Source organism: Bufo gargarizans, chromosome 6 (genome assembly GCF_014858855.1).
Source record: "Bufo gargarizans isolate SCDJY-AF-19 chromosome 6, ASM1485885v1, whole genome shotgun sequence".
NCBI classification, from domain to species: domain Eukaryota; kingdom Metazoa; phylum Chordata; class Amphibia; order Anura; family Bufonidae; genus Bufo; species Bufo gargarizans.
Window position 1 is genome coordinate 144,967,375 of NC_058085.1, and position 288,358 is coordinate 145,255,732.

Below are 288,358 nucleotides of genomic sequence, written 5' to 3' on the forward strand. Positions count from 1 at the left end.
AACGAGGTCCCCTCCTGACCATTAAGTATATGGACCATGGGGCTGCCGTAAAGACATTTATTAATGCTTTGTAAATGCAGTTTTTTTGGTGACACATTTCACATTTTGGTGACTTGTTTTCTAGTTTACTTTGAGATTGGCTTTGTAGAGTTGGCCATACACTTCAATGTATTATTGTCTCATTTATTGATCTGGATGAGAATTAAGAGGATTAGTACTTATGATAATTTAAAGAATTTGAAATTGTAAAATTTAACAAAATATTGAAAAAAAATAACGAGTTTGTTGTCATTTGATCATTTGTTTGTACCATCTCAGCCATTCATGGATGGGAACCTTAATCATCGTCCAGAGATGGTGGAGTGTGAGATGGGAATAACTACATTTAGCATCGGCCAGAGGAGGTGGAGTTACAGAAATGGCTGAGCAACCAGCACTCTGCTGTTTCTGTAACCCCCCTAGAGGTGAATGGGAGCTGCGCAAACATGGCACAGCAAGCTACACCGTTTCTGTAAGCTGGAAAGTTACAGAAACAGCATGGCTTGCTGTGCTATTGTTTTTGCAGTTCACTGCTAGGGGAATTGTGGAAACAGTGCAGCACCAGTTGCTTGGATGTTTCCATGATTCCGTCCACCCATGGACGGCAATTACTGTGGTCATTCCAATCTCACCAATCAAAGGCCAAGATGGGGCAATTCCTTTAAGCACAGTGTACATGGGAGTAGCTTTGGGGGTGCATAGGTAGCAGTTGTCCTGGTGCCTGTGGAGTCCAAAAGCCCCACTGCCACACAAGAAGACACCATTATTATTATTAGTGGCAGGTGGGGGCTCTGTTTACATGGCTTGCAGATACTTGTGAATTTCATAAACTGAGTGCTGTGCTGTATGGTTACAACATGGAGCTGTTAGATATTAATATAGCATATCTGCTATGTCTTCTTTTAAAGGTCATCACAGCAGGAGTCAGCCTTGCTCTAACCTCTATTCAGGATCAGTGTGAAAATCTCCAGTATAGTTCCAACATTACAGGTGAGTCATAATACATTCAGCAAATAAACGGAGATAATTCATGTCTGGAGTATCAATATATATTTTTTAACTTTAACACAGTTTCAAGGATCTAAACTGGATTAAGGTAATAGATAACAAAGCTGCCACTCAGGGTGCTGCTTTATGTTCATGCAGTTTTCTAAGAGTCTTACAACTTCAAGAATGAAGTCCTGATTGAACGCTTTCGGCGCAGTGAACATGAGCTCATTATATAATGAAAACTGCAGTCGTAGTAAATGGTATTTTCTAATGTATCTTCGTATCACTGCTTTCACATTCAAAGCCTACTGGTATTAGATGCCTATGGTGGGCCATATACATAACCAGAGGTTACTGGTCTCCGAGAGAATGTGAGACATGAACTCTTCTCCCAGTAGCACACTGTACACTGTAGTAATACAAAAGGCTGCCTAACTGATTTTACTTGAGCAGCAACAAGGGACAGGTAGTAGCGCTATATGTCAAATCTTCTGCACAATGGGGAACTCAAACAGTGATGCTATGCAGATAGCTACATCATAATTCTCTCCGCTCCCCCTTCCTTCCCAAAAAAACTAAAAACTATTCAGAACCACAGTGGCCTCGGAGCCTAGGGCCCGTAGTAGTTACTATGGCTGTAAAAAATAAATTTGTATGGCTACCATTACTGTAACACTGATGCATGAAGACTTTAATGTCACGGTTTAGCTCATGTAGAGATTGCACATTACTTTTTCAGATTTTTTTTTTAATAGAAAATTGATTGTACTGGATCTACTTTAGGCTTTTATCAGTAGGTGACATCCTGCCATTAACACAGCCATTGCCCGCTAAATGCTTTTCTGCTGCTATCGTGCCATTTCTGCAATAATTCATTGCCGTGAAACTGATTTATTTTGTATTGCCATATCATATTTACTTCCATTGTGCCTTACAGGTCTTGCTTGCAATATGTCTATTGATATGATTGGAACATGCTGGCCACGCACATCAGTTGGACAATTGGTGGCCAGGCCCTGCCCAGAATACTTCCAAGGTGTACAGTACAATACAACAGGTAATTTAAAAATACTATCTAGAATATATGGAAGATAATAAGAAAATAATTGTTATAAGTCATATATGGCAGTCTATAAAGAATGGGAAAGCATAGAAAAATCCCAGATTTTTCATTAGAATTTATGTATATAAAATTGTATTACTAATGGATGGTGTATGCATCAACACTTTCTGTAATATCTTTAAAGGGGTTTTGTGATTTTGTGATATTGATACCATGATAGAAGCTTACGGTAATTTGTTCGGTTCAGTAGAACCACAGAGGATCTGGATATTGCTGTTGTAACATAGTTTCTACAATACAGCCGCATTAAGGCCTAAGGATAATTGCTTTGGTTATGCCTGAATTGTGTATCTGGCACCATCCTGCTTCCACGGGCGGGCACGAGTACCACTCCACCCTGTTGCAGTCACTGCTTATGTTCAGACGGTCCAGACCAGCTGACCCTCCTCTGCCCTCCAGCAGCAGCCCCGGGCACCGGAATCCTGTGTGCTGTATCCTACTGTGGTTGCTGGCTGACACGCGTGTGCACCTCTTCAACACCCAATGGCTGGCAAACCTGGGGTACTTGAGGCACCATCCCCTGTGAAAGAAGCCTAAACAATAGTCTTTATCTAGCTTGCTAGTACGTGCGACGGTGTGCTGTTCTGTTTGTCTACATGTGTACCGACTTCTGCCCGATTTCTGACTCTTAGGCCTCTTTCACATGAACCATATGTATTAGGTCCGGATGCGTTCAGGGTGCGTTCAGGAAAACTCGCACCATTTCGCAAACAAGTTCAGTCAGTTTTGTTTGCGGGTCAAATGAGCATTGATGCGTTTTTCACACGTGTGATAGAAAACTGAATGTTTGCAAGCATCTCTTAGCAACTATCAGTGAAAAACACCTGTTTGCGGATGCGATGCATTTTTCACGTAGCCCTATTCACTTCTATGAACGCTGAATATAGAACATGCTGCGATTTTCACGCAATGCAAAAATGATGCGTGAAAAACAATGCTCATGTACACAGACCCATTTAAATGAATAGGTCCGGATTCAGTGCGGGCGCAATGCGTTCACATCACGCATTGCACCCGTACGGAAAACTCGCTTGTCTGCAAGGGGCCTTACTGTGTTCACCCTTCGCTGCCTGCCCTGACCATTCAAGTGTTTCACATATTCGCATGTACTCTGCCTGCCAATACCTTGGTCTGTCACTGACTGAGCTTTGCCTGTCCCTTCGGTGCTATGCACTGGTGTCTCCTGACCCCCATGGGTCAGCAGCCAACCATGCAGAGACTACTCCAAGAGGTAGTGGCTTGGTGCATTCCCTGCAGCAAAGTCCAGATCCCCGTATAAAAATTATTGGTGAAAACTGGGGAACTGCCAGAATAATGCCCTTAGGTTTAGCAATAAAGTCAAAATTGTTAGTTGGTACAGTAGTTCCACTTCCACTGCACAACAGCCTGTTTCTAAAAAAGGTGGTCATTTTCTTTGTTATAATTAAAGGGGTTTCTAGGACTTAGATATTGGGTTTCTAGGACTTATAAATTACCTATTATCAAGACAGGTCATTAATAACAGATTGGTGGAGGTCTGACACTTGGCACACCCACCAATCAGGTGTTTCAGGCAGCCATGTGCTGAAAACTATAAAATGTACAGAGTTGGAAGAACAAAGCTCCATCCCCTGGCGGTGACAGGGTACCGCAGCACCCGTTGAAGCTAATAGGTGCTGAGCTTTAGTACACCAGGTCCTGAAACTACACAGCGGACAGCCTATCATTCACTGTGTAGTTTTCTGTGCCAGTGACTGCACAAAACAGCTGATAAGCAGGGGTGCCAGGATTCGGACCCCTAATAACCTGAAATTGATTGCCTATCCTATGGATAATCCATAAGTACCTAAGTAACAGAAAAACCCTTTGAAAATAATGACCCACCTGCCCCCCCCCCCCCCTTAAGGGCATGGCTTGGCTTTGCTGCTGAGAAAGATGGGCACATGAAGGCACACAGCGACTAGTCTGAGCACTTATCCTGCAACCTAGAAACTACTAGTCCAGTAACACCATCAGGGACTTCATACATCATGGGCAAGACAGAGGACCCTATACAAGATAGAAAACTGGGCACATAAGGTTCCAAAACCAAAACATCTTGCCAATGACACCCCAAGATGCACTAGACAGAATTCACTTATATGAAAAAGGCACTTCTGACAGTCGGACGGAAACAGAAAACCATTAACCAGGGCAATATCAATCTGTGATGCAATATACAGGTCTTTCTGCTGTTACCCTCCTTCAACACAAAGTTTTAGCTCCGTTAACAGCAGTACTATGAAGCACATAACATGTATGGCTGAGGTCTCCCCATCAAGCTACTCATCGCTATAAACGGAATATCCTTTGTCATAAAATCCACTAATAATGGAAATCGCCTTCTGGGCGAATGGCAAATGCCTCTGGAGATTAAGATTACATATTAGCCCATGATTTCAACTGTTCAGAAGTACTGGCAAAAAGTCCCATCAAGAGGAAAACCTAAAGGATGAGACTGGACTACTTATTACATTCGTGCACATCATGATGATTGACCCACTTCATAGCCAACCTGACAAACTTTTACACCATGCTACCGTGACCAGCTATAAACCATAAACCTGGATGTCATGTCTACTGTTTTGTGCAGTTGTATGTTTATAGTTTACTTACTTTTCTATTTCTGTCTCCACTGTGTAGTAATTGCATATATGATGGTAACTAAATCCTAATTAAATACATGTCACTTAACACCAAGGCTCAAAAGAGCATACAGGTGAAACTCGAAAAATTAGAATATCGTGCAAAGTTCATTTATTTCAGTAATGCAACTTAATAGGTGAAACTAACATGAGATAGACTCCAAAGCGAGATATTCCAAGCCTTTATTTGGTATAATTTGGATGATTATAGCTTATGAAACCCCCAAATCACAATCTCAGGTCCCCTTTGCTCAGGGGGTATGTATTAATTAGCTGACTAGAGTGTGACACTTTGAGCCTAGAATATTGAACCTTTTCACCAAATTCTAATTTTAAAGAGGACCTTTCACTACAATAAAAAAAAATGTACACTAAGTATACCGACATGGAGATCGGCGCCCAGGGATCTCCCTGCACTTACTATTAACCCTGGGCGCCGCTCTGTTCTCCCGGTATAGGCTCCGGTATCTTCATATGTTCAGCTCAACTGGGTGGAGCCTGCCGGCGTCTCCTTCTCCCAGGCTGTAGCACTGGCCAATCGCAGCACTCAGCACATACCCTGAGAGGTTTTCTTTTCTCTCAGGCTATGAGCTGAGCCAAACATATGAAGATACCGGAGCCTATACCGGGAGAACGGAGCGGCGCCCAGGGATAACAGTAAGTGCAGGGGGATCCCTGGGCGCAGCTCTCCATGTCTGTATGCTTAGTTTAGATTTTTTATTCTAGTGAAAGGTCCTCTTTAAGCTGCATTAATGCAATTCCTTTTAATTTGCATTACTGAAAGGGCTTCTGTCACCCCGGGTGTAGATGTGACGTCATTGGCACAGGTGCATTGAGGATGCAGCGGCCAAGCGAGCGTCCTCCCCTCAGTGCGCCTGCGCCGACTGAAGACCGGTACGGTGCAGGCGCCAGATTTTGAATGCAGACAGGGCCAGCCAGAGAACGAGAGCGTTCGCTGGCCCTGTCAATCAACATGAGGAGGGGGCGTCTTTATGAAAGGAGGATGCGGCTGCTACCAGCAAGTAGCCGCCCTACTTGCTGGTAGACTGGTAATTGGCATATGAAAAAGTCTGTTTTTTTTAATTAACTAGTGAACCAAAATGATTAATAACATTATGTATTGATATATAGCAGTATAGGAAATTTAAGTAGCCCAAAAAAAAAAAAAAAGACTTTAGTGGGGTGACAGAAGCCCTTGAAATAAATAGACTTTTGCACAATATTCTAATTTTTTGAGTTTGTGGAGAGAAGCTCTCCATGCCCACCATTTAAAAAAGGGGCTCTCATTGCTATTAAAAACATTTTAGCTTTTACTATTTTATCAAAGATTATGGACACTAGGGGGCGATATATAATCTTGATGTCTACCATAAATAATGTGATTCACATCATAGTTAACTTATACACTCCCAATAACCATCAACTCTCCTTTTTCCATTGTTGCAACAAAATTATAGACTCCCTTATGGAAACTATTTTTTTTCTTTTATTGTATAAAAAATAAATAAAAAATAAACATATTAGGTATTGCTGCATCTATAATGACCAGTTCTTTAAAAGAATATCACATGATCTACCCCATCAGATGAACACCATAACAATACATAAAAACTATGCCAGAACAGCCATTTTTTTTGTCATAATATAAAGCAATCAAAAGATCTTATGTACCCTTAAATAACAGCTGCTACAAATTGGAAGACTTTCTCTTTTTCTATTACAACAGCATTGGATACACGTTATATGCAAAAAAAGTTATAAGAAGATACTAATTTATCGCAAGGTTTCTATACAAATCTTTATCACCACAATTTTTTTCTTTGGAGAAGGACTTTCTTTACAGGAGAACTGCACTTATTTTTCACAAAACACTTATAACCTTAATTTTACAGTCACAGGACACTGTTATACCAGAGTATACTATTTACTTTTTGCACAATCTGATTTGTATATACTGTTTATCCATTTATGAACATATCTATGTAAGCGGATCCCGAACCTCAGTTTATTATATTGTATTTTTAGTCATATATTATATTTTATGTGTTTTAATGAATATAAAATATTTACTATAGACATACCAATTGGTGAGTGCCTGTTTTTATCTATATATCTTCAAACGACAGAATTGCTGCTTTTTCTTTACCCTGCTTCACAAAAAAAAAAAAAAAAGGGATCAAAAAGTATCCTAAAATAGTTACAATAATAATGACAACTCATTCCACAAAAAATAAGCCCTCACACATCTTCCTCAAGTAAAAATTTAAAAACATACAGCCATTGTAAGGAGGTGGCGGTACTGGCACCTCAGAGGCTTGAAAGCAACATAGCATCTGAGACCAGAGAACACGAAACAGCAAGTAGTGATTACCGGACTTAGCGAGCGCAGGAACGGCAAATCTTGCAGGGCAGCTATACTTTGAAGACAAGGTAAGAGGGTTAAGGAAGAGGGGGACGCCCCAACAACCAAACCCGATCTTGAGTTACCTTGTACTACTGCAAGTGTGGATTTCATATGCTGCTACAAATTGGAAGACTTTCTCTTTTTCTATTACAACAGCATTGGATACACGTTATATGCAAAAAAAGTTATAAGAAGATACTAATTTATCGCAAGGTTTCTATACAAATCTTTATCACCACAATTTTTTTCTTTGGAGAAGGACTTTCTTTACAGGAGAACTGCACTTATTTTTCACAAAACACTTATAACCTTAATTTTACAGTCACAGGACACTGTTATACCAGAGTATACTATTTACTTTTTGCACAATCTGATTTGTATATACTGTTTATCCATTTATGAACATATCTATGTAAGCGGATCCCGAACCTCAGTTTATTATATTGTATTTTTAGTCATATATTATATTTTATGTGTTTTAATGAATATAAAATATTTACTATAGACATACCAATTGGTGAGTGCCTGTTTTTATCTATATATCTTCAAACGACAGAATTGCTGCTTTTTCTTTACCCTGCTTCACAAAAAAAAAAAAAAAAAAGGGATCAAAAAGTATCCTAAAATAGTTACAATAATAATGACAACTCATTCCACAAAAAATAAGCCCTCACACATCTTCCTCAAGTAAAAATTTAAAAACATACAGCCATTGTAAGGAGGTGGCGGTACTGGCACCTCAGAGGCTTGAAAGCAACATAGCATCTGTAAACCAAGCCATGAAAATATGCGCTGCAAAAGGTCTTTCCCTCCTGAATCCTGCAGAGTACCCAAATAGCACTTTAAGACCACATTAATGGCATTTCAGCGCCCAGTAGAACCAATCCAACAATTAAAAGGTGTGGCACAAGCTGGCCACAACATATTAGACACTGAAGTGCCATATTTGTGGAAAACTTACAATTTTCATTTTGCATGGTCAGCTATGCATTGATTTCTGTAAAATACCTGTGGTGTCAAAATACTAAGGCTGGTTTCACACGGGCGTTGCGGATTGGGGCCGGATGCGTTCAGGGTGCGTTCAGTGAAACTCGCACTATTTGGCCTTATTCGCACAGTCAGTGTTTGGTCAGTGATTTTCATCAGTGATTTTGAGCCAAAACCAAGCGCGGGTCCAAAACGCAGAACAGGTGCAGATCTTTCCCCTCTACCTTATGTCTGTGTAGGATCCGCTCCTGGTTTTGGCTCACAATCAATGATGGAAATCACTGACCAAACACTGACTGTGTGAATGAAGCCTTTTGCAAGCAAGTTCAGTCAGTTTTGTCTGCGATTGCGTTCAGTTGTTCAGTTTTTTCCGCGTGGGTGCAATGCGTTTTGATGCGTTTTTCACGCGCGTGATAAAAAACTGAATGTTTACAAACAACATCTCTTAGCAACCATCAGTGAAAAACGCATCGCACCCGCACTTACTCGCGGATGCAATGCGTTTTTCACGCAGCCCCATTCACTTCTATGGGGCCAGGGCTGCGTGAAAAACGCAGAATATAGAACCTGCTGCGATTTTCACGCAACGTAGAACTGATGCGTGAAAAACAACGCTCATGTGCACAGACCCATTAAAATGAATGGGTCAGGATTCAGTGCGGGTGCTATGCGTTCACGTCACGCATTGCACCCGCACGGAAATCACACTCGTGTGAAAGGGACCTAACTCAAACTGGATAACTGGATCACCACACTGTGACCAAATAATACTACCATAACGGTGACTGAATAATACTGCCATAAAGTAATTGGATAAAACCACCACACTGTGACCAGATATTACCAACATACAGTAACTGAATAATGCAGCCAAATAATAACTGGATAACATCACCACACTGTGACCAGATAATATAACCATACAGTGACTGAATGATACCGCCATAGAGAATAAAAATATTTTTAAAAGGTTACTAGTTTTAGCTGTAGTAAGTATAGAGGGTCTTTTATGTGCATGAGTAAAATATACAAACGCGCACACATTTTTGTCATAGCGCATCGTTATCAGTTTAAGTGTAGTTAGTATAAGGCCTCATGCACACAACCGTTCCATTTTTTGCGGTCCGCAAACCACAGATCCGCAAAAAACAGAAGCCGCCCGTGTGCCTTTCGCAATTTGCGGAACGGGCGGCCGTCAATATAAATGCCTATTCTTGTCCGCATAGCACGGACAAGAATAGGACATGTTATATTTTTTTAGCGGGGCCGCGGAAAGGAGCAACGGATGCGGACAGCACACAGAGTGCTGTCCGCATCTTTTGCGGCCCCATTGAAGTGAATGGGTCCGCATCCGAGCCGCCAAAACGGCGACTCGGATCCGGACCCAAACAACGGCTGTGTGCATGAGGCCAAAGACTGCGTTTTTTGTTTGTGACAGGTATTTTTTGGGGTATCGTCAGTGTATAGCGGTCTTATGTAAATTATATAACCGTCTAAAAAAAATTTGGTGTACACATACTTCTTTTCTTTTTTTACATAAAAAAAAAAGTATACGCAGAGTTCTTTTCAGAGCATAATTTATCTGCATACATTTCATCTTTAGGAAAAAAGAAAAAAGGTTTTATGACTTTTACTAATAATTTGAATAGTCGTGTGTTTGATATATACAGATAGGTGTTCTTTTTCATTAAAAAAAAGCACACATACGTATATTTGAACACATCTTTATTTGAATCCACTTTTGGTCATTCACATAAAATAAAATGGTGCGCACACATTTCTGTGCTGAAGAGGTGTATGCTTTTGTTTGTTCCTCCAGTGAGGAATGTTGTGTGGAAGACTCCGGTTCTGAGTATGAACCCATTGAAGGCACTTTAACTATAAGCTCTGGTGGCTCTGATTGGGACACCCACATGCCACAAAAAATCCAGAGAAGGCAGCAGAGCTTAGTTGCCAGTGAAGAGAGGTTCATTATATAGAAGGTGCTTTTTATGTTATTGACAAAAAAATTTTATGCAGTTGACAAAATCTGTTCTGGCAGTATGGTGAAAAAGTACTTTCATTTTGTCCACGTAAATTCATTACATTTAAAAAAAAAAGCCAAAAACCAAATTTCCCCAGGATGAATACCTTAGGGCATGGATGTCAAACTCATGGCCCTCCAGATGTTGCAAAACTACAACTCCCATCATTCCCTGATAGCTGTAGTATGCCCAGGCATGATGGGAGTTGTAGTTTTGCAACAGCTGGAGGGCCACGAGTTTGACATCCCTGTCTTAGGGGGTCAACATATTAAAATGTGGTCACTGTGTGGGTGTTTCTCATGTTTTGGTACTGTACAACATGTGTTCTGGAGGCATGGTGCCATAAAATCAGTAATAGAAAAGTAGGCCTCCAAAATTTATAATGTGCTGCAATCCTTTGAAGTCTTCCTGTGAGCCCAAAATATCTGTAAAAACAAATATAAGGTATCATTCCAAATGGCAGGAGTATATGAATGTGTGGTAATGTGTGTTTTTTCAAGGCCACATGGTGAATATGAAAGGCCACTAAATAAAACAAAATTGTAGAAAAAAATGCTATTCATTTTGTCCACCTAAATTCAGTTTTCCTAAAAAAGCCAAAAGCGTAAAATGTCAAAATTTCTTCAAGATCAGGGGCGTCTTTAACAAAGGGCAAAAGGGGCAGCTGCCCCAGGCCCAGTTGCTCCTGGGGGGCCCAAGGCAGCTGCCTCTTGTGCCCTGCTAGCCACTGCCCCGGGTGTCAGGTTGTCAGCTACACAGGGGGTGCTGCCATGGCATGCCTGCCGGCACTGAGTCCAGGCATCGTGCTGTGTTAGAGCTGTGATCTAGAACCTTAGATGACATCATCACCATGTGACCAGTTACCTACCAATATTACTGGTCACATGGCTATGGGGTCATCAAGGTCCTTTCTACCAGGAGTGTTGCTGTAGAAGTTTGTCTTAACTGTGGAGCTTTTTTTGTGGAGATTACATCAGAAAAAGGTGACAGGGGCTGTTATGCTAATATACTGTAAACTACTGTATAGTGGGGTGCTGTATAGTGTGGGGGCCTGTATACTGTGGGGGCCTGTATACTGTGGGTGCTGTGTATTGTGGAGTGCTATACTGCTGTACTGTATAGTGTGGGTGGCTGTATACTGTGGGTGCTGTATATTGTGGAGTGCTATACTGCTGTACTGTATACTGTGGGGGGCTGTATAGTGTGGGTGCTGTATATTGTGGAGTGCTATACTGCTGTACTGTATACTGTGGGGGGCTGTATACTGTGGGTGCTGTATATTGTGGAGTGCTATACTGCTGTACTGTATAGTGTGGGGGGCTGTATAGTGTAGGGTGCTGTATAGTGTATAGTTTGGGGTGCTGTATACGGTGTTATACTGCTCTACTATATACTGTGAGGTGTTGTAAACTGTGGGGTGCTGTATACTGTGGGCTGCTATACTGCTCTACTATATACTGTGGGGTACTGTATAGTGTGAGGAGCTATACTGCATACTGTGTGGTGCTGTATACTATAGGGTGCTATACTGCATACTGTGGGTTGCTGTATACTATAGGGTGCTATACTGCATACTGTGGGGTGCTAGGGTGCACTGTAACACTAGGGTGAACCGAGCCCTGGTCTCCTTCCTGCAGAGCGGTGCCCACTTCCAGCCTGAGCCCAGCTGCCCAGAACACTGATCCTGAGCCGCTGGAGTCTTCAGAACTGGAAGTATTTACAGTCATTCACTGGACTCTACCAGGGGTGTGGATTTTTTGTGTGTGTGTGTTGTGGTGGAGGTCATGATTGCCTGCTAAGGTGTGGGAAGGCGGGATCCAGGGGGCCCAAGTAAATTTCTGCCCAGGGTCCAATCAATATTAACCCCTTAAGGACACAGGGCGTACAGGTACGCCCTTGTGCCCTGGTACTTAAGGACACAGGGCGTACATGTACGCCCTGTGCATTTTCGATCACTGCCGTGCGGCTGGCAGTGATCGGAACCCGGTGCCTGCTCAAATCATTGAGCAGGCACCTAGGCTAAATGCGCGGGGGGGTCCCGTGACCCCCCCATGTCGGCGATCGCGGCAAACCGCAGGTCAATTCAGACCTGCGGTTTGCTGCGATATCTGCAGTTTATGATCCCCGCGGTCCCTGACCACGGGGATCAGAAACTTTAGGATTCAGAACTTTGTCCAGTATTCCTCCCCCTGCACCCCTGAGTTATTTGGGCACGGTGGGAGGTGCAGGGGGAGGGTTGCGGGCGGTGCGGGCGGTGCGGGAGGCGGGCGGTGCGGTAGGCGGGATCGCGATCCCCCGCCCGCCTCCCATTGCGTAATCGTTGGCGTCTAGTGGGTATACCAGGGTGCCAGCACATTGCTGGCACCCTGGTATAAACGGCTGACATCGGTGATGCGATGTCAGCCGTTTAACCCTTTCCATACAGCGGTCCGTACGGACCGCTGTATGGAAAAGGTTAACAGTAAGAGGGAGCTCCCTCCCTCTCCCATCGGGGGGCTGCTGTGCCTTTGCAGTCCCCCGAATGGAGAGGGAGAGAGCTCCCAGGCAGCCCCCCCAAGCCCCGTCCTTACCCTTCCCCGTCTGCGCAGCTTTGGCCACTACTGAGCAGACGGGGAAGGTTCCCATGACAACAGGACGCCTGCTCAGGCGTCCTGCTGTCCATGGTGCTGAACAGATCTATGCTGAAAGGCATAGATCTGTTCAGACAAAGTGTAAAATACAGTATAGTACTATATATTGTACTGTACTGTATTATGTAGACATCAGACCCACTGGATCTTCAAGAACCAAGTGGGTCTGGGTCAAAAAAAAAGTGAAAAAAGTGAAAAATAAAGTAAAAATCAAAAAACACATTTATCACTGATTAAAAATGAAAGAAATAAAATTCCCTACACATGTTTGGTATCGCCGCGTCCGTAACGACCTGATCTATAAAACGGTAATGTTACTTTACCCGAACGGTGAACGCCATAAAAATAAAAAATTAAAAACTATGATGAAATTGGAATTTTGCCCACCTTACTTCCCAAAAAAGGTAATAAAAGTGATCAAAAAAGTCGCATCGATGCCAAAATTGTAACAATCAAACCGTTATCTCATCCCGCAAAAATCATACCATACCCAAGATAATCGCCCAAAAACTGAAAAAGTTATGGCTCTTACACTATGGAAACACTAAAACATGATTTCTTTTGTTTCAAAAATGAAATCATTGTGTAAAACTTACATAAATAAAAAAAAGTATACATATTAGGTATCGCCGCGTCCGTATTCACCGCCTCTATAAAAATATCACATGACCTAACCCCTCAGATGACCACCGTAAAAAAATAAAAATAAAAACGGTGTAAAAAAAGCCATTTTTTGTCATCTTCCGTCACAAAAAGTGTAATAGCAAGCAATCAAAAAGTCATGTGCACCCCAAAATAGTGCCAATCAAACCGTCATCTCATCCCACAAAAAATGAGACCCTACTTAAGATAATCGCCCAAAAATTTAAAAAACTATGGCTCTTAGACTATGGAGACACTAAAACATTTTTTTTGTTTTAAAAATGAAATTATTGTGTAAAACGTACATAAATAAAAAAAATTGTATACATATTGGGTATCACCGCGTCCGTGACAACCTGCTCTATAAAATTACCACATGATCTAACCTGTCAGATGAATGGTGTAAATAACCACTATTTTTGACAAATAGTCACTTTTTTGGAGTTTCTACTCTAGGGGTGCATCAGGGGGGCTTCAAATGGGACATGGTGTCAAAAAAACCAGTCCAGCAAAATCTGCCTTCCAAAAACCGTATGGCATTCCTTTCCTTCTGCGCCCTGCCGTGTGCCCGTACAGCAGTTTACGACCACATATGGGGTGTTTCTGTAAACTACAGAATCAGGGCCAGAAATAATGAGTTTTGTTTGGCTGTTAACCCTTGCTTTGTAACTGGAAAAAAAATATTAAAATGGAAAATCTGCCAAAAAAGTGAAATTTTGAAATTGTATCTCTATTTTCTATTAAATCTTGTGCAACACCTAAAGGGTTAACAAAGTTTGTAAAAATCAGTTTTGAATACCTTGAGGGGTGTAGTTTCTTAGATGGGGTCACTTTTATGGAGTTTCTACTCTAGGGGTGCATCAGGGGGGCTTCAAATGGGACATGGTGTCAAAAAAACCAGTCCAGCAAAATCTGCCTTCCAAAAACCGTATGGCATTCCTTTCCTTCTGCGCCCTGCCGTGTGCCCGTACAGCAGTTTATGACCACATATGGGGTGTTTCTGTAAACTACAGAATCAGGGCCAGAAATAATGAGTTTTGTTTGGCTGTTAACCCTTGCTTTGTAACTGGAAAAAAAATATTAAAATGGAAAATCTGCCAAAAAAGTGAAATTTTGAAATTGTATCTCTATTTTCTATTAAATCTTGTGCAACACCTAAAGGGTTAACAAAGTTTGTAAAATCAGTTTTGAATACCTTGAGGGGTGTAGTTTCTTAGATGGGGTCACTTTTATGGAGTTTCTACTCTAGGGGTGCATCAGGGGGGCTTCAAATGGGACATGGTGTCAAAAAAACCAGTCCAGCAAAATCTGCCTTCCAAAAACCGTATGGCATTCCTTTCCTTCTGCGCCCTGCCGTGTGCCCGTACAGCAGTTTACAACCACATATGAGGTGTTTCTGTAAACTACAGAATCAGGGCCAGAAATAATGAGTTTTGTTTGGCTGTTAACCCTTGCTTTGTAACTGGAAAAAAAATATTAAAATGGAAAATCTGCCAAAAAAGTGAAATTTTGAAATTGTATCTCTATTTTCTATTAAATCTAGTGCAACACCTAAAAGGTTAACAAAGTTTGTAAAATCAGTTTTGAATACCTTGAGGGGTGTAGTTTCTTAGATGGGGTCACTTTTATGGAGTTTCTACTCTAGGGGTGCATCAGGGGGCTTCAAATGGGACATGGTGTCAAAAAAACTGTCCAGCAAAACATGCCTTCCAAAAACCAAACGGCGCACCTTTCACTCTACGCCCCGCTCTGTGGCCGTACAGTAGTTTACGGCCACATATGGCGTGTTTCTGTAAACGGCAGAGTCAGGGCAATAAAGATACAGTCTTGTTTGGCTGTTAACCCTTGCTTTGTTAGTGGAAAAAATGGGTTAAAATGGAAAATTAGGCAAAAAAATGAAATTCTCAAATTTCATCCCCATTTGCCAATAACTCTTGTGCAACACCTAAAGGGTTAACAAAGTTTGTAAAATCAGTTTTGAATACCTTGAGGGGTGTAGTTTCTTAGATGGGGTCACTTTTATGGAGTTTCTACTCTAGGGGTGCATCAGGGGGCTTCAAATGGGACATGGTGTCAAAAAACCAGTCCAGCAAAATCTGGCTTCCAAAAACCAAACGGCGCACCTTTCACTCTACGCCCCGCTGTGTGGCCGTACAGTAGTTTACGGCCACATATGGGGTGTTTCTGTAAACGGCAGAGTCAGGGCAATAAAGATACAGTCTTGTTTGACTGTTAACCCTTGCTTTGTTAGTGGAAAAAATGGGTTAAAATGGAAAATTAGGCAATAAAATGAAATTCTCAAATTTCATCCCCATTTGCCAATAACTCTTGTGCAACACCTAAAGGGTTAACAAAGTTTGTAAAATCAGTTTTGAATACCTTGAGGGGTGTAGTTTATAGAATGGGGTAATTTTTGGGTGGTTTCTATTATGTAAGCCTCGCAAAGTGACTTCAGACCTGAACTCGTCCCTAAAAATTGGGTTTTTGTAAATTTCTGAAAAATTTCAAGATTTGCTTCTAAACTTCTAAGCCTTGTAACATCCCCAAAAAATAAAATATCATTCCCAAAATAATTCAAACATGAAGTAGACATATGGGGAATGTTAAGTCATCACAATTTTTGGGGGTATTACTATGTATTACAGAAGTAGAGAAACTGAAACTTTGAAATTTGCAAATTTTTCCCAATTTTTGGTAAATTTGACTTTTTTTTATGCAAAAAAAAATATTTTTTTAACTTTATTTTACCAGTGTCATGAAGTACAATATGTGACGAAAAAACAATCTCAGAATGGCCTGGATAAGTCAAAGCGTTTTAAAGTTATCAGCACTTAAAGTGACACTGGTCAGATTTTCAAAAAATGGCCTGGTCCTAAGGTGTAAAAAGGCTGTGTCCCTAAGGGGTTAAAGATGGCCCTCCCCGAGATGAACAACATAGGTGGTCAACATAATAAAAATGTGTCATTTTGTGGGCGTTGCTAAGGTTTTGGTACTGTAAATGTGTTCTGGTGGTATGGTGCCACAAAACCAGCAATAGAAAAATATGCCTCCAAAATGAAAATAGGCCTCCAAAATGCACTCCACTTATTTCAGGTCTAGTTGTTAGCCCAGCCAGTAGGTAAACTACACAAATAGCATCAATTTTCACAGTACACACTGACAATAATGGTTTTAGACATGTATTCTTTCTTGAAATCTTTTGTAGCAGTAAAACTATTACTAAGAATGTAAAAATATAAAAAAAAATCATAATTGACTTACAATGACTATATAAAAAAGATGTATCTGTCATCTAATGACATAAAAGAAAGGTCTATGGTGTCCTGTGAAAAATGATATCAAATACATGGAAGTTGGCTCAGAAAATAAATAGTTATTTGCAGTTAGATAGGGCCATCACAAAAACTGAAAAATCGGATTCTCTGGTGGCCGGGACCGTGGGAGTGCACATAGGCTAGTGCTTTTTCTTATAGATGCTGAATTGCAGGATAACCATGGAATCGAGCAGTGTATAATGATTTGAAAAACTGAATCCAGCCATCAAAGTGTGACTTTATGCCTCTAGGTGTAATGGCTACACCCCCATTGCTCCTAGAGGCTCATTTGCATATAATATGGGAACAAATCTGCTGACAGATGTCCTTTAAGGGAGATGTCACTAGTGGTTAGGAGGTTTTACCTTGACGATGGGGGTAGTTTAATTTAAGTCTTGTTTTCTGGCATACTAAAAGTAACTACTATTTTTGTGCAGGTTTTGCACAAAAATATGTGACTTTAAAATGTTACACTTTTGAAACTTAAAAAAAAAACATTGCTAACCCTGCCAGTCTCCAGCCCTGCACCCACCCTTAGGATACCCATAAAAGACAGGGATCAAGGATAAATGGCGAAATTTCATAATTAATAAAAAAAAAAAAAACACCTGCCACGCAGCAGGTACAGTAATATGGGCAGGATTTGTAGCACTAGGCACATAATTAGGGGTATCAGCAGGGTAGGGAGATTGTGTAGGTTTGGGAAAGGTAGGGTGGAGTCTGGATAAGTGAGGGGCCAAAGATGTCTCTGTTACAAACTCTACAGACACAAGTCACTCCTGGAAAAAGTCCCACGGTGATCCAGATCAGATAGAAAAGACAGGGAAAGTGAATAATTCCAGATGTCACCTGTCATCCACTGGATATAACTGCTCTGGAATCATATGTTCTGCAGAGATCCATGCAGTAAAAAACTGTGCTTGGATGAATTGCAGCACAAAAACACATTGAAAACAATTGAAGGTGGATTTTGAAGCAGAATACTGTTCATGCTGAAATCTACTTGGAAGAAAATGGCTGTGTCATCAAGTTCTTAAAGGGGTTGTCTCACTTCAGCAATACACAGAACTTACTAACGTGTGGTTAATATTCATATTGCCTCCTTTGCTAGCTTGATTCACCTGTCACCTGGTGTAACACTAATATTTATCACTGTACAGTCACTATATGGCGGTAATATGCTGGTAAAATAACAATATGGAGGTAATATTCAGTCACTATTTAGTGGCATTATTAGTAGTGACCATGTGGAGTTAATTGGGTTGAGGGCCCAATGAGACCCTTGCTGTGCTGAACGCATGGTTATGCCTTGGGGTCACGTCACTGATTCTCTCAGAATCTCAGGATGATGACATCACAAGGAGCAAGAGCAGGCCAGGATTCTAATGATGACATCACAAGTAGTGCCTTAGCTTGGCAGCGGCCATATTGAATGTAAATGCACACTATCTACGGATAATAGGCTCACCTTTTGGAGTGTTCTTGGCCGACTTCCCTCACCTCATCTCACCTCAGGAAAATCCCAATGAATGTGCTCAATTCTGGAGAGTTCAGAAAGTTGACGGCACCAATAAAAGATAAAACATACCATACCAACAGCATATATGTCTGTGGATTCCTGCTCGAAATTCTCTTTATGTAAGGGACCATGAGGATTTTGAAGGGAATACATGCTGAGATCTGTGTGGAAGAAAATGGCAGCATGCCCTTAAAGGGTTTCTACCACTTGCATATGACATATTTGGTGTTCAGACACTAGCGATCCGCTAGTGTCTGATGTACCATACAAGCTAATTATTACATTAATCCGTTCGGCCGTTTTGTCAAAAAAAGCACTTATATATTTATGCAAATGAGCCTCTAGGTGCTATGCGGGCGTTTTTCCAGCACCTAGAGGCTCTGTCTACCTGGCAGTTTGCCGCCCAGCGCCTCGCTCCAGCACGCCCATCTTCAACTCTATTCGATCCTCCCCCCTGCTTCTGCCTTCCGAAATCTCGCGCCTGCGCCGTTCGTCGCGGCATTCGGCGCAGGCGCAGTCAATGTCTGACCACTCCGTGCTCAGACATTTCCACTGCGCCTGCGCCGATGACATCGGCGCAGGCGCAGTGGAAATGTCTGAGCACGGAGCGGTCAGACATTGACTGCGCCTGCGCCGAATGCCTTCGAATGCCACGACGAACGGCGCAGGCGCGAGATTTCGGAAGGCTGAAGCAGGGGGGAGGATCGAATAGAGTTGAAGATGGGCGTGCTGGAGCGAGGCGCTGGGCGGCAAACTGCCAGGTAGACAGAGCCTCTAGGTGCTGGAAAAACGCCCACATAGCACCTAGAGGCTCATTTGCATAAATATATAAGTGCTTTTTTTGACAAAACGGCCGAACGGATTAATGTAATAATTAGCTTGTATGGTACATCAGACACTAGCGGATCGCTAGTGTCTGAACACCAAATATGTCATATGCAAGTGGTAGAAACCCTTTAAGGTGAGATGTCACTAGTGGTTGGGAGGTTTTACCTGGAGGATGGGGCTAATTTATTTTGAGACTTGTGTGAGTTTTCTGGTCTGCTAAAAGTAACACATTTTTGAGTGTGCAGATTTTGTACAAAAATATGTGACTTTTTAAAATTTTACACTTTTGAAACGTAAAAAAACAGGGTTTCTCAGGGCCTAAGTGCATTGGTAACCCTGCTATGCTCCAGCCCTACATACACCCTTAGGATACCCATAGAAGACAAGCACCATGGACAAATGGCACAATTGGATAATCAAGAAAAAAAAATTATTATTCAAAGTTCTAGGCTTTCAGGGCAATTTTTGATATTCTGTCTCTTTAAGGGTGGGGCTGCTCCTTCTTCAGTCTCTGCTGGGATTCTGATATTAGATTGGCTAGATTCAGCTTGAGAAGAGGTCAGAGGTTGCACCTTGGTCAGATTTTCGGAAGAGTTGGGGAGGATCACGAGAAGGTTCCTCACATTGTTCTGTAGTTAGATCCTAGAAGAGGAAAAAATCCAAATAAGCAAAGAATTTACAAAAATACAAGGAGAAAATGGAGAAAAGTAGCCAAACTTACCAGACTTGGTGCTGCTCCACTCGTCAGAGTCTTCATGGGAATTTCAGATGGTTTGGATGGTAAAGACCATCGGTAGATGGTGAATGGGGTGGATGGTGAATGTGCCCCAAGCGGTAGATGGTATTTGCCGAGGGACAGATGGTCCTTTAAGGGCCTACCGGCAGATGTTAAGGCCGGCGGCAGATGTTAAGATGGCCGCTTTCTCTTCAGGGGGTTAGAGGCCCTGATGGTGGTGGTGGCCCCCTGAAGGTCTTCCATCTCCACGTCTTCAGCATACTGACGTGGACCAACCTCCATCCTTTCATCCTCACTGTCCGACATCTCAACATCTTCTGGATATTGGCGAGTGCCAAAATCCATAATCTCTATTGCAGTCATCACAGGTACAGACTTCGGCATCACCCTCCTCCTCTTCCGAGACACACCCATGATGACAGCCAGCTAGAGAAACTGACACTCTGCTCTGGGCGTGACCCCAATTTATGGGGCTCGCCCCATTATGACACCACAAGTAGACAAGTCATAATCCCCATTATGACACCACAAGTAGACAAGTCATAATCCCCATTATGACACCACAAGTAGACAAGTCATAATCCCCATTATGACAGACCAAGAAGATGTGTCATAATCCCCATTATGACAGACCAAGAAGATGTGTCATGTCCCCCATTATGACATCACAAGAAAAGGGGTCACACCAGATGCATAGCTAGTGGGGGGCAGGGTGGGCAGGACAGGAAGGGGCAGCCCTGGGCCCAGCACTGTCAGCAGGCCAATACACCCGAGGCCTGTGGGAAAATAGTGAGGGAGTTTGTGTAGGTTTGGGAAAAGTGTGGAATCTGGAAAAGTGAGGAGCCAAAGATGTCTCTGTTGCAAACTCTGCAGACACAAGTCATGGCTGGAAGACGTCCTCACCAGATGGAAAAGACAGGGAGAGGGAATGATTCCAGATTTCACCTGTCAGCCATTGGATATAACGGCTCTGTAATCACTTATATGTTCTGCACAGTGCTGGCCGGTGTAACACTAATATTTACCACAGTACAGTCACTGTATGGCGGTAATATGCTGGTAAATAACAGTATGGAGGTAATATTCGGTCACTATTTAGTGGTATTGGTCATGGTCATGATGCAGGTTACCTGGGTTGGGGGCCCATTCTGGCAATGGATGTATTTTTTGCCCCTCGCTGTGCTGAACCCATAGCTATGCCTTTGGATAACGTCACTGATTCTCTCAGATTCTCAGGATGATGAAATCACAAGAAGCGAGAGCAGGCCAGGATTCCACTGATGCCATCACAAGTGGGAAGGGAGCATGGCAGCAGCCATATTGAATAAATGACAATATACAATCATATATAAGAGGCTTTCCTTTTGGGGTGTTCTTAGGTTGATTTCTTTATGAAATCACCTCAGGGAAATCCTGATGTTGACGAGCACCAATAAATGATGAAATACACCATTTACATATGTGACTATAGACTCATCATGTCAGGGACACAGAGATTTTTGGGTGAGTGGTGGGATATGTGACCCCAGGTGAAAAGTTATGGGCCTAAAAGAAAGACTCTCTTTGTTGCCCATAGCAACCAATCAGAGCAGCTTTCATATTATATTCGTCTCACGGAAAATGAAAGCTGCACTCTGATTGGTTGATATGGGCAACAAAGGCAGTTTTTCTCTCTTTTTGACCATTTCACTCAGCCTAAGGCTGAATGCACAAGGTCGTGTTCCACAGCCGTGAACGGTCCGTGGTATCCCGGCCTGGCATCCTGCTGAGAGCAGGAGTGCACCGCATCATTGGTTGCTATGACGCCATGTGCTTCATGCTGCCGCTGTACTACAGTAATACACTCGTATGATCTATTCGGCCTAAATCTGTCAATGTTCCTGCAAACTCCACATGGGAACAACCCTCATTATGGACAACAGGTGCCAAGAGGGTGAGATGTTCATGATCACACCAGCGATATATTCAAATTTTCTACTTTGCTTCACAATATCTTCCATGACAATGGAAATAACCCGCCCCTCGTAATTATCCAAACAATCATAGAAGGGTGAGAGCTACAAGGAGAAACTGAGCAGAAGATTAGATTATGAGCCCCTGGGTTTAGGGATGATGAAACTTTCAGTGTTCTAATGTGTGTGAGAAGGCAGTCATGCATTGTCTGTGAGACGATGGGAGTTATATATTGGGGGTGATATACTATAACTGTACTCCAGTTTTCCGACGTAGAAAACTTGCATATTTTGTGGCATGCGTCATTTTCTGACACCCTGTCCACCATTAAAAAAAATGTACGGGATGAGGTGGGACATGGGTGGCACAATAGCACATAGTACACCAGAATTCTACTACAGCACCTGGCGCCAAGGCCATATTTACATTAGCCCTGGGCACTGAATGCCCCCCTCCCCCAGTAAAGATACATTACACTCGCCAATAATCATCATGATTCCTTAGATTCTAAGCAATGGCAATAATTGGATAGTCTAATTCAGGCTGTGCACATTGCGTCCTCATCAAGTTTTTTTTTGTTGTTGTTTTTTTGTGTTTTTTGCCACAATGCGTTTTATGCTGTGCTTTTCTGCAATTGTAAGAAAATCACAAGGGGAAACGTGTCAAAACTGGCTTAGTTGCTCATGGCAACCAATCAGATTCAATTTCTCGTAATCGACACATCATCTGTATAATCTCATCTGTAGTGATATATGCAACTTGCAGATGAGATTGTACGCTGCAGACCTCTTACACACATGGCATATTAGTCCTCCCCCAGGGAGACTTACCTCAGGCCTGAGTCAGACTTTAGGGGGAAGGGGGTCACTTCAGTTCTCTTCTGCCTCCGGGGGGCTGTGCAGCTGCTGCAGTGTACAGGCTTCAGTTCTAGGTTAGTCAGGGGCAGAAGGTGGCGGGGGCGCTCGCAGGCAGGCATCTGGTTGGCAGGTCAGTAGCCACATTGCTCCTACTTCCTCATTGGTATTGCTGGAGTGTGTGTGACTGTATAGATTGGTGGCCCTGATTGGTGGAGTAGTAGTTTCCGCTCAGTTGCCAACTGTCATGAATTTGCAGGGACTATCCTAGGTTTTCAGAGACAGTCCTGGCAAATTCAGGCTGTCCCGGGCTATAAATGGGCATTTCTGGGTGGACTTTAGCATTCCCAGGGGCGGGGTTTTCAATGTCCCAATTTTTAACATCCTAAACATTGGTAAGTATGCAATCAGCTTAACACGTAGCACCACAGTCAGGGAGACCACTTTCAAATCCCCCAAAAAGAGGACATTGTACCCGGGACAATGAGTAATAATACAATACACAGAATGGAAACCAAAATCTATATACCAGCATCAGAGAACATTACAGGGAGGAGGTATGATAGGAAGGGACTACAACTACCAGGATATCCAGGCTAATATTATGTGATATCGGGGGACATTACAGGGAGGGGGTACAAGAGGAGAGGACTACAACTCTCAGCATGTCCAGGTCATTATTACAGGATATTAGAGGACATTTCAGGGAGGAGGTATAAAGCCTCATTCACACGTCTGTGTCCGTGCTCAAATTCGTGAGCAGATGGTCAGTGATGCATCCGTGAAGCTGTCCGGTTTGTCCAGGCTGTTATCAGAGAATATTACAGGATAAGGAGAGAAAGAGAACTACAGCTCCTAGAATGTCCAGGTCGCCATTAGATATCAGATATGGGATATCAGAGGATGTTTCAGGGAGGGGTTATAAGAGGAGAGGACTACAACTCCCAACATGTCAGGGTCATTTTTATGGGAAATCAGAGGCTATTCCAGGGAGGGGGTGTTCAGAGGAGAGGACAACTCCCAGCATATCCAGGACATTATTATGGAATAACAAAGGATATTTCAGGAAGGCGGTAGGAGTTAAGTGTAGAGGACTACAACTACCAGCATGCTCAGGCCATTTTTATGGGCTAATAGAGGATATTTCCTCTAGGGGATTTAAGAGCAGAGGACTAAAATTCCCAGCATGCCTAGGCCATTATTATGTGATAACTGAGGATATTTCAGGGAGGGGGTAAAAGGCTAAGGTTCACCACTTCTCCATTGCTGAATCCTGGCCCCTCCTGCATCAATCACAAGGCAGTGACATCATCGCAGGTCCTTGGCTACCACTTCTCTTCACTGATGAGCTGTGGCCTCTCCTAAACTTATCACACAACGGTGACTCACTGTAGATCCTTCAGCTCTTGCAGTATAGCAAATACAGAGCTAGTCCTAGCTGGTAGTCCCTTCTGCTGGGTCTGCTGGAGCACCAGAGCCCTCCGACCCAATGGAAAAAATAAATGAATAAAATTTAAAAACGGGAGAGGCCGTGCATGCTCAGTCTGCTCTCCTTTACTTTGCGGGCTCTGTTCTAGAGATAGGTTCATTCTAAATATGCCACCAATGTATGAGATGGGCCAACCTCTTTAAGGGGTTAGGCTTTATTATGAGCAGCTGTTTTTAAAGATCAGATTCAGGAAGCAGAAGATTACACTTCACTAGTATGACATTTTTTTTTTTTAGCAAAGTCTGTTCTACCTTCACTTTTTAAATAACCAACTGACCACACTGAAAAATCCAATTACCACAACCGAAATAGAGTAGATAATTAGGTCCTTACCTTAAGTCTCCTGGACCTGATGGCCTTTCTAGTGAATATTATAAATATTATAGTCCTTTTGCTAATACCATACCTCACCACATTCCCTAAAATTTCCACCCAATTCCAGCATTAAAAATGCTCTCATTAATGCCCCTTTCATGCCCCCAGTTTTAAAAATGCACCATAATGCTCCCCTATAGTGCAATAGTATTAAATGTCACAGTGTCTTCAGTAATGCCCCCTAAAATTAAATTCAATAATTTTTAAAATAATAAAATAAACAATATGCAGCTAAAATTCTAAATGTAATAAAAACTATCAATATTACACTGCTAGTTGTTCTTCTATCCAATTGTTCTCAACTTTGGATAGTAGTGTGTACAGTATTAATAATGTTTGTATTACATTTGGAATTTTGTCTGCTTATAATTTAATTGGGACGGTGGGGTAGTTATAGATGTTATAGGATTTGATTAGCACTAGTGAAGAAAGTTTTGAAAAATATGATTGGGTCGATTAGTCAAACTTTAACAAGAAATTCAATTTGTTACAAATTAATTAGTCACGAATCGCTATAAATCAGGTATACCCGCACGTCACGGTGGAGGGAATGTATGGAGCGGGCTGGTGCATTGAACCTGCTCCATAAGTGGCGGGTGCCAGCTGTATCATACAGCAGACACCATGTCGCAATGACGTGGAATGGCAATTAGGGTGAATTGGACAATGGATCAAAAGAATCCCAGGTTCTAGCCCCCTAAGGGGGTTAAAAGTTGTCACTGCCCCCACAGTGATCAAAATGTTGTAAGTACCACAAAAATGGTACCAATAAAATTTTTATTTTGTCCCACAAAAATCAAACTCTCATTGAGCTCTGTAGACCAAAATCTAAAAAAAGTTATGGCTTTCAGAAAATGGTAATGGAAAGAAAAATTTTAGTTTTTAATTTTTCAATTCCAATTCCAATTCATTTTCTAATAACAGACATGATAAATTGAATGACTCTCTTAGATAGTACAATTTATCACCCCAAAAATGAATGGAAAATTAAAAAAGTTATGGCTATTGGAACATTTGGAGGAAAAAACTAAAATACTATATGCTCTAAAAACAATACAAACAATGAAGAACGTTAAAATATGGACTGAGAATAAATATATAGATGTACACATAAAATATATATTAGACATATTAGACCACACTTTAATACTGAGGCACAGAAATTCTATATATAAAATAAGATATTAACTGTGAATGTGTCAGCAGTTCAACAAGATGCAGACAATATTAGACTGCCTTTTAATACTGCGGCACAGTAATTCTATGTATAAAGTAACAGATTAACTGGGATTGTGGCAGCAAGTGAACAAGATGCAAACTGTGATTACACTCAACCAGCACTGTCGCTGCAGTCTCCCTATGCTCTCCCTACAGAGTCTAAAAACTCTCCCTACAATCTCCCTACACTCTCCCTATCCAATATTATACAGATTTCTGCAAAACTGTCCCTAGCGCATAAGCGCTTGTCATGTCTTTCACTACTCTTAGCTCACAGTGAAATGGCAGAAAACGCGCGGGTTAAGCTTTTTATAGGTCTGATTGGCTGACTGCACTACATAATGAGTCATATAACATTCCTGGGCTTCTTATTTGCATTTTGTAACACCTGCAGCAGCCATTTTAGAAAACATTTGATGTGCTACCATGAAACGTGAAGAAATTCGAATGCGAATCAAATTTTTCCCAAACTTTGTATCGAATTCCACTTCGGATGCTTCAATTTGCTCAACACTAAATGTCACCCCCTGGTTAGGATATTTTGGTATTCCTTGCCTGCTTGTAGTTTTTAATGGTTTTTTTTTTGTTTTTTTTTTAATAAAATTGAATTTAGTAATCTAAAATGTAGATTTTCTTTTAACTTGAGATTTTTCTCTTGAAACTTTTTTTTTTTTACATGTTTTAGGCCCACAATCTTAAACATGCAATTGTTTGGTCACTTACATAATACATATGCAACCGGCGGCTGCGCCCCAGGGCCCTCTGTATATAGGAAATGCTGAGTGGTATAGAGAGGGGTTAAAATGGGATGGAGAATTCCATTCTCTCTAAGAACAGCTCTGCCATATTTTCTGCCACCTGCTGGTGAACCAGGTATATTACATGAACATAACAGTTGCAAACAGATTAGGGATGCACAGTGTGGATGACCTGGACAAAATACATAAGATGACATACAGGTTAGGCCTCGTTCACATCACCGTTTCTCCTTTCCATTCTCCGGCTCCGTTGAGGACTTTTGTCTCCGCTCAAAAATCATGTTCTGAGCGGACACCGAACGGACCCCATTATAGTCTGCGGGGTCTATAGGCTCCGTTACGCTCAGTTAGGTCTCAGTTATCGGCAGAATCCGTCCTTTCCGTTCTACTGCTCCTCAACGGAGCCGGAGAATGGAAAGGAGAAATGGTGATGTGAACGAGGCCTTAGCCCATCAGAGATAGTAGCAAGGTGCAGGAGTGGACACACCACTCTGGGGTGTTACACATATTTCTGCACACGATATACCTGGAGGCCATTGTTAAGCCTCTGGTTGCCATAGCACCCATCAGCTAGCAACAGTAACATCATAGGGGAAGGGGGCAATGGGTGACAGAGGGAGTCCCCTCTCTCTGAAAAATCTTCAATCGTTATTGACCGCAGCATCTAAGGGGTTAAACAGCTGTTAGAACAAGAACCCAGCTGTCATTAAACAGAAAAGCACACGCTCCTTCTGGTTTGGAAACGCCCATGTAAAATTTGGACAAGGCAGCCATATAAAGGTGGCTGCTGTAAAAAGTGTATGGGTGGTCACTAAGGGGTTAATAACATTTTATATTGTGAGGACCTAAGTACATAATCATAGGCCTATAGTAGGCAGAGTTACAGCAATGCTTGTACATATATAAGAAGTTGGAACGAACTACAGAATTTTGGTGCGTACATCAATTGGTTAATAAATTTGACTCTGTGGTTGTGAATGTTGGGCTTTAGGCCAATGGCATTACATTTGCAGCAGTTTTTAAGATCATTGACTCTAGAACTGACAAATTGATACAGTGAATCAGTATTTTAACAGGCAGCAGAGTAGATGATGTGATCATATAAAACCACATTCTTCACCTTTTTCAACCGTAAGTCATAATATATCTGGAAATCAGCCGCAGTTGCTTTACAGTTAGGTCATGTTATGATGCTAAGTGATTAGGGCATGTTTTGACCGTGCCATTTATGCCATTACCACCTACCTCAATATTACCATCAGTAAACAACAGTGTTGAGCATGCCATGTTGTTCACTGGGAAGCTATCAATATCTATCATTTACTATCATAAATTACTATTACTTATTACTTAGTATTGCTCAATGTATGCGTTTTTATATATATTTGACTGTTTATGGCTTCACGTTGTATATTTTAAATGCGTGGTCTGCAACCTACATGTTAGATTAGGGGTACACCCTGCTGGTTGCGGCTGTTGCTGCGCCCCTCCAACACCTGATAAATCCCAATACCTCTCTGCAACCCAGTGACTAGAGATTAGCAAAATTTTGAAAATTTGATTCGAAGTTTGACAAGAAATTTGATTAGTTATGAATTTATATGTCACAAATAGCTATGTTAAAACCTCAATAAAGAGGACCTTTCACTAGAATACAAACTAAAAACTAACTCTATCTGTGGGCAGAGCGGCGCCCAGGGGTCCCCCTGCACTTACTAGCATGCCTGGGCGCCGCTCCGTTCGCCCGGTATAGGCTCCGGTGTCTCAGCTCCGTCTGTTGTACTGGACTGATTTTTTGTAGGAGGCGTGTCCCTTGCTGCAGTGCTGGCCAATCGCAGCGCACAGCTCATAGCCTAGCGAGCAGCGTAACATGCTAACTTGCAGTCAGCCATTGTAGGAAGCTGCAACATGATCACTTAGGGGCCCCCTTTGAAAAGGTGGGAGACAAGACTTAGGAGACAGAGGAGCCTGTCTGCAACTAGAGATGTCATTTTTAGCTACAGTATGTACAGTCGTGGCCAAAAGTTTTGAGAATGACACAAATATGAATTTTCACAAAGTTTGCTGCTAAACTGCTTTTAGATCTTTGTTTCAGTTGTTTCTGTGATGTAGTGAAATATAATTACACGCACTTCATACGTTTCAAAGGCTTTTATCGACAATTATGCCATTATGCCATTTATGCAAAGAGTCAGTATTTGCAGTGTTGGCCCTTCTTTTTCAGGACCTCTGCAATTCGACTGGACATGCTCTCAATCAACTTCTGGGCCAATTCCTGACTGATAGCAACCCATTCTTTCATAATCACTTCTTGGAGTTTGTCAGAATTAGTGGGTTTTTGTTTGTCCACCCACCTCTTGAGGATTGACCACAAGTTCTCAATGGGATTAATATCTGGGGAGTTTCCAGGCCATGGACCCAAATGTCAACGTTTTGGTCCCCGAGCCACTTAGTTATGACTTTTGCCTTATGGCACGGTGAGTGAGCCCACTCCCTTGGATGAGAAGCAACCCCACACATGAATGGTCTCAGGATGCTTTACTGTTGGCATGACACAGGACTGATGGTAGCGCTCACCTTTTCTTCTCCGGACAAGCCTTTTTCCTGATGCCCCAAACAATCGGAAAGAGGCTTCATCGGAGAATATGACTTTGCCCCAGTCCTCAGCAGTCCATTCACCATATTTTCTGCAGAAGATCAATCTGTCCCTGATGTTTTTTTGGAGAGAAGTGGCTTCTTTGCTGCCCTTCTTGACACCAGGCCATCTTCCAAAAGTCTTCGCCTCACTGTGCGTGCAGTTGCGCTCACACCTGCCTGCTGCCATTCCTGAGCAAGCTCTGCACTGGTGGCACTCTGATCCCGCAGCTGAATCCTCTTTAGGAGACTATCCTGGCGCTTGCTGGACTTTCTTGGACGCCCTGAAGCCTTCTTAACAAGAATTGAACCTCTTTCCTTGAAGTTCTTGATGATCCTATAAATTGTTGATTGAGGTGCAATCTTAGTAGCCACAATATCCTTGCCTGTGAAGCCATTTTTATGCAACGCAATGATGGCTGCACGCGTTTCTTTGCAGGTCACCATGGTTAACAATAGAAGAACAATGATTTCAAGCATCACCCTCCTTTTAACAGGTCAAGTCTGCCATTTTAACCCAATCAGCCTGATATAATGATCTCCAGCCTTGTGCTCGTCAACATTCTCACCTGAGTTAACAAGATGATTACTGAAATGATCTCAGAAGGTCCTTTAATGACAGCAATGAAATGCAGTGGAAAGATTTTTTGGGGATTAAGTTAATTTTAATGGCAAAGAAGGACTATGCAATTCAACTGATCACTCTTCATAACATTCTGGAGTATATGCAAATTGCTATTATAAAAACTTAAGCAACAACTTTTCCAATTCTCAATATTTATGTAATTCTCAAAACTTTTGGCCACGACTATACAGTCCTGATCAAAAGTTTAAGACCACTTGAAAAATGGCAAAAAATCACATTTTACATTGTGGGATCTTAACAAGGTTCCAAGTAGAGCTTCAACATGCCACAAGAAGAAATGAGAGTGAGTAAATGAATAAAATGAATGGAACAAAAAAGTCAAGTGAAAGACCCCAAAAAATTGCATCAGCACTGAGCCAGGGGATCCAGTTGGCTGTCCGTCAAGACACTGGACGATCCTCGACCTAAATTAAGGCCCTTACTGGTGCTGACTGCAGCCCCATAACCATCAGACGACATCTGAGAAACGTCTTCAAAGACCTTGTCTCCTTGAACGCCACAGAACTGCTCGTTTGGACTTTGCAAGAGAGCACCAAACATGGGACATTCAAAGGTGGAAGAAAGCTTTATTCTCTGATAAAATTTAACCTTGATGGTCCTGATGGTTTCCAACATTACTGGCATAACAAGCAGATCCCACCTGAGATGTTTTCTACGCGCCACAGTGGAGGGGGCGCCATAATGGTCTGGGGTGCTTTTTCCTTCAGTGGAACAATGGAGCTTCAGGAAATGCAGGGGCGTCAAACGGCCGCTGGCTATGTCCAGATGTTGCAGAGAGCATTTCTCATGACTGAAGGGCCCTCGTCTGTGTGGTAACGACTGGGTTTTTCAACAAGACAACGCTACAGTACACAATGCCCGCAGGACAACGGACTTCTTCCAGGAGAATAACATCACTCTTTTGGCCCATGCTGCGTGTTCCCCTGATCTAAATCCAATTGAGAACCTTTGGGGATGGATGGCAAGGAAGGTTTACAAAAATGGACAACAGTTCCAGACAGTAGATGGCCTTCGTGCGGCCGTCTTCACCACTTGGAGAAATGTTCCTACTCACCTCATGGAAACGCTTGCATCAAGCATGCCGAAACTAATTTTTGAAGTGATAAACAATAACGGCAGAGCTAATTATTACTGAGTTCATGTTTGGAAGTTGGATTTCTGTTTTGGGGGGGTTTATTATTTTTTTTGGAGGTGTGGTCCTAAATTTTTGATCAGCTGAAAAACAGCCTGTTTCAGTTTATTCGTTGTTTTCATTAAATTTAATGTTAAAAAAATGTTTTCTCTCACTCCCATTTCTTCTTGTTGCATGTTGAAGTTCTACTTGGAACCTTGTTAAGATCCAGCCATGCTAAATATGATTTTTTTTTTGCCATTTTTCAAGTGGTTTTAAACTTTTGATCAGGACTGTACCTATATAATAAATTGACATGAGTAAAGAACCATAGGCAGAACCTTAAAGATTATTGATATGTCTTTAAACCAGTGCATCAGGACATTACAACCAAGAGAGTACAAAACAAGGGTCCTCTGATTGCAGCAGTCTGTCCCCACCGGTATGCAGAGAGCAGGACTGGAGATAGAGTAAGTAAAAATAGCCAAAATGGGATTTTGCAGCAGCACAACTTTAAAGGATACTCTGGACTATAAATAGATAACATCCACTTTATCCACTCTAAAGACAACAGGAAAGAAGCCTGTCACTCATCGTCTGAAGGTGGGGGAGGGCAGGGGCAGCAAGCTTCATCAGACTCATCTCCCTCGCAGTGCCAGAAGGTTCAGCATGTCAGTACTCTAAAAGTATTGACTGCCATGACAGCAGTGACAGACCGCTGAAATCAGCAGGTTGGTCATTACACTATGCTGCCCTCAGTGAGGGTATCATAGGGCAGATGACAGGTTCCCTTTAAGCAACTGCTATAACAGTGGCCCGGCAGGCAGGGTTTATGTGTGGTGGCACATGGCCTGCCCATGGGAACAAATATGGCCAACAAGCAACAATTTTTTCCTTTGTAAGATCCTGAATTCTAGGGAATAAATGCCTGACTGCATCCAATTACTAGACATAAAGATTCAAGTTTTCATTTTTGCCGAGATGTACATTTTGGTATAAATGTAATAAATATAATGAAGTCTTTGTAAATGTAATCTTTAGAGACTATTTGAGGTACTCAATATCAAAGTTGCATGCAGACTCCAGCTGCCACCAACCAGGACTATAGCATCAATGCAATTAAACTGTTGAATGTGCTAATTTAATTGCAGTTAATTAATTACAGAGCATGGTGAATAATTTATGTATGAAAATACATGCTGGAATATGAACTCTGTACACTGTCTGAACCAGAAATCATCATGTATTTTCTAATGGGTTAAGACAGAAAGGGCAAGACCCTGACATATAGTCCTATCACTCATAGATCCTGTGTCCAAATAATGCCCCTGAGAAATGCCTCTGGCATCAGGTTTGAGGAAGGTTACAGGGACTTAAATACTGTATGGTGGTATTATTTAGACACTGTTTTGGGGTTATTATTAAATCAATGTATGGAACAAGGTTGCCAACCATCTAGAAATTCCTGTAAAAATAGGGGACTTTTTTCCAGGGTCCGTGAAAAAAATAAGATGAAACATGATTTTGTTTTGAGGCTGGTGGTACCTGAGCAGGTTACTTTGACTGTAATTCTCTGCATTTTAAAACTCACAGTAAAAGCTGGTAATGTATTCCGTATTAATATCTGATCTATATATATGTATTACTTATAAATAGGGATGAGCGAACTCGAACTGTATAGTTCGGGTTCGTACCGAATTTTGGGGTGTCCGTGACACGGACCCGAACCCGGACATTTTCGTAAAAGTCCGGGTTCGGGTTCGGTGTTCGTCGCTTTCTTCGCGCTTTTCTGACGCTTTCTTGGCGCTTTTTGAAAGGCTGCAAAGCAGCCAATCAACAAGCGTCATACTACTTGCCCCAAGAGGCCATCACAGCCATGCCTACTATTGGCATGGCTGTGATTGGCCAGAGCACCATGTGACCCAGCCTCTATTTAAGCTGGAGTCACATAGCGCCGCCCGTCACTCTGCTCTGATTAGCGTAGGGAGAGGTTGCGGCTGCGACAGTAGGGCGAGATTAGGCAGATTAACTCCTCCAAAGGACTTGATTAACTGATCGATCTGCAGCTGTGGATCATTGAGCTGCTGATCCTCAATTGCTCACTGTTTTTAGGCTGCACAGACCGTTTGTCAGTCTCATTTTTCTGGGGTGATCGGCGGCCATTTTGTGTCTTGTGGTGCGCCAGCACAAGCTGCGACCAAGTGCATTTAACCCTCAATGGTGTGGTTGTTTTTTGGCTAAAGCCTACATCAGGGTGAAGCTGTCACACCAAGTGCATTTAACCAGCAATAGTCTGTTCATTTTTTGGCCATATACAAAATCAGGGGCAAGCTGCGCCTGTCACCAAGTGCATTTAACCCTCAATGGTGTGGTTGTTTTTTGGCTAAAGCCTACATCAGGGTGAAGCTGTCACACCAAGTGCATTTAACCAGCAATAGTCTGTTCATTTTTTGGCCATATACAAAATCAGGGGCAAGCTGCGCCTGTCACCAAGTGCATTTAACCCTCAATGGTGTGGTTGTTTTTTGGCTAAAGCCTACATCAGGGTGAAGCTGTCACACCAAGTGCATTTAACCAGCAATAGTCTGTTCATTTTTTGGCCATATACAAAATCAGGGGCAAGCTGCGCCTGTCACCAAGTGCATTTAACCCTCAATGGTGTGGTTGTTTTTTGGCTAAAGCCTACATCAGGGTGAAGCTGTCACACCAAGTGCATTTAACCAGCAATAGTCTGTTCATTTTTTGGCCATATCCCAGTCTAATTCTGTCACTAAATCCATACCGGTCACCCAGCGCCTAAATACTAGGCCTCAAATTTATATCCAGCTAAATCTGTCCCTAGTGCTGTAGCTGGGCGAGTTATTTAGTGTCCGTTCAAGCACATTTCTTGTTCTGGGTTGAAATACAATTCCCAATTTAGCAATTTCATAATTTAGTGGTTCCTGCTATATCAGAGCTATTTGAAATCTATCCCAAAAAGGGTATATAATATTGAAGGTGCACATTGGGTCATTCAGAATAACTTCACACACACCCGCTACTGTGTATTTCCAAGTCTAATTCTGTCACTAAACCCATACCTGTCACCCAGCGCCTAAATACTAGGCCTCAAATTTAAATCCCTCTAAATCTCTCGTTACCCACCGCTGTACTGTTGTTGCTGGGCAAGATATTTAGTGTCCGTCAAAGCACATTTTTTGTTCTGGGTTGAAGTACAATTCCCAATTTAGCAATTTCATAATTTAGTGGTTTCTGCTATATCAGAGCTATTTGAAATCTATCCCTAAAAGGGTATATAATATTGAAGGTGCACATAGGGTCATTCAGAATAACTTCACACACACGCTTCTGTGCATTTCCAAGTCTAATTCTGTCACTAAATCCATACCGGTGACCCAGCGCCTAAATACTAGGCCTCAAATTTAAATCCCTCTAAATCTCTCGTTACCCACCACTGTACTGTTGTTGCTGGGCAAGATATTTAGTGTCCGTCAAAGCACATTTTTTGTTCTGGGTTGAAGTACAATTCCCAATTTAGCAATTTCATAATTTAGTGGTTTCTGCTATATCAGAGCTATTTGAAATCTATCCCTAAAAGGGTATATAATATTGAAGGTGCACATAGGGTCATTCAGAATAACTTCACACACACGCTTCTGTGCATTTCCAAGTCTAATTCTGTCACTAAATCCATACCGGTGACCCAGCGCCTAAATACTAGGCCTCAAATTTAAATCCCTCTAAATCTCTCGTTACCCACCACTGTACTGTTGTTGCTGGGCAAGATATTTAGTGTCCGTCAAAGCACATTTTTTGTTCTGGGTTGAAGTACAATTCCCAATTTAGCAATTTCATAATTTAGTGGTTTCTGCTATATCAGAGCTATTTGAAATCTATCCCTAAAAGGGTATATAATATTGAAGGTGCACATAGGGTCATTCAGAATAACTTCACACACACGCTTCTGTGCATTTCCAAGTCTAATTCTGTCACTAAATCCATACCGGTGACCCAGCGCCTAAATACTAGGCCTCAAATTTAAATCCCTCTAAATCTCTCGTTACCCACCGCTGTACTGTTGTTGCTGGGCAAGATATTTAGTGTCCGTCAAAGCACATTTTTTGTTCTGGGTTGAAGTACAATTCCCAATTTAGCAATTTCATAATTTAGTGGTTTCTGCTATATCAGAGCTATTTGAAATCTATCCCTAAAAGGGTATATAATATTGAAGGTGCACATAGGGTCATTCAGAATAACTTCACACACACGCTTCTGTGCATTTCCAAGTCTAATTCTGTCACTAAATCCATACCGGTGACCCAGCGCCTAAATACTAGGCCTCAAATTTAAATCCCTCTAAATCTCTCGTTACCCACCTGTCACGGCTGGCGGTGGGGAAAACCCCCAGCCGTGCGGTGCCAGGAGAAGGTAGGGTTACCACTTGGCCGGGACCACAGAGTTAGGGAGCAGGTCACCTCCTATAGCGTCCCTTACGCTGACCCTGTCTCCTGTCTGTATGAGCCGACCTTGGTGGTAGGAGGGCTCATACGCCGGAACCTAAGAGTCCCTACAAGCCCTCAAGTCGGCCCTGAACTAGGGGACAGAGTAAGACGACCTGCTCCTCCTAGACACGGAGGAGCAGGAGTCTCAACGGCCAAGCAACACAGGGGGAACATCAACAGACATATGGAAATGACAGGTAAGTGAGACTAGTCCTGCACTTACCTGCCACAGACACACAAACCTGGAACCCATGAACCAGTGCTGATGTCCACAGCAACATAAAGGACACAGCACACACCAGACATACAAGGGAAACCAGGATACCATAAGCTGCACTAACAAGATAACCCCACACACACCTAGATAACACCAAGAAACATAGAAATTCCCAACACAGGTTTTATGACCAGAAGGATGGTCCTCACCAGGCAGATGGAGGAGACAGGAGGCTGCTCCAGCCAGCATGGCTGAGAGCAACCTACTGAGCCCAGCCAGGGACTGAGGCTTTATAGGCCAAGAGGCCCCACCCAACGATCAACCACACCCAGTGACATCACACACACTGGGAAGGAAGTTAACCCTTCCAGCACACAGAAGGGAAAACACACATAAGGGGAAGTGCACATAATACATAACCTCGTGCACCACAAAACGACAAAGGGAGTGCACATAAAACACGTTGCCAAGGGCAACCGCACGCACACTTGTTGTCCGCGGCAACCGCACCTGAGGCAAACAACTAAGTGCCCCAGCTGCGGTTGACGAACTCCCAAACCGCGGGCAACAGCATGCGGCACCCAAGGAGTCACGACCATGACCAGGGGTCGTGACACTCCCTCCCCTCAAAGCCCCCTCCAACCGAAAAGGGAAGCTGGTGGGACCAAAACAACAGGGAGGGGGGGAGGGGCAATGCCTGATAACCACCAGTGTCTCCCTCCAGAGCTGCCGCCAACGGACCTGGACCGTACACAACAGTCCCAGGTCGCCAGCCAACAGAGCAGACTGGAAGAGAGAACACTGGAGGCACTGCCAGATAGATGCCCGTATCTCCCCCCGGAACTGCCGCCAACAGACCTGGACCGTACACAACAGTCCCCAGGTCGCCAGCCAACAAAGCAGTCCGGAGGAGGAACACAGGACACCAGACCGATGCCCGTATCTCCCCCCAGAACTGCCGCCAACAGACCAGACCGTACACAACAGTCCCCAGGTCGCCAGCCAACAGAGCAGACTGGAAGAGAGAACAGGACACCGCGTCCAACTCAGGAGGACGTTCCTACTCCAGGTCGCTGCCAGCAGACACTCCCAAACCAGCACACCTGCCGGAACACCGAAGGAATGCTGCCAGCAGACGACCAGAGATAGGAACCCTGAGAGGGACGAGGGGTCACCAACACGGACACGGTTAGCAAGGTGGCGGGGAAAAGCCACCAACCGCGCCGTTAACGGTGAACCCCGTAACGCTCTCCCTCCGGAGAACGCGCATGCACCCCAACGGTCAATGGATGCATGCTTCACCCTCTTTCGAGGGAAGACCAGGTGAGGTGCCAGTTCTGGTCATACTGTCACGGCTGGCGGTGGGGAAAACCCCCAGCCGTGCGGTGCCAGGAGAAGGTAGGGTTACCACTTGGCCGGGACCACAGAGTTAGGGAGCAGGTCACCTCCTATAGCGTCCCTTACGCTGACCCTGTCTCCTGTCTGTATGAGCCGACCTTGGTGGTAGGAGGGCTCATACGCCGGAACCTAAGAGTCCCTACAAGCCCTCAAGTCGGCCCTGAACTAGGGGACAGAGTAAGACGACCTGCTCCTCCTAGACACGGAGGAGCAGGAGTCTCAACGGCCAAGCAACACAGGGGGAACATCAACAGACATATGGAAATGACAGGTAAGTGAGACTAGTCCTGCACTTACCTGCCACAGACACACAAACCTGGAACCCATGAACCAGTGCTGATGTCCACAGCAACATAAAGGACACAGCACACACCAGACATACAAGGGAAACCAGGATACCATAAGCTGCACTAACAAGATAACCCCACACACACCTAGATAACACCAAGAAACATAGAAATTCCCAACACAGGTTTTATGACCAGAAGGATGGTCCTCACCAGGCAGATGGAGGAGACAGGAGGCTGCTCCAGCCAGCATGGCTGAGAGCAACCTACTGAGCCCAGCCAGGGACTGAGGCTTTATAGGCCAAGAGGCCCCACCCAACGATCAACCACACCCAGTGACATCACACACACTGGGAAGGAAGTTAACCCTTCCAGCACACAGAAGGGAAAACACACATAAGGGGAAGTGCACATAATACATAACCTCGTGCACCACAAAACGACAAAGGGAGTGCACATAAAACACGTTGCCAAGGGCAACCGCACGCACACTTGTTGTCCGCGGCAACCGCACCTGAGGCAAACAACTAAGTGCCCCAGCTGCGGTTGACGAACTCCCAAACCGCGGGCAACAGCATGCGGCACCCAAGGAGTCACGACCATGACCAGGGGTCGTGACACCACCGCTGTACTGTTGTTGCTGGGCAAGATATTTAGTGTCCGTCAAAGCACATTTTTTGTTCTGGGTTGAAGTACAATTCCCAATTTAGCAATTTCATAATTTAGTGGTTCCTGCTATATCAGAGCTATTTGAAATCTATCCCAAAAAGGGTATATAATATTGAAGGTGCACATTGGGTCATTCAGAATAACTTCACACACACCCGCTACTGTGTATTTCCAAGTCTAATTCTGTCACTAAACCCATACCTGTCACCCAGCGCCTAAATACTAGGCCTCAAATTTAAATCCCTCTAAATCTCTCGTTACCCACCGCTGTACTGTTGTTGCTGGGCAAGATATTTAGTGTCCGTCAAAGCACATTTTTTGTTCTGGGTTGAAGTACAATTCCCAATTTAGCAATTTCATAATTTAGTGGTTTCTGCTATATCAGAGCTATTTGAAATCTATCCCTAAAAGGGTATATAATATTGAAGGTGCACATAGGGTCATTCAGAATAACTTCACACACACGCTTCTGTGCATTTCCAAGTCTAATTCTGTCACTAAATCCATACCGGTGACCCAGCGCCTAAATACTAGGCCTCAAATTTAAATCCCTCTAAATCTCTCGTTACCCACCACTGTACTGTTGTTGCTGGGCAAGATATTTAGTGTCCGTCAAAGCACATTTTTTGTTCTGGGTTGAAGTACAATTCCCAATTTAGCAATTTCATAATTTAGTGGTTTCTGCTATATCAGAGCTATTTGAAATCTATCCCTAAAAGGGTATATAATATTGAAGGTGCACATAGGGTCATTCAGAATAACTTCACACACACGCTTCTGTGCATTTCCAAGTCTAATTCTGTCACTAAATCCATACCGGTGACCCAGCGCCTAAATACTAGGCCTCAAATTTAAATCCCTCTAAATCTCTCGTTACCCACCGCTGTACTGTTGTTGCTGGGCAAGATATTTAGTGTCCGTCAAAGCACATTTTTTGTTCTGGGTTGAAGTACAATTCCCAATTTAGCAATTTCATAATTTAGTGGTTTCTGCTATATCAGAGCTATTTGAAATCTATCCCTAAAAGGGTATATAATATTGAAGGTGCACATAGGGTCATTCAGAATAACTTCACACACACGCTTCTGTGCATTTCCAAGTCTAATTCTGTCACTAAATCCATACCGGTGACCCAGCGCCTAAATACTAGGCCTCAAATTTAAATCCCTCTAAATCTCTCGTTACCCACCGCTGTACTGTTGTTGCTGGGCAAGATATTTAGTGTCCGTCAAAGCACATTTTTTGTTCTGGGTTGAAGTACAATTCCCAATTTAGCAATTTCATAATTTAGTGGTTCCTGCTATATCAGAGCTATTTGAAATCTATCCCAAAAAGGGTATATAATATTGAAGGTGCACATTGGGTCATTCAGAATAACTTCACACACACCCGCTACTGTGTATTTCCAAGTCTAATTCTGTCACTAAACCCATACCTGTCACCCAGCGCCTAAATACTAGGCCTCAAATTTAAATCCCTCTAAATCTCTCGTTACCCACCGCTGTACTGTTGTTGCTGGGCAAGATATTTAGTGTCCGTCAAAGCACATTTTTTGTTCTGGGTTGAAGTACAATTCCCAATTTAGCAATTTCATAATTTAGTGGTTTCTGCTATATCAGAGCTATTTGAAATCTATCCCTAAAAGGGTATATAATATTGAAGGTGCACATAGGGTCATTCAGAATAACTTCACACACACGCTTCTGTGCATTTCCAAGTCTAATTCTGTCACTAAATCCATACCGGTGACCCAGCGCCTAAATACTAGGCCTCAAATTTAAATCCCTCTAAATCTCTCGTTACCCACCGCTGTACTGTTGTTGCTGGGCAAGATATTTAGTGTCCGTCAAAGCACATTTTTTGTTCTGGGTTGAAGTACAATTCCCAATTTAGCAATTTCATAATTTAGTGGTTCCTGCTATATCAGAGCTATTTGAATTCTATCCCAAAAAGGGTATATAATATTGAAGGTGCACATTGGGTCATTCAGAATAACTTCACACACACCCGCTACTGTGTATTTCCAAGTCTAATTCTGTCACTAAACCCATACCTGTCACCCAGCGCCTAAATACTAGGCCTCAAATTTAAATCCCTCTAAATCTCTCGTTACCGCTGTACTGTTGTAGCTGGGAAAGTTATTTAGTGCCCGTCAAAGCACATTTTTTGTTCTGGGTTGAAGTACAATTCCCAATTTAGCAATTTCATAATTTAGTGGTTCCTGCTATATCAGAGCTATTTGAAATCTATCCCAAAAAGGGTATATAATATTCAAGGTGCACATTGGGTCATTCAGAATAACTTCACACACACGCTTCTGTGCATTTCCAAGTCTAATTCTGTCACTAAATCCATACCGGTCACCCAGCGCCTAAATACTAGGCCTCAAATTTATATCCCGCTGAATTTGAATACAATGTTCTGGTTCTGACAAAGCTGCCAGTTTGATTTGATGTACTGCTCCAAATTAATTAAGATACGTGCACGGAGAGATCAGACAGACAACTCACTACATGGAGTTAATCAGTATCTCTGGTTTATTTCTGAAAACAACATGGGTTTCATGAGAGGAAGGAGTGGGAGGGGGGTGAAAGATAAAGTATATATTTTCTATTGGCTATGAACTCTCTCTACTTTTCTGTAACCTTGACGGCCAGAGGAAATTTCTCCTCACTCCCCCCCCTTGTTCCTGGGTGAAAACGTTACTACTTCTTTCTTTGTAACTGCTTGCTTGAGCTGAACGGAAACCACAAAGAAACACATGATAAAAACACAAAGTAAGATTCTAGTTTATAGGTGTTGGCAGAATGCCTGGCCGCCATCTTAGCTCAACAAGCAAGTATCCATTTTGTATCAATAGTCCATAACAGTCCCCCCTTGGAGACTTGATTGTAGACTTTCCCTTCGCCTAGCGAATCCCCTGGGCATACCATTCGTATCCTCTTCACCCGCAGTGGCGACAACCTACCCCTTATAGGTAGGCTCCCGGTTGCTCGGACTTGTGGTAATACCCTGGGATTCATCTCACCCTATCTCAGCCAGGCATCATTGTGAGGAGGGGGAGCTGTGTTGAACGATGTTTCCTTCTGTCCTTCCTCATCGTAGAGGAGCATAATAGGTCGTTCATCAGTTTTCTTCATTCTTTGAAAAGCGGGTCACACAAATAAGAACGAGCTTAATCACTACATATATCACCAATATTTTTAGGGCTACCTGCAATATTACCTGGACAATTCCCATGAGCCAACCCCAAATACCTTTGAACCAGTTATTGGGGTTAAGGGAAGAGAAGGTATCAGACCACCATGTATCTTTATCAGCTTTATGTGCATCCAGCCATTTATCTCTTAAATCCGCCATTTTCTCTATACCCACCTTAACTTGCAAATTACCCTGCGGGTCTATGTAATGGCAACAAGAGGGTCCCACAACCTGGCACATACCTCCATCTTTAGCTGTAACATAATCTAGAACTAATGTGTGTTGGTTGGTGACAATGATTAACTGGTTTTGCACAATGTTTGAGGTATTCATAAGTCTCATCACTTCCCATATTTGGTCATCCAGGTAGTCTGTTGCTACTACCAGATGATCCCACATCTGCACTATCATGGGATATATGAAGATGGAACTAACAGTTTTGTTGGTAATGCTCGTCTCTACTACATGTGGCTTGCCATTTGGTCTGGGTGTGTTATCTTTGGCCCTATGATACAAGGTGTGTTTAGGTACTGCATTTATGCCAATTTCAGAGTGTGGTACTATAAAGGTGGCAGGAGTAAGCTTGGCGATGGTGCACAGTCCTGTGACATTCTCGGATAACCATTTGTATGCTTTGTGTCCACAAACTAAGTATATGTCGTCTGGAACTGCTACTGCTGTGCCATTGAATAATCGGGTAATTAGTTTGGCTAATTATGTCCCTTTCGCCAACTCATATCCTTTTGACTGACTTTCGGTGTCGTTAGCTAATATACCTGTCCGGAGATCCTGTACAGTACGGTGGTTACAGGGCAGATCCTTTCCGTTCTCAGCATCTACACCAATACACTGCACGTGGCTGTCTGTTTTTGAATCATTGCAACCTGAGTGTATGTGTGGACTAAATGTCATACCTTTGGTTTGTACTTGGAGGCAATAACAGTGTGTCCAGCTAGGAAAACATGTGACATTAGCCCAGTGTCCCATTCATTACCCAGTGGCGTGAACACTGCAGATATGCCCACTGTCAAAGTCATGATCAGTATGTGAATCCTCATGGCTTATTGTTCCAGGGTTGTCGGGACAACCTTTACTCTTTTACAATGTGAGGCGTGGATCCAGGTAAGCCTCCCTTCGAGTTTCACAGAGGTCGGGGTAGTCAGCAACACCTGGTACGGCCCCTCGTATCGTGGTTCGAGGGTGTTTCTGACGTGTTTCTTTACCACCACCCACTCTCCAGGTTTGAGAGTGTGTATTCCCTCTAGGGAGTCAGGATCTGGAATGGAAGAGAAAACTTGTGCACATATGTTAGACAATTGTTTACTATGGGCAATCACATATTTAGCAACAGATTCATAATGCATTTGCAGTGGGAAGTACTGTCCCATCCTAGGCCGTGTCCTAAACAAAATTTGGTGTGGAGGCCTAGGGGTGTGTCTAACTGAAAATAGTGCTATTGGCAGGCATTGTACCCAACTGAGCCCTGTCTCCCCAGTCATTTTCAGCATCTTGGACTTCAGTACCCCGTTCAGTCGTTTGACTTTGTCGCCGCTTTGGGGTCTGTAGGGTGTGTGATAGGCTAAGTGTGACCCTACCATCTTCCAGACTTCTTGGGTTAATCTAGCAGTGAATGCTGGGCCCTGATCACTCTCAATGACCTCAGGTACTCCGAACCTACAGACAAGCTCCTGCATCAGTTTTTTTGCAGTAGTGGTTGCTGTCTGGTTTCGGACAGGGTAGGCTTCTGGCCACCCAGAGAACAAGTCTATCACTACTAGCACATATTGAAACCCTTGGCACATTGGCATCTGGATGTGGTCAATTTGAATCCGTTGGAACGGGTACTGGGCTTTGGGGAGACATTTGGTTGGTGTAGGCTCAGGTCTTCCCGGGTTGCACTGCGCACAGATGAGGCAAGACTGAGTATGCCTCACCAGGACAGGGGTTATCCCTGGGGCCATTGTCTATTAGTTCTTTCATGATGGTCTTAGATTGGTGGGTGGGCCCATGAGCTATTGAAGCTATCAGAGGATAGAGAGCTTTGGGCAGAGATGCTCTCTTTCCTTGGGTCCACAGTCCAGATTCTTTCTCTTCTTGGGCTGACTCTTTTAGCCAATCCAATTTTTCTTGTGGCGTGGCCTGTTTCTGTATTTGTTTCAGGAGGTCCCATGTGATTTCTTCTTGTTCCAGGTCTTCCTGTGTTATCATAATCTGGTCTGACTGGACTCTTTCCTCTTTCACTGCTGCTTCCTTCGCAGCTTGGTCAGCTAGGGCCTTTCCTCTGGCTTCAGAGGTGTCAGCTCGAGTGTGCCTGTAGATCAATAAAATCTTCAGATTCTCCAGTATACTCCCCCCTTGGAAGAGGAAGGAGTGCAGCAGGATTGAGGATGCGGCACCTCTGAATGGTGACATTATCTGGCAGAAGCAAACTACACGGAAGCCGGAGGTGGCGCTGTGCAGTGAGGTGTTTAGGTTGAGTCTGCTGGAGGATGGCAGAAACGTCATGGAGAGCCAGAATAGTGAGGGGATGACCTAGCACAACGTCAGATGTGACGTTTAGAAGAGAGCTGGCAGCATGGATAGCTCTGACACAGGAAGGGGCTTCTCTGGCTACTGGGTCCAGTCTCTTTGTATGGTAGGACTTTGGGGTCCTTCAGGGTCACAGTGACTGGTGGGACATTGAGGTATCCAATATCCTGGGGTCCTCTGGCCCAGAGAGTATTGGGGATGAGGTGCAAAATGGTTTGCAGCGAATCCCCTTGCTCATATGAATCAGTGCAGAATTTTATTGTCAGACATCTGGCAGCCGTGGGTGTCACATAATTTGAGTGAAAATCACAAAGACCAAGAAGCGAGACAGTTTCTTATCAGAAAGAGGAGCTTAAACTAACACAGCAGAAACCAACATTTCTGTGAAAAGAAAAAAAGGTGGGGGTCAACTGATCCCCCGCAGCTGTCCTGCAGTGTGGTGAAATGATCTGCATGGAATGATCTGCAAATTTAGCTTTTGTCCATTTCTGTAGTTGTTCTATAAAGAATTCTCCAGACTCATGATCTTGGGGGTCAAAGTTAGCACCTTTAAGTTCAGGGATGTGGATTTGATCCATTATCAGTGTGGAGTATTCACCTGTCTTGTTTTCCACTATACTTTGCAGGTCCGACCATGTGCACCCATAGGTTTGATGCACTTGGGACAGCTTCCTGAAAAAGGGCATGGGATGGGTCTCAGGGTCAGGCAGTAAATTCACTATGGTGAATAACTGTTGTGGGGTGAAAGACACATATTTTGGTGGTCCCTGTGGCCGGTTAAGTGCTAGGGCTTCTTTCAGTGTCTCAAGGTTTCCCTGCTCAATTTTTTTTTTTGCAAGTTCTTTTGTAACTCTGTAATCTGACCCTGCAGTATTTGATCTTGTGAACGTCGTGATGGGCGCACGGTCATGGGTACAGTCCACTGTGGTGCCAGGGGTAAAGTTGGCGGATCCCCGTAGTCTGTCGGGGTACCCCGCGAAGGAGTCTGCATATTACCCGGTGCATTTTGTATGCCCATTGTGGATTCTGCAGCACCGTCTGCATCCCCCTGTTCTGCTTCATCAGGTTGCCCCCCTACCATTATAGGAGTAAGGGTGGCAGGTGAGTGGGGTAGCATGAATGTACCGTCCGGGTTTATCATCGGGTACAAGGTAGTAGGAAGGGGCAAGGGTGACATAGGAGTGACGGGGGGGTCCGGACCGAATGATATTAAAGGTCCGTTCATGGGCGTTGCCTGGGGACAAGATGGCGCTGTAGCTAACACGGGAAGTGATGGGACGTGCCGGGGAGTAGTTACCAAGGTGTGGTTTTGTGGGTGGGGAACCCCACAGGGAAGGCACGTATCACGGGAGCAGGGATTCTGTTGACCACATGTTTTGCAGGTCCACCCACCTGCTTTCTTCCCGGCGCCATTATAGGGTGGTGGCTAGTCATGTATCAATGCAACACCAGGCTTACAGAAATATCTGTCTTTTCTCATCAAAATTTAGTTCCCCCCCGGTCTGTTCAAATTCTTTACTACAGTCCAACCACACACGGACCATGTCTGTCAATTAATCATCTTCTAACTTCCCTCTCTTCTCGTTTAACAACACTTGCCAGGTAGCACTACATAGGATGCCTCCTTTACAGACACCTTTAACTCTTCTCCAACTTACTTAATCCTTTTATGAGGATGCCTCCTTTACAGACACCTTTAACTCTTCTCCAACTTACTTAATCCTTTTATGAAACGTTTGCCTCTCCTGTCCGCCACGTACTGTTCAGGTGAACAGTAACCCTTCGGGACACTTTCCTCATTTCCCATTATCTCTCGTACCTACTGAAGCCGCCTAAAGACCTCTGCATAGAGTAATCACTGGACGTGAAGACCTTTGAGTCCCGGTCAGCACACTCTGGGCTACCGCGAACCGCTCTCCACCCATCTGTGATCGTCCCCTTTATGGAGATTCGAGTCAGACACCGGGCTGAACTCCGATACAGGAACACAGGAGAACTCCGTGTCTCAGTCAATGATACTTGTCAACAGGGTCTTCACAACTTATAGGCACAACACAGTACATCAAGACTTTAAGAAAACATATGGGGTTCTTACTTTCATGCCCTCGAGGACGTCCCAGACTGCTTCCGCACCCCTCCCTCAGACGAACACCAAGAGGCTACACCAGGGGACACTTTATAGGCAAGATGACTCAATTTTCCTACCTCATATCACGGGTTGCGATCCCGGTGTCCGTTAGTGCGCCTCTCCTCGTCTGGTCTCTGGGGGTACGGGAACAGAGGGTCCAATCCTCGAGCCCCACGTTGGGTGCCAAAATTGTTCTGGTTCTGACAAAGCTGCCAGTTTGATTTGATGTACTGCTCCAAATTAATTAAGATACGTGCACGGAGAGATCAGACAGACAACTCACTACATGGAGTTAATCAGTATCTCTGGTTTATTTCTGAAAACAACATGGGTTTCATGAGAGGAAGGAGTGGGAGGGGGGTGAAAGATAAAGTATATATTTTCTATTGGCTATGAACTCTCTCTACTTTTCTGTAACCTTGACGGCCAGAGGAAATTTCTCCTCACTCCCCCCCCTTGTTCCTGGGTGAAAACGTTACTACTTCTTTCTTTGTAACTGCTTGCTTGAGCTGAACGGAAACCACAAAGAAACACATGATAAAAACACAAAGTAAGATTCTAGTTTATAGGTGTTGGCAGAATGCCTGGCCGCCATCTTAGCTCAACAAGCAAGTATCCATTTTGTATCAATAGTCCATAACAACAATACATTGGGCCAAATAATATATTTGTTGTTGTGGTGAACCATAACAATGAGAAAAACATCTAGTAAGGGACGCGGACGTGGACATGGTCGTGGTGGTGTTAGTGGACCCTCTGGTGCTGGGAGAGGACGTGGCCGTTCTGCCACATCCACACGTCCTAGTGTACCAACTACCTCAGGTCCCAGTAGCCGCCAGAATTTACAGCGATATATGGTGGGGCCCAATGCCGTTCTAAGGATGGTAAGGCCTGAGCAGGTACAGGCATTAGTCAATTGGGTGGCCGACAGTGGATCCAGCACGTTCACATTATCTCCCACCCAGTCTTCTGCAGAAAGCGCACAGATGGCGCCTGAAAACCAACCCCATCAGTCTGTCACATCACCCCCATGCATACCAGGGAAACTGTCTCAGCCTCAAGTTATGCAGCAGTCTCTTATGCTGTTTGAAGACTCCGCTGGCAGGGTTTCCCAAGGGCATCCACCTAGCCCTTCCCCAGCGGTGAAAGACATAGAATGCACTGACGCACAACCACTTATGTTTCCTGATGATGAGGACATGGGAATACCACCTCAGCATGTCTCTGATGATGACGAAACACAGGTGCCAACTGCTGCGTCTTTCTGCAGTGTGCAGACTGAACAGGAGGTCAGGGATCAAGACTGGGTGGAAGACGATGCAGGGGACGATGAGGTCCTAGACCCCACATGGAATGAAGGTCGTGCCACTGACTTTCACAGTTCGGAGGAAGAGGCAGTGGTGAGACCGAGCCAACAGCGTAGCAAAAGAGGGAGCAGTGGGCAAAAGCAGAACACCCGCCGCCAAGAGACTCCGCCTGCTACTGACCGCCGCCATCTGGGACCGAGCACCCCAAAGGCAGCTTCAAGGAGTTCCCTGGCATGGCACTTCTTCAAACAATGTGCTGACGACAAGACCCGAGTGGTTTGCACGCTGTGCCATCAGAGCCTGAAGCGAGGCATTAACGTTCTGAACCTGAGCACAACCTGCATGACCAGGCACCTGCATGCAAAGCATGAACTGCAGTGGAGTAAACACCTTAAAACCAAGGAAGTCACTCAGGCTCCCCCTGCTACCTCTTCTGCTGCTGCCGCCTCGGCCTATTCTGCTGCTGCCGCCTCGGCCTCTTCCTCCGCCTCTGGAGGAACGTTGGCACCTGCCGCCCAGCAAACAGGGGATGTACCACCAACACCACCACCACCACCTCCGTCACCAAGCGTCTCAACCATGTCACACGCCAGCGTTCAGCTCTCCATCTCACAAACATTTGATAGAAAGCGTAAATTCCCACCTAGCCACCCTCGATCCCTGGCCCTGAATGCCAGCATTTCTAAACTACTGGCCTATGAAATGCTGTCATTTAGGCTGGTGGACACAGACAGCTTCAAACAGCTCATGTCGCTTGCTGTCCCACAGTATGTTGTTCCCAGCCGGCACTACTTCTCCAAGAGAGCCGTGCCTTCCCTGCACAACCAAGTATCCGATAAAATCAAGTGTGCACTGCGCAACGCCATCTGTAGCAAGGTCCACCTAACCACAGATACGTGGACCAGTAAGCACGGCCAGGGACGCTATATCTCCCTAACTGCACACTGGGTAAATGTAGTGGCAGCTGGGCCCCAGGCGGAGAGCTGTTTGGCGCACGTCCTGCCGCCGCCAAGGATCGCAGGGCAACATTCTTTGCCTCCTGTTGCCACCTCCTCCTTCTCGGCTTCCTCCTCCTCTTCTTCCACCTGCTCATCCAGTCAGCCACACACCTTCACCACCAACTTCAGCACAGCCCGGGGTAAACGTCAGCAGGCCATTCTGAAACTCATATGTTTGGGGGACAGGCCCCACACCGCACAGGAGTTGTGGCGGGGTATTGAACAACAGACCGACGAGTGGTTGCTGCCGGTGAGCCTCAAGCCCGGCCTGGTGGTGTGTGATAATGGGCGAAATCTCGTTGCAGCTCTGGGACTAGCCAATTTGACGCACATCCCTTGCTTGGCGCATGTGCTGAATTTGGTGGTGCAGAAGTTCATTCACAACTACCCCGACATGTCAGAGCTGCTGCATAAAGTGCGGGCCGTCTGTTCGCGCTTCCGGCGTTCACATCCTGCCGCTGCTCGCCTGTCTGCGCTACAGCGTAACTTCGGCCTTCCCGCTCACCGCCTCATATGCGACGTGCCCACCAGGTGGAACTCCACCTTGCACATGCTGGACAGACTGTGCGAGCAGCAGCAGGCCATAGTGGAGTTTCAGCTGCAGCACGCACGGGTCAGTCGCACTACAGAACAGCACCACTTCACCACCAATGACTGGGCCTCCATGCGAGACCTGTGTGCCCTGTTGCGCTGTTTCGAGTACTCCACCAACATGGCCAGTGGCGATGACACCGTTATCAGCGTTACAATACCACTTCTATGTCTCCTTGAGAAAACACTTAGGGCGATGATGGAACAGGAGGTGGCCCAGGAGGAGGAGGAGGAGGATGAGGAAGAGGGGTCATTTTTAGCACTTTCAGGCCAGTCTCTTCGAAGTGACTCAGAGGGAGGTTTTTTGCAACAGCAGAGGCCAGGTACAAATGTGGCCAGCCAGGGCCCACTACTGGAGGACGAGGAGGACGAGGATGAGGAGGAGGTGGAGGAGGATGAGGATGAAGCATGGTCACAGCGGGGTGGCACCCAACGCAGCTCGGGTCCATCACTGGTGCGTGGCTGGGGGGAAAGGCAGGACGATGACGATACGCCTCCCACAGAGGACAGCTTGTCCTTACCCCTGGGCAGCCTGGCACACATGAGCGACTACATGCTGCAGTGCCTGCGCAACGACAGCAGAGTTGCCCACATTTTAACCTGTGCGGACTACTGGGTTGCCACCCTGCTGGATCCACGCTACAAAGACAATGTGCCCACCTTACTTCCTGCACTGGAGCGTGATAGGAAGATGCGCGAGTACAAGCGCACGTTGGTAGACGCGCTACTGAGAGCATTCCCAAATGTCACAGGGGAACAAGTGGAAGCCCAAGGCCAAGGCAGAGGAGGAGCAAGAGGTCGCCAAGGCAGCTGTGTCACGGCCAGCTCCTCTGAGGGCAGGGTTAGCATGGCAGAGATGTGGAAAACTTTTGTCAACACGCCACAGCTAACTGCACCACCACCTGATACGCAACGTGTTAGCAGGAGGCAACATTTCACTAACATGGTGGAACAGTACGTGTGCACACCCCTCCACGTACTGACTGATGGTTCGGCCCCATTCAACTTCTGGGTCTCTAAATTGTCCACGTGGCCAGAGCTAGCCTTTTATGCCTTGGAGGTGCTGGCCTGCCCGGCAGCCAGCGTTTTGTCTGAACGTGTATTCAGCACGGCAGGGGGCGTCATTACAGACAAACGCAGCCGCCTGTCTACAGCCAATGTGGACAAGCTGACGTTCATAAAAATGAACCAGGCATGGATCCCACAGGACCTGTCCGTCCCTTGTCCAGATTAGACATTAACTACCTCCCCATAACCATATATTATTGGACTCCAGGGCACTTCCTCATTCAATCCTATTTTTATTTTCATTTTACCATTATATTGCGATGCTACCCAAAGTTGAATGAACCTCTCCTCTGCCTGTGTGCTAGGCCTAAATATATGCCAATGGACTGTTGCAGTGGTGGCTGACATGAAGCCTGATTCTCTGCTATGACATGCAGACTAATTCTCTGCTGACATGAAGCCAGATTGTCTGTTACGGGACCTCTCTCCTCTGCCTGGGTGCTGGGCCTAAATTTATGACAATGGACTGTTGCAGTGGTGGCTGACGTGAAGCCTGATTCTCTGCTATGACATGCAGACTGATTCTCTGCTGACATGAAGCCAGATCGTCTGTTACGGGACCTCTCTGCTCTGCCTGTGTGCTAGGCCTAAATATATGCCAATGGACTGTTGCAGTGGTGGGTGACGTGAAGCCTCATTCTCTGCTATGACATGCAGACTGATTCTCTGCTGACATGAAGCCAGATTGTCTGTTACGGGACCTCTCTGCTCTGCCTGTGTGCTAGGCCTAAATATATGCCAATGGACTGTTGCAGTGGTGGGTGACGTGAAGCCTCATTCTCTGCTATGACATGCAGACTGATTCTCTGCTGTCATGAAGCCAGATTGTCTGTTACGGGACCTCTCTGCTCTGCCTGTGTGCTAGGCCTAAATATATGCCAATGGACTGTTGCAGTGGTGGGTGACGTGAAGCCTCATTCTCTGCTATGACATGCAGACTGATTCTCTGCTGACATGAAGCCAGATTGTCTGTTACGGGACCTCTCTGCTCTGCCTGTGTGCTAGGCCTAAATATATGCCAATGGACTGTTGCAGTGGTGGGTGACGTGAAGCCTCATTCTCTGCTATGACATGCAGACTGATTCTCTGCTGTCATGAAGCCAGATTGTCTGTTACGGGACCTCTCTGCTCTGCCTGTGTGCTAGGCCTAAATATATGCCAATGGACTGTTGCAGTGGTGGGTGACGTGAAGCCTCATTCTCTGCTATGACATGCAGACTGATTCTCTGCTGACATGAAGCCAGATTGTCTGTTACGGGACCTCTCTGCTCTGCCTGTGTGCTAGGCCTAAATATATGCCAATGGACTGTTGCAGTGGTGGGTGACGTGAAGCCTCATTCTCTGCTATGACATGCAGACTGATTCTCTGCTGTCATGAAGCCAGATTGTCTGTTACGGGACCTCTCTGCTCTGCCTGTGTGCTAGGCCTAAATATATGCCAATGGACTGTTGCAGTGGTGGGTGACGTGAAGCCTCATTCTCTGCTATGACATGCAGACTAATTCTCTGCTGACATGAAGACAGATTCTCTGTTACGGGACCTCTCTCCTCTGCCTGTGTGTGTGCTGGGCCTAAATATATGCCAATGGACTGTTGCAGTGGTGGCTGACGTGAAGCCTCATTCTCTGCTATGACATGCAGACTGATTCTCTGCTGACATGAAGCCAGATTCTCTGTTACGGGACCTCTCTCCTCTGCCTGTGTGTGTGCTGGGCCTAAATATATGCCAATGGACTGTTGCAGTGGTGGCTGACGTGAAGCCTCATTCTCTGCTATGACATGCAGACTGATTCTCTGCTGACATGAAGCCAGATTCTCTGTTACGGGACCTCTCTCCTCTGCCTGTGTGTGTGCTGGGCCTAAATATATGCCAATGGACTGTTGCAGTGGTGGCTGACGTGAAGCCTCATTCTCTGCTATGACATGCAGACTGATTCTCTGCTGACATGAAGCCAGATTCTCTGTTACGGGACCTCTCTCCTCTGCCTGTGTGTGTGCTGGGCCTAAATATATGCCAATGGACTGTTGCAGTGGTGGCTGACGTGAAGCCTCATTCTCTGCTATGACATGCAGACTAATTCTCTGCTGACATGAAGACAGATTCTCTGTTACGGGACCTCCCTCCTCTGCCTGGGTGCTGGGCCTAAATATATGCCAATGGACTGTTGCAGTGGTGGCTGACGTGAAGCCTCATTCTCTGCTATGACATGCAGACTGATTCTCTGCTGACATGAAGCCAGATTCTCTGTTACGGGACCTCTCTCCTCTGCCTGTGTGTGTGCTGGGCCTAAATATATGCCAATGGACTGTTGCAGTGGTGGCTGACGTGAAGCCTCATTCTCTGCTATGACATGCAGACTGATTCTCTGCTGACATGAAGCCAGATTCTCTGTTACGGGACCTCTCTCCTCTGCCTGTGTGTGTGCTGGGCCTAAATATATGCCAATGGACTGTTGCAGTGGTGGCTGACGTGAAGCCTCATTCTCTGCTATGACATGCAGACTAATTCTCTGCTGACATGAAGACAGATTCTCTGTTACGGGACCTCCCTCCTCTGCCTGGGTGCTGGGCCTAAATATATGCCAATGGACTGTTGCAGTGGTGGCTGACGTGAAGCCTCATTCTCTGCTATGACATGCAGACTGATTCTCTGCTGACATGAAGACAGATTCTCTGTTACGGGACCTCTCTCCTCTGCCTGTGTGCTAGGCCTAAATATATGCCAATGGACTGTTGCAGTGGTGGGTGACGTGAAGCCTTATTCTCTGCTATGACATGCAGACTGATTCTCTGCTGTCATGAAGCCAGATTGTCTGTTACGGGACCTCTCTGCTCTGCCTGTGTGCTAGGCCTAAATATATGCCAATGGACTGTTGCAGTGGTGGGTGACGTGAAGCCTCATTCTCTGCTATGACATGCAGACTAATTCTCTGCTGACATGAAGACAGATTCTCTGTTACGGGACCTCTCTCCTCTGCCTGTGTGTGTGCTGGGCCTAAATATATGCCAATGGACTGTTGCAGTGGTGGCTGACGTGAAGCCTCATTCTCTGCTATGACATGCAGACTGATTCTCTGCTGACATGAAGCCAGATTCTCTGTTACGGGACCTCTCTCCTCTGCCTGTGTGCTAGGCCTAAATATATGCCAATGGACTGTTGCAGTGGTGGCTGACGTGAAGCCTCATTCTCTGCTATGACATGCAGACTAATTCTCTGCTGACATGAAGACAGATTCTCTGTTACGGGACCTCTCTCCTCTGCCTGGGTGCCGGGGCCTAAATATCTGAGAATGGACTGTTCCAGTGGTGGGTGACGGGAAGCCAGATTCTCTGCTATGGAACCTCTCTCCAATTGATTTTGGTTAATTTTTATTTATTTAATTTTTATTTTAATTAATTTCCCTATCCACATTTGTTTGCAGGGGATTTACCTACATGTTGCTGCCTTTTGCAGCCCTCTAGCCCTTTCCTGGGCTGTTTTACAGCCGTTTTAGTGCCGAAAAGTTCGGGTCCCCATTGACTTCAATGGGGTTCGGGTTCGGGACGAAGTTCGGATCGGGTTCGGATCCCGAACCCGAACATTTCCGGGATGTTCGGCCGAACTTCTCGAACCCGAACATCCAGGTGTTCGCTCAACTCTACTTATAAATTATCTTTACATTTCATTATAGTTTTCCAATTTGTCCATAAAAAAATGTTGGCTGTCCATGATTTTGGACAAATTGTTTAGAAAAAATAAAACTTTCATTTTGGAAACCTGAGTTATCTGGGGATTTTTTGGTGGTATTATGTGGACACTGTGGATGCAATGGGCAGAAATATAACAAATTAAGTTTGAATTAGGGATATAGCTATAGGCAGGGGTGTAGCTATAGGTGGTGCAGAGGTAGCAGTCGCTACCGGGCCCAGGAGCCTGTGTGGCCCCAAAGAACCTTGTGCCACATAAGAAGACACTGGTATTAAAGAGAGTGCATGCTGGTCAAGTTACACCTCTGGCTGAAGGAAAGGGGTTAGGTCAGTGATGGATAACCTCTGGCACTCCAGCTGTGGTGAAACTACGACTCCCAGCATGCTCCATTCATTTCTGCAGAGTTCTAAGAACAGCCAAGCAAGTGTACATCTTGGGAGTCGTAGTTTTACCACAGCTGGAGTGCCAGAGGTTAGCCATTACAGGGTTAGGTCAAGAAGTTGGCATGGGGGGGTTGCCATTTTAATTTTTGCCTCCGGCAGAACGAAGGGTGATGTGCTTCCTGGCCACAAAGCACCGAGTGAAGGGGGGTCCAAGCTGAACTCTTGCACCAGGGCCCATGAGCCTTTAGCAACGCCCCTGGTTATAGGAGGTGCAAATGTAGCAATTGTACTTAGGCCCTAGTGCCTAATAGGGGCTCCTAGACCCCATTAACATAGTTGACTATTTTCCATTGTAGTTTTGTATGGTTGTCTCAAAGTTTCACTGTATATGACACAATGCCAGGTTATATCAATTGGCATACAGAGGTAACAGAGGGTACAATCTGTACGTGGAGTCCATATAGTTCCAGACAAAGCCTAGTTTTAGATCTCCAGCATTGTCATCCGGAAGCTAGTTCTGGCTGAGAATGCCAGGAATTGCCCGGCCACAAACCGCAGTATGCAGTGGTTTCTGTCCGGCCAACTCTCGGCATATTTGCCGGATTGCATCTGGATCATCATAGTTAATGGGGACGGTGGGCATTCCGTTTGCATCTGGCAGTGCCGGATCCGAAAAATTCCAGCAGACTGTTCTCTGCGGGAACAGCCTACCGGAATTGCTGCCAGAGATGTGACACTAGCCAAAAACAGGAGTGAGGTCCAATCGGAGCAAATCTAGAAAAACTCTAGGAATTTCCTGCAGTTCTCAGATGGGATCTGCTATAGTTTTTTGCACTCGCAGATTGTAAATCCAGCCTTGCATGCCCATCATAGCATTTAACAAGGCATTGTCTAAACCAGACAATTGAATGAAAATTTACAGGGCAACTATGTTCTGTAATTTCATTGCCATGCAGTGTTTCAAAGCTTTCTGATGTGTACTGAAGCAGAGCTACTAATAAATGTATAAATAAAATGCATTTTTGACAATTTGTTAATTATGTAAAATGCCCCAATGCCTTTTTACTATAGGTAATATCCAATGTTTCCCCATCTGTCTCTATAACCATGAATTATACAAATGAATCCTATTATTGGAGATACTACAGTCTTGCCTGACCGAGCTTTTACTTCTGCTATAGCATTATTTATCTTTATTACTGTGGCCTGTTACCGGCACGGTCTTTGATGCCTACAGCAATCTTCACTCATTCTGATGGCTCTGTGATTTGTGATGTGCTGGCAGTAGCTCACTTATCTGAAGCCTGATGAACCAGTGGGCGGTGGATTATACTTCCCTCACTGTATGGTGTCAGGGTCTACATCTGGCTTGCACCTGAATAACTCAATATCAGCTGCTTGTGAGCAGGAGGCTTTGGTCTAAAGCATTGGTCTGCTCTATGTCCCTAAAGTGATTAGTCTTTAGAATGATCACTGAGGAAATGTATACCATTGTTATAGTCACCAAAATGACTTGGAATGTATCCAGTGCAGATAAATGTGCTTGACACAGTTCTCAGTTTTAGCTAACAGAGTACGGTCTCAATTGCCAAAACAGTTTTATTAACCTCTCATTTGGTTGAAAGAAAAAGGAAAATGTCTGGTACCGTGTTAGCCAATAGAAAACTAGTTTAGTGCTCTCATTAAGAGAAACAAAATAAGAGTATTGCAGGTTTGATATCTTTTAATGGCTAACAAAAATAGAAGTAATGATGTTAAATACCGAGCTTTCGAGACATCACTAGTCCCTTCATCAGGCGTACTACAAGAATATATGAAGAAACAGCAATATATATATACAATAAGAACAGAGAGATGGGGGGAATGAATGGACATTTGAAAAAAAAAAAACAGAACAACATACCAGTAATTAAGAGCTTGAGAATGAGTCCTTAATTATTTTACAGATAAGGGGTGTGAAAGTTTTATGGTCTCTAAATTGATGTTATCTCAGAGACCTGGTGCCCCGACTATGTCTACAGAAGACTCTTTAGATCTTGTTGACAAATTCAGTCCAGTATTCAAAGCGTCAAGCAGTGTTATAAATTTGTATTCCCAAATTCTTCTTAACCTCTTTCGGACACATGACGTACCGGTACGGCATGTTGTCCTGGTCATCATTAGTGATGAGCGGCAGGGGTCATATTCGAATTCGCAATATTTCGCAAATATTTTTTAGAATATTTGTCTAATATTCTAAAATTCTAAAATTCTCGATTTTATTTAATTTTTTTACTCGAAAAATCGGCAAGGTAATGATTGTGTAATATGCGAATTTTCGTAATTAGAATTTTCGGATTCAAATTTTTATTCAACTTACAACTATTAGACAAGGAATATTATAGCACTATATTAGCTAAATTGCTCTATATTCGTTATATTGCTATAAATTAGTTTTTTCGAATATTCGGAATATTCTAAAACAAGAATATATAGCATTATAGCGAATATTAAAAAAAACGAATATAGAGAAATTTAGCTAATATAGTACAACTATAAAAAAAGATTATAGCACTATATTAGCTAAATTGCTCTGTATTCGCTATATTGCTATAACTTCATTTTTTCGAATATTCGTAATATTCTAAAACAAGAATATATAGCAATATAGCGAATATTTGAAAAAACGAATATAGAGCAAAATTCGCAAACACTACTACTCCTAAAGTCAAGTATATTGCAGCCTTCTTATTGGCCCACAAGCTAGAAGCAGGGAGGGATCATGTGTACTGATTTAAAAAAAAAAATCTAATAAAAAAAAAATATGTGAATATTCGAAATTACGAATATATATAACTATATTCGAAATATTTGCGAATTTTCAAAGTACCTATATTCGCGATAAAAATTCGAATATTCGTGATCAACACTAGTCGTCATGTATATTTCCGATCACTGCCGCCCAGCGGGCGGTGATCGGAACCCGGTGCCTGCTCAAATCATTAAGCAGGTACCTTAGCTCAATGCACTGGGGGGTCCTGTGACCCCCCCATGTCGGCGATCGCAGCAAACCGCAGGTCAATTCAGACCTGAGGTTTGCTGCGTTTCCAAGTTATTCAGGTTTCTGGGGACCCGATAACCCTGAACAGGATGGTGATCGGTGGTGTGATAATACACCACCAATCACCATCCTGCGATCCTAAGAGGTGATGGTGACATCAGCTCTCAGGATCGGTCTCTTTGGTTGGCTGCAGGGGCGGGAGGTTCAAATCATCGGATCTCCAGCCATCACCCCCATCTGTGCCCCAGCACCCCCAATGTGCCCCAGCACCCCATCTGTACCCCAGCACCCAGGTAATTAGGAAAAGGCTAGGGACAGGTTAGATTAAGCAGGGATATTTTAGGGCAAGTTAGTGAGAAAAAACAACAACAATTTTTGATTGCATCACCCTAAATCGGGTGTCTGGGGTCCACAGCACAGCTGTGTGACCCTAGACCCCCCAGGGGTGCTGCAACCAGGAATCCAGATTTCCACAGTGGGCTTCACTGAATATGACTATTTTAGTCTTTTTTTTCAGTGACCACTTTGTATATCTAATGGTGGAGCAAACAAACCTATACGCCCAACAGTTTGTTGCTCAACACCAGGGCTCCTTTTTGGCTAGGCCCGGTGGCTGGACCCTGGTCATTGAATCGGAGATGAGGACGTTTTGGGGCCTCGTGCTTCACATGGGCCTAGTCAAGAAACCTAGTGTCAGGCATTACTGGAGTGGGGACTTCCCTCTACTAGACCCCACTTTACAGTACGGCCATGACACGCTCCGGTTTGAGGCCATCCGGAAATGCCGACATCATTCAGATAATGCAGCATGTCCCCTATGATCCTGCCTATGACCGCCTGTGTACCTGGAAGGGAGGTCGCGGTTGATGAGTCTCTCATTGCGTTCAAGGGGAGACTCATTTTCCGCCCGTATGTTCCCTCTAAGTGGGCGAGGTATGGCGTGAAGCTGTACAAATTTTGTGAGAGTGCCTCAGGGTACACTTACAAGTTTCGTGTGTACGAGGGGCGAGATTCCCATATTTAACCCCCAGAATGTCCCCCCACTCTGGATGTTAGCAGGAAACTTGTGTGGGACCTTATGCTCCCACTGCTAGATAAGGGTTACCACCTGTACGTGGATAACTTTTATACTAGTATCCCCTTGTTCTGGTCAGATATAAGGACAAGAGGGATGTCCTTGTACTGTCCACAATTCATGGTAACGGCATCACCCCTGTCCCTGTGCGAGGTACCGCGGCAACGGTCCTCAAGCCCGATTGTATCGTCGACTACAATTGGTATATGGGAGGAGTTGATGTATCTGATCAAGTCCTCAAGCCATATAACGCCATGCGCAAAACCCAGGCATGGTACAAAAAAGCTGCGGTCTACATGGTACAGGTTGCCTTGTACAACTCTTTTGTGCTGTCCCGGAGCACTGGCAACACAGAGACATTCCTTCAGTTCTATGAGGCAGTCCTCATGGATCTGATCTTTTCTGACCGGGAAAGAGCAGGCCGGAGTACCTCGGGAACTGGAGACACCCGGATCATCCCTGGCTAACACTTTCCAGGTGTGGTCCCCCATACTGGAAAGAAGGGACGGACCCAAAAAAGGTGCACAGTGTGTCACAGGAGGGGGTTACGGAAGGACATCACTACTCCGTGTCCGTAATATTATTTAGTAAAACTAAAATAAATAACAAAAAGTAGACATATTAGGTATCTCCGTGTCTGTAAGAATCTGCTCTAGAAAAATAACCCCCCCAACCCCTGAACATGGTAAAAAATAAAAATAAAAACAGTGCAAAAAAAGGTATTTTTTTGTCACCTTACATCACAAAAATTGTAATAGCAAGCGATCTAAAAGTCATATGCCCCCCAGAATAGTGCCAATAAAACCGTCCTCTCATCCTGCAAAAAATTAGTCCCTTCCTAAGATAATCGGCTAAAAGCAAAAAAAAAAAATACTCTTAGACTATGGAGATACTAAAATCTTTTTTTGTTTATAAAAAGATAATATAGTGTAAAACATAAATAAATTTAAAAAAGTAGACATATTAGGTATTGCCGCGTCCATAATAATCTGCTCTATAAAAATACCCCCCCAACTCCTCAGATGAACACGGTAAAAAAATTTAAATAAAAACTGTGCCAAAAAAGCTATTTTTTGGCAAATTTTACATTTTAATCCGTTTTTTTTCCAATAACAAAGCAAGGGTTAACAGCCAAACAAAACTTAATATTTATTACCCTTATACTGCAGTTTACAGAAATACCCCATATGTGGTCGTAAACTGCTGTATGACCAAACGTCAGAGCGCAGAAGGAAAGGAACGCCGTATGGTTTCTGGAAGGCAGATTCTGATGGCCTTTTTTTTTTACACCATGTCCTATTTGAAGCCCCCCTGATGCACCCCTAGAGTAAAAACTCAATAAAAGTGACACCATCTAAGAAATTACACCCCTCAAGGTATTCAAAACTAATTTTACAAACGTCGTTAACCCTTTAGGTGTTCCACAAGAGTTATTGGCAAATGGAGATTAAATTCTAGAATTTCTATTTCTGGTAACCTTGCCTCACAAAACTGTAATATAGATAAACCAAAAATTATATGTACCCTAAAATAGTCCCAACAAAACTGCCACCTTATCCCGTAATTTCCAAAATGGGGTCACTTTTATGGAGTTTCTAATCTAGGGGTGCATCGAGGGGGCTTCAAATGGGACATGGTGTAAATAAACCAGTCCAGCAAAATCTGCCTTCCAAAAACCATACGACGCACCTTTCCCTCTACACCCTACTGTGTGCCCATACAGGAGTTTACAGCCACATATAGGGTATTTCTGCAAACTACAGAATCGGGGTAATAAATATAGCATTTTGTTTGGCTGTTAACCCTTGCTTTGTTACTGAAAAAAATTGATTAAAATGGAAAATTTGCCCAAAAATTTAAATTCTCAAATTTCATCCCCATTTGCCAATAACTCTTGTGCAACACCTAAAGGGTTAACAATGTTTGTAAAAATCTGTTTTGAATACCTTGAGGGGTGTAGTTTCTTAGATGGGGTCACTTTTATGGAGTTTCTAATCTAGGGGTACATCAGGGGGGCTTCAAATGGGACATGGCGTAAATAAACTAGTCCAGCAAAATCTGCCTTCCAAAAACCATACGGCGCACCTTTCCCTCTACGCCCTACTGTGTGCCCGTACAGTAGTTTACGGCCACATATGGGGTGTTTCTGCAAACTACAGAATCGGGGCAATAAATATAGCATTTTTTTTGGCTGCTAACCCTTGCTTTGTTACTGGAAAAAATTTATTAAAATGGCAAATTTGCCCAAAAATTTTAATTCTTGTCACGAGGGTGTCAAGAGCCACGTCTGACTCCGTTATACCCGGGTTCAGGAAGTCACATCGGGTGGCTGCGCTCTCTATGTCTAAAAATAGTGCTGTTACTTAATGGTAGCTTTCTGGGTTTGCCTTGCAATCCTTTTTATCTCACTCAGGGATCCGTAGCTTCTTCTCCTCAGCTGTTTCTTGTCCAGCACTCCCAACCTCCTTATATTCCCCTCTCCCACTTCTCTGGTTGCCAGATATAGAGCTTCCTGCCTGGACTTCTATACTGACCCACTGGAGCTGAGTTGCTGTTATCCCTGGTTGTCGTACCAGAGCATTACCCTCCGGATTCCTGAGTGAGACAAAAAGGATTACAAGGCAAACCCAGAAAGCTACCATTAAGTAACAGCACTATATTTAGACATAGAGCGAGCAGCCACCCGCTGTGACTTCCTGACCCCGGGTATAACGGAGTCAGACGTGGTTCTTGACACCCTTGTGACAATTCTCAAATTTCATCCCCATTTGCCAGTAACTCTTGTGCAACACCTAAAGGGTTAACGACATTTGTAAAATAAGTTTTGAATACTTTAAGGGGTGTAGTTTCTAGAATGGGGTCATTTTTGGGTGGTTTCTATTATGTAAGCCTTACAAAGTGACTTCAGACCTGAACTGGTCCCTAAAAATTGGGTTTTTGAAAATTTTAAGATTTGCTTCTAAACTTCTAAGCCTTGTAACATCCCCCAAAAAATAAAATATCATTCCCAAAATGATCCAAACATGAAGTAGACATATGGGGAATGTAAAGTAATAACTATTTTTGGAGGTATTACTTTGTATTATAGAAGTAGAGAAATTGAAACTTGGAAATTTGCCATTTATTAAATTTTTTTTGTCAATTTGGAATTTTTTTTAACTTAATTTTACCAGTGTCAGGAAGTACAATATGTGATGAAAAAACAATCTCAGAATGGCCTGGATAAGTCAAAGCATTTTAAAGTTATCACCTCTTAAATTGACACTGGTCAGATTAGCAAAAAATTGCCTAATCCTTAAGGTGAAATAAGGCTGTGTCCTAAAGGGGTTAATGACTTATTCTCAAGATCTTTAATATGTTGTTCTGTTTTATTTTTTTTCAAATGTCCATGCATTCCCTCCATGTCTCTGTTCTTATTGTATATATATTGCTGTTTCTTCATATATTCTTGTAGTACGCCTGATGAAGGGACTGGTGATGTCTCAAAAGCTCGCTATGTAACATCATTACTTCCATTTTTGTTAGCCATTAAAAGGAATCAAACCTGAAATACTGTTATTTTGTTTCTCTTAATGAGAACACTAAACTTATTAACTTCTCAGAAATGGTCTTGCTTTTGCCCTGGCAGTGTACAAGATTCTTCAAGTATACTACTGGGTCAAGTGATCCCAGAGACTGCTAAAAACAGTTCTCCATTTTGGGCAATCTCTACTTGTTTGAAGTGTCCCTTGAAAATAAGCTGTTCACAAAGTGTGTTGGGACCCACAATCATCAGCTTTTATTCTTTGGGACAACCAGGCAATTTCTGTGTAGCACTACCACAGGAGAAATGAGGCAGGAACAGGTTCCCATTCAAATCAATGTTTTGTCTATGGAATTTAAGACAAGTTATCTTTGTAGTTACTCTCCAGTCTGGCCAAGAGATGAGGATCATACACTGGACCCTCTCTGATAACTCAGATTGCCTAATGGCGTATATGAAAGTGGGTTTTCTACAGTAGACAAATCCTTGAATATTGTTTTAGCTTCTTCCACTAAAAATTTGAAGCCAGCTGTTTGCCACTGAATAGGTGGTACTTATATTTCTCAAAGGGAACATTATTTCATACTTGCTTTTACGTTTTGTACAATACACATTGAAAATGTGTCCCGTACTTCAAATTAGGACACTTATTTTCCATGCAGCATTTGCCAGCACTTTGAGTTAATTTGAAGCACCTAAAAGCATCAATCATTTCATTTTCCCTCTTGCCAATCCCTGTGGTGTCAGTTTATTATTTATTTTGCATTATGGATAGTCCTCAACACATTTTTTACTATGCCTCTAAGGATTAGTAGCAAAAATCCAAGTAAAAAATTATAAAATTATTTTAAAAAAGCTGCAAGATTCTAAATAAGAATGTTATAGCAGAATGGTAGAGTTGCTGGCAACACTACATTATGTGAACCCCTGTACTCAGGGGGGTAGCTATAGGGGAAGCAGGGAAAGTGGCTGCTTTGGGGCTCGAACTCAAAAGGGGCCCACCCAGGAGGGGAACTAAAAGAAATTATTGTCAGGGCCCCTCAACAGCATTATAAAATATACAGAGACACTGTAGGAAATACAGAGAGGCTGCTGGGCCTGGTCTAAGAGAGCGATTTTGACTAGCCACAGGAGCAGGATTTGCATGGGAGTAGAGGGTTGCGAAGAAGTTGCTTGGGGTGGTGAGGTGACCCCTTTCAAAAATTTGCTGTAGGGCCCAGTCCTTTCTAGTTACGCCACTGCCTGTATTACGGTAATATGAGGGTGCAGCTACTACAGTTTATCTATCACTAACATGTATAAGCATACAACCAGTGAATATCCATAGATAGTTGTGTGGGTCAAACTGAAGGACCAAGTAAGTCTGTCAAGTGTCTGTTGATGTACTGTTATTGTGAAGTGACAGGTTTCGTAGTTCTCTACATCAGTTATTTTTCTGCTACAGATATCATTGAGTGGCCAATACTGACCATAAGGTGTTATAACTGCTAAGTGTCCAGTGGCAGTATGATTGGTACTATTAGGCCTCATGCACATAATACAGCTCCATACAACCTAAAACTTGTGTGGAGGCGTAATAGAGTGTCACAGGGGGAGATTTATCAATACTAGCATTCCCGATGCTGGATGCAGATGCCTCTTACTAAATTAGGCACATCCCTGCCTTGTGCCAGAAACTCAAGTCTACTCCAGCTAGGAGCTAGCACAGACTTGAGCTATAGCTTACGCCGCTAAGCCCTTTTCGCACCACTTTGAAAGGTGGAAAGAACCTCTAAAAGTTGCATACCATGTTGCAAATATGGCATGCACCATAATTTTTTACTTTTTTATACCACCATTGTGATGTAAACGCTTTGATAAATCCCCTTATAGACTTCTATGGGACTCTACTATAGCTTCCTATGCCTCTATGCCTCTATTCTCACCAACCATATAAAAGTCAGTAATAATATACAGTCAGGTCCAGAAATATTGGGACATCGACACAATTCTAATATTTTTGGCTATATACAACACCACAATGGATTCTAAATGAAACGAACAAGATGTGCTTTAACTGCAGACTGTCAGCTTTAATTTGAGGGTATTTACATCCAAATCAGGTGAACGGTGTAGGAATTACAACAGTTTGCATATGTGCCTCCCACTTCTTAAAGGACCAAAAGTAATTGGACAATTGCTTTTTTAGCTGTTCCATGCCCAGGTGTGTGTTATTCCCTCATTATCCCAATTACAATGAGCAGATAAAAGGTCCAGAGTTCATTTCAAGTGTGCTATTTGCATTTGGAATCTGTTGCTGTCAACTCTCAAGATGAGATCCAAAGAGCTGTCACTATCAGTGAAGCAAGTCATCATTAGGCTGAAAAACAAAACAAACCCATCAGAGAGACAGCAAAAACATTAGGCGTGGCCAGAACAACTCTTTGGAACATTCTTAAAAAGAAAGAACGCACCGGTGAGCTCAGCAACACCAAAAGACCCGGAAGACCACGGAAAACAACTGTGGTGGATGACCGAAGAATTCTTTCCCTGGTGAAGAAAACACCCTTCACAACAGTTGGCCAGATCAAGAACACTCTGCAGGAGGTAGGTGTATGTGTGTCAAAGTCAACAATCAAGAGAAGACTTCACCAGAGTGAATACAGAGGGTTCACCACAAGATGTAAACCATTGGTGAGCCTCAAAAAGTCAGGAAGGCCAGATTAGAGTTTGCCAAACGACATCTAAAAAAGCCTTCACAGTTCTGGAACAACATCCTATGGACAGATGAGACCAAGATCAACTTGTACCAGAGTGATGGGAAGAGAAGAGTATGAAGAAGGAAAGGAACTGCTCATGATCCTAAGCATACCACCTCATCAGTGAAGCATGGTGGTGGTAGTGTCATGGGGTGGGTATTTATGGCTGCCAATGGAACTGGTTCTCTTGTATTTATTGATGATGTAACTGCTGACAAAAGCAGCAGGATGAATTCTGAAGTGTTTCGGGCAATATTATCTGCTCATATTCAGCCAAATGCTTTAGAACTCATTGGACGGTGTTTCACAGTGCAGATGGACAATGACCCAAAGCATACTGCAAAAGCTTTTTTTAAGGGAAAGAAGTGAAATGTTATGCAATGGCCAAGTCAATCACCTGACCTGAAACCGATTGAGCATGCATTTTACTTGCTGAAGACAAAACTGAAGGGAAAATGCCCCAAGAACAAGCAGGAACTGAAGACAGTTGCAGTAGAGGCCTGGCAGAGCATCACCAGGAATGAAACCCAGCGTCTGGTGATGTCTATGCGTTCCAGACTTCAGGCTGTAATTGACTGCAAAGGATTTGTAACCAAGTATTAAAAAGTAAAAGTTTGATTTATGATTATTATTCTGTCCTATTACTTCTGGTCCCTTAAGAAGTGGGAGGCATATATGCAAACTGTTGTAATTCCTACACCGTTCACCTGATTTGGATGTAAATACCCTCAAATTAAAGCTGACAGTCTGCAGTTAAAGTACATCTTGTTAGTTTAATTTCAAATCCATTGTGGTGGTGTATATAGCCAAAAATGTTAGAATTGTGTCGATGTCCCAATAATTCTGGACCTGACTGTATGTGGAAGGTTTTGGATTAAAATAAATGTATGTATTGTTGCGCTGTGAATCCATAATCATAATTAGAGATAAGCGAATTTTAAAAAAATTTGATTCGGCTGCTTCGCCAAATTTTTGGGAAACATTTGCTTTGATCCAAATTTATTCACGGCGTATCGCATTAGCAAACGGTTATTTCCAGGCTGCAGAGAGCATTTATAGGGGTGTAGAACACTGTGCCTTGCAGTAACACACATAGGGAGTCTGCTGTCGTAGTGAAACAATACTGGGAGTCAGTATAACATGCACATGACAGGAGTCACTCTTAGAATCACTGCATACTTCACTTATTTGGGCAGTCACAGGGTCAAAACTGACCAAATAACTCAAGAATGAACTCAGCCTTACAGGTCGATTATAGCGCCAAGAAGAAGCGCTCTCCTTTTTCACCGTCGCCAGTTGATTCCACATAGATGTCTACAGAACCTGAACCAGTACCAGAACCTAATAAACGCTTATACAAATAGATCCCACCCCGACAGAGTGGAGAGGGTGTCAGCAGTAAGTTTGTGTTGACTACACTGATTAATTTGCCCTTCCTCTGATCCGTTAATACAATAACCCACAAAAAACGGATCCAGCCTTCACTCGGTCAGAATTTTCTCAATAATCCATCAGTATTGCTAGTGCAATTCTGTGTTTTGTACCCACTCCTGTTCAAATCATAAGCCAATTCTGATGGGACCATACAGGCCTTGCAGCTGCTTCACAGACAGGATTCGTTGTGTGTCTCATTTTTCCTTCCTTCTGTCAGATCAGAATAAAGGTCAAATAAATCATAATGTCTGCCAGTCCAAAAGGCAAAATAGTGGCCTAGTCATGAAGTTGGGAGGTTGGAAAAAGCATGAGAAGTCCACAGAGTTGCCCTATAATATAGTGGTGAGGTGGAAGCAGCATGAGGAGGCCACAGAATGGCACAATGACAGAGTCTGAAGGTGGCGGCAGTATCAAGAGGCTACAGAATGGCACAATGACCGAGTCTAGAGGTGGCGACAGTAACAGCATAAGGAGGATACCACAGAGTGGCAAGGTGACATAGTGTGCAGATGGCAGTAGCAGCAGCAGCAGGAGGACACCACAGAGTGGCAAGGTGACATACGGCAGCAGCATGAGGAGACCACAGAATGGCAAGGTGCAGTGGCGTAGCATAGGTTGCCAGCACCCGGGGCAAGCCATGTATTGTGCCCACCTGTGGACACACCCCTTTTTCCGATAATGTAGTAGATGTCATCTGCAGTCCTAAATGTTTTGATTCCTCACCTCACTATCATCCTCTACTATCCTCTACTATCATTATACACAGGGGGCCATTATATAGTATAATAATACAGAGGGGTCATTATATATATACTAATAATACAGAGGGGCCATTATATATACTAATAATACAGAGGGGGGCTATTACATATACTAATAATACAGAGGGGGCTATTATATCAACTAATAATACAGAGGTGACCATTATATATACTCATAATAGAGAGGAGGCCATTATATATATTAATAATACAGAGGAGCCGTTATATAATTGCCCCTCTGTATTATTAGTATATATAATGGCCCCTCTGTATTATTAGTATATATAATGGTCCCTCTATTATTTATATATATATTACAATAATACAGAGGGGTCATTATATATACTAATAATACAGAGGGGCAATTATATACTATAATAATACAGAGGGGGCCATTATATATACTGATAACACAGAGGGGGCCATTATATATTATAATAATAGAGATGGGGCCATTATATATACTAATAATTTGGAGGGGCCATTATATATACTAATAATACAGAGGGGGCCATTATATATTATAATAATACAGAGGGGCTATTATATATACTAATAACACAGAGGCGGCCATTATATATACACTAATAATACAGAGGGGGGCTAGGCCAACTAAGGGTTGTGTCTGACAAACCCACCAACTGTTGGCTGGGGGTGTCTGATGTCACTTGGGATGATGTGGATGTAGCAGGTGCAGCACTATGAAGTACCTTTTGCGCTGTGGCATTAGAAGAATTTTGGTATCTCTGACTTTTAGTCTGACCAGACTGTCTATTACTCCAATTCCTCTAGCGCCGTTCTATGGAAACAGTAGGTTTAAAGAGCTGTCACCACCAGACATCTGAGAAGCTCTGACAGATGCCTTTCAGAACCTCTTCCTTGAGCTTCCTTTGTTTTGCTTTCAGTTCCTCATCTTGTTAGCCTCTCTCAGCTGTCATGTAGTTGGACTGATTGCTTCCCTTTAAATTCCTCCCCATAGTGCATCAGTTTGCGGTTTATATTACTTCATGGAGTGTGTGTGCATGCTGATCCTACTTCCCAGTCTTCTACAAGATAAGTGTTGTGCATTCATTTGTGTTTTTCTGTTTGCTGGATCCCAAGTGACCCTGACTCCCTCCGTATCTAGTGTAGGGAGCCGGTGGTCGTGTCCCCTCACTATTATCGGGTGTTCAGGTGTTATACAGTCGAGGTACGAGGATATGCGATCATCTACCATTGGGATTTTCGCATAGGCTGAGCAGTCAGGGAGAGTGCCAGGTCTGATGCAGGGGTCTCCCTTTTTGTTCCTTAGTTTTGGATCCAGTGAGTCGTATATTCATTTTGTGTTGTCTTGTTTCCTGTACACTTTCCGTGACATTATAAACCGTCAAAACCGTCTCAAGCATGGATCCGGTTTCACTTTTGACTGAACGCTTCCAGGGTCTTTCATTGGAGGTAGCAGATCTCCGTAAGACTCTTTCTCAGTTTCAAGTGACCGGTTCAGCTTGCGTTCATGGAGTTTGTTCTGAGCCAAAGATCTCTCTCCCGGATACGTTCTCTGGGGGTAGTGAGAATTTTGTGCGTTTTAGGGAGGCTTGCAAACTCCATTTTCGCCTTCTTCCCCATTCCTCTGGTGATGAGGAACGGAGGGTGGGGATCATTATATCGCTGCTCAGGGGTAACGCTCAGTCGTGGGCCTTTTCGCTGCCGGTGGGGGCACGGCCCCTCTGTTCAGTGGATGAATTCTTTTTAGCCCTGGGTCAGATATATGATGATCTGGATCGTATTGCTTTGGCTAAGTATAGACTACGTCTGTTATGCCAGGGTAAACAATCCGCAGAGATATACTGCTCATAATTTCGGAGATGGGCAGCTGATACTGGTTGGAATGATGCTGCACTCCGAAGTCAATTTTGCCATGGTCTTTCAAAGGGATTGAAAGATGCATTTGCCTTTCATGAGAGGCCTACCTCCTTGGACTCTGCCATGTCTCGGGCCGTTCGTATTGACAGGCGTCTTAGAGAGAGAGTAGAGATCACTCCTTCCTGTCATACTCAATCTCAGGACAGTGCAGTGGTCTCATTCAGTGCACAGGGGTCTCAGTCGCTGTCAACCCCTTCTGAGCAGGAGCCCATGCAGCTGGGGCTGATTGCCTCTGACAATAGAAGATTCAGCCCGCATGGGAAGGTTTGTTTTTGTTGTGGAGGTATAAATCATTTGGCAAATGTTTGTCCCTCTAGGAGATTCAGGCAGTTTTTTGGGAGTAATAAAGAAACAAAAAGGAAAAAAATCTTTTAAAAATGTTCCATCTGTTAACATTGGCAGGGTTGAGGCGGAAATTGAAGGTTTTCCTTTTGCTTGTAGTTCCCGTTTTGTCCTGCCTGCCAGGGTGGCGCTAGAGAGCAAGAACATTTTTTGTGAGATTTTTGTAGATAGTGGAGTAGCTGTCAATCTCATTAATAATCAATTTGCGATAACTCATGGTTTCTAGGTATGCACTTTGGGAAAGGATATTCCCGTTTTTGCTATTGATTCCGCTCCACTTTCTCAGAAATCATTAAAGGGCATAGTTCACAATATCCGTTTAATTGTGAGTGATGCTCATGTTGAGGATGTGTCATGTTTCATCCTTAGCGGATTGCCTACTCCTCTAGTGTTGGGGCTACCCTGCCTCACTAAACATAATCCCACCATTGATTGGCAAGCGAGGCAAATAAATGGTTGGAGTGACTTTTGCAGAGAGAATTGCCTCACGACATCTGTTTCTGAGGTTTCTACTAAGACTGTACCATCTTTTCTCTCAGAATTTTCGGATGTCTTCTCTGAGAGTGGAGTTCAGGATTTGCCCCCGCACAGGGAGTACGATTGCCCTATTAATCTCATCCCAGGCGCCAAGCTGCCTAAATCTCGTTTATACAATCTCTCCTAACCTGAAAGGGCCGCTATGCGTGCTTATATCTCTGAGAGTCTGAGAAAAGGACACATACGACCCTCGAAGTCACCTGTTGCCGCTGGTTTTTTCTTTGTTAAGAAAAAAGATGGTTCTTTAAGACCTTGTCTGGATTTCAGGGAGCTGAACAGTATCACAATTCGTGACCCTTATCCGCTTCCTCTGATCCCGGACCTGTTTAACCAGATTGTTGGGGCTAAAGTTTTTTCCAAATTAGATCTAAGAGGGGCATACAACCTGGTCAGGGTCAGAGAAGGAGACGAATGGAAGACGGCCTTCAATACCCCTGAGGGCCATTTTGAGAATTTGGTTATGCTTTTTGGTTTGATGAATGCTCCAGCCGTTTTTCAGCATTTTCTGAACAGCATTTTTTATCATTTAATGGGGGAAATTTGTATTAGTGTATTTGGATGACATTTTGATTTTTTCTCCTGATTTTAAAACTCATAAGGAACACTTACGTAAGGTCATTCTCATCCTGCGGGAGAATAAATTGTATGCGAAACTGGAAAAATGTGTGTTTGCGGTTCCAGAAATTCAATTTCTGGGGTTTCTTCTCTCCGCATCTGGTTTTCGCATGGACCCCGAGAAGGTCCGCGCTGTGCTTGAGTGGGAGCTTCCTGAGAATCAGAAGGCGCTGATGCGTTTTTTGGGCTTTGCCAATTATTACAAGAAGTTTATTTTTAATTATTCCTCTGTTGTTAAACCACTCACTGATATGACTAGAAAGGGGGTAGATTTTTCTTCCTGGTCGGTAGAGGCGCGTAAGGCCTTTTCTAATATCAAGGAGAGTTTTGCTTCCGCTCCCATCTTGGTACAAACTGATATTTCTCTACCCTTCATAGTTGAGGTTGATGCTTCTGAGGTGGGTGTGGGTGCGGTCTTGTCTCAAGGTTCCTCTCCTGCCAAATGGCGACCGTGTGCCTTTTTCTCGAAGAAACTCTCCTCCGCACAGAGAAATTACGATGTGGGAGATAGGGAGTTGTTGGCCATCAAGTTGGCTTTTAAGGAATGGCACCATTGGCTAGAGGGAGCCAGACACCCTATTACCGTGTTTACTGACCATAAAAATCTGGCCTACTTGGAGTCAGCCAAGCGTCTGAACCCGAGACAGGCCAGATGGTCTTTGTTCTTTTCAAGGTTTAATTTTGTTGTCACGTTCCGCCCTGGGGTTAAGAATGTGAAGGCAGATGCCCTGTCACGTTGTTTTCTGGGAGGTGGGAATTTTGAAGACCCGGGTCCCATTTTGGCTGAAGGTGTGGTGGTCTCTGCTCTTTTTCCTGAATTGGATGCAGAGGTGCAGGTAGCCCAGTCAGAGGCTCCTGATCTTTGTTCTCCTGGGAGGTTGTTTGTGCCTCTCGCTTTAAGACACAAGATTTTTAAGGAACACCACAATACGGTCCTTGCTGGGCACCCGGGGGCAAGAGCCACAGTGGATCTCATCGCTCGGAGATTCTGGTGGCCGGCGCTTCGTAAGTCGGTTGAGGGTTTTGTGGCAGCCTGCGAGACCTGCGCTCGTGCCAAAGTCCCTCATTCACGGCCATCAGGTCCTCTCCTTCACTTACCCATTCCTTCCCGTCCTTGGACACATCTGTCCATGGACTTCATTACGGACCTGCCTCGTTCCTCGGGGAAGACTGTGATTCTGGTGGTGGTGGACCGTTTTAGCAAAATGGTGCATTTCATCCCTTTTCCTGGCTTGCCCAATGCTAAGACGCTGGCGCAGGCATTTATTGATCACATTGTCAAATTGCATGGTATTCCTTCAGACATAGTCTCTGATAGGGGCACGCAGTTTGTTTCCAGATTCTGGAAGGCTTTCTGTTCTCGCTTGGGGGTTCAGTTGTCATTCTCTTCTGCTTTCCACCCGCAGTCGAATGGCCAGACAGAGCGTGTCAATCAGAATCTGGAGACATATCTGCGCTATTTGTGGCGGAGAATCAGAAGGATTGGTGTTCTTTTTTGTCCCTTGCTGAGTTTGCTTTAAATAACCGTCGTCAGGAGTCCTCTGATAAGTCACAATTTTTTGGTGCATATGGGTTTCATCCGCAGTTTGGGACATTCTCGGGAGAGGGGTCTTCTGGTTTACCTGATGAGGACAGATTCTCCTCGTCTTTGTCATCTATTTGGCAAAAGATTCAGGATAATCTAAAGAGCATGAGTGAGAGATATAAGCGTGTGGTGTATAAGAGATGTGTGCCTGGTCCGGACCTGAATGTTGGTGATCTGGTGTGGTTGTCTACTAAGAATATCAAATTGAAGGTTCCCTCCTGGAAGTTGGGTCCTAAGTTTATTGGGCCTTACAAAATCTTGTCTGTCATCAATCCTGTTGCCTACCGTCTTGATCTTCCTTAGACTTGGAAGATCCATAATGTTTTTCATAAGTCCTTATTAAAACCTTATGTCCAACCCATTGTACCCTCGTCTTTGCCTCCTCCTCCGATTATGGTCGATGGTAATCTTGAATTTCAGGTCTCTAGGATTGTGGATTCTCGTGTTGTCCGCGGTTCTCTCCAGTACCTCGTTCATTGGGAGGGTTATGGTCCTGAGGAGAGGATGTGGGTCCCAGTGACGGACATTAAGGCCACTCGTCTCATCAGGGCTTTCCATAGGTCCCATCCTGAGAAGGTGGGCTCTGAGTGTCCGGAGTCCACTCGTAGAAGGAGGGGTACTGTCGCCACCAGACATCTGAGAAGCTCTGACAGATGCCTTTCAGAACCTCCTCCTTGAGCTTCCTTTGTTTTGCTTTCAGTTCCTCATCTCGTTAGCCTCTCTCAGCTGTCATGTAGTTGGACTGATTGCTTCCCTTTAAATTCCTCCCCATAGTGCATCAGTTTGGCTTTATATTACTTCCTGGAGTGTGTGTGCATGCTGATCCTACTTCCCAGTCTTCTACAAGATAAGTGTTGTGCATTCATTTGTGTTTTTCTGTTTTCTGGATCCCAGGTGACCCTGACTCCCTCCGTATCTAGTGTAGGGAGCCGGTGGTCGTGTCCCCTTACTATTATAGGGTGTTCAGGTGTTATACAGTCGAGGTACGAGGATATGCGATCATCTACCATTGGGATTTTCGCATAGTCTGAGCAGTCAGGGAGAGTGCCAGGTCTGATGCAGGGGTCTCCCTTTTTGTTCCTTAGTTTTGGATCCAGTGAGTCGTATATTCATTTTGTGTTATTTTGTTTCCTGTACACTTTCCGTGCCAAGAGCACACCAAATGCTTGAAATAACTTCTTTATTAACTTTTCTTCATATAACACTGCTGCCTCTGCAGAAGATAGTCCATGTACATAACACGTGTTTAATAGATATCACAAAATGGCGGTATGATTAAGATGGTGGTTCAACTGTTCAATCTTGACATTCAACATAAAATGGTGGATATATTTCTCTCTTGAGTATCTGTACTCTCACTTTAAGTTATTTAAGCACTTTATGACCTCTATAAGAGGTATATCTGAGGTCTAACTAATAGTTCTGCTTGCTCAACTTGGTTTGCAGTATGTAATTGCTTATGATCTGGTGTGAGCAGTTCGCAGTTTGTATGCAATTTGTGTGGAATCTGGTTTGTATGCTTGCAATTTGTATTTGCAATTAATTTGCAATTGTATTTGCAATTTGTATTTGGTGGAACTGTAAGTAAACACACATATAACTGGGTCAGTATACAAATTAACACTATGCTTTCTGTTGTTTCTGCTGTGTCACTGAGCTTACCTTACATTACAAAGTGAATCTTAAAGGCATATTATCTTTTTCTGCTTCTGTGAACACAAAATATAACAGTTATATGACATCCAAAACATGATGTTACAGTAGATAACTCTGCTTTTGTCTTTAAAGGGAACCTGTCACCGGGATTTTGTGTATAGAGCTGAGGACATGGGTTGCTAGATGGCCGCTAGCACATCTGCAATACCCAGTACCCATAGCTTTGTATGCGTTTATTGTGTAAAAAAAAATGTGTTCTGTCCCTGACTCATCTCAGGGACAGAACTCCTCTCAGGTTAATTTGCATATGTATCAAATAGGTTTAATTACACATTAAAAGCACACAGAGCTATGGTGACTGGGTATTGCGGATGTGCTAGCGGCCATCTAGCAACCCATGTCCTCAGCTCTATACACACAATCCCGGTGACAGGTTCCTTTTAACACATAAACATAGGAACTGTATTAAGGTTATTAGCAGGTTTAGCTGTATACACATATAAGCTATACTAGCAACCTGGGACAGGTCTCAGCTGGCAAGCTACAGTGGGATGACCAAGTTAACCAATCAAGAACCGATGGGTTGCTGGTCAAGACACGACCGCTAGATGACACTGGTAGCTCAGGCCTCTCGTTGTGACTCCTGCTGCCACGCCCCCTTACTCTGCTGCGACCTCTGCTTGCGCCCAAAACAGGCCTCTGCTACTCCTCTGTGCATGGCCTGGCACTTTTCTGCCTGACATACTAGTAGCTGAACTACACAAATTAAACGGAAATTAAAACACCCCTAAATGCGACAAATATATTTTTTGTACTAAAATACTCCACTAAACTCTTTCACCACAATTAACTGCAGAAATGCACTGAGAATATATTTTTCTTGTTGTACTGAACTATGCCCCTCTACGCTTTCATCAGAAATAACTGCAACAGTGCAGTGCGTATATAGTTTTCTTTTTTACTGTAATACTCCCCTATATGCTTTTACCAGAAATAACCAACAGTGCAGTGCGTATATATATATTCTTTTTTTATGAAATATGCCCCTATAAGCTTTCACCAGAAATAACTGCAACAGTGCAGAGTTTATTTTTATCTTTTTTTACTGTAATACGCCCCTATACGCTTTAAACAGAAATAACTGTTACATAAATGAAAAAAGGAAACTAAAACAAGGAATTAACAAATTAAAAACAAAAGAAGGAAGGTATATGGAAGAAGATAAAGAACTAGCTGACTGCCTCAATGAATACCTCTGTTCAGTTTCTACAAAGGAAAATTAAGGAAAAGGACCTCAGTTAGGAAGGAAGACTAGTGAATCTTTTGATGCATGTGTCTTTACAGAGGAATAGGTTCTAAGTCAGCTGTCTAAAATTATTACAAATAAGTCAAAGGGGCCTGATGAGATACACCCAAAGCTATTAAAAGAGCTCAGCGGTGTACTAGCAAAACCATTAACAGATGTATTTAACCAATCACTGGTAACAGGAGTCGTCCCAAAAGATTGGAAATTAGCAAATGTTGTGCCCATTCACAGGAAAGGTAGTAGTGAAGAATCGGGTAACTATAGGCCAGTAAGCCTGACATCAATAGTGGGGAAATTAATGGAAACCATAGTTAAGGAGAGGACTGTGGAGCACCTAAAATCCCATGGATTGAAAGATGAAAAACAGCATGGGTTTACTTCAGGGGGATCATGTCAAACTAATCTTATTAATTTTTTTGATTGGGTGACAAAGAAAATAGATGGCAGAGGTGCAGTAGACATTGCTTATCTAGACTTTTAATACTGTCCCACATAGAAGGCTAATCAATAAATTAGAGTCTTTGGGCTTGGACTCCCCTATTGTTGAATGGATTAGGCAGTGGCTGAGGGACAGACAACAGAGGGTTTAAGTCAATGGAGTATATTCAGACCATGGTCTTGTTACCAGTGGGGTACCTCAGGGATCTGTTCTGGGACCCATATTGTTTAATATCTTTATCAGCAAAATTGCAGAAGGCCTCGATGGTAAGGTGTGTGTTTTTGCTGATGACACAAAGATTTGTAACAGGGTTGATGTTCCTGGAGGAATACACCAAATGGAAAAGGATTTAGGAAAACTAGAGGAATGGTCAAAAATCTGGCAACTAAAATTGAATGTTGATAAGTGCAAGATAATGCACCTTGGGCGTAAAAACCCAAGAGCAGAATATAAAATCAGTGACACAGTCCTAACCTCAGTATCTGAGGAAAGGGATTTAGGGGTCATTATTTCAGAAGACTTAAAGGTAGACAGACAATGTCATAGAGCAGCAGGAAATGCTAGCAGAATGCTTGGGTGTATAGGGAGAGGCATTACCAGTAGAAAGAGGTAGGTGCTCATGCCGCTCTACAGAGCACTAGTGAGACCTCATTTGGAGTATTGTGCTCAGTACTGGAGACCATATCTCCAGAAGGATATTGATACTTTGGAGAGAGTTCAGAGAAGAGCTACTAAACTAGTACATGGATTGCAGGATAAAACTTACCAGGAAAGATTAAAGGACCTTATCATGTATGGCTTGGAAGAAAGACGAGACAGAGGGGATATGATAGAAACTTTTAAATACATAAAGGGAATCAACAAGGTAAAAGAGGAGAGAATATTTAAAAGAAGAAAAACCGCTACAAGAGGACATAGTTTTAAATTAGAGGGGCAAAGGTTTAAAATTAATATCAGGAAGTATTACTTTACGATGGATGCATGGAATAGCCTTCCTGCAGAAGTGGTAGCTGCAAATACAGTGAAGGAGTTTAAGCATGCATGGAATAGGCAAAAGGCCATCCTTAATATAAGATTGGCCAGGGGCTATCCATAGTATTCAGTATATTGGGCAGACAAGATGGGCCAAATGGTTCTTATCTGCAAACACATTCTATGTTTCTATGTTTCTAACTGCAACAGCGTAGTGCATAAATATTTTTTTTGTTGGACTGAAATAGGCCACTATACGCTTTGACTGATTACTTTCTTGGTAACTGATTGTCGTACTACATATATATACACTATTAACTGACTGAATAAACTACGTTAAGATCATTTTATTAAATACCGATTAAAAATTGGTTCTTCACCAAATTCAACAATCAGGTTGGTGGTGTAAGTTGGAGTCTAGAAAATTATATATATGCCAGCTCCACGAAACTCACACCCCCACAGAAAAAAACATCTCCTTTGACAGATGTAGGGACTACAAAAAGCCCACAAAAATAGTGGAGTGGTTCAGTCCAAACCAATGCAAAAGTGGTCAGTCCTTGAACAAACTGTCTCTCCAATAGATATTGGAGTGAAGGTGCAGCCACTAATAGTGTTATTTGAATGGACCCCCTCCCCACTGAATCAGCGGCTCGGCATTAGTATATATCTATTGAAGCCTCTGATAGCGTGCGTGCAGCAAGATAGAGCCTCCGGCACTATGACGGCCGTAGCGCGGGCGATTCCAGGGTTGTTTAAATGGAGAACTCTCCTCCCCCGGATCTGCCAAGCCTCCAGAACAGGAGCCAATGAGGTGCATCTGTACTAGCTACCACACCTCCTCTTGTCATTATACTCTTGCTATCGGCATCCGGGGGTACTGTATTACTGTGATCAGTGCTTGAGTGACCATACAGTTCAAGGGACAATAATCGTCTCCAGGGAAAGACCTTGTCTAATAGCGATCTTACAAAAGACAAACACAGCTATTCATAGAGTAAGGTATATATGTTGTGCTTTCCAAATGTACTTTAAAGGATAAAGGCGCAGCATCAAATAGACGCATAATGACATTCAATGTGGACTCCTGCATATACATCTCTACCAGTACATAGAGACAGCGTATAATACGATATGGAAGACAGTGGTGACATACAGGAGACGCCACAATCTCATTACAGGAAGAGCCGCATTCATTATGTGCCTGTGCGATAACTCTAGTGTGAACATTGCTCTGTGAACTCAGGTTGTAACAGGGGCGTAGCTAGAAATGACTGGGCCCCATAGCAAACAAAAAATTATGGGCCCCCCCTCCCGGATCTCCCACCCCCACATACCTATTGGACCTCCCACCCCTTCCAGAGCTCCCACCCAAACACCCCTCCAGGACCTCCCACCCCAACATCCCCCCCAAGTGTCGTCCACAGATCCCCCCCTTAAGTGTCGTCCACAGATTCCCCCCCTTCAGTGTCGTCCACAGATCCCCCCTTCAGTGTCGTCCACAGATCCCCCCTTTAGTGTCGTCCACAGATCCCCCCTTTAGTGTCGTCCACAGATCCCCCCTTTAGTGTCGTCCACAGATCCCCCCTTTAGTGTCATCCACAGATCCCCCCTTTAGTGTCGTCCACAGATCCCCCCTTTAGTGTCGTCCACAGATCCCCCCTTTAGTGTCGTCCACAGATCCCCCTTCAGTGTCCTCCACAGATCCCCCTTCAGTGTCCTCCACAGATCCCCCCCCCTTCAGTGTCCTCCACAGATCCCCCCCCCTTCAGTGTCCTCCACAGATCCCCCCCCTTCAGTGTCCTCCACAGATCCCCCCCCTTCAGTGTCCTCCACAGATCCCCCCTTCAGTGTCCTCCACAGATCCCCCCTTCAGTGTCCTCCACAGATCCCCCCTTCAGTGTCCTCCACAGATCCCCCCTCCAGTGTCCTCCACAGATCCCCCCTCCAGTGTCCTCCACAGATCCCCCCTTCAGTGTCTTCCACAGATCCCTCCTTCAGTGTCCTCCACAGATCCCCCCCCCTTTCAGTGTCCTCCACAGATCCCCCCAGTGTCCTCCACAGATCCCCCTTCACTGGCCTACCTCATCTTCTGCTCGTGCAGCAGTGCGCCTCGGGCCGCCTACTCCAGTCCTGACCTGACTACTCCTCTGCTTCCTTGGCTTCCCCCCAGCCAGGCCCGAGCCGCGGACCGCCCAAGCCCCGCCCACTACAGCCGCGGCCCGCCCAAGCCCCGCCCACCTGGCTGCCCGGCTGTGTAAAAAAAAAAAAAAAAAAAAAATGAATGCAGTCCGGGACGGGCCTCCAGTGGCGTAGGGCCCCATAGCCACTGCTATGGTTGCTATGGCTATCCCTACGCCACTGGGTTGTAACAATCCACAGACATTGGAGCCCCACAGAACTACATATTCTACATCAGCCATGGTTATGTATGTGAGATAAGAATAGGAAGCTCCACTTCAAATAAAGCATGCATAGGATATTGAGTTATTAAGGCCTTTAGTCTTAGTCGTGTCAAGGGTGAAAGTCCATTGGGCCTCCTTTCTCAGGAGTTAGGTGTCTTTATCACCCCCTCTGGGTGGTGTTCTCACATGTTCTATACCCTGAAACATAACACAGTTCCTCATTGTGGGATGGTTAACCGCAACATGTTGTGTAATAGGGGTATCACTGCAATTGTTGATCTTTAATAGGTGTTCCCCTATTCGCCTACTAAATTCATGTTTTGTTTTGGCCACGTACTGTAGGCCACATATGCATGTTGCCGAATACACTACTCCCACTGTTCTGAACTGACCTCCTGATTGTTGAATTTGGTGGAGAACAAATTTTTAATCAGTATTTAATAAAATGTCCTTAATGTACTTTATTCAGGCAGTTAATAGTACACTATACGCTTTGACTAGAAAACAATCAAAGAGTGAAGTGCGTATATATTTTTCTTGTAGTTTTGAAATACGCCCCTATACGCTTTCACCAGAAATAACTGCAGAGGTGAAATACGTATATATTTTTCTTTTTTTTAATGAAGTATGCCCCTATACGCTTTCAACAGAAATAACTGCAGAAGTGAAATGTGTATATATTTTTCTTGCAGTACTGAAATACGGCCCTATACGCTTTCACCAGAAATAACTGCAACAGTGCAGTGCATATACAGTACAGACCAAAAGTTTAGACACACCTTCTCATTCAAAGAGTTTTCTTTATTTTCATGAATATGAAAATTGCAGATTCACACTGAAGGCGTCAAAACTATGAATTAACACATGTGGAATTATATTCATAACAAAAAAGTGTGAAACAACTAAAAATATGTCATATTCTAGGTTCTTCAAAGTAGCCACCTTTTGCTTTGATTACTGTTTTGCACACTCTTGGCATTCTCTTGATGAGCTTCAAGAGGTAGTCACCTGAAATGGTCTTCCAACAGTCTTGAAGGAGTTCACAGAGATGCTTAGCACTTGTTCGCCCTTTTGCCTTCACCCTGCAGTCCAGCTCACCCCAAAACATCTCGATTGGGTTCAGGTCCGGTGACTGTGGAGGCCAGGTCATCTGGCGCAGCACCCCATCACTCTCCTTCATGGTCAAATATCCCTTACACAGCCTGGAGGTGTGTTTGGGGTCATTGTCCTGTTGAAAAATAAATGATGGTCCAACTAAACGCAAACTGGATAGAATAGCATGCCGCTGCAAGATGCTGTGGTAGCCATGCTGGTTCAGTATGCCTTCAATTTTGAATAAATCCCCAACAGTGTCACCAGCAAAGCACCCCCACACCATCACACCTCCTCCTCCATGCTTCACGGTGGGAACCAGGTATGTAGAGTCCATCCGTTCACCTTTTCTGCGTCCCACAAAGACACGGTGGTTGGAACCAAAGATCTCAAATTTGGACTCATCAGACCAAAGCACAGATTTCCACTGGTCTAATGTCCATTCCTTGTGTTCTTTAGCCCAAACAAGTCTCTTCTGCTTGTTGCCTGTCCTTAGCAGTGGTTTCCTAGCAGATATTCTACCATGAAGGCCTGATTCACACAGTCTCCTCTTATCAGTTGTTCTAGAGATGTCTGCTGCTAGAACTCTGTGTGGCATTGACCTAGTCTCTAATCTGAGCTGCTGTTAACCTGCGATTTCTGAGGCTGGTGACTCGGATGAACTTATCCTCCGCAGCAGATGTGATTCTTGGTCTTCCTTTCCTGGGGCGGTCCGCATGTGAGCCAGTTTCTTTGTAGCGCTTTATGGTTTTTGTGACTGCACTTGGGGACATTTTCAAAGTTTTCCCAATTTTTCGGACTGACTGACCTTAATTTCTTAAAGTAATGATGGCCACTCGTTTTTCTTTACTTAGCTGCTTTTTTCTTGCCATAATACAAATTCCAACAGTCTATTCAGTAGGACTATCAGCTGTGTATCCACCTGACTTGTCATGGTAGAATAGCAACTGATGGTCCCAACCCCATTTATAAGGCAAGAAATCCCACTTATTAAACCTGACAGGGCACACCTGTGAAGTGAAAACCATTTCAGTTGACTACCTCTTGAAGCTCATCAAGAGAATGCCAAGAGTGTGCAAAGCAGTAATCAAAGCAAAAGGTGGCTACTTTGAAGAACCTAGAATATGACATATTTTCAGTTGTTTCACACTTTTTTGTTATGTATATTCCACATATGTTAATTCATAGTTTTGATGCCTTCAGTGTGAATCTACAATTTTCATAGTCATGAAAATAAAGAAAACTCTTTGAATGAGAAGGTGTGTCCAAACTTTTGGTCTGTACTGTATATTTTTCTAATTTTAATGAAATACGCCCCTATGCCCTTTCAACAGAAATAACTGCAGAAGTGAAATGCGTATATATTTTTCTTGTCGTACTGAATAAGATACTAAGATATAAGCCACTAAAGACTTTTTAACGTAACACTTGCAGCCCTATAACAAAAAGCTTGAATGACAGAGCTGTCTAATGACTATTTGAATCCCCAAATAATCATTCCCTGCAATTGTAAATCACTTTACTATCAATGTTTCTAGCGCCTTCTGACGTCTCTCCCTGCACTAAGATGCTTTGAAATGATTCAAACCTATCCTTTCCCTGCACTTATAAATAGTTTTTTATGTCTTTTTTTTTTTCCACAATCGTTTTTCAAATTCCTGTCCCTAGCGCCTTCACACATCTGTCCCTGCACTCTGAACGCTAGAAAATGGCAGAATCTAAAATCGTTGCCATATTTAAAGGGCTGTGACATCACAGGGCTGGCTGGCTGCTGATTGGCTGCATGTAGGCATGTCAATCTGGGTGATCCCGCCTTTCCAGTGATCCCGCCTTTTTCGTTGGAAATCAAATTTTTCCTGAAACTCGGATCGAATTCCACTTCGTCAGCTTTGATTTGCTCATCTCTAACCATAATACAGCTTTCAGTTTTTGGTAGCCTTTTCTGCCTATAAAGCAGAAGACACAAACTAGAGGCTTACAACTGATCTGATTTATCAGATTACCCCTGCTCATAAACAATGTAATTCTTCACTATAACCAAATCAGCATTTCCAAGGGACCATTGCCTGTATGACTCTCTACGTCAGCTGGCAGTCTCCACAAGGAGAAACAGTACCCCTTGAGATCCCCATAGTATATAACATACAGCACTGTGCAAAAGTTTTAGGCAAAACATGCCAAAAAGTTAAAGCGCTTTCAAAAATATAATTTTTTTTTTGTCTATTTTTATCAACGAATAAAATGCAAATCAAATCAATATTTGTTGTGACCACCCTTTGCCCTCAAAACAGCATCAGTTCTTCTGGATACACTTGCACTTAGTTTTTGAAGGAACTCGTCAGGGAGGTTGTTCCAAATTTCTTGGAGAATTAACCACAGATCTTATGTGGATATAGGCTTGCTCAGATCCTTCTATCTCTTCATGTTATCTCAGTGTCACGGCTGAGGATGGGGGAAACCCTCAGCCGTGTGATGCCAGATGATGTTATGGTTGCTCGGCCAGGACAACAGGATAGGGAGCAGGTCACCTCCTACAGCGTCCCTAACCTGACCTTAACTCCTATCTGCATGGGCCGACCTTAAAGGTAGGAGGACCCATGCGCAGGAACCTAGGAGCCCTGACTTACCCTCTGTCCGGTCCCTAGCTAGGAGTCAGGGTAAGACAACCTACTCCTCTTAGGAACGGAGGAGCAGGAGTCTCAATGGCCAAGCTGCTGGAAAAGGGGGAACATAAACAGCTCTATGGATATGGCAGGTGAACAAGGAGTTCCACCTACCTGCCACAGCCTTGCTGACTGGATCCCTGTGCTGGCAAGGGGAAGATCACAACGCATCCACACACAGAGACCCAGATCCATAGCTGCACAAAATCACAAGGAAACATCAAATAGACATCACACATAACTGGACATAAACTTAAATGTGATATAATGGTTATGACCACAGGGGTGGCTCTCACTGGCAGGTAGAAAATACAGGAGGCTGCTCCAGCAAAGCATGGCTGAAGTAACCTCCAGACCTGGGAAAACAGTGAGGCTTTATAGGCCAAGAAGCCACACCCCACAGTCGGACACACCCAGTGAGACACACACACACACACTGGGAAGGGAATTAACCCTTCCCACACCAGGGAAGGGAATACCACTTAAAGGGGAAGTGACCAAACTAAGATCACACTGTGGCTGTTGCCGCAGGCAACGACATGAGTGGCAGCCGTCCTGGGAGACAGCCCGAATGCCGGGACACTGCCACCACATGTACATCATACCAAACGTTGCCACGGGCAGCCACAGTGAAAGGAAGATGTCCGTGCACACCAAACATAAAACACAGTGCACACCAGACATACAAAAGTGCATACACACACAACTCCAAGGGAACCGCACACATCACTGTTGTCCGCGGCAACCGCACTTGAGGCAAACAACATCATGCCTCAAGCTGCGGTTGAAACAATAACCCAAACCTCGGGCAACTGTATGTGGCTCCCAAGGAGTCACGGCCATAACCGTGGCCGTGACACTCCCACCCCTCAAAGCCCCCCTACCAAAAAAAAAACAAGTGAGGGACTCACACAAGGGGATGGAAGAAGGGGACGTCCACTCTTCAGACATGGTTCCCAGAAAGTCGCTGTCAGCTGCATCCTCTCCCAGCACAACTAGCCAGTCCGACGAGGCCTGCAGCCCGCACCAGCGACACAGGGGAGAGAACCACTGAGAGATGGACGAGGGGACTCTCCACTCACGTCCCCACTCCAGTCGCTGCCAGCAGACACTCCTAACCGGCACGCAGCCGGACCACTAACGGAATGCTGCCAGCAAACGACCAGAGATGGGAACATGGAGAGGGACGAGGGATCACCAATACGGACGCGGAAGGTAAGGTGGCGGGGAAAAAGCCACCAACCGTGCCGTTAACGGTGATCCCCGAAGACGCTCTCCCTCCGGAGAACGCGCATGCAGGCCACAAGAGGATGGCACTGCATGCTGCACCCTCTTTCGAAGGTATGCTTACCGCACACCAAAGAAACACCACCGTGCAATAAAATCAGGGGGACGCCAAACGAGGCAACGGTGAAGGGATGACGAGGAACGCCACTCACCGCGCCGACAGAGGCGAAACCCCCAGAACGCTCTCCCTCCGAAGAGCGCGCATGTACCACTTCCGCAGACGGCGGTACATGCTTCACCCTCTTTCGAGGGAGGCCACGTGAGAAGCCTCTGTGGTCATACTGTCACGGCTGAGGATGGGGGAAAATCCTCAGCCGTGCGATGCCGGGTGATGTTATGGCTGCTCGGCCAGGACAACAGGATAGGGAGCAGGTCACCTCCTACAGCGTCCCTAACCTGACCCTAACTCCTATCTGCATGGGCCGACCTTAAAGGTAGGAGGACCCATGCGCAGGAACCTAGGAGCCCTGACTTACCCTCCGTCCGGTCCCTAGCTAGGAGTCAGGGTAAGACGACCTACTCCTCCTAGGCACGGAGGAGCAGGAGTCTCAATGGCCAAGCTGCTGGAAAAGGGGGAACATAAACAGCTCTATGGATATGGCAGGTGAACAAGGAGTTCCACCTACCTGCCACAGCCTTGCTGACTGGATCCCTGTGCTGGCAAGGGGAAGATCACAACGCATCCACACACAGGGACCCAGATCCACAGCTGCACAAAATCACAAGGAAACATCAAATAGACATCACACATAACTGGACATAAACTTAAATGTGACATAATGGTTATGACCACAGGGGTGGCTCTCACTGGCAGGTAGAAAATACAGGAGGCTGCTCCAGCAAAGCATGGCTGAAGCAACCTCCAGACCTGGGAAAACAGTGAGGCTTTATAGGCCAAGAAGCCACACCCCACAGTCGGACACACCCAGTGAGACACACACACACACACTGGGAAGGGAATTAACCCTTCCCGCACCAGGGAAGGGAATACCACTTAAAGGGGACGTGACCAAACTAAGATCACACTGTGGCTGTTGCCGCAGGCAACGACATGGGTGGCAGCCGTCCTGGGAGACAGCCCGAAGGCCGGGACACTGCCACCACATGTACATCATACCAAACGTTGCCACGGGCAGCCACAGTGAAAGGAAGATGTCCGTGCGCACCAAACATAAAACACAGTGCACACCAGACATACAAAAGTGCATACACACACGCACACAACTCCAAGGGAACCGCACACATCACTGTTGTCCGCGGCAACCGCACTTGAGGCAAGCAACATCATGCCTCAAGCTGCGGTTGACACAACCCAAACCGCGGGCAACTGTATGCGGCTCCAAAGGAGTCACGGCCATAACCGTGGCCGTGACACTCAGATAGACGCGATCATGTTCAGATCAGGTCTCTTTGGAGGCCATATCATCACTTCCAGTATTCCTTGTTCTTCATTATGGTAAAGATAGTTCTTAATGTTATTGGCTGTATATTTGGGGTCGTTGTTGTGCTGCAAAATAAATTTGAAGACTCTGAAGACTCTTCCCTGATGGTATTGTAATTGTATGATGGATAAGTATCTGCTTATATCTGCACTTTTGTGCCCTCTTATGGCAAGACCCAGTGTCTAATCAGACCACACGTATAAATCGTTTACATATCTGCCTGAGACATATAACTGCATGCCGAGTTTTGCAGCAATCTGACATTTCTATTTGGGTGCCTATAATACATAAATAATACATAAATGTATATCAATCAATCAGCCTATACACAGTATAGAGTGATTTCTGTGTTTGCATTGTACCGTATATTGCTATCTACTCCTCCTGCAGGCTGTGCTGCTATTGTTGTGTATTGCATATGTACAATTGGCACCACCTAAAGAGTTCATGACTAGAGTTGAGCGAACACCTGGATGTTCGGGTTCGAGAAGTTCGGCCGAACATCCCGGAAATGTTCGGGTTCGGGATCCGAACCCGATCCGAACTTCGTCCCGAACCCGAACCCCATTGAAGTCAATGGGGACCCGAACTTTTCGGCACTAAAAAGGCTGTAAAACAGCCCAGGAAAGAGCTAGAGGGCTGCAAAAGGCAGCAACATGTAGGTAAATCCCCTGCAAACAAATGTGGATAGGGAAATGAATTAAATTAAAAATTAAATAAATAAAAATTAACCAAAATCAATTGGAGAGAGGTTCCATAGCAGAGAATCTGGCTTCCCGTCACCCACCACTGGAACAGTCCATTCTCAGATATTTAGGCCCCGGCACCCAGGCAGAGGAGAGAGGTCCCGTAACAGAGAATCTGTCTTCATGTCAGCAGAGAATTAGTCTGCATGTCATAGCAGAGAATGAGGCTTCACGTCAGCCACCACTGCAACAGTCCATTGGCATATATTTAGGCCCAGCACCGAGGCAGAGGAGGGAGGTCCCGTAACAGAGGATCTGTCTTCATGTCAGCAGAGAATTAGTCTGCATGTCATAGCAGAGAATGAGGCTTCACGTCAGCCACCACTGCAACAGTCCATTGGCATATATTTAGGCCCAGCACACACACAGGCAGAGGAGAGAGGTCCCGTAACAGAGAATCTGGCTTCATGTCAGCAGAGAATCAGTCTGCATGTCATAGCAGAGAATGAGGCTTCACGTCAGCCACCACTGCAACAGTCCATTGTCATAAATTTAGGCCCAGCACCCAGGCAGAGGAGAGAGGTCCCGTAACAGACAATCTGGCTTCATGTCAGCAGAGAATTAGTCTGCATGTCATAGCAGAGAATCAGGCTTCATGTCAGCCACCACTGCAACAGTCCATTGGCATATATTTAGGCCTAGCACACAGGCAGAGGAGAGGTTCATTCAACTTTGGGTAGCATCGCAATATAATGGTAAAATGAAAATAAAAATAGGATTGAATGAGGAAGTGCCCTGGAGTCCAATAATATATGGTTATGGGGAGGTAGTTAATGTCTAATCTGGACAAGGGACGGACAGGTCCTGTGGGATCCATGCCTGGTTCATTTTTATGAACGTCAGCTTGTCCACATTGGCTGTAGACAGGCGGCTGCGTTTGTCTGTAATGACGCCCCCTGCCGTGCTGAATACACGTTCAGACAAAACGCTGGCTGCCGGGCAGGCCAGCACCTCCAAGGCATAAAAGGCTAGCTCTGGCCACGTGGACAATTTAGAGACCCAGAAGTTGAATGGGGCCGAACCATCAGTCAGTACGTGGAGGGGTGTGCACACGTACTGTTCCACCATGTTAGTGAAATGTTGCCTCCTGCTAACACGTTGCGTATCAGGTGGTGGTGCAGTTAGCTGTGGCGTGTTGACAAAAGTTTTCCACATCTCTGCCATGCTAACCCTGCCCTCAGAGGAGCTGGCCGTGACACAGCTGCCTTGGCGACCTCTTGCTCCTCCTCTGCCTTGGCCTTGGGCTTCCACTTGTTCCCCTGTGACATTTGGGAATGCTCTCAGTAGCGCGTCTACCAACGTGCGCTTGTACTCGCGCATCTTCCTATCACGCTCCAGTGCAGGAAGTAAGGTGGGCACATTGTCTTTGTAGCGTGGATCCAGCAGGGTGGCAACCCAGTAGTCCGCACAGGTTAAAATGTGGGCAACTCTGCTGTCGTTGCGCAGGCACTGCAGCATGTAGTCGCTCATGTGTGCCAGGCTGCCCAGGGATAAGGACAAGCTGTCCTCTGTGGGAGGCGTATCGTCATCGTCCTGCCTTTCCCCCCAGCCACGCACCAGTGATGGACCCGAGCTGCGTTGGGTGCCACCCCGCTGTGACCATGCTTCATCCTCATCCTCCTCCACCTCCTCCTCATCCTCGTCCTCCTCGTCCTCCAGTAGTGGGCCCTGGCTGGCCACATTTGTACCTGGCCTCTGCTGTTGCCAAAAACCTCCCTCTGAGTCACTTCGAAGAGACTGGCCTGAAAGTGCTAAAAATGACCCCTCTTCCTCCTCCTCCTCCTCCTCCTCCTGGGCCACCTCCTCTTCCATCATCGCCCTAAGTGTTTTCTCAAGGAGACATAGAAGTGGTATTGTAACGCTGATAACGGTGTCATCGCCACTGGCCATGTTGGTGGAGTACTCGAAACAGCGCAACAGGGCACACAGGTCTCGCATGGAGGCCCAGTCATTGGTGGTGAAGTGGTGCTGTTCTGTAGTGCGACTGACCCGTGCGTGCTGCAGCTGAAACTCCACTATGGCCTGCTGCTGCTCGCACAGTCTGTCCAGCATGTGCAAGGTGGAGTTCCACCTGGTGGGCACGTCGCATATGAGGCGGTGAGCGGGAAGGCCGAAGTTACGCTGTAGCGCAGACAGGCGAGCAGCAGCAGGATGTGAACGCCGGAAGCGCGAACAGACGGCCCGCACTTTATGCAGCAGCTCTGACATGTCGGGGTAGTTGTGAATGAACTTCTGCACCACCAAATTCAGCACATGCGCCAAGCAAGGGATGTGCGTCAAATTGGCTAGTCCCAGAGCTGCAACGAGATTTCGCCCATTATCACACACCACCAGGCCGGGCTTGAGGCTCACCGGCAGCAACCACTCGTCGGTCTGTTGTTCTATACCCCGCCACAACTCCTGTGCGGTGTGGGGCCTGTCCCCCAAACATATGAGTTTCAGAATGGCCTGCTGACGTTTACCCCGGGCTGTGCTGAAGTTGGTGGTGAAGGTGTGTGGCTGACTGGATGAGCAGGTGGAAGAAGAGGAGGAGGAAGCCGAGAAGGAGGAGGTGGCAACAGGAGGCAAAGAATGTTGCCCTGCGATCCTTGGCGGCGGAAGGACGTGCGCCAAACAGCTCTCCGCCTGGGGCCCAGCTGCCACTACATTTACCCAGTGTGCAGTTAGGGAGATATAGCGTCCCTGGCCGTGCTTACTGGTCCACGTATCTGTGGTTAGGTGGACCTTGCCACAGATGGCGTTGCGCAGTGCACACTTGATTTTATCGGATACTTGGTTGTGCAGGGAAGGCACGGCTCTCTTGGAGAAGTAGTGCCGGCTGGGAACAACATACTGTGGGACAGCAAGCGACATGAGCTGTTTGAAGCTGTCTGTGTCCACCAGCCTAAATGACAGCATTTCATAGGCCAGTAGTTTAGAAATGCTGGCATTCAGGGCCAGGGATCGAGGGTGGCTAGGTGGGAATTTACGCTTTCTATCAAATGTTTGTGAGATGGAGAGCTGAACGCTGGCGTGTGACATGGTTGAGACGCTTGGTGACGGAGGTGGTGGTGGTGGTGTTGGTGGTACATCCCCTGTTTGCTGGGCGGCAGGTGCCAACGTTCCTCCAGAGGCGGAGGAAGAGGCCGAGGCGGCAGCAGCAGAATAGGCCGAGGCGGCAGCAGCAGAAGAGGTAGCAGGGGGAGCCTGAGTGACTTCCTTGGTTTTAAGGTGTTTACTCCACTGCAGTTCATGCTTTGCATGCAGGTGCCTGGTCATGCAGGTTGTGCTCAGGTTCAGAACGTTAATGCCTCGCTTCAGGCTCTGATGGCACAGCGTGCAAACCACTCGGGTCTTGTCGTCAGCACATTGTTTGAAGAAGTGCCATGCCAGGGAACTCCTTGAAGCTGCCTTTGGGGTGCTCGGTCCCAGATGGCGGCGGTCAGTAGCAGGCGGAGTCTCTTGGCGGCGGGTGTTCTGCTTTTGCCCACTGCTCCCTCTTTTGCTACGCTGTTGGCTCGGTCTCACCACTGCCTCTTCCTCCGAACTGTGAAAGTCAGTGGCACGACCTTCATTCCATGTGGGGTCTAGGACCTCATCGTCCCCTGCATCGTCTTCCACCCAGTCTTGATCCCTGACCTCCTGTTCAGTCTGCACACTGCAGAAAGACGCAGCAGTTGGCACCTGTGTTTCGTCATCATCAGAGACATGCTGAGGTGGTATTCCCATGTCCTCATCATCAGGAAACATAAGTGGTTGTGCGTCAGTGCATTCTATGTCTTTCACCGCTGGGGAAGGGCTAGGTGGATGCCCTTGGGAAACCCTGCCAGCGGAGTCTTCAAACAGCATAAGAGACTGCTGCATAACTTGAGGCTGAGACAGTTTCCCTGGTATGCATGGGGGTGATGTGACAGACTGATGGGGTTGGTTTTCAGGCGCCATCTGTGCGCTTTCTGCAGAAGACTGGGTGGGAGATAATGTGAACGTGCTGGATCCACTGTCGGCCACCCAATTGACTAATGCCTGTACCTGCTCAGGCCTTACCATCCTTAGAACGGCATTGGGCCCCACCATATATCGCTGTAAATTCTGGCGGCTACTGGGACCTGAGGTAGTTGGTACACTAGGACGTGTGGATGTGGCAGAACGGCCACGTCCTCTCCCAGCACCAGAGGGTCCACTAACACCACCACGACCATGTCCACGTCCGCGTCCCTTACTAGATGTTTTTCTCATTGTTATGGTTCACCACAACAACAAATATATTATTTGGCCCAATGTATTGTATTCAAATTCAGCGGGATATAAATTTGAGGCCTAGTATTTAGGCGCTGGGTGACCGGTATGGATTTAGTGACAGAATTAGACTTGGAAATGCACAGAAGCGTGTGTGTGAAGTTATTCTGAATGACCCTATGTGCACCTTCAATATGATCTACCCTTTTAGGGATAGATTTCAAATAGCTCTGATATAGCAGAAACGACTAAATTATGAAATTGCTAAATTGGGAATTGTATTTCAACCCAGAACAAAAAATGTGCTTTGACGGACACTAAATAACTTTCCCAGCCACAACAGGACAGCGGTAACGAGAGATTTAGCGGGATATAAATTTGAGGCCTAGTATTTAGGCGCTGGGTGACAGGTATGGGTTTAGTGACAGAATTAGATTTGGAAATGCACAGTAGCGGGTGTGTGAAGTTATTCTGAATGACCCTATGTGCACCTTGAATATTATATACCCTTTTAGGGATAGATTTCAAATAGCTCTGATATAGCAGAAACCACTAAATTATGAAATTGCTAAATTGGGAATTGTATTTCAACCCAGAACAAGAAATGTGCTTGAACGGACACTAAATAACTCGCCCAGCTACAGCACTAAGGACAGATTTAGCGGGATATAAATTTGAGGCCTAGTATTTAGGCGCTGGGTGACAGGTATGGGTTTAGTGCCAGAATTAGACTTGGAAATACACAGTAGCGGGTGTGTGTGAAGTTATTCTGAATGACCCAATGTGCACCTTGAATATTATATACCCTTTTAGGGATAGATTTCAAATAGCTCTGATATAGCAGAAACCACTAAATTATGAAATTGCTAAATTGGGAATTGTATTTCAACCCAGAACAAGAAATGTGCTTGAACGGACACTAAATAACTCGCCCAGCTACAGCACTAAGGACAGATTTAGCGGGATATAAATTTGAGACCTAGTATTTAGGCGCTGGGTGACAGGTATGGGTTTAGTGCCAGAATTAGACTTGGAAATACACAGTAGCGGGTGTGTGTGAAGTTATTCTGAATGACCCAATGTGCACCTTGAATATTATATACCCTTTTAGGGATAGATTTCAAATAGCTCTGATATAGCAGAAACCACTAAATTATGAAATTGCTAAATTGGGAATTGTATTTCAACCCAGAACAAGAAATGTGCTTGAACGGACACTAAATAACTCGCCCAGCTACAGCACTAAGGACAGATTTAGCGGGATATAAATTTGAGGCCTAGTATTTAGGCGCTGGGTGACAGGTATGGGTTTAGTGCCAGAATTAGACTTGGAAATACACAGTAGCGGGTGTGTGTGAAGTTATTCTGAATGACCCAATGTGCACCTTGAATATTATATACCCTTTTAGGGATAGATTTCAAATAGCTCTGATATAGCAGAAACCACTAAATTATGAAATTGCTAAATTGGGAATTGTATTTCAACCCAGAACAAGAAATGTGCTTGAACGGACACTAAATAACTCGCCCAGCTACAGCACTAAGGACAGATTTAGCGGGATATAAATTTGAGGCCTAGTATTTAGGCGCTGGGTGACAGGTATGGGTTTAGTGCCAGAATTAGACTTGGAAATACACAGTAGCGGGTGTGTGTGAAGTTATTCTGAATGACCCTATGTGCACCTTGAATATTATATACCCTTTTAGGGATAGATTTCAAATAGCTCTGATATAGCAGAAACCACTAAATTATGAAATTGCTAAATTGGGAATTGTATTTCAACCCAGAACAAGAAATGTGCTTGAACGGACACTAAATAACTCGCCCAGCTACAGCACTAGGGACAGATTTAGCTGGATATAAATTTGAGGCCTAGTATTTAGGCGCTGCGTGACAGGTATGGGTTTAGTGACAGAATTAGACTTGGAAATACACAGTAGCGGGTGTGTGTGAAGTTATTCTGAATGACCCAATGTGCACCTTGAATATTATATACCCTTTTAGGGATAGATTTCAAATAGCTCTGATATAGCAGAAACCACTAAATTATGAAATTGCTAAATTGGGAATTGTATTTCAACCCAGAACAAGAAATGTGCTTGAACGGACACTAAATAACTCGCCCAGCTACAGCACTAGGGACAGATTTAGCTGGATATAAATTTGAGGCCTAGTATTTAGGCGCTGGGTGACCGGTATGGATTTAGTGACAGAATTAGACTGGGATATGGCCAAAAAATAAACAGACTATTGCTGGTTAAATGCACTTGGTGTGACAGCTTCACCCTGATGTAGGCTTTAGCCAAAAAACAACCACACCATTGATGGTTAAATGCACTTGGTGACAGGCGCAGCTTGCCCCTGATTTAGTATATGGCCAAAAAATGAACAGACTATTGCTGGTTAAATGCACTTGGTGTGACAGCTTCACCCTGATGTAGGCTTTAGCCAAAAAACAACCACACCATTGAGGGTTAAATGCACTTGGTGACAGGCGCAGCTTGCCCCTGATTTTGTATATGGCCAAAAAATGAATAGACTATTGCTGGTTAAATGCACTTGGTGTGACAGCTTCACCCTGATGTAGGCTTTAGCCAAAAAACAACCACACCATTGAGGGTTAAATGCACTTGGTCGCAGCTTGTGCTGGCGCACCACAAGACACAAAATGGCCGCCGATCACCCCAGAAAAATGTGACTGACAAACGGTCTGTGCAGCCTAAAAACAGTGAGCAATTGAGGATCAGCAGCTCAATGATCCACAGCTGCAGATCGATCAGTTAATCAAGTCCTTTGGAGGAGTTAATCTGCCTAATCTCGCCCTACTGTCGCAGCCGCAACCTCTCCCTACGCTAATCAGAGCAGAGTGACGGGCGGCGCTATGTGACTCCAGCTTAAATAGAGGCTGGGTCACATGGTGCTCTGGCCAATCACAGCCATGCCAATAGTAGGCATGGCTGTGATGGCCTCTTGGGGCAAGTAGTATGACGCTTGTTGATTGGCTGCTTTGCAGCCTTTCAAAAAGCGCCAAGAAAGCGTCACAAAAGCGCGAAGAAAGCGACGAACACCGAACCCGAACCCGGACTTTTACGAAAATGTCCGGGTTCGGGTCCGTGTCACGGACACCCCAAAATTCGGTACGAACCCGAACTATACAGTTCGAGTTCGCTCATCCCTATTCATGACATGTCTGATTTAGTAAATACTTGTATTCCTCATGAAATAACAACTCTGGAGTACTTTTTCTCATAAATCTGCTCTGTGCCATTCCTCTGTTATTTTTCCTATTTATGAATAAACTGACAACTTGGTGTTACCATTCCCCCCTGTCAAATGGTTGTGTCCCTACACTCAGGGGTGTAGCTATAGTAGGTGCAGAGATAGAACTCGCTACCGGGCCCAAGAGCCTGAGGGGGCCACATAAGAATTATAGAACGTGCATGCTGTTCAAGTTACACCTCTGGCTGGTTGGAAGGGGTTAGGTCAAGAATTTGGCATGGGGGGGGGTACCGTTGAAATTTTTGCCTCAGGCAGCATGAAGGGTATATGTGCTTCCCTGCCCCTGGCCACAAAGCACTGAGGGGAGGGGGGCCCAAGCGGAACTCTTGCACCAGGGCCCATGAGCCTTTTGATACATCCCTGCCTACACTCTAAGCACTGATTGACCAGTGACAGACTTTGTAGGGACACACTCCCAGCTCTTTAACACCCATTTCGCAACTTATACATACATGTGTAATAGGAATAACAGGACACACACAAAAATAAAATAAAAAATCTATTTCATGAAGAACTTGTATATTCACTAAAAGAGATATCAGGAGAGCTGACAGGTTGGAGGAAAATCCAACTGAGACTTTTGGTATGTTGAAGAATACTGCTTTGCCACAATCATTTGTTCTGGATTTGTAGGAACACCTATGGTTGTGGCCTAACTTTGCCCCAGCTGTATGCGCCAAACGCTATGGCAGGTTTTTCACTAAGAATGACCATATCTGCCATTGCAAAACAAAATGGCTGTGCATAGATAGAAGCCAATAGCCACTGATTTGATTGGCTATGCAACGTGATTCAAAATTATGATAAATTATATTATTGTGTGACAGCTGGGACACATCATCCAAAGGACAGCAAATGAAATAAAATGGAATACATTACACAGTAGTTTTCATACACATCACCCAGATAGACATTTGCTCCAGGATATGGAAAAATAGGACAAGGGCCAGCTGAGTCCTGAGATGCTCATTCAGCAATGCTCCTGTAAGTGCAGTAATGTGGAAGTAAGATTAGAATTTCAAATGCAATGGAGATCATAACTAGAATGAGTGGACATGTATGGGGGAATTTATCACACCCTGCACTCCAAAATCCTTGCTTCAAAAATAGGGGCTTTGTGACTTTTTTTGGTCCCTTGTGCAAAAATTGTGAACTTTTACACCACTCAGTTTTGAAAAGTGGGTGGTAAAGTGGATGTGATTAGCCACATTAAATTGTTTCACTCCAGATTTATCACTGAGAAATTTTTAAAAAGTTGCAAACTCACTCCAGTACATGGGTGATGTAGGAAAACTGGTGTAACATTTCTAGGCAAGTGTTAGGTTTAAAAATGCACCAGGTTTTATAAAACACCACGTTACATTTAATCACATCTGGTGCAAAGTCCTCAAATGCCGCCTTACTGCAAAACTGACTTCAAATATTACCCTCAATATTAACCTCATGATATTGTCATTCAGGACAATTACAGGTTTCACAGGTGTTAAGTGCATTTGCTTATGAAGGATAATTGTTTTCAAACAAATTAGGACACATATATAAAAACTGTAATTTTAATGTTACGACATGGGCCTAACTGCAATTTCATACAGGTACATCTCTGTATTTTACAACCCCAAGAGTATAACTATAAGGAGTGTAGAAGTAAGAGTTGCATCTTGGCCCTGGCAAATGAAAGGGATCAATGGCTTCTCCGCCACATAAGAATATACAAGTATTATAAAAAGAAGAAACAGAAACTTGCGCATGGCACAACAATGTATTAAATCCATAAGTAACAATACACCTATCCCCAGTGAAAAAGGTTCACCAGCTCCACACTTGATGAAAGGCATATTACTGTCAAGATACTTCGCCAAGTCAATCCGAGGTCCTTCTTCGGGGGAAGATACCAGAACAAAGACTCTAAGTTGGAAAAATTTAAAAAGGGGATTGCAGGGTGCTGCTGCCAGTGCCAGGTAAAGAATTTATTAAAAGCAGATAAAAAACATAAAAAGGCAATTACTCCTACTTGGAGTATTATAGAACATAATAATTGGAGGTCCTTGGACTTATGTGGTATAGAGGTCCTGGAGTTTTGAGTTATGCTTCTTTATAGAATGATAACAGTAATACAATACATTGAGAAATTGTATAGTCTGAGGCTACTGGTTTTGCCACAAAATGTATGTGCACAACACATAGACATTTTTTCTTTTAAAACATAGTAGAAAATCATTTAAAATCCAGACATCTGTGTCTACATTTAAGATATATGCTAGGTAATGTCACACATATGTTAAAATACTAAATACAGGTCCTTCTAAAAAAATTAGCATATTGTGATAAAGTTCATTATTTTCTGTAATGTACTGATAAACATTAGACTTTCATATATTTTAGATTCATTACACGCAACTGAAGTAGTTCAAGCCTTTTATTGTTTTAATATTGATGATTTTGGCATACAACTCATAAAAACCCCAAATTCCTATCTAAAAAAATTAGCATATCATGAAAAGGTTCTCTAAACGAGCTATTAACCTAATCATCTGAATCAACTAATTAACTCTAAACACCTGCAAAAGATTCCTGAGGCTTTTAAAAACTCCCAGCCTGGTTCATTACTCAAAACCGCAATCATGGGTAAGACTGCCGACCTGACTGCTGTCCAGAAGGCCATCATTGACACCCTCAAGCAAGAGGGTAAGACACAGAAAGAAATTTCTGAACGAATAGGCTGTTCCCAGAGTGCTGTATCAAGGCACCCCAGTGGGAAGTCTGTGGGAAGGAAAAAGTGTGGCAGAAAACGCTGCACAACGAGAAGAGGTGACCGGACCCTGAGGAAGATTGTGGAGAAGGACCGATTCCAGACCTTGGGGGACCTGCGGAAGCAGTGGACTGAGTCTGGAGTAGAAACATCCAGAACCACCTTGTACAGGCATGTGCAGGAAATGGGCTACAGGTGCCGCATTCCCCAGGTCAAGCCACTTTTGAACCAGAAACAGCGGCAGAAGCGCCTGACCTGGGCTACAGAGAAGCAGCACTGGACTGTTGCTCAGTGGTCCAAAGTACTTTTTTCGGATGAAAGCAAATTTTGCATGTCATTCGGAAATCAAGGTGCCAGAGTCTGGAGGAAGACTGGGGAGAGGGAATGTCACTACCAGAGCTTTGAGATGTTCTCACAGCTCTGTTTCTCCACCCCTGTGATGATGTCACTACTAGAGCTTGGAGGAGTTCCCTCTGCCCTGTTTCTCCGCCCCTGTGATGAGGTCTTTATTTTCTGTTTCCTTCCTCCCAGCTGTCTCTCCTGTGTTTGACTTCGCTGCCTTTAAATCACCCCTCCTCCTTTGTAGAGGTGCGGATTATACTTTTCATTTGAGCTGTATCTCTCGCTTGAGTAACTTCACCTGTGTGATATCTTTTCACTGGATCTGTGTTCTGCTGAAGCAAGTACTTTGGATATTGTCTGCTGACTTCGGATCTGTTTTCACTGCAGCTGCAACTCCTTCAGTTAAGTGTTCAGACATTGTGTGTTTCTGTTTCTTTGCTGACTGGATCCGAGGCGACCCCGGTTCCGTCCATATACTGAGTAGGGCACCGGTGGCCGTGCCCCTTCCACTATTGTAGGGGTTTCAGTGGTCATCAGCCTAAGGTACGCGGGCATGTCTCGATCCACCATATGGATCCGGACATGTGCATAGCAGCTTAGGGAGAGCTTTTAGGGTCTGACAGGGGTCACCCTTTATCCTCCCTAGTTTGGGTCCGGTCAGTCGCTATTCACTGTGTGTTGCTCACTTACAGCCGTGACAGGGAAATGCCAAAATGCCTGACGTCCAGTGTCAAGTACCCACAGTCAGTGATGGTCTGGGGTGCCATGTCAGCTGCTGGTGTTGGTCCACTGTGTTTTATCAAGGGCAGGGTCAATGCAGCTAGCTATCAGGAGATTTTGGAGCACTTCATGCTTCCATCTGCTGAAAAGCTTTATGGAGATGAAGATTTCATTTTTCAGCACGACCTGGCACCTGCTCACAGTGCCAAAACCACTGGTAAATGGTTTACTGACCATGGTATTACTGTGCTCAATTGGCCTGCCAACTCTCCTGACCTGAACCCCATAGAGAATCTGTGGGATATTGGGAAGAGAAAGTTGAGAGACACAAGACCCAACACTCTGGATGAGCTTAAGGCCGCTATCGAAGCATCCTGGGCCTCCATAACACCTCAGCAGTGCCACAGGTTGACTTTTATTTGTATTAAAAACACTTTTCTTTTATTGGTCTGATGAAATATGCGGATTTTTTTAGATAGGAATTTTGGGTTTTCATGAGCTGTATGCCAAAATCATCAATATTAAAACAATAAAAGGCTTGAACTACTTCAGTTGTGTGTAATGAATCTAAAATATATGAAAGTCTAATGTTTATCAGTACATTACAGAAAATAATGAACTTTATCACAATATGCTAATTTTTTGAGAAGGACCTGTATATTAGGAGAAATCCGGAATCATATGAGTGACATTGGTAAAGTATGTTTTTGCTTTGGAAATGTTTTCTTTGTTAGACAAGTACCAATGAAAAAGTTAAGATGTCTTACTGCTGGGAACTAGGAAGGAACTAAATATATTATAAGAAATCCGGAATCGTATGCATGACACTGGTACAGTATGTTTTTGCTTTGGAAATTTTTTCTTTGTTAGACAAGTATCAATAAAAAAGTTAAGATGTCTTACTGCTGGGAACTAGGAGGGATCAACCGTGGGAGACATGGCAACAAGTGTTGAATTCCCCTACAGTACTACTAAATGGTACCCATTGAAATCTGTGGCCTGACTGTGTAATGCTTAGACATGCTTCTGTAGGTCCTCCAGAATGCGAGGTACTTTTTTTAGTTGCTTTCTACTCTGGTTTATTGATGAAAGTTATACTGTAAACGAGGAACATCTCTTTATTAAAGGATTTTCAAAAACTGGTTTTATACACCTGTCAACCTCTTTAAAGGCATTGTCCCATGAAAAATAGTCAACCATTTTCAAACCAGCACCTGGATCTGAATACTTTTGTAATTGCATGTAATTTAATATTTAGTATAGCTACTGAGTAATTCATTAAAATGTATATGTATAGCACCACCTGGTGTTTGTACTTTGACTTATTTCTCTGTCCACCTCAGTGAGGTAGACACGCATTCCCAGTTCCATCCTTCCACTGCCACCAGCTGAAGCAGAAATGATACACTCCCTGGGCTGACAGCTTAAAATAAATATAGCAGGGCAACTGGAGAAAAGAATGGGGTTATCTTTGGATCTATGTAAGGTACAGAGTTCTAGCTTTGTTAGAAAGAGGTTGTTGTATACTATATGATGTCTAATTTTCATTTTTTTACATTACTCATGGAATAACCATTTTAAGTCCTTTTCCTTTACCTATGTTTCACTCTTCTAACTATGCAAATGTCTGATTGTTTCTGAATGTGATTCTTTATATTTGAAAGAACCCCTGACCCCAAGAAAATGAGACACAACATGTTCTTTATTCCACAACCCAATCTTAAAACCACAAGCAAAATGCATTTGTCTGCAAGTAATGAGAAACCAAGGCAGGCTTAAAACCAATTATATGCTTATATATACACCACTGCAGTGTATTAAATATATCTCGTGTTGTGTGCAATACTGAAGAAGTTTTCTGCGTATAATGGAGATAACCACGCTAGCGAAATACAAATCAGCTCCGTGATATGCCGATGGTTAATCTGTCCTGCAAAGGATTCCGAGACAGTCTCGTAGGGAGAGAATTGATTTTGTTGTCGTTACAAGGACATTGTGAAGTATTGGGGGAAGGGGTGTCATCTTTGGCAAGAGTCATCAAACCTGTAGTTGCAAATAGTACTTCTCCCTCCCCCGTGGCCTCTTCACTTAGCTGCTTACTCATGCAGCCTGCAAACTGCTCCAGCCAGCGTGGGCCGTGGGAATGTCACAACATCAATCTTCTCCCTTCTACATGAACCTGCGGGTCCTTGGCCGCAGAAGGTGACAACAGCAAGGGTGACAGCTATCTCAAAGGAAGAGCAGGCCCTGCATAGAAAGCAGAGTCACTTTGTGTTGTGTATGTTATGGCAGTTACCAGTTTTCTTCTGGAGTAAAGCAGTCCTTAAAATGCTGGATACATTAGCAGAGATTTACTGCAGCACCTGCAATATCTAACTGGCAAAACAACACCAAGCTGGTTGAGACCCAGAGCTAATGATTCCACCTAAAATATATTACAATTAAAGCACTAAATATCTGCAGAGCCCTGCTTCATTCTTCCCAATGATCATTTATGGTTTAGGAACTGTAAAATTTCTGTATCATTATTAGATATTGCATTTTTATTGGCCAAACTAAGTCCTCATACACACGATTGTATTTTTGGTCCGCATCTTTTACCGATCAGATGTCAGCATCCGTTTGACCATTCCGCCGGCCTGAAAAAAAGATAGAACATGTCTTATCCTCTTCCACAAAAAAAAGGCAGCATGCACATGGCCAGGATTTGTATTTTGTGGGTTTACGAACTGGTCTTGTGCATGAGGCCTAAGACAGTTGCTGAAAGGCGACATCCTTGACACCTAGTAACCATACACGTTACAGATAAGGGAAAGCAAGAGTGTATGTAATCTATGCAGTTACTCTGGGATCTTGAGGGAGTTGGTAGCCCTAGTTTGTTCCATGCTATTGGAGGCAGGAACCCGAGAAGGACTCCTCCTCTAAACTCAGGTCACTGCCCCCAGTAGTATGGGAATAACTATGGCTGCAAACTCCCTCAAGGCCCCAGAGTAACTGCATAGATTGCATACACTCTTGCTTGTAAACAATTATGGGGAATTTGCCCAAAGCTATGAAAAGACCATAGAGGGAGAAACAAACATCATGCCCTTCATGGGTAGCAAAACTGGGCACATAATGGGGTGCCCAATGTTAGGCCAACATAGTTTGAAAATAAACTATTTTAAAAAGTTATTGCAGCAAGTAAAGATAAGGCCGATTTCTGTTTGTTAATAAACCATTGCTCCAAAGAAGGCTTTAGGTCCCTTTCACACGAGCGAGTTCCACGTATTGGACATGCAGTGTTTGTCGGTGAGAGCACCCATCCTGACCTCCCACCACTGACTGGGTCGTATAGCATTATATTGATTTACGATGATATGTAACCTTTACAGTCATTAGAGTTGTATAATACATTCCAGAACTGTAAGGGTTACATAGTGTCATAAATTAATATACTGCTATGTGACCCCGTCAGTGCTGGGAGGTCAGGACGGGTGCTCTCGCTAACACACACTGAAAATCCAATGCGTGGAACTCGCTAGTGTGAAAGGGGCCTTATAACTGGCTAAATGTCTCCAACTAGTCTAATAGAGAATATGATGGATTCCATGCTATGCAGTGCAGGGGTTAGTCAAAGTTATGCCCTAATTGTACAGTGATTACATCATACATTTACACTGTCAGAATTATTCCCAACTGCATAAAAATGAAATATTTGTAATGGAGAATTCAAATAGAAAATAGCAGAAGTATCGCATAACTACTACAGGCACCATACGGGGTTTTCATTTCATAGTACTGAGTGAAATTTAAGGACCTAACTACTTCTTACAATCACAAGCCCCACATTCTGTATAAAAGTCTTTAGGGTAATTTCAGATGAACGTGTCCAGTATGGAAAACACTCTCCGTGTAGGAGCATGATTTCTCATTATGGACACTGCTGGTTTCACAGGATCGCACATCATTATAATGATTTATATCTGTGCCCGACCTCCACTGTAATGATTTGTACGGACTACATTATGTCAGTACAAATTTTTACAGATGATGTCTGGCAGAGACCCACAGCATTATAAATCATTATGATGCCATGTAGACCTGTGAAGGAGCAGTTTCTATAACAGGAAATCATGGTGCCATATGGAGTGTGTTTTCCACACTGGACACGCTCATCTGAAATCACCCTAAGATTCTCACTGCCTTGTTATACATTGGTACTAAGCTACCAATATCAAGACATGATTACTAGCTCCAAGGTCTATACCATCTAGGGGCTTCTACCACCATTTCCATTCAATAGATACTGTTCTGTGCATTATAATGTACTTTCTGCTACTTATGCTATCTCTTGGTTAGCTTTTTGGCATAATTTATACCATTATTGTGCTGCAAAATTATGGCACAAGTCATTAAAAAGTTGCTCTAGTTATGTACCCAATTGTCCTTTTATACAAAATGTCAAGTGAGAAGCAAAAGAAACTAAAGAAAATGTGGTGTAATGTGTGTGCATCCATTTTTATTTCAAATTGAGCTAAAATTCTGGAGCATTTTGTTTAGTAAACCACCAGTTTTGTTTGGGTTCCATATGGCACACATCATTTATCCTATTTTAACCTACTATCTGTTTCTCTCGCTTCATCAAAAAGAAAATGGAAAACCAGACAAAGTGAGGTGATGATCTAGCTTGTGAAAACACCCAGAATAAAGTATTTTTTATGCACCTTTAAAGAAGTTACCATATTCTACTGACGTTAAGACGAACCGGATTATAAGAAGCACCTAGGATTTAGAGGAGAAAATAACGAAAAACTATTTTTCATCAGACTTCAGACCAGACCACCAGTCTTCATCAAACCCCCAAAATAGAGCCCACTATTCATCAGACCTCAGTCCCCAAAATCAGACCCCCAAGCTCCACCAGACCTCAGATCAGACCCTCATCAGACCCTAAATCTTCATCAGCCTCAGATCAGACACCCATCAGCCTCAGATCAGAACCCCCTCAGCCTCAGCTCAGACCCCCATCAGTCTCAGATGAGACCACCAGTCTCAGATCAGACATAAAAAAATAAACTTACCTCACTTGCTCTGGACGGCGCTGCCACTCTAGGAATCACCGCTCTCTGGTCTTTTTTTGGCCAGCACTGCACTGTGACCAGACATCGCACAGCATCAGGTCATAGTGCGTGCTTCCCTCACTGCTCCCTGTGCCCCCTGCATACTAATGACTGCTTCCATAATGGAAGAGGTCATTAGCGTTCACACTACAGTTTGAAAAATACAATAACTTTGAATAATCTTTTTTTGTTAAAGGGGATAATCCTACTGCCTACATCAGTGATCAGCACAGTGGTGGACATGCCATATGTGCTATCAGTTGCACATTGTCCTAGCTACCAGCTGCACATGGTCTAAGCACGGGCACCTCCCCATTCACCACTATGAGACTGACGGAAATAGCCAAGCGCTGGCTTAACTCCTGTAGTGGTGAATGGAGATTGGGTGCACATGTGCATCTGCTCTCCTTTCGTTTTGAGGAACCTGCTCTGGAAATAGGAGTGGAGAGGTGGGACATCCTAACAATATATCACGAATGTTAAGGTGAAAAATCCCCTTTTATGTACAGGTCTATCCAAATCATAAAACATATACTTGCTGATGAATGTTCCCATTTTCTTAACCTAAACAGTATTTCACTGAAGAAGCATTTGTGAAAACCACAACCATAATTAGCCATTTTAATGTTTTGGAACAAGACTTAGTCACCTAGTTACCCAGGGTACAAATGAGTGTAAGCTGGTACTTCCCTGCTTGCTCCTCTCCTATTCATTTCATCTCTTCATGAGGGTTATTCTCGTGTGTGTAGTCACCTGGCTAAACACATTACACAAATAATGATAGATCCTTGTCTAACATCTGCCATCGGGGAAAACAAATATCCATAGTTTTGGATTTGAACATTCTCACCCAGCTTTACAAATCCAAGCCTCTTTCCCATCCGTGCCTACTTGGAATTGTGCATATGGGAAAGGCACTCTTTGTGAATTTGTGAACTAGGTGTACATATATATATATATATATGTATATATTGTGGTGTCTCACAGGGTGAAGTAATTGAGGGTATATATGTGTCTCCCAAGTTCTTAGCATACAGTTGCAAGAAAAAGTATGTGAACCCTTTGGAATGATATGGATTTCTGCACAAATTGGTCATAAAATGTGATCTGATCTTCATCTAAGTCACAACAATAGAAAATCATAGTCTGCTTAAACTAATAACACACAAAGAATTAAATGTTACCATGTTTTTATTGAACACACCATGTAAACATTTAAAGTGCACGTGGAAAAAGTATGTGAACCCCTAGACTAATGACATCTCCAAGAGCTAATTGGAGTGAGGTGTCAGCCAACTGGAGTCTAATCAATGAGATGAGATTGAAGGTGTTGGTTACAGCTGCCCAGCCCTATAAAAAACACACACCAGTTCTGGGTTTGCTTTTCACAAGCAGCATTGCCTGATGTGAATGATGCCTCGCACAAAAGAGCTCTCAGAAGACCTACGATTAAGAATTGTTGACTTGCATAAAGCTGGAAAGGGTTATAAAAGTATCTCCAAAAGCCTTGCTGTTCATCAGTCCATGGTAAGACAAATTGTCCATACATGGAGAAAGTTTTCTGCTGCTACTCACCCTAGGAGTGGCCGTCCTGTAAAGATGACTACAAGAGCACAGCGCAGACTGCTTAATGAGGTGAAGAAGAATCCTAGAGTGTCAGCTAAAGACTTACAAAAGTCTCTGGCATATGCTAACATCCCTGTTAGCGAATCTACGATACGTAAAACACTAAACAAGAATGGATTTCATGGGAGGATACCACAGAGGAAGCCACTGCTGTCCAAAAAAAACATTGCTGCACGTTTACAGTTTGCACAAGAGCACCTGGATGTTCCACAGCAGTAGTGGCAAAATATTCTGTGGACAGTTGAAACCAAAGTTGAGTTGTTTGGAAGAAACACACAACACTGTGTGGAGAAAAAGAGGCACAGCACACCAACATCAAAACCTCATCCCAACTGTGAAGTATGGTGGTGGGGGAATCATGGTTTGGGGCTGCTTTGCTGCGTCAGGGCCTGGACAGATTGCTATCATCAAAGGAAAAATTTATTCCCAAGTTTATCAAGACATTTTGCAGGACAACATAAGGCCACCTGTCCACCAGCTCAAGCTCAACAGAAGATGGGTGTTGCAACAGGACAATGACCCAAAGCATAGAAGTAAATCAACAACAGAATGGCTTAAACAGAAGAAAATACGCCTTCTGGAGTGGCCCTTCTGGAGAGTCCTGACCTCAACCCGATTGAGATGCTGTGGCATGACCTCAAGAAAGCGATTCACACCAGACATCCCAAGAATATTGCTGAACTGAAACCGTTCTGTAAAAAGGAATGGTCAAGAATTACTCCTGACCGTTGTGCACGTCTGATCTGCAACTACAGGAAACGTTTGGTTGAAGTTATTGCTGCCAAAGGAGGTTCAACCAATTATTAAATCCAAGGGTTCACACACGTTTTCCACCTGCACTGTGAATGTTTACATGGTGTGTTCAATAAAAACATGGTAACATTTAATTCTTTGTGTGTTATTAGTTTAAGCAGACTGTGATTGTCTATTGTTATGACTTAGATGAAGAACAGATCACATTTTATGACCAATTTGTGCAGAAATCCATATCATTCCAAAGGGTTCACATACTTTTTCTTGCAACTGTATGCTGAAGAAAGTTATTTAGGAAAGGGTTATGGGAGTTGCTAGATAACTGGGCTGACAACACACTTGCTCAGAACTTCCTGGGAGTGAGAGAAGCCACATCTTACTGAGGGACCCTGAAGGTCCAGAGCCTGCAAGGTCCAGGTTGCTGTTCAGACAGCGTGCTTATTTTGGGTGGACTGAGAATAGCTCAGCCACGTTCTAGAGAGGGACCTATTGTTTAGTTAGAGCCTGGACAAGGCTAGGTGTTCCGTTTATGTTTTGTGTTTTAATGCAACCTGTGAAATAAAGCTGGCAGGACGCCAGTTGAAATTCACGTCTGTCTCCTGAGGTCTCCTTGTGCGAAATAATCTGACTAATCCTACTACCTTTTCACCTCTGGAAAGGTGAGCTAAATAACGGACTAAATAAAGGACTATCACAACTGGTCGAGGATGCGTGCAACGACACCTCAGAAAAGCTTAATGCTGCAGTGCTGTGTGGGAACTTAAAGGGCCAGAAGCCTGTTTGCTTAGTGGAACAGGTGTTGCTGAATACTGCAAAAAAAAAAAACAGTGTTGAATTTTTCTGGTCCTTGAGCAGCTGGTTGCTAAGGGTAACGACTGCATACAAATTGTTTCTGGACTTGGTAACAGGTTTATGTCCTGGGTAAAACCTGCTACGTTGCGGCAGAGAGAGACTCCTGACATGGAGGATATGTTAAAAGCTTTGCTGCAAACCACCGCAGCCCAGCAACATGCAACCGCATGCCCAGCAGCAACATGCCACCGCAGCCCAGCAACATGCAACCGCATGCCCAGCAACAAGCCACCGCAGCCCAGCAACCAAAGTGCAGCAAGAAGCTAATCTGCAGACAGAGGATCTGGCGCGGTCTATGGCAATGCAACTTACCGCTCTAACCGAGATGCAAAACAAAGATCGTGTTGCTTTGACTGAGGAGGTGCAGCGCTTTGCAGACCAGACCCCTGGGTCGACTGAAAGTGGTCCCATGGGGAAAAAGGACATATGTGCTGGGAGCTACCTACAAAAGATGGCTGCCACAGATGAAGTGGAGGCTTATTTGATGACCTTTGAGCGCACCGCTGAGCATGAAAGGTGGCCACCAGATCAGTGGGTGGGGTTGATAGAGAGGTTCAGAAGTCTTATGATTTGGATCCTGCCGACGCTCAGGATTACTGTAAGCTGAAGGCGGAGATTTTGGCCCGTTTGGGAGTTACTTTGTCGGTTCGGGCCCAAAGAGTGCACCATTGGGTTTTTCAGCCAGACAAACCAGCTCGCTCCCAAATGAAGAATCTGGTACACTTAAACAAGAAGTGGTTACAACCAGATGTTCTATCGGCTCCAGAGGTTGTCCAACGTGTGGTAGTGGACAGATATCTTAGAGCCCTTCCACCTGAAATATTCAAAAATGGGTTACCCACGGTGACCATAACAGCGCAGATGAGTTGGTCTATCTGATGGAAAGATATGCTGCAGCAGAGGACCTGTTACAAAAGCCCCGCCTAACCCAGGAAAGTGCCCGGCAGGTGGGTGCTCCTGCGAGGGGTGGGGCCCCTAAAAGAGGCACAAGGTCCAAAGCTGAACTTTGGCTGGAACACGCCGAAAGGTCCAAGTCTGACTTTCTGAGACCAGAACCTATCAAATTCCTGTGTAATGGACCAGGACATATTGCTGCTAACTGTCCGTTAAACTCAGAACCCATGCAGTGTGATATGAGTGCTATGCCAAATATGAAATCGATGCTTGCCCAAGGGGTTTGTTCTGGGGTTGATAAACATCTGTGTCCTGTGTCAGTAGAGGGGAGAGAGGGGCAGGCTCTCCTGGATACTGGCAGTATGATCATGTTAGTCAAAGCCAGTTTGGTAAACTCTGATAGCTTACAGACCCAGTCAGTAGGGGTCACCTGGGGAAACTCGCGAGTATAATACGGCACGGGTTACCATAGGAACTGTGCTCAAACAGGTAACCTGTCAGGTAGCGATAATACCCACTCTCATGTATGACGTAATACTGGGGAGGGATTTTCCTGTTTTCTGGGAATTGTGGGGAAAAAGGGTTAAAGAGCCAACAGTGGTTACGATCTCTGGAGAAAGGGCAACAGGAGTCACAGAACCTGAGCTTCTTCATGGGTTTCTGTCATCTCCTGATAGGGCCGTTTTTCCTTTTGATGCAATGTCAGGGGACACCGAAACCACTAATGTAAGTGGGGAGCCAGAGGAGAGGGTTGACAATGTCTTAGCGGATATAAAGGTTTCACGCGACAATTTTGCCACAGCACAGCTGAATGACCCTACTTTGGTTCGGGCCTCGGAAAATGTAAAAATAATAAATGGAGTACTGGTTTACCCAGGTGTCACACTTGCTTATCCCCATATCGCGATGCAAAATAACTTACTGTATCAGGTAGACAAGAAAGGTGAAGACATCGTAGAACAACTCATAGTTCCCAAGCCATTTAGGAAGATGGTCTTGGATCTAGCACATGGTCATTTGTTGGGGGGACATCTTGGGATGGAATAGACAAAATAATTTTAATGCGTTTATTTTGGCCAGGGCTAGTAGCAGAGGTACGAGATTACTGTGTGTCTTGTCCCGAGTGCCAATATACAGCTCCGTCCCCTAACTTTAGAAGCCTATTGTTACCCTTACCCATTGTGGAAGTGCCATTCAAACGAATAGCTATGGATCTGGTAGGCCCTATGGTGAAATCAGCTCGCGGACATCAGTACATACTGGGGATCCTAGACTATGCCACCAGATATCAAGAAGCTATTCCATTAAGAAATATGACGGTAAAGACCATAGCCAAGGAGTTGGTCCTGGTGTTCAGTAGAGTTGGGATCCCTGAAGAGATCTTTACGGATCAGGGCACCACATTTATGTCCAGGGTGATCAAAGAATTATGTCGGCTATTCAGGGTGAAGTATATCCGAACCTCAGTCTGCCATCCGCAAATGGATGGATTGGTGGAAAGATTCAATAAAACCCTGAAAAACATGTTGAGAAAGGTGATCGCCAAGGATGGTAGGGATTGGGATTGCCTACTTCCCGATTTACTGTTTGCCATACAAGAAGTACCGCAATTGTCTACAGGGTTTTCACCCTTTGAACTTCTGTATGGCAGGCAGCCCTAAGGTCTACTGGATGCAGATAAAGAAACGTGGGAGCAAGAATCTACCCCATACCGCAGTATAATTGAGCATGTGTCACAGATGCAGGACCGGATTGAGGCACTCATGCCCTTGGTTCGAGAACATATGCAGCAAGCCCAACAAGCCCAAAGTAGAATATATAACCGGGGTGCGAAACTGCGTCATTTTAGTCCAGGGGACCGGGTGCTTGTATTAATACCCACAGTAGAGAGCAAATTCTTAGCAAAATGGCAAGGGCCCTTCACAATTATTAAAAATATAAGCGATTTGTTCTCCCAGGCCTCACTCATGTGATAAAACATGATATTGTCACAGAACCCTGTCACGGGGTAGAGTTGCGGGTATAAAGATAGAGAGGAGGTGCACCCCCTGAGCTGCCACCCGGTCCCCTGTCCCTGCCTACTTGCACCACCCGCCCTAGGTGACGGGGCGCAACTGGGCGACAGTCCCTGACCTGAGTAAGTGCAAGCAGAGAGATAGAGACAGCAGGGAAGCGAACAGCCAATGAGAGGTAGCACTAGAGCGGACAGAGAGGTAAACAAGCAAGGTACCACCAAAAACGGAAGGGCAAGACGGGTCAACTAGCCGGGGTCAGTCCAGGAGGTCACGCCAGTACAAGAGAAGAGGCAAAGACAAAATCCAAAAGCAAGCCGAGGTCAAAATCCGAGAGGTAGCGTCAAGGTTCAGGGAGCAGGCAGAACAGGTGTCAGGAAGCAGATCAAGGGTCAAATCCAAAGGTAAGCTAAATAACAATAATAATACACAGCCTAAGGGACCAAAATCACAGGCAACCTGTAGCCAGCAGGTTGCCTGTATTTATAGTAGGGAGTGAGGGTCATGTGACGTGCCCAGCGTCACATGACCGACAGACAAACAAGTCGAGCACCGAGTGAATAGCTTGGCGCTCAAGGCAGACCTAGGAGCAGGGAGCCTCCCAGCTAGCAAAAGCCGCCCTGGGAACGAGGCTGAACACAGATCCTTGCTCCTGAAGATAAGCAGCAGGTCTGCAGCTGATGGGAGACCGAGTGCGCCTTCGGCGCCCCGTTACAGAACCCAGTGTTAAGGTGAAGATTAAGCCCGACCGGGTCCCCGAAGCGAGGCGCGAGGTCATTACCCAAGAGATTAACAAGATGTTAGACCTAGGGGTAATAGAAGAGTCCGTAAGTGAGCGGTCTAGTCCCATCGTTTTAATTCCAAAACCTGATAAGTCCATTAGGTTCTGTAATGACTATCGCCAGTTAAATTCGGTCTCAAAGTTTGACGCCTACCCAATGGCGAGAGTAGACGAGCTAATAGACAAGCTGGGTAGTGCTCGGTACTTAACTAAAGGGTACTGGAAAATTCAGCTAACTGAAAGGGCCAAGGAAAACAATGCTTTTTCTGCACCCAGCGGTCATTTCCAATACATTAGGTTGCCATTTGGCCACCATGGGGCCCCGGCGACATTTCAGCATATAATGGATAGGATCCTAAGGCCACATATTGGTTATACATCAGCATATCTGGATGATGTAATAATTTACAGTAGAAACTGGGAGTCTCACCTAAAAAAAGTGCAGGCGGTCGTGGATTCACTAAGACAGGCGGGTCTCACCGCAAACGCTAAAAAGTGTGCCATCAGCTTGGAAGAAGCAAAGTATTTGGGATACACCGTTGGGCGAGGACTGATCAAACCCCAGCTAAACAAAATAGACGCAATACAAAACTGGCCTAGACCCCTAAACAAGAAGCAAGTAAGGTTGTTTTGGGGAATTGCAGGGTATTACAGAAGGTTTATCCCTAATTTTGCATCTTCCCTTAACCGATCTTACAAAAGGAAAAAAATTTGGTGATGATAAAATGGATCCCAGAGGCCGAGAGGGCGTTCCAATCCTTGAAACAAGCGCTGTGCTCCTAGAGAAAACATTAACTCCACTCCTGACAGACTACCAGTATGAACAGGCCCCAAAGGTAGGCAAGTTCATACACCGGATACCTAGAATCCTACCTCACCTTATAGGACCCTGGAACTAATGTCAGGACTGAGTCTACCTGTTCCTCCAAAGGGAAAGACGAACAGGAGTCTCCCTCAGGCCTAATTACAAACAACAGGGAAAGGCAACACACACATACAGTACAGACCAAAAGTTTGGACACACCTTCTCATTCAAAGAGTTTTCATGACTATGAAAATTGTAGATTCACACTGAAGGCATATAAACTATGAATTAACACATGTGGAATTATATACAGGTCCTTCAAAAAAAATTAGCATATTGTGATGAAGTTCATTATTTTCTGTAATGTACTGATAAACATTGGACTTTCAGAAATTTTAGATTCATTACACACCAACTGAAGTAGTTCAAGCCTTTTATTGTTTTAATATTGATGATTTTGGCATACAGCTCATGAAAACCCCAAATTCCTATCTAAAAAAATTAGCATATCATGAAAAGGTTCTCTAAACAAGCTATTAACCTAATCATCTGAATCAACTAATTAACTCTAAACACCTGCAAAAGATTCCTGAGGCTTTTAAAAACTCCCAGCCTGGTTCATTACTCAAAACCGCAATCATGGGTAAGACTGCCGACCTGACTGCTGTCCAGAAGGCCATCATTGACACCCTCAAGCAAGAGGGTAAGACACAGAAAGAAATTTCAGAATGAATAGGCTGTTCCCAGAGTGCTGTATCAAGGCACCTCAGTGGGAAGTCTGTGGGAAGGAAAAAGTGTGGCAGAAAACGCTGCACAACGAGAAGAGGTGACCGGACCCTGAGGAAGATTGTGGAGAAGGACCGATTCCAGACCTTGGGGGACCTGCGGAAGCAGTGGACTGAGTCTGGAGTAGAAACATCCAGAGCCACCGTGTACAGGCGTGTGGAGGAAATGGGCTACAGGGGCCGCATTCCCCAGGTCAAGCCATTTTTGAGCCAGAAACAGCAGCAGAAGCGCCTGACCTGGGCTACAGAGAAGCAGCACTGGACTGTTGCTCAGTGGTCTAAAGTACTTTTTTCGGATGAAAGCAAATTTTGCATGTCATTCGGAAATCAAGGTGCCAGAGTCTGGAGGAAGACTGGGAAGAGGGAAATGCCAAAAGGCCTGAAGTTCAGTGTCAAGTACCCACAGTCAGTGATGGTCTGGGGTGCCATGTCAGCTGCTGGTGTTGGTCCACTGTGTTTTATCAAGGGCAGGGTCAATGCAGCTAGCTATCAGGAGATTTTGGAGCACTTCATGCTTCCATCTGCTGAAAAGCTTTATGGAGATGAAGATTTCATTTTTCAGCACGACCTGGCACCTGCTCACAGTGCCAAAACCACTGGTAAATGGTTTACTGACCATGGTATTACTGTGCTCAATTGGCCTGCCAACTCTCCTGACCTGAACCCCATAGAGAATCTGTGGGATATTGGGAAGAGAAAGTTGAGAGACGCAAGACCCAACACTCTGGATGAGCTTAAGGCCGCTATCGAAACCTCCTGGGCCTCCATAACACCTTAGCAGTGCCACAGGCTGATTGCCTCCATGCCACGCCGCATTGAAGCAGTCTTTTCTGCAAAAGGATTCCCTACCAAGTATTGAGTGCATAACTGAACATAATTATTTGAAGGTTGACTTTTTTTGTATTAAAAACACTTTTCTTTTATTGGTCGGATGAAATATGCTAATTTTTGGAGATAGGAAATTTGGGTTTTCATGAGCTGTATGCCAAAATCATCAATATTAAAACAATAAAAGGCTTGAACTACTTCAGTTGGTGTGTAATGAATCTAAAATATATGAAAGTCTAATGTTTATCAGTACATTACAGAAAATAATGAACTTTATCACAATATGCTCATTTTTTAAGAAGGACCTGTACATGACAAAAAAGTGTGAAACAACTGAAAATATGTCATATTCTAGGTTCTTCAAAGTAGCCACCTTTTGCTTTGATTACTGCCTTGCACACTCTTGGCATTCTATTGATGAGCTTCAAGAGGTAGTCACCTGAAATGGTTTTCACTTCATAGGTGTGCCCTGTCAGGTTTAATAAGTGGGATTTCTTGCCTTATAAATGGGGTTGGGACCATCAGTTGCGTTGTGTAGAAGTCAGGTGGATACATAGCTGATAGTCCTACCTTCCATAACGAATTTGTATTATGGCAAGAAGAGTGGCCAGCATTACTTTAAGAAATGAAGGTCAGTCAGTCCGAAAAATTGGGAAAACTTTGAAAGTGTCCCCAAGTGCAGTCACAAAAACCATCAATCGCTACAAAGAAACTGGCTCACATGCGGACTGCCCCAGGAAAGGAAGACCAAGAGTCACCTCTGCTGCGGAGGATAAGTTCATCCGAGTCACCAGCCTCAGAAATCGCAGGTTAACAGCATCTCAGATTAGAGACCAGGTCAATGCCACACAGAGTTCTAGCAGCAGACACATCTCTAGAACAACTGTTAAGAGGAGACTGTGTGAATCAGGCCTTCATGGTAGAATATCTGCTAGGAAACCACTGCTAAGGACAGGCAACAAGCAGAAGAGACTTGTTTGGGCTAAAGAACACAAGGAGTGGACATTAGACCATTGGAAATCTGTGCTTTGGTCTGATGAGTCCAAATTTGAGATCTTTGGTTCCAACCACCGTGTCTTTGTGCGATGCAGAAAAGGTGAACTGATGGACTCTACATGCCTGGTTCCCACCGTGAAGCATGGAGGAGGAGGTGTGATGGTGTAGGGGTGCTTTGCTGGTGACACTGTTGGGGATTTATTCAAAATTGAAGGCATACTGAACCAGCATGGCTACCACAGCATCTTGCAGCGGCATGCTATTCCATCCAGTTTGCGTTTAGTTGGACCATAATTTATTTTTCAACAGGACAATGACACCAAACACACCTCCAGGCTGTGTAAGGGCTATTTGATCATGAAGGAGAGTGATGGGGTGCTGCGCCAGATGACCTGGCCTCCACAGTCACCGGACCTGAACCCAATCGAGATGGTTTGGGGTGAGCTGGACTGCAGAGTAAAGGCAAAAGGGCCAACAAGTGCTAAGCATCTCTGGGAACTCCTTCAAGACTGTTGGAAGACCATTTCAGGTGACTACCTATTGAAGCTCATCAAGAGAATGCCAAGAGGCTGATTGCCTCCATGCCACGCCGCATTGAAGCAGTCTTTTCTGCAAAAGGATTCCCTACCAAGTATTGAGTGCATAACTGAACATAATTATTTGAAGGTTGACTTTTTTTGTATTAAAAACACTTTTCTTTTATTGGTCGGATGAAATATGCTAATTTTTGGAGATAGGAAATTTGGGTTTTCATGAGCTGTATGCCAAAATCATCAATATTAAAACAATAAAAGGCTTGAACTACTTCAGTTGGTGTGTAATGAATCTAAAATATATGAAAGTCTAATGTTTATCAGTACATTACAGAAAATAATGAACTTTATCACAATATGCTAATTTTTTAAGAAGGACCTGTACATGACAAAAAAGTGTGAAACAACTGAAAATATGTCATATTCTAGGTTCTTCAAAGTAGCCACCTTTTGCTTTGATTACTGCCTTGCACACTCTTGGCATTCTATTGATGAGCTTCAAGAGGTAGTCACCTGAAATGGTTTTCACTTCATAGGTGTGCCCTGTCAGGTTTAATAAGTGGGATTTCTTGCCTTATAAATGGGGTTGGGACCATCAGTTGCGTTGTGTAGAAGTCAGGTGGATACATAGCTGATAGTCCTACCTTCCATAACGAATTTGTATTATGGCAAGAAAAAAGCAGCTAAGTAAAGAAAAACGAGTGGCCAGCATTACTTTAAGAAATGAAGGTCAGTCAGTCCGAAAAATTGGGAAAACTTTGAAAGTGTCCCCAAGTGCAGTCACAAAAACCATCAATCGCTACAAAGAAACTGGCTCACATGCGGACTGCCCCAGGAAAGGAAGACCAAGAGTCACCTCTGCTGCGGAGGATAAGTTCATCCGAGTCACCAGCCTCAGAAATCGCAGGTTAACAGCATCTCAGATTAGAGACCAGGTCAATGCCACACAGAGTTCTAGCAGCAGACACATCTCTAGAACAACTGTTAAGAGGAGACTGTGTGAATCAGGCCTTCATGGTAGAATATCTGCTAGGAAACCACTGCTAAGGACAGGCAACAAGCAGAAGAGACTTGTTTGGGCTAAAGAACACAAGGAATGGACATTAGACTATTGGAAATCTGTGCTTTGGTCTGATGAGTCCAAATTTGAGATCTTTGGTTCCAACCACCGTGTCTTTGTGCGATGCAGAAAAGGTGAACGGATGGACTCTACATGCCTGGTTCCCACCGTGAAGCATGGAGGAGGAGGTGTGATGGTGTAGGGGTGCTTTGCTGGTGACACTGTTGGGGATTTATTCAAAATTGAAGGCATACTGAACCAGCATGGCTACCACAGCATCTTGCAGCGGCATGCTATTCCATCCAGTTTGCGTTTAGTTGGACCATAATTTATTTTTCAACAGGACAATGACACCAAACACACCTCCAGGCTGTGTAAGGGCTATTTGATCATGAAGGAGAGTGATGGGGTGCTGCACCAGATGACCTGGCCTCCACAGTCACCGGACCTGAACCCAATCGAGATGGTTTGGGGTGAGCTGGACCGCAGAGTAAAGGCAAAAGGGCCAACAAGTGCTAAGCATCTCTGGGAACTCCTTCAAGACTGTTGGAAGACCATTTCAGGTGACTACCTATTGAAGCTCATCAAGAGAATGCCAAGAGTGTGCAAAGCAGTAATCAAAGCAAAAGGTGGCTACTTTGAAGAACCTAGAATATTACATATTTTCAGTTGTTTCACACTTTTTTTTGTTATGTATATAATTTTACATGTGTTAATCCATAGTTTTGATGCCTTCAGTGTGAATCTACAATTTTCATAGTCATGAAAATAAAGAAAACAATTTGAATGAGAAGGTGTGTCCAAACTTTTGGTATGTACTGTATATATAAACAAAATTTAAAAGGGAAAGGAAACACTTATCTTCAATGAAGCTTTGGTGGCACTGGGAACTCAGCCGAGAACCAAACACAATCTAACCACAAGTCCAACAGAAGCTATAAACCGCATAGCATAGTGGGAGAAACAACAATAAATAGAGAAGGTTAAATGACCACAATAGCCACACCTAGTGAAAGAAGGTGTGGCAAGCACCAGAAACAACACAGACGTCATTTGATCCAAAAGGAAAACATGTCAGATCAAACCACGTGTTACCAGTCTCAAAGATCTCCTGCCACCTGTCGGTGAAATGTCCGTATGTCTCGGTACGTCCGTGACATGTACATTGTTAAGCATTGCCATACTTGACATTTTCAAATAACTAGAGATGCTATGAGTGTCTCAGCCACCCAAATAGCAATCACATATATAGTTATATACGGTTCTAGGAATGCTTGTTCCCAATAATTGACCTTTGTAAATGTGCCTGAGAACAGCCGAAAAGCGGGCAAACACATATTTTCACCTTGTTGCATCTTTTATTCAGAACAAAAGTTGATCAATTATCGGCAGAACAACACTCTGTGTAATCAGGGATGTGCTGCTAATTATCAATGGGGGAGGAACAACGGTAGTAACAACATTTTCCCCCATATATTTTGCACTGGCCAGTGCAACAGGCGGATTAAAAGCGCTAATTTGCGTGTTTATCATCGATTGGTGTTTATCCTGTCTGAACATTGGAGTATAATAGGAGCCTTAAACAGCAAGGTAACTTATCACCCAAGAACTTATCTAAAAAAAACTGCTGGTCACCGTTTAAACCACTGCCATCCATTATGCTTTTTTCCTAAACTCGGGAAGTCTGACAGAGTCAAGAGGAATCCATTGGTATGCACCTTGAAGGGCATAGTAGAGACTAGAGATTCTTGTCTAGACTTTATTGTATACAGTTTAATTTCAAATTAGGCAGCTCAGAATTCAATGCATTGAAGCTGCAAAGAGGAATGTGCCAGAAGACCTCTAAGCCGATGTTTGGGATTGATGAACAGTTTCAGGAGACCTCTGGTTGAAGTCATTGCTGTTTAATTACCTCTTATCGGTTCTTAAATCTAAAGGATCACTTTTTTTTTTTTAAACAAGAACAATGAATGTTGAATCAATACGTTCTGAAAAGACACCATTAAGTGGCTGTGTACATTGCTTAGAACAGATTTATTTTATTAGGTCTTACCATCTAATGTGCCGCGTATTCAGCACTTGCTTTTCTCTACTATAATAAAAATGCACACTAATCTACTGGATAGCTATAAACAACCTACTACAAAGATTATTCCCCATGAAAATAATGATCTGGCAATTGTTTTAAAAACTATAAATTTATTAATATAGGAAAATATGTGGCGCACTGGAATATCACAAAGTCAAGGTAGAGGTGCTCACAGTAAAGAGGAATCACTCTTCCTCTGGACAGATAATCAATTAGAATAAAAATACTGGACACTATCAATATACTATTTTATTATTAAATATAACATTGGTATACGATAATATAGATATACTAAGACGTTACTGTTCTAAAATAGCATATTTAATCTTTATCCTAAAAACAATGCATACAAGATTTTATAATGATATAAGACCTATCTGAGTACAGATAATAATATATATACGTATATAATAAATAATGAATGATAAAATTATATATATAGTGTAGTCTATATGATCTGGAATTGTACAGGATAGAATCTCCGTAATAAGTAGCACTAAGATAGTCTTAGGTCATGAAACTAAGTAGCTGCTAATATCTTGTGGGTTCTCTGACCAACAAAAATCGGATCTCCTCCAATTTCAATGATAATACGAAATTTATATATTATGTCTCAAAAATAGTTTAGCGGCGTCCCGCTATACTCACTGCTCAGCGGCGTCCCACTGAGTTGTTTCAATAGTTGGCTTTATACTGCTGGTATTCCGGTTGGTATGTTGCTGGGAAAAACTTCTTAGTTGCCTCTTGCTGTATCCCTCGATAGCTCTAGATGCCGCGCCGGTATAACTAGGAGCCAGTGTCTTGCGAGCTCGAACCCACCTTCTCCCGCGCTGTTGTTTGTTTGCACGTGTTGAGTTGCTGTATAGCCGTGCAGTGATTTCTGTTAATAGCGCGTCGGGTCTTTGGTTTTCAGGGTTGGTTTGGCACTAAGTTCTTTCAGCAAGTTATGTTGCGATCCATCAGGGGGGTCTTGAACCAAACACGTTTCGGGGCTTACAATCACCCCTTCCTCAGTGAGGAGGTGGGTTCGAGCTCGCAAGACACCGGCTCCTAGTTATACCGGCTATCGAGGGATACGGCAAGAGGCACCTAAGAAGTTTTTCCCAGCAACATACCAACCGGAATACCAGCAGTATAAAGCCAACTATTGAAACAACTCAGTGGGACGCCACAGATAGGTCTTATATCATTATAAAATCTCTTATGCATTGTTTTTAGGATAAAGATTAAATATGCTATTTTAGAACAGTAACGTCTTAGTATATCTATATTGTCGTATACCAATGTTATATTTAATAATAAATTGTATGGTTCCTATATATTGAGAGTGCCCAGTATTTTTATTCTATAAATTTATTAAGCTTATTATATTCTAGTGAAAATTATAGATCATTGTCCCCTAAAATAAAAACATTAGCAATACATGTACTATACTTAAATCATCCTCTTCTCCTATACTACTGAATAACTAGACAAATTTGGTATTCAAGACGGGTTTAAAGAGAACCTGTTGCAATGAAATGCAGTGCAATCTACAGGCAACAAGTTACAGAGCAGGAGGGGCTGAGCAGATTGATATATAGTTGTTTGGGAAAAGATTCGATAAAATGTTTAATGGCCTGTTTGGCTTTTATCAATGATGATAGCATTCCCTATATAAAGGCTGTATTACTCTGCTCTATTTTTGGGCCGTGCAAGTGACGATAAATGATAACACATCCAGCACAGAGTACACAGCCCCATGCAAACTGAATATGGGAGGAACGATAGTTACTGCAGTCGTTCCTCCCTCATTAAGTTCTGTTGATTATCTGCAGCACATACCATACCTAATTACACAAGGAGATGTGCTGCCTATAATCGGGCATCTTTCATCCTGCTCATTCATCGGCTGATCAGCTGCTCATTTATCAATTACAGGTCAATTATCAGGAATGAACATTCATATGTTCGCTTGTCCCCAATATTTAGCCTAAAAATCATGCAGTCTAATAGGGCCCTAAGTGTGTATACAGAGATATTTGTCAATCAGTTATAAGACCGACACTGTGTACAACTAAACTCAGAAAAAGCAGAGATTTAAATAAACCTATAAATTACAAGTTTTTATCTTTTCACGCAAAATGATATATCAATCTGTTCAGCTCGACCTGCTCTTTAACATGCTGCTGGCAGATCGTGTCACTTACATGATCAGGAGATCCACAGGTGTCTTCTGGCAGGCTCCTCCAGCATGTCTGAAAGCCTTTGTCCCTGGCAGTGGTTTCATGACCTGAAGTTTTTCCTTCGTTATTCAGCTTCGTATGACGCCACTGTTAATATAAGCATATGTCATTCATCCAAGATAAGTCACACCTTACACACCTTTTGTACACCTGGCAGCTGGAAATCCGCATAGAAATTTGCATGTGATAAGATTGAAGAAATACAATTCACATGCATGGGATGATTGTAAGGGGTAGGCCTTGTATAACTTGTATAAGTGTTTTATTGAGTGATATGCTTGACTCCACACTCTAGGATTCACACAATGTGCAGTCTGACATTCAGCATAAAGCATTACTGTCTTCCAAATAAGAGTACTGTGAAAGGGCTGTGTACTGGCTTGTACACACTATGATACCTTTTTGGCGCAAAACCACAATAGCAAATGTCGTCTTTTAAGAGATATACCATATATATATTTAAGATAGCCGCGCTATACACAGACAGGACCCGGCACCAGCAACTGGACCAGCCCTGCCAACCGTGTATACCCGGTCCTAAAGACTTGATAAAGGAGTATTGTCACTCCGAAACGCGTTGTCATCTGAACAAATAAATATCTCTTAAAAGACGACATTTGCTATTGTGGTTTTGCGCCAAAAAGGTATCATAGTGTGTACAAGCCAGTACACAACCCTTTCACAGTATTCTACATCACTCCTTTGGAGTACTGGCAACTCCTAGGATTGAGAAAGATACCGGCAGCACTCCTCATCCGGATTGTACCCCTATTCCTCCCGCCTTTGCAAGTGCTGTGCTTATATAAGCATAGCACCAGAAGGTGAGTACAACTACTGATACAGCACTCTCTCTAAAACGTTTTACCAAACAATACTACCCTATGAGCGCCTTGTCTCTCGTTTATCCCACCAAAATTGCTTCCAAATAAGAGGACTGTTCTTTGTAGTCTAACTCGTTTATTGGTCAATTGTGATGGACGAACATCAGCCGGGACGTTTGGGGTTTGCGGCGGGCCCCATTCACTTTAATGACAGGCGAACCTTAAAAACCTTTAGGTCATATTTGCAGCCACCAAATACTTACTAGAAGTGCACAAATAGTCCCACAACATGGACAGTGACATACAAGAGGGGGATCATTGGCAAAAATTTTATTTTAGGTCACGGGAGTACAGGCCAAAAAAATGTGGCATTCACCTGACATAAAAATAACTTGTGATTATGTGTCTGTAGGTACAGTAGGCGGTCATTGGCTAAAAATTTGACTGTAGGCCAGTACTAGCCCCAGAAATTAGGCATTCACCAGACAGAAAAGAACTTGTGGCTGGAGGTACAGTCAGGTCCATAAATATTGGGACATCGACACAATTGTGACAGTTTTAATTTGAGGGTATTTACATACAAATCAGGTGAGCGGTGTAGGAATTACAACACTTTGCATATGTGCCTCCCACTTGCAAAGGGAACAAAAGTAATGGGACATAATAATAATCATAAATAAAACTTTTACTTTTTAATACTTGGTTGCAAATCCTTTACAGTCAATTACAGCCTGAAGTCTGGAACGTATAGACATCACCAGACGCTGTGTTTCATCCCTGGTGATGCTCTCCCTGGCCTCTACTGCAACTGTCTTCAGTTCCTGCTTGTTCTTGGGGCATTTTCTCTTCAGTTTTGTCTTCAGCAAGTGAAATGCATGCTCAATCGGATTCAGGTCAGGTGATTGACTTGGCCATTGCATAACATTCCACTTCTATCCCTTAAAAAAACTCTTTGGTTGCTTTTGCAGTATGCTTTGGGTCATTGTCCATCTGCACTAAGAAACACCGTCCAATGAGTTCTGAAGCATTTGGCTGAAAATGAGCAGATAATATTGCCCGAAACACTTCAGAATTCATCCTGCTGCTTTTGTCAGCAGTCACATCATCAATAAATACAGGAGAACCAGTTCCATTGGCAGCCATACATGCCCATGTCATGACACTACCACCACCATGCTTCACTGATGAGGTGGTATGCTTAGGATCATGAGCAGTTCCTTTCCTTCTCCATACTCTTCTCTTCCCATCACTCTAGTTCAAGTTGATCTTGGTCTCATCTGTCCATAGGATGTTGTTCCAGAACTGTGAAGACTTTTTTTAGATGTTGTTTGGCAAACTCTAATCTGACCTTCCTGTTTTTGAGGCTCACCAATGGTTTACATCTTGTGGTGAACCCTCTGTGTTCACTCTGGTGAAGTCTTCTCTTGATTTTTGACTTTGACACACATACACCTACCTCCTGGAGAGTGTTCTTGATCTGGCCAACTGTTGTGAAGGGTGTTTTCTTCACCAGGGAAATAATTCTTCGGTCATACACCACAGTTGTTTTCCATGGTCTTACGGGTCTTTTGGTGTTGCTGAGCTCACCGGTGCGTTCCTTCTTTTTAAGAATGTTCCAAACAGCTGTTTTGGCCACGCCTAATGTTTTTGCTATATCTCTGATGGTTTTGTTTTGTTTTTTTAGCCTAATGATGGCTTGCTTCACTGATAGTGACAGCTCTTTGAATCTCATCTTGAGAGTTGACAGCAACAGATTCCAAATGCAAATAGCACACTTGAAATGAACTCTGGACCTTTTATCTGCACATTGTAATTGGGATAATGAGGGAATAACACACACCTGGCCATGGAACAGCTAAGAAGCCAATTGTCCCATTACTTTTGGTCACTTAAAAAGTGGTAGTCCCATATGCAAACTGTTGTAATTTTTACACCGTTCACCTGATTTGGATGTAAATACCCTCAAATTAAAGCTGACAGTCTGCAGTTAAAGAGCATCTTGTTCGTATCATTTCAAATCCATTATGGTGGTGTTTAGAGCCAAAAATGTTAGAATTGTGTCGATGTCCCAATATTTATGGACCTGACTGTACATTAGGCATTCACTGGTTAAAAAATGTACTGTAGGCCAGTACAAATACATGTCAAATACATATGTTTAAAAACATGGCTAACGAAATCCCCCCTCTTGAATATATCCCAAATGATAAGTTACGATCCTCCCTGCTGCGCTGAACCTCCTTTCGGACAGGGCACTCGACGAGGGGCAAGCCAAGCGTTCCATGGAAATCGTGCCAGCTCTGGCCACAGGTCAAGCCTGCACACCCAGTAGTCCAGGGGTTCCTTGCTTCTCAGAGCGTCCACATCGGCCGTTAACCCAATGTTGTCGGACACCTGTCGGTCTAGGCATTCCCTGAGGCTGGATCCGCAGGACAGCTGTCGATGGGTTGGCTGCAAGAATGATCTCATATCCGAAGTGACCAACACATCTTTAAACTGCCCTCTTCTTGCAGGCGCTGTAGGATTGGTACCTGCACCTGTTTCGATGTGGGAGGAATTGCCTCTGCCAGCACCCGCAACAGCAGAATGCAGCATCTCTCGCAGCAAGGCCTGGAAATGCTGCATTCTGACAGCCCTCTGGGATGCTGGTAACATGTCCGCCATTTTGTGTTTGTACCGGGGGTCTAAATACGTTGCCACTAAGTACTGGTCCTTGCCCTTTATGCTTTTTTACGGGGTTCCCTCTTCAAACACTGGAGTATGAAGGCCCACTGGCTCCTGCTCATCGCCTAGCAGAATGTCGTCCTCAGTCTCCTCCCCCCAGCCACGGACAACACCAGGGATCCCCGAAAAGTTTAAAGTCCCCCTCAAAGCCAGCTCTTCTTGCTTCTCCTCCCCCTCCCCCCCCAGCCACCATCCTCCTCTGATTCCTCTTCAGACTCCTGCTGACTTGTCTCTGATGGAATAGCCTCCCCTGGGAATTCATTCAGCATTGCAACTTCTTCATCTTCCAGCTCCTGCTCCTCAACAGCTTGATCAATGACACGACGCAATACATGCTCCAGAGAGAAGGCATAAGGTAGAATGTCACTGTGGTGCCCTGCCTGCGACTGACCAGTTTGGTGATCTCATCAAATGGCTGCAGAAGTCTGCATGCATCGCGCATGAGAAGCCACTGGCATGGTGAAAAGAAACCAAGCTCCCCAGAACCCATCCTGCTGCAGAGTTCATACAGGTAGTCGTCAATGGCACGTTGCTGCTGGAGCAGCCTATCAAGCATATACAAGGTGGCATTCCAGCGCGTCGGGCTGTCATAAATCAGACGTCTGACGGGCAGGTGGTGTCGCCGCTGAACATCAGCAAGGCGATCCATGGGCGTGTAAGATCTTCTAAAATGGCCAGAGATTTTCTTGGCCTGCCGCAAGATGTCCTGTACCCTGGGTATTTGGCAACGAATCACTGCATGACTAAGTTCAGGACATGTTCCATGCACGGCATGTGTGTCATTATGCCCTGTTTCAGAGCAGTCAGCAGATTGGCACCGTTGTCGCACACCACTTTACCAACTGTCAAATTGAGCGGGGTTAGCCACTTGTGACCGCAGAGCTAAAAGCAGTGCAGGACCGGTATGGCTCTTGGCTTCCAGGCACAACAGCCGCAGCACAGCATGGCAACGTCTTACCTGGCACGTCGAATAGGTTCTGGGGAGCTTGGGGGTGCAGCAGTAGAGGCGGTAGCTGTGCAAAAGGAGGATTCAGCTAAGGAGGAGACAGAGGATGGAGTAGGAGGAGAAGAAGAATAGGCAGGCCTGCATGCAATCCATGGTGGTAACACCAAATCCAAACGGGTGCCACGGGTTACATGCTTGACGGCCGTCAAAAGGTTCACCCAGTGGGCAGTAAAAGTTATGTACCTTACCTGCCCGTGTTTGCTAGACCATGTGTCTGTGGTCAGATATATCTTGGCACCAACACCAACTGTGTGCCAGAGATTTATTTACTTGTGGCTGAATGTGGCCAAATAGCTCTGGGATGCCCTTGTGGGAGAAGAATTTCCTTACGGGGACCTTCCATTGTGGTATGCCAATGGCCACAAATTTTCTAAAGGCTTCCGAGTCCACCAGTTTATATTGCAGTGGTTGGTGGGCTTGCAATTCCGACAAGCCACAGGTCAGCCATTGGGCAAGAGGGTTATCCGGCGTCATCAACTTTTTACGCTTGAACATTTGGGCTAGGGAAGCCTGTCTTCTGCCAGATGAAGGCGACGACGGCATGGTGGAAGGTAGAGTGGAGGACAAATGGGAGGAGAGAGGAGAAGGAGAAGAGGCAGGACGTGGAGCACCGGGATCGTGGCTTTGTGGGTTCTGACAATGTTGCTCCCACTGGGCTTGGTGATGGGAGGCCAGATGCCTTCTTAAGGCGGTTGTCCCAAGGTGAGTGTTGGGCTTACCGCGACCTATGCATTGACAGCACAGGCTGCAGATGGCAACACTATTGTCAGCAGCTGACACGTTTAAAAAAGCCCACACTGCGGAGCCATATGCCGGCGTCCTGGAAGCGCATGATGTGAACGTGCATTGTAAATGGTTCACTCCAGATACATTAGCAGTCTGCTTTTTGCTTCCTGTGCACTGCGAGTTCAGCCTGCTTCTCTTCTTTCTCCTCCCTATCTGCTGCTCCGTCTCTCCCTCTGAACTCCCCTCCTCTTTCTCTCTTGTGGGTACCTATGTGACGTCCATCGACACGTCATGATCGTCACCTTCACCACCACTGACATTAGAGATCTCGGAATAGGCAGCAACAGCGGGCACCACCTTCCTTGGGCTAATCTGGGTACTGTCGTCAGACCGCTGGGTGGCAGCCATTGCTGCCTCCTCTTCCTCATCCAATGCCAAGAATGGCTGCGCATCGGTGAGGTCTGGGAATTGATGGGAAAATAATTCCTCTGACTCGAGTGGAGGGGCTATCGTGGTGGTAGTGTCTTTGGGGGTGTACACAGCAGAGAGATTAGGAGGGTGCAGTAGCAGAAGGCTGAGTGAACCACTCAACCAACTGTTGTGCATCCTTTGACGTAATCGCACGCACCTTCTCCAACTTCCGACTTAGGCTCTGGCCTGGTGCACCTGCCCGACCCCTACCACCCCTGCGGAATGGCCTGCCTCTTCCTCTGCCTGTTCATTTTTAAAATTACCCTGTTCCAAAGTCCCTAGAGAAGAGCAGTATTTGTTGAAGACTGTGTATCGCAGGCCTCAGTCAATATTTGGTGTAAGCAGGCATATCGCACCCCTAAATCTGTACTTTGTGGAAGCAAGTATATAGAACCCTTTAATCAGTATTTTGTAGAAGCAGGTCTATCACACCCCTCAATAAGTATTTAGTAGAATCAGGTACATAGAACCCCAGAATCAATATTTGGTGGAAGCAGGTATATCGCACCCCTAAATCAGTATTTTGTTGAAGCCGGTGTATCGCAGGCTTCAATCAATATTTAGTGGAAGCAGGTATATCGCACCCCTAAATCAGTATTTTTTTTTAAGCCGGTGTATCGCAGGCCTCAATCAATATTTGGTGTAAGCAGGTATATCGCACCCCTAAATCTGTACTTTGTGGAAGCAGGTATATAAAACCCCTCAATCAGTATTTTTTTAGAAGTAGGTATATCGCACCCCTGAATAATTATTTAGTGGAATCAGGTACATAGAACCCCAGAATCAATATTTGGTGGAAGCAGGTATATCGCACCCCTAAATCAGTATTTTGTTGAAGCCGGTGTATCGCAGGCTTCAATCAATATTTAGTGGAAGCAGATATATCACACCCCTAAATCTGTATTTTGTGGAAGCAGGTATATAGAACCCCTTAATCAGTATTTTGTAGAAGCAGGTATATCGCACTCCTAAATCTGTATTTTGTAGAAGCAGGTATATAGAACCCCTTAATCAGTATTTTGTAGAAGCAGGTATATCGCACCCCTAAATCTGTATTTTGTGGAAGCAGGTATATGGAACCCCTCAATGATTTTTTAGGGGGGCAACACATATCTCACACCCGTTGAGAATAGTTGTTCCAATAAAGCTTGCCCCTCTATATACCTGCGGTATCGCAGCAGAACCGTACACAACTGCTGCACAATACAAATGCACAATAATATACTTTCTATGTTAGAAATTATATTATAAGTATATCACACCCCTCAGTATAGCACACCTATCGATAGCACACCTATAGCAGTCTTTAAAAGGACTTTTGTGGACCTATTAGCTAACATTTGATGTTCCTAACAGCACTTCCCTGCTCTACAAAACAACCTCTCCCTATACTGGCAAAATACAGAATGTAAAATGGCTGTCAGATCGGGTTCTGTTATAGGGTGGGGGTGTGTCCATGTGCTGAAATGTCTCAATTGGCTGTCCTATCCCACCTGATGGATGTGTCATGGGTCAAAGTTCGGCGCAATGCAATATAAAATGGAGCATGTGAACATCGCTATATGTTCGCATGTTCAGCGAATCGCGAACGAGCATAATTCACCGCAAAATGACACTTGGGTGAACCGCAATGTGATCTCTATTGGTCAACAGGTTGTACTCTCTGCGCAGTGCTCATGAGTGACAGATTGTACATTTGATTGATTGGCAAAACAGGATTGTTTAGTAAAACTACAAGAATACAAATAGCAAATATAAGTATAAAGTATAGAATAGCATGTACTATAACATTACATTAACACTAAAGCACATGGTAAAATGGCTGCCTGTACATAGAATTACATACCTATCTACCAGTGATAACACCTCTAAGAGTAACAGTTACAACTATCTGAACAGCTCTGCATAACATAATATTCCTAAAACAAAAGTAGATCTCTCACCAGATATGCTTTTACAAGGATGGTGAAGTTTAAGACGGAGATATGCAAAAGAACAGCTCTGCTTATATGCCCTGGTGATTGGAGGCTTCTCTTTCTCAGGATGCTTTGTACTCCCACAATGCAGTGCACCACCCACAATGCAGTAGTCTTTGTAACAGGAAAAACAAAGTGTAATAGAACTTAACACTGCTAGATGGTGCTATAACCACATTAATCACTGCAGAAATACCAAAACCCTTGCAGAATAAAATAGAATAATTTTCTAACCCTGCTGGGCAGAACACTCCCCGTCTGGCATCCCTTTTTATTCAATGGTGGGATCAAGCTTTCTCAAAGCACTGTCCTTAGAAACTGTTTGGCCTTTGCTGAGGTAGTCTATTTCTTTAGCATAGCATTTGTGTTGCATAGTGCGAATTATTATACTCTTGGACCTTTCCATATTGGGAGTGTTAAAGGCATGTTTGCAGTGATGCCAACCTTTGCAGGGCTTCTGACTCACAGGTAATGTCAACTTGTAAGACTGAGATATATGAATTAGACAGGCTACAGCACAAACGAGCAACATCCAGGTGAAGAACCTGTTGAAACGATGAGATTTGAGTTGGTGGTCCGAAGTCATCACATCTAGAACAGATACTTCGGGTTGGATTTCTTCATCGGTATCTGGTCTACCAATTTAAATGTGTTGGCTCTGGTACTGCAAGACGTTGAATGGTACAGGAATGAAGGACCCGTAAACCATGTTGTGTCCTTAAGGTGGTTTGGTGCAACGGATTATGCTGTGTAGGCAAGTAGTGCCACTGTTTAGGACAAGAGGATCTCCTGATCCTTAGCACCCGATTGCTGACATAGATGTAAAAGTGTCTCGTTTCATTGCAGATATATCCTAGGACTACCTTGCTGTCCGTGTAAAACTCAACTTCCTCGATTTCCAGGTTCATTCCTGTTGTTATAAGTTTAGCCAACTCCACTGCAAGCACAGCAGCGCAGAGCTCCAGTCTGGGAGTGGCGCTAGTTTGGTCCGGCTCATGACAAACCTTATATGTAGGGATGAGCGAACTCGAACTGTATAGTTCGGGTTCGTACCGAATTTTGGGGTGTCCGTGACACGGACCCGAACCCGGACATTTTCGTAAAAGTCCGGGTTCGGGTTCGGTGTTCGTCGCTTTCTTGGCGCTTTTGTGACGCTTTCTTGGCGCTTTTTGAAAGGCTGCAAAGCAGCCAATCAACAAGCGTCATACTACTTGCCCCAAGAGGCCGTCACAGCCATGCCTACTATTGGCATGGCTGTGATTGGCCAGAGCACCATGTGACCCAGCCTCTATTTAAGCTGGAGTCACATAGCGCCGCCCGTCACTCTGCTCTGATTAGCGTAGGGAGAGGTTGCGGATGCGACAGTAGGGCGAGATTAGGCAGATTAACTCCTCCAAAGGACTTCACTTGATTAATCGATCGATCTGCAGCTGTGCATCATTGAGCTGCTGAAATTCAAATGCTCACTCACTGTTTTTAGGCTGCCCAGACCGTTTGTCAGTCACTTTTTTCTGGGGTGATCGGCGGCCATTTTGTGTCTTGTGCGGTGCTGCGACCAAGTGCATCCAAGCTGCGACCAAGTGCATTTAACCCTCAATGGTGTGGTTGTTTTTTGGCTAAAGCCTACATCAGGGTGAAGCTGTCACACCAAGTGCATTTAACCAGCAATAGTCTGTTCATTTTTTTGGCCATATACTAAATCAGGGGCAAGCTGCGCCTGTCACCAAGTGCATTTAACCCTCAATGGTGTAGTTGTTTTTTGGCTAAAGCCTACATCAGGGTGAAGCTGTCACACCAAGTGCATTTAACCAGCAATAGTCTGTTCATTTTTTGGCCATATACTACATCAGGGGCAAGCTGCGCCCGTCACCAAGTGCATTTAACCCTCAGTAGTGTGGTGCGTCAAGCTGTGACACCAAGTGCATTTAACCAGCAATAGTCTGTTCATTTTTTGGCCATATACTAAATCAGGGGCAAGCTGCGCCCGTCACCAAGTGCATTTAACCAGCAATAGTGTGGTTATTTTTTGGCCATATCCCAGTCTAATTCTGTCACTAAATCCATACCGGTCACCCAGCGCTTAAATACTAGGCCTCAAATTTATATCCCGCTAAATCTCTCGTTACCGCTGTCCTGTTGTGGCTGGGAAAGTTATTTAGTGTCCGTCAAAGCACATTTTTTGTTCTGGGTTGAAGTACAATTCCCAATTTAGCAATTTCATAATTTAGTGGTTCCTGCTATATCAGAGCTATTTGAAATCTATCCCTAAAAGGGTATATAATATTCAAGGTGCACATTGGGTCATTCAGAATAACTTCACACACACCCGCTACTGTGTATTTCTAAGTCTAATTCTGTCACTAAACCCATACCTGTCACCCAGCGCCTAAATACTAGGCCTCAAATTTATATCCTGCTAAATCTCTCGTTAACGCTGTCCTGTTGTGGCTGGGAAAGTTATTTAGTGTCCGTCAAAGCACATTTTTTGTTCTGGGTTTAAATACAATTCCCAATTTAACAATTTCATAATTTAGTGGTTTCTGCTATATCAGAGCTATTTGAAATCTATCCCTAAAAGGGTATATAATATTCAAGGTGCACATTGGGTCATTCAGAATAACTTCACACACACGCTACTGTGTATTTCCAAGTCTAATTCTGTCACTAAACCCATACCTGTCACCCAGCGCCTAAATACTAGGCCTCAAATTTATATCCTGCTAAATCTCTCGTTAACGCTGTCCTGTTGTGGCTGGGAAAGTTATTTAGTGTCCGTCAAAGCACATTTTTTGTTCTGGGTTTAAATACAATTCCCAATTTAGCAATTTCATAATTTAGTGGTTTCTGCTATATCAGAGCTATTTGAAATCTATCCCTAAAAGGGTATATAATATTCAAGGTGCACATTGGGTCATTCAGAATAACTTCACACACACCCGCTACTGTGTATTTCCAAGTCTAATTCTGTCACTAAACCCATACCTGTCACCCAGCGCCTAAATACTAGGCCTCAAATTTATATCCTGCTAAATCTCTCGTTAACGCTGTCCTGTTGTGGCTGGGAAAGTTATTTAGTGTCCGTCAAAGCACATTTTTTGTTCTGGGTTGAAATACAATTCCCAATTTAGCAATTTCATAATTTAGTGGTTTCTGCTATATCAGAGCTATTTGAAATCTATCCCTAAAAGGGTATATAATATTCAAGGTGCACATTGGGTCATTCAGAATAACTTCACACACACACGCTTCTGTGCATTTCCAAGTCTAATTCTGTCACTAAATCCATACCGGTCACCCAGCGCCTAAATACTAGGCCTCAAATTTATATCCCGCTGAATTTGAATACAATACATTGGGCCAAATAATATATTTGTTGTTGTGGTGAACCATAACAATGAGAAAAACATCTAGTAAGGGACGCGGACGTGGACATGGTCGTGGTGGTGTTAGTGGACCCTCTGGTGCTGGGAGAGGACGTGGCCGTTCTGCCACATCCACACGTCCTAGTGTACCAACTACCTCAGGTCCCAGTAGCCGCCAGAATTTACAGCGATATATGGTGGGGCCCAATGCCGTTCTAAGGATGGTAAGGCCTGAGCAGGTACAGGCATTAGTCAATTGGGTGGCCGACAGTGGATCCAGCACGTTCACATTATCTCCCACCCAGTCTTCTGCAGAAAGCGCACAGATGGCGCCTGAAAACCAACCCCATCAGTCTGTCACATCACCCCCATGCATACCAGGGAAACTGTCTCAGCCTCAAGTTATGCAGCAGTCTCTTATGCTGTTTGAAGACTCCGCTGGCAGGGTTTCCCAAGGGCATCCACCTAGCCCTTCCCCAGCGGTGAAAGACATAGAATGCACTGACGCACAACCACTTATGTTTCCTGATGATGAGGACATGGGAATACCACCTCAGCATGTCTCTGATGATGACGAAACACAGGTGCCAACTGCTGCGTCTTTCTGCAGTGTGCAGACTGAACAGGAGGTCAGGGATCAAGACTGGGTGGAAGACGATGCAGGGGACGATGAGGTCCTAGACCCCACATGGAATGAAGGTCGTGCCACTGACTTTCACAGTTCGGAGGAAGAGGCAGTGGTGAGACCGAGCCAACAGCGTAGCAAAAGAGGGAGCAGTGGGCAAAAGCAGAACACCCACCGCCAAGAGACTCCGCCTGCTACTGACCGCCGCCATCTGGGACCGAGCACCCCAAAGGCAGCTTCAAGGAGTTCCCTGGCATGGCACTTCTTCAAACAATGTGCTGACGACAAGACCCGAGTGGTTTGCACGCTGTGCCATCAGAGCCTGAAGCGAGGCATTAACGTTCTGAACCTCAGCACAACCTGCATGACCAGGCACCTGCATGCAAAGCATGAACTGCAGTGGAGTAAACACCTTAAAACCAAGGAAGTCACTCAGGCTCCCCCTGCTACCTCTTCTGCTGCTGCCGCCTCGGCCTATTCTGCTGCTGCCGCCTCGGCCTCTTCCTCCGCCTCTGGAGGAACGTTGGCACCTGCCGCCCAGCAAACAGGGGATGTACCACCAACACCACCACCACCACCTCCGTCACCAAGCGTCTCAACCATGTCACACGCCAGCGTTCAGCTCTCCATCTCACAAACATTTGATAGAAAGCGTAAATTCCCACCTAGCCACCCTCGATCCCTGGCCCTGAATGCCAGCATTTCTAAACTACTGGCCTATGAAATGCTGTCATTTAGGCTGGTGGACACAGACAGCTTCAAACAGCTCATGTCGCTTGCTGTCCCACAGTATGTTGTTCCCAGCCGGCACTACTTCTCCAAGAGAGCCGTGCCTTCCCTGCACAACCAAGTATCCGATAAAATCAAGTGTCCACTGCGCAACGCCATCTGTAGCAAGGTCCACCTAACCACAGATACGTGGACCAGTAAGCACGGCCAGGGACGCTATATCTCCCTAACTGCACACTGGGTAAATGTAGTGGCAGCTGGGCCCCAGGCGGAGAGCTGTTTGGCGCACGTCCTTCCGCCGCCAAGGATCGCAGGGCAACATTCTTTGCCTCCTGTTGCCACCTCCTCCTTCTCGGCTTCCTCCTCCTCTTCTTCCACCTGCTCATCCAGTCAGCCACACACCTTCACCACCAACTTCAGCACAGCCCGGGGTAAACGTCAGCAGGCCATTCTGAAACTCATATGTTTGGGGGACAGGCCCCACACCGCACAGGAGTTGTGGCGGGGTATTGAACAACAGACCGACGAGTGGTTGCTGCCGGTGAGCCTCAAGCCCGGCCTGGTGGTGTGTGATAATGGGCGAAATCTCGTTGCAGCTCTGGGACTAGCCAATTTGACGCACATCCCTTGCTTGGCGCATGTGCTGAATTTGGTGGTGCAGAAATTCATTCACAACTACCCCGACATGTCAGAGCTGCTGCATAAAGTGCGGGCCGTCTGTTCGCGCTTCCGGCGTTCACATCCTGCTGCTGCTCGCCTGTCTGCGCTACAGCGTAACTTCGGCCTTCCCGCTCACCGCCTCATATGCGACGTGCCCACCAGGTGGAACTCCACCTTGCACATGCTGGACAGACTGTGCGAGCAGCAGCAGGCCATAGTGGAGTTTCAGCTGCAGCACGCACGGGTCAGTCGCACTACAGAACAGCACCACTTCACCACCAATGACTGGGCCTCCATGCGAGACCTGTGTGCCCTGTTGCGCTGTTTCGAGTACTCCACCAACATGGCCAGTGGCGATGACACCGTTATCAGCGTTACAATACCACTTCTATGTCTCCTTGAGAAAACACTTAGGGCGATGATGGAAGAGGAGGTGGCCCAGGAGGAGGAGGAGGAGGAGGAGGAGGAAGAGGGGTCATTTTTAGCACTTTCAGGCCAGTCTCTTCGAAGTGACTCAGAGGGAGGTTTTTGGCAACAGCAGAGGCCAGGTACAAATGTGGCCAGCCAGGGCCCACTACTGGAGGACGAGGAGGACGAGGATGAGGAGGAGGTGGAGGAGGATGAGGATGAAGCATGGTCACAGCGGGGTGGCACCCAACGCAGCTCGGGTCCATCACTGGTGCGTGGCTGGGGGGAAAGGCAGGACGATGACGATACGCCTCCCACAGAGGACAGCTTGTCCTTACCCCTGGGCAGCCTGGCACACATGAGCGACTACATGCTGCAGTGCCTGCGCAACGACAGCAGAGTTGCCCACATTTTAACCTGTGCGGACTACTGGGTTGCCACCCTGCTGGATCCACGCTACAAAGACAATGTGCCCACCTTACTTCCTGCACTGGAGCGTGATAGGAAGATGCGCGAGTACAAGCGCACGTTGGTAGACGCGCTACTGAGAGCATTCCCAAATGTCACAGGGGAACAAGTGGAAGCCCAAGGCCAAGGCAGAGGAGGAGCAAGAGGTCGCCAAGGCAGCTGTGTCACGGCCAGCTCCTCTGAGGGCAGGGTTAGCATGGCAGAGATGTGGAAAACTTTTGTCAACACGCCACAGCTAACTGCACCACCACCTGATACGCAACGTGTTAGCAGGAGGCAACATTTCACTAACATGGTGGAACAGTACGTGTGCACACCCCTCCACATACTGACTGATGGTTCGGCCCCATTCAACTTCTGGGTCTCTAAATTGTCCACGTGGCCAGAGCTAGCCTTTTATGCCTTGGAGGTGCTGGCCTGCCCGGCAGCCAGCGTTTTGTCTGAACGTGTATTCAGCACGGCAGGGGGCGTCATTACAGACAAACGCAGCCGCCTGTCTACAGCCAATGTGGACAAGCTGACGTTCATAAAAATGAACCAGGCATGGATCCCACAGGACCTGTCCGTCCCTTGTCCAGATTAGACATTAACTACCTCCCCATAACCATATATTATTGGACTCCAGGGCACTTCCTCATTCAATCCTATTTTTATTTTCATTTTACCATTATATTGCGAGGCTACCCAAAGTTGAATGAACCTCTCCTCTGCCTGTGTGCTAGGCCTAAATATATGCCAATGGACTGTTGCAGTGGTGGCTGACATGAAGCCTGATTCTCTGCTATGACATGCAGACTAATTCTCTGCTGACATGAAGCCAGATTGTCTGTTACGGGACCTCTCTCCTCTGCCTGGGTGCTGGGCCTAAATTTATGACAATGGACTGTTGCAGTGGTGGCTGACATGAAGCCTGATTCTCTGCTATGACATGCAGACTGATTCTCTGCTGACATGAAGCCAGATTGTCTGTTACGGGACCTCTCTGCTCTGCCTGTGTGCTAGGCCTAAATATATGCCAATGGACTGTTGCAGTGGTGGGTGACGTGAAGCCTCATTCTCTGCTATGACATGCAGACTGATTCTCTGCTGACATGAAGCCAGATCGTCTGTTACGGGACCTCTCTGCTCTGCCTGTGTGCTAGGCCTAAATATATGCCAATGGACTGTTGCAGTGGTGGGTGACGTGAAGCCTCATTCTCTGCTATGACATGCAGACTGATTCTCTGCTGTCATGAAGCCAGATTGTCTGTTACGGGACCTCTCTGCTCTGCCTGTGTGCTAGGCCTAAATATATGCCAATGGACTGTTGCAGTGGTGGGTGACGTGAAGCCTCATTCTCTGCTATGACATGCAGACTGATTCTCTGCTGACATGAAGCCAGATTGTCTGTTACGGGACCTCTCTCCTCTGCCTGTGTGCTAGGCCTAAATATATGCCAATGGACTGTTGCAGTGGTGGCTGACGTGAAGCCTCATTCTCTGCTATGACATGCAGACTAATTCTCTGCTGACATGAAGCCAGATTGTCTGTTACGGGACCTCTCTCCTCTGCCTGGGTGCTGGGCCTAAATTTATGACAATGGACTGTTGCAGTGGTGGCTGACGTGAAGCCTGATTCTCTGCTATGACATGCAGACTGATTCTCTGCTGACATGAAGCCAGATCCTCTGTTACGGGACCTCTCTCCTCTGCCTGGGTGCTGGGCCTAAATTTATGACAATGGACTGTTGCAGTGGTGGCTGACGTGAAGCCTGATTCTCTGCTATGACATGCAGACTGATTCTCTGCTGACATGAAGCCAGATCCTCTGTTACGGGACCTCTCTCCTCTGCCTGGGTGCTGGGCCTAAATTTATGAAAATGGACTCTTACAGTGGTGGGTGACGTGAAGCCTGATTCTCTGCTATGACATGAAGACTGATTCTCTGCTGACATGAAGCCAGATTGTCTGTTACGGGACCTCTCTCCTCTGCCTGGGTGCCGGGGCCTAAATATCTGAGAATGGACTGTTCCAGTGGTGGGTGACGGGAAGCCAGATTCTCTGCTATGGAACCTCTCTCCAATTGATTTTGGTTAATTTTTATTTATTTAATTTTTATTTTAATTAATTTCCCTATCCACATTTGTTTGCAGGGGATTTACCTACATGTTGCTGCCTTTTGCAGCCCTCTAGCCCTTTCCTGGGCTGTTTTACAGCCGTTTTAGTGCCGAAAAGTTCGGGTCCCCATTGACTTCAATGGGGTTCGGGTTCGGGACGAAGTTCGGATCGGGTTCGGATCCCGAACCCGAACATTTCCGGGATGTTCGGCCGAACTTCTCGAACCCGAACATCCAGGTGTTCGCTCAACTCTACTTATATGGCATTGTTCTTTGACGTCAATGGTCTTTAAGTATGCTATGGCTGCAATAGCCTTGACTGAAGCATCGCAGAAGATATACAGTCTTTGCATCTTGACTTCAGTTAATGGCACGTGAGCATTGGGTCGAGCCATGTGAAGGCTGGTCAAAGCTTCGAGAGACTTCTTCCAACTTGTCCACAGGTCCTTTTTCTCCATGGAAAGCTGATCATCCCAATCGGACATCTCTGTGGTGAAGTCTCTTAACATCATTTTACCTTGGATGGTAACAGGTGCTACAAAACCCAGAGGATCATATAAGCTGTTTATGGTGGACAGGACTCCTCTACGTGTGAAGGGCTTTTCTTCCTTGCTGATTTGAAAGGTTAATGTGTCTGCCTTTAAATCCCAGAGCAAACCAAGGCTCTGCTGCATGGGAAGGGAGTTGGTGTTAAGATCCAAGTCCTTTAGATCACTTGAATGGTCTTTGGGTGAGAAGGCCTCCATTAGCTCACGACTGTTAGAGGCAATTTTGTGCAACCTCAAATTAGATACAGCAAGCATCTCTTGAGCCCTTTTCAGGAGACTGATTGCGATCTCGTTCATGGGTGTGGATTTCAAGCAGTCATCCACATAGAAATATTCTTCCACAAAGGATCCGACATCTGACCAATTCTTTGCTTCACCCTCTCGGACTGAATATCTGAGACCGTAGATAGCGACTGCAGGGGAAGAACTATTTCCGAAGATGTGCACTCTCATTCGGTACACTACAATGTCTTCATTGGGTTCATTGTTGCAGTGACAGAAGAACCTCAAGTAGTTTCTGTGTTCTTACTTGACGAGGAAGCAGTGGAACATCTGTTATATGTCGGCCATAAATGCTTCGGAATCTCTGAGGAAGCATAGAAATACCTCCATAAGTCTGTTGTTGAGGTCTGGGCCAGACATTAAAGGGCTTCTGTCAGCCCACTAAACCATTTTTTTGGGGGGGTTAATAATAATCCCTATACTGCAAGCTCCCTATACATAAGCTAAATATTAATTTTGGTTCAGTAGAATTTGTTAAAAAGCTATTTTTATAATATGTAAATTACCTTGCTACCAGCAAGTAGGGCGGCTGACAGAAGTGGGCTGACAGAAGCCCTTTAAGACATCATTTAACGAGACGTCTTTGCACCTGGCCCTGGTTTTTTAGTATGATACACTCCGAATATGGGTAAGAACCAACACCCCTCGCAGTCTTGGAGCATGAGTGTCATTTCTGCATGGTTGTTCTGGAATATTCTTTCCATGAAGGTAAAGAAATGTTCTTTCGTCTCTGGTGTCCTCTGAAGTTTGTGCTTGAGGGAGATGAATCAACTGTAGACAAGTTCTTTGTTGTTAGGTAAGCGTTGTCTCCGGGGTTTAAATGGTAAAGGTGTGACCAAGCTTTTTTATTTGTCTTTTACTATTCCTTGATCTATTATATCCAAGAACAGCCTGTCTTCTATTGACATTGTGACCATGCTGTCTTCTCTTATCCTTTGGAAGACAGTGGACCCTAAGTGATCTCGCTCACCATCACCGGCGTCGTCTTCACAGGAGGGATCTGCAAAAGGACAAGGCACAGGAGCGCTATGTGGCAATTCTTTTATCAGGAAACTGCTTTGACATGGCTGGAATAGGGAAGGACATCCATTTTCAAGTGTGTTGGTGATGAGCATACTGTTGACTGAGGTCGGCTTGTGTGCTCGTCCAAGGCAGACGTCTCCTTTGATGACCTCTCCTAGGTCAAGTCTCTGGGTGTATGGAACGTTTTGGGGACCATTAATTTGTCCTCTAGCCTTTTAAACTCGTATTATTTATCTTTCAAGGAGTAAGACTATCGGGGCTTCTGGGTGCAGTTCTAGTATCAGGTGAGCTATACGCCTCAGGTGGGGGTGGTATGGTGCCATCTCTGGAGTAGATATCTGGAGTAGGCTTCTCTTTCCCAGTATGCTTTGCACTCTTACAATGAAGTGCACCACCCACAATGCAGTAGTCTTTGTAACAGGAAAAACAAAGTGTAATACAACTTAACACCGCTAGAACCACATTAATCACTACAGAAATACCAAAACCCTTGCAGAATGAAATATAATTATTTTCTAACCCTGCTGGGCAGAATAAGGATGGTGAAAGGAATCAGATTGGGTACAGATGTGCTGTACATTAAACAAAGAGTTTGCTACTTGACTCGCGTGGGGCAACAAGCTTACATTTCTGACAGCCTTTGACAAGCAACAGGCATAGTGTTACAGTCTCTATTTGAGATTAAAGGCTAAATCAGAAGCAACAAGCTTATTTGGTATGCTAAGTGGCAACAGACAACTATGACAATGTCCCTTTAAGAAGCAATAACTCATTCTTATTCTGGCTTGCATTGTACCCAACTACAATGGTGTTGACACTCTTGCTCTGGACTCCTCAGAGTGGCATCAATGAAGGTGGCTATATGCAGATATTGCCACAGCTTTTCCAATGCAGTGTAGAAGCACACAAGCTGCATAGTATCTTCCAGGTGCTTCCAGGTTGCAGTATCTCTGACTTCACAACCACAGTGCACACTCTCAGTTGTGGTATCTCTGCCTTATAACACAACACATAGTATTGCACACAGCCTATAACACACGGTTGATTACAGGCTTCAGATTGACTGGTCTTTGTTACAGGTCTTTTCTTTTATAGGCATTGGCTGCTTCCAGGATACATGGACTAGATGTCTTCTCTCTAACACTCAGCTCTGCCTTCCACTCTTCTGTGGTTTTAAGATTCATATACCCTAGTTAATCCATGAGGTATAGTACCCTTATTATTAGTATCGATCACCTCCACTAGTTGCTCACAGAATAAATGCTGGCTATGTCTTCAGCAGCAGCTTTCCAGCTCACTCTTCCATCTGTCTGCTACTCCTAACCATGAGGTGTGCAGAGCACTGCTGTGTTCTCTGTGCCACATGCTCTCTGTGCATTCACTAAAAGAGAACCTGACACCTACAAAACACAGTATTACCTTACAGAAGTCTTTAGCGTGATTGGAAAGGTGGTTTTGTTCTTGCTGTCTGATGCTCCTAATCAATGAAAAAATACATTTAATCCCTTGCTGGCGGTATGTTAATTAGGACATTTTGAAGTCAAGGGGGTAGCGGCTTTCTTGGCTTGCCACGCCCCTTTCCCGCCCTTACCGTTTGATTGATGGCCATTGTATTCTTGTTATGTCAGGTTCCGAAATCTCGCGGGTGCGTCGTGTTCACGTCATGCTTGTCAAGACCCTAATTTACATACCACCATCAGGGGATTAAAAATCTTATTTCACGGATTAGACACATCAGACAGAAAAAATATAACCAACTTTAGAATCACTCTACAGACTTCTGTAAGGTAAACCTGGCAGTTTAATATATGTTTTGTAGGTGACAGGTTCCCTTTAAGGATATAAACTGTCTTAAACTAAATAAACTCACATGTTCCAAAAGGTATCTAAACCCACAAACATTTTCCAACATTGATAATACAGTAGATGAATACATGTCAGCATAATTTCAGTGCGGTTAACAACACACACATTTACAGTGCACAGAATTACATTATATAGTGTATATCACAGTGTAGTATATCTCGACAGAGTGTTTTCCCTTATCTCCAGTGTGGTCACTGCATTGACCATCAAATCCTGCTCAAGGCACAATAAATGGTAGATTAAATTTTATCACATCATGACTAGAGATTAGCGAATCGAAGATGGCGAAGTGGAATTTCAGGAAAATTTTTATTTGCACCGGAGTCGAATTTCCTCGCACTTCGTTGTAATGAATCGCATTTATCCTAAAATGGCTCCACGTGTGAGGACATGGTGCAAGGAACTCTGGGAAGGCGGGATCACCCATAATGCCATGCATGCAGCCAATCAGCAGCCAGCCCTGTGATGTCACAGTCCTTTACCCCCTTAGGGACTTACCGGGCGTACCGGTATGCCAGGTTTCCCGAGTACTTAAGGACTCAGGATGTACCAGTACGTCCTAAGTTTAAAAAAAGATTGCGGTGCAGCTGGGATTAATTGTGAAAGGATGCCGTTTGCGGCTTTTCCTGTGTTTGGCAGCGGCGATCGGGGGGGCGATGGCATAGAAGGCAGCGCGATGTCTAAGGAAGGCATCGTGCTGCCTTCCGGTAACGAGCCTGTAAGAGCCAGCCCCCAGGTTCACACAGGCCGGAAGCTGTATGAGTAATAGACATAGTATTACTCATACAGCCAATGTATTCCAATACATAAGTATTGGAATGCATTGTAAAGGATTAGACCCCCAAAAGTTAAAGTCCCAAAGTAGGACAAAAAATAAAGTGAAAAAAATGTTGAAAAAAGTTTTCCCCCCAAAAAAATTAAAAGTTTCAAAACAAACAAAAACGTAATTTTCCCCAAATAAAGTTAAAAAAAATTGGTAAAAAATAGGGGGGGGGGGAGTATACATATTAGGTATCGCTGCGTCCATATCGATCAGCTCTATAAACATATCACATGACCTAACCCCTCAGATGAACACCGTAAAAAATAAAAACTGTGCTAAATAAACCATTTTTTTGTCACCTTACATCCTAAAAAGTACAACAGCAAGCGATAAAAAAGGCATTTGCCCACCGAAATAGTACCAATCTAACCGTCACCTTATTCCGCGAAAAATGAGCCCCTACCTGAGACAATCGCCCAAAAAATAAGAAAACTATGGCTCAGAATATGGAGACACTAAAACATCATTTTTATTTATTTAAAAAAGCTGTTATTGTGTAAAACTTACATAAATAAATAAAAAAGTATACATATTTGGTATCGCCGCGTTAGTATCGGCCGCTCTATAAAAATATCACATGACCTAACCCCTCAGATAAACACCATAAAAAATAAAAACTGTGCTAAATAAACCATTTTTTGTCACCTTACATCACAAAAAGTGTAATAGCAAGCGAACAAAAAGTCATATGCACCCCAAAATAGTGCTAATCAAACCGTCATCTCATCCTGTAAAAAATGAGTCCCTACCTAAGATAATCGCCTAAAAACTTAAAAAACTATGGCTCTCAGAATATGGAGACACTAAAACATGATATTTTTTTTGTTTCAAAAAAGAAATTATTGCGTAAAACTTACATAAATAAAAAAAAAGTATACATATTAGGTATCGCTGCGTCCGTATCAACCAGCGCTATAATAATATCACATGACCTAACCCCTCAGATGAACACCGTAAAAAAAAAAAAAAACTGCTAAATAAACAATTTTTTCTCACCTTACATCACAAAAAGTGTAATAGCAAGCAATCAAAAAGTCAGACACACCCCAAAATAGTGCCAATAAAACCGTCATCTCATCCCACAAAAATCATAACCTACCCAAGGTAATCGCCCAAAAACTGAAAAAATTATGTCTCTCAGACTATGGAAACACTAAAACATGATTTTTTTTGCTTCAAAAATGAAATCATTGTGTAAACCTTACATTTAAAAAAGTCTACATATTAGGTATCGCCGTGTCCGTATCGACCGGCTCTATAAAAATATCACATGACCCCTCTGATGAACACCGTAAAAAATAAAAAATAAAAACTGTGCTAAATAAACCATTTTTTGTCACCTTACATCACAAAAAGTGTAATAGCAAGCGATCAAAAAAGTCACACGCACCCCAAAATAGTGCCAATAAAAACCGTCATCTCATCCCGCAAAAATAATACCCTACCCAAGGTAATCGCCCAAAAACTGAAAAAATTATGGCTCTCAGACTATGGAAACACTAAAACATGATTTTTTTTTTGCTTCAAAAAAGAAATCATTGTGTAAAACTTACATAAATAAAAAAAAGTATACATATTAGGTATCACCGCATCCGTGACAACCTGGTCTATAAAAATATCACATGATCTAACCTGTCAGATGAGTGTTGTAAATAACAAAAAATAAAAACGGTGCCAAAACAGCTATTTCTTGTTATCTTGCCTCACAAAAAGTGTAATATAGAGCAACCAAAAATCATATGTACCCTAAACTAGTACCAACAATACTGCCACCCTATACCGTAGTTACTAAAATGGGGCCACTTTTTGGGGGTTTCTACTCTAGGGGTGCATCAGGGGGGCTTCAAATGGGACATGGTGTAAAAAAAACAGTCCAGCAAAATCTGCCTTCCAAAAACCGTATGGCATTCCTTTCCTTCTGCGCCCTGCCGTGTGCCCGTACAGTAGTTTACGACCACATATGGGTTAACGACGTTTGTAAAATCAGTTTTGAATACCTTTAGGGGTGTATTATAGCAGTAGAGAAATTGAAACTTGGACATTTGCAATTTTTTACTAATTTTGGGTAAATTTCGTATTTTCTATAAATAAAAAAGTTTTTTTTTTTTACTTCATATTACCAGTGTCATGAAGTACAATATGTGACGAAAAAACTATCTCAGAATGGCCTGGATAAGTCAAAGCTTTTTAAAGTTATCAGCACTTAAAGTGACACTGGTCAGATTTGCAAAAATGCCCAAGTCTGTAAGGTGAAATAGGGCCGAGTCCTTAAAGGGTTTCTACCACCTGATTTTGACCTAATTAGCTCTCAGACACTAGCGATCTGCTAGTGTCTGATCTACCTAACAATGCTATTTTCAGACCTTTGTGTGGATCAGTTTCACTAAAAAACGAACTGTTATTGATATGCTAATGAGCCTCTAGGTGCTATGGGGGCGTCTTTTCAGCACCTAGAGGCTCGGTCTACTCACACTGTATGCCGCCTGGCTCGTCCGTCAAGCCCGCCCATTTCCTCTAGAATGCCATCCTCCATCTCAGCCAGCGGACGAATTCTCGCGCCTGCGCCGTGCGCGTCTGTATTCGGCGCAGGCACAGTGAATGTCTGACCGCTCCCTGCACAGACATCTCCACTGTGCCTGCGCCGATTACGTCAGAGTGCTCCGAGGAACAGATGGCGCATGCACAGTGGAGATGCTGGCGCAGGGAGCGTTCAGACAGTCACTGCGCCTGCGCCAAATACAGACGCAAACAGCGCAAGCGCAAGAATTCTTCCGCTGGCTGAGATGGAGGATGGCATTCTAGAGGAGATGGGCGGGCTTGCCGGACGAGCGGGCGGCATTCAGTGTGAGTAGACCGAGCCTCTGGGTGCTAAAAAGACGCCCCCATAGCACCTAGAGGCTCATTAGCATATCAATAAAAGTTCGTTTTTAGTGAAACGGATCAACACACAGGTCTGAAAATAGCATTGTTAGGTAGATCAGACAATAGCAGATCGCTAGTGTCTGAGAGCTAATTAGGTCAAAAATCAGGTGGTAGAAACCCTTTAAGGTGTTAAATACCCTCAGCCATCTTGAATTCTGCCATTTTCCAGTGCAGGGAGAGACGTGAGCAGGCGCTAGGGACAGTGGTAGAAAAAATTTCATGGTGCTAAAAAAAATATTTACAAGTTCAGGGAAAGACTATTCAAGGTGTAAGGAAAGGGAGGAATCCTTCCACAGCATTTATGTTGAACAGGGATCAGTAGGGTAGGTTACAGCCTGGGTAATAGGAACAATCCTATTACACCTTGCTGCACTGGGGACCTAAAATGCCATTATACAGCTCTGTAAATCCAGCAAACCTTTCTTGTTATTGGGTTGCAAGTGTTGTTTGATACAGCCATTAACAGGGTTTATTACAAGGAAATATTTCTAAGTCTTATTTGCCCTTGTGCGGTGCAGCTATATGCTCTAAAACATGTTTTGGCTTGTATTAGTGAATAAAAAGAGGGCTTATTAGCCGCTGTGTAGTGAAGTGCGAAAATTACAGCCCTTTTTGTCGTGTATTAGTGGCAAAAGAAAATATATTTGCCGTTCAGCAGTGCAGTTATATGTTCTAAAGCCCTTTTTGTCGTGCATTAGTGGCAAAAGTAAAATATATTTGCCGTTCAGTGGTGCAGTTATATGCTCTAAAGCCCTTTTTGCTGTGTAATAGTGGCAAAATAAAAATATATTTGCCGTTTAGTGGTGCAGTTATTTGTTCTAAATCTATTGTAGCATGTATAAGTGGAAGAAAATAAGGGCCTATTTGCCGTTCAGCAGTGCAGTTATATGTTCTAAAGCCCTTTTTGTCGTGTATGCGCTCATTAGTACCGGAGGACCAGGAAGCGGTGAAGGGTCTGTACTCACCGCTTCCTGGTCCTCGGCTTTCGGCTGTGAAGGCTGCGCACAGTGTGAGGGTGCTCTGTGACCTCACGCTGTGCGCGCCAGTTCACAGCACAGCTGACGGAGGAGAAGGAAAAAGATCGCGGGTGGTGAGGAGCAGCGGCGTCCAGGAGCAGGAAAGGTAAGTGCTTTATTTATTTTGTGATTTGAGCCTGGGGGCTGCTGCATTATGGCTAGGGGCTGCTTTATGGCTGGGGGCTAAATTATATATGACTGGGGGCTGAATTATAGATGACAGGGCTGATTAACATATGGCTGGGGGCTGAATAACATATGGCTGGAGACTGATTACATATGTCTGGGGCTGATCACATATTGCTGGGGGCTGATATAAGGTATGAAGGACTGATATGAGGCATGGGAGTCTCATCTGAGGTCTGATCTGAGGTCTTATTAACATTGGGTATCTGATTGGGACTGTGAGCTGAGGTCTGATTAATATTGGTGGTCTGACCTGACATGTAATGAAAAATATTTTTTCTTATTTTCCTCCTTTAAAACCTATGTGCGTCTTATGGAGCGAAAAATATGGTATATTTGCCGTTCAGTGATGCAGTTATATGTTCTAAATCCCTTTTTGTCGTGCATTAGTGGCAAAAGTAAAATATATTTACCGTTCAGCGGTGCAGTTATATGTACTAAAGCCCTTTTTGTTGTCTAATAGTGGCAAAAGTAAAATATATTTGCAGTTCATCAGTGCCGTTGTATGTTCTAAAGCACTTTTTTGTTGTGTATTAGTGGCAAAAGTAAAATATATTATCTGTTTAGCAGTGCAGTTATATGTTCTAAAGCCCTTTTTGTTGTGTATTCGTGGCAAAATAAAAATATATTTGCCGTTCAGCAACGCAGATATATGTTCTAAAGCCTTCTGTGGCGTGTATGAGTGGAAAAAAATAAGGGCCTATTTGCTGTTCAGCATTGCAGTTATCTGTTCTAAAGCCCTTTTTGTTGTGTATTAGTTGCAAAATAAAAATATACAGGGAGTGCAGAATTATTAGGCAAGTTGTATTTTTGAGGATTAATTTTTTTATTGAACAACAACCATGTTCTCAATGAACCCAAAAAACTCATTAATATCAAAGCTGAATATTTTTGGGAGTAGTTTTTAGTTTGTTTTTAGTTTTAGCTATTTTAGGGGGATATCTGTGTGTGCAGGTGACTATTACTGTGCATAATTATTAGGCAACGTAACAAAAAACAAATATATACCCATTTCAATTATTTATTTTTACCAGTGAAACCAAAATAACATCTCAACATTCACAAATATACATTTCTGACATTCAAAAACAAAACAAAAACAAATCAATGACCAATATAGCCACCTTTCTTTGCAAGGACACTTAAAAGCCTGCCATCCATGGATTCTGTCATTGTTTTGATCTGTTCACCATCAACATTGCGTGCAGCAGCAACCACAGCCTCCCAATCACTGTTCAGAGAGGTGTACTGTTTTCCCTCCTTGTAAATCTCACATTTGATGATGGACCACAGGTTCTCAATGGAGTTCAGATCAGGTGAACAAGGAGGCCATGTCATTAGATTTTCTTCTTTTATACCCTTTCTTGCCAGCCACGCTGTGGAGTACTTGGACGCATGTGATGGAGCATTGTCCTGCATGAAAATCATGTTTTTCTTGAAGGATGCAGACTTCTTCCTGTACCACTGCTTGAAGAAGGTGTCTTCCAGAAACTGGCAGTAGGACTGGGAGTTGAGCTTGACTCCATCCTCAACCCGAAAAGGCCCAACAATCTCATCTATGATGATACCAGCCCAAACCAGTACTCCACCTCCACCTTGCTGGCGTCTGAGTCGGACTGGAGCTCTCTGCCCTTTACCAATCCAGCCACGGGCCCATCCATCTGGCCCATCAAGACTCACTCTCATTTCATCAGTCCATAAAACCTTAGAAAAATCAGTCTTGAGATATTTCTTGGCCCAGTCTTGACGTTTCAGCTTGTGTGTCTTGTTCAGTGGTGGTCGTCTTTCAGCCTTTCTTACCTTGGCAATGTCTCTGAGTATTGCACACCTTGTGCTTTTGGGCACTCCAGTGATGTTGCAGCTCTGAAATATGGCCAAACTGGTGGCAAGTGGCATCTTGGCAGCTGCACACTTGACTTTTCTCAGTTCATGGGCAGTTATTTTGCGCCTTGGTTTTTCCACACGCTTCTTGCGACCCTGTTGACTATTTTGAATGAAACGCTTGATTGTTCGATGATCACGCTTCAGAAGCTTTGCAATTTTAAGAGTGCTGCATCCCTCTGCAAGATATCTCACTATTTTTGACTTTTCTGACAAGTCCTTCTTTTGACCCATTTTGCCAAAGGAAAGGAAGTTGCCTAATAATTATGCACACCTGATGTCATTAGACCACACCCCTTCTCATTACAGAGATGCACATCACCTAATATGCTTAATTGGTAGTAGGCTTTCGAGCCTATACAGCTTGGAGTAAGACAACATGCATAAACAGGATGATGTGGTCAAAATACTCATTTGCCTAATAATTCTGCACTCCCTGTATTTGCTGTTCAGTAGTGCAGTTATATGTTCTAAAGCCTTTTGTGGCATGTATAAGTGGAAAAAATTAGGGCCTATTTGCCGTTCAGCGGTGCAGTTATCTGTTCTAAAGCCCTTTTTTGTCGTGTATTAGTGGCAAAATCAAAATATATTTGCCGTTCAGCGGTGCAGTTATATGTTCTAAAACTTTTTGTGGTGTGTATAAGTGGAAAAAAAATAAGGGCCTATTTGCCGTTCACCTGTACAGTTATATGTTCTAAAACCCTTTTTGTCGTGTATTAGTGGCAAATTATAAGTGGAAAAAAATTAGGGCCTATTTGATGTTCAGCGGTGCACTTATATATTCTAAAGCCCTTTTTGTTGTGTATTAATGGCAAAACAAAAATATATTTGCCGTTCAGCTGTGCAGTTATATGTTCTAAAGCCATTTTTTGTGTGTATTAAAGGGGTATTCCCATCACAATGATCACTGTTAAATCTGTTAATGATTTGACAGTGATCATTTTTCTAAATACATTTTATTTCCCAATTCCCACCCTTTTTGAGAAAATAAGTCCCCTCTTACCTGATTGTTGTCTTTCGTCTCCCCTGGTTACGGCCACCTCTCCTGTCGAATCCCGCCGGGCCGCATTTGCGCAGAAGACTGAAGATTCTATCCCAGACGGGCCGCGCAATGTCCTTAATGCGCACGCCGTGAATGCGCATGCCGGCTCTGTACTATACAGGCCAGGAATAATTCACCATGGCGCATGCGCGGTGGGGTGCGCGTTCAGGACATTGCGTGGCACGGCCGGGAGAAAAACTTCAGTCTCCTCCGCAAGCGCGGCCTGGCCGGGGGAAGACGTCAATCAAGCACCGCCGAATCCAGGAAGTGAACGTCGCACTGGACGAAGGTAAGTATGAAAACTGAAGATGGAAATACCACTTTAAGGGGGAAAAAAAGGGCTTATTAGCTGTTGTGCGGTGAAGTGAGAAAATGACTGACTTTTTTGGGGTGTTTTAATTTCCTTTTTATTTATTTATTTGATCTAACAGTATGTCAGACAGAGAAGTGCCAGGCCCTGCACAGGGGAGTGGCACAGACCTAAATGTTTCTGGCGCAGGCACAGGTCACAGCAGAGTAAGGGGGCGTGACAGCAGGAGTCGCAGCAAGAGGCCTGAACTCTCGGTTTCAGCTAGCTGTCGTGTCTTGACTAGCAACCCAGCGGTTCGTGAATGGTTAACTCGATCTTTGACTTCATCGTAAGTGACATCAGACACCCCCAGCCAAGAGTCGGTGGGTTCGTCAGATACAACCTTTAGTTGGCATGACCCGGGAGCAGACCCTGTGCCCTCACCTGTCCTCAACCTGCCTCTGTCCTTTTCTGTTCCCTCAGCCAAAGAAGTATTGTATGCTGTGGGCTCAGCTCCATTAAACAGTGAAGCTGAGCTACTAGAAGACAGTCAGCAGCTACTGGCAAGCCAAGATGTGGAGGAGACATCCGCCGCTTCCTCCACTAGGCGGGCAAGTAGTGATGAGGAGAGTGGCGTGGGAGCTCGTTTTGCGAGCGGTCTGGCTCCTGACCCAGAGATGGTTGAGGAGGACATCAGTGATGTGCAGACAGTACTCGATGATGATGATGTAGCTGATCACACTAAAGGTGTGATAAAGATTCGGTGCAAAATATTAAATTAAACCAAAAAGTTATTAAAATTATAAGAAACTAAACTTAAATTCACCAATATATTTTACCAATCTTGGAGGGAAATTACCAGACAATCAGTTTGCCAAGCCTTTTGTCCCGGAGAATGTGTATTATTAAATCGTGTATTAAGCAACACTTTATAAATTTGAGAAATTTTTACCTTCTGTCCCATATTCCCTTTAAATGAATAGACGAAGCAGGGAGATCAAGAAAACGATTACACAGGGCATGGGGGAGGAGGGGTCAAACATGGAGGCAAAGGAGGACACAAAGCAACATATATTCGATACTTCAAACTTTAAACCTGTAACCAGGTCTCAGCCGACACCGAAGATCAAAGGAGGGGGGCATGTCATTATGTGTGATCTTGCATTGCCGTGCTTGTCTTCTCTACACTTAGTTTCCCTTTGTAATACGTGTAGCCACCATTTTAGGAAAACCTGATTAATTACTACGAAGTGCAACGAAATTCGGATATGTTTAAAATCAGAGTTTTCCTAAACTTTGACCGAATTCCACTTGGAATGCTTTGCTTCGCTCAACATTGAGGCTAGGTCATCAGTATCTGATTGGTGGGGGTCCGACAACCAGGAATCCAGGCAATCAGCTGTTTGAGAAGGCGCCGATGCTCCTGTGAGTACCACAGCCTTCTCTTTGCTCACCAAGCACAACACCATATATTGTATAACGTCTGTGCTTGGTATCACAGCTCACCCCAATTCACTTCAATGGGGCTGAGCTGCACTTAGGCCATGTGACAGATAAACGTGTGTTCACTGGACTAGAAAAAGCTGAGAGAAGTCCGTGGCACTCCCAGGAGTGCTGGTGCCTTCTCAAACACCTGTTCGGAGGGGGACCTGGTTGTCAGACCTCCACCGGTCAGTTGCTGATGACCTATCTGAGGATACATTATCAGTATAAAAATCTCGGATAACCCAAAGTTCTGGGAGATAAATTATAACATGCATAAACATAAAATTATAGAAATGCTGGCATGTTCTAGTAACAGTCACAATACGGTTCAACTAGGTGGGGTTGCCAATGCAACCAGTGGCGTAGGGATAGCCATAGCAACCATAGCAGTGGCTATGGGGCCCTACGCCACTGGGGGCCCGTCCCGGACTGCATTCTTTTTTTATTTTTACACAGCCGGGCAGCCAGGTGGGCGGGGCTTGGGCAGGCCGCGGCTGTAGTGGGCGGGGCTTGGGCGGTCCGCGGCTCGGGCCTGGCTGGGGGGGAAGCCAAGGAAGCAGAGGAGTAGTCAGGTCAGGACTGGAGTAGGCGGGCCCGAGGCGCACTGCTGCATGAGCAGAAGATGAGGTAGGCCAGTGAAGGGGGGATCTGTGGAGGACACTGGGGGGGGATCTGTGGAGGACACTGAAGGGGGGATCTGTGGACGACACTAAAGGGGGGATCTGTGGACGACACTAAAGGGGGGATCTGTGGACGACACTAAAGGGGGGATCTGTGGACGACACTAAAGGGGGGATCTGTGGACGACACTAAAGGGGGGATCTGTGGACGACACTAAAGGGGGGATCTGGACGACACTAAAGGGGGGATCTGTGGACGACACTAAAGGGGGGATCTGTGGACGACACTAAAGGGGGGATCTGTGGACGACACTAAAGGGGGGATCTGTGGACGACACTAAAGGGGGGATCTGTGGACGACACTAAAGGGGGGATCTGTGGACGACACTAAAGGGGGGATCTGTGGACGACACTAAAGGGGGGATCTGTGGACGACACTAAAGGGGGATCTGTGGACGACACTAAAGGGGGGATCTGTGGACGACACTAAAGGGGGGATCTGTGGACGACACTAAAGGGGGGATCTGTGGACGACACTAAAGGGGGGGGAATCTGTGGACGACACTTAAGGGGGGGATCTGTGGACGACACTTGGGGGGGATGTTGGGGTGGGAGGTCCTGGAGGGGTGTTTGGGTGGGAGCTCTGGAAGGGGTGGGAGGTCCAATAGGTATGTGGGGGTGGGAGATCCGGGAGGGGGGGCCCATAATTTTTTTTGCTATGGGGCCCAGTCATTTCTAGCTACGCCCCTGAATGCAACATTTACTGTACAGAATAAGTTTTTCTTTGTAGGAGGGGCAAGGCTGATTTTAAACCCTCTTAGGACGGGTTCAGATCAGTGTTAGAAATTCTGTTAGAGTGTCCCATTATAACAGGGTTATAATGGAATATAAAGGAATTTTAGGACGAAACTCTTTAAGAGGCTTCCATTTTCCTCCGTCCTAATACATTTCTATAGGCAGAATTACCAGTTCTGTTTTGTTCCATTATGCATAATGCAAACCCGCCCTTACTTGCGGATTTCACACAGATTATGCACCACATTTCGCATGAAATCTGACATGTGTGAACTCACTATGCTATAGCCAGAACATACAAATTAAATCTAGACTTCACTTCCTTGGGTGGCTGATAAAATCCTATTTAATTACTTACTGCCTTCAGGAGAAACACTAAGTAACTGCTTTTACTGTATTCTATTTTTAGTTTATCCATAGGAGAATAACAGTAACTCAATATTCACAGGTTGAAGTCTCGGAACATTAGCATCTCATTGTTTGCTGAGCAATCACATTTGCTCATAGGGGGGTGATGCATTAATGGATGCGGGAGGGATATAAATTACATATAGCTTCATAAACCAAATGTAATGCTTTGCTAATAAGCAGTAGGAATCCAGCAATCTGCCATTGTAGTGTAGACTCTACTGTAACAATGCATTAAAAGAAATATGCTGTCACACCAATGCCGCTCCTTTTGTAGAAAGCTTCAAGTTGTTATTGGACTTTTCAAAACAATTTTGCTTGCTGTAAGTGAAGCTTCTTTTATCTGTCACTTCTTTTTTCTCGAGGGATAAAGAGTGCTTTGTATTATCTTTGGGTCCGTGTCACATCTGATGCAAGGACAAATACAATGTTCCGTAGCTTGGATGCTATGGGAAAATGGTATAACATACAATTGATGCAATGTATAATAGTTATTTTTCACAAATTGTCCTACTGCATTGCATGTAATTCTCTTGGCTGATGGCTAAATCTCTTCAACTAATCCCCAGTTTAATAACAGATCAATGCGAGAACAATATTGAAGGATGGTGGATATTGATCTGCAAATTTATAATGTTCCGTTAAAAAAAGTGGAAGTGGAAGGAATAATAATTACTCCAAAAAAATGTACATCGCAAGCAATTAGAGGCCAATTTCCCTAGTCAACTATTTAGCTGCAATTTGATGGTTCAGTCCAAAAATGCCCCCTGTGCACCAGCTGCAACTGTTCATTAAAATATTTTCCTTTATTACCAGTAATGAGAACATATAATCATAGAGTTATTATTCCCATAGTACCACAGCTATGTTTGGCCTGAATGACCAGTGTTAAACTCACATAAAGGGGTTATCCAGTAATAAATATTGATGACCTATCCAAAAGATAGGTCATTAATATCAGATTGGTGGGGGTCTGACACCTGGGACTCCCACCGATCAGCTGTTAGAAGAGGCCGGTGCTCCATGAGTGCCGCAGCCTCTTCCTATGCCATGTGATGACAATGTACATCAGTCACATGGCCGAGTTGCAGCTCAGCCCCATTACCAAGCACAGCCACTATACTATGTATGGTGCTGTGCTTGGGAGAGATACTGAGAGCCGGCAGCTCCCCATAATAGCTGATAGGTGTGGGTGCCGAGACTTGGACCACCACTGATGTGATAATGATGACCTATCCTGAGGACAGATCATCATCATATATTACTGGATAACCCCTTTAAAAGGGTGGTCTCACTTTAGCAAATGGCATTTATCATGTAGCGAAAGTTAATACAAGGTACTTACTAATGTATTGTGATTGCCCATATTGCTTCCTCTGCAGGCTTGATTCATTTTTCATTCTCATTCTACACGGCTCATTTTCTGGGGTTATGACCACCCTGCAATACAGCAGTGATGGCCATGCTTTTACACTATGGGAAAAGGTGCCAGGCTCTCTGGTGTCTGGGACTGCAATAGTGCACATAGGCTGAGGCTTTATCCTATAATGTTCAAGCACGACCACTGCTACTGGATTAAAGGGTAGTCATAAGGGTAGTTGGATATAAACAGTGTTTAATGTGGTGGAAAATTAAGTCAGAGTGGTGGAATGTAAGCCAGTTTTCCTTTACACCAGTTTTGATAAATTCCCCCTACTGAATTTGTGAGAGTAAGTGATGACAGTAGCCATATTTCGTTCTCAAACAGTGGAGGTGATCGGCACATGTAAATGCAACTTTTTACCTCCAGTGAGGAGCAGACAATTGTCAGAAAGGAATACTTCCTTGCTGATACTTGTCTGTTCATTGGCGCAGTGTAAATAAGCCTTAAGATATTTCAAATGAAATATTATTGCAATATCTGGTACATATATTAACTTTACATTACCCTCTGTGGCAGTACCCCTGTTGTTTTTCTCATGGCTGAAATTCTGGTCCACCTTCTCCTGCATCCAGTGGTGGACTAACTTGATCATTCATCTCCCTGCTCCCACCATTTTAGTGCCATCATAGTTAACTTATAGTTAAGTGTCCCAGTCCTAGACACTTTTCATTCATTAATTTGTCCCTACTTTTACAGTTATATAACCACATAGCTATAGCTTTACCTCTCTCTAGATAGTAAAGAAGAAAATTGTGGGAAGGGCGTTGCATACTATAATTTTATTAGTGCAATCGCTGGGGCTGTATGTGATGGACTGTTTTCTATGCCAGGTAGGAAGGGGTTAACAAAAGCCTATAGAATTTTTTGGGGATACACATGTGTAGAGTTGCTGCCCACCCACAGAAAGGGAAGAGAGTTCTCCAGATATGAGAGTAAAAAAAAAAGGTCAAAATTATTAGAGACCAGTCACCAGTGCTTTTTTCTGAATTGATATAGTTAAGATAATAGTGTGCAATAATTCATATATGACATAGTAACATTGTAAGGCTGTTCAGCCTGCAATTTGATCCAGAGCAAGGCAAAAAAAAACATGAGGTAGAAGCTAATTTTCCTTCTTTTAGGGGGAGAAAATTCCTTCTCAAATCCAATCAGGCAATCAAAATAACTCCCTGGATCAACAACCATTTTCATTTTTTTTATTTTTTTATTTGTGAAATAAACTCTTTAAGGACTTAAAGAACTACAGGAGCAGTATATTTGTATCTTATTACAATTGTTATATTTTTTCTGTTTCTCCTATGAAATAAAGACCTAGTCATTTGCTATACTCTACTAAACTCTACTCTTGAGTAACATGACCGGCCAATAATTGCTTTTTAGTAAGCGATTAAGAAAGAAGATTTAGAAGACTGTTAAACTTGAAGTAGAAACTGTTACTTCAAGACTGAGACTATTCAGGAAAATGGCCTTTGACCGGTCATTGGGGGGGTTATATGATATATAGCTTGCCTCATTTTGATTTAAATGCGAAAAATGTAAAAGCAAAAAATTATATACAATAATAACCATGTCTCATATTATTAACATACAACCAAAGTTGGTAATTTTGGACTCCAAAGCAATTATTACTAATATCACTAACATTTAACTATTTCATTTTTAGATGGTGGAGGTCTTTGTTTTTTCTTCCTTTACTAATTTTATTGAGAACAGTGATTTTCTTTTGAAATACATTGATAAGGTAGCATTTCTCATCTACTTAATCTTTTGTACTATTATCTCATTCTATTATAATCCTACCAATGCGACTGTGGGTTATTAATCATACTTTTGCTAATGAGAAGCTTTCTGGTTTTCTGCTTAGGTAATGTCTACAGAGAATGTCATCTCAATGGCAGCTGGGCAGGAAGAGGAGATTATACGCAATGTCAAGAAATACTGAAACAGGAGGTAAGAGAATCCTGTGTTCTCAATTCATCAATTAAAAAGATTCTCTAGGAACATAACATATATATATAAAGATGACATTTGGTGTTAAAAACATTAAATGTTGACTGGCTACTTCTTGTTATCCCTATTGTTTCCAGTGTTGAGCACCTCTATGTGGGTGAGGCTACATATTCATGTGGGTGGGTTTACATGTTCTGTTCAGAAATCTTGTTATTCTATAGTCCACTGTCACTGGGATAAGTGCACCACAGCCAAAAGCATAAAACATCATTCACTGATAGAGATACAGATGTGATGTGTGGGAATCTGACACTATAAATACCATCACATCAGTAGGAATATTATAGCAGTAGCAATAACATAGACACTAAGTATAAAGCAATCTTACAATCTGCCCATACACAAGGATGGATGCCTCCATCAAACAGTATACACTGCTTGTTTACATCTTCTGAAGCAGTCCAAGAATGAAGACGTTCAGATCTGGAAACTATGGGGACCATTTACTGATACTGGTGTACAAACATAATCACTAGAGGAGAGCGAATTTCTCAAAAATTCGATTCGGTCAGTTTGCAAAATTTTCCGAAAAGATTTGATTCGATCCAAATTTAATTGTGGCGCATCGCGTTAAAAACAGCTATTTCCTGGCTGCAGAGAGCATGTAAAGTGGTATAGAACACTGTGTCTTGCAGAAACACGCATAGGAAGTCTGCTGTGGTAGTGAAAAAATAATGTGAGTCAGTATGACATGCAGATGACAGGCATCGCTCTTAGAATCACTTCACACTACACTCATTTGGTCAATTATGGGGCCAAAACTGACTAAATAACTCATATATGAACTCAGCCTTACAGGTAAAAGTTAGCGCCAGGTATAAAGAGTCATGCAGAGGCCCAAGATCCTACTATAGCATGAAAGACCACACTCCTTTTACACCGTCGTTAGCTGATTCCACATAGATGTCTACTAGTGATGATCGAGCACCAAAGTGCTCCGGCGCTCTGGCCGAACACATCAGGATGCTCGGGTGCAGGGCAGGCCAGCACCTCTAAGGCACCTCCAAGGCATATAGCGCCAGTTCGTGCCACGTGTCCAAGTTGGACACTCGGTAGTTGTAAGGCACTGAGGGATCACTGAGGATGCTGACACGGTCTACACCATCTTCCAAAACTTTTCCTTCCATGTGACACTAGGCCGCGCATCAGAGTGAGGGTGCTGGCGGGGTGTCATGTAACTGTCCCAGGCCTTGTAGAGTGTTGCCCTGCCTCTGTTGTAACTGCTGTGTGTTCCCCTTGTCGCCCCTCCTCGGTTGGCAAAGGAACTAGAGACTCTGCCACCAGCGTTTTCAGATGGAAATTTTTGGAGCAATTTTTCAAGGACCTTCTGGTATTGCACCGTTTTGCTCGTCCTCTACACCACAGGAATGAGAGATGAGAAGTTCTCTTTGTAGCGGGGGTCAAGAAGGGTGAACACCTAGTAATCCGTGTTGTCTAAAATGCGTATAACGCGCGGGTCGCAGGAAAGGCAGCCTACCATGAAGTAAGCCATGTGTGCCAGAGTACCAACAAGCAAGAATTCGCTGTCGTCATCAGAAGGATCACTCTCTGATTAGCGGAAGCTGACTGGAAAGGCAATGACCATGTTGCAGTTGGTATTCCACTACTGCCCTCTGCTGCTCACAAAGCCTGGCCAACATGTGGAACGTGGAGTTCCACCGCGTGCTCACGTGGCACAACAGCCAGTGAGCTGGCAAGTTAAAGCGCTGCTGCAGCATTGAAAAACCGGCTGAAGCTGTAAATGACTTGTGGAAATGTGCACACACACGGCGCACCTTCACCCGTAGCTCAGGCAAATTGGGGTAGGTTTTGAGAAACCGCTGAACCACTACGTTTAAGACGTGGGCTAGGCATGGGATGTAATAAATATTGATGACCTATCCAAAAGATAGGTCATTAATATCAGATTGGTGGGGGTCTGACACCTGGGACTCCCACCGATCAGCTGTTAGAAGAGGCCGGTGCTCCATGAGTGCCGCAGCCTCTTCCTATGCCATGTGATGACAATGTACATCAGTCACATGGCCGAGTTGCAGCTCAGCCCCATTACCAAGCACAGCCACTATACTATGTATGGTGCTGTGCTTGGGAGAGATACTGAGAGCCGGCAGCTCCCCATAATAGCTGATAGGTGTGGGTGCCGAGACTTGGACCACCACTGATGTGATAATGATGACCTATCCTGAGGACAGATCATCATCATATATTACTGGATAACCCCTTTAAAAGGGTGGTCTCACTTTAGCAAATGGCATTTATCATGTAGCGAAAGTTAATACAAGGTACTTACTAATGTATTGTGATTGCCCATATTGCTTCCTCTGCAGGCTTGATTCATTTTTCATTCTCATTCTACACGGCTCATTTTCTGGGGTTATGACCACCCTGCAATACAGCAGTGATGGCCATGCTTTTACACTATGGGAAAAGGTGCCAGGCTCTCTGGTGTCTGGGACTGCAATAGTGCACATAGGCTGAGGCTTTATCCTATAATGTTCAAGCACGACCACTGCTACTGGATTAAAGGGTAGTCATAAGGGTAGTTGGATATAAACAGTGTTTAATGTGATGGAAAATTAAGTCAGAGTGGTGGAATGTAAGCCAGTTTTCCTTTACACCAGTTTTGATAAATTCCCCCTACTGAATTTGTGAGAGTAAGTGATGACAGTAGCCATATTTCGTTCTCAAACAGTGGAGGTGATCGGCACATGTAAATGCAACTTTTTACCTCCAGTGAGGAGCAGACAATTGTCAGAAAGGTATACTTCCTTGCTGATACTTGTCTGTTCATTGGCGCAGTGTAAATAAGCCTTAAGATATTTCAAATGAAATATTATTGCAATATCTGGTACATATATTAACTTTACATTACCCTCTGTGGCAGTACCCCTAATTGTGGCGCATCGCGTTAAAAACAGCTATTTCCTGGCTGCAGAAAGCATGTAAAGTGGTATAGAACACTGTGTCTTGCAGAAACACGCATAGGAAGTCTGCTGTGGTAGTGAAAAAATAATGTGAGTCAGTATGACATGCAGATGACAGGCATCGCTCTTAGAATCACTTCACACTACACTCATTTGGTCAATTATGGGGCCAAAACTGACTAAATAACTCATATATGAACTCAGCCTTACAGGTAAAAGTTAGCGCCAGGTATAAAGAATCATGCAGAGGCCCAAGATCCTACTATAGCATGAAAGACCACACTCCTTTTACACCGTCGTTAGCTGATTCCACATAGATGTCTACTAGTGATGATCGAGCACCAAAGTGCTCCGGCGCTCTGGCCAAACACATCAGGATGCTCGGGTGCAGGGCAGGCCAGCACCTCTAAGGCACCTCCAAGGCATATAGCGCCAGTTCGTGCCACGTGTCCAAGTTGGACACTCAGTAGTTGTAAGGCACTGAGGGATCACTGAGGATGCTGACACGGTCTACACCATCTTCCAAAACTTTTCCTTCCATGTGACACTAGGCCGCGCATCAGAGTGAGGGTGCTGGCGGGGTGTCATGTAACTGTCGCAGGCCTTGTAGAGTGTTGCCCTGCCTCTGTTGTAACTGCTGTGTGTTCCCCTTGTCGCCCCTCCTCGGTTGGCAAAGGAACTAGAGACTCTGCCACCAGCGTTTTCAGATGGAAATTTTTGGAGCAATTTTTCAAGGACCTTCTGGTATTGCACCGTTTTGCTCGTCCTCTACACCACAGGAATGAGAGATGAGAAGTTCTCTTTGTAGCGGGGGTCAAGAAGGGTGAACACCTAGTAATCCGTGTTGTCTAAAATGCGTATAACGCGCGGGTCGCAGGAAAGGCAGCCTACCATGAAGTAAGCCATGTGTGCCAGAGTACCAACAAGCAAGAATTCGCTGTCGTCATCAGAAGGATCACTCTCTGATTAGCGGAAGCTGACTGGAAAGGCAATGACCATGTTGCAGTTGGTATTCCACTACTGCCCTCTGCTGCTCACAAAGCCTGGCCAACATGTGGAACGTGGAGTTCCACCGCGTGCTCACGTGGCACAACAGCCAGTGAGCTGGCAAGTTAAAGCGCTGCTGCAGCATTGAAAAACCGGCTGAAGCTGTAAATGACTTGTGGAAATGTGCACACACACGGCGCACCTTCACCCGTAGCTCAGGCAAATTGGGGTAGGTTTTGAGAAACCGCTGAACCACTACGTTTAAGACGTGGGCTAGGCATGGGATGTGTGAGCTTGCCGAGCTCCAAAGCCGCCACCAAGTTACGTCCATTATCACACACAACCATGCCTGGTTGTAGGTTGAGTGGCAAGAGCTACAGCTCAGTCTGGTCTCTTATCCCCTGCAACAGCTCTGCGGCGGTGTGCTGTTTGTCCCCTAAGCATATCAGCTTCAGCACGACCTGTTGATGCATCCCCACTGCAGTGCTACACTGCTTCCAGCTATCGGCTGATGGCTGACTGGTGCTGCACACTGATAATTCGGAGGTGGAGGATGAGGCGGAGGAGGAGAAGTGGGGGTTGGAGCCACTAACGTAGGTGCTGGCGGAAACCCTGATGGAATTAGGGCCCGCAATCCTCGGTGCCATCCCAGGGTACGACTCGCTCCCGACCTCCACAATGTTCACCCAGTGTGCCATCAGGGAAATGTAGCTTCCCTGGCCAAATTCATTTGTTCGTGTGTCCGTGGTTAAGTGGACCTTCCCAGTAACTGCGTTGGTCAGGGCACGTGTGACGTTTTGGGACACATGTTGGTGTAAGGGGGACCCGGCACACCTCGAAAAATGGTGGCTGGGGACAGAATACCACAGGACGGCCACTGACATCAGGCTGCGGAATTCTTTAGTATCCACAAGCCTAAATTGCAACATTTCCAGGGCCAGTAATTTTGAAATGTGCGCATTTAGTGCTATGGCCTGTAGGTGGGTGGCTGGGTATTCGCGCTTGCATTCAAATGCCTGGGGTAATCATATTTGGACGCTGCGCTGGGACAGGGGAGTGGATGTGGTCGATGATGGTGCTTGCGAAGGTCCAGGTGCAGGGCGGGAGGCATCCTCGCCTGCACCTTCGACAGGCGATTGGCCAGCACGTACCATAGGGGAAGAGGAGGCAGTGGTGTGACTCGCAGACACAGATTGTGGACCCAGGCGTTCATCCCACTTATTACGGTGCTTGAAAACCATGTGGCAGATCATGCTGGTGGTGGTGAGGATGCTAGCGTTCACGCCCCGGCTCATTTTGGTGTGGCACAGGTTGCAAACTACTATTCTTTTGTTGTCAGCACTTTCCTCAAAAAAGCGTCATACTGCGGAACACCTACCCCTTGGCAAGGGAGATTTATGCAAGGGGGTGCTCCATGAAACAGTTGTGGGCCTGTTTGGTGTGGTCCACCTTCTCCCTTTTGCCACCCCACTGCCTCTTCCAGCCTGTTGCGGTGCTGCAGATCCTTCCCCCTCTGTACTGCTGTCCTCGCTCGGCCTTCCACCTTTTCAGGTTGAGTAAGTGACCTCATCGTCCACCACCTCCTCTTCCACTTCCTCACTCTGATCATCCTCTTGATTTGTTGACCTAACCACAACCTAAGTGATTGACAATTGTGTGTCATCCTCTTCATCAACCTCTTGAGACAGTAATTGTGGTTGACTAATTGGCAACTGTGTTTCATCATCATCCACCTCATTAAACACAAATTGCCATTCCTCACCGTCATGCAACTTTGGATGCTCAAGAGATTGGGAATCAGGGCACAAGATCTCGTGTCCCTCTTCAAGCGTGCTTGGCGAGAGGGCCAAATTAAGTATTGGCAATGAAAAGAGCTGATTGGAATTTCCGAGTGTGGGATCACTTGTTTGCCCAGACTCTCCATGGTGGGAGGAAGGAGGATCAGGGAGAGGATTCTGTTGACCAGACTCTTGGCTACTGAGACTGGACTTGTTGGAAGACAGGCTGGTGTTTAACCGACTGGAAGCATTATCTGCTGCAATCCAACCGACCACCTGGTCGCACTGGTCTGACTTCAAGAGTTTTGTCCTGCGACGCCCTGCAAACTGGGACATGAAGATAGGTATCGTGGATGATTGTTTTTCTTGTGCTCTGGCAGCAGGCACAGTTTTAACGCTCCCAGGGCCACGGCCTCTGCATGAACCATCAGCATCACGGCAAGTTTCCCATCCCTTACTGCTCGCCTTGCGCATATTAAATGTTTTATGCACGCTTGACACACAAGATGTGGCACATATGTCACAGTTCATAGCAAGCACAGTATATGGAAAAAGTATGTAAAAGCATAGAAAAAGGAAAATAGATTTCAGTTATATTCTCCAATCGCTGACCCTGACACACTGAAGGTATTGGACAGATGTCACTAGTCATTGCAGACACCCTCTATATGAAAATGATTTATAATGATGCAAAAAATATAGTATTTTTCAGTTATATTTCTCCATTCTCTGGCCCTGACACACAGAAGGTATTGGACAGATGTCACTAGTCACTGCAGACACCCTCTATATGAAAATTACTGAAAATTATGGAAACTATATATAATTTTAACTTATATTTCTCAAATATCTGGCCGTGACACGCAGAAGGTATTGGACAAATGTCACTAGTCACTGCAGACACCCTCTATATGAAAATTATTTAAAATGATGCAAAAAATATAGTAGTTTTCAGTTATATTTCTCCAATATCTGGCGCTGACACACAGAAGGTATTAGACAGATGTCACTGCAGACACCTTCTATATGAAAATTACTGTAAATAAAGGAAAAAAATTATTAATTTTAACTTATATTTCTCCAATCTCTGGCCCTGACACACAGAAGGTATTGGACAGATGTCACTAGTCACTGCAGACACCCTCTATATGAAAATTATTTAAAATTATGCAAAAAATATAGTAGTTTTCAGTTATATTTCTCCAATCTCTGGCTCTGACATACAGAAGGTATTGGACAGATGTCACTAGTCACTGCAGCCACCCTCTATATGAAAATTATTTAAAATTATGCAAAAAATATAGTAGTTTTCAGTTATATTTCTCCAATCTCTGGCTCTGACATACAGAAGGTATTGGACAGATGTCACTAGTCACTGCAGACACCCTCTATGTGAAAATTACTGAAAATGATGGAACAAATATATGAATTTTAACTTATATTTCTCCAATCTCTGGCCCTGACTCACAGAAGGTATTGGACAGATGTCACTAGTCACTGCAGACACCCTCTATATGAAAATTATTTAAAATGATGCGAAAAATATAGCAGTTTTCAGTTATATTTCTTCAATATCTGGCCCTGACACACAAAAGGTATTGGACAGATGTCACTAGTCACTGCAGCCACCCTCTATATGAAAATTATTTAAAATTATGCAAAAAATATAGTAGTTTTCAGTTATATTTCTCCAATCTCTGGCTCTGACATACAGAAGGTATTGGACAGATGTCACTAGTCACTGCAGACACCCTCTATATGAAATTACTGAAAATGATGGAAAAAATATATGAATTTTAACTTATATTTCTCCAATCTCTGGCCCTGACTCACAGAAGGTATTGGACAGATGTCACTAGTCACTGCAGACACCCTCTATATAAAAAGTATTGAAAATGCTGGGGGGGGGGGGGGGGATAGGACAGTAGCTATAAAATACTGCCAGCCTGCCACCACACACAATAGTCCTTAAAAGACTTTTGGGTCTTTGAAACATTTTTCTAGTGAATTGATTGCGATCAGACTCCCTACACTCTCTGTCCCTTCCGAAGCGCAGCTCTCCCTGACTACAAATGAGCCAAACATGCGTCATCGGGTGCTATATAGCACCAGATGACGTGTTCCGGCCAGCCAATCACTGTAATGCAAGTAGCCAACATGGCTACTGGCATTGCAGTGAGGGCAGTGACCGCATAGCAACCACGAATTGTGCGGGGAGGAGATTCGAGCATGGCGCTCGTGCACATGTGGTACTAGGCCGAGTACCGCCATGTGCCGAGCATAGCGAGCGGAACAGCAGTTCGGCCGAGCATGCTCGCTTAACACCAATGTCTACAGAACCTGTTCTATTAAACACCTATACAATTAGAGCCCCCCTGACAGAAATGAGAGGGTGTCAGCAGTAAGTTTGTTTTGACGTCACTGATTATTTTGCCCTTCCTCTGATCCATCAGAACAATAACCCCAAAAAAACTAATCCTGTCTGTTGAGCATACGCCTTCACTCGGTCAGCATTTGGTCAGTAATCCATCAGTATTGTTAAAGCCCAAAATAAACAGGAGTGGATCCAAAACAGAGATAACACGTGAATGGAATATTTGCATGTCTTCTGTGTTTTGTACCCACTCCTGCTTTTAGCTACCAAATCATAAGCCAATTCTGATGCAAAATTGGGACCATATCATACAGGCCTTACAGCTGCTACAAAGATAGGATCTAGTGTGCGTCTAATTTTTCCTTCCTTCTAACAGATCAGAAAAAGGGTCAAATAAATGATGATGTCAACCAGGCCAAAAAGGCTAAATAGTGGCCTAGTCATGGAGTGGGGAGGGTGGAAACAGCATGAGAAGTACACAGAGTGTCCCATTGACAGAGTGGTGAGGTAGAAGCAGCATGAGGAGACCACAGAGTGGCCCAATGACAAAGTGGTGATGTGGCAGCAGTATGAGGAGACGACAGAGTTGCCCAGTGATATAGTGTTGAAGTGGCAGCAGCATGAGGAGACCACAGAGTGGCCCAGTGACATAGTGGTGAGGTGGCAGCAGAGTGGTGATGTGGCAGCAGCATGAGGAGACTACAGAGTTGCCCAGTGACATAGTGTTGAAGTGGCAGCAGTATTAGGAGACCATAGAGTGGCCCAGTGACATAGTGGTGAGGTGGCAGCAGCATGTAGAGACCACAGAGTATTGTGGTGGCATCAGCATGAGGAGACCACAGAGTATTGGGGTGGCATCAGCATGAGGAGACCACAGAGTGGTGAGGTGGCAGCAGCATGAGGAGACCACAGAGTGGTCCAGTGACATAGTGGTGAGATGGCAGCAGCATGAGGAGAACACAGAAGGATGATGTGGCAGCAGCATAAGGAGACCACAGAGTAGTGAGGTGGCAGCAGCATGAGGAGACCACAGCGTGGCCCAGTGACATAGTGTTAAGGTGGCAGCAGCATGAGGAGACCACAGAGTGGCCCAATGACATAATGGGGAGTGGGGGACAATACCAGTACCAGCTGAAGATGGTGGGTGGCAGTAGGAGCACCTGGCAGCAGGTGTGGCATTAGTCGAGTGGCAGCATCAGAATATTAGCTGAAGCAGGTAGCCAGAAGAAATAGGTCTCTTTTGTCAAAGAGTAGGTGTGGCTCCATGGATGATCTAGCCTGATGCATCAGGCACTGATGTTTGAAAATCCTGGCTGATCCACGCCTGATCCAACAAGGTCAGTTTCTCCACATTTTGGGTGGACAGGCGAGTTCTCCTTGGGGTAACTATGGCCCCCACTGCACTAAACACCCGCTCTGATGCCACACTGTTGGCCGGGCAGGAAAGCTTGTCCAGGGTAAACTTGGCCACAAATTGACTTTGGCTGACCAGTAGTCCAAGGGATCTTTGATGTGGGCAGTGTGCACTCCAAGTATGCCACAACCTGCTGGTTAGGTTCTACTCTATGTCTAGCTGCTACTGCAGGTGAGTAGTTTCTTCAGTAGGTGGGTGAAGAAAGCTGCTCATCATCGACTCTAGACTTAGGCTGCTGCTGATGGAGCTGGTACTGCTCCTGCCCATACCCCCCTCCAGCAGCCATGGCAGTGGAACATATGCGCAGTCAGACCTGCGTGAGGATGCATATAGGCAAAAGCCAACTGACTACATAGGAATTCTCCATAGTATTTCAGTTTGTCCTCCCTCTCAGCAGGTGTAAAAAATGCCCCCATTTTGGACCCGTAGCGAGGGTCTAACATAGTACAAAACCAGTAGTCATCCCTCTGCCGAGTGTCAAAAAAATGTATTCTAAGGACAGCACCAGTGTCCAAAGTCTTTAAAAGCATCACGGTCACCAGCAGTAAGACTCTTTCCCGCTGTAAATGGTAGACATAGAAATAAAAATAAAACGTGACCAGCGTCTTCCTTTGTGCGAGATTTATTTCCAACCAACACAGCAGACAGGCAACAAAAGTTGCCTGTCTGCTGTGTTGGTTGGAAATAAATCTTGCACAAAGGAAGACACTGGTCACCCTCTGCCGAATGGTGATAATTCGGCTGTCACTAAGCAAGCAGTGGGTTGAACATAAGGTTTTAATAGGGACCTGTGAAAAACATTATGGATCTTCCAAGTCTGAGGAAGATCAAGACGGAAGGCAACGGGATTGATGACGGACAAGATCTTGTAAGGCCCAATAAACTTAGGACCCAACTTCTAGGAGGGAACCTTCAGTTTGATATTCTTTGTAGACAACCACACCAGATCACCCACATTCAGGTCCGGACCAGGCACACATCTCTTATCTGCCACCCGCTTATATCTCTCACTCATCCTCTTCAGATTAGCCTGAATCTTTTGCCAAATAGATGACAAAGACAAGGAAAATCTCTCCTCATCAGGTAAACCAGAAGAGCCCTCTCCAGATAATGTCCCAAACTGTGGATGAAACCCATATGCACCAAACTCCCAGGAGGACCAAGATCAGGAGCCTCTGCCTGGGCTGCCTGCACCTCTGCTTCCAAATCAGGATAAAGAGCAGAGACGACCACCCCTTCAGCCAAAATGGGACCCGGGTCTTCAAAGTTCCCCCCTCCCGGAAAACAACGTAACAGGGCATCCGCCTTCACATTTTTAACCCCAGGGCGGAACGTGACAACAAAATTAAACCTAGAAAAGAATAAAGACCATCTGGCCTGTCTCAGGTTCAGACGCTTAGCTGATTCCAAGTAGGCCAGATTCTTATGGTACGTAAACACGGTAATAGGGTGTCTGGCTCCCTCTAACCAATTGCGCCATTCCTCAAAAGCTTATTTGATGGCCAACAACTCCCTATCTCCCACATCGTAATTTCTCTCAGCAGAGGAGAGTTTCCTTGAGAAAAAGGCACATGGTCGCCATTTGGCAGAAGAGGGGTCCTGAGATAAGACTGCACCCACACCCATCTCAGAAGCGTCCACCTCAACAATAAAGGGTAGAGAGACATCAGGTTCTACCAAAATGGGAGCGGAAGCAAATCTCTCTTTGATACTAGAAAAGGCCTTACGCGCATCTACTGACCACGAGGAAAAATCTACCCCCTTTTTAGTCATATCAGTGAGTGGCTTAACAACATAGGAATAATTCAAAATGAACTTTCTGTAATAATTGGCAAAAGCCAAAAACCGCATCAGCGCCTTCTGGTTCTCAGGAAGCTCCCAATCAAGCACAGCGCGGACCTTCTCAGGGTCCATGTGAAAACCAGAAGCAGAGAGAAGAAAACCAAGAAATTGAATCTCCAACTGCAAACACACATTTTTCCAGTTTAGCGTACAATTTATTCTCCCGCAGAATAAGCAAGACCTGACGTAGGTGGTCCCTATGAGTCTTGAAATCAGGAGAAAAAAATCTAAATGTCATCTAGATACACCAGTACAAATTTCCCCATTAAATGATAAAAAATGCTGTTCACAAAATTTAGGAAGACGGCCGGAGCATTCATCAAACCAAAGGTCATAACCAAATTCTCGAAATGACCCTCAGGGGTATTGAAGGCCGTTTTCCATTCGTCCCCTTCCCTGACCCTGACTAGGTTGTATGCCCCTCTCAAATCCAACTTAGAAAAAATCAGAGGATCAGAGGAAGCGGATATGGGTCACGAATTGTGATACGGTTCAGCTCCCTGAAATCCAGACAAGGTCTTAAAGAACCATCTTTTTTCTTAACAAAAAAAAAAAAACAGCGGCAACAGGTGACTTGGAGGGTCGGATGTGACCCTTTCTCAAGCTCTCAGAGATATAAGTACGCATAGCGACTCTTTCAGGTTGGGAGAGATTGTACAAACGTGATTTTGGCAGCTTGGCGCCTGGGATGAGATTGATAGGGCAATCGTACTTCCTGTGAGGGGGCAACTCCTGGACACCACTCTCGGAAAACACATCCGAAAATTCAGAGAGAAAAGATGGTACAGTCTTGGTAGAAACCTCTGAAAGAGACGCCGTGAGGCAATTCTCTCTGCAAAACTCACTCCAACCATTTATTTGCCTTGCTTGCCAATCAATGGTGGGGTTATGTTTAGTGAGCCAGGGTAGCCCCAACACTAGAGGAGTAGGTAATCCGCTTAGGACGAAACATGACATATCCTCAACATGACCATCACCCACAGTCAAATGGATATTGTGAACTATGCCCTTTAACGATCTTTGAGAAAGTGGAGCGGAATCGATAGCAAAAACAGGTATATCCTTTTCCAAAGTGCATACCTGGAAACCATGCGTTATTGCAAACTGATTATCAATGAGATTTACAGCTGCTCCACTATCAACAAAAATCTTATAAACAATGTTCTTGCAGTCTAGCGCCACCCTGGCAGGCAGGAGAAAACGGGAACTACAAGCAAACGGCAAACCTTCAATTTCCACATCAACCTTGCCAATAGTAGTAAATGGAAAGTTTTTAGAGGGTTTTTTTCCTTTTATTACCCTCAGAAAACTTCATGAATCTCCTAGAGGGGCAAACATTAGCCAAATGATTTATACCCCCACAACAGAAACAAGCCCTCCTCTGAGAGCTGAATCTTCTACTATCAGAGGCAAGCAAACCCAGCTGCTCAGAGGGGATTGCGAGAGACTGAGACCCCTGCACACTGAATGAGACAGCCCCACTGTCCTTGGGCTGAATATGACAGGAAGGAGTAGTCTCCTCTCTCTCTCTAAGACGCCTGTCAATACGCACAGCTAGAGACAAGGCAGAGTCTAATGAGGCTGGTCTCTCATGAAAAGCAAATGCATCTTTCAATCCCTCCGAAAGACCATGGCAAAATTGACTTCGGAGTGCAGCATCGTTCCAACCGGTATCAGCCGTCCATCACCGAAATTCAGAACAGTATAACTCTGCGGACTGTTTACCCTGGCATAAAAGACGCAGTTTAGATTCAGCCAGAGCAATACGATCCGGGTCATCATATATCTGCCCCAGGGCTACAAAAAATTAATCCACCGATCGGAGGGGCCGTGCCCCCACCGGCAGCGAAAGGCCCAAGACTGAGCGTTATCCCTGAGCAGCGAGATGATGATCCCCACCTTCTGATCCTCATCACCAGAGGAATGGGAAAGTAGGCGAAAATGGAGTTTGCAAGCCTCTCTAAAGCGAACAAAATTCTCACTACCCCCGGAGAATACGTCCGGAAGCGAGATCTTAGGCTCGGAACAAACTCCATGAACGCAAGCAGAACCAGTCACCTGAAACTGAGACACAGTTTTACGGAGATCTGCTACCTCCAGTGAAAGACCTTGCATGCGGTCAATCAAGGCTGAGACCGGATCCATGCTTAAGATGGTTACGGCGGTTTCTAAAGTCACGGATGATGTTGCAGATAGCTGGAAGTTATGAATAAACATCCGACTGGCTTTATCCCAAACTAAGGAGCATGTAGATGAGCCCTATAAATCCCTAAGAGCTCTCCCTGACTGCTAAGCACATACAAGGGTCTTGAAGGTAGACGATTGTATGTCACCGTACCTAGACTGAGTGACACCTGAAAACCCTATAATAGTGAGGGGACACGACCAACGGCTCCCTGCTCTTAAGTCAGGGTCACCTAGATTCAAGCCAGCAAGGAAACACAATACAAGAAAAAGACTTATCTGAACAAGCAGCTACTGAAGCCTCCAGCAGACCACTCCAATCCAGGAAGTAGTATAAACCGCAAAGTGAGGCAGTATGGGAGGGAATATAAAGGAAGAGGATTAGACTAAATAGGTGACACCTGGGAGAAGGAGATGAGAAAGTGAAACCAAAACAAAGAACATCATGAAGGAGGTAGAGAAGGACGTCTGCCAGATCTTCTCACAAAGCTGCATACTGCATACTGCCACGGTGTGTCTGGGTCATCTGCCTCGTCTTCCTCATCACCCTGTAGCTCCTCCAGCTGCTCCTGATCCTCCTCTGCTTTCACCTGTGTAGACAAACCAGCCATTTCTCTACACATTGCTTGTGCTCCAATGTCCTCCTCCTCCTCTAGTTCAGCCCCCACAGGGCTCATGTGGCCGTGAGATGTAGTCACCACATCTCCTGTCCCCTGGCCAGCCAGATTTAGCAGCATCTGTTCTAGGACATGAATCAGTGGAATGACGTTGTTCATCCCATAGTCCTGGCGACTGACAAATAAAGTGGCTTCCTAAAAGGGCTCAAGCAAATGGCAGGTGTCAAGCGTGAGCTGCCACTGGCTAACATCGAAGTTGCACAGGGGGGTACCTCTATCCTCTTGTATCATCAAGAAATCGTTTATTGCCTTTCTCTGTTCATATAATCGGTCCAACATATGGAGAATGGAATTACAAAGGGTGGAAACATCCCATATCAGCCTATGTTGGGGGACGCCGTTCTGCTGCTGCAGCTCAAGGAGGGAGTGCTTCGCAGTGTACGAGTGGCTGAAGTGCATGCAAAGTTTTCTGGCCATTTTCATGATGTCTTGCAGATGGGGTGAAGACTTCAGAAACCGCTTTACAACCAGATTGACACAGCACCGACACCATGTTCTTCCCGTTGTCAGTCACCATGGTTCTGATTTTAAGTTGTCAAGGAGAAAGCCAGGATTCGATTTCTTGATAAACGACATGGAGCAGTCCCTCCCCTGTGTGACTCGGTTTGCCCAGGAAAACTAGATGCAGAACAGCGTGACACCGCCGTGTCCTGCACATGTGGTATGCTGGAGGGACACTGTGAATTGTTGCTGCAGTGGAGGCTGAGCACACGGTAGAGGATGAGGGGGCAGAGACGGACATTGTCGCAGGACCAACAGTGTGAGAACGTGGAGGCGGAAGCAGCGTCACCTGGCCAAGTTGCTGGTGTGGCTGGGCAGGAACCACATTTACCTAGTGGGCCATAAAGGACATTCATTGTCCTTAACCGTAGTTACAGCTCAACACATTGATGCTGCCATGCACTTTGGCAGACACCGACAGGCTTAAGGACTGGCCCACCTTCTGTTCTATATATACGTGTGCAGGGCTAGTACTGCCTTTTTCCCAAGAAATGGCTGCTTAGGTCTCTCTACCTCGGCTCGCCACAAGCCATCAGTTCTCTGAAAGGTGCAGAGTCCACCACTTGTGAAGGGAAGGACTGCAGAACCAGCAACTTGGCCAGTAGCACGTTCTGCTTCTGCACCGTTGGATGAGTGCATGCATACTGTTGTCTCTTGGCAATCGCTTTGGTGATTGATTGCTGACGGAATGACTGACGAGGAGTAGGAGGAGCAGGAGCATCAGGACCAGCAGATGATGGGAAGGACAGACAGCTCCCTTCGGCTGAGGTGGTGGAGCCTTGACTGCATAAAATTGGGTGCGTGCCACTGGGTGATGCAGCGGTTGCTGTGGCAGGCTGGACAACCACATCGGAGCCACAGTTCTTCCAGTCCACTTTATGGTGAAGGTGCATGTGTTGACGCAGGGCCATGGTACCAACATTGGCACCCTGGCCACGCTTCATCTTCTGCCCACAAATTCTGCAAATGGCCATGTTCACCATCTCTGACGGCCTAACCAAAAATGTCCACACCGCAGAGTGTGGGATTTTTCCGCGCTGACTGCCTGCTACCGCTGCTTCCGTGAACCCTTGCACCGCTACTTTCCATCAGGCTCCAGCAAAGCAGGTGGTCTAACCCGGGCACGTTTGGCTCCAGACCTCCCACTGCTGCCACCCTGCTGAATCAAAGCCACGCTACCACCCTGCTGGTTCAGCTGCTGCCTCACGCGCAAGCTGCCACCCTCTTCTCTTGATGATGATGATGATGATGAAGCCCCTTCATCACCCAGCTCCCAAGTGCGATCGGCTACATCATCATCATCCACTACTGTCTGCACGTCACTGTAGCTCGTCCTCACTGAAAAGTGGAGCTGAGCCTACGGCATGTAATATTTCTCGCGCTGAGGGAACTGAAAATGACAGATAAAGTTTGAGTACAGGTGGTGGCACAGGGCCTGCTCCCAGGCCATGCCAACTAAGTGTCGTGTCAGAGGAACCCACCAACTCTTGGCTGGGGGTGTCTGATGTCACTTGCGACGAAGTTGAAGACCAGGTCAACCATTCAAGCACCACTGGGTTGCTTGTCAAGACACAACCGCTAGATGACACCGGGAGTTTAGGCCTCTCGCTGCAAGTCCTGCTGCCACCCCCCCCCCCTTCTTCTGCTGCCTGCGACAGAAACATTCTGCCCACTGCCCATTCCCTTTTAAGGGCTTGTCACCTGTCTGTCTGACATACTATACAATAAAATAATACAATTTAAATGAAAAAAATACCCCCCCCTCCAAAAAAAAAGGTTGTAGTACAATGTAACTTCACCGCTAAACTGCAATTAAGGCTTTTTTTTTTTTTCTGATTAATAAACTCCCCCCCCCCAAAAAAAAAAAAGAACAATCACAATTCAGGACAGAATTGCCGCAGAGCAGCAATTAAGACGTATTCTTTTTCTTATTACTGCACCCCAAAAAAATGAAATATAGCAATCACAATACACTGCAGAACGGCTAATGGGACATACATATATTTCCTTTTAATACACCACGTATATGGCTGTAGTACAATGTAACTTCTCCGCTGAATGGCAATTATGATTATTTTTTTCTATTAATACACCCCAAAAATAGAAATATAACAATCACAATTCACAGCAGAACGGCTAATGGGACGTACGTATATTTCCTATTAATATAGCACGTAAATGGCTGTAGCACAATGTAACTTCTCAGCTGAACAGGATTTATGACATATATATTTTTTACTTTTTTTCCCCCTATTAATACACAAAAAAAATTAATATAACAATCACAATTCACCGCAGAACGGCTAATGGGACGTACGTATATTTCCTTTTAATACACCACATAAATGGCTGTAGTACAATGTAACTGCACTGCTGAACAGCAATTGTGACATATATTTTTTTCCTTTTTTTCCTATTAATATACCCCAAAAAAAGAAATATAACAATCACAATTCACTGCAGAACGGCTAATGGGACGTAGGTATATTTCCTTTTAATACCCCACGTAAATGGTTGTAGTACAATGTAACTTCACCACAGAAATGGCAATTAAGACGTATTCTTTTTCCTATTAATACACCCCAAAAAAAGAAATATAATAATCACAATTCACAGCAGAACAGCTAATGGGACGTACGTATCTATCCTATTAATAAACCCCGTTAATGGCTGTAGTACAATGTAACTTCACCGCTGAATGTCAATTATTACATATATTTTTTCCTTTTTTTCCCTAATAATACACCCCCCAAAAAATTAAAGCAATGTAAAATCAACGCAGAACGGCTAATAGGACGTACGTATCTTTCCTATTAATACATCCTGTAAATGGCTGTAGTACAATGTAACTTCACTGCAGAACGGCAATTATGACATATATTTTTTCCTTTTTTTTCTCCAAGGACTGTATCCAACCCCTTTCAAGTTAGATGATTGAATTTTTCAAAAATTGGATTCGCCATTTCTCCAAATTTTTGGGGAAAAATTCAGTTTGATCCGAATATATTTGCGGCAAATTTCATTTAAAAATTGCAATTTCTTGGCTGCAGAGAGCCTTTATAGTGGTGTAGAACACTGTGCCTTGCAGTGACACGCATAGGGAGTCTGCTTTGGTAGTGAAATAATACTGTGAGTCAGTATGACATGCAGAGGACAGGCATCGCTCCAAATATCACTGCACACTTGACTTATTTGGGCAGTCACGGGGCCAAAACTGACCAAATAACTCAAGTATGAACTCAGCCTTACAGGTCAATGTTAGCGCCAAGAAGATGCGCAGTCCTTTTACACAGTCGTCAGCTGATTCCGCATAGATGTCTACAGAATCGGTTCTTTTAAGTTTGTGTTGACATCACTAATTATTTTGCCCTTCCTCTAATCCATATGAACAATAACACCCAAAAAAAGGATCCTGTCTGTGGAGCATCCGCCTTCACTCGGTCAGCATTTGGTCAGTAATCAATCAGTATTACTAATGCCAAAAAAACAGGAGTGGATCCAAAACAAAGATGACTCGTGAACGGAATATTTGCATTTTGCATGTCTTCTATGTTTTGTACCCACTCCTGCTTTTGGCTACCAAATCATAAGTCAATTCTGATTGGACCATACAGGCCTTACAGCTGCTACACAGAGAGGATCCGTTGTGCTTCTCATTTTTCCTTCCTTCTGACAGATCAGAAGAAGGGTCAAATAAATGATGATGTCAGCCAGGCTGAAAGACAAAATAGTGGCTCAGTCAAGAAGTGGGGAGGGTGGGAACAGCATAAGAAGTAAACAGAGTGGCCCTATGACATAGTGGTGAGGTGTAAAAAGCATATGAAGGCCACATAGTGGCACAATGACAGTGTGGAGATGGCAGCAGCAGCATCAGGAGGCCACAGAGTGGCACAATGACAGAGTGTGGAGGTGGAAGCAGCATGAGGAGGCCACAGAGTGGCAAGGTGACAGTGTGGAGGTAGCAGCAGTATCAGGAGGCCACAGAGTGGCACAATAACCAAGTATGGAGGTCGAAGCAGCATGAGGAGTCCACAGAGTGGCAAAGTGACATAGTGTGGAGTTGGCAGCAACATCAGGAGACCACAGAGTGGCAAGGTGACAGTGTGGAGGTAGCAGCAGTATCAGGAGGCCACAGAGTGGCACAATGACCAAGTATGGAGGTCGAAGCAGCATGAGGAGTCCACAGAGTGGCAAAGTGAAATAGTGTGGAGGTCGAAGGAGCATCAGGAGACCACAGAGTGGCAAGGTGACATAGTGTGGAGGTGGCAGCAGCATCACGAGGCCACAGAGTGGCAAGGTGACATATTTTGGAGGTAGCAGCAGCATCAGGCAACCACAGAGTGGCAAGGTGACAGTGTGGAGTTGGCAGCAGTAGCATAAGGAGGCCACAGAGTGGCAAGGTGATATAGTGTTGAGGTACCATCAGGACACCACAGAGTGGCAAGGTGACATAGTATGGAGGTGGCAGCAGCATCAGGAGGCCACAGAGTGGCAAGGTAACATAGTATGAAGGTGGCAGCAGCATCAGGAGGCCACAGCGTGGCAAGGCAAATCGACATAGTGTGGAGGTGGGCAGTACCAGTACCAGCTGAAGATGGTGTGTGAAATAAGGAGAACTTGGCATCAGATTTGTGGCATCAGGTGGGTGGGAGCATTAGAATAGTAGCTGAGGCAGCTAGCCAGAAATAATCGGTCTCTTTTGTCAAAGTGCTGGTGTGGCACCATGGATGATCTAGTCTGATGCATCAGGCATTGGTGGGTGGAAATCCTGGCTGATCCATGCCTGATTCATCTTGACAAAGGTCATTCTCTCCACATTTAGGGTGGACAGGCGAGTTCTCCTTGGGGTAACTATGGCCCCGCCGCACAAAACACCCGCTCTGATGCCACACTACTGGCTAGGCAGGACTGCTTTTTTCAGGGAAAACTCGGCCAGTTGCAGCCACAAATCCAGTTTGGCTGTCCAGTAGTCCAGCGGATCTTCAATGCACTCCAAGTATGCCACCACCTGCTGGTTCCAGTTCTGCTCGATTTTCAGTTGTCGCGGAGAAAGCCAGGATTTGATTTCTTGCAGAAGGACACAGAGCAGTTCCTTCCCTGTGTGACTCCGTTCGCCCAGGCAAACCAGGTGCAGAACAGCATGAGAGTGATGAGAGGGGTCGCACATGGCTTGCATACAATACATGCCTCCAACATAATTCTTGGATCTCTACATGAAAATAATGTATTTGGTGTAAATCGCGAGGGGCATAGTTGGAGACATTGACTTCACAAGAGATACAGAGCGGCAGAGTTTGCTTTGAAATAAAAAATTTGACCACTACATCATTCGGCCCATACTGCAAAAGGAGGTGTACAGTCACCCATCAATTTCCCCCAAAAAAGCCTGTTTCACATAACAAATTTCACCACTACGTCATTCAGCCCATACCGCAAATGGTGGTGTACAATCAACCATAAATTTTCAGAAAAAAAGTCAGTGTCACATAAAGAATTTCACCACTAAGTAAGTCGGTCCATACCGCAAAAGGAGGTGTACAATCACCCACACATTTTCAGAAAAAAAGCCAGTGTCACATAAAGAATTTCACCACTAAGGGCTCTTTCACACTTGCGTTCTTTTCTTCCGGCATAGAGTTCCGTTGTCGGGGCTCTATGCCGGAAGAATCCTGATCGGTTTTATCCTAATGCATTCTGAATGGAGTGAAATCCGTTCAGGATGCATCAGGATGTCTTCAGTTCCAGAACGGAACGTTTTTTGGCCGGAGAAAATACCGCAGCATGCTGCGCTTTTTGCTCCGGCCAAAAATCCTGAAGACTTGCCGCAAGGCCGGATCTGGAATTAATGCCCATTGAAAGGCATTGATCCGGATGCGGCTTTAAGCTAAACGTTGTTTCGGCGCATTGCCGTATCCGACGTTTAGCTTTTTCTGAATGGTTACCATGGCTGCCGGGACGCTAAAGTCCAGGCAGCCATGGTAAAGTGTAGTGGGGAGCGGGGGAGCGGCATACTTACCGTCCGTGCGGCTCCCAGGGCGCTCCAGAGTGACGTCAGGGCGCCCTAACGCGCATAGATGACGTGATCGCATTGCATGTCATCCATGCGCATGGGGCGCTCTGACGTCATTCTGGAGCGCCCCGGGAGCCGCACGGGACTGTAAGTATACCGCTCCCCCGCTCCCCGCTCCTGCTATGGCAACCGGGACTTTAATAGCGTCCTGGCTGCCATAGTAACACTGAACGCATTTTAAAGACGGATCCATCTTCAAATGCTTTCAGTACACTTGCGTTTTTCCGGATGCGGCGTGTAATTCCGGCAAGTGGAGTACACGCCGGATCCGGGCAACGCAAGTGTGAAAGAGGCCTAAGTAAGTCGGTCCATACCACAAAAGGAGGTGTACAATCACCCATACATTTTCTGAAAAAAAGCCAGTGTCACATAAAGAATTTCACCGCAAAAAGGGCTTTACCACATATAACTGCATCGCTGAACAGCAAGTAGGTTCTTACTTTTTTCTACTTTTACACTACACAAGGCTTTTCAACATATAACGCTGAACGACGAATATATTTTTCTTTTGCCTACGGAGTCCTTTTGTTATGGCTTAGCACAGGAAGCAAGAATGTTATGCACAATTCTGATGGAACTCCTGATTTTAAGAAACTGGACTTGGACTCCAAACAAGAGGCTCTCCTGTCATGTCTTGTGTGCTGTGGAGATCAAATGCAGACAGAGTAGATAAAAACACATGAATGTTTTCAATTTACTGAAGCTGCTTGATTTAATTGTGAAAAGATGGTAAAGGCAAAGTCTGCTGGTGTGCTGTTATCAGCGTCTTCATTATGTTTACTGCAGGACCCACGATGACGTAATTCAGTCCTTACAGCAAAAGGAGGTCTACAATCACCCATCAATTTTCCCCCCAAAAATAATTTTTCACATAAAAAATTTCTACACTATGTAATTCGGTCCATAAAGCAAAAGGAGGTCTACATTCACACATCAATTTTCCCAAAAAAGCCGGTTTCACATAAAAAAAATTCACTAATGAAAGGATAATGGAATTTGGTTCATACAGAACAAAGTCTGCAATCACCCATCAATTTTCCCCAAAAAAGCCTGTTTCACATAAAGAATTTTATCACTGAGTAATTCAGTCCATACCGCAAAAAGGGCTTCACCACAAATAACTGCACCGCTGAACAGCAAATAGGCTACTATTTTTTTCCACTTCTACACAACACAAGTCTTTTCAACATATTAGTGCAACGCTGAACGGCGAATGTATTTTTCTTTTGCCACTAATACACGACAGACAGGGCTTTAGAATATATAACTGCACCGCTGAACAGCAATTAGGCCCTAATTTTTTTCTACTTTGACACAACACATAAGGCTTTTCAACAGATAAGTGCAATGCTGGACGGCGAATATATTTTTATTTCACCACTAATACATGGCAAACAGGGCTGTAGAATATATAACTGCACCGCTGAACGGCAATTAGGCCATAATTTTTATCTACTTTTACACAACACCAAAAGGCTTTTCAGCAAATAACTGCAATGCTGGACGGCAAATATATTTTTATTTCGCCACTAATACACGGCAAACAGGGCTATAGAATATATCACTGCACCGCTGAACGACAATTAGACCCTCATTTTTTTCTACTTTTACACAACACCAAAGGCTTTTCAACAGATAAGTACAACGCTGGACAGCAAATATATTTTTATTTCGCCACTAATAACCGGCAAAAAGGGCTTAACAAATAACTGCACCGCACAAGGGCAAATAAGACCTACTGTAGAAATATTTCCTTGTAATAAACCTGATTAATGGCTGCATCAAACAGCACTTGCACCCCTATAACAAGAAAGGCTTGCTGGAATGACAGAGCTGTATAATGGCAATTTGGATCCACAGTCTGTCAGTGCACCAAGGTGTAATAGGATTGTTCCTATTACCCAGTCAACCTCCCCTACTGAACCCTGTTCTACACAAATGCTGTGGAACGATTAGTTTTTTCACCACAATCAAGTCTTTCCCATCACTGTCCCTAGCGCCTGCAGACGTCTCTCCCTGCACTAAGTACACTGGAAAATGGCAGAATCTAAGATGGCTGCCACTATTTATAGGGCTGTGACATCACAGGGCTTGCTGGCTGCTGATTGGCTTCATGCATGGCATTATGGGTGATCCCACCTTCCCAGAGTTCCTTTCTCCATGTCCTCACACGTGCAGCAGCCATTTTAGGAAAAAATTTGATTTGTTACCACGAAGCGCGAGGAAATTCGCCTTCACTGCCTTGAATTTTTCCTGAAATTTGGTATGAATTCCACTTCGTCAGCTTCGATTCGCTCATTTCTACTCTTTAACACCAAGACAAGATTACTAATGTCTAAGTGGCAGCAACATATATGGCTCTGGGTAAAAACATACTAGTCGGAGGTAACAAATAGCCTGCACCGTCGGATTTTCTTGTCAAAGTATGGTTCACCATTTATCCTTTTTTGGTGTCAGGTGTCTTCTTTTCTGTCTTCTGACCTGTCAAATGGTGGCCGCCATATTGAGAGATTCATCCAAGTCAAATAGCAAATTTGGATACCTCTAAAATCTGAAATTTTGGGAACTTTATTGAGACAAATTTGATTAGTTTAGAATCAATTTGCTCATCTGTACTCACTATCAGTTAGTACCTTTTCTGGCAACTCATAAATTCCTACTTCTTACAACACTATTGATGATGGCTGCTCAGGTACATGCTGAGTGTTCTCCTGCCAGTAAAGTAGTTATTGATTCTGTCATTGACATTGTGAACTAGTCATCACTAGTCTTGAAGTGAATGTCCACCCATGAATATGATTTTTAAAAATCTAAATAGATACAACATTTTATGCTATTTATTATGTTCATTTTTAAATAAAGCTCCATTTTCCTGATACAGATTTCTAAACCACCTCTATAGACATAGCATTAAATGATAAAATGCCAGCTGCAGCCACTACTGGGGGGAACGTAGGACCTTATGTATACTGTATATATTGAAGTCAATAATAAAACAGTATACAGTAATACTCCCTCTAGTGGTGACTGCAGCAGACAGGATGTTATCATCTTACTCCTATAAAGATAAATTAAGAAATTAATCAGCGCCTATAAAATGACATGGTCCTAAAAGATGAAGATGGACATTAAGATGTCTACATTCAAGATGCTATATAAAGCTGGATACACAAAAAAGCTGTAGAGCTTGTTATTTGTTGTCTGTTCTGATGTCAGTTTGATGAGAAGCTGTGTGAAGATACTTTTTAATAAGCTTCACTCGTAATACTGAAAAAAAGATCTCTCCCTCAATGAAATGAGGGTCTGTCTATATCAATAATGGATGAGCCCATATTTTCTGGCTGGTGTCCTCTGCTAAAATGGGCATTTATGGCTGATTTACTGTAATGATGGCTTTGCCTCAGGAAATGAGACCAACAATGTGTATCAAAGATGTCTCCAAGCATTTATTTCATCCATAAATGCACCTTCATGACAGCATGAGTACAAAGAAACCACTGAAATGCCGTGTACAGGTCACATCATCTCATAAATGGAAATACAGAGCAGAAAATAGGTTTTTTCGCCTCTTTCATAGGGGGTCTGTAACTTAACGTAACATATTATTCAAGCAAACTATGTATTAAATGAAGCTCCCTGCTGCTGCTATACCTAATCATCTAATTATCCTTCCTTTAAGTATTACAAATTCTACTGTTTTCATTTCTACTGTGGAATCTCATCTTCTATGGTGTTTGGATTTAATTCAGACCTGCACTGGTCTCTAAGTGACCTTTTGTCAAGTTGTATAATATCTGGTTTTTCAATCATCAAATTAGAGAATAAATGAATGCAAAAAATCTGTGCCATGTTAATAGTGGCTTTCAACGACCCTTATAGACATAATTCAGGGCCACTCATCTCTCCAAAAATTCTGCAGTATCCTTGTCAGGGATCTGATCCAACAGTGATAATTGTATTTATGATTTTTTTTCTTTCTTCTAGAAAAAAAGCAAGGTTCATTATCACATAGCAGTTGTGATTAATTTCTTGGGACATTCTATATCCTTGTGTGCTCTACTGATGGCATTCACGCTCTTCTTAAGATTGAGGTAAGCATAAGGATAGGACCATCATGAGATGTATTTATAAATTACATTGGCCGATAACAATGGATGGTACTTAATGGCCTATATTAGTGATCTCCAAACTGTGGATCCCCAGCTATAATGAAACTTCAACTCCTAATATGCTCTAACAGGCATAAAATGACAAAAAGACCAATGCCAAAACTGAAAAATGTATTACATGCAGAAGGGTGTTTAAAAAAAAAAGCATCACTCACCCATTGAAAGTCCTACTGTTCCGGTGCTGCACTCCCCTCCCCACTATTTCTGGTCCCCTTCATACTATAAGTGATGATTTATCTTTCCTATTTACATGATCACTGCAGGCGATCACTGGCTTCAGTGGGGACGTATGCAAAAACTGTACATGACCACAGTGACGATTGCAAAAGTGTGATGAATAGCAGTGCTGCTCAATCCAAGGGCACCAGAGAATCGTGGCAGTTTATTGTAGCAAGAACAATGCATTTTAGGGCCAAACAGGCCTATTTGTCAAGTTCAATGCAATACAAATGGTTAGACAGACAACAATTTTGGCGCCCAAAGTAGTAGGAAAGGAATGTCAGGCTTGATGGACTGTTAGCCTACTATCTTAAAAATTAACAAATTTAAATGATATGACCAGATAGGTCATTCTGGAATAGTGTAAAGGTGTGTGATGCTTTATTTATTTTTATTTTTTAAAGACCCTTCTTCCTATAAATAATTTTTTATTTTTGTCCGACAACCCCTTTAAATGAGGTGCTCATTACGACAATCCTACTCCGTTTGCCTTATTAGAGTATATTTTCTTCATAGGGAGAAAAGCACAACCAAGGCAGTCTTCGGGGGATAGGGAAAGTAATGCTGGCTGTGTACAGTATCTGTGTAAAAAGAAGAGGATACCCAAGGTAGTCTTTGTAGAGGGAAGTAGAGGGAAATCACTTACTCTTCAGAATCAATGTTTGTCTGCATAAAGAGGCGGAGATCCCCGACAGGGGCTGAAGGAGCGGAAATCAGTACAGGAATGCAGCTATGATACATGGGAGCTAGTGAAGACAGCAGCAAAGTTTCAATTTCTCTACTTCTAGACACATTACTTTACATTCCCCATATGTCTACTTCATGTTTGGATCATTTTGGGAATGATATTTTATTTTTTGGGGATGTTACAAGGCTTAGAAGTTTAGAAGCAAATCTTGAAATTTTTCAGAAATTTTCAAAAACCCAATTTTTAGGGACCAGTACAGGTCTGAAGTCACTTTGCGAGGCTTACATAATAGAAACCACCCAAAAATGACTCCATTCTAGAAACTACACCCCTCAAGGTATTCAAAACTGATTTTACAAACGTCGTTAACCCTTTAGGTGTTGCACAAGAGTTATTGGCAAATGGGGATGAAATTTGAGAATTTCATTTTTCTGCCAAATTTAACATTTTAACCCATTTTTTCCACTAACAAAGCAAGGGTTAACAGCCAAACAAGACTGTATCTTTATTGCTCTGACTCTGCCGTTTACAGAAACACCCCATATGTGGTCGTACACTACTGTACGGCCACACAGTAGGGCATAGAGGGAAAGGTGCGCCATATGGTTTTAGAAGGCAGATTTTGCTGGACTGGATTATTTACACCATGTCCCATTTGAAGCCCCCTGATGCACCCCTAGAGTAGAAACACTCTAAAAGTGACCCCATCTAAGAAACTACACCCCTCAAGGTATTCAAAACTCATTTGTACAAATGTCGTTAACCCTTTAGGTGTTGCACAAGAGTTATTGGCAAATGGGGATGAAATTTGAGAATTTAATTTTTTTGCCAAATGTTCAATTGTAACCCATTTTTTCCACTAACAAAGCAAGGGTTAACAGCCAGGAGCGTGTCATGGCCATACTGTAAAGTGGGGTCTGGTAGAGGACGTCCCCACTCCAGTAATGCCTGACACTAGGTTTCATAACCAGGCCCATATGCAGCACGAGGCCCCAAAATTTCCTCATCTCGGCTGCACTGACAGGCGTCCAGCCACCGGGCCTAGCTAAAAAGGAGCCCGGGTGTTAAGCAACGAACTGATGGGCGTACAGGTTTGTCTGCTCTACCATCAGATTTACCAGTGAGTCACTGAAAAATGACAAAAAAAAGTCATATTCAGTGTAGCCCACTGTGGAAATCTGGATTCCTGATTGGCCTACAAAAGGAATCGCGGGCTCATATCGCTCTGGGGTACACCAGACAAGTTCACCGGCAGGGTGCTCCGGTGGATTTAACTGGTGGGCCGGAAAACTAGTATGAGCCCCAGAGCGGCTCGTACTAGGGTGGGCCACAGGGTCCCTAACATGGCGGTCCCCTTGCTCCGCCTGGCGGCGTCCCTGCCGCCTTGGGGGCTCATCATCATTGCTAGATGATGAGGAGGATGCGGATGACAACAGGAAAGTGGGGTCATCCTCGACCTCACTGGGACTCTTGGAGTCGGAGGCAAGCTGGGCGTATGCCTCCTTGGCTGAGAACGTCCAGCGGGCCATAGGGGAGTGTGTGTCTGCGTGTGTATGTGCGTGTGTGTAAATCTTTATTTGGTGTGCGTGTGTGTGGGGGCACGGGTGTTCGCAAACTCACCCTAAAACTAACAGAAAAAAAAAAGACTAACTAAAAAAAAGGGCAAAAAATTAGATTTTTTTTTTCAAAACTGCTGATCAACCGTCCGAAGTTGATCAGTGGTGGGGTGTGCGATGCACTAACAGTGGTCGGACACTAAGAGTGCCAGCCACAGTCAGCATACACAAGAAAAATAAAAAATCCTGCACCCCAAAAAAGTTGGGGGGGGGGCAGGGGGGGCAAGCGGCAGCACCCCTGGGGGGTCTAGGGTCACACAGCTGTGCTGTGGACCCCAGACACCCTACTTAGGGTGATGCAATAAAACTTTTTCAAACTAACTTTCCCTTTATTTTCCCTGCCTAGCCCAACCTTTCCCTATACTTTCCCTAAGTACCTGCTAAACAGATGGGTGGTGCTGGGGCACAGATCGGGTCTTGGTGGGCACAGATGGGGTGATGCTGGCACAGATCGACGACGTGCAGGCAGCGCTCCTCTCTCCTCCGGCTCCGGGACACAAAAGGAGGAGGAGAGGAGCGCTGGCAACATTTGAATCTCCCGCCGGCCCGCCCTCCAATTAATCAAAGGCGATCCTGAGAGGTGATGTCACCATCACCTCTCAGGATCGCAGGATGGTCATTGGTGGGGTAAAATCACACCACCGATCACCATCCTGTTCCGGGTTATCGGGTCCTCAGAGACCCGAATAACCCGGAAACGCAGAAAACCGCAGGTCTGAATTGACCTGCGGTTTTCTGCGATCACCGACATGGGGGTGGTCACAGGATCCCCCGGCGCATTTAGCCTAGGTGCCTGCTCAATGATTTGAGCAGGCACCGGGTTCCGATCACCGCCGGGCGGCGGTGATCGGAACCATACATGACGTACCGGTACAACATGACGTACCGGTACGTCATGTGTCCTGAAGAGGTTAAACAACATACAGATGTAACAATCATTTTTCATTGTCAAAGGTGTGCAGCATACGGGTAGGCTACCCGACACTGCTAGATTTGAGTGTGTAGTTCCCTTTAAGCCAGTCAGGCCGGTTACCGGCAATCCTTATCACAGCCAGCAGAGGGAGCCCCCAGTTCAGTATAAATAGGCTAGGGCCTAGTTCAGGAAGTGTAGAAGTTTCCAGACTCAGTGCAGAGAGGGTTTCCTCCTGAGTCCATGCATAGAAGTCAGAAGGGCATAGCTAATCAGCCTGAAGACACAGAATACCACAGAGGCCGATCAGAGAAAGCAAGAGGTACTCAAGATAACAGAGGAGGTACTAGAGAAGGACAGATTCAAGGGTACGCCAGATAAAGGGCATTAGACCTTGGAGAGAAAGTCACATATGAGTCAGGACCAGTCAGGAATAGTGAGCAATCCGCCTGTACTGCATCTCCTGCAATCAACACTCTGTATTATACATTGCTAGGACCGGCCATTCTGTGACGTCAAGAACCACCTGTATTCTTCTAAAACCAACCGTCTTTTATGGAACTGTGCTGTACCAGTGTCCGTGTATTATCCTGACTGATATTCAGTAAAAGTTCCAGTTTTTGTTGGCTATCCTGTGCTTGCTTCATTCTTCCACCATACTTTACACGGCGTGTCACCGTTTAATTGACACTGGCGTCACGAACTGTTAAATACCTGCCTGTTCCAGTATTTGCCCCAATTGAAGACGACAGTGGATCCCAGGTTAGTGGTCAATCTGCACTACAAAGCCCAGCACACACTACTGACCCCCTGGGACACTGCATGGCTCTTTTTGGCGTCACGAACAGGATCCGCATACTTCGACAGTGCAGAGAAGTGTGAACTGTGTGCTTTAACTATTTCACCACCGTATTGCGAGGACTGTACCCTTTATTTCCAAGCCGGTGGATTAAAATTGTGCCTGGGAGGAATCAGAGGCGCTGTACTGTGTTGCGCTACCCCCAGAGGGAAAATCGTATTTGTGGACTGTGATTTATTGGACTTTGCAACACCCTGCTTGCTGTCAGGGAATCGTGATCAAGATGGCCACCGGCCGCCTGGAGTAAAGTTTCCCACGCTGCTGAGGACCTCCGTGGGCGGATCCCTTCAAAGACACAGAGAATCCCGCCCCTCTTCATCATCGCACCGCCGCGGCCCTGCTTTTCCTGCGTCAGCAACGTCACCGCGTACACAGGACGTCCGGAGTCTCACGAGATTTGGCCTGCGCGAACCCGCCGATACCGGTAAGAACTTGTATCCGGAGGGAAGGGGATTGTTCCGGCCCCTTTAGTCACCAGCGGCCACCTCGTAATAAGTTAACATGTCAGATCCGGGAGTTGCCGAGCGGCCGGACCCGGGAGAGCTTGCGGCTCCTAATCATCCTATAGCCCCCAGCATGATGCCCTTTACCATGCCTTACTATTTTGGGGCCCCATGGTTTCCCCGCTATAACGGAGAGGCCCATACCCTAAGAGACTTTAAAGAAAAGTTGCTGGCCTTATTCAAACTGTACCCCATAAATGCCGATCAGCAAATGGAAATCTTGCTAGCGCAACTGGAGGGGGCTGCCCGCAGAGAGGTATTATCCTGGCCTGCTGCTGAAAGGAGTACTCTAGAGCAGATATTCACCCGCCTCAGGGCCACTTTTGAAACGAGGACTGCCTCAGAGATAAAGATGCACTTCTTTGGCAAGAAACAGAAGTCCGGTGAGTCCCTCCGTGACTATGCCCTATCACTTCAGGAGGCTTTGGGGGCTGTAATTCAGATAGATCCCAAGGAAGCTGATAACCAGGATCAGACCCTGAGGGAACAATTTATTACCGGAGTGTCTAGTGAGCAAATAAGGACCCAATTAAAGATGCTGTCCGCCCAACACCCTAACAGTACCTTTCTGGACTTTAAAGAGCTGGCTATAAAAATTCTGGGGTCAGCAGTATCTACAGAGTTGAGCACCCCACCTGAGTTATCAGCCTGCAGGTCAAAACCGTTTATCATTAACCGAGCTGAGGCCGGTCAAGCTGTTCAAGCTACAGCTACCGATACTATCGCCATGCTGACAGAGCAAGTAAATCACCTCACTAAAAGCCTAGAGAGAGTGTGCAGAAAAATGGAGGAATGGGAAAAACCTATGATGTCAGAAGAGGAGTTCCTGTCACCCTCTAAGCCGTTCTCACCTCCATACCAAGAGACTCACCCCAGGGATCCGGGGAGGCGCAATAGGGGTCGCCAGCGGCCCGTGTGTACATACTGCAAAAAGATGGGACACACAGAATCCACTTGCTGGCAGTTAAACGGGCAACCCCTGAGGCTGAGGACCACCCCTCGGGAGGTAGAACACTAGGTCCAAAAGATCCAAATTGGATGCCACGGTATGTAGGATCCCATCCTAAAATCAATGTGGAGATTAACGGGGTCCCCTTTGAAGCCCTATTAGATACTGGGTCTCAGGTCACTACTATTCAGCTGCCCGCCTTTGAAAGATTCTGGGACACCAATCAATTGACCCAGCCGCCTGAATCCTGGGTAGAGATTATCGCCAGCAATGGCAAACCGGTAAAGATCCATGGATACTGGGAACCCACCCTGCAGGTGGGAGAAGTCACCTTGCCTCAACAGGGGGTGATAGTAGTACAGGCCGGCGACAGAGGAGGACATCCTGTCATTCTAGGCACCAATGTCTTCAAAAACTGTTATGCTGAAATACTTGCCGTATTACATCAGACTCTGCCCACCGCTTCCTCTGCGTCCAAGAGGGTGATTCAAAAGACTATCACTGTGTTAAGTGCCCAGCAGAGGTTTGCTAACGGGAAAGGAGAAATTTGTACTGCCAAGATTCGTGATAATAAGCCTGTGACTTTGCCTCCTAATTCCCAAACTCTCTTATGGTGTCGTGCTGTCCTGGGAGTCCAAGGCCAAGATTATCCAGCCCTGGTGGAGCCAATCCAGATGGAGAACTACCCTTATGTGAGAGCTGCCAAGTGCCTGGTGAACGTCTCCCAAGGTAAAGTACCTGTCCGTCTGATTAACCTGAGTGATCATCCTGTGGCGCTTACTAAGCATTACCCTGTTGCCCAGCTTTCTCAGGTGTTCTTCCAAGACATCATCCGTCTTCCAGTGACAGAAAAGCCGCCAGCTGCAGTCAGCGGATGTCCGCCGGTGCCGCAGTCACAAGTACCCTGGTGGGAAGAGCTACATGTCGGGGACGAGACTACCCCCCAACATCAACAAGAAGGGATACTACGGCTTGTCAAAGAGCACCACCAGGCCTTCAGTAAACATGCTGCTGATTATGGAGAGGTTAGTGCCATACAACACACCATACCTACTGGCTCTCATCCTCCTATCAAGGAGAGATACCGACCCTTACCGCCTACTTCTTATCAGACTGTAAAAGAAATGATCCAAGAGATGAAAGACTCTAATGTAATCCGGGACAGTCGTAGCCCGTGGGCGGCACCCCTGGTCCTTGTAAAGAAGAAGGATGGTGGTATCCGTTTCTGCGTGGACTATAGAAAAATTAACCAAATAACCCACAAAGACGCGTACCCACTGCCCCGCATTGAAGAGTCACTAACTGCTCTGGGCTCCGCTGCCTATTTCTCCACATTGGACTTGACCAGTGGCTACTGGCAAGTACCCATGGCCCCGGCAGATAGGGAAAAGACTGCTTTCACCACTCCCATGGGCCTGTTTGAATTTAATTGTATGCCGTTCGGGTTATGTAATGCCCCAGGAACTTTCCAGAGACTAATGGAGCGGTGTTTGGGTCACAAAAACTTCGAAACAGTGCTGCTGTATCTAGATGACGTCATTGTGTACTCAAAAACATATGAAGACCACCTGAAACACTTAGCAGAGGTCTTTGAAATCCTTGTCAAATATGGCCTGAAGGTAAAGCCATCTAAATGCCACTTGCTCAAACTTGCGGTAAAATACCTGGGGCATGTGGTAAGCGGAGAGGGCGTACAACCTGACCCTGATAAGTTAGCGGCTGTCCGTAACTGGCCGGTACCCACTACCGTCAAAGAGGTGAGGGGTTTCCTTGGTTTTGCCGGCTACTATAGACGTTTCATCCCCCATTTTGCTCAAATAGCCGATCCTCTCCAGGAACTCTTGAGGGGGCAGCCCAAGAAAAGTCCTAGAACTCCAGTGCTCATTGAGTGGAATGAAGAGAGAGAGATAGCGTTCCAGTTGTTAAAAAAGAAACTGACCGAGCCTCCCGTGTTAGGTTATCCTGACTACAGCAAGCCCTTCCATCTGTATACTGATGCTAGCAAGCGAGGCCTGGGGGCTGTGTTAGCCCAGATTCAAGAGGGAAAAGAAAGAGTGATAGCTTATGCAAGCCGCTCCCTGAAAGGAGCTGAGAAAAATGACCAGAATTATAGTTCCTTCAAACTAGAATTCCTGGCATTAGTGTGGGCAGTGACGGAAAAATTCAAAGATTACCTAGCCGCTACCCCATTCATTGCATTCACTGATAATAACCCTCTGGCACATCTAAATACAGCTAAATTGGGGGCTCTGGAGCAAAGATGGGCCTCTCGTCTCGCCAACTATGATTTCTCTGTAAAATATCGCGCTGGACGTACTAACGACAATGCTGATGCTTTATCCAGACTTCCCACAGAGACAGCTCCTGATGATGTGCGAGATGCTTGGGAAGATGTAGAAATGCCGGCCTTCTACCATAAATTTGCTCAACAGGATCAGGCTCGGGCTACCAGTAACAGAGCTGCAGTTCCTTCACCCTCCAGTAGGCCGGAACTCAAAGAAGAAAGGTGGGTGAAACTACAGTCTGAAAGTAGAGTGATGGGTGAATTGTTGGACTTCATTACCAGTGGCAGAACCCCTGAGAGGATTCGGCGTAAGAGTACAGATCCTGAGCTCATCAAACTGTGGAGACAGCGCAATCAACTCTTCATACAAAAGGGCCTGTTGCTACGGAGAAGCCTAGACCCAGTGTCCAACGAAAGAGTGCATCAAATTCTCATACCCCGACGAGATGCAGGTATGGTGTTGGAGATGTACCACAATCAATCCGGTCACTTTGGGGTCCAAAAGACTGAGGCAAATATCCGCCAGCGGTTTTACTGGGTGGGCATGAGAGAAGACATGGAGAAGTGGTGTCGGGAGTGCGTAGCCTGTGCCTTGAAACGAGGTGAACACCATGATCAGAGGGCACCACTGAGACCCATTGTAAGTACTCGTCCTCTTGAACTTGTCGCCATCGACCATGTGAAACTGGAGCCTAGTCGCTCAGGGTATGTGTACGCTATGACTATTATTGACCATTTCACTAAGTTTGTTGTAGCGGTGCCTGTGAGAGACCAGACGGCCAAGACTACAGCCGAACTGTTCTGGAAACACTTCCTCCTGCCCTACGGTTGTCCAGAAAAGATCCTCACCGATCAAGGTCCTGCTTTTGAGTCCCATCTGTTCCATGAACTGTGCCGCCTGCACAACTGTAAGAAGATCCGGACGACGGCCTACCATCCGCAAGGTAATGGATTATGTGAAAAAATGAATCAGACCTTGATAGAGATGCTGAGGACCGTGCCTCCTGAAACCAGGGGAGATTGGCCTAATCTGTTGCCACAGCTCATGTTCACATACAATCATACCATACACTGTTCCACCGGGTATACCCCCTTTTATTTGATGTTTGGGCGCCAAGGATTATTGCCTGCTGACCACTCCTTGGATGTACTCGTACCTGATTGCATCAACCCATTCCCTAATACCGACTGGGTTGCTGAACACCAAAGGCGATTGAATACAGCCCAAGCTATTGTTCAGGAACGTATGGACTATGCTAGAGACCGGCAGCAGAGAGACTATGACCAAGCAGCCCATGCAGAACCCCTGAAGATAGGGGCTGTGGTATGGTTAAAAAATAACCGCCGTACCAGTAAACTGGACAGTAAATGGGAGCAAAGTCCTTATGTTGTCACTGCAATCCCAAATGTTGGAACTCACACTTATGAGATCACCCGGGAGGGCAGGGGATCCCAAATTGTACACCGAAACCGGTTAAAGCTTTGCCTGACACCAGGACCCAGTGCCGAGAGTTCTATATTTGAACCCCCTGTGTCAGAGTCATCGATACAGCCCGAGGATCCTATGCAGGCTGTCCGAAATCTAAGGTATGACGCCGATCCCATGCATTGGCTTCTGACACCATGGTTGAACTTGTTGGTGCCCGCTCCGGCACCTACTGTACCTTTACTTCCAGAAGAGCCGGTTCAAGATGCCCCGGATCCAGTTCCCCCTCCAGTGGATCCTGTTGTTCCTGTTGTTCCCGTTGTTCCTGACCAAGGTCTCACGGATGGAGATCCTCCCGTTGCTACTCCCTCTTCTACCTCGGTGCTAAGGGAAGAGGAAACCCCTGTGTTGAGAAGGTCCACCCGGATGACCAGGGGACGTCCGCCAGTCCATTTAAGAGACTTTGACTATGCTGGTGGTGTCTCCTCCCGAACAGTTACTATCGGAAATAGCCTGCTTGATGTTTGTGCGCAAGAATGGACTCCTCCACGTGAGCCCTTGCCTGTTCTACACCCACGGGGAAACCCTGTGTAGTTCTTTATTATACCTCAGTCAAGAAAAATAGACTAACCTGGTTCACCTTAAGTCCGCTGTGCCAGGTCAGCGGCCGTGCCTAAGAAGAAAGAAGACGCCCCTTTTTCTTGCGTCAGTTATTGCAAATGTTATATTTTTATGTGACATAGTTGTTTATTATATTTATAATGTAATGTTTAAATTATGCATCCGCTTATGTTGGTTCAGGCGTGTGTGTGAGTACGAGGCCTTACTCACGTTAAAGTCTGGGGGTGTGCAGCATACGGGTAGGCTACCCGACACTGCTAGATTTGAGTGTGTAGTTCCCTTTAAGCCAGTCAGGCCGGTTACCGGCAATCCTTATCACAGCCAGCAGAGGGAGCCCCCAGTTCAGTATAAATAGGCTAGGGCCTAGTTCAGGAAGTGTAGAAGTTTCCAGACTCAGTGCAGAGAGGGTTTCCTCCTGAGTCCATGCATAGAAGTCAGAAGGGCATAGCTAATCAGCCTGAAGACACAGAATACCACAGAGGCCGATCAGAGAAAGCAAGAGGTACTCAAGATAACAGAGGAGGTACTAGAGAAGGACAGATTCAAGGGTACGCCAGATAAAGGGCATTAGACCTTGGAGAGAAAGTCACATATGAGTCAGGACCAGTCAGGAATAGTGAGCAATCCGCCTGTACTGCATCTCCTGCAATCAACACTCTGTATTATACATTGCTAGGACCGGCCATTCTGTGACGTCAAGAACCACCTGTATTCTTCTAAAACCAACCGTCTTTTATGGAACTGTGCTGTACCAGTGTCCGTGTATTATCCTGACTGATATTCAGTAAAAGTTCCAGTTTTTGTTGGCTATCCTGTGCTTGCTTCATTCTTCCACCATACTTTACACGGCGTGTCACCGTTTAATTGACACTGGCGTCACGAACTGTTAAATACCTGCCTGTTCCAGTATTTGCCCCAATTGAAGACGACAGTGGATCCCAGGTTAGTGGTCAATCTGCACTACAAAGCCCAGCACACACTACTGACCCCCTGGGACACTGCAGGTGTACATAGCTATCACAAAAAAATAATAAAATGGAATGCAGCGACTAGACTTTAAGATGTAAGTGAGAGAATGCATTCATTCACAATATATGTCTCACCGTCTATTCTCAGCGAAAGCGCAGCAAAGCAAACACGTTAGCATCATGTCCCAACAGGAAATATAGCTCAGAATAATGAGAGGGCTGGGGAGGACAATCACACCTTTGCAATAGCATTTTATTTGCAGGCACTAAAATGTATATTTTGTGCATAAGCACCTCTGACGTAAACCTTCCCAATCCATTTAAGGCTACTTTCACACTTGTGTTAGGTGCGGATCCATCTGGTATCTGCACAGACGGATCCGCACCTATAATGCAGACGCTTGTATCCGTTCAGAACGGATCCATTTGCATTACCATGAACAAAAAAAAAAGTCAATGGGGGACGGATCCGTTTTCAGTTGCACCATATTCTGTCACTGAAAATGGATCCGTCCCCATTGACTTACATTGTAAGTCAGGACGGATCCGTTTGGCTCCGCATAGTCAGGCGGACATCAAAACGCTGCAAGCTATCGCAGCTCCCTGTCATTGCACCTGGTACTTACAGAAAAAAAGCAAAGCAAATTTTTGGGTGAAATCCGGCGAATCAGCCGAATCAAACTTTTAAGAAATTCGCTCATCTCAAGTCATCACTGAGGATCTCACCACACGTGATGATGTGGTGACGTCTTTACGCTCGCCGCATGCACTTTGGCGGGTTTTCTTCAATGAAGACGAAGCAGACAGCCTCTGCGCAAGCAAGTGGATGAGGTGAGTATAGTTTTTATTTTCAGCCAACATTTTACGGAAAAAAAACAATTCGTTACCACGAAGCGCAAGGAAATTCGGCTTCACAGCAAATCATTTTTCCTAAACTTCGGATCGAATTCCGTTTTGTATGCTTCGATTCGCTCAACCGTAGTTTTAATCCATATGCAAACAAGCAGTTACATGCACCGAGAGAGGGCCCAGTCCACTCTGCAAGAACCTTCTGCTTCATCTGCCAGCCCTTCCCTCTCCTTCTAGATAGACAGTGCCAGGATCTCGCCTGGCTGTATGAATTTTACATTTTTATGCCTGCCTTCAGAAAAATGCAAGATAACAGTAAAGGTGTGTATCACTTTCACGTCTCCTCTAAGCCAGGGAGGAGAGAGGGTTTTACGTTCTTTGCAATCCCAAATGTTGTGCCTGCCAGCAGAACACAGGTTAAATTACTATCAGCCCATTACTTCACAGGAGACATGATTCAGCCCTGTGTGTCCTCTAATCCCAGTAGGTAGTTCTTGAAAACACGGAGATACAAGGAACAGCGAGATCCAGCAAGAACAAAATATATAACAGAAGTATTGGGTCTGAAGAAGTCCAGAGTCCACTACAACGGAAGCCCCATAACTTCTACATTGGCTCATGATGAGATTACATTTCTAAGTACTATCCATGGTCTGTTTTCAAATATAATCCTTCTTAGACCAAAGAGGTGACGCTTTTTTTGTATTTCAGGAGTATTCGTTGTCTGCGTAACATAATACACTGGAACCTTATAACCGCATTCATTCTTCGGAACATCACCTGGTTTGTGATGCAGCTCACACTAAGCCAGGAAGCCCATGACAGTAATGTGGTATGTAACCTTGACCTGGCTGCACTGCAGTCACGGGAATGTCTTTTCACTGTCTCTTCCTCACCCTCGCCCAGACTCTACTGATACTGTCTGGCTGCATTTTCATAGTAATGTAATAGCTGCTGGTAGCTGAACTTTTTTTTTTCTATTCACATTGGTATATTCTGGCAAAGCGCTGCCATTGTAATACTGTTGTGAGTCTTTTCAGCGTCTGCATTGTTTGAGTCAGCAATTTCCCGTATGTACTGTATATCAATTTTGTGCAAAGGTGGCAGGAGCAGGATCTCTTTCCCAGCATTCCAGTGTGTACAAGCTGCAGAGGCACAGAATGCCAGCTGCTGCGGAGTGCCACTATGACTGCTTATCGTGTTGCTGGCACTTGCACATAATGCAGAGACTAGAGGTTGGCAGAAAAGAAAATCATGGTGGGCAATAGAGAGAAGAGTGAGTAGCTGTAACAGAGAAAAGCTGGGGTATGTATAGATAGATAGATAGATAGATTTAGATAGATTAGCTAGATAGATAGATAGATAGATAGATAGATAGATAGATAGATAGATAGTATTTTTTCCTTATCCTCCTTCAGGCAGCTCACACAAAGGGATATAAAAAAGCCATATTAAACAAGGGGGGGTAGAAGTTGCAGCCTTAATAAGCACTTGTCGGTCTAAGGTTGAATTGCAACCAGCAGATACATCCAGTTTGTAATGTTTTTGTAAAGGTGCATGTAGAACACCTTGTAGCGGTCCTGCAGATTTGATCCAATGCCACTTTTTTATTTATTTTTCCTAAGCGACTGAGTGACCGAGTTGAGTGTGCCGTAACTCCTGCTAGTAACTCGAGTACATGAGATTGAGAAGCAATCTTGATCCAAGCAGTATAGCCTTGCTGGCTTTTATGCCTCTCTATAAACAGCTGGTCAGCTTACCTGAAGGAGCCCGGTCCCCTAATGACCAGTAAATGAAGCTTCTCTTGTTTAGCTGATTGGAGATTCTGATAGAGAAAAGGGGCAGATTAATTTCTTGGTTTACATTAATGTCAGATAATGAAATAAGGCATCAACTTTAAAATCAAGCCTACTTGATGTACCTTCAGATAAAGCTCTTTACATAATAGAGCTTGCAACTATGACACCCTCTTGGCTGATGCAATTGCCACCAGAAATAAAACTTTCCAAGATATGAACCTTAGTAGTGCTTCTGTAAAAATCCCAAATGGAGATTCAAACAGGGTCTTGAGGAGTAGCCCGCTTCCAAATTCTACCATACACTTTTATTAGTAGCCAGCAATGTATTCACCATGCTGCCAGCAATGTATTCACCATCACATCTAACAAGCCCTTCTCCAGTCCTGAACTGTCAGATGCCAGGCTGTAATCTGAAATATCTCCAGCTTGGATGTTGTAGGCCTGCTTGAACCAGAAGATCCTGCTGGACTGTATCTCCAATAATTTCCTCTGGTAAGTTGTAGCCAGTGAGTGGACCATGCCCTCCTAGCCAGATGACCATCATTGCAATGGTTGAGACTCTCATCTGATTTTCCTGAGCACTCAGGATATGAGGGGAAATAAAGGAAAATCTGGATGACAATTACTTCCCATCTATTCTTTTTGGGTGATACACTGGATTCATTGAGCATAACCTATTGAGCTTGGTATTTGTTTAGATACATCAGATAGATCTTATTTAGATACTGTAGATTAATCTGCACAATATGAGAAAAGATTTTGTAGTCTTGCTCACACCGGAAGCCTAGCGTCCTAATTTTGATGTTTTCCTGTTTCAAATTTGTACTTTCTTGTGCTGGAGAGCCTGAACACTCAGAACTAAATCTCCTTTGTGTGTCCCGTCTGAATCCTTCTTAGGCGATCTTTGGAGTGATAATGACGAGAACAAATCTAGATCTAGAGGTATATTGCAGAAAGGAGACCCCTTTATAATACAGATTGTTTTTAAATGTAATAATTTGGGGACTAGACATACTGAACAAATCAAAAAGTAAGGAACAAAATGGTGCTTAACCGGTATGTCCCTCTGCACTCTCAGAATTTCATGGGAATCACATGAAACTCAGAGGCACATCCAGGGCCCATTTACATGACCGTATTTGTCTTTCCACACCCGTTCCACAAATTTTGTGGATCGGATGCAGACCCGTTATTTCAATTGGACTGGAAAAATGTGCACAGCACACAGTGTGCCATCCGTACTTCCGAACTGCAAAATGTGTAATGCACAAGGCCGGTATCCATATTTTGTAGTCCGCTAAAATTGATAGTCATGCAAATGGACTCCAAATCTTAGTAAGTGACTAAGGAAACCTTCCTGAGGGAGCTGTCCTCTATGTCCCTAGACAACTGAAGCCAAAGCTGCTTTGCACTCTGCCATAGCCCAGGAATAGCTATGTTTCAGCAAGGAATCAATCTTCCTGACCATAGTGTCCCTAAACAGTGAATAGCCTACTGTTAGAAAAACGTCTTCCTAGCCAAACTGGCTGCTGGGATATTTACCTTAGAGGGGTTTCCCCACTTAGGTGAGACTGCAGGATCTGTAACACACACTGCTTTAATCTAGTTCCCACATCATGTTCCCTATCTAGCTGGGACCACACTCCTGACATCTATCTATAATATAGGATGATCAAGCAAACCCTAGTGGATTTTAAAAAAAAATCTATCCCTTTTGGACTTTTCCTCTCTAGATACAACCATTTCCAGTTCAGCTTCCACATCTTCTAATATTGAAGGTTCGCTATCAGATATATCTGAGTGAGACAACAGAGTCCACATCCCGAAAGATGAGGTGAGGCAGGAGATAAGGTAAAAAGGGGTTGTAGATAAGTATGGTCTTATAGATATATGAGCAGAAAGGACCGGACTGAAAGCTTCTGACCACTGAGATCTAAACCATTCCACAACCTCTGCACTTGGGGACCAGCCGGGAGACAATAGTGCAGAACTCTCCTACATTGTCTTCAGGAACAGGCTGTTCACAGTTGGTGTATATACTATGATTAGCTTTATGGGATTCTTTGCAGTTCTGCAGCTGTAACATATGAATTCGCTCACACATACATCACAAGCTACATATGAGCTATTCCAGGACACAGGATCCTTAAAGCTGCTGTGATTTTGATACTTAGAAAGTGCGCAAAACACGAGCTGAAAGCTGACATTCAAAAGCTGCAGCAAGCTCTCGCACATGTGCAGAGCTACACTTCATTGAGATCTACACAAAAATGGCTTCATCCTGAGATAGAGACACTGCCTGAAGGCCTGAAGGAAATAACTTTGTGCTTGTAACAGCCAAACCAGCTCTTCACACAGGGAACACCTTGTTGCACACATTGATACTCTGGAAGAAACACTCGCTGCATATGAGAAACTCTCCAGGAACACTCCAGGATAAATCTCAGCTCAATCATCCCATGGAACAACGGATGGGGAAAAGTAAACTCTGGAAAACGCTTCCAGCTCTATAACATTCCATTATAACTCTATGACATGCATGTAACTCTAGAAAACACTCCCAGCTATATAATATATCAGGCTTTTTCTACGGCTTAGCTAGGACTCTCCTAGCCTTACTAACCCTACTGGCCTTCACAGCAGCAGCAGGAGCCTCTGTATGTGCAAGCCTCTTCACTGTCCTAGACAGAATTAAAAACATGTCTTTATTAGGCTGATTTACTAATGATTTGTCTTTTGTCCTAGAGGAGCAAGACATTAACCCTGTGTGTGCTGCCTGAAGGACTATAAGGAAAGATAGATAGATGTTTTTTTTTGTTTTTTTTAAAGAGGTTTTCCATTCTCGGCCTTTCGAGGCTGAGATGAAAATAATCCACAGTAAGCACCTGCCCAGTGTGGCTGGAGTTACAGAGTGACACTCCCCTGTTTCCGTCACTCCAATAGCAATGAATAGATGCTATGCAAACAGCACAGCAAGTAGCACACCTCCCATTCACTGCTATGGGAGTTCTGGAAAAAGCGGGCCTGCACTTAGTGCAAGTTACTCCCATCCTGGCCATGAAAGGCTAAGATGGGACAACCTCTTTAATCCCATGAAAAAGGACATTAATTTATTTTCTGCATTAATTGTTAACTTATGCCATTTTTTTCCCAACTAGTGTGCCTCCAGCTGTTACAAAACTACAACTCCCAGCATGCCCGCACAGCCATATGCTGTCCGGGCATGCTGGGAGTTGTAGTTTTGCAACAGCTGGAGGCACACTGGTTGGGAAACACTGACTTATGCAATATTTCTTGACTCAGGTTTGAGAAGAACCTAGCACTGGAGTATATGAAGTGAATAATATGTGAATATATTTATATCGCTCTCCCAACTAAGCCCATAATAAATGCTTTTACTTATACAAGGTGATATGTTGGTGGTAGGTTACTTTGTTGCTAATTCTCATACTAGTGTCTTTTCTTTTTGCTTAGGTTTGGTGTCGTCTAGTTACCATTGCTCATAATTATTTTTATGTCACTAATTTCTTCTGGATGTTTGGAGAGGGTTGCTATCTGCACACAGCCATCGTCCTGACCTACTCCACTGACAAACTGCGCAAATGGATGTTCATCTGCATCGGCTGGTGTGAGTCATGGGTCATGATGGAATGTAAGAGACCGGGGGTTAAGAGATGACCTGATGCAGACTGGAATAAGGAAGGAGTTTTCATTTCTAAAAAATATTGCTTATTTTGACTAGACAGCCAGTATTTTGTAGAAAACCATAACCCAAAATGTGACATATACCAGTACAAATTAGTGGGGCCACCTTCAAATCCCGTTTTGAGTCTACCTTTAGCATGTATGTTAGATATATACACTACAGAAATGGACAAAAGGTTGCCATTTTTTGTCCTTTTTTTATGTATACATTAAACATATAGTTGCATCCGCTTGTGTACATTTTTACAATTAAAAACATACAGTGGCTATAAAAAGTCTACACACCCCTGTTAAAATGTCAGGTTTCTGTGATGTAAAAAAATTAGACAAAGATAAATCATTTCAGAACTTTTTCCACCTGTAAAGTGACCTTATGGGGCGAATGCCGCGACTGTCTGGTGAATATGCTGAGAGGGAGGAGGGGCTGGGGGCCGGCATCTGTTTCTGTGTAAATTATTATTTTATTCGCATTTTATACTTATTGTTTTCATAAGTACAGAAAGATTACATAAGCCATCTGAGCATAACAGTAAACAATGTTGTAGGATAGATAAAACCGATTAACAATATAAATCATATAGAACAGCATCCAGTTAATTGGGGAGGAAAGGAGGTGGGAAGGAGGTGGGAAAGAGGGGAGCATGGTTACTAATCAATAACGCCCTGTCACAAACTAGAAAAAGGTAAGACTAAACCTGACCTAGCTTACTCAGACATCTGTTTCTGTAATGGCAGCGGGGCCCGGTGCAGTCACTGTATGCTACTACACCGGGCCCCGCTCTCTGTAGTATACGGTAATCATATCTAACTTGTGGCTATTGTTTAAAGTATTCCAATCATCTTAAATCTACCGCTGTACTACTTACAACTAACTTCTTGGCAGTCAGGAGGCCGCTCACTACGCTCACTGCGCCCGCGCCGCCCACGGAAACAGAAACAGATTCCGGCCCCCATTCACTACACAGGGACACTGTTATGGGGGATCTGTGGATGACACATAAGATGCTATATATGTGTCATCCACAGATGCCCCCATAACAGTGCCATCCACAAATGCCCCCACAATGATCCCCCATAACAGTGCCATCCACATATGCCCCCATAACAGTGCCATCCACATATGCCCCCATAACAGTGCCATCCACAGATCCCCCATAATAGTGTCATCCATAGACCACCATTACGGTAGTTCAAAACCCACCAAAAGCACACCTTTTGGTTCAAAATATTTGTTTTCTTATTTTCCTCCTCAAAAACCCAAGTCCAAGTGTACAACTTAATTGAAAAACAAACTGAAATCTTTTAGGTAGAGAAAAAATATAAAAATAAATAATGGTTGCATAAGTATGCACACCCTTAAACTAATACTTTGTTGAAGCACCTTTTGATTTTCTTACAGCACTCAGTCTTTTGGGGTATGAGTCTATCAGCATGGCACATTTTGCCTTGGCAAGATTTGCCCACTCTTTTTTGCAAAAACACTCCAAATCTGTCAGATCTCCCGTGCACAGCCCTCTTCATATCACCCCACTGATTTTAAATCGGATTCAGGACTGGGCTCTGGCTGGGCCATTCCAAAACTTTAATCTTCTTCTGGTGAAGCCAATCCTTTGTTGATTTGATTGTATGCTTTGGGTCGTTGTCATGCTGAAAGATGTTCAGCTTTCTAGCAGAAGCCTGAAGGTTTTGTGCCAGTATTGACTTGTATTTGGAACTGTTCATAATTCCCTCTAGCTTAACTAAGGCCCCAGTTCCAGCTGGCCACCACCATGCTTCACTGTGGGTATAGTGTTCTTTTGGTGATGTGCAGTGTTGTTTTTGCACCAAACATATTTTTGGGAATTATGGCCAAAAAGTTCAACCTTGGTTTCATCAGACCATAACACCTTTAACACAGAAGATTATGAGGCGGCGCTGGGCACGAACGGCGGCAGGTGCGGGTGGCAGCTTGGAGCCATTTACATCCCCTTGGGCACCTTTTTTTTATGAATGACAGGTTAGTAATAGCGTATTTTTAGCAAAATGAGCCTACAGATTACATTTATAAGACCACATTAGGAATGGTTAAAGCTCCCTGAACATAACCATATTTTTAGTTTCAATAGTTTTTTATTTTATCAGCACCACGAAACAAAAGACAAAGGAGCAACTAAGCGTGGACGCAGCCACATGAGACATACGGATATATATGAACAAAGTCATCAAAAGTGTGGTCGCAGCCACTATTGAGTGATAGCGTATGCCAATGGTATATCAAACAGGTTGGACACAGTAACAGTATATGTCGACCATAATGCAATTGTAGCACCAAGGCATCTGCGCACATAACCATATTTTTATCTGGAGGGGGTGAAACCTGGTGACAGAATCCCTTTAATATATGCAAATGTACATAAGTATATGTCAAAAAAAGGTATATGGCGAGTATATGTTTTTTGGAGGACAGAAAAGCATGGTGCACTACACTGTTCTGTCCCCCAAGGGAAATATATACTCGGCGTAAAGTATATTCTTTTGGACGATGTGTGGCCCATTAAAGTCCATAAATACACAGAGGAATATGTCTGAATATCTTTTGGTTATATTTAAGAGTATATTCTTCTGCAGCGACCGGGCAACAGGGGCAATATGTGTGAGTTATGGTAGGCCAATGGGGGTAGTAGCAGTTTTACTCACAGTTAGCAGCGCTCCCTGGGCTGGCATGCAGTGAATGGAAGGACAGCACCAGTTCCTTTGGGGCACACTCTGTTGTCCAGAGACTCCCGTCAGATGGTGGTTCAGGTGCCCTTGGTGGTGTGAGTTTAAGGTGTCGTGGAGGCAGGATCCCTGGTGTTCGTGATGCCAGCACCGTAAGGTGCAAATAGGTGATATGTTCACACAATAAGGAGACTAGTTCCTTTAACAAATTCTCAGTACTTGACTGAAGCTGATCCAAAGGTAATCAATGTGCGCAAAAGTCATTTACAGCAAGGCAGCTTCTACAATGGTTCAGGTTAGTTCCCAAAAGTTGCATAAGGGGTAGTTTTACTCTATAACAATCAATCCCTTGTTTCTCCAGACTGGAGGGATGTACTATCTCTGCTGAACTGTATAGTCATATACTTCTGTATCCTCTCTAGGAATACGATCTCCTGACAGGTGGCCTTTCTGTCTTTGGTTATGGTAGGCAGCTGGTAGCTTAGAATCTCTCCACCTATTGAAAAGGAGACTAGAGCCTGATAAACGACAATTACCTTCCTTTGCCAATATTCTCATTCCCTCTCTGGGTTGCCTGGATCTTCTGTAATCTTTCCCTTCTTTGGTCTGGTACATGGAACTAACTCTGGAGTTCTGATAACTCTGCAAAATGGCTGCTGAGATGCAGCTTTTCCCACAGACATCACACTCTCCTCCTCCTTCTTCTCCTCTCCAGAGAGCAGGGCGGAGTCAGCCCTGGGAGGTTTGTTAGAACCTCCCCCTCCCTGTGCAACTTTATGGAAACTCAGGCACAAGCACATTTTCATGAAACACAATCACAATATTAGGTAGTGTGTTTCAGGACACTGCACTTGGCAGAGGGCATAAACAGTGTCAACAGGACTTAAGTTGCCTGATTTAAGAAACTCATTTTCAAGTACTTCTAAGATAATAGAGGGGGTCTACTGTTTATGACCCTAATGTATTAGAATGTCTGTAGTAGAATAACTTCAAACCACATGCAGCAGGAAATTTCCTTTTTGAAATATGAGATTTGTAAATTAACCATTAAACAAACTCAGGCTGAGCAGGAGGAAAATGCGTTTTGAAATATGAGATTTGTAAATTAACCATTAAACAAACTCAGGCTGAGAACATTGCAATGTCACTGCCACAGAGGCCCCCTACAAATGGAAGATGGGTTACTGCAGGTTCTGGTAGACTGAGAGTTGTGAATAGAAGACATGTCCCACAGTGCAAGAGCAACATGGAGGATGGCTCAAGCACAGTGGGTGGGAAACAATCATCTCCCATGCCTAAAGTATGCAGGACTGCAGCCAAAGACAAAAAGAAGAAGGTGAGGACTGATAGTAAGCAGCTGTTAGTGGGCGATTCCATCATAAGAGGTGTGAAGTTTGAGGAGAATGGTGTTGTGAGATGTCTCCCTGGTGCTACCGCTAGCAGGGATAGACGACGGATCCTTAATATTGTTAGGCAAGCAAAGCAGGAAAGGGAGGTGGATGTTATTGTCCATCTTGGGACAAATGATCTGGCTTGCAATGAGGTTTCAAAGGTGAAAGAAGCTTTTCACACACTTGGCAAGGATATACGGGAGGTTGCATCAACTGTTTCATTCTCTGCATAACCTGCATTCTGTGCATAACCTTCATGACAGGAAGATGCGCATTAGGGAATTCAATGTATGGCTTGGTGAATGGTGTCTGAACCAAGGGTTTGGCTTTGTGTCTCATGTTAGCTCTTGTTGGAATGGAAAAGAACTGTACAAGAAACATGGTTTGCATCTTTCTCTCAAGGGAACGAATGTCCTCGGTGAACAGTTCCAAGTATTTTCTAAGGAGCATTTAAACTAGGGAAGAGGGGGCAAAAGAGTGATAATCCAGCAGTCCAACTGCCCCCCCCCCCCCCCTGAACAATGCCAGAAGATGCCAGCAAATTCTTGTCTACAAATGCTCGCAGTTTAGGGAATAAGATCAATGAACTTGCGACTATAATGGCATCTGAGAATATAGATGTAGTGGCTATTGCTAAGACGTGGTTCAATGGGAGTAATGACTGGGATATAACAATACCAGGGTTCTCTCTATACAGGAAAGACAGAGAAGGCAAGAAGGGGGAGGGGTGGCCCTGTATGTGAAAGATAGCATAAAATCTAATTTGATACAAGTTAGCAAGAACAATTTAGAGTCAGTTTGGGTTACCTTGCAGCTTGATAATCATAAGGTAACTCGTGTAGGTGTGATATATAGACCACCTAGCCAAGTCAAAGAATTAGATGATCTACTAGTTGAGGAAACAGCTAAAATGACCTTGAAGGGGGAAGTTATCATTATGGGAGACTTTAATCTTCCTGATGTAAATTGGAAAACCAAAATAGCAAGTTCTGCCAGGAGTACAGATATTCTAAATTCCTTACTGGGGTTATCTCTACAGCAAGTAGTTGAGGAGCCAACCCGGAAGGAGGCCATTTTAGATTTAGTATTCACAAATGGGAATTTAGTATCTGATATTACTGTAGGGGAAAGCTTGGGATCTAGTGATTACCAGTCAGTGTGGTTTACAGTGACTGAGTCACAATACACAAAAACAAAAACAAAAGTTTTAGATTTTAGAAAAACAGACTTTTCTAAAATTAGATTAGTGGTATACGAGTCCCTATCAGATTGGAACAGTTTCAATGGAGTCCAGGAGAAATGGGACTACTTAAAAGTGGCACTATTGAAGGCAACAGAAAATTGCATTAGGCTTGTCACTAAAAGCAAAAAAAGGAAGAGCCAACTGTGGTACTCAGCAGAAGTGGTCAAAATCATTAAAAACAAAAAGATAGCATTTATGAATTATAAAAAACAAACAAAATGAGGATGACAGGCAAATTTATAAGATTAGGCAGAGAGAGGCCAAACAAGTTATAAGAGCTTCTAAAGCACAGGCAGAAGAGAAATTAGGGGGAAACAGGCAATAAGGCGTTCTTCAAATACATAAATGAAAAAAGGAAACTAAAACAAGGAATTACCAAATTAAAAACAAAAGAAGGAAGGTATATGGAAGAAGATAAAGAACTAGCTGACTGCCTCAATGAATACTTCTGTTGAGTTTTTACAAAGGAAAAGGACCTCAGTTAGGAAAGAAGACTAAGGAATCTTTTGATGCATGTGTCTTTACAGAGGAACAGGTTCTAAGTCAGCTGTCTAAAATTAATACAAATAAGTCACAGGGGCCTGATGGGATACTGTCATGCCCCACTCTGACGATGTGCGGAGGTCGGCCAGGATAGCAGCACGAGTTTAGCATTTGTTTTGGTGCCGTTCTGGATCCGCCTCTCATCAGGTGCACTAGGTGGAGTCATTAGTTTAAATGGCCTCCAGCTAAGTGCTCTGAGCGGATTATACTGATCATTGCGGTCTGGGAACCTTGGAGGGAAGGTTGGCTGTCAGTTCCTGCTCTCAAAGATAAGTATAATTTCTAGTTTAGTTGTTTGTGTCATCTATCCCATCCAGGTTCTGTGCGAGCAGGCTGCTCCTATTTCCCTACTTCACAATCTCAGGGAGTTCAGGGTTTTGTCAGCCCAGGCTGGATGACACAGCACACCTACCTTCAAGGTCTGCATGTGGGCTGATCAATGCAGGGAAAGAGGTCAGGGATAAGCTAGGAGGTGACCCTTCCCCTGTCTCTCGTCCAGAGCCTGGTTGGTACGTTATCTGTTAGACTGAGTGCACGTCCGCCGTGACAGATACACCCAAAGCTATTAAAAGAGCTCAGCGGTGAACTAGCAAAACCATTAACAGATTTATTTAACCAATCACTGGCAACAGGAGTCCTCCCGGAAGATTGGAAATTAGCAAATGTTGTGCCCATTCACAAGAAAGGTAGTAGGGAGGAATCGGGCAACTATAGGCCAGTAAGCCTGACATCAATAGTGGGGAAATTAATGGAAACCATACTTAAGAGCATAGGTTTACTTCAGGGAGATCATGTCAAACTAATCTTATAGACTTTTTTGATTGGGTGACTAAAATAATAGATGGCGGAGGTGCAGTAGACATCGCTTATCTAGACTTTAGTAAGGCTTTTGATACTGTACCACATAGAAGGCTTATCAATAAATTGGGCTTGGACTCCCATATTGTTGAATGGATTAGGCAGTGGCTGAGGGACAGACAACAGAGGGTTGTAGTCAATGGAGTATATTCAGACCATGGTCTTGTTACCAGCGGGGTACCTCAGGGATCTGTTCTGGGACCCATATTGTTTATTTATCTTTATCAGCAAAATTGCAGAAGGCCTCGATGGTAAGGTGTGTCTTTTTGCTGATGACACAAAGATTTGTAACAGGGTTGATGTTCCTGGAGGGATACATCAAATGGAAAAGGATTTAGGAAAACTAGAGGAATGGTCAAAAATCTGGCAACTAAAATGTAATGTTGATAAGTGCAAGATAATGCACCTGGGTCATTAAAACCCAAGAGCAGAATATAAAACTGTGATACAGTCCTAACCTCAGAATCTGAGGAAAGGGATTTAGGGGTCATTATTTCAGAAGAGTTAAAGGCAGGCAGACAATGTCATAGAGCAGCAGGAAATGCTAGCAGAATGCTTGGGTGTATAGGGAGAGGAATACCACTGTAGAAAGAGGGAGGTGCTCATGCCGCTCTACAGAGCACTAGTGAGACCTCATTTGGAGTATTGTGCTCAGTACTGGAGACCATATCTCCAGAAGGATATTGATTCTTTGGAGAGAGTTCAGAGAAGAGCTACTAAACTGGTACATGGATTGCAGGATAAAACTTACCAGGAAAGATTAAAGGGCCTTAACATGTATAGCTTGGAAGAAAGATGAGACAGAGGGGATATGATAGAAACTTTTAAATACATAAAGGGAATCAACAAGGTAAAAGAGAAGAGAATATTTAAAAGAAGAAAACCTGCTACAAGAGGACATAGTTTTAAATTAGAGGGGCAAAGGTTTAAAAGTAATATCAGGAAGTGTTACTTTACTGAGAGAGTAGTGGATGCATGGAATAGCCTTCCTGCAGAAGTGGTAGCTGCAAATACAGTGAAGGAGTTTAAGCATGCATGGGATAGGCATAAGGTCATCCTTCATATAAGATAGGGCCAGGGGCTATTTATAGTATTCAGTATATTGGGCAGACTAGATGGGCCAAATGGTTCTTATCTGCCGACACATTATATGTTTCTATGTTACATTTCACTTTTTCTGGAAGACTTGGCACATTTGTAGATTACATGGACAGCCCATTAATTTCAACCACAATTATGTGATACTTAATCTCCCCTGTTGCAGTGTTGCAGAGGAATGGCTAGGTTTTCAAACAGAATACACTTTGATACAGTATCAGTAGGCATCCCAGCAGCAAGACACTCAACGGTCAGTTTCTTGTTAGCCTTGTTAACCTTTATTGGCTATTACAGCAATCAAACGCTTCCTATAATTGCAGACCAGCTTTTTGCATGTCTCCACAGGTATTTTTACCCATTCATCTTTAGCAATGAGCTCCAAATCTTTCAGCTTGGAGGGTCTTCCTGCCATCACCCTGATATTTAGCTCCCTCCACAGATTCCCAATTGTCAAGTCTGGACTCTGGCTGGGCCACTCCAAAACATTCATGTTGTTGTCTGCTAACCATTTCTCCAAACATTTTGCTGTGTGTTTTGGGTCATTGTCATGCTGAAATGTCCACTGGTGCCCAAGGCCAAGTTTCTCTGCAGACTGCCTGATGTTGTTGAGAATCCTCCTGTATTGCTCTTTTTTCATGGTGCCATTTACTGTGATTAGGTTCCCTGGTCCATTGGCTGAAAAACACCCCCAAAGCATTAGGTTCCCACCACCATGTTTGACAGTGGGGATGGTGTTCTTTGGGTTGAAGGCTTCTCCTTTTTTACGCCAGCAGGGCTCCAGATGGCGACCAAAATGGTCGCCAATGCGACTTAGAATTTACAAATGGCGACAAGACTTTTTTCTCTTGTCGCCATTTGCGACTAGACCCTCTGCGGCAGCTCTGCTGTTGAACAGCGGCGGGCACAGGAGCTGATAGTTCTCTGCCCCGCCGCCGCCGATGTTCTTCCCAGTCTGAGTCAGTGAGTCACAGCACACACTAGCAGAGACGCTGGCAGCAGGGAAGGGAGGGGAGGGGCTGGGAGGAGTGTAATCTGATCCTAGAGTGGAAGCTGCTCCTGCCAGCCTCTCCCCTCCCCGCCCACCAACCAATCAGAGCTGAGGCAAGGCAAGGCAAGCACTAGCAGCTCTGAGTCACTGACAAGTACAGGGAGAAAGAATCGAATGAGTCACAGGTGAAAAGAACTAAAGATCCGACTTAGTGACTCATTCGATTCTTTCTTAGACTCCCTGTACAGTGTGCCCCCCAACACCCCAGTATAAGAAACATTGGTGGCACAGTGTGCCCCCCCAACACCCCAGTATAAGAAACATTGGTGGCACAGTGTGCCCCCCCCCCCCCCAACACCCCAGTATAAGAAACATTGGTGGCTTAGTGGGAAGTGCCAATGAGGGTTAAAAAATAATTTTTAAAAATTAACTCACCTCCTCCAGTTGATCGTGTAGCTGCCGGTCTCCTGTTCTTTCTTCAGGACCTGTGGTGATGTCACTGAGCTCATCACATGGTCCATTACCATGGTGATGAATCATGTGATGTATCATGTGATGAGCACAGTGATGTCACCACAGGTCCTTTGACAGGTCCTGAAGAAAGAACAGGAGACGATCAATTGGAGTTAATTATTTATTTTATTTTTTAACCCTCATTGGCACTGCCCACTGCGCCACCAATGTTCATTATATTGAGGGGGGGTGCACTGCGCCACCAATGTTTATTATACTGGGGTGTTGGGGGGTGCGCACTGCGCCACCAATGTTTATTATATTGAGGGGGGGCACACTGCGCCACCAATGTTTATTATACTGGGGTGTTGGGGGGGTGCGCAGTGCCACCAATGTTTATTATATTGAGGGGGGGCACACTGTGCCACCAATGTTTATTATACTGGGGTGTTGGGGGTGCGCACTGCGTCACCAATGTTTATTATATTGAGGGGGGGCACACTGCGCCACCAATGTTTATTATACTGGGGTGTTGGGGGGGTGCGCACTGTGCCACCAATGTTTATTATATTATGGGGGGGCACACTGCACCACCAATGTTTATTATACTGGAGTGTTGAGGGGGGCGCACTAGGTCACCAATGTTTCTTATATTGGGGGGGGCGCACTGCGCCACCAATGTTTATTATACTGGGGTGTTGGGGGGGGCACACTGCGCCACCAATGTTTATTATATTGACCTTCTACTATGCATTCTGTATTAAAGAATGCTATTATTTTCCCTTAGAACCATGTTATAAGGAAAAATAATACAGTGAATAGACTTTCAGCCTAGAAACCATGAGTAAAAATCGCACCGCATCCGCACTTGCTTGCGGATGCTTGCGATTTTCACGCAGCCCCATTCACTTCTATGGGGTCTGCGTTGCGTGAAAAACGCACAACATAGAGCATGCTGCGATTTTCACGCAATGCACAAGTGATGTGTGAAAATCACCCCTCATGTGCACAGCCCCATAGAAGTGAATGGGTTCGGATTTAGTGCGGGTGCATTCCGGTATTTTGAATGCCAGATCCGGCACTAATACATTCCTATGGGAAAAAATGCTGGATCCGGCATTCAGGCAAATCTTCAGTTTTTCTCGCCGGAGATAAAACCGTAGCATGCTGCGGTTTTATCTTTTGCCTGATCAGTCAAAATGACTGAACTGAAGACCTCCTGATGAATCCTGAACGGATTTCTCTCCATTCAGAATGCCTGGGGATAAAACTGATCAGTTCTTTTCCGGTATTGAGCCCCTAGGGCTGAACTCCGTGCCGGAAAAGAAAAACACTAGTGTGAAAGTACCCTAAAATATTAAGTTTAAATCCCCCTTTCCCAATTTTACATATAAAATATATAAACAATAAATAAATAAACATATTACATAGTGCTGTCCAAACTATTAAATTATAAAAAAAATATCTCCTATGCGGTGAGCATTCGCCATTTTTTAGTCACCTTGTCACCCCAAAAAATAGGATAGGACTGTTCTATTATGGGCCGAATGTTTCATAAAATGCGAAATGCACGCGGCTTTTTTTGGTGTTGTTTTTATTGCGCGGTATTGAGTATCGCAATACTTTTTTATGGTGACGAAAGCAAATCAAAATTTTGGTATCAAAACAACCCTACGCCGATCTGATAGGCGTAGCATTGTCACGATACCAAAATTCGGTTTCGATTTGGCGACTAAAAATTTGATTTGGCTCCTAAATTTTTCAGTTCAGGAGCCAATGGCTACTAGGTATTTTTTTTAGTCTGGAGCACTGGCCAAATGAAGGAAACATCATTGTGACCAAACAATTCAATTTTTGTTTCATCTGACCATAACACAGAAGACCAGAAGTCTTTTTCTTCGTCCAGATGAGCTTTTGCAAAGGCCAAGCAAGCTTTTGTTTGCCTTATCTGGAAAAGTAGCATCCTCCTTGGTCTGCATCCGTGGAACCCAGCAGTGTGCAGTGTCCATTGGATTGTCTGCCTTGAGACATTGCAACCAGCAGAGCCCAGATTCATCAGCATGGCCTTTGTGGTGATCCTTGGATTCTTTTTGACCTCTCTAACTATCCTCCTGGCCAGCACAGGTGTCACTTTTGGCTTCCGACCACGTCCTCTGAGATTTTCCACAGTGCGGAACATCTTGTGTAATACTTTGCACTGTAGCCAATGGAACTTGAAAACATTTTGAAATGGCCTTGTAGCCCTTTCCTAACTTGTGAGCAGCCACAATGCGCAGCCGCGGGTCCTCACTGAGCTCCTTTGTCTTAGCCATGACTGTCCACAAACCAACTGCAGAGAGCTGCTGTTTTTCACCTGTTGAGTTGATTAAAACAGCTGTTCCCAATTAATCAGGGTAATTAGGATGCTTTAGAACAGCTTGGACTATTTGGAATGGTATAAGACTTTTGATTTTCCCACAGACTGTGACAGTTTGTGAAGGGTATGAATAATTTTGGACTGGACACTTTTTGCTGAAATGTAAATGTAAAAGCTGAGAAATGTTTTTTTCCCCCAATAATGCCTCTTGTACATTGTCTTATTATCTTTTGGGAGACACCTATGCCATTTCCCGTCAAAAAATTACTTGCTGGTTGAATAAGAGTAACTTTAAGTCAAAATTTGCCAGGGGTATGAATAATTATGGGCAGCACTGTGTATATATATATATATATATATATATATATATATTTATACACACAGAGACAGATGGAGCAGATACCACGTCACGGTGCCATAATTAAAATTTACTTGATATAATATATACAGTTGTGCAAACATTTTAGGCATTTTAACACTTCTATTTTTGAAAGCATTCTAACTTTGCTGCATTGTTCAGCCTAAAACTTTTGCACTCTGTCTCAGATATCAATGTTTTCTTAATTATTATTTTTTCATTGCAGGTATACCATTTCCCATCATCGTGGCATGGGCCATTGGCAAGCTCTACTATGATAATGAAAAGTAAGAATCTGCTATTGGGAGGAGCAGGGAGGTATACAGGATAGATATGGAGAAGAGTGAGCTAAATATTTTTATTAGCTGACCTTATGTGTGACATAACATGCATGTGAAATGAGAACAGCAGAGTTAATTTATATATATCTATATAGGAAATGTATTCGTTCTGTATAGTTAGGAGGATGTCCTTATATTCACTGCACAACTTTGCATAAATCAATAATGCAGGCACATATAACAAACTTTGTAATATATTTTATCAATGGACAAATGTCTTGTTCTACAGTTATCAAACATTTCTTTGTGATAAATCAATATAGTTAAAACCAAGCACTTAAAATCTGATTATATCATCCCATAGATGGAGAGGAACAAGAATAAGTGCAAATAGTAGCAAAGACAGATACAACAAAGACATTATTCAGCTAATTTAATTTCTAATAGTGTTATATCTCACCTCAAGTGTTTTATTCAGATTATTGCATCAGTAATTCTGTATAATGTCCTATGTGGTGCTTCTGGGTGAAAGTTAGAAAGAGGAATTTGCTGTCTATGTGTATTCTGTGGGAAGACATGATGAACAGCTAGTTGCCACCCATTAGCGCAGAGACAACTGGGAGTTATAAATTTAGCATGCAAAGGAGAAATCTGCTAAAAATGCCAGATACAAGTTACACTGGCCAGATATAGTGCCATCACTTACACATATGGCAGCTTATTCTGAAAAGTAATCTGAAACATATATACTCTAAACTGACCTAGTCTAATGCTGCTACCATTCCCTAGATAGGTCAAAGTGCCATCGCTGCCGTACACCATGCTGCTTTTACCAACATACCGTAACTATCATTATAGAGGATTCTATATTGTTTATAGGTTTTTTTTGTGTAAAATAGTAGTAACATATTACACACTTGTGTTCATTAATCTGTAGGTGCTGGTTCGGGAAAAAGGCCGGAGTGTACACAGATTTTATCTACCAAGGACCTGTCATCCTTGTGCTTCTGGTAAGGACATAAGCTGCTGTCAGTTTTGAGCTGGCATAGACAAACAGCCATCTATTATTCATTTGGCATGTCTAGCAAATAGCTATAATGCATTCAGGTGTGTACTAAGAAATGACTAAACCCAAAACATTGAATCTGTCTGTCTAAATTTGTTCAGGCAGTCTGAGCCGCCAGGATCTACTCATTCATTGATATCATTTTGCACTATTATAAAATGAGAATACAAACTATCCCATCCTCAGTTATATATGCATTAGTATTTTTTCATGAGTATGGACACATTTGGAGCTCATTTCTCTAATGAAATGAGTGCACTTTCAGCTAAAAAAAAAATCATCTTATAATTGTTTTTTTTTTCTTTTTTTTCTTCTATTTGTCTTCTGAAACCTGGGTGTACAGTATGCTCATACGTTGCAGGCTGCTCAGTCCCATTCAGTGTGAAATTCATCACACAAGCTCACTGACATCTCGGTCTGTAGCCCTTCTCTCTTTCAGCCCTCTTGAACACAAAGCTGAAATCTTTACAACCAGACAAAATAAACCTCAAAAGGCATGTCTGCTTTAAAAGCATTAGAGACCAGAGAGAGGGGCTGCAGGCCAAGTTTGTCTGATGGATTTCACACATGAAAAAAATGTCCTATTGCTTTGAGTGTAATACACTCCAATGAGGAGCTCTGAGTAACTGGACTATTTAAAACATGGGTCGTTAATAAAAACTAATACAAAATGACCACAGCAACTAGAGATGAGCGAATCAAAGCTGACAAAGTGGAATTAGTTTAGAAATTCTGTAAAAATTTGCAACAAATGCGAATTTCCTCGCGCCTCGTGGTAGCAAATCGCAATTTTCCTAAAATGGTGGCTACACATGTGAGGACTGAGGACATGGGGCATGAAACTCTGGGAAGGCGGGATCACCCAGATTGACATGCCTGCATGCAGCCAATCAGCAGCCAGCCAGCCCTGTGATGTCACAGCCCTATAAATACGGCAGCCATTTTAGATTCTGCCATTTTCCAGCATTCAGAGTGCAGGGACAGACGTGTGAAAGCGCTAGAGACAGAGATTGGAAAAACGATTGTGGAAAATAAAAGACATAAAAAACTATTTATAAGTGCAGGGAAAGAATAGGGAGGAATCATTTCAAAGCATCTTAGTGCAGGGAGAGACGTCAGAAGGCGCTAGGGACATTGATAGCAAAGTGATTTACATGTGCAGGGAACGATTATTTGGGGATCCAAATAGTCATTAGACAGCTCTGTCATTCAAGCTTTTTGTTAGTGGGCTGCAATTCCTATGTTTAAAAGCCTTTAGAGGCTTATATCTTAGTATCTTATTTAGTACTACTAGAAAAATATATACGCATTTCACTTCTGCAGTTACTTCTGTTGAAAGAAAAATATATATGCACTGCACTGTTGCAGTTATTCTGGTGAAAGCATATAGGGGCGTGTTTCATAAAAAAAAAGACAAATATATACGCACTGCACTGTTACAGTTATTTCTGGTGAAAGCGTATATGGGTGTATTACAGTACTGCAAGAAATATATATAAGCACTTCACTCTTTAATTTCTTTCTGGTCATAGCGGATAGGGACGTATTTTAGTACAACAAGATAAATATATTCACAGTGCATTTCCGCAGTTAATTGTGGTGAAAGCATTTAGTGGCCTATTTCAGTACAAAAAGAAAAATATATTCAGCGCTTTCAGGGTATTTTAATTTCCGTTTCATTGGTTTAGTTCAACTACAAGTATGTCAGGCAGAGAAGAGCCAGGCCATGCACAGAGAAGTTGCAGAGGCCTGAATGTTTCTGGCGCAAGCAGAGGTCACAGCAGAGTAAAGGGTGGTGGTAATGAAATACTCCCATCAAAAAAGGGAAGTGGCCCTAGTCGTGGTGCTGCTGGGGTTGGTGGAGCTCCTGTTGCAGGGAGAGGGCGTGGTCGATCTGTGCCAGCTACACGACCAAATGAAACACCTTCTTCAGGTGCACGTAGGCGACAGAAGTTCAGCGTTATTTTGTAGGCCCGAATACCGGTGTATGAATGGTGAGGCCAGAACAAGTAGAGGTGGCAGTAGATTGGGTGGCTGACAGTGCCTCCAGTTCCTTCACATTATCTCCCACCCGGTCCCCTGCTGAAAGCGCAGAATTGGCACCTGCAGCCCATGGGCATCTGTCTTTCGCCTCACCCCCTTGCAAATCAGCCAAGCAGTCTGAGCCCCAAGTCATGCAGCAGTCTCTTAGGCTTTTTGATGACTCTGCTGGCAGGGTTTCCGAGGGCTGTCCAGATAGCCCTGCTCCAGAAGTGGAAGAGATTGAGTGCAGTGATGCCCAACCACTTATGTTTCAGGATGTGGACATGGGAGGACCACCGCAGCACATCTCTGATGACGAAGCACAGGTGCCAACTGCTGCGGCTTTCTGGAGTATGCAGACTGGCAAGGAGGGCAGGGGTAAAGAGTGGGTGAAGATGTTGTGGAGGATGATGAGGTCCTAGACCCCACATGGAATCAAGGTCATGTGAGTGACGTGTGCAGTTCGGAGGAAGAGGTGGTGGTCACACAGCACTAGCCGCACAGCAAAAGAGGGAGCAGGGTGCAAAAGAAGAGTTGCTGTCCCCTAGCCAGCATGCCTGCTACTGCCCACCGCACCCAGGGACTGAGCACACCAAAGCCAGCTCCAAGGAATTCCCTGGTGTGGCAGTTCTTCAGACAATGCGCTGACGACAAAACGCGAGCCTGAAGCGAGGCATAAATGTTCTAAACCTGAGCATGACCAGGCATCTAAATGCAAAGCATGAGCTGCAGTGGAGTAAACACCTAAAAAAGGCTCCTCCTGGTCCCTCTTCTGCTGCAGTCTCGCCCTCTTCCTCCCCCTCTGGAGTGACAGTGGCACCTGCTACCCCGCAAACAGAGGATGTGGCAGAAATGCCACCGTGTTCATCACTGTCACCAAGTATCTCCACAATGTCCCATGGAAGCGTTCAGCTGTCCATCTCCCAAACACTGGAGACAAAGAGGAAGTACCCCCCTACCCACCCGCGATCCCTGGTCCTGAATGCCAGCATTTCAAAATTTCTGGCCTTCGAAATGCTGTCATTCCATCTGGTGGCTGTGCCACAGTACGTGTTTCCCGGCCGCCACTACTTTTCCAGGAGAGCCATCCCCACCCTGCACAACCAAGTGGCGGACAAAATTAGGTGAGCACTGCGCAATGCCATCTGTGGCAAGGTCCACATAACGACCAATACGTGGACCAGTAAGCACGGGCAGGGAGGTTATATCTCCCTAACTGCACACTGGGTAAATGCCGTGGCGGCTGGGCCTGAGGCGGATAGCAGTTTGGTGCATGTCCTTCCGCCACCGAGTATTGCAGGATGTTTCTCTTTTCCTCCTGTTGCCTCCTCCTCCTACTCCACTTCCTCCTCTACTGCCTCCTCATTCGGTCAGGAGCAACACCTTCACCACCAACTTCAGCGCAGCCAGGGGGAAACGACAACTCATCTGTTTGGTGGAAAAACCACACACCGCGTAGGATCTGTGGATGGGCCTTGAACAACAGACCGATGAGTGGTTGGTGCCACTAAGCCTCAAGTCTGGCCTGGTGGTGTGCAATAATTGGCGAAATCTCGTAGCAGCTCTGTGCCTAGCCAGTTTGACACAAATCCCTTGCCTGGCGCATGTGCTGAATTTGGTGGTGCAAAGGTTCCTGAAAAATTACCCCGATATGTAGAGCTGGTGCAGAAAGTGCGGTCCGTCTGTGAGCGCTTTCCGCATTGTAACCCTGCTAACTCTGGCCTTCTGGCTCGCCGCCTCATATGCGACGTGCCCACAAGGTCGAACTCCACCTTGCATATGCTGGAGAGACTGTGCAAGCAGCACCAGGCAATAGTGGAGTTTCAGCTGCAGCACACACGTTGAGTCGCTCTGCAGAACAGCACCACTTCACCACCAAGAAGTTTGCCTCCATGCGGGACGTGTGTGCCAGGTTGCGCTGTTTCGAGTACTCCACTAACATGGCCAGTGCCGATTACGCAGTCCTCAGCATTACTGTCCCACTTCTATGTCTCCTTGAAAAAACGCTTCAGGCGATGATGGAAGAGGATGTGGCACAGGAGGAAGAGGGATAATTTCCACAGTTATCAGGCCAGTCATTCACAAGTGGCTCGGATGGTGGGTTCCTGCACAAACAGAGGCCAGGTACACAATTGTCCAGCCACGGCACAGTTCTGGAGGATGAGAATGAAGAGGATGATGAGGAGGAGTAACCGTGTTCACAGCAGGGTTGCACCCAAAGCAGCTCATGGGCATCACTGGTGCGTGGCTGAGGGGATGCAGAGGACACAGACGATACACCTCCCACAGAGGACAGCTTGTTTTTGCCTCTGGGCAGCCAGGCACACATGAGCAACTACATGCTGCAGTGCCTGCACAACGACCGCCGAGTTGCCCACATTCTAACCAGTGCTGATTACTGGGTGGCCACTCTGCTAGATCCCCGCTACAAGGACAACGTGCCATCCCTAATTCCGTCACTGGAGTGTGATCGGAAGATGCGCGAGTATAAGTGCACTCTGGTAGACACGCTGCTGATAGCATTCCTACCTGACACCGGGGGCTCAGTGGAAGCACAAGGCAAAGGCAGAGGAGGAGAAAGAAGTCACCAACGCAGCTGGGGCACCACCAGCAACTCAAAAGGGAGGGTTAGCATGGCCGAAATGTGCAAAAGCTTTGTCAGCAGGCCACAACAACCAGCACCACCAGCTGATATGGAACGTCTTAGCAGGAGGCAGCATTTCAGCAATATGGTGGAGCAGTATATGTGCACATGCCTACACGTACTGACTTCTGGGTCCGCCCAATTCGACTTCTGGGTCTCTAAATTGGGCACATGGCCTGAGCTTGCCCTTTACATCTTGGAGGTGCTGGCCTGCCCTGCGGCCGGTGTATTGTCCGAACGTGTGTTTAGCACGGCAGGGGGTGATCACAGACAAGCGCAGCCGCCTGTCCACACCCAATGTGGACAAGCTCACGTTCATTAAAATGAACCAGGCATGGATCCCACAGGACTTGTCCGTACCTTGTGCAGAATAGACAAGTATACCGGCCCCACCCAGCCATTCTTATACTTCAGCGCATTTTCTCTTTGTGTTCTTTTTTATATTTCCCAATGTTTTGGGGTCTTTCCAAATTTAGAAAAAATTGAAAAAATAAAAAAAAATACAAAAATAGTGTTGACTATCTTCTCCTCCTCCACCACCGCTTCCACCTAGACCGCCACGTCCACCGCCTCCCCAACCTCCTACTCCACTTTGACCTCCGCCTCCTAGTTGAAGATCATTATTTTTAACTTTTTTTGAAATTCTATGTTGTTTTAATTAATTTCCCTATCCACATTTGTTTGCAGGGCAATTGTCCTGCTCTTACCCCTATTGTGCTTTCTTTTGCAGCCCTCTAGCCCTTTCTATGAGGGTATATATTGAGGCAGGGTCACAGGTGACATCTCCCCTTGCTGTTATATAGGCTGCCATGGTCATACAGATACTTCATATCCTCCTGTGGTATGTCATTCTAAATTCCTTCAACTTGGACTTGTAGTTTAGCCAAGGTGGTTGTTGGCTGCTTTGCATGGGAGATGCATCAAGTCCCAGACATTCTCGATGGAAAGAGATCTGGCAATCAAGCTGGCCAGGGGAGCTGCTGGATACCCTGAATAGTACATTGTGTACTGCAGGCATTGTGTGGACTGTCGTTATCTTGTTGGAACACCATGTCTCCTGAGTAAAAATGTCTTGGACATACTGAAGGCTGGTTAATGTTCCCCCTACGAATACCAGGAGGGAAAACCCATTGTAGCCAACTGCGCCCCACACCTTGACACGTTGCATTGGTCCTTTGTGTTTCTACACTATGCAAGATGGCAGTAGGCTCCCTTTAGCCTTCCTGTGTACTTTGACATGGCCATCATTAGTACCAAAGCAGAACCTGCTTTCATCAATGAACATAATTGTTTGTCATTCATGCCAGTGGACTCTTACGTGGCACCAGTGCAGGTGCCCTGGATGATGATGAGAGATCAGTTAAAAATATGCTAGTGGATTGCGTGAATGCAGTCCTACTTCAGATATACTTCAGAACCCTCTCAATGTGTAGGAAAGCCCTCCTCTGACCGCTGTCAACATGACTGTTGCACTACAGAAACTTCTTGTCCAACTGTTTTCAAGATTTGATGGATGGACCATCCAGCTTCTCAAAGTACCACTATTCAGTCCATTAATGGCACAAATGGTGCAAACACTTTAACAGAACCCAATCAACAGTCCTGTAAGAGATAAGACAAAAAACTATGCTGTCAAACAAAAAAACAGCAACATCGACTCCAGAGGAGAAAAAAAAGTCTGTGACCACTACATGTCACACCCTCCAGCACTGCCATATTGTAAAGTAGGCTTTTTTCCTATGTGTTCTTTTTTCATTTTCCAGTAGTCTAGTTACAATGGTCACACACCAAGACTTTAACTGATGTACAGTAATACATTGTATACAGATAATTGTGGTGTAACAATGGCTACTGTTCTTTTCATGCAGATAAATTTTATATTTTTATTTAACATTGTGCGGATACTGATGACAAAACTCCGTGCCTCCACCACGTCTGAAACCATCCAGTATAGGTAAGTTAACCCTTTCTGTGATTCTGTTTTGCTTCCGCTTGCTCTATTTCCCCTGAATGAGTTTATTTTTGTCTGACTCACCTACAGGAAAGCAGTCAAGGCAACTCTTGTCCTCCTGCCACTTCTGGGGATTACCTACATGCTTTTTTTTGTGACTCCAGGAGAGGATGAAGTCTCAAGAATTGTTTTCATCTATTTTAATTCTTTCTTGCAGTCCTTCCAGGTAATGAGGAAAGATTTTCTGAAGTCACATCCCCAATACATTTTTCAGCCATTAGTAGGCATACCTCCCAACATCTAAATCTCAAATATCAAGCCCCAAACTAGGCTCTACTTCTACTATGCCCAGTAATGCCCCCAAAACAGCTTAGAAATGCATCATTTGAATGCAGATTTGCCTAATTCATGCTCAATGTGTAGGACAGCCCCTGAAATAAAAGTGACCGCTGGCAAGTATGAGTAAGCATAGCTGCACGAATAGTAAGCCACAGTGTCAAAGCTTAAACCTTTAGGGCTCCTGTGCAAAATTTGTTACATGCCCTATCAACCACTGTATTACATGGTTTATATAATACTGTTGACAATTGAGCTGCCAGCGAAGCTATTCAGCCTAATATTGCCCCAGGGTCTAAATGTGACTGGACCTCTTCACCGCCAATTGTTGCATTCTTGTGGACCACTAATGTGTAGGGTTAGCCCAAGCATTCAGGCTGCAGTGCATACTTACGTGGTCAACAGTGCTATATTAAAAACATCTTGTGGAGGACTTGAGTAAGAAGTGACAAACTATTATTTCTAGTCCATCATTGTTGCAATTGTAATATTTCTTGTTTCATTTATTCTGCAGGGTTTTTTCGTTTCTGTGTTCTACTGCTTCCTAAATAGTGAGGTGGGTATTACTACGCCATTGCAAAAGATTTCCAGCCATGTTTAGTGTTGTATAGGGACCAGGTATTCAAGGACTTAGATATTGGTGACCTATCCTCAAGCTAATCACTCAATAATATCAGATTGGTCAAGGTCTGACACCTGCCACTAGTGTTGAGCAAATTGAAGTATACGCAGCAGAAGTCAATCCAAAGTTTAGGAATTGATTTGCTGCAAAATGGTATTTACTCGCGTTTCATGCTGGCAAATCAATTTTTCCTAAAATGGTGACTGAAAAAAAAAAATATTATACTCACCTCATCCACATGATCTCAGAGAGGCCCTCAACTCCATCTTGATTGAAGAAAACCCGCCAAAGGAGGTGAGCGTGAAGACATTGCAGTGATGTCAAATTTTTCAAAACTTCGCTCATCACTACCTGCCACCCCTCTCCCCTGATCAGTTGTTTTGAGCAACTACCTGCACCAAAAACTATATTTTGTACAAAAGGCACTGTCCATTGTATAGTTGATGGTGCTGGTGTACTGAAACTCATCTCCAACTGCCCAAAACGGCTGATTGGTCAGGGGGAGGAAGTCAGATATTGATGAAAACGCCTATAATTATAACAAAGTGTCAACCTTTTTAGATGCAGGCATAATCAGCATAACCAAAGCAATTATCATAAGCCCAGTTTCACATAGTAATATATTAACATAGTAATATAACTGCATTGTAGTGAATTTATTACAGCTGCAGTAACCAGACCCTTCATGGTTTTATTGAATCAAAGATTACCATACATTTATTTTGAAGGAACCACAAGAGGTCTGGCTGTTGCAGCTGTCATATACTACAATATTTCAGTTGTCTTAGAATATGCTATTGTTTTCCTGCACCATCAATACTATTAGTGGTATATACAGTATTATACAGATATAACATTAGATATAACATTTTGAACATTGAGTTTTTGTGCATTTTAAAGGGTAACTGTCATTTTTTATTATTTGCTAGTTTATTAGAGCTAAGCATGTATACTTGAGTTAGTCTGTTAATAATTGTCAAAAGATCTGTAATTACCTTATAATAACAGCTTTCATTAATGTCCCACTGCTCCCTTAAAAGACCGTTGCTATGGCTTGTCTGTCTTCCCTTTAGTATGAACAGAAGACAGAGGGGCGGTCCTTCACACTGCATGCCTGCATTAGGCTTCAGAGTGAGGAGGCGTGTCTCTCAGTAATCCAATCTGATTGGCTGGCAGGGAGCTGCTGGCTACAACAAGTGTGTATGGGAAGTGAGGGTAAGCAGTTTTGGCCTCAGAGAACTGGCAGATGAGCCATCTTGAGAAGGTTCTCATATTGTAAATGTTTAAACAGTCGTAACTAAGGGAAAAACTCAAGGAAAACAGTGGTATGTAAAGAAACTAAAGATTGCTTTATGCATAATGTTGCTGCAGCAGTAACATATGCTAAAATAGATTTTTTTTTAATGTAAACCTGGCATTACCCTTTAAAGTTAGAAGTTTCCTAGATACACTATATGGACAAAGGTATTGGGACACCTAAACAATACAGCTTCAGGAATTTTATGACATCCCATACCAAATCCATAGGTATTAATGGAAAAAAAAGTTTACTTTCTTCTGGGAAAACCACCAGAAACCGATGGCGTTGAGGTCAGTGTTGTGTGTGGACAAGTCAAGTTCTTCTACACCAAGCTCATTCAACCATGTCTTTATGGACCTTGCTGCGTGCACTGGGGCACAGTCATGCTGGAACAGAAAATGGTTTTCCCACAAAGTTGAAAGCGTACTTGTCCAAAATGTCTTGGTATGTTGAAGCATTAATATTTCCCTTCACTGGAACTTATAAGTAAATCTGGACTTCTGTAAACAAAAGACTATTGTTTCACAGGCAGCAGCGTTTTAAGTGAGGAGTTTATCGAGTATAAAGGGTATATTAAACTGACAGATTTTCTGCTCGATAATCATTAATGAGCGTTCGTATGAACCCTTGTTAGCGATCATCTGACAGTCTACTACTGTGTGTAAGGCTACAGTAGGTCTACACAACATCTGTGTCGCGCGACAATAAGTACACATAGGGCACAACTACACTGCAACCATTTTTATAATGGTAGTCTATGGTGTCGCACTGCGACATGCTACAACTGCAACGCGACAGTCACAGAAAAATCCATCTAGATTTGCCGTTGACAGATCGCTCTGCCCTGCATGGGGATGAGCAATAGCATAGCAATCGCTCCTCTCCATGTTGCGGAGGATATTTGCTGAATGTAATAGCATGGGTGTCCTCTGCTAGCTATCTGCCGATTAACAATCGCTAGCAACATCAGGGTGTCTAATACAACCTCAGGAGATTTGTAGTAAAAAGAGATTCAAGAGTGAAAAATTTGAACTAAAAATGTGCACGTAGACTGCCCAGACTGAAGAGGAAGACAGAAAATGTCCTTATCTTTTCTTATGCTGTAATTTTTAATTATTGTTAATTCTCAGTGAACTGTCTTGTCTTACTAACCGGCTGCAAAGTGTTGGTTTGGGACATCCCACACACACTGTGGCTGTCTCGAACAGGCAGTAAAGTCTCCCATAGCTGTGTTTAGACAAGCAGTCCTGGGAGTTCCCAAGATATCAGTGAAAACCTCAGGCCCATCAGTGTACTAACTACTATACATCCAGTCAGCCCCATGCATTGGTAGCTCTTAGGGTTTTCAGTATCATGCTCTGTTTTTTCTCTCTCATGTTTTTGAGGACAGCACAGCAACTTGTATGTTAAACTATTTATGTGTTGCAAAGGCCCCAGAAAGAGTACCGTACCGGGCCCAAATTAGGAAGGTAAGGGGCCTAGGCCAATGCCTGGGAAAAAAAAAACATGGCATTATTCCTTCTCTACCAAACTTTACAGTTGGCACAGCTTAGTCAGGCAGGTAATGTTCTCCTGGCATTTGCCAAACCCAGACTCGTTCATCAGACTGTTGGTTAGAGAAGTGTGATTTATCACTTCACAGAGCACATTTCCACTGCACTAGAGTCCAGTGGTGGTGTGCTTTACACCACTCTATTAGAAGCTTGGCATTGTGTTTGGTGATGTAAGGCTTGCTCAGCCATGGAAACCCATGTCATGAAGTTCCCAGTGCATAGTTTTATGTAGATAATGCCATAGGAGGTTTAGGAACTCTGCAGCAATTGAGTCAGCAGAGGATTGACGATTTTTTTATTCACAAAGAGCCTCAGCACTCGACAACCCTGCTCTGTACATTTATGCAGTCTGCACTTCGTGGCTGAGTTGCGGTGGTTCCTAAACACTCCCACTTTCAAATAATACTACTCACTATTGATCATGGCATACAGAATACATTTCACTTACTGACTTGTTGCAATGGTGGCATCCTAATTCAGTACCACAGTCTAATTTAGAATAAGATAGAGGCGGTGTTTCGGTGGGTCAAGGATTACCCTTGCCCACTTTTGGAGAGATAGAGGTGGTGTGGAGAGGAAAAAGAAAGAGAAGCTCTTCACACCTGTGGAAAAAAAGGTTGAAACACGTACTAGGCGCCAAATCACTGGGTCATTGGTCGTTATGAAGATACAGATTGGTTCTTATTTGTACATAAGATATAAAAAAGACCTTCACCTAGGTCTGGTAAAAGAGCTAAGAGTTTAGAAAGGGCACCACAGCTCTATAGTGGTGATGTTAGAGATCATAAAATAATAATAATAAAATCAAATGCACTCACTTCACAGGGGGGCAGTCACCAGGATAAGCTCAAGACACCTGGGACTATTTCTCCCCCCCCCCGGCCAGGATCACATGTAGAGATATAAATAATTGAACGCCGCCTACAAACGTGGCTTCTGGACAATCATTTTAATAATATAAGGCTCAATGCGTTTCGAGGGTCTGAGGCCCTCTTCACCAGGAGTGCATAAACAGATTTTGAGACCAGTCTGGAGATAATCCTTGACCCACCGAAACACTTTGAGCTGCCTATCTTGTTCCATAGCTGCAGACGAGCATAACTCCTATACACATATATATATATATATATATATATATATTGTTCTCTATAGAACTCACCTCCACCCCTTGGCGCCTCTGATAGCCTCTATTCTAGGTCTATTCCTGGTCTGCTCCTAGGACCAGAGAGTTCAAATTGTACCGTAATCCTCTTTTTGTATTTCTACATTTGATTTAATTTAGAATGACCCATTCTTTCACAAATGTTTGCAAAGGCAGACTGTATGGCTATGTATTGGATTATATACAGCTGTAGTAATGGTAGGTGTGTTCCAATATTTTTGTTTATATAGTGTACATTCTGTAGATTTTTCCAGTGATCTTAACACCCCAAATTCTAGCTTATCTGGGACCCCTCAAAACTAGGCTTTTTTTCCTGTTGTCCTTTTGGCTCAAGGTCAGGAGGCCCAAGAGGTAAAACTTTTGACTCTTTGGAGCAGTCCTCCTTGGTGTACGTTCCCTTCCCATAAAAATACATTTAAAGTCTTTATCTTTGTGTATCTCAATTCTATACTTAATATTGTACAATTTTGTGATGATGCGTTTTTTTCCCTAGGTACGTTCTGCAGTCAGAAAACGTTGGCATCGCTGGCAAGACAAACACTCAATCCGTGCCCGAGTAGCCAGAGCAATGTCCATTCCCACCTCACCCACACGTGTCAGCTTCCATAGCATCAAACAATCTTCTGCAATCTGACCCACATTATTGAAGAATGGTGCAGTTAGCCCCTCTGAAGCTTCCCAACATTGAAACAGGAAGGTGCAGAGGTTTGAGTCTCCTGCATGGTCATTATAGTGAACAGAACCCTGAAGGCCATATTCCATGTGTCCAATGAGTTTTACCTTGACAATCAAAAGAGGGGGAAAGGAGCAAAGAGTACCCTAACCCTTAGTGCAATATTGGTACTGCTAAGTATGAGGAAACTAGGACTACTCAAGCAGATAAACTCATAGACTGAACATTGCCCACAGCACAATCCATAAACTTTTCTGATAAATCACCAGCCCACAACCAAATGATTGCTGAGTAACCTGTATCCAGACTGTACAGCCAGTCCTCCGTGCCTCGCAGTGGAAAAAGACCAGCATCAGGCTTAGCCATTGCACGATAATTTTCACGCCTCTTTTCCTGTCCTTTACTAAGTTGCTACAATATATGAGCACAAAATGTAATCTGAGTGTACTGGGCAGAAAACAAAATATTCAGGTTGTATCGGGTGCCATATGATTATTTACCATGGGACCAAATCCATTGACTGAATCTCGGTAAAAGTTTCCATTGGAGGTGGATGGGGTGAACCAAAAAGGCAATGCAGTCCTGCTATGGGCAAACGTTAAAACAATGACTTCAGAATATTATTCAGAGAGTAAAATTCAATTATTTGAAATTTTATTCCAATTATTGTATTCTTATTCATGTTGAAAATAACTTGCGAGGTGAAGTGTCTGTACCTGGCTAAGCATCTGCTTCATAGTTTCAATATACAGGTGGCTTACAGGACAGAGCCTATAAAAAGCTATGTTTGTATGTAAAGCTCTTCATTCAAAATGATGGAAAAGAGATATAAAGTATATTCTGCAGCAGCTTTGTACAAAGAGATTCTATAAGTGAATGTTCTAATGTTGGACCTATATAGTTCCTGACTGGGTCAGAGAAAAAAGTGCCACTGTGGACTGGATCTGCAACTCAAGACGTTACATATTATAATATTTTTTACTGCACAAATATAAAGTGTTATAGTGTTGCACTACAATCAGAAAATGTCTTTATATTAAGTCCTCACAGTATACAAATAAACCCTTAAAATTGTGATGAACATTGTCAAGTTATATGTGCAGAAGATGTTTGCACATGCGGCTGCTTCTCTAACAAGAAGTCTGTCTTTCAGAAGTAATTCTTATGGAGTGGACTGTGTCAAGCTACTATAATATATCAAAATATATAACTATTTCAGTGATTTGTGTGTGTTTCCTTTCTGATATTCCTTCACCATTTGCTGCATTACATCACAGGTTGGATCATCTGTGAACTCCCATCATTCCCAAAAGTTGTATGAGAAGGAGCTCACAGCATAAATTCCATTAAAAAGGGTTCCCAGACACGATTTAATTTTTTTGTGTCTAAAACAGCTAACATTGATATAAAACGATAAGTAATACCTTTCCAATCCACGTTCACGTTATTTTTATGCTTCCGGGACCCTCACTGGAGGTCAAGTGACTGCTGCAGCTAATCACTGACTGTAGCGGTGACCTATTAGCTCACCTGAGTTCACTGCTGTGGCCAGTGATTGGCTACAGTGATCACATTTCTGTGACAAAATGTCATCACTGGAGGGCTAGTGGGTGCAGAGAAACTTCGAAAAAGGAGCGATGGTGATAGAACGTGAAAAGTAAAATGATTATTATTTATTTTTGTCTTTATTTTAAACCATTAGATGATGTTTTTCAAAAAGCTCCAGTGGCAGGATGACCCCTTTAAGTTTGTGTGCAATTAGCTCCCCCTAGTGGTGGCTAACAATCAAAATTTTATTATTTTTCAAGTCAGAAAAACAAGGGTGCCTTAGGGCCCTTTCACACTTGCGTTGTCCGGATCCGGCATAGAGTTCCGTCGTCGGGGCGTTCTGAATGGAGTGAAATCCGTTCAGGATGCATCAGGATGTCTTCAGTTCGGGAACGGAACGTTTTTTGGCCGGAGAAAATACCGCAGCATGCTGCGCTTTTTGCTCCGGCCAAAAATCCTGAAGACTTGCCGCAAGGCCGGATCCGGAATTAATGCCCATTGAAAGGCATTGATCCGGATCCGGCCTTAAGCTAAACGTCGTTTCGGCGCATTGCCGGACCCGACGTTTAGCTTTTTCTGAATGGTTACCATGGCTGCAAGGACGCTAAAGTCCTGGCAGCCATGGTAAAGTGTAGCGGGGAGCGGGGGAGCAGCATACTTACCGTCCGTGCGGCTCCCCGGGCGCTCCAGAGTAACGTCAGGGCGCCCCAAGCGCATGGATCACGTGATCACATGGAACACGTCATCCATGCGTATGGGGCGCTCTGTCGTCATTCTGGAGCGCCCCGGGAGCCACACGGACTGTAAGTATACCGCTCCCCCGCTCCTACTATGGCAACCAGGACTTTAATAGCATCCTGGGTGCCATAGTAACACTGAACGCATTTTGAAGACGGCTCCGTCTTCAAATGCTTTCAGTACACTTGCGTTTTTCCGGATTCTGCGTGTAATTCCGGCAAGTGGAGTACACGCCGGATCCGGACAACGCAAGTGGGAAAGGGCCCTTACAGATGTAATCATTATAAAATCAGCAAAGATTTCATGCTTAAATACAGAAAAGTGATAATTAAATTCTAGGACTGTCATATAAAAGACAGAACAAAGAATTTGCTGAAGAAGAGTTTGTTTCTTTCTTTAATCAGTGGAATCTCATACCAGTGTTTCGTTTCTGGTCTACTAAATTTCAAATTATCCTACAGTTCAAAGATGGAAACATTTGCTGGACTATTTGAATTCCAGGTAGAAGGATTTGTACCATACCATATGCAGAGATGCTGAGGCAAATTTAGTAATCCTGTCTAATATTTAGATAGCATAAAACTTAGACCATAAGTAATGTACCACTTTTGGGGAAATTGCCATGGAGTTGACATCCCCAGCCCCAGTTCAGACTGCTCCACGGTTGTGACCAAAAGCACTGACTAAAATGTCTATAGTCCAGCTACAGTAAAGATTTGAGCTTAAAGACACTCAAGTCGTGACTGCCTTGAGTTGTTCCTCTTTCATGACAAACTGCTTCCTACAGGAATTCATTACAGTTGAAAATATATGAAGTCTACACTATGGCAATGCACAGTGTGACCTTTGACAAGTGAATCCCAAAGGGTCTTCTTAATATAGGATGCATAGGCTACACAAATCCCTTTGTAATTTGTCATGTTGTCACTTTCATGTACTCAGGATAGACATGATGTGACAAAAGTTTCACTTCTCTGAATCATTTTTGCTGTGGGCGAGAAGCTTGGCTCTCACATTGCTAAATAGATAGACAGCCTTCTAACACTACTCCTCATTCTGCCTCCATTGTAAGTAGCAGTGGTCACAAGTCACCTTGAAAAGGAAACTGGTGGCTCATACAGGGTCCAATGACTACCTACCTGACTCTCAAATATCAGGTTTGGACATGAAAACCATAATACTCATTCTGTCAAAAGTTGCAATAATCACCCCATCATCTGATCCAACATAGAGCACGGGGGGGGGGAGGATGTGGAGCTGAAATCCAAGGTCAGCACAGAACAGCCCACGGGGGACTCGTGAGTGAAATAACGTCATTCTGACCAAGCAATCTTCATCTTCACACATTGATAGTGTTATTACACACTTAAAATAATATATAGCATTTATAACACCTGACGTATACACCGTCCAATGTGAGGAATTTAATTAACTAAATCTTACACCAAACAACAAGAAATGTTACATAAAATATGTTTTTAATAGTAACAGTTTTGCAGACAAGAACTCATTTTCTACATGTTCATTTCCTACATGTTCTACATAAAGACTTTTTCATTTCACTTTGGTGATGAAATTTCAAACAGTACAATTTCTTTATATAGTATTGATATTCAGAAGGTTGGGCTGGTCTACCATAGTATCAGAAGATCCTACTAGGCTCCAATATCATAATGAGCCCCAGAAGTAGAGCAGAAGACAACTCCACTTGGAGAAGATTTTGGAGTGCTACTAGCGTCTATTTCTTATGGGATATTTGAGAAATACCTATAAGACCTTAAAGGGGTTGTCTCACTTTAGCAAAAAACATTTATTATGTAGAGGAAGTTAATACAAGCCAATTTTTTTTTATTTTTTATTTTTTAATTATCATACAAAAAAATACATGCCAATATTTCATTTACAATACTATAAGATCCAAAAGTCCGTCAGTTCTAGTTTTTTAACCATAGTTAAATATAATTTCATGCAAGTACCGATAATTATATACATATTGACTAGATCAAATAGAGGTCTCACTACCTGGGAAGAAAGCAGGGCCCACCCGGCATCAAGAGCTTTAATAATGCAGATAAAAAAAATACATCTTATTTAATATTGTTATCTCTGTACGGGGAGGGAACAGAGGCCCGCGGCCCGGGCGGCCCGCCAAGCAGCGAACACGCACCCCATACGGCCTCCCTTGAACATAAGTAAGCACCACCGACAGGATCAGCGCTCGTGTGGCGAATCATCTGGTGCTCATGTACACCCTGCGTGGCAAGCTCACAGCGATCTTTAATCGCACACTTCCGTAAAGCCGAAGAAAAACAGGCGGGGGTCCAGCAGTCTTCTATCACAGTGGTATAGAACCCACTCACGTGTTTTACTGCCTCATCCCCATATAGTTAAGTTAAATATTAATGCCCTGTTTAAGCATAACTCGCATGAGTTTACCACGATGTCTCGTGGAAAGAGGACTCGAGTCAAATGTCGCTCAGCAATCTCCGGCAATTGAGGAGAAAAGCAAAACCAACAAGCACTGTTGTCTTATTAAGAGAGCAGAGCCCAACACCGACTCCAGTTCATTAAGAGAAGACAGATGGTAGGACCATAATACAAGCCAATTATTAATGTATTGATATTATCCATATTGCTTCCTTTTTTCCATCGCATTATACACTGCTCATTTGTTATGACCACCCTGCAATCCAGCAGTGGCCGTGCTTGCACACTATAGGAAAAAGCACTGGCCTATGTGTGCTCCCATGGTTCCGGCCACCAGTGAAGCCAGCGCTTTTTTTTATAGTGTTCAAGCACGGCCACCACTGATGGATTGCAGGGTGGTCGTAACCATGGAAACGAGCAGTGTATAATGTGATGACAAAATGAATATAGCCAGCAAAGGAAGCAATATGGACAATAACAATACATTAGTAAATGCCTTGTATTAACTTTCTCTACATGATAAATGCCATCTGCTGAAGTGAGCAGGGTTACTCATGATAAATGCCATCTGCTGGGTTACTCATAATATATCCTTTGTGTACAATGATAACAAAGATCACTTAGGGGCCACACCTCAGTTTAACTAGTGTCTTTCTAATTATTAGACAGTGCATTATCTCCAGTATGCCAGAGCATAGTAACTGTCAGGTGGGATGCTTGGGGATCCAAGCTTGTGTGGCTGAAAAAATGAATGGGACAAACTAACCTCTATTTGTGCAGCCCACTATATGTACAGCGCAGTGATGTCACCAGTTCAGATGAGCCATAGCGATTAGCAGCAGATGGTAGCCATTGCATACAGCTGACATCCTGATTAATACATTTGCTTATAACCAGTGATGGCCACTTCGCATTGTGAAAAAAGATGGCAGCCTGCATATGTTCGCGGGCGAACAATGCAAACTGGCCACCACTGCTTATAACCTGCTATATGCAGCAGTCAATAGCGACATCTGATGGGTTTGTCACAGAGCTTGACACTTGCCTTGACCCCCTACAATGTGAACATAGGGTGTCAGTAGGTTGTTATGTTTGTATACCTGTTAGGCCCTGCCAGTGTTATGCTGACAGCCAAAATACACTGCAATAAGAAATACTGCAATGTATTAAATCATTTTTTTTTTAAAAATCAATAAAAGAAGTATAAATAAAAATAAGCAAAAAGAATCCTCAATTTCCTATTCAAATCATTAATTATGTAAAAAATAGGAAAGAATAATTGACATTGTCATATCCATAATGACCTGTACTATAAAACAAACTCATTAATTATCCTACATGGTAAGTACCATTTTGGTCACTTCTCCAAAAAACTAAAATGAAAAGCGATCAAAAAGTCATATGTGTCCCAAAGTATTAACTTGATAACTTTTGTACATCCTGCAAAAAGTAAAAGTAAGCCATCATTGAGACCCAATGGGAAAAAAATTCAAAAGTGATAACTCGCAGAATACTGTGACACAAAAATAAAATTATAAATTTGATATCAGTATGATCATACTGACCTACAAAGGTAACTTGTTATCTATGCCTCCAGTTTAACTTCGCAATATTTAAGAAGCGAAATAATAAGGGAATTTGTGGGAGTTTTATTCCCCCCGAAAGAGTAAAAATTAAAAAAGTTATATGCACCCAAAAACATTATAAGTTTGAGGCCAATTATTGGCCGGATTTGTGGGAGGAGCTCCGCACATTTAAAGTATAACTGTCATATATATTTTTTGGGGAGGGGTATTGGATTGTGGTGATTAATATCTCCTTGGTGGCCCTATTTCAACTTTTCACTGTGTATTCAATTACCCCTTAATTCCACAGTTTTGTTCCCTGTACTGCCTATTTTTACCTGTGCTTAAAATAGGGTTGCTAGGCATGGTCCGTCTATGTGCTGAAGGACGGAGGACGCAGAAGCACGCAGTGTGCAAGGTCACATTACTGACAGCCAGGGACTGTAAGTAAATGATTAAAGCCAGGTCCTCCCCAGCAGCTGATAACAGTGCCTGGGCTGTGTGCACTCCTCCCTGTCCCTGCGCTTGGCAGACGCTCCCTCACTCAGCAAAGCTGGAGAATGCAGAGTTGGAGCAGCGCAGACCAGGGAAGGGAGATCTGCCATCTGCTCAGTGTATAAATGAAAGCAACATGTGGTAATTGGACCCCTTTGTGCTGCAGGAGATTAACCCTTTAAGGGGGAGAGCTCTGGTTACTAACACTTTTGGGGGGCTATTGTTACTGGCTAGTGAGGGCAGGCGGGATTAGCCTCAGGGTGAGGGCAGTGGCGGCCATCTTAACTGAATAGTGAAATTGCAGTTTTATGCAGACTGGTTGCTAAGGGCTGAATCCTTTTAAATATGGGGTAAGACAGTCTAATAGTAACTGATTCTGGATTATCATGTTATTAGTAACTACATATATTAAAATTGAAATTAGGGTCTAAGTGTGACAGTTATCCTTTAAACCCCTCTGGTTCCCCCACTCACCCGTCAGGACAATTGAGTCACCTGAAGCTTCATTCAGGCTTCCGGCTTCCGACCCGTGACGTCATTCGGTTGCTGCTGTTCGACCTCGGCTGCCTTCGGAATCGATCGGCCATTTGCATTCCTCTCCTTGCGGAGGGAGATTTGTTTCAGGGCTTGTGAGTATGCCTTTGAGCTCTGTTGCTTGCAGTTTCCATGCAATGCTTCATTTTGTTCAGGCTGCACGGCCCTGCCTACCCTTGATGCAGATCACCTGCAAAAAAAAAATAAGTGTGTTTAAATATTGGTTGCGCTTGCTGTCTTGCAAGGGATATTGTGCTTCCCGTGATTGGTGCATGTCGGTGCCCTTGTTCGTGGATGGCGGTCGTGTTACATGTGCAGGTATGGGGGTTCCAAGGTGGCTGTGCATGTGCAGGTTTCACTGGTCGTGTCAAGGGGGTTGCATGACGGTATGGGTGTCGGTATGTGGGGCGTTTTGGACTGTTGGTATGTGTCTGAGTGTCCGTGATTTGGCTGGCGTGGAAGTTCGAGGTTGCGGGGATGCTTGTGCCTTCACATTGACGTTTTCATTTATCGCAGGTCTGAGTGTGCGTGTGAATCCGCTGTTCCCCGCGGGAATTTGTGCTATTGATTTTCAGTTGCGTGGAACTCTGTTGAGGGTGTCCTCGAGTTCCCCGCTCATACGTCACACGTTGTCTTGCCACTCTCCGCATTACTGGCCGTCGGACGGACTTTGTTCTGCTCCCAGTCATTTTCCCACAGCGTATCAAGTGTACGGTGTAATTTTATGGGTACCTTATTGTACGCTTGCCCCCTCTTACACACGTAGCCTTGCACGCCGAGACCTCAGTGTGACATGCCTGTTCGTTCCAGGCCTCAGTCATGTCTCGGTTAGTTAGCCTACACCCGTCATAGACCTCATTCTGCCCCACATCTGTGTGTTGCCATTACGTTGTTCACAGTCTTTGTGTTGTCTGGTTTGTTGGGTGGGTGGTGGTGGGTCAGAGCATGTTGGCTTTTCCGCTTGTTACATTCTTCGCTTCTCTCATTCACATTCAGAGGATGTCTTGGATTTACATGAGTTGGTCTCTGTTCCGCCTTCCCCTATCAGGGACTCCGAACATGGCAGTACTCTGTCCCTACGAGCATGGACCATCCCCCTTCTGATGGCTGAATTACGGCATCGCGGGATTTCATTTTCGGCGACTTCCCGCAAACATGAACTGTTTTGATTATTGTCTCCCTGCCCCAGCTGCGGACGGTGCTGCGGCCTCCAGAGTCTAACTGGTCTCTCTGCAAACTGTGGCTACTTCCCTTACGCAAATCCATACAGTGTTGAATTCCCTTAACTCCTCTCTCCAGGATTTGCAACAGCGTATGGAGTCTGTGGAGGTGGCAACCTCCGGCCCCCCGGCCGCGGCTGTCCCGGTGGTTCCCTTAGCCCCCCCAGTGCTCGCAGATATCTCTTGTTCACCTCCCTCTATTACTCCGGCTCACTTTGTGCCCCCTAGCATCAGGAAGGACATCTTGGAGGGGAAGGATGTGAACCTCGCTTCCTTGAGGTTGGCATCGCAGGACATGACCGAGAACAAGGCCTTTGTCTGCAGGGATGTTTCGGTGATCCTTAAAGCAAAGGATCCCCGTCTCAACCGTAAGCTGACCCTGCCCGAGTTCATGTTGGCGTTCAGCGTGTACAGAGACATGGCTTGTTCGGTGGCGCCCAACAGGAGGGAGGAGTTGGAATTGTATCTGTACCGGCTGGTGGAGTTGGGTCACAGGTATGGTGGCTGAGCGTTTTTTTTACGACTACCACAGGTCTTTTTCGGGTAAAGCAGCAGCCACCCTGGCTCAGTTTCAAGTTTTTATCAACTGGGGCGGTGTGGACATGGAGCTGTTCTGCCGTCATTTTGCAGGTTTGAGGGCGCCGGCTTGTGTCATCTGCAAGTCCTCCTCCCATGCCACCACTTGGTGTCCCTCCGCCGAGATCCCGTCCGTACTGGGATCTTCCAGATCGGCTACAGCCTCTCTCCCGAGTCCTAAGCAGGCGGTGCAGCTGGATAAATTGGGTAGGCCCATTCATTTTTTGGGCAAGGCCTAGATATGCAACAACTTCGATCATACCGCCAGTAACTTTGGGCAATGCTGCCTCCTGCATATCTGTGCTCTGTGCTTTCGGGCCCACCCCAAATCGTCTTCTACCTTACGGCAAGAGGATTCAGTGTGACTAAGCAGGGTCGACGTGGGGTTCCTGAGTCACTGTCTGGTAGGTCACCTGTCCCTGTCTTTCCGTGATTTCCTGGTCCGGGGGTTCACCCTTGGGTTCCACACTGGGTTCATTGCCTTGCCCACCTCCTCTTATGAGTGCAGGAATCTGCTGTCGTCCTCCCTGGATCCGGATGTCGTTTGACGGATTGCTGGCTCAGGAGCTGGAGAAGGTTTTTTTTATTGGCCCCTTTGTTGCCCCCCCTTTCCAAACTTGGAGGGTGAGCCCTGTTGGACTGGTTAGAGGTACATTTTCCAATAAACTCCGCTTAATTTATGATTTGTCTATGCCTCATTCATCCAGTGTGCCTAGTCTGAATTTGCTGATCCCGTCAGAGGAGTTTTGGATTAAAAATTCTTCTGTAGAGCAAGCGATTAAGTTAATCATCCGGGCAGGCAGGGGTGCCTGGTTGTCCAAAGCAGACATTTCCGACACTTTTAAGCTTCTTCCGATCAGGCCTTCTCTTTGGCAGTGGCACGGTGTCAAGTGGAGAGACGGGTATTACTTTGCCACAAGGCTTACTTTCGGTTCTAAGAGTAGCCCGTGGCTGTTTGACAGGTTCGCCGGGGCCTTGAATTGGATTCTCACCAATGTGGTGGGCTGACAGTCGGTAATCCACTACCTGGATGACTTTCTTCTGGTTGAGAATCGGGCTCGGCCCCCTGTGGATCTGCTGTCACTGCTGGTTGTTTTCGCCAAAATGAATGTCCCCATTGCAGCCTATAAGATGAAGAGTCTGCTGTCATGTTTTTGGGTGTACGGTTGGCCAGTTTACCCCAGGATAAATTGGACAGGATCAGGCTCGCCAGCCACACCATGTGCCGGGTCGGCTCTGCCACCAGGAGGGAGCTGCAGTCTTTGCTTGGCATGCTTAATTTTGATGGAACGGATTACTCTCCATTGAGAATGCATGGGGATAGGCCTGATCAATTTTTTGCCGGTACAGAGTCCCTGTGACGGAACTCTATGCCAGAAAAGAAAAACGCTAGTGTGAAAGTACCCTTAACCCCTTAGGGACCCATGACGTATCGGTACGGCATGATTCCCGAATCCTTAAGGACCCATGACATACCGGTACGTCATGGCTTTAATTCGCGATTCCGGCGCCGCGGGGGTTAATCGGAACGGGATGCCGGCTGAAATCATTCAGCCAGCATCCCGTAACAACGCAGGGGGGGGTCATTATGACCCCCCCCCCCCCGTATAGACGATCGCAGAAAACCGCAGGTCCATTCAGACCTGCGGTTTTCTGCGTTTCCGGTCCATTCGGGTGTCCTGTGACCCGATGAACCGGAAAAAGACTGCGATCAGTGGCGTAATTTTACACCACCAATCGCAGTCCGAGGATTTGAGGAGGCGGTGCTGGCCCTGGTGCTGAACACTGCTGTCCAGGGTGCTGATTGGTGCAGGGGAGAGAGGCGCGAGATTCAAACTTCCTGCGCTCCTCTTTCCCCTCCTCTTCCTGTCCAGCACCAGCTCCTGTGTCCCCCTAATCGGCATCCATCACCCTCCTGCACCCATCGCCACCCAGGTAGGTTAGGGTCAGTGAGGGAGAGGCACCATTAGGAAGGGAAAGAAGGGAAAAGTTAGTTAGGAAAAAAAAATAATGAACTTTTACACAAAACTTTTTTGATCCATCTATCAGACCCCAGACCCCCCCCTGCCACTTGCCCCCCCCCCTACCAGCCGCCAAACAGTAGTTTACGACCACATAGGGGGCTTCAAATGGGACATGGTATAAACAAAACCAGTCCTGCAAAATCTGCCTTCCAAAACCCATATGGTGTTCCCCTCCTTCTATGTCCTGCCGTTTGGCCAAACAGTAGTTTACGACCACATATGGGGTGTTTCTGCAAACTACAGAATCAGGGCCACCCATTTTGAGTTTTGTTTGGCAGTTAACCCTTGTTTTACTCCTGGAAAAAACTGATTATATTGGAAAATTTTAAAAAAAATAGAAATTTCAAAATTGTTTCTCCATCTGCCAGTAACTCTTGTGGAACACCTAAAGGGTTAACAAAGTTTGTAAACCCAGTTTTGAATACCTTGAGGGGTGTACTTTCTTAGATGGAGTCACTTTTTTGAAATTTCTATTCTAGGGGTGCAACAGGGGGCTTCAAATGGGACATGGTATAAACAAAACCAGTCCTGCAAAATCTGCCTTCCAAAACCCATATGGTGTTCCCCTCCTTCTATGTCCTGCCGTTTGGCCAAACAGTAGTTTACGACCACATATGGGGTGTTTCTGCAAACTACAGAATCAGGGCCACCCATTTTGAGTTTTGTTTGGCAGTTAACCCTTGTTTTACTCCTGGAAAAAACTGATTATATTGGAAAATTTTCAAAAAAATAGAAATTTCAAAATTGTTTCTCCATCTGCCAGTAACTCTTGTGGAACACCTAAAGGGTTAACAAAGTTTGTAACCCCAGTTTTGAATACCTTGAGGGGTGTACTTTCTTAGATGGAGTCACTTTTTTGAAATTTCTATTCTAGGGGTGCAACAGGGGGCTTCAAATGGGACATGGTATAAACAAAACCAGTCCTGCAAAATCTGCCTTCCAAAACCCATATGGTGTTCCCCTCCTTCTATGTCCTGCCGTTTGGCCAAACAGTAGTTTACGACCACATATGGGGTGTTTCTGCAAACTACAGAATCAGGGCCACCCATTTTGAGTTTTGTTTGGCAGTTAACCCTTGTTTTACTCCTGGAAAAAATTGATTATATTGGAAAATTTTCAAAAAAATAGAAATTTCAAAATTGTTTCTCCATCTGCCATTAGCTCTTGTGGAACACCTAAAGGGTTAACAAAGTTTGTAAACCCAGTTTTAAATACCTTGAGGGGTGTACTTTCTTAGATAAAGTCACTTTTTTGAAATTTCTATTCTAGGGGTGCAACAGGGGGCTTCAAATGGGACATGGTATAAACAAAACCAGTCCTGCAAAATCTGCCTTCCAAAACCCATATGGTGTTCCCCTCCTTCTATGTCCTGCCGTTTGGCCAAACAGTAGTTTACGACCACATATGGGGTGTTTCTGCAAACTACAGAATCAGGGCAACCCATTTTGAGTTTTGTTTGGCAGTTAACCCTTGTTTTACTCCTGGAAAAAATTGATTATATTGATTATATTCCAAAAAATAGAAATTTCTAAATTGTTTCTCCATCTGCCATTAACTCTTGTGGAAGACCTAAAGGGTTAATAAAGTTTGAAAAAACAGTTTTGAATACCTTGAGGGGTGTAGTTTCTAGAATGGGGTCATTTTTGGGAGGTTTCTATTATCTAAGCCTCACAATATGACTGCAAACCTGAACTGGTCCATAAAAAGTGGGATTTTGAAGATTTCTGAAAAATATCAAAATTTGCTTCTAAACTTCTAAGCCTTGTAACATCCCCAAAAAATAAAATATCATTCCCAAAATGCTACACACATGAAGTAGACATATGGGGAATGTAAAGCCATCACAATTTTTTGGGGTATTACTATGTATTACAGAAGTAGAGAAACTGAAACTTTGAAATTTGCTAATTTTTCAAAAAATGTGGTAAAAATTTTATTTTTTTGTGCAAAAAAATTAACTTTTTGGACCCAATTTTAGCAGTGTCATGAAGTACAATATGTGACGAAAAAACAATCTCACAACGGCCTGGGTAAGTCAAAGCGTTTTAAAGTTATGAGCACTTAAAGGGACACTGGTCAGATTTGCAAAAAATGGCCAAGTCCTTAAGGTGAAATAGGGCTGAGTCCTTAAGGGGTTAAAGAAACACTCCAGTTTTTTTTTTTTTTTACCTTTATTACTAACTCCTCACCAGTATTCTAATAGTGTTTCACCCTAATTCAGGTGAATCTATACATTTTGATCTTGTCTTCATTATGGAGACAGGATCATGTGACCAGCCATCTCAAGTCAAGTCTGACCAGCGTCTCAGAGCTTGCTCTTATGTGTAAACAGGAACTCAGTCTCTCCTGGCAGACTTCCTGTGAACTACAAGATGACATCATCACCTATCAAATCCCCCACCCCCCACCCCCGGCAGCTCTCAGATCCCTCCCCTCTCCACTCTCCTTGTCTCTCTGTACTCTGTTGAAGATATAGTGTCCCACCTATCTAAAAAACTGCATACAGTGATTAGCTGCAGTTATATAAACTTTCTGACTCACATTGCCTATACCAGTGTTTCCCAACCAGTGTGCCTCCAACTGTTACAAAACTACAAGTCCCAGCATGCCCGCACAGCCAAATGCTGTCCGGGCATGCTGGGAGTTATAGTTTTGCAACAGCTGGAGGCACACTGGTTGGGAAACACTGGCCTATACTATCTGTGTATACTGACTCTTCAGTGTAGTTCTATGAGATGTAGTTTCATACTGGACTCCTTGCCTCCTGCATGTAAGATCTGACAGAAGAGAGAGATGATAGGATAGACCGACTCAAGCTACATGACATCACATAGGAATACATGGAGACCCTACAGTGTGAGGGGACAGCAGCTGTGTCACTGATCTGTTATGGCTGCCCATAAGTAGTGCAGTTTGATGAGACTCTGCCCCATCTGTCTCTGCAAAGCCAGGCATAATGGGAAATGTATGATTCATTAGGAAAACAAATCTGAGGGAAGAAGGAATCAAGATGGTTGACAACCCACAAATGACACAACAAATAAGGGTACTTTCACACTAGCGTTATTCTTTTTCGGTATTGAAATCCAGTAAAGGGTCTCAATATCGGAAAAAAACACTTCCGTTTTGTCCCAATGCATTCTGAATGGAAAGCAACCCGTTCAGTATGCATCAGGATGTCTTCCGTTCCATCCCTTGTATGGTATTTGACCGGACAAAATACCGCCTCTTGCTGTGGTATTTTATCCGGCCAAAATCCCGGAACACTACCACACTTGTCGGATCCGGTATTCATTTCCATTGAAATATATTAATGCCGGATCCGGTACCAAGTGTTCCGGAAATTTCTGGATCGACGGATCCGGTTTTCCAGTCTGCGCATGCACAGTTCTTTCTAGCTTTGAAAAAATTTAATACCGGATCTGTTATTCCAGATGATACCAGAAAAACGGATCCGGTATTTCAATGAATAAGTCTAACGAATCCGTATCCGGAAAAAAAAGATATCCGTTTGCATACGGATTTCTGGATCCGGCAGGCAGTTCCGGCAACGGAATTGCCTGCCGGATTCTAACAACGCTAGTGTGAAAGTACCCTTAAACAGGTATACACAAGGCTTACGCAAAAGCCTCTATTTTATACTTTAATATTGTTCTATCCTGCACTATATAGACAAAGAGAAAAAATCTCTGCGTGCTTCTTTAAGGCAAAGATAGGCCGCATCTTTCAGTGGTTAAAGGATTTGCTAAGCAAAGGTTGGTGTCTGGTTAAATTTCAGATTTCATCCTTTAAGCACTAGGATCCAAATGGTCTCCCTTGGGTCTTTGATTGCCTGGCTTGCTTAATATCCTACACAATTTAAAATTGGAAATGAGATTCAGTGAATCATTTGCCAAAATACAGAATTTGCATAAATCACATCCTCGTTCTTTTTATAACAATTCTATATGTTTCACAGTGAGACAGTAGCTACAGTACAAGTATCAATAGGAGTCAAAGCAAATGGCTCCTGATAATTGCTGTTACAGGAGAGATGGCTACAGGAAACAAATGATCTTTAAGTGTTATAATTTTTACATCCTATTATACTGGAGAAATTAGCTCAAAGGTTCCATTTCCTTTTCCTTTCATGGATTTAGGCCTCATGCACACGACCGTTGTGTGCATCTGTGGCCGTTGTGCCGTTTTCCGTTTTTTTCGCGGACCCATTGACTTTCAATGGGTCCATGGAAAAATCGGAAAATGCACCGTTTTGCAGCCGAGACCGTGATCCGTGTATCCTGTCCGGCAAAAAAATATGACCTGTCCTATTTTTTGGACGGACAACGGTTCACGGACCCATTCAAGTCAATGGGTCCGTGAAAGAACATGGATGCACACAAGATTGGCATCCGTGTCCGTAGGTTACTTTCATACAGACGGATCAGAAGATCCGTCTGCATAAAAGCTTTTTCAGAGCTGAGTTTTCACTTCGTGAAAACTCAGATCCGACAGTATATTCTAACACAGAGGCGTTCCCATAGTGATGGGGACGCTTCTAGTTAGAATATACAACGAACTGTGTACATGACTGCCCCCTGCTGCCTGTACCCGATCTCTTACAGAGGGCTGTGATCAGCACAATTAACCCCTCAGGTGCTGCCCCTGAAGGGGTTAATTGTGCGTATCATAACCCCCTGTAAGAGATCCGGGGCTGCCAGGCAGCAGGGGGCAGACCCCCCTCACTCCACAGTTTAAATTTCATTGGTAGCCAGTGCGGCCCCCCTCCCTCTATTGTATTAATAACATTGGTGGCACAGTGTGCACCCCCCCCCAGCCACCCCCTCCCTCCCTCTATTGTAATAATAACATTGGTGGCCAGTGTGCAGCCTCCCCCGGCCCCCCCACCCTCTATTGTAATAAGAACATTGGTGGCAGTGTGCGGCCTCCCCCGGCCCCCCCTCTCTCCCTCTATTGCATTAATAACATTGGTGGCAGTGTGCGGCCAACCCCCCCCCCCCCCCCCCCCGATCATTGGTGGCAGCGGAGTTCCGATCGGAGTCCCAGTTTAATCGCTGGGGCTCCGATCGGTAACCATGGCAACCAGGATGCTACTGCAGTCCTGGTTGCCATGGTTACTTAGCAACAGTAGAAGCATCATACTTACCTGCTGGCTGCTGCGATGTCTGTTTACGGCCGGGAGCTCCTCCTACTGGTAAGTGACAGTTCATTTAGCAATGCGCCGCACAGACCTGTCACTTACCAGTAGGAGGAGCTCCCGGCCGGACACAGACATCGCAGCAGCCAGCAGGTAAGTATGATGCTTCTACTATTGCTAAGTAACCATGGCAACCAGGACTGCAGTAGCGTCCTGGTTGCCATGGTTACCGATCGGAGCCCCAGCGATTAAACTGGGACTCCGATCGGAACTCCGCTGCCACCAATGATCCGGGGGGGAGAGGGGAGGCCGCACACTGGCCACCAATGTTATTATTGCAATAGAGGGAGGGAGGGGGGGCCGGGGGAGGCCGCACATTGGCCACCAATGTTATTATTACAATAGAGTGAGGGAGGGAGGCCGGGGCAGGCAGCACACTGGCCACCAATGTTCTTATTACAATAGAGGGAGGAAGGGGGGGCCGGGGCGCACACTGTGCCACCAATGTTATTATTACAATAGAGGGAGGGAGGGGGAGCCGCACTGGCCACCAATGATATTCAAACTGGGGAGGGGGGGGTTTGTAGTATATTCTAACTAGAAGCGTCCCCATCACCATGGGAACGCCTCTGTGTATTAGAATATACTGTCGGATATGAATTTTCACGATGTAACTCATATCCAACAGTATATTCTAACATAGAGGCGTTCCCATGGTGATGGGGACGCTTCAAGTTAAAATATACCATCGGATTGGAGAAAACTCCGATCCGATGATATAAAAGGGACTCCAGACTTTACATTGAAAGTCAATGGGGACGGATCCGTTTGCAATTGCACCATATTGCCTGGAGCCCCCTTCCGGACACGCACTACACTTTATACTATATGTGTTCAAATCACCTTCTAATCTTATTTTCGTACTAATAGCGCCATTGCCTGTAATTTATAATCATTTCGTCTTTACGGTCAGGGAAATTATCTCTTCATAAACTAATACTTGAGGTTCCTTTACACAGGACGATATTACAGCAGATTGTCGAGAAGGTAGTGATCCTTCCCAACAATCTGCTGATCTGCTGATTTCACTTCGTGAAAACTCAGATCCGACAGTATATTCTAACACAGAGGCGTTCCCATAGTGATGGGGACGCTTCTAGTTAGAATATACAACGAACTGTGTACATGACTGCCCCCTGCTGCCTGTACCCGATCTCTTACAGAGGGCTGTGATCAGCACAATTAACCCCTCAGGTGCTGCACCTGAAGGGGTTAATTGTGCGTATCATAACCCCCTGTAAGAGATCCGGGGCTGCCAGGCAGCAGGGGGCAGACCCCCCTCACTCCACAGTTTAAATTTCATTGGTAGCCAGTACGGCCCCCCTCCCTCTATTGTATTAATAACATTGGTGGCACAGTGTGCACCCCCCCCCCCAGGCACCCCCTCCCTCCCTCTATTGTAATAATAACATTGGTGGCCAGTGTGCGGCCTCCCCCGGCCCCCCCTCCCTCTATTGTAATAAGAACATTGGTGGCAGTGTGCGGCCTCCCCCGGCCCCCCCTCCCTCCCTCTATTGCATTAATAACATTGGTGGCAGTGTGCGGCCTCCCCCGGCCCCCCCCCTTCCCCCGATCATTGGTGGCAGCGGAGTTCCGATCGGAGTCCCAGTTTAATCGCTGGGACTCCGATCGGTAACCATGGCAACCAGGACGCTACTGCAGTCCTGGTTGCCATGGTTACTTAGCAACAGTAGAAGCATCATACTTACCTGCTGGCTGCTGCGATGTCTGTGTACGGCCGGGAGCTCCTCCTACTGGTAAGTGACAGTTCATTTAGCAATGCGCCGCACAGACCTGTCACTTACCAGTAGGAGGAGCTCCCGGCCGGACACAGACATCGCAGCAGCCAGCAGGTAAGTATGATGCTTCTACTATTGCTAAGTAACCATGGCAACCAGGACTGCAGTAGCGTCCTGGTTGCCATGGTTACCGATCGGAGCCCCAGCGATTAAACTGGGACTCCGATCGGAACTCCGCTGCCACCAATGATCCGGGGGGGGAGAGGGGAGGCCGCACACTGGCCACCAATGTTATTATTGCAATAGAGGGAGGGAGGGGGGCCGGGGGAGGCCGCACATTGGCCACCAATGTTATTATTACAATAGAGTGAGGGAGGGGGGCCGGGGGAGGCAGCACACTGGCCACCAATGTTATTATTACAATAGAGGGAGGGAGGGGGGGCCGGGGGGCGCACACTGTGCCACCAATATTATTATTACAATAGAGGGAGGGAGGGGGGGCCGCACTGGCCACCAATGATATTCAAACTGGGGGGGGGGGGTTGTAGTATATTCTAACTAGAAGCGTCCCCATCACCATGGGAACGCCTCTGTGTTAGAATATACTGTCGGATATGAATTTTCACGATGTAACTCATATCCAACAGTATATTCTAACATAGAGGCGTTCCCATGGTGATGGGGACGCTTCAAGTTAAAATATACCATCGGATTCGAGAAAACTCCGATCCGATGATATAAAAGGGACTCCAGACTTTACATTGAAAGTCAATGGGGACGGATCCGTTTGCAATTGCACCATATTGCCTGGATCCCCCTTCCGGACACGCACTACACTTTATACTATATGTGTTCAAATCACCTTCTAATCTTATTTTCGTACTAATAGCGCCATTGCCTGTAATTTATAATCATTTCGTCTTTACGGTCAGGGAAATTATCTCTTCATAAACTAATACTTGAGGTTCCTTTACACAGGACGATATTACAGCAGATTGTCGAGAAGGTAGTGATCCTTCCCAACAATCTGCTGATCTGCTGATTTCACTTCGTGAAAACTCAGATCCGACAGTATATTCTAACACAGAGGCGTTCCCATAGTGATGGGGACGCTTCTAGTTAGAATATACAACGAACTGTGTACATGACTGCCCCCTGCTGCCTGTACCCGATCTCTTACAGAGGGCTGTGATCAGCACAATTAACCCCTCAGGTGCTGCACCTGAAGGGGTTAATTGTGCGTATCATAACCCCCTGTAAGAGATCCGGGGCTGCCAGGCAGCAGGGGGCAGACCCCCCTCACTCCACAGTTTAAATTTCATTGGTAGCCAGTACGGCCCCCCTCCCTCTATTGTATTAATAACATTGGTGGCACAGTGTGCACCCCCCCCCCCCCCAGGCACCCCCTCCCTCCCTCTATTGTAATAATAACATTGGTGGCCAGTGTGCGGCCTCCCCCGGCCCCCCCTCCCTCTATTGTAATAAGAACATTGGTGGCAGTGTGCGGCCTCCCCCGGCCCCCCCTCCCTCCCTCTATTGCATTAATAACATTGGTGGCAGTGTGCGGCCTCCCCCGGCCCCCCCCCCTTCCCCCGATCATTGGTGGCAGCGGAGTTCCGATCGGAGTCCCAGTTTAATCGCTGGGACTCCGATCGGTAACCATGGCAACCAGGACGCTACTGCAGTCCTGGTTGCCATGGTTACTTAGCAACAGTAGAAGCATCATACTTACCTGCTGGCTGCTGCGATGTCTGTGTACGGCCGGGAGCTCCTCCTACTGGTAAGTGACAGTTCATTTAGCAATGCGCCGCACAGACCTGTCACTTACCAGTAGGAGGAGCTCCCGGCCGGACACAGACATCGCAGCAGCCAGCAGGTAAGTATGATGCTTCTACTATTGCTAAGTAACCATGGCAACCAGGACTGCAGTAGCGTCCTGGTTGCCATGGTTACCGATCGGAGCCCCAGCGATTAAACTGGGACTCCGATCGGAACTCCGCTGCCACCAATGATCCGGGGGGGGAGAGGGGAGGCCGCACACTGGCCACCAATGTTATTATTGCAATAGAGGGAGGGAGGGGGGCCGGGGGAGGCCGCACATTGGCCACCAATGTTATTATTACAATAGAGTGAGGGAGGGGGGCCGGGGGAGGCAGCACACTGGCCACCAATGTTATTATTACAATAGAGGGAGGGAGGGGGGGCCGGGGGGCGCACACTGTGCCACCAATATTATTATTACAATAGATGGAGGGAGGGGGGGCCGCACTGGCCACCAATGATATTCAAACTGGGGGGGGGGGGGTTGTAGTATATTCTAACTAGAAGCGTCCCCATCACCATGGGAACGCCTCTGTGTTAGAATATACTGTCGGATATGAATTTTCACGATGTAACTCATATCCAACAGTATATTCTAACATAGAGGCGTTCCCATGGTGATGGGGACGCTTCAAGTTAAAATATACCATCGGATTCGAGAAAACTCCGATCCGATGATATAAAAGGGACTCCAGACTTTACATTGAAAGTCAATGGGGACGGATCCGTTTGCAATTGCACCATATTGTGTCAACGTCAAACGGATCCGTCCCCATTGACTTGCATTGTAATTCAGGACGAATCCGTTTGGCTCCGCATGGCCTGGCGGACACCAAAACGACTTTTTTTCATGTCCGTGGATCCTCCAAAAATCAAGGAAGACCCACGGATGAAAAAACGGTCACAGATCACGGACCTACGGACCCCGTTTTTGCGGACCGTAAAAAAAAACGGTCGTGTGCATGAGGCCTAAGGAAGATTGCCTGGATCCCCCTTCCGGACACGCACTACACTTTATACTATATGTGTTCAAATCACCTTCTAATCTTATTTTTGTACTAATAGCGCCATTGCCTGTAATTTATAATCATTTCGTCTTTACGGTCAGGGAAATTATCTCTTCATAAACTAATACTTGAGGTTCCTTAACACAGGACGATATTACAGCAGATTGTCGAGAAGGTAGTGATCCTTCCCAACAATCTGCTGATCGCTAGCGGAGGAGACTGGTGCATTTACATGCAGTGATCTCCTCCAAGATATGGGGAGGAACGATTGCTAATGCCATCTCTCATCCCCCTAAGAACTCGTTTGCCGGCAGGAGGTCGTGTTTACACGGCAAGATCTGCTGCCGGTAAATGATCATTTTTGCGTGCGCACAAACAATGCTCGTTCATCGTGTAATCGCCGGAACATTTACACCGCCCAATGTCAAAAAACTATAAATGCTAGATTCTCGGCCCATGTAAATGGCCCTTTACTGAACTTGTGGTGGGCCTGTGCCTATACACAACAGCTAGCGCGAACAAGCAGAAATGAAGTGTATAGAATAGGGGAGGGACAGGGTGGCAGATTCTTCCCCGGATCAACAATATCCCTCTACTGTTAGGCTGGTTTCACACGGGCGTTGCGAGAAAAGGTGCGGGTGCGTTGCGGGAACATGCACTATTTTTCTGCGCAAGTGCAAAATTGGAATGCGTTTTGCACGCCACGTGAGAAAAATCGGCATGTTTGGTACCCAAACCCGAGCTTCTTCACAGAAGTTCGGGTTTGGCTTAGGTGTTCTGTAGATTGTATTATTTTCCCTTATAACATGGTTATAAGGGAAAATAATAGCATTCTGAATACAGAATGCATAGTACAATAGGGCTGGAGGGGTTAAAAATAAAATAAAAAATAATATAACGCACCTTAATCCACTTGATCGCGCAGCCCGGCATCTCTTCTGTCTTCTTCTTTGCTGTGCACAGGAATAGGACCTTTGATGACGTCACTGTGCTCATCACATGGTCCAATCACATAGTTCATCACCATGGTGAGGGACCATGTGATTGGATCATGTGATGTGACGTCACCACAGGTCCTTAGCCGGCAGCTCAACATTACAGAACAAGACAGAGATCCGCAACTACACGATCAAGTGGACTCGGTGAGTTAATTTTTATTTATTTTTAACCCCTCCATCTCTATTTTACTTTGCATTCTGTATTCAGAATGCTATTATTTTCCCTTATAACCATGTTATAAGGGAAAATAATAGAGATCGGGTCCCCAGCCCGATCGTCACCTAGCAACCATGCGTGAAAATCGCACCGCATCCGCAGATGCTTGCGATTTTCACGTGGCCCCATTCGATTCTATGGGGCCTGCGTTGCGTGAAAAACGCTGAATATAGAGCATGCTGCGATTTTCACGCAATGCACAGGTGATGCGTGAAAATCACAGCTCATGTGCACAGCCCCATAGAAATGAATGGGTCAGGATTCAGTGCGGGTGCAATGCGTTCAACTCACGCATTGCACCCGCGCGGAATATTCGCCCGTGTGTAAGGGGCCTTACTCACCTCCCCATAGTCCAGTGCTTTTCTCATGTTTCCAATTAATAGCTTCCTGCTCAGCCCAGAAATGTCACCACAGGCAGTGTATTTAAAGTGAAAGAAGCCCAGATCTTGCCTGAACCTGCTCCCTTGCGTCTATGTTCCTTGCACCTACCATTTGGCTACATCTTCCCTGGTACTCTGCCCCTCCTGAACTACACATTAGTATTCTTGACATGCCCCTGTCTGACTTCCTTAGCAGCTCACCCTTGCCAATGGGTGGCTATTTAAGAGGCCATCAGCTGGGAATCTGAGCAGAAAAGCCAATACTTCCATGAGGGGGTTTAAGGTGAAGAATTGGAAGGTTCCTTAGGCCTCATTCACACAATCATATTTATGCTATCTGTATTTTTGGGGAATAGCACCCTAACCTATTCATTACTATAGGACCATGCACACATCCATATTTTTTGCAGATCCGTGTGAGCGTTCTGCAAATTATTGAATGTGTCCTATTCTGGTCTGCATTGCCGATGAGAATAGCCATTTTTATGAATGGGAGTGAGAAAACGACACACTGATGTATCTTGCAGATCTGTTGTTTGAGGACTCTACGGTCATGTGCATGAGGCCTTAGGCCTTATGCACACGACCGTATGTATTTAGTGGGCCGCAAAAAATGGATCCGCAAAAAATGGATCCGCAAAAAATATGGATGACCTCCGTGTGCATTCTATATTTTGCGGAACGTAACAGCTGGCCCCTAATAGAACAGTACTATCCTTGTCCTTAATGCGGACAATAATAGGACATGTTCTATTTTTTTGTGGAACAGAAATACGGACATACGGAAACGGAATGCACACAGAGTCACTTCCGTAGTTTTTTTTTTTTTTTTTTTGCGGACACTGAAATGAATGGTTCCGTATACAGTCCGCAAAAAAACGGAACAGACACGGAAAGAAAATACGTTTGTGTGCATGAGACCTTAGACTCCACAAAAGAACAGGTTGTGGCAAAGAAAGTTCAACAATTTCCACTTCATAGGCTTATCCAAGATGGGCTTCACAATAGACAGACAGGAGTTTTACAAATCCATGTGACGACATAAAACTGTTACATAAGAAATGCTGCAACCATTGATAAGACTAGGAGGGGAGCGGAACCATGACCATTATGATGGTAAAATTTGCTAAGTAAAATCGACTGCATTAGTAAAATAAGCACATTCTTATTATCTTACTACATTATGCTAAGTATATGATTTTACTGCGGAAAGGATCAAACTGTGTAAGAACCTAAAAATGGAAAGCAGACGCTTTGTAACCTGAATGATTTAGACTCTGCATTTCATTTCCTTCCCAGGATTACATTTTGTTGAACTGCACTAGATATTTATTGTAGTTGAATTGATTTTTTTTAATTGTGCTAATGGAAGTGTAAACCCTTTTTAACAGGACATGATGAGGCAACATGATTACAATTAAAACCATTATCATTCAACAGAATTAAATACCCCCCAAAAATGGCCCACATTTACTATGGAAGCCGCACCTGAAACTGGTGTAATTGGCTCCAAAATTTGGTACATTTCGCTTCAGGTATATTTTCTGAAGAAAGAAAGCCGAAAGAATAATCGATTGCACTTCGGCCGCTAATGGGTTATTGGGAAAGGGATGTAGCTTAGCAAAAGGTCCACTCCACAGCTTCCCCGCGCACATACGGCCACATAGATCCAGAAATGCTCTTTGTTTTTGTTTTTTATTGTTGATGGCAGATAAAACAATGGGTTTTGGGGATATCAGTTCCCCTCTTTCGGGTGAAATAACATGCAGAAGGGGAACTGATATCCTTGAAATGTGTTGTTTTATCTGTCATCAACAATAAAGAACAAGACACATTTCTGGATGCTGTGTGGTCATCTTTGCGCCCGGAAGCTGTAGACCTTTTTTATGTTACCTTTATTAGTGTCGAGGGAAGTGGGCGTTTTCCCTTTGGAAGTCTCCTACAGCGGCAGCATTTGAATCCACATCATATCCTTCCTTGATTTTTCCTAGTGTTGTGCCTAATGTAGCACAACCACATAAGGTGAGCCCCCATTTGGCGGTATCTTGTATATGGTAAAACTTGAACGTACTCACCTTATAGTGCGCCTTTCCTAGTTACATCCTCAGCCAATCTGTTTTATCAAGACATGAGGGACAGGTTAAAGAGTTACTGTACTTTCACACAAATTAATTTAATTTAATAGAGAATGGTGTAACTAGCAAATTTTGAAATGACTTTATTTAAAAAATATGCCCTTATCCACCTGAAAAACACTGTAACGTCATGGCCACTAGGGGTCTCACTTCCACCGACGTTGCAGTTCACTGCCTGTTTTCAGGCAAGATCCGCCTCTGGTAACAGAGATGTAAAAGACAGCCAAGAGGAAGTGTGTGCAGACCTGGCTGAAAGAACGTCTTCTGAACATCACAGGAGCCTCCTGTCTTTCTGCAAGGCCTCATGCACACGACAGTGGTGTGTTATGCGGTCCGCAAATCACAGATCCGTAGTCACTGCTCCCTTGTCTTCCTCCGTGTGCCAAGCTGCACACGGCCTGACTGCATACAGCATCAGAACTTAGTGTGCACACTATAATTTGACACTGTTAGGTCACAGTGCAGTGCAGCATGGACCTGGAGAAGACCAGGAAGCAATGAGCGGCAGTGGAGCAGGAGAGGCAAGTCAATTTATTTTAATTTCCGATGGGGGTCTGATCTAAGCTCGGATGGGGGTCTGATCTGAGGTCTTATATGGGGATCCGATCTAAGGTCTTATATGGGGATCCGATCTAAGGTCTTATATGGGGATCCGATCTAAGGTCTTATATGGGGATCCGATCTAAGGTCTTATATGGGGATCCAATCTAAGGTCTTATATGGGGATCCGATCTAAGGTTTGATATGGGGATCTGATCTAAGGTATGATATGGGGGTCTGATGAAGATTGGGGGTCTATTCTGATGTCTCATAAAAAATATTATTTTTCTTATTTTCCTTCTAAAAAACCTAGGTGTGTCTTATCATCCGGTGCATTATATAAAGCAAAGAATATGGTTGATTTATTAGTAACAGAATAGGGGGAATGTATCATTCCCCCATGCCATTTTTTTGGTGAAAATAGTCACAAACACTGTGGTTGCAACTTTTTTAATACCACCAAAATTTTGGTGCATGTTGCATTTTTCGCCTCCGTCCTCACAACTTTCCTCAAAAGCAGGAGTGGTGAGGACAGGAAGGGCAAGGGGGCAGGGCCAGCACTTTTCTGGTGCCAAAGAAAACTGACACTTACGCCAGCTAGGGGTTTGCATAGATTTCAGTCTAGAAGCACTGACACTTTGTCATAAATTAGGCACAACCTCCGGCAACACACTGGGATATCATAGACTGGCGTAAAACGCTGGTCTTTGATAAATTCTCCCCAATGTCTTCCCCAAACCTCCCGTTTATATTATAGATACCATGCACTTTCATGTTCCAGTAGTTTTTACTGCTTGTCAGTTTTGTCACAATTGTTTTCATCCTGAAGTTACATAGCCTCTTTCTTGTGTTAAGGGGCATAGCTGTAGGAAGTGCAGAGACACACCAGAGCCACTGTTTCTGAAGGGCCTCATGAGAATACACCATGATTATAAATGGTACATAGTAGGTGGGAGTCCTATTACATGATGAGAGTGCTGTACGTTTACCTACCTCATCATGTTTCCTGGAACCTGACTGAGACAGGTTTGTGTAGCGTAAACAGCAAGTGTATATCCAGCAATCCTCTGAGGAGCCAGTGCAGAGGATAGGAGTGGTAGTGGGCCTGATGAGCTGTTGTGTCACAGTGTACTCCCTAAGGCCATTGCTCCCTGGGGATCGGTGCAGTGGAAAGGTGGTTTGAGGAATTAGGCCAGAAGTAAAAGCATAAAAGTCTCTCATATTCATTGTAGTATATGCAGTATATGGACGCAGTGCAATTTCTATGCCCAAAAATATAGTGGCTGGCAAAGTGGCAGTTAATGGTACCTCTGATATGTCATATGGCTGATGACTCTTTCTTGAACCTCTGGCTAATAGCTGTGTGCTGGTACTTGTGGCTCTGGGGGTCCACTGTGTAATGCAGCCTTTTAGAGGTTTTTTTCCCTGGATGTGATCTAGGTGATGGGTGTCTGAGCTGTAGTCCCTCATCTGCAGCAGGGTCTGTAAAGCTGTGGCTTGCTGGTCACTCTGCTGGCTATACAACACTCTAGCTTTCAGGTATCTGTATCTTTGTTTTTTTTGCAGTCTCTCAGGACTTACAGTATTTCTAACCTATTAATAGGAAAAAGTTCCATCCAGATTTTTCTAGCTCAAAATTGGAATCGATCCTGTAAGAGAAAAATAGTAAAAGGCTATCCTACTGTTGCTTCCCTAAAGGACTTGATTGGTAGAAATAACGAATGTTTATTCGTGTTAGAAGAAGAAAAAATGTTAAAAAACATCAGAAAAATTACAAAGAAAAGATGCCACGAAATTGTGTAAGTTGAAATGTATTCATCTGTTTTGGCTCAAAATATTCCATGGAAAAAAAATGAAAAAAATGGCATGGGTGATTGCAGCCTGAAACAAATGGACAAATGGATAGATTGTGCTTAAATAAAAAATGCATGACTTTTTGTCTCTCCTGCAATGGACGAAATTCAGACAAGAAAAGATTACTTGTGTTGTGCAAACAGCATTATACTTCATTTTTCAGCGTTTAATTAATTTCAAAATTAAAAGAATGAAATGTATGTTGATGTCCGATTCATGAAGTAAAAGCTGCACTAAAGTTTATAAAACAGCAAATGAAAGACATCTGAATTTGCAAAATACTAGTAAATGGCAAAGTAAGAAAAAAACTGGATTGCTTAAGGGCTTGTTCACACGACCGTATTGCTCTTTCAGTGTTTTGCGGGCCGTTTTTAACGGATCTGTTTTTCAGTTTTTTGTTTCAGTAGTGTTTCCGGTTCCATTCTGTTTTTCCGTTCCGTTTTTCCGTATGGCATATACAGTATACAGTAATCACATAGAAACAATTGGGCTGGGCATAAAATTTTTAATAGATGGTTCTACAAAAACGGAATGGATACGGAAGACATGCGGAGTACATTCCGTTTTTTTGCGGAACCATTGAAATAAATGGTTCCATATACAGACCGTATACGGAACAAAAAAAATGGCCTGTATACGGAACGTAAAAAACGTTAGTGTGAACGAGCCCTAAAGGTGTTTTCCAAGTTCAATAAAAACTCAGGTAGTCCCTGTGGCTACTTTCACACTAGTGTTAATATTTTCCGGTATTGATTTCTAGGGTCTCAATACCGGAAAAAACGCTTCTGTTTTGTCCCCATTCATTGTCAATGGGGACAAAACGTAACTGAATAGAACGGAATGCTCCAAAATGCATTCTGTTCCGTTCTCATACCGCAACATGCTGAGGTTTTCTGTCCGTCCTGGGATGCGGATTAAGACGTATCCGTCAGGACCCACAATGCAAGTCAATGGGGACAGGTCCGTTTTCTCTGACACAATAGAAAATTGATCCGTCCCCCATTGACTTTCAATGGAGTTCATGACGGATCCGTCTTGGCTATGTTAAAGATAATACAACCGGATCCATTCATAACGGATGCAGATGGTTGTATTATCAGTAACTGAAGCGTTTTTGCTGATCCCTGCCGGATCCAGCAAAAACGGTAGTGTAAAAGTAGCCTAAGGCTGAGTTCATATCACAGTTTAGCTTTCCATTCTTCTGATCCAAAGAAGAGAAAAAAAACAGGATCCTGTAAAAAAAAAAAAAAAAAAAAGTATCCTGTTGCATCAGTTATCATCCGTTTGAGCCATTTCTGTCTGAGATTAGTTTTTTTAGACAGGGAAAAAAAAGTACTGCATGCAGGACTTTTTCATCTAAAAAACGTCTCTCATGGCTCAAACGGATTAAAACTGATGCAACAGGATCCAATTTTTTACAGGATCCAGTTTTTTTTTTTTCTCTTTCTCTTCTTCTGACGGGTCAGAAGAATAGAAAACTAAACAGTGATGTGAACTCAGCCGAAATTAGGAAAAAATAGATACTTACCCCTTTTCTCCCCTGCCGCTTCCTTTGCCATGCTCTGGTACTCCCCATTGCTGTTTGTTTTCCTGGCTGCAGCAGTGACGCTCCATGCACACAGGTCACCATGCAGCCAATGACTTACTTGCCTCAGCAGTGATGTCCCATGTACAGCTGAAGCCAGTGATTGGCTGCAGAGAACATGACCACTGCAGCAAGGAAGATGACATCAGTGGCGGAGAGGATTAGACTTCAGCACTGGAAATGGCGGAGAGAAAAGGGGTACCTGTTTTCTTCCTATTTTAATCCCATTTACAGGGGCTTCCAGAGATTTTATCGCACTCGGATAATCTCTTTAATTCATATTCAAATGACAACAGTTGGTGTTAGAAAATGAGATGTGATTTTTAAGCGGCCATGTTTTCTGACTAAAAGCAATTAGCTGCCTAAATGGCCTTGGCCTCTTCTCTTTAATAATAATGAGGATGTCACGGCATTAGTGATTTACAGCCTAAACCTTGTTAGCCTGTAAAGGACAGCTCTTCACAGTGTCAATTAATCAGATCAAATTATGCCATGACATTGGAAACCACCCAGGCGTCAGTCATTCGCAGGCAGTGACTGAGGTTTCCCAGAGATGGGGGTTGGGGCACCCTAAGGGGTTTAACATCCTAATATTACGCATTTCTTGCAAGATGACATTTTGATAGATAGATCAGTCTTAACACAAGGAAAGTGATACACTGAAAGATAATGCTTAACTATGTTTTAGACGGAATAAAACGAACACATACCGTAGGGGGAGATTTGAACTTTGGTTTGCCAAAGGGTCCCAGGAGACTGAGAGCAAGAGGAGCTTGTTGATTTTTGGTAATGCTAGTTGATTAGTCTGCCCCTAATCTTCTGATGCAATTACTCTTCCCTTCTGAGTTTTGGAAGGATACAATATCTCGTTATGGAGAGTGCCTTAAAGGGAGACTGTCACCAACTTTTCATGTTTTAAACTGCTTATATTGCGTTCTTGCACATACAATAAAAACGGTACTTTTCTTGTTTTAGTCCAATTCTGTAAAGCTGCAAAAACGAGTGTATAATGTTATGAAAATGAGGTCCTGCAAGTGCTCAGGGGCAGCGTTCTTGCTGTAAGTACCAAGGCCTCTAGGCGTTGTGCATATGCCCGGGCCCCGCGCCAAACTGTGCACGCGTGGGATCTCGGGATTTGGAGGTTATGATACAACGTGAAAGGGATGGCCAGGTGATATAAAGGGGAGGGGTTAGGCATGCAAAATGCCTAGAGGCCTGGGCACTTACAGCAAGAACGCCACCCCTGGGCACTTGCAGGACCTCATTTGCATAACATTATAACCTCGTTTTTGCAGCTTTACAGAATTGGACCAAAACAAGAAAGGTAACGTTATTATTGTGTGTGCACCTGCAAGAACGCAATATAAGCAGTTTAAAACATGATAAGTTGGTGACAGACTCCCTTTAAATGGCGACTGCAGGCGACTCTGGAATTCTGGGAAGAAGGTAGGCAAGTGAGCTCTTATCGAGTTCTGTTTCTAATGTTACCAGATGAAAGGTAGCTATCCTATAAGTAAAGTCAATATTCAACCTTTTGAAAGGCCTTGAGACATGACTTGAATAATAATTAATCTAGCATCTCATCTGCAGACAGCTGTTTTTGGATACTCCGTTTAAGACATTCTCCATAAGGAGATATTATATTATATTACCCAAATCCTTACATAATTTTCTCACCCAGTTTATCCATTCTCTGCTCTGTATTGAATTGAACAGCTGTCTGCAGATGAGATGCTGGCTTAATTATTATCCAAGTCATGTCTCAAGGCCTTTCAAAAGGTCAAACTTATAGAATAGGTACTTTACTTATGGTAATATTAGAGGCAGAGCTTGTTAAGAGCTCATTTGCATACCCTCTGTGCTTTGGAAGGGAAACAACAACTGCTCTTGGAGCCACAAACGGCATTGCTTTCTTATAGAGACGAGTGATGTTTTGAAAAATTCAATTTGGGTGATTCGCCAAGAAATTTGATTGGTTCTGAAATAATTTGTTACGAAACAACATAAATCTGGTATACCCAGGCCTCTCTGTCTAATCATTTCCATCCCAATTGGTGGCCCCAATCTCAGTGTGAAGGCTTGGAACTTAAATTGCAGGACAATGCAGGGAGAGTTCAGGAAGAGTATATTGCTGTGTGCATTACATTCTACTGCACCCACATTCATAATTAATCCGTTCTGTAGGTACTGTCCATCAATATTACAGGCAATTGTAATTTATCACTATCTACATCACTGTGCAGGCTACCAAGAATTATAGCTAATCTCTTCTGTCAGCTGTCAAATTACTGTGTGTCAGTATTAGGTCTCTTGCACACGAACGTTGTGCATTCGTTCCGTGCATTGGGGACCGTAATTTGCGGTCCCCAATGCACGGGCAACGTCCGTGCGGCCGCTGGGACGGATCGAGACACATTCAATTTGAATGGGTTTCGTGATCCGTCCGCACCACAATAAAATAGAACAAGCTCAATTTTTTGCGGTGCGGAGGCACGGACAGAGACACCATGGAAGCACTTCGTAGTGCTTTCGTCGGGTTCCGATCTGTGCTTCCGTTCCGCATCTCCGTGATTGGGGACCGATTCAAGTGAATGGGTCCGCATCCGTGATGCGGAGTGCACACGGGCCGGTGCCCGTCTATTGCAGACCCGCCGTAAGCGTTCGTGTGCGAGAGGCCTTACAGGTCAATAAAAGCGTAAGGTCTAATTTATTGCCGTAGAGAAAAAGGGGGTTAGTCAGCACATCCCAATGCGCAGGTGCACGCTGCTATGGCTAGAAACACATTAAAAAAACACAATGCAACAGCACTCTGCAAACCAAATAAAGTACAATAATGCCATAGTAATAAAAAATATTCTGGTGCTAATGGTACGCTTATTTTGTAAATTTGAGATTCTTGGCAAATAAATTTTGTCCAAAATTATTTGGGTCCGTCTGCCACAAGGCGATATCTGTAAGACAGGAACCTAACACTATAAAATTCTGTAAAACAGGAAGGGCCACCATAAAATTCACGGAGTGCAGGTTCCACATGCATGCTGGGTCCACTCTGCTTTTTATAATTTTTGGTGCCAAAATGGCCTCCATTAAATTTAGGGGATGCAAATACCAACATGCATGCTAAGCCCACTCTAATTTATTGCCTTAGACTTAAAGGGAACCTGTCACCTCCCAAAAGCATCCCAAGCCGCCAGCAGTACTTGCGTGTAGCCCGCAGTGTGTTTCTGATGATGCCTTTCTTTCTGAAGGCAGATGCAGCAAAAGTACTGAAAATGTTGTTTTATCCCCTGCCCGGCGCGCTTCTCCACACATGCTTAAAGTCAAGGAGGCAGCGGCCCCCTTGCTTTAAGTCACGGTAATCACGCCCCCTTTCCTGCCCGTTCGCTGTGACTGACAGCCGGCAGTTCGGTTGGCTTTGCCGAACTCTCTGCATAAGCGCTGTCAGTCACAGCGAAGGGGCAGGGAAGGGGGCGTGTTTACCGTGACTTGAAGCAAGGAGACCGCTGCCTCCTTGACTTCAAGGATGTGTGGAGATGTGCGCCGGCAGGGGATAAAACAACGTTTTCAGTACTTTTGCTGCATCTGCCTTCAGGAAGAAAGGCACCTTTAGAAACACACTGTGGGCTACACGCAAGTGTACATGTGATGGAATTACTTGCATCAAATCTGTATTTTGGAACATCTCCTACTTTTGGGTTACAAATTTTGATCAAATACTGATGCAAAACACTGACTAAATACTGACCATCAGGCCTCATGCACATGACCGTCCCCTTTTTTTCGGTCCACAAACCGCAGATCCACAAAAAACGGAAGCCGTCCGTGTGCCTTCCACAATTTACAGGACGGAATGGGCGGCCCATTGTAGAAATGCCTTTTCTTGTCCGCAAAACGGACAAGAATAGGACATGTTATATTTTTTTTGCTGGGCTACGGACCAGAGCAACGGATGCGGACAGCACACGAAGTGCTGTCCGCATCTTTTGCGGCCCCATTGAAGTGAATAGGTCCGCATCCGAGCTGCAAAAACTGCGGCCAAAACAACGGTCGTGTGCATGAGGCCTCAGAAAGAGGCCTTCAATTTGCATCCGTTTTGGCCATTTATGTCAGAAGCCTGTTGAGACTGAATCTGACACATTGTATAACAGTACAGATTAAGTATGAGTGGCGCAGCAGGTGAACAAGATAAACGTGGCAATATGTATATTAGATCCCCTAATGAGACTGTGTCTGACACACAGTAAGTCTATGTATAACAGAACAGATTAAGTATGAATGGTGCAACAGTTATATATTAGACCGCCCTTTAACCCCTTCAGGACCCTGCCATTTTTCACCTTAAGGGCCAGGCCATTTTTTGCAAATCTGACATGTGTCAGTTTATGTGGTGATAACTTTAAAACGCTTTTACTTATCCAGGCCATTCTGAAATTGTTTTCTCGTCACATTTTGTACTTCATGACAGTGGTAAAATTGAGTAAAAAAAATATATATTTTAATTTATAGAAAAATGCCAAATTTATAAAAAAAAATAAAAAAAATTCTCTACTTTATAATAGATAGTAATACCTACAAAAATTGTTATTACTTTACATTTCCCATATGTCTACTACATGTTTAGATCATTTTGTGAATGCCATTTTATTTTTGGGTGACATTAGAAGGCTTAGAAGTTTAGAAGCAAATCTTGAAATTTTTCAGAAAATTTCCAAAACCCACTTTTTAAGGACCAGTTCAGGTCTGAAATCACTTTGTAAGGCTTACATAATAGAAACCACCCTAAATTGATTTTACAAACTTTGTTAACCCTTTAGGTGTTCCACAAGAATTAATGGAAAATGGATATGAAATTTCAGAATTTAACTTTTTGGGCAGATTTTCCATTTTAATCTTTTTTTTTGCCACTAACAAAGCAAGGGTTAACAGCCAAACAAAACTCAATATTTATTGCCCTGATTCTGTAATTTACAGAAACACCCCATATGTGGTCGGAAACTGCTGTACGGGCACACGGCAGGGCACAGAAGGAAAGGAGCGCCATGTGGTTACTGGAAAGCAAATTTCACTGGGATAATTTTAAGCTGTCATGTCACATTTGAAGACCCCCTGATGCACCCCTAGAGTAGAAACGCCCAAAAAAGTGACCCCATTTTAGAAATTACACCCCTCAAGGTATACAAAACTGATTTTACTAACTTTGTTAACCCTTTAGGTGTTCCACAAGAATTAATGGAAAATGGATATAAAATTTCATTGGCAGATTTTCCATTTTAATAAAATTTTTGCAGTTACAAAGCAAGGGTTAACAGCCAAACAAAACTCAATATTTATGGCCCTGATTCTGTAGTTTACAGAAACACCCCATATGTGGTCATAAATGGCTGTATGTATGAACACACGGCATTGCGCAGAAGGAAAGGAATGCCATACGGTTTTTGGAAGGCAGATTTTGCTGGACAGTTTTTTTGACACCATGTCCCATTTTGAAGACCCCTAATGCACCCCTAGAGTACAAACTCCAAAAAAGTGACCCTATTTTGGAAACTACAGGATAAGGTGGCAGTTTTGCTAGTACTATTTTAGGGTACATATGATTTTTGGTTGCTCTATATTACACTTTTTGTGAGGCAAAGTAACAAGAAATAGCATTGTTTTTTTGTTATTTACAACATTCATCTGACAGGTTAGATCATGTGGTATTTTAAAGAGCAGGTTGTTATGGACCCGACAATGCCAAATATGACTACTTTTTTGGGTTGTTTGTTTCAGTTTTACATAATAAAGCATTTAAAAAAAAAACATTTTTTTAGTGTCTCCACATTCTGAAAGTCGTATTTTTTTTTTTTTTTTGGGTGACTGTCTTAGGTAGGGTATGATTTTTTCGGAATGAGATGACGGTTTGATTGGCACTATTTTGGGGTGCGTATGACTTTTTGATCGATTGCTAATACACTTTTTGTGATGTGTGACAAAAAAATATCTTTTTGGACACCGTTTTTATTTTTTTATTTTTACAGTATTCACCTGAGGGGTTAGGTCATGCGATATTTTTATAGAGCAGGTTATTACGGACGCGGCGATACCTAATATGTCAACTTTTTTATTTATGTAAGTTTTGCACATTGATTTCATTTTTGAAACAAAAAAAAATCATGGTTTAGTGTCTCCATAGTCTGAGAGCCATAGTTTTTTTTGGGGGTTTTGGGCGATTGTCTTAGGTAGGGTATGATTTTTGTGGGATGAGATGACGGTTTGATTGGCACTATTTTGGGGTGCGTATAACTTTTTGATCGCTTGCTATTACACTTTATGTAATGTAAGGTGACAAAAAATGCCTTTTTTTAAACCTTTTTTAATACGGTATTTAATACGGTAATTTTTTTACGGTATTTACCTGAGGGGTTAGCTCATGTGATATTTTTATATAGCAGGTTATTATGGATGCGGCGATACCTAATATTTTTTATTTATGTAAGTTTTAGGCCTCATGCACACGACCGTTGTGTGCACCCGTGGCCGTTGTTCAGTTTTCCGTGATTTTCTGCGGACCCATTGACTTTCAATGGGTCCGTTTAAAACTCGGAAAATGCACCGTTTGTCATCCGCCTCCGTGATCCGTGTATCCTGTCCGTCCAAAAAATATGAACTGTCCTATTTTTTTGACGGACAACGGTTCACGGACCCATTCAAGTCAATGGGTCCGTGAAAGAACACGGATGCACACAAGATTGGCATCCGTGTCCGTGATCCGTGGTCGTAGGTTACTTTCATACAGACGGATCCGAAGATCCGTCTGCATAAAAGCTTTTTCAGAGCTGAGTTTTCACTTCGTGAAAACTCAGATCCGACAGTATATTCTAACACAGAGGCGTTCCCATAGTGATGGGGACGCTTCTAGTTAGAATATACAACGAACTGTGTACATGACTGCCCCCTGCTGCCTGGCAGCATCCGATCTCTTACAGGGGGCTGTGATCCGTACAATTAACCCCTCAGGTGCCGCAGGGAGGGGGGGCCGGGGGAGGCCGCACACTGTGCCACCAATGTTATTAATACAATAGAGGGAGGGAGGGGGGCCGCACTGGCCACCAATGATATTCAAACTGGGGAGGGGGGGTCTGCCCCCTGCTGCCTGGCAGCCCTGATCTCTTACAGGGGGCTATGATACGCACAATTAACCCCTTCAGGTGCGGCACCTGAGGGGTTAATTGTGCTGATCACGGCCCCCTGTAACAGATCGGGTACTGCCAGGCAGCAGGGGGCAGTCATGTACACAGTTTGTAGTATATTCTAACTAGAAGCGTCCCCATCACCATGGGAACGCCTCTGTGTTAGAATATACTGTCGGATATGAGTTTTCACGATGTAACTCATATCCAACAGTGTATTCTAACATAGAGGCGTTCCCATGGTGATGGGGACGCTTCAAGTTAAAATATACCATCGGATTGGAGAAAACTCAAATCCGATGGTATAAAAGGGACTCCAGACTTGGCATTGTAATTCAGGATGGATCCGTTTGGCTCCGCAGGGCCAGGCGGACACCAAAACAACTTTTTTTTCATGTCCGTGAATCCTCCAAAAATCAAGGAAGACCCACGGGCGAAAAAACGGTCACGGATCACGGACCAACGGAACCCCGTTTTGCGGACAGTGAAAAAATACTGTCGTGTGCATGAAGCCTTACACAATGATTTTATTTTTGAAACAAAAAGAATCATGTTTTAGTGTCTCCATAGTCTGAGAGCCATAGTTTTTTCAGTTTTTAAGCGATTGTCTTAGGTAGGGTATGATTTTTGTGGGATGAGATGACGGTTTGATTGGCACTATTTTGGGGTGCGTATAACTTTTTGATCGCTTGCTATTACACTTTATGTAATGTAAGGTGACAAAAAATGCCTTTGATTGCACTATTTTGGTTTGATTGCACTATTTTGGGGTGCATATGACATTTTGATCGCTTGCTATTACACTTTTTGTGATGTAAGGTGACAAAAAAATGGCTTTTTTTACACCGTTTTTTTTCCATTTATTTACGGTGGTTACCTGAGGGGTTAGGTCATGTGGTATTTTTATAGAGCAGGTTGTTATTGACGTGGCAATACCTAATGCGTATACTTTTTTTATTTACTTAAGTTTTACACAATAACAGAATTTTTTAAACCAAAAAAAACGTTGTTTTAGTGTCTCCATATTCTGAGCTATAGTTTTTTTTATTTTTTGGGCAATTGTCTTAGGTAGGGGCTCATTTTTTTGCAGGATGAGGTGACAGTTAGATTGGTACTATTTTGGGGGGTATATGCCTTTTTGATCGCTTGGTGTTGCACTTTTAGTGATGTAAGGTGACAAAAACGATTTATTTAGCACAGTTTTTATTTAATATTTTTGACGGTGTTCACCTGAGGGGTTAGGACATGTGATAGTTCTATATCCGGTTATTATGGACGTGGCGATACCTAATATCTCTACTTTTCTTTTTTCCCCTATTTTTAACCACTTAAGGACCACAGGTTTATACCCCCCTAGTGACCAGGCCCTTTTTTACAAATCGGCACTCCACAACTTTAGCGGTTTATTGCTCGGTCATGCAACTTACCACCCAAATGAATTTTACCTCCTTTTCTTCTCACTAATAGAGCTTTCATTTGGTGGTATTTCATTGCCGCTGACATTTTTACTTTTTTTGTTATTAATTGAAATTTAACGATTTTTTTGCAAAAAAATGACATTTTTCACTTTCAGCTGTAAAATTTTGCAAAAAAAACGACATCCATATATACATTTTTCGCCAAATTTATTGTTCTACATGTTTTTGATAAAAAAAAAATGTTTGGGCAAAAAAAAAATGGTTTGGGTAAAAGTTATAGCATTTACAAACTATGGTACAAAAATGTGAATTTCCGCTTTTTGAAACAGCTCTGACTTTCTGAGCACCTGTCATGATTCCTGAGGTTCTACAATGCCCAAACAGTAGAAAACCCCCACAAATGACCCCATTTCGGAAAGTAGACACCCTAAGGTATTCGCTGATGGGCATAGTGAGTTCATAGAACTTTTTATTTTTTGTCACAAGTTAGCGGAAAATGATGATGATTTTTTTATTTTTATTTTTTCTTACAAAGTCTCATATTCCACTAACTTGCGACAAAAAATAAAAAATTCTAGGAACTCACCATGCCCCTCACGGAATACCTTGGGGTGTCTTCTTTCCAAAATGGGGTCACTTGTGGGGTAGTTATACTGCCCTGGCAATTTAGGGGCCCAAATGTGTGAGAAGAACTTTGCAATCAAAATGTGTAAAAAATGACCGGTGAAATCCAAAAGGTGCACTTTGGAATATGTGCCCCTTTGCCCACCTTGGCAGCAAAAAAGTGTGACACATCTGGTATCGCCGTACTCAGGAGAAGTTGGGGAATGTGTTTTGGGGTGTCATTTTACATATACCCATGCTGGGTGAGAAAAATATCTTGGTCAAATGCCAACTTTGTATAAAAAAATGGGAAAAGTTGTCTTTTGCCAACATATTTCTCTCACCCAGCATGGGTATATGTAAAATTACACCCCAAAACACATTCCCCAACTTCTCCTGAGTACGGCGATACCAGATGTGTCACACTTTTTTGCTGCCAAGGTGGGCAAAGGGGCACATATTCCAAAGTGCACCTTTCAGATTTTGCAGGCCATTTTTTACACATTTTGATTGCAAGGTACTTCTCACACATTTGGGCCCCTAAATTGCCAGGGCAGTATAACTACGCCACAAGTGACCCCATTTTGGAAAGAAGACACCCCAAGGTATTCCGTGAGGGGCATGGCGAGTTCCTAGAATTTTTTATTTTTTGTCACAAGTTAGCGGAAAATGATGATTTTTTTTTTTCTCTCTTTTTTCCTTACAAAGTCTCATATTCCACTAACTTGCGACAAAAAATAAAAAATTCTAGGAACTCGCCATGCCCCTCACGGAATACCTTGGGGTGTCTTCTTTCCAAAATGGGGTCACTTGTGGCGTAGTTATACTGCCCTGGCAATTTAGGGGCCCAAATGTGTAAGAAGTACCTTGCAATCAAAATCTGTAAAAAAATGACCGGTGAAATCCGAAAGGTGCACTTTGGAATATGCGCCCCTTTGCCCACCTTGGCTGCAAAAAAGTGTCACACATCTGGTATCGCCGTACTCAGGAGAAGTTGGGCAATGTGTTTTGGGGTGTCATTTTACATATACCCATGCTGGGTGAGAGAAATATCTTGGCAAAAGACAACTTTTCCCATTTTTTTATACAAAGTTGGCATTTGACCAAGATATTTTTCTCACCCAGCATGGGTATATGTAAAATGACACCCCAAAACACATTCCCCAACTTCTCCTGAGTACGGCGATACCAGATGTGTGACACTTTTTTGCAGCCTAGATGCGCAAAGGGGCCCAAATTCCTTTTAGGAGGGCATTTTTAGACATTTGGATCCCAGACTTCTTCTCACACTTTCGGGCCCCTAAAAAGCCAGGGCAGTATAAATACCCCACATGTGACCCCACTTTGGAAAGAAGACACCCCAAGGTATTCAATGAGGGGCATGGCGAGTTCCTAGAATTTATTTATTTTTTGCATAAGTTAGCGGATATTGATTTTTTTTTGTTTTTTTCTCACAAAGTCTCACTTTCCGCTAACTTAGGACAAAAATTTCAATCTTTCATGGACTCAATATGCCCCTCACGGAATACCTTGGGGTGTCTTCTTTCCGAAATGGGGTCACATGTGGGGTGGCTTTTTAGGGGCCCTAAAGCGTGAGAAGAAGTCTGGAATATAAATGTCTAAAAATGTTTACGCATTTGGATTCCGTGAGGGGTATGGTGCGTCCATGTGAGATTTTATTTTTTGACACAAGTTAGTGGAATATGAGACTTAGTAAGAAAAAACAAAAACAAAAACAAACAAAAAATTTCCGCTAACTTGTGCCAAAAAAAATGTCTGAATGGAGCCTTACCAGGGGGGGGTGATCAATGACAGGGGGGTGATCAATGACAGGGGGATCACCCTGATTACCCTGATCACACCCCTGTCATTGATCACCCCCCCTGTAAGGCTCCATTCAGACATCCGCATGATTTTTTACGGATCCATGGATACATGTATCGGATCCACAGAACGCATGCGGACGTCTGAATGGAGCCTTACAGGGGGGTTATCAATGACAGGGGGTGATCAGGGTAATCAGGGTGATCACCCCCCTGTCACTGATCACCCCCCCTGTAAGGCTCCATTCAGACATCCGCATGATTTTTTACGGATCCATGGATACATGTATCGGATCCACAAAACGCATGCGGACGTCTGAATGGAGCCTTACAGGGGGGTTATCAATGACAGGGGGTGATCAGGGTGATCACCCCCCTGTCACTGATCACCCCCCCTGTAAGGCTCCATTCAGACATCCGCATGATTTTTTACGGATCCATGGATACATGTATCGGATCCACAAAACACATGCGGACGTCTGAATGGAGCCTTACAGGGGGGTTATCAATGACAGGGGGTAATCAGGGTGATCACCCCCCTGTCACTGATCACCCCCCCTGTAAGGCTCCATTCAGACATCCGCATGATTTTTTACGGATCCATGGATACATGGATCGGATCCACAAAACGCATGCGGACGTCTGAATGGAGCCTTACAGGGGGGTTATCAATGACAGGGGGTGATCAGGGTGATCAGGGTGATCACCCCCCTGTCACTGATCACCCCCCCTGTAAGGCTCCATTCAGACATCCGCATGATTTTTTACGGATCCATGGATACATGGATCGGATCCACAAAACGCATGCGGACGTCTGAATGGAGCCTTACAGGGGGGTTATCAATGACAGGGGGTGATCAGGGTAATCAGGGTGATCACCCCCCTGTCACTGATCACCCCCCCTGTAAGGCTCCATTCAGACATCCGCATGATTTTTTACGGATCCATGGATACATGGATCGGATCCACAAAACGCATGCTGACGTCTGAATGGAGCCTTACAGGAGGTGATCAGGGTGATCACCCCCCTGTCACTGATCACCCCCCCTGTAAGGCTCCATTCAGACATCCGCATGATTTTTTACGGATCCATGGATACATGGATCGGATCCACAAAACGCATGCGGACGTCTGAATGGAGCCTTACAGGGGGGTTATCAATGACAGGGGGGTGATCAGGGAGTGTATATGGGTGATCACCCCCTGTAAGGCTCCATTCAGACGTCCGCATGTGTTTTGCGGATCCGATCCATGTATCCATGGATCCGTAAAAATCATGCGGACGTCTGAATGGAGCCTTACAGGGGAGTGATCAATGACAGGGGGGTGATCAATGACAGGGGGTGATCAGGGAGTGTATATGGGTGATCACCCGCCTGTCATTGATCACCCCCCTGTAAGGCTCCATTCAGACGTCCGTATGCTTTTTGCGGATCCGATCCATGTATCCGTGGATCCGTAAAAATCATACGGACGTCTGAACGGAGCCTGACAGGGGGTGATCAATGACAGGGCGGTGATCAATGACAGGGGGGTGATCAGGGAGTTTATATGGGGTGATCATGGGTTTATAAGGGGTTAATAAGTGACGGGGGGGGTGTAGTGTAGTGTAGTGTGGTGTTTGGTGCGACTGTACTGACCTACCTGAGTCCTCTGGTGGTCGATCCTAACAAAAGGGACCACCAGAGGACCAGGTAGGAGGTATATTAGACGCTGTTATGAAAACAGCGTCTAATATACCTGTTAGGGGTTAAAAAATTCGGATCTCCAGCCTGCCAGCGAACGATCGCCGCTGGCATGCTGGAGATCCACTCGCTTACCTTCCGTTCCTGTGAGCGCACGCGCCTGTGTGCGCGCGTTCACAGGAAATCTCGCGTCTCGCGAGATGACGCCTATTGGCGTTAGTGTGACCTGGGAGAGCCTTTCGGCGTTAGCGTGGCGGCAAGCGGTTAAAAAAACCTCTGTCCCTGCCTACTTGTACGGTCCGCCCTAGGCGACGGTGTACAACTGAATGACGTTCCCTAAACGGAGAACGTGCTGGTGTCCACAAGTTTGTTGATCGCGCTGCCTTCTGAGTGCAAAAGTTCCAATCCCAGACCCTCTTTTTTCTCCAATCCTCAGGTTGTTTCACTTTGTAGCCACACAAATGGTTACCAGAGGCTAGGTGCACTCACGTACACCAGCACCCTAGAGGGAAGTATTAGTACAAATAGTGAAGTTCCACCAGGTATTTATCGCAATCAGCAGGTTTTATTCTACTTACAAAAAAGTCTAAAATCTAAAGTCTAAAATTTTGTAAGTAGAATAAAACCTGCTGATTGCGATAAATACCTGGTGGAACTTCACTAATACTTCCCTCTAGGGTACAGGTGTACGTGAGTGCACCTAGCCTCTGGTAACCGTTTGTGTGGCTACAAAGTGAAACAACCTGAGCATTGGAAAGAAGGGTCTGGGATTGGAACTTTTGCACTCAGAAGGCAGCGCGATCAACAAACTTGTGGACATTTTAACTGTGAAGCGACCTATACTCATGTCGCTTGGTGGATCTGCAGCGCCGATAAGTACACCAAAAATTGGAGATTGTTTTTATATTGTTTATTGGAGTACGTGCTGGGCCTTAAAGAGAACAATGAAACTGGAGAAAATAATAAACAACGTGACAGGCAGGCACCGAGGGGTAAATAAAGACACAAACAATGCAAATATAAGCAGAGGTCAAAATACAGGACAAAAGATACATTTAAAAGAGTAAGCAAGGTCCAAACAAGCCGGGGTCAGTACCAGGAGGTTACGTCAGTACAAAGGAATAATCAAATCACAACAAACACAAGCCGAGGTCCGAATGCCAGGAAGTCGTGTCAGTTCAGAGGAAACACCAGAAGCGGGGTCAAGGAAACAGAGCAGAGGTCAAGGTACAATGCAAACCAATACAGAGAACTTGGTAAATGAAAAGACCTTATTCACAGGCAACCTGTGGCCAGCAGGCTGCCTATTCAAATAGTCCTGGCTGGTAAGTCACATGACGTGGCCGGCGTCACATGTCTCACAGCAGTCCAACTCAGCTCGTCTGCTGTCATGGATACGAGAAATACTGACAGTGCCTGTCACGACCAATGTGGTCTGGCAAGCTGGTGGACGTGAGGCGCAAATCACAACCGGTTTTGACAAGTACGGGTTTATTGAGAGACAACGCGTTTCGGGGTGCACATGACCCCTTTATCAAGTCTGGTGTGCTGCAGCTGCAGGTGCAGCTGGATGTTTGCTGTTCGTTTAATGCTCCCCGGTCACTTTTCCTGACAATGTAGTACAATGCTGTTGCGGTGGTGAGGCTGATGTAGCTGGGGTATTGAGACCCGGCTACTGCACGTGGTGCTTGCTGTAAGGACACAGGGAGCAGTGATACGAGGACGCAGGCTACGTCGCTGTCCCTCTCCTTGCGCAGGGTGCGCTGGTGCTGCGAAGGAAGCGCACATTGCCAGCCCCTCGTTACAATTATACCGCCTGTTGAGACTGTGTCTGACGCACAGTAAGTCTTTGTATAACAGAACAGATTAAGTATTTATGGCGCAAGAGGTGAACAAAATAAATGCAGCGATATATTAGACCGCACCTTAATACTGAGTCTGATGCACAGTAAATATATATATTAACATATTAACTATAAATGTCGCAGCAGGTGAACGAGATAAACGTGGCAATATATTAGACTGCCTATTGAGACTGAGTATGACGCACAGTAATTCTATGTATAACAGAACAGATTAAGTATGAATGGCACAGCAGGTGAACAAGATGTACAAGGTGTTTACAATTAGCTTGTACTGTCCCTGCAGTCTCCCTATGCTCTCCCTATAGTCTCAAAAAACTCTCCTTAAAATCTCCCTGCACTCTCCCTCTCCAATATTATTTTTTAACTGTTTGTAGCAAAACTGTCCCTAGCACATTCGCACTTGTCACGTCTCTCCTTAAGTTCAGCTCACAGTGAAATGATGGAGACCGTGCAGGATGAGGTTTTTATAGGGCTGTGACATCACAGGGGATGACTATCTGCGGATTGGCTGGCTGCATGGCATTATGGATTATCTCATGTTGCTGGGCTTCTTACTTTGTAACACGTGTAGGCGCCATTTTAGGGGAAAAAAATGATTTGTTACCACGAAGTGCGAGGAAATTCGGATTCGGTGCAAATCAATTTTTTTTCTAAACTTCGGATCCAATTCCATGTCAGATGCTTCGATTCGCTCAACACTACTTTCACAGACTTTTGGCTGATGATATTGGTACCTCTCACACATGTTTATTCACACTAGTAGGGCAGACAATGCGCTGTTAGTTCACACTTTCAAAATGTCCTTATGACAAATACTAACATGTATTTTACAAAGAATTAGTGCTATTGAGAATTCAGGTGTGGAAACCACATATAAGTCCTTGTGAAATGTGTGAATATAGCATTGATCAGTGGCAGAATTGTACTTAAGAACAGACAATGAAAATATGTAGTCTGAGAAATGGTTACAATTTAGTGAAAATGAGTTTCATCATGTCTTGTTAATCCTTTTAGTATTAATTCCCTATGTGGTTTTAGAATAGATTCATAGTTCATTGCAACTCTTACAGCACATTTCCCTCTCCTCCTGATGATGCCCACCTTTTAGACCCCTGGGCCCCCACTGTCTAGATGCTACATGAATTGCATTTTCTGGCATCCTGTTATTTTGATGCTTTTTTCCAAATTATACTCATCACCTGCACCAGGGGGGGCTTCATTGGTGTCTCTCTGACAAGGACACTGTAAAAAGCATCTGTCAGACTATCCAACGGCAAGCCCACTATGCTATGAAATTTACTTGCCATTTCTGTACTGCTTATAATCAATGTTTTTTTTTTATTATTAGTAAGAAGTAACAAGAAACTGTCCAAAAAAATTCAATTTTGCATATGAGCTTGCTTACTGTGCCTGGTGTACAGACCACTCCATCTAGAATGGCAATTTCCAGAGCCTGCTCAGGCACACTGAAAGACACTGAACCAGCATGGGAGGCAGGGTAAGGTCAGCATAAGAGCCAGCAGAAGTGTGAAAACAGTTCCAGATACGAAGAATTATTAATAACACAGGATCGGTAATATATGTTAGCAAAGCAAAATATGTTTATACCATAAATGTAATTTAAAGCATACCTGAGTTTTCAAAAAAAAAAGTGTGCATAATGGTTGTGCTGTTTTTTGGCTTCCCTAATTTTTTTTTCAGCTTAATCACCTGTTTCAGCTGCACAGCAAGATTCATTTCACTCAGAATCAGGGGGCATATCCCTTCTGTAAAATCTGCCAGGACTGTACTGCTGTAATGTCCTTTCCCTCACTTCCCACTATGTTTGCTTTCAGCTATGGAGCTCACAGAACAGATAAGGAGGGGGGGGGGGGGGGAACACACACCAGATACACTGGAGGCTCTGATAATCTTCAAAAGCTGTGTAGAAACAGTTCCTATATCAGTCACAGGATCTCAGCTTGCTCTGACACACACCCACTTCCTCTCTGCCATCTTCTGTGAGGAGGGATGGATCTTGTTTGACAACAGGCAGTGGACTGCAAATTAGATGGAACTGAGACCCCTAGTGGCCATGACTTTACAGCTTTTCTCGGGTGCATGCAGGCATATTTTTTAAAAGTAAGTGAGTTAGAAATGTGCTATTTACATTCTTTATTAAATAAAATAGTGTGAAAGTACAGTGACTTTTTAAGCCCTGATTCAAGCAGCAGTCTTTTCCATCTATATGCTATACAGACTGCACCCGAACAGCACCCAGACCCATTTAAGTAAATGGTGCAATTTACACATCAGAGGGATTCGTGGCATGATCCATTCTTGTCCATTTTCCATCCAAGGCTCACCTGGTGGCCATATGGACATTCACACATGTCCATGTTTTGCAGATAGAAATAAAAACAGCCTAAAACAATATTCATAGGACATGATGTGTAACAGATTATAATATTTTTTCTGATTATTAGATGGATACTTAAAAGCATATAACATGTACAATTAAAGAGCCTTCACAAACCCCAGGATAGAGGTAGCCAATGCAATACGAAAATTGATGCCCCTTATGGCCCCTTATGTTGTATACTGTTTTCTATTGATGTCTTTAAATAAATGACTAAAGCCACGAATCCATGAGTTTTAGATTACATTAGCAATGTCATGTGGAACTATCAAAGTATATGTTGCTTGAATAGAACTGTGAGGTCGAAATATGGTACCAACAGCTTGCTGGGGCTTCAGATTGTACCTGAGTGTGCATATGTATAGAGGCTTTTCTTGCAAAAAAAAAAGATGGCCTGTTCCATTGCATGCCTGATTACAGGGTATTCTATTCTATATAATGGCGGCACAAATGGCCTAAGGGCATTCTCACATCAGTGCTAGCTATTTCCATTGTCCTGCTCCATTAGTGGGATTTCCAGTACATAACCGAACAGAATGGAGCCGAATAGACCTTAATTAGAGATAAAGAAAAAAGGCAGGACTTTTTTTGCAAAATCTGCGACAGAGGTCCTAAATGGATCCTCTAATGAAGAATTGAACATGCCCTAAAGAAGTGCCACACAGGGCCTGCGCAAATGGCTTTGAGATTGTCATTTTGTATTTCGGCCACAGGAGGCCGCTGGTTCTCTGTTACAGCTAAGTGACTGCTGGATTTAAATATGCAAAGTAGAGGATGACTCATGCTGCTGCTTGAAGAAGAACCAGGAAGTGTGAGAGAAAGAGCTGACATGCTGGAAGGATTTTTTGTGTGAGACTGAATCCAGTTCCATCTTGGTTGCCGAGTGTCCTGGAGTGATTGGGGACGCAGTGGAGGCAGACTAGTCGTTGTCCCTCACCTAGATCCGGCCCATAGTAAGAGGTATCCTTTCAGGAGGACTGCTACAGTGTTTGGACTGAAGTCTATCTACCAAGCAAGGCCGCGTGTACGATAAGAGACTGGTGGCTATCTCGGTTCAGTGGCATTCTCTGACACAGAATGGATGCAGGTCAGTAAATCTGTTTACTCATCGCAGTATATTAGTGGTGCCTGAAGCATCAGAGACTAAGTCTAGGCCTGCAATTAGTTATTTAGTTAGTTAGGACTTGCAGGCTTGGCAGGCTTTACAGAATTGTTCTGCGGCACAGTATTGACTTGCAGGCTCTGCTGTGTGCGCCATCGGCTAGGTTTGTTCTCTTTTGCGGCACAGCATCGACTTGCAGGCTCTGCTTTGCACGCCATCGCGATAGGTCTGTCCAACCGGACAGGGACAGTGACTGTGGGCCCGGGGTATAAGATCTTTGGTGCACCTTCACATTGTTGTGTTTATATTACTGTTTTAGTAAGGTTTCTGCTTTTGCCCAAAGCTGTGTGTTGTCACTTTCCTCGTCTGTGACTTCACTGTATCTTGGGGGTCCCTCCGCAGTTCACGGTCTTACACCTACAAGGGAAGACATCCTCTAGCTCACCACTTTCCTGCCTCGCAGATGGTTATTGTTTAAGCACTGCTGGCAGCTATATAATAACCACACAGTCTCAATGACAAAATCTGGGGATATAAGTCTGAAGTTTCAATTAGCTAATATAATTGAAGTTATTCATGGTGCTTGGTATTCCAGACTCCAGGCTCCCTCTGATATATAGATGTTGGTGAGCATTTTCTTTAAGATATTTCCATATTTCTCCAGGGACTTAAGTCTTCAGACACTAAAATCAGCTGCAGTGCTCCTAGGGAGCAGGTAAAGATGTCTGTAGAGGGAAGTGAATTATAAAAGTCAGAAGTGGAATTATTACATTCAAAGACATCTTGCTGAGGCATCTCATAAACTGCATGTTAATTACAAATTACGGATGCTTCCAGATTGTAGGCATATAGAAAAGTAACTTAACATTTTGCACCTGGAAAGTGTTTTTAGGCTGAGAAAGAATTAAATGTAATGTGCCTCAAAGGACATTATTAGTCCTCAAAATTCTCAAGACTTTTTCTTTATGCGTCTCAAACATTTAAAATGTGTAGTCAAACAGTCACTTGATTTTGAACATGTTACAATAAGAGCTACAATGTTATACTGACTACAATAGCTTGAGCAAGTTGAAAATATGTTCTATGCATGCACTATGTGTTCTTGCTCGAATCCGTATAAAATCAACGGCTAAGGGTGCATTCACACGACCGTAGATCTGGGTCCGCATCCGTTATGCAATCTTGAGGAACGGGGCGGAACGATTCATCTTAATGGGGCCGCAAAAGATGCACAGCACATTGTGTGCTTTCCGCATCCATAGTCCCGTTACGCGACCCCGCAATAAAGGAATAGCATGTCCTATTCTTGTCTGCAATCATGGAAAAAACTAGATGTTTCTATCATAGGGTCAGCCATGTGCATTCCACAAAATGAGGAACACACACGGCCGGTATCCGTCTTTTGCAGATCCGCAATTTGCAGACCACAAAACACATACGGTCGTGTGAATGTAGCCTAATAAAAAGCTGCCGTTTGTGCCTAACACTTCTAGGCAGACATTTTGGCACCAAAGCTGCAGGCTACAAACAAACCCTGTGTAGTTGGATGCTGGAGGCATGTTTCATATCACTTTCTCCAACATTTCTTCTTGCTGTCCAACAGACAGTAATAGATGGGACTGCTAAAATGATAATATAGTCATGACATTCTGTTTCTAACAACGCTAGAACCAGACCAGTACATCTCATAGAGAGATCTCCCCATCCTTTCTGAAGCAAATAAGGGGGTGTTCTTTCTCAGGGAGTGTGTGCTTTCTCAGGGAGTGTGTGCTTTCTCAGGGAGTGTGTGCTTTCTCAAGGGCAGTGTCCTTTCTTCTGCAGCTCTCAACTTGTCACAGCTTCTAACAGTAGATATGGCTGGTGGCAATTCAAGGATAGAACTGAACATGTGCGACCACCTCAGCAATGTTATTGAGGTAGACAGAGAACTATTGAAAACAACAAATGCATTACCCCAGACCTGGGGATATCTGCAATTGTTTGTGTTTGCATTGTTTTGTATTATATTGTTATGCCCTGTAAACCAGCAGAGGAGGTATGGTTGGCAGGGACAGGAATTATCACCCTGTTCCTCCTCTCTTGCTAGAAGTGATCTGGTCCTTCTTCTTGCAGAAAAGGGTGTTTGAGTCCAGGCGGAGGAAGGAAGCACATGCGAGAGCTCCTGCTCCAAGGGACTTTATCCAGTTCTCCTGTGAGACCACTGCTCCAGTAAGATTCACAGAATCAAGACTGCTTCCAAGCTTAGAAGCTTGTTTAAAAGCTAGTTTAGTCAGTAGAGTGACCAGCAATATACGATTTACAGACCCTGCTGCAGGTGAGGGGAATACATTTTAGACACTCATCACATAAACAACATCCAGGCCAGACTAACTCCTAGTCTGTATTACACAGTGGACACATATATCTACAAGTGCTGGCATACTGCTGCCAAAATCACAAGAGAGAGACAACAGAAAGACAGAACATCTGAAGTGACATTAAATTGCCACTTATCCAGCCAACCTACCTCATCATCTAGTAATAGGAATTATACTTTGTAGCCATTGCTGTTGGATGTACCACAAGTTGTATTTTGTATATCTTGTAAAGAGAGATTTTTATATTTTTACTTCTGGCCCGATTCTTCAAAACTACCTTTCCACTACAACGATCCCCAAAGAGCAACGGTCTGAGGGAGTACACCATGACAACACTGCAACAGGGCTACTACCACTCCCATGCTGCACTTGCTCCTCCTCCACTGCAGGTGGAACTATACAGATACATTTTTTGAATGACAGTGATTATAATTAATTTTTATTTACATAATTATAAAATAATTTATTTACTGTATTTTCCTGCGTATAAGACTACTTTTTAACATATGAAAATTTTCTCAAATATCTGGGGTCATCTTATACTCTGGTATACGGCGTGCTGAAACTTACTTCCTAGCCAGACTGGAGAAGCTGTCATTCTCCAGCTTCAGGGACAGGCGCCCTCTAGCTGAGCCACAGTGTGCTGCATCCCGGCCAGCCGCTCCTGAAGCAGCCCTCTCTCCCTGCTCTCAGTGGTTTTCTCATGCCGGCAGTATCACATTGTGTACTACCGCTCAGATCGTCTAGAAGACAGGGAGCGCTGGGCAGACAGGGAGAGCTGACCCACCCAATCCAAGCAGGCTTTGTATGAAGTGTGCACAGAAAATACCGGTACATTGCTTGCTGTGATTGGCTGGTTGTTGTATACTGGGTTGGATTGGCGATTCTGAGGGAAGGCAGGGGGGGAGCAGGAGCATCTGCACTTCAGCCAATTCTAATGTTGGAACGGCGGATCTCTAATGACGTTTGGTATGCATCTTATCTGGGCTGAAAAAAAACAGTCTATCTGGGAGCAGATACATGTGGTGGTGAATACAGTACAGCACCAGCATCTGTACATACAGTACAGCACCAGTATCTGTACCGGTTCATACAGTACAGCACCAGTACATACAGTATAGTATACAAATGGCTAACAGTCAAGACCCTATTATGGCTCTACCAGCAAGAAGAAAGTAATATGAAGCCAGTTTAAAACTTAAAATTGTAAACTTTGCCATGGAACATAATAACTGCGCTGCTGCAAGACAATATGGAGCAACAGAAAAGATGGTTTGAGACTGGAAAGCAAATGAAAAAGCATTAAAGAGTATGCCAAGGGGTAAGTGTGCATTAAGGAGAGGCACCCCACATTGGCCAGAACTCGAAAAACATGTAGCAGACATGGTGAATGAGAATCGCCAAAACGGTTATGTAGTGACACAAAATAAAATACGTTTGTTTGCACTTCAGTGGCCAAATCTAACCCAGATCACAGCAACAGATTTAAGGCGACTGTATCCTGGTGTACTAGATTCTTGGAAAGGCATAGTATGGTACTGAGGCAAAAGACGAAAACTGCACAACAATTACCTGCAGATCTTGATGCCAAAGTAAATAGCGTTGGAGCGGTAGTCTTATACGGCGAGTATAGCCCAAACCCTATATTTTAACTGAAAAGGTTGGAGGTCGTCTTATACACCCAGTTGTCTTATACGCCGGAAAATACGGTACCTATTTTTTACAGTTACAAAAGTATTCAGGTGCAGGATTGATTGCAAAAGTATGCATACCTTTTAAAATTAGTTTGACGCTATATTTTTATAAAGAGTCCCCCCAGTGCCACTGCATTGCTCCTGCAGTAATATAAAATGGTAATCAGTCATGATTTCTGGTACATGTCCATGACAAAAAACATCAGACCAGTCCAGGAGAAATTGTGGATGAAATGATGTGCACGTCATCAATACTGGCACCAATATTTCTGATTTTAATAAGACTCATAAACTGCACTGTATGCGGTTTAGGCCGCACATGTTCCGTGGCCAAGAGCGGTCCGTGATATGGCGTGCTGGATTCCTGTTCAGAGCAGGAGCGTGCGGCGTCATTGGTTGCTATGACGCCGTGCGCTTCATGTCGCCGCTGTACTACAGTAATACACTATACGAGTGTATTACTGTAGTGCAGCGGCGGCATGAAGCGCACAGCGTCATAGCAACCAATGACACCGCGCGCTCCTGCTCTGAACAGGAATCTAGCCCGGCATACCACGGACCACTCTCAGCCGCGGAACACGGCCGTGTGCTTTCGGCCTTATACTAAGGAAAATCTCAAGAGAATAGTGAGATTTCCAAATTTCCCGTGATTTGCTGTTGAAATGTACATACATGCAAACATTTCTTCTGCTTACAGGCAGATGACTCTTGCTCAGTAGGATCAATAGGATCAAGGAGTGCTAGAGAGGTCACCTACTTCTTGCAGCACCTGTTGCTAAGCAAAGTCTAAAATAAAACAGATCATAGATCATTGTATCTTTATAGATGACAGACTCTTAGACTGTTTGGATGTATATAGATTCCTTTTGGCAAGAAACTACAGTGCCATAGGCGTTCTATGTGAGATTATATCGTGTTCCATAGATTGAAGACACAGGGACGACACAATGCGTTAGGAGACAATATTTGTGCAATGCAATGTCCAATAGTCTGCCCTCTGTATAAAAAAAAGAATACTCTGATATAGTAAGGCCCCTTTCACACGGGCGAGTTTTCCATGCGGGTGCGATGCGTGCGGTGAAATATCGTCAACATGCCAAAAACTCTACGTGCCATAGATGTTGAAAAGCTTATTGTCCTGGTGCAGGATAGGCCCTGCCTCTGGGATCTTCGGTCTTCAGAATACCAGGACAGATATAAGAAGGACGCTGCCTGGGTGGAGGTTACCCAGGATCTGTTTGCAGCCATATGGGAAACGACCAAAGGCCAAAGTCGCAAGAATTTAAGTAAGTAAACAATGTATACATGTTTGATCCATGTTGTCCTCCCTAGTATATAGGCCTTGTTATACGTTAGTTTACCTATGACTTTAGAAATTGATACATGTTCCTTTCTTGCCTTTCTATTACCAGTTAAAGAGGTCAAGAATCGTTGGCGGAGCTGCCTGTCACGACCGCTATCCCAGCAGCAGTCGTGTCGCACCAGACGGAGGGGAAGGGGGACCCTTATCTACGGATGGGAAATAGAACGGTCACCCCTGACTAACCCTAAGCTGGCACCTGTCTGCCCTGATACCCTAGACGGGGTGTGAACCCGTGCGGCGAGCAGGATGCCTAAACCCTCAGTCACCCTAACAAGACTAGACTGGGGAAAGGCAGATGGGAGCACTAGTCACCATCACTCACGTCTAGGAGAACAACAGGGGAAGACAGCAACAAACAAACAATCAAACATAGATAGACTTATCCAGTCACGAGCAGAGAAGGTGATCCCAATAACGACAGTCCACACCAGACCAGAGCTCCACGGCAATACCATCAAACGATCTCCTTCAAAGGTCAGAACAGCACTGGAAGTAAGGACTATATCTGGCAATGACTGCAAGTGAAACTGAAACTAATATAGTAGCTGGCAGTGGCAGACAGGACTCACCTGAGAAGGATGCCTACAAACTCCCAGTCAGGACAAAAAGGTTCACAAGGCAAAACCCGGATGACATACCCTGAACCACGGAGCAAACTCACAAGCTATCGCGAGTAGCAAGTCGCTGCGACCTTCTCCTCCCAGACCTGTCTGGATCAGTCACAGTCGTGACAGTACCCCCCTTTCTACGAGGGGCCACCGGACCCTCAAGACCCGGCCTCTCCGGATGGGACCTATGAAAAGCCTGAATAAGTCTGTCCGCTTTGATCTCTGATGCTGGAACCCACATTCTCTCTTCGGGACCATAACCTCTCCAGTGCACCAGGTACTGAAGAGAGCGGCGAACATATCGTGAATCAACAATCTTTTCTACCTGAAACTCAAGACTGCCATCAACAACCACCGGTGGAGGCGGTAGTGGCAATGGTTCAGGAGGTTCTACATATCTCTTAAGCAGAGATCTGTGGAAGACATTATTGATCCTTAGAGTCTGAGGTAGCTCCAGACGAAAAGCCACCGGGTTAATGACCTTAATTACCCTATAAGGACCAATAAATCTCGGACCTAATTTCCACGAGGGAACCTTCAACTTGATATTTCTGGTAGACAACCACACCAAATCATTCACCCCAAGGTCCGGACCTTCCGAGCGCTTCTTATCAGCCGCACGTTTGTATCTACCACCAATTCTCTTCAAACTTTCTTGCACACTCTGCCACACTGATGAAAGTGAAGATGCAAATCGTTCCTCCTCGGGAATCCCAGATGGCCCCCCCTCACTAAACGTACAAAACTGAGGATGGAAACCATACGCACCAAAAAATGGTGACTTATCTGTGGATTCTTGACGACGATTATTAATGGCAAACTCGGCTAACGGTAAATAAGATGACCATTCCTCCTGATTTTCGGAAACAAAGCATCTCAAATATGTCTCTAGGTTTTGATTGGTACGTTCAGTCTGACCGTTGGACTGTGGATGGAAAGATGAAGAAAACGACAGATGAACCCCTAAACGAGAACAAAAAGCTTTCCAAAATTTAGAAACAAATTGGGTACCACGATCCGAAACAATATCGGAAGGGACTCCATGAAGCTTCACGATGTGGTCAATAAAAACCTGAGCCAGTGTATTAGCATTAGGCAATGTGGTAAGAGCAATAAAGTGCACCATTTTACTGAATCTGTCAACAACTACAAGAATAACAGTCTTCCCAGCTGATACTGGTAGATCCGTAATGAAATCCATTGATAGGTGCGTCCAAGGCCTGTTGGGGATGGCCAGAGGTAAAAGACGCCCTGCTGGACGAGTATGATCTACCTTAGAACGAGCACAGGTAGCACATGCAGACACAAAATTAAACACCTCCTGGCGCCACTTAGGCCACCAGAACCGACGAGACACTAATTCAGAGGTTGCCTTACTACCTGGGTGTCCTGCCAGTGTGGAGTTATGGTGTTCTTTTAGTATCTCCAGGCGTAAATTTTCTGGCACAAACAGTTTACCCGAGGGGCAGGAGGCCGGGGCGTCCCCCTGAGCTTCCAACACCCTCCCCTCTAAACCTGAGTGTAATGCAGAGACCACCACCCCCTTTTGCAAAATAGGCTCTGGTACCTCAACATCACCCCCTCCAGGAAAACTTCGAGACAATGCATCCGCCTTAGTATTTTTTGCCCCCGGGCGATGGGTTATTACAAAATTAAACCTAGTAAAAAATAACGACCACCGAGCCTGTCTAGGGTTGAGACGTTTAGCAGACTCCAGATATAATAAGTTTTTGTGATCAGTAATCACTGTGACGGGATGAACCGCCCCCTCCAAAAAATGACGCCACTCCTCAAAGGCCAACTTAATAGCCAAAAGTTCCCTGTTGCCAATATCATAGTTCCTTTCTGCAGTAGACAATTTCTTCGAAAAGAAAGCACACGGACGCCATTCACCAGGGGACGGGCCCTGAGAAAGTACCGCTCCCACCCCCACCTCTGATGCATCAACCTCTACAATAAAAGGAAGCGAGACATCTGGCTGTACGAGAATAGGGGCCGAGGTGAATCTCTCCTTCAGAGATGTAAAGGCAGTTTTGGCTGCATGTGACCATTTGGAAAAATCGGATCCCTTTCGGGTCATGTCAGTCAGTGGTTTGACCACCAAGGAATAGTTCTTTATAAACTTTCTATAAAAATTGGCAAACCCCAGGAAACGTTGCAATGCCTTCAGGTTCTCAGGCAGATCCCAGTCCATAATCGCCCGGACTTTCTCTGGATCCATGCGGAAACCTGAATCTGACAACACATACCCCAGAAATTGCAGTTCTTTTACGGCGAACACACATTTCTCTAATTTAGCAAACAATTTGTTGGCCCTTAATATCTGCAGCACTTGTCTCACATGGATCTTATGTGTCTCCAAATCCGGAGAATAGACCAGGATGTCATCAAGATATATCACAACAAATCTCCCGATAAGGTGACTAAAAATATCGTTGACAAAATGTTGGAACACCGCAGGCGCATTAGTAAGACCAAATGGCATGACCAGATTTTCATAATGCCCTTCTGGAGTATTAAAAGCCGTCTTCCACTCATCCCCCTCTTTGATGCGAACCAGGTTATAGGCTCCTCTGAGATCCATTTTAGAGAACCATTTGGCACCAGCAACCTGATTAAAGAGGTCGGGAATGAGAGGAAGAGGATAGGGATCTCGGATAGTTATCCGGTTTATTTCCCGGAAATCCAGGCAAGGACGCAGGCCCCCATCTTTCTTTTTAACAAAAAAGAAACCTGCAGCCACGGTGAAGAAGAGGGTCTGATGTGTCCCTTAGCCAAACTCTCCGAAATATAATCTTTCATAGCCTTCCTCTCCGGGCCGGAAAGATTGTATAACCGGGTTTTAGGTAGTTTTGCCCCAGGTACAAGATTAATCGGGCAATCATATGGACGATGAGGTGGTAACCCCTGACAACCCTTCTCAGAAAACACATCTATAAAATCTGACAGAAAGGCAGGTAGAGATGTTACAGAGAGTGTAGAGAACCTACTACTCAAGCAGTTGTCCTTACAATGTTCACTCCACAATCTCCCCGGCCTGCCAATCCACCACTGGATTGTGGGTCACCAGCCAGGGAAGCCCCAATACCATAGGAGCCGGAAGACCGTCCAGGACATAACAAGAGATATGTTCTTTATGGAGGTCCCCTACCTGCAGATGGATATTATGGATGATCTGAGTTAACTCTCTCTGAGTAAGAGGGGAGGAGTCGATGGCAAAAACAGGAATAGTTCTGCGTACCGGTTCCGGAGTAAAACCCAGAGCCTGAGCAAACCGTGAATCCACCAAGTTGACCCCTGCCCCACTGTCCAAAAAGACGGAAAAGATCTCAGTCTTATTGCCCGCCTCAACGGTAGCGGACAACAAAAACTGAGACATGCTTATGGAGGAAACAAATACGCCCAGACTGTTATCCTCCGCACAATCTGGGGACTCTAGTTTTCCGGCGGCTCCTTTGTTTGTGGTCTCTTGGGTTCTGAGGGACATACCTTTACAAAATGACCCCTCCCCCCACAACGAAAACAAACCTCTGACCTACGGCGGACCTTAGGAGGATTCACCCGTCTAGTGGCGCCCCCTATTTGCATTGGTTCGACTGGATCATAACAAACCGATCAATACCCTATAGAGGCCTCTGTAGAATTTAATAGTCTCTCCCTGAGTCGTCTGTCGATTCTTATGGACAGAGACATAGCAGCCTCAAGAGACCCAGGGACCTCGTATACCGCCAGCGCGTCTTTTAATTTTTCAGACAACCCCTGGCAGAACTGACTCCTAAGGGCCGAGTCGTTCCATAATGTATCAGTAGCCCACCTACGGAATTCGGAACAATATAGTTCAGCAGACCGGTTCTCTTGCCGAAGTCTACGTAGCTTAGACTCAGCCAGTGAGACCCTGTCCGGGTCATCATATACGAGACCCAAGGCTTTAAAAAACTCCTCCACTGATCGTAAGGCCGGAGAGTCTGATGGTAGGGAGAAAGCCCAAGCCTGCGGATCTCCTTGCAGGAGCGAAATTACAATGCCCACCCGTTGTTCCTCACCGCCGGAGGACCTAGGGCGTAACCTGAAGAACAATTTACAAGCTTCTCTGAAGGTTACAAATTGGTCTCTTCCTCCTGAGAACCTATCAGGTAAAGCCACTTTTGGCTCAGGAGTACCCTGGTTTCCCGTAGCAACGGTGGAACCCAAGGATTGCTGCTGCTGCAGCACAGTTGCTTTTAATCCTGCCACTTCAAGGGATAACCCCTGTAATTGTTTCGCCAAAACCATAACCGGATCCATAGTGGAACAGAGAAATACAAAGCAAAACAGCAAGCAAAAAAAAAAAAAGAAATGTCACTTTTTTTTTTTTTTAAAAGGGCCAGATATACTGTCACGACCGCTATCCCAGCAGCAGTCGTGTCGCACCAGACGGAGGGGAAGGGGGACCCTTATCTACGGATGGGAAATAGAACGGTCACCCCTGACTAACCCTAAGCTGGCACCTGTCTGCCCTGATACCCTAGACGGGGTGTAAACCCGTGCGGCGAGCAGGATGCCTAAACCCTCAGTCACCCTAACAAGACTAGACTGGGGAAAGGCAGATGGGAGCACTAGTCACCATCACTCACGTCTAGGAGAACAACAGGGGAAGACAGCAACAAACAAACAATCAAACATAGATAGACTTATCCAGTCACGAGCAGAGAAGGTGATCCCAATAACGACAGTCCACACCAGACCAGAGCTCCACGGCAATACCATCAAACGATCTCCTTCAAAGGTCAGAACAGCACTGGAAGTAAGGACTATATCTGGCAATGACTGCAAGTGAAACTGAAACTAATATAGTAGCTGGGAGTGGCAGACAGGACTCACCTGAGAAGGATGCCTACAAACTCCCAGTCAGGACAAAAAGGTTCACAAGGCAAAACCCGGATGACATACCCTGAACCACGGAGCAAACTCACAAGCTATCGCGAGTAGCAAGTCGCTGCGACCTTCTCCTCCCAGACCTGTCTGGATCAGTCACAGTCGTGACACTGCCGTGACCAATTCTGCAAGGAAATTAAAAATCATGGGCGGAGCGGGGCTGGTCCCCCCAAGAAAAGACCCTACCCTTTCCGGGAGCAGCTAATGTTCCTTCACGCCGTCATGGATCTGCGTCCGTAAGTCCATTCTACACACTAAGTTATACGCACTGTATGTCGAATTTTTAGGTACTGTGAATGGTTTGAATGGATCAATGTTAAATGTCATAGTTTGCAATAGCAAACATTCACATTGCTCCTTTCTTAACCAAAAGTAGGAGATTAAAATGACAAGTTGAGTAAGATTGATGGTATGGATACCTAGGTTAATAATGTAGCAGGGTTAACCCACATGCCCTATGGGACATAAGATGTCTAATAAATGTGTAAAAAAGTTTTTGCTTTTTTTTCGTCGTTTTGGTTAAAGTTAACACGATGAGTATAGACATGATATTTCTGAGTGTGTGGGTTATCCCTGCTACATCTATACTACCACAATTACCACATATGTCTTATATTTGTTGGCAGGGAGTTGCTAGTGTCTGAAAACATCTGGGGCACAAGCCCACTGTACAACGCCCCCGTGAAGCAAAGTCCCACCCTTGAAGCTACGTCCCCATCCTGGGGGAAAGGGGGGCTTCACAGTAGTTATTAACCCCTTTTAGCAGTCCCCCCTTCAGTGAATGGGGGACTGCTGAAAGGGGTTTAATAACTACTGCAAAGGGACTAGCCATCTGGGCAACACCCAGATCACCCCCCCTTGTACTAGTTCCGCTACTTATCTGCTGCGACGGCATGAGTTCAGTCACTTCTGTGGCATCGGTGCTCAATCGCAGGACGGGATTAAGCACCGATGCCACAGAAGTGACTGAACTCATGCCGGCGCAGCAGATAAGTAGCGGAACTAGTACAAGGGGGGGTGGGGGGTGATCTGGGAGTTGCCCAGTTCCAATCAATTTAAAAAGTCCCTCGAATATGCCCAAAAAATGCTACCAGCAATCCAGCATAATATTCAGGGCACTGGACAAAACATATGGGGCACAAGCCCCGAATGTTTTGCCATAATGACGCCCCTGTTTGTTGGGCCAGTTAGTACTATGTGACAAATGTAGATTGTGTAGCTCATGACAGGAATATGTATATAATATATATAAAATGTATATATATTTTAATCATTTTGTAGAACGGAGGACAACCTAGAGGAGGAAGGAGAAGAATCGGCTCCACAATTGTCCAGTGCTTGTGAGGAGGAGACGACAGCTGGCCACCTTCCGAGCCTCCTGCAGCATCAGGAGCTGATTCCCCCCCCCTCCCCCCGGCTCTACCCAGCAGGTCCAGACGACGGGCAAATCCTCTTGCAGAGTCCAATATTAATGTCCAAGTTCTGGATTATTTATCTCGGGCTCGGCAGGGGGATCATCATGATATGTTTGCCCGTAGTCTGGCCCATTATATGCGGCAGCTACCTCCAGAACGATTATTACGAACAAGAACTTCGGTCGAAATCGTTCTGGAGCAAAGCAATGTAATGCATGACGCACTGGAAAATTTGCGCCGCTATGGGCAACTGTTTGTCCCCTACAACCCCACAGTTTCCCAGGCATTACCGGACCACCAACAAATGCCCCCCCCAAGGGATCATTATGGGCCACCAATGGCGCCATATGTGCCCCAGATTCAGGCTGAACCCAGCTATGGTCCTCCAGGACCCTCGCCCAGTCGAGCTGGCCCACCACAATGCCTTGGGCCCCCTTCCCAGGCCCAATATTCAAGGGCTCCTTCCCAGGGCCAATATTCTCAGCCTCCTTCCTAGAGCCAATATTCTGGCCCCCCTTCCCAGAGTCAATATTCTGGCCCCCCTTCCCAGAGCCAATATTCTGGCCCCCCTTCCCAGAGCCAATATTCTGGCCCCCCTTCCCAGAGCCAATATTCTGGCCCCCCTTCCCAGGGCCAATATTCTGGCCCCCCTTCCCAGGGCCAATATTCTGGCCCCCCTTCCCAGGGCCAATATTTAAGGGCTCCTTATGAGGGCCAAGCTCCAAATCAGGCTGGACCCTCACAATACTCAGCCCCTCCTTTATCAGGGACCTTCATCGCCATCAAGGCAGTATGTTAATTTATAGAAATTTTGAGAGACAAATAATTTAATTTTAATATAACAGAGAATTTATTTTCATATTGTGCGCAATAAAACACATTTTTGTTTTCAAGCTTCTAGTGTGTCAGATTTTATTTTATTGTGCATACACATACACATAACACAATATATAGATAGAACATTTTTAGGAAACATTAGTAACCACATAGGACACATATGAAATGTTAATTTTGCACACAAACACTGACGTTCAATACTTTTTATTTTTAGGGGTTCTTACATCAAAATGTAGGTCATACGAAATTTTAATAAGTGTGTTTTATTACACATACATACAAAACATGTTAGACCAAAAAACCACTATACTCCCAGAACACCATATAAATGAGGTATTAGTACATATTTCACATACCATGTAGATTAGACTATTTGGTAGCAAAATATGTAAGCTCGCAACCCACATCAAGGGTCCTCATTATCTTGCGAGTCCCTAACTAAAAAATGAAAAAAGTAACCTAAACTCAAACCATCCTGGTTATGAAAATAGACTGGCAAACACAAAAGTCCATGAATTGAGGACTACTGCTGAAAAGGAAAAGAACCGATAGGGGACATAAAATAATCCAAAAATAATTCCCGCACTCTGAGTCCAGCATATCCAGATCGTCCAAGTAGTAAAGTGTCTCTTGGTGATGGTGTACTGTACACTTGGGCGTCTTCATCAGGTGTGGCCTCATAGGTGCGTATGTAGTTATGCAGCACTACACACGCCTTGATGACCACAATGACATTTTGTGGTGCCAGCTGTATTGCCGACTGGAAAACCCGCCATTTATTTGAAAAAATGCCGAATGTGCACTCCACAAACCTTCTGGCTCTACTTAACCGATAATTAAAATTGCGCTTCTTGGCATCCAAACCGCGTCGAGGATAAGGACGCATCAGGTGGCTAGAAAGGGCAAATCCCTCATCCCCTACAACCACATAAGGCGCTGGTGGCCCAGTAGAGCCAGAAAGGTTTGCTGGCTGTGGTACGTCCAGTTGGTTGGACTGAAGCCAGCGACCCATTCTGGAAGCCCTGAAGATGCGAACATCTGCAGAACTTCCATAGGACCCAATATCTACAATTATAAACCTGTAGTTTGTGTCAGCCAAGGCCAACAAAACTACAGAGAAAAACTGCTTATAATTATAGTATTGGGACCCTGAGTTCGGTGGCTTCTTAACCTGTATGTGCTTCCCGTCAAGGGCACCAATACAATTAGGAAATTGAGCCCTCTCCTGGAAGCCATGGGCTATATCAAGCCACTGCTGCCTGGTTGGTTGTGGCAGCACTGAAGCCTTCAGTGTCAACCAAATGGCGCCACATGTAGCCCGTACCACGCCAGCAATTGTGGAAGTGCCCATTCGAAAAACAATATGTAAAAAACGAAAAAGAATTACCAGTCGCCAGATATCTGAAAAGACAAAAAAAAAATTGAATTAGACACTTTCATAGCATATGTTTATAAATCTAGGACATTACTTGACATTATTTAATGGAAAAGTGGCTGATAAATATAAATGAAACAAGCACATAGTGGTATATTTTTTAAACATATGATTTATATTCTGAGATAAAACTAAATAAGGAATAGCATTTAAACCTTCATAAAGTTCAAGACAATTAACATACACACAGGTGAAGTGTCCTCATCATTACAGGCTGCATTTGAATTATTAACCCCTGCGGAACTGGATTCTGGTGTGACTAATCTAACCACACACAGTTTCTCACTAAAAATAAGGGAGTTTAAATACAGGTCTACTTCATTTACGTACTCAGGCATATAATATGAAAAGTTTAGGCCATTGACCTAACAACTATGTATTGGAAAACAGGGTGGCATTAACATATTTAGTCTGAGAATATATATATAGTCTTACCTTAAAGTAATAATAAGCCGTTCTTCAGGTGACACACTCCGCCGCATATTGGTGGCCTCAACTCCTCCAACAGACGATCAAACGTAGACACCGACATGCGGCAATAATTGAAAGAGTTTGGAGGGTGCGCACGGAGCTCAGCGTACAAGCCAACAAAGATACCTTTGCTGGCACGCTGCGAAAGTATAGGATGCACCCACATGCGCTTCCTCCGCGGATTCTCCTCAATCATTTCTGGCTGCTCTCCAAAACAGCAGGAGACCAGCCAGTGCAAAAATACATGGTCAGTGGATGACAGGGTGAAAGTGGACATCCTGCAAAGGATAATCCACTAACAAACACACACACCAACCAACACACAAACCACTCCACCAAAAAATAGAGCTGTCCAACAAAACAATGCATGCTGGGGGTATTTATATTGTGTTTGCAGTTACAGGTGAATGTAGTGGATTGATCAGTTTTTTTTCACACGCGTGGAAAAAAACACATGCCATCCGGATGTCACACACGCGGGAAAAGGGCAAGAACGTGAGGCAATCGCATAATGAACTGACAGTACTCGCTTGAAAAATCGCAAGCTTTTCACTGAACGCACCCTGAACGCATCCGGCAAAAAAACATGATGCCTGTGTGAAAGAGGCCTAAGGCCCCACAGAAATCTATGGCTGCCATATTATGGCCCTCTCTAACTTGGAGGTTGGGTAGGCCATAATAAGCCCATGTGCATGGCTCTCTTTCTTTTACAATTTTATCATGACAGAATTGTGCCTTTCAGAACTTTATTACTGTCATGCCCTATTATTCCCTTATGTTGTAATGTAAAAAAAAAAGTAAAATAGAAGCCATGTAACCTGCTTATTGTCTGGCCACTAAATATTTCATAGCCAATTCACGTATGAAACTCATTTCCATCTCTCTCTGAAGCCAAGATCCTGGCAATATCTTCACATAGAGTTTGTCAAATAAGATCAAACATTTGTTGGCAATTTTCTGCTGTGTATTTTCTGTTAAGATCATTTTTCTTTTAGCATCCTACCTCCCAACCTAAAAAAAAAAAAAGTCTGGATATCTGAATTTAATAAATTGCCAAGAAAACCTATAAGACAAAGTGTCAGCGTGTAATGATAAAATGGAGACACTGTATAGTGTTTGTCAGAAAAATAATTACAAATAGTGTCACCATTTTCCTTCAGAAAAGACACATTTCTCTTCTCTGACTCTATGTGGAAGGATTTCTGAAGTTAGTGGGGGAATCCCAATGGAAATGTTATCTCCATTTTATTAGATTTAACATGTCCTGTGAGGAGCCGGAGACTCTATAAAATGATTTGAACAGTATATTTATGGCAGGGACATATGGGAAACATATTTTACAGGGTAAAAGCAGCATTCTAACAACCAGTTGGGGACTGCTGGAAAACTCGTTCGAGACATGATCCTGCCCAATTCACTTTTAACGCTGGCTGACTTATCTTTCTAAGGATTTTATTTTGCGCAGTTTGTTCAGTGCTTTTTATAAAATGCCTAAAATGAAGGTTATTATCCATGAATCGGATGTGTTTTCACATGAATTTTGGAGCATATTCTGCGCCACAATCCAAACTGAATCTGCCTCCTATTTCTATAGGAATCCGTGATGCCATTCATAGGGCAATGAATGTTTTTAAAACCATGTCATCAAAAGAGATGATGTATCCCTTCTTGGTGTCCTTAAATTGCTCTGAAACCAATATGGTTGTCCAGACATTGATTAGAATTGGACCAATCTGTAATCATATCTGTGGGAATCAAACTACAAAGCCGCAGCATAAATCTGAGGGTAACCCTCGAATTTCTGCCAGGGATCACGTCAGGAAATACACACAGAATTTCCATGTATGACTTTACTGTTTACACATTTGCTAAGGCGTTGTCTGTGTTGGACTATCATGTTTCACTAGAAAGGTCCCAAGAAAATAAACTTCCATCTAAGAATGTGAGGGACGGTGTGATACCGAACCTCCTGTTGGAAGACAATTCTCAGCACAATGGATCAACAGAGGATTACAATGAAGGAAGAAGGCATTCTTTATTGCTTAGTCTTCAAAAAGCAATGCATTTTGGGGCAAATAATTTCCCCTTACGTTTAAAAAGAAATACATAATCAACACTTCATGCCATCATTTAAATAGCTAAAAAAAAAACACAAACCGACAGGTTGTCCTGCCTGGGGACAGTGACAGAAGCTTCTCTGTCTGCTAGCAATGAACAAGTACAGCAGGCTGGATTTCCAGCCTGCATTTGTGGGAGGGGCATAGGGTACTTATCCTTCCGCACGGCCTCCCCAAGGTGTCGGCATCGCGTGGTGGTGACGTCATTCCTGCGCGACTTCCGGTTCCGGCTTCCCCAGCGTCAGCGGTGTAGCGGCGACTCCATCTCCTCTGCTCCATCGGTCTCCTCTGCTCCATCGGTCTCCTCTGCTGCATCGGTGAGTGGGCACGGTGCCTTCGTTTTCAGCCAGGTCGGGGTCATGCGCGGCCGCCGTCAGCCGCGCGCCCCACGTCATTTCGAGTCACGGCTTACATTTCCGCCGCAAAATATGTGTTTAGGAGGTCCTTCTGAAATTTCACACGGCTGCTCCGCTGCCTTGTCTGCCACATGCAAGCCCAGGGACACCCCGTTGTCCACCCCCGATTATTAGTTCCCTGCTCCTGCACCTTCTCAGGGTCAGACTGCTCATTTGCTCGTCTTGCTGTGGCATGAGAGGTCTGCCCTCTGGGATATGTGTTAGGAGGTCTGCAATCCTCTGCACACCAGGAATTAACCCCTGCTTCTCCTTTCACCTTCCTCTGGAGCTGGCTGTGGTCTGACACCTGGGATCTCCTCACCTGTAGTTGCCCGGCTGCTGGTCTTTTTCGTTAGCCTAGGGCCAGGACTAATTGCTGGGAGCCCAGGAGCGTCCCCCTGAGTGACGCTCTTTGGCTTGCGCGGGGGTATGCAGCCGGGCTCTGCTTCTGGGGTGTTGGTCCACATCTGAATCCTAAGGAGATGTCCAGTATTACCGCCACTCACCCGCCAATACATGGTTTTGCACCGTCACCCGCCGGCAGGTCCGGGCGGCCGGCGCCAGCCTCACGTTTTCCCCCTGTTCGTTCCCGCTCACCGCGCTCCCTCCGCACGCGTGCATAACCGCCCCGGCTGATTCCCCGGTCGGCTGCACACACATTCACGGCTGTGGCCCGTAGCTGAGCATCCAGGGGCTGCGGGCAGCAGTAGTAGGGTCCCTGCCATCAGCGCGCTGCAGAGTTTTCCACGGATCGCCGGGTCCGGCCAGTGGAGAACCCCCCCGTTTACCATGCTGCATCTCATCAGCAACACTTGCACTGAAAAAAAGAAAAAAAAAAGAAAAAATTCCGTCCAGCTCTGTCACATGCTCAGGTTTTCCTTGCATTCTATTGCCTGGCCCGCGTTCAGGTTCTCTTCGTGTCCTGTCGCCTGATACGTTCAGGTTCTCTTCGTGTCCTGTCGCCTGATTTGTTTAGGTTCTCTTCGTGTCCTGTCTCCTGATATGTTCAGGTTCTCTTCGTGCCCTGTCACCTGATACGTTCAGGTTCTCTTTGTGTCCTGTCACCTGATATGTTCAGGTTCTCTTCGTGTCCTGTCACCTGATACGTTCAGGTTCTCTTCGTGTCCTGTTGCCTGATACGTTCAGGTTTTCTTCGTGTCCTGTTGCCTGATACCTTACGGTTTTTTCTTCGTATCCTCCTGCCTGATACGTTCAGGTTTTCGTCATGTCCTGTTGCCTGATACGTTCAGGTTTTCGTCATGTCCTCTTGCTTGTTATGTTCAGTTTTCTCCCTTCTGATACGTCCGTTTTTTTCGTGGCCCTCTTGCCTGACACGTCCATGGTCACTTTTTTCTGGCCTGTCACGTTCAGGTTTTCGTCATGTCCTGGCACTCAGGCCCTCTCTTGTCCGGTTGTCTGATCTGCTTGTTTTTCGTTCATCATTCCAAATCTTTTACTTTGTCTACTCTCGCCACTCACGTCAACTCCTCTCCTACTGTCCTGTCACGCTTCTTGTCTTCTGCCTCATAAGTGTACCTATCACGGTCAGTTCATGCTTCTTACCTGTCACGCTCGGGTCCTGTTGCTCTCCGTTGCCGTCACGCGCGGGTCATGTCACCTCACTGCCTGCCACACTGGTAAATTCCACGCTGGCATCCAGCCGGGGCTTCGTCACCAGAGGCTTCTCGGCTCTCGGTCTTGTTTACAGGGCCCAACGTTTTCTAAATCGCCTGTCACGACAGGTCATGTTTCTTTCACTACCTGATACGCTCAGGCCACTTTGTTTTTTCGTGTTTCCTTCAGGTCTTGTCCTTCCGTCACCTGATACCGTTCAGGTTATTTCCACATTTCTTCTACGTTCAGGTCAGTTTCGTTGGCACTGTGCATGCTTTCTGTCCACTCATCACGGCACCTGGCGTGTGCCACTCATCTACCCAGCACCGTCTTTTATCTCCCTCAGTACCAACTCCTGGCGTACCCTGGGTCTCCAGTCCGATCATTCTGCACAGTCCATTGTTTTTTCGTAACTTCCTGACCCGATCAGGTTGTCATTTATTTTCTCGTTATTTAGGTTTCATTCTTCCTGATCGTCATCCACGTAAGTTCCGTTTTCAGAATATTTTGGTGTACCTCTTCACGCAGGTACCAATTAAATTTCTTCCTCACTTACCAATCCCAGGTTCGCGGGGTGTGAAGTTTCACCCTCTTCGCGGACATTCCCGGGCATTTCGCTTGCGCCCAGTGTTCCATTTTTTTTCCATCCTAACCCTTCTTGGCTCCAGGTAAGATAAAAAAAATAAAATAAATGGTATTGCATGAGGTTTGTCATTTCACTTCAGATCCTCCCAACAGGGTCCAGCTCGAAAGGTGTGCCCATTTTTTCATTAGTATCATGTCCCACGTGTCCGACATTGAAGACTCAATGTCTATCCCGGAGTCAGCGATCTCCGAAGCAGCCAGCCGCGCTTCTTACAGACATTGGACTATCCCCAGGTTGATCACTGAACTTAAAAAGAAAGGGATCCGCCACTCTGCATCCGCACGAAAGGCCGAGTTATATCGTCTGCTCTTTCCCGAATCGCCCAGGGCTCCCGAACCACCCAGAGCCTCCGAAGACCTGGTCTCCATGTCTACCATTCAACTATCCCTGACCCAGCTCCACGCAACCATCAGCAACTTAGCGTCATCGATATCGGACATCGATTCCAGACTCCAGGCCATCGAGAACAAGGGTTCCACGTCTCCTCCTCCCCCAGAGCCTGAAGCCGTTCCTTCCACTTCCCGGGCCAACACCCCAGGTACAAGTCTTGGCACTCCCGACATCGCACCCGCTTTCTTCGTGCCAGAAAATATCAGGCGTGATATCCTGGCAGGAAAGGACATCAACTTAGCCGCCATCCTGATCTCCACCCACGACACAGTCGAAAACCGGACAATTGCCTGCGGTGATGTATCAGTAGTGCTGAGGTCTAAAGATGTCCGCCTCAATAGGAAGCTTACCATTTCCAAATTCATGCTGACCTTCAGCCTGTACCGTGACATTGTATGCTCCATGCATCCCCACCGCAGGGAGGAACTAGATACATACCTGTACAGGATCACTGAGTTAGGGTACAAATACGGCGGCTCCGCCTTCTACGAATACCACAGGTCATTTTCCGCAAAAGCAGCAGCTGCGTTCCTCCAATATCAGCATGTCACCAACTGGGCTGTCTTGGACATGGAGCTCTTTTGCAGGCTTTTTGCCGGCCAGAAAGCCCCAGCTTGTTCCGGTTGCCAATCAGTCCTCCATTCTTCCGATTGGTGCCCCCATGTCTCCAACCCACCCCCTGCCAGGCCAATGATCAACACCGGTGCGCAGAAATCCAACCCCTTCAC

General features: G+C 44.4%; 1 protein-coding gene across 1 annotated transcript; it reads left to right on the plus strand.

The window, feature by feature from the left end:
- Window positions 1-896: 896 nt before the first annotated feature.
- LOC122942056 (corticotropin-releasing factor receptor 1) lies at window positions 897-221,880 on the plus strand. Its single transcript, XM_044299551.1, has 12 exons — window positions 897-1,029; window positions 1,967-2,086; window positions 152,655-152,740; window positions 177,536-177,642; window positions 190,324-190,444; window positions 194,886-195,039; window positions 207,328-207,388; window positions 208,320-208,392; window positions 214,983-215,068; window positions 215,156-215,291; window positions 215,916-215,957; window positions 220,532-221,880. The coding sequence occupies exons 1-12, from the start codon at window positions 897-899 to the stop codon at window positions 220,670-220,672; spliced, it is 1,260 nt and encodes a 419-aa protein (XP_044155486.1). The 3' UTR covers window positions 220,673-221,880.
- Window positions 221,881-288,358: the final 66,478 nt, after the last annotated feature.

Bases quoted from the DNA above. Each gene is read 5' to 3' on its own strand.
- LOC122942056 (XM_044299551.1), top strand. From the start codon at position 897: ATGGAGCTGTTAGATATTAATATAGCATATCTGCTATGTCTTCTTTTA. The intron at 177,643-190,323 runs GTAAGCATAAGG...TTTGTATTTCAG, and splicing joins ACGCTCTTCTTAAGATTGAG to GAGTATTCGTTGTCTGCGTA. The intron at 208,393-214,982 runs GTAAGGACATAA...CTTTTCATGCAG, and splicing joins CTGTCATCCTTGTGCTTCTG to ATAAATTTTATATTTTTATT.